Source organism: Stegostoma tigrinum, chromosome 10 (assembly GCF_030684315.1).
Source record: "Stegostoma tigrinum isolate sSteTig4 chromosome 10, sSteTig4.hap1, whole genome shotgun sequence".
Taxonomy (NCBI): Eukaryota; Metazoa; Chordata; class Chondrichthyes; order Orectolobiformes; family Stegostomatidae; genus Stegostoma; species Stegostoma tigrinum.
In genome coordinates this window covers 43,831,315-44,051,256 of record NC_081363.1, presented here as the reverse complement: position 1 = coordinate 44,051,256, position 219,942 = coordinate 43,831,315, and the positions used below count along the sequence as shown (strand labels likewise).

The window sequence follows — 219,942 nt, the reverse complement described above, 5'->3', positions numbered from 1 at the left end:
TAAGAAATATACATGCCTCCTGAAGTATACCATCTGTAAATGTTGAACTTGGAGAAATGAAAGAGGTCTCTTTAGCATGTAATTATTCTTCTTGAGCAGTAGCAAAGAGCTACTTTGTTAAATGCCTCAATATACAATACAATAACAACAATGGCCATTTTTAAAGATTGATTCTTATCAGAATTTGCATCAAATATTTGTAAATTTGTCATTTTTCAGATATTCAATATTATTACAACACAATTTGTTACTGCTGTCAGCTTAGAAATAGAGGCAAAATAGATGTAATTCAGTTCCTGGTTTTGCATCTCACCCTGTTTGAGTGCTATGAGTATACCTTGTTTGAATAACTTAGAAAGTTAGAAATGGAGAAAAGTTCACAGTACTTACACACCTACTGCTGCCTGTAAGTACCCATCAGTCATCACCCATTTTGGAGGAGTTTGTGTATTTGGACCACTTGTGTAGAAATTGTCTGCTGGGTGGATCAAATTTACATGTCAGACGTATCTAAAAGGTTGAATTTATTGATTTCTGCCAAGAAAACCACAGATGCTGGCATTCTGAAATAAAACATCGCTGGAAATACTCAGCAGTATCTATGAGGAGAAAATCAGTTTACAAAGTGGCTGCCTGAAAAGTGAAACGTGATGGATTTTGATTGTTTGTTTGAAAGAAAAAGAGTAGAGGGGGAAAAATTGAAGGGAAACTTTTCTGTTCACTTGGGGAGATGGGAGATAAAATTAGGAAAAAAGTTTAATTATGCAAGGCTGAAAGAAATTGAAACGGGACAGAAAGTAAAAAATGTGTAGAGGAGGCCTGAAGGCAGGATCTAAAGAAGCTCCTATCCTGAAGCGGAGAAAACAGGGGATGGTCAGGGGAATGAGGAAAGAAGACAAAACACAAAGTGGGGCACAAATTACAACTAAATTTATGTATCATAATTGCTTTTTGCTAACTTTTTGCATTTACTAAAAGTGCTAACTCGGTTTTAATTCCAGAAGGTCGTAAAGTGTCCATTCAGGAGAATAAGTTGCTGCTCCTTGTGTGGAGCTTTATGGGAATATGGCAAGAGGCCTAGAAATTCAATGACCAGCAACTGGAAGCTTTGGGTTACATTTGTGGACTGATGAATGTCATCACTCATACAGCAAAAAACTTTGCCTTTCAGTTATGAGTGATTGTAAGCTTAACTTTATTGGATACCAACAGCCCTTTGGATCTTTGCCCTTTCTTTTGACTTTGTCCCTTCTAATAATCTCACCTTTAAAAGTTTGAGAAGATTTGTCTGCAGGATTTGAAGACATATCTGCAAACTAATCCCACCCTTGCCTTTATTCATTATTCTGATTTTGATCTCTTTGAGCCTGTCTATCTTTCTTTCGTAAAAGCCTATGTTTCATCACCATTGACCTCCACTCTATAAGAATTTCAAGGTCAGCATAAAGCCTTTTTTTGTTTCTATTCATTTGTGGAATGTGGGCATTTCTGGCTGGCCAGCATTTCTTGCCCATCCCTATTGCCCTTGAGAAGGTGGTGATGAGCTGCCTTCTTGAACTGCTCAAGTCCTCCTGTGGGTTGACCCACAATTCTATTAGGGAAGGAATTCCAGGATTTTGAACTAGTTACAATGAATGAAGGGCAATATATTTCCAAGTCAGGATGGTGAGTGGCTTGGAGGGTAACTTGGAGGTGGTGGTGTTCCCATCTCCCTGATGTCCTTATCCTTTCAGATGGAAATGTGGGTTTGGAAGGTGCTATATAAGGATCATTGGTGAATTTCTGCAGTGCATCGTGTAGATAGAAGCAGCAGTGTGTACTGAGCATTAGTGCTGGAAGGAGTGAATGCTTGTGTGGTGCCAATCAAGTGGGCTGCTTTGTCCTGAATGGTGTCACCTTCTTGAGTATTGTTGGGGCTGCACTCATCCAGACAAATGGGGAACATTCTATCACACTCCTGACTTGCGCCTTGTAGATAGCAGACAGGCTTTGAGGAGTCAGGAGGTGAATTACTCACCCCAGTATTCCTAGCTTCTGGCCCACTTTTGTACCCACTATGTTTATGTGGTGAGTCCAGTTGAGTTGCTGGTCGATAATAACATCCAGAATGTTGATTAGTGTCAGATTCAGTGATGTTAACACCATTGAATGTCAAGAGACTGTGGTTAGATTGTCGCTTTTTGGTGGTAATCATAGCGTGGCGTTTGCGTGGTGTGAATGCCACTTGCCATTTGTCAGGTCAAGCTTGAATATTGTCCAAATTTTGCATTTGAACATAGACTGCTTCAGTATCTGAGGAGTCACGAATGGTGCTGAACATTGTGCAATTATCATCAAACATCCCCACTTCTGACCTTTTATGATGGAGGGAAGGCCATTGATGAAACAGCTGAAGATGGTTGGGTCTAGGACACTAACCTGCAGTGATGTCCTGGAGCTGAGATGATTTGACCATAACCATCTTCCCATGTGTCAGGACTGACTCAAACCACTGGAGAGTTTGCCCCCTATTGATTCCTGTTTTGCTATGTCATCTTGATGCCACTGTCTGTCAAGTGCAGCCTGGATGTCAAGGTCTGTCACTCTCATCTCACCTCTGGAATTCAGCTCTTTTGTCCCTGTCTGGACCGAGACTGTAATGAGGTAAAGAGCTGAGTGGCCCTGGCGGAACACAAACTGAGCGTCACTGAGCAGGTTATTTCTGAGCGGGTGCTGCACTATTGATTGAGAGTAGACTGATAGTGCGGTATTTGGCTGGGTTGGATTTGTCCTGCTTTTTGTGTACAGGACTTACCTGGGCAATTTTTCAAATTGTATGGTATGGTAGATACTAATATTGTAACTGTACTGGAACAGCTTGGCTAGGGGAGCAGCAAGTTCTGGAGCACAAGTCTTCAATACAGTTGTTGGAATTTTGTTGGGGCCCGTATCCTTTACAGAATCTAGTGTTTCCAACTGTTTCTTGATATCACGTGGAGTGAACCGAATTGGCTGAAGACTGGTATCTGTAATGCTGAAGACCACTGGAGGAGGCAGAGATGGATCATCGACTCGGCACTTCTGGCTGAAGATTGCTGTGAATGCTTCAGCCTTATCTTTTGCACTGATATGCTGGGCTCTTCCATCATTCAGAATGGGGATATTCGTGGAGCCTCCTCTCCTCCAGTGAGTTGTTTAATTGTCCACCACCATTCACTACTGGATGTGGCAGGACTGCAGAGCTTAGATCTGACCCATTGGTTGTGGGTTTGCTTAGCTCTGTTGATCACTTGCTTTTGCTATTTGGCGTGCAAGTAATCCTGTTTGGTGGCTTCACCAGGTTGATACCTCATCTTCAGGTATACATGGTGCTGCATGGCCTCCTGCACTCTCTATTGAACCAGGGTTAATCCCCTGGCTTGACGGTAATGGTTGAGTGGAGGATATGCCAGGCTTTGAGGTTACAGGTTGTGCTGGAATACAATTCTGCTGCTGGTGATGGCCCACAGCACCTCATGGATGCCCAGTCTTGAGTTGCTCGATCTGTGTGAAGTCTGTACACATTTTTGCATGATGATAACTTCCATTGTGTTGTATGTTCAATGTGAAGGCTCCAACAGTACTGTGCAATGGGTACTCTCTTACTGCACCTGGCAGATTAGTAAGGATGAATTCAAGCATGTGTTTCCCTCCTTTGTTGGTTCCAAGACCATCTGCCGCAGATCCAGTCTAGCAGCTCTATCCTTTTCAGAACCCGACCAGCTCGATCAGTAGAACTGCTGCTGAGCCATTCCTGGTGGTGGACATTGAAATCCCCTACCCAGAATACATTTTGTGCCCTTGCTATCCTCAGTGCTTCCTCTTCAGTGTTGCTCAACAGTGAGGAGTACTGTTTCATCAGCTGTGGAAGATGGTATATGGTAATCAGCAGGAGGTTTCCATGCCCATGCTTAACCTGAAGCCATGAGAATTTGTGGGGGCTGAAGTCAATGTTGAGGACTCCCAAAGCAACACCCTCCTGACTGGTATACTATTGTGCCACCACAACAGGACATATCATCATCCCTAGGTAGTTTCTCCAACCCTCATCTATGTCATATTCCTTCCCTTTTGTTCTCACTGCATTTTCCCTTTTCAGTTTTCCAAGTCTTATTACATTTAGAACATAGAGCAATACAGCGCACAACAGGCCCTTCAGCCCTCGATGTTGCACTGACCTGTGAACTAATCTAAGCCCCACCGCCTACACTATCCCGTCATTATCCATATGCTTATCCAAGGACTGTTTAAATGCCCGTAATGTGGCTGATTTAACTACATTGGCAGGCAGGGTGTTCCACTCCCTTACCGCTCTCCTGAGTAAAGAACCTGCCTCTGACATCTGTCTTAAATCTATCACCCCTCAACTTTCCGAACCGTTGCTAGTTCTGATGAAAGTTCAGTCTAGAAACATGAACTGACTGTCTCTTTTCAAATATTGAGATTGCGTAATGGCAGGGATTTTATAATTTTAATCTTTCTATGGCTGTTTCTCGCTCTTGCTGTCTCTCGGGCAAAGCGGTAACCAGCTGGCTGTCCCTGACTGTGCGCTATCGGCAAGTATGTGTTTGCTTAGTATGCTACTTGTGCAAGAAAAAAAAATCACATTTGATGTCCTGTTGGCACCTAAGATGTTTTTATAGTGTGCGACTTTTCTTGCTATTTCATAGCATCGTATTTTTCAAGATTATGTATAACATTAAATCTATGTTAAGAGATCGGCCCTAAAAAGTTCAAATTCCGTAAGCCAGGTTTCAGAAAATAACGAAAAGTAAGTTCATGGGACCCAGCATCTAATGGTGATATTGATGTGACTTCTTGCATCATCCTTACCAAATGACCGTTGCTAAATTCAGAAAGGGGGATTTGCGGGCTGGGTTGGGGTGGGGCGGTGGAAAGTCCGTGGTCTCTTTTAAAAGAGAATTTTTTTTAAAGGAAATTCCTGTTTTCACAAGTTTTCAGTGCCTTCAGTAGCAATTCTGTCTTCTTTCCTCCTACCGTCTCCCTACATTAGAAATAAAAACAAGTAGATTTTTCAATACGATCATCAATCTTATAGATTCTATCTTCCTCCATATTTTTACAACTTCCTTATTTCTTTTGGTACCTAAAAAACGACAGTTTCTGTTTTGGAAGTACTTCGGGTGCTGTAGTACAAAGGTACAGTTTTCGATCCCTTGCTTGTGGAGACATTTGGAAGCAGGTTAGGGGAGGTTTACGGGATTGTTCCAAAGGTTTTACGTTATGAAGGGAGGTTAAGCAGTTTAAGCGTTCTTTACTGTTTAGAAGAAATGGAAGGTAGGAAGATGTGTAGATTAGGTGGACTATAGGGGGATGGAAAATCTGGGCGGGATGCTGTGAGAATCGGTGTGGACTTGTTAGGCTGAAGGGCCTAAGTCAACAGGATTATATAATTGAGGTAAACAAGATGCTAGAGGGGACTTGCAAAGTAGCCGTGAAGAGGGTGTTTCTTCATATTGGGCAATCTAGAATGAGAGCTGGAGAATCTGAGATAACTAAGTGTAGAGCTGGATGAACACAGCAGGCCAAGCAGCGTCAGAGGAGCAGGAAAGCTGACGTTTCGGACCTGGACTGAGCATCCACATCTCTCGGGTTGAGAATTCCAAATCATTTGACATTTCACTTTGTTAGATCCTTCGTATAATATCCTGTGTGCACCTCGTCAAATGATTTCTTTGAAAATCCAATTTTAACATCTGAGTCCTCGTGTATGAAAGCAAAACATTGTAGATGCTGGAAATCTGAAACAAGCACAAAGAATGCAGCAGAAACGCAGCAGGCCTGGCAGCACCAGCATTGTGTTCATTTCTCCTCGTTACCAACCTTTTGAGGTTCCAACCTCAACGAACAAGTACCCATTCGTTTTCCTAAATCTGTGTTATCCCTGCCTAATTCTTTTGTGACTGAGTTACCAAATCTGTAATAATTGAGATAAGAGCCTGGAATTGGGAGACCTCAACAGGCTAAGCACCGGCTGTTGCTTGCGACAGTGTTAACATCTGAACTAATAGATCAGTTAGCTAGAGGCCAAGCCTGTCGTTCAAAATACCTCCAATTTTGGGGTAAATCGGAGATTTGCTTTTTTTAAACCCTGCCCTGAAAGTGGCTAACGACCACTGAAGCTGTTAGGTATGTTCTGCTTTTTTATTAATGACGCGAGGCTCTTCGGTCCATTACGCCTATGTCCAAACTCTGGAGGAACCTCTCGGTCGCTCCCAGTCCTCTGGCCCCCTCCACCCCGGACGCCCTCGGGCTGATTTTGCCGCTTGCGAGCTCTTTGTTCGGATGCTTATCTCTGAATGTTCATGCCAGGGGTGAGGGGGAAGAGTCATAATGAATAAAATGAGTGTGTGTGGGATGGTGGTGGCTGCGCACCTTATTGTAATGTTCTTGCGAAGGTGGGAAGGTCCTCCCCCCCCCCCCCCCGAGTGGAGACGCTGAGTTTGTTGTGTGCGAGAGACTTCCCCGAGTAAAGTGGCGGCGACACGCTGGGGGAGGACGGGGTGCCCTTCGCGATTTCCCGCTGACTGAGAGCCGGCACTTAGCGGTGGCTCCAGGGGAGTGCAGCCTCCTCTCTCTCTCTCTCTCTGTCTACCCGCTCCCCGCCCCCCCCCCCCCGGTCGGGTCCCGCCGCGCCATTTTTACAGCCTGGAGGTGTCGAGCTTCAGGTGAGAGGCACAGGACCGGCGGTATGGAGAAATACGAAAAGATCGCCAAAATCGGCGAGGGCTCTTACGGCGTGGTCTTCAAGTGCAGGAACAAAGACACCGGCCAGATCGTGGCGATTAAAAAGTTTGTGGAGTCTGAGGACGATCCGGTTATTAAGAAGATTGCACTCCGAGAGATCCGGATGCTGAAGGTAATTGAGTCAGTGCTGGAAACTTTCCCCTTTTCTCTTAAGTACACAATCTTAGCACCACATTGGGCTCGGGGCGTTTGTGTGTGTTTTTTATTCCTTGTTGGGGTAATGACAACGTGCCATTATTTAGCGTTGGACAGTTTTTTTTAAAATTTGAGTCCGCACAGCCTTGAGTAGATTGATCTTATACAGACCTGAAGAAGGCACATTGGACTTGAAACAGTAACTTTGTGCACAAATGCTACCGCGACCTGACGAGTTTCTCTGTACTCATTTCAGATTTCCAGTATCCGCGGGATTGCGATTTCTTTTTGAATTTTGAGGGTTTCTTGTACGGGTGAGAAATAAATCTCGCTTCCTCATCGCCTGAATGAAGTAGTTAGCTCGGGCTGAGTGAACAGTCGACAGCTGGGACCGGTCGCCTTGTCCGAGGGACGGGGAAACTGGGGCTTGTTGTTTTCCGGCTGAGGTTTGTGTGGATGCCGTTCGAGGCAACGCTGCAAGCTGCTGAAGGCGCCAGAATCACCGAGTTACTCTGGTGCAGGAGGAAGCCATTCGGCCCATCCTGTCTTCGCTGTTATCTACTGCCAGTCCCCTGCCTTTTCCCTGTATCCCCGCACACCATTTCCAATCAAATAAACAGGAAAAGCCCGTCGTCTCTGAGATTAAATCATATTGCTGCTGGTTTCATGCACTGATTGACAAAGCACCACGAATGGATTGTGGCCATTCCCCTCTCAACGAAGTTATTTTCTTCATAGCTACTACCGTGAGCATTTTGTGGATCATGACCGGTCCCACCGTCTCACGTATCATTTCTCTGCTCTTCTTCGGTAATCAGGCATTGCTTTGCTGCAACACATAATGATGGTATGTGTCTAAGCGAAGTGAGTGTGATCATATATTTGCCCTTGTATTTCTGTGTCAATTCTAATCCTTGGACCTGCCTTTCACAGCAAATTCCCCATGTTGCTGGTTTGACGATGTTCTCCACTGCTTTAGCCGTCAAGTCCAGTCACTTTTGTGTTGTCGGAAATGTCATAATCAGTTTGTGCACACCAAATTCTCCAGATCATACAGAAATGAGAGAAAGTATTTGGATTTTGTTTTAAGATGGGGAGCAAGTATTGGCCAGAAGTCTGGTCCTGCTCTTATTCCGATAACGCCAACAGATCTTTTTAAACTTTCATCTAAAAGAGGGTAAGTGGAACATATACAGCAGCCTGCATTATGAGCTCAGGTCCAAGGGATTTGAACCCAAGAATTAAAGCCAAGGCTGACATCTATTCCTGGTGTCCAGGTAATTGTCTAGTCACACAAATAATGAATAGGTTTGATAGTTTAAGAACCAAATAGAGCAACAGGGATTTGTGGCAAGAAAAGAAAACTAACATACAGCTCAGTTCTTTTAAAGTGAAAATTGATTCATTTCAAGCATACCTCTTTACGAAATCTTTTGTGTTATCTGGATGCACAGCCCTGGACTTGGAAGCTTGGGACTTGCCATTCTTTCAGCATTCTACCATCATACTGAGGGAGATGGATCTCCTCTCATTGCTTAGAACTCTGAGAATGGGGCTTATAGCTGCTGGGAAAACCAGGTAGGCCAAGTATGTAACCCATGCTCATGTCATCCAGACATTCCTGTATTGAACCCCTGATTGTGTTGCAGTGAAACTGCACTGCCAAATGGTAGAAGTCCCAAACAGTGGGGTTTGAAGTAAAAACAAAGTGCTGGAGAAACCCAGCTGGTTTGGCTGCCTCTGTGGGGAGTGAGAGAGAAAAAGAAACAGTTAATTTTTAGATATGATGCTTACATTCAGTATCATGGTAATGTTTTCTTACATGGTGACAATGATGAGGAGCGGTTCATTGTACTTCAGGGCATGTTTGACAATTGGAGTAATCATTGGAGCAGGAATTCTTTTTAATTTGGCTCTAGCCATGCAAGCCAATATTATTCCTAATGTGAGAGAGGCTTTGGTTTAACAAGAAGTAGAAATTTAGAAGTGTCCTGTGCTGTCAGACTGCACAGTTCTGGTTAACACCGTGCCACTCTTTGGCTCAATCAACTCTGCAAAGCTTACTGTATATGGGTAAATGGATTTGTCCCTCCAAGGAAAGTGTTTACTCTGTAACAGTCAAATTGAAACACTCCCTATGTGGCTTTGTTTGCATGCATAATGGTTGTTTCACGGTTTGACAATATTAGTTAACTAAACAGCACCCAATGCTTCATTGTCTGGAATAACATTTTAGAAAAAAAACTAATAACTTGAATCTGATTTTAAAAAAAATTTGGTTTGAGTATTTCAAGTTGAGGATGTATAGTATGACCCCCCAACCTTAATAGTTTAAGGTAATTACTGTATGTTATCATTTATTAAGGCCAGAAATGCTGAATTATAATAGCCAATGAATGCTATTATCCAGTAAGACAATATTTCACATTTAAATAAATTAGCAAATGTCAGCAATACACATTTTACAGAGACAACATTTTGATCAGTTTTTTGCTATTTATGACTACCACACATTGACAGCTACAGTGTTGTTGTGCCAGATATATCAAAGAAAGTTTGGTTTCTCTAGACGTTTTCACTTCTACAAGAACAATTCAGATGGTTGGCTATGACAATTGTGTGTTTTCTAAAGTTACCAGAAAACTTTGTGTGCATCTCACACAATACAATCATGTTCATGAAAATTTAAAAACTGGATAAAATTGAAGGGATGATTCGCAGATTTAAGTAATTGGTTCAGAAACAGAATGGAGCAGTTTTGATTTGAGAGCAGATAAAAAGTGGGAGGAGAGAACACAAATCATTTCTTTAAAATTTGGAGAGGCGTTGATTTTGTGAGTTGCTGAAGTTTTTTTTGTCGTATATGCCACGGACTTTTAACATAAACTGCTATAAAAATAGCTGATGTTCTGTCAACTTATTCATTCACAAAAATAGTTGGTGATATATTGTTCATCTGGAGTGATCAAACATGTAGTACTACTACAAGTTGTTGCTTGCAGAGAGCATTTCAATCCTGACTTATTGCAATGAAATAGGAATCAAGTTGGCTGAATTAACTCCAGGGATCAAAAAAATTAGCATATTATTTCTCTTGAGAGTTAAACAAATAAGCCAATTTCAATGCATTTTGAATGGAAATCATGTGGACTGAATTAACTGTTTATACTCTAATTTACTCTCTGATATTCTATCTATATCACATATTAATTAAGATAATAAAGTGTGAAGCTGGATGAACACAGTAGGCCAAGCAGCATCTCAGGAGCACAAAAGCTGATGTTTCGGGCCTAGACCCTTCATCTGAGAGCTCTCTGATGAAGGGTCTAGGCCCGAAATGTCAGCTTTTGTGCTCCTGAGATGCTGCTTGGCCTGCTGTGTTCATCCAGCTTCACACTTTGTTATCTTGGATTGTCCAGCATCTGCAGTTCCCATTATCTCTGATCACATATTAATTATTTTGTTTTCCTGTTTTGGGACAAAACACACCAAGTGAGGAAAGGTAGCTAAACTGTTTATAGGTGACAGCTTTTTAACTGATTTATTAGAAATGTACAAGAGTGGCTAATAGTTATTAATCTGCTTTCTCTTTGCATAGGCAAGAGGTCAGCTGCAATTGTTCATCAGAAACCTGCTGCACCAAAAGGAGTTTATTAGTTCACCAAAGTTACTTTTTCAAATAAAAGCAAAGTAATTCCAATGCTTGAAATCTGAAATAAAACAGAAAATGCTGGAGAAATCCAGCTGTTCTGGTGGTGAGAGAAACAGTGAACATTTCAAACTTGTCCAGAAGAAGGGTTGAAATGTTAACGCTTCTTCTCTATCCACAGATGCAGTCAGACCTGTCAAGTCTGCCCAAACCTTTTGTGTTTTTATTAATGTCTCTTCAAAAGCTGGTCAGTGAAATTGACCATGAGATTGTTCTATTATATTTTAAAACCTACCTGGTTCACTAATGACACATCTTTTGAAAAACCCCTGTCCTTGCCTACTTTGGCTAATATATCACTGCAGCACCACACCAACTTGCTCTCTGAAGTGGAGGCTAATAGATTGCGCCAAACTGCTCTCAACTGGAGCATTTTAATTTGGCAGCCGAGCAGCGTCTTCTCAGGGCATCAATGGATGGGTGATAAGTAAACATATGACAAGTAAGCAAAGAATATGGAGCAGGACCATGGCACAGCGGTTAGTGCTGCTGCCTCACAGCACCAGGGACTTGGGTTCGATTCCAGCCTCAGGTTACTGTGCAAACTCCAAACATCCTCCCCGTGTCTGCATGGGTTTCCTCCAGGTGCCCCGATTTCCTCCCACAGTCCAAAGACGTGCAGGCTAGGTGGATTGGCTGTGCTAAATTGCCCTTCATGTTCAGGGATATGTAGATTAGGTGGGTTTATAGGGGGATGGGACTGGGTGGGATGTTCTGAGGGTCGGTGTGGACTTGTTGGGACGAAGGGCCTGTTTCCACACTGTAGGGATTCTATGTTTTTAAAAAAAACCCTGCAAATTATATTTTAAATGTGTGTGTTGTATTTATATGAGATACCTTGTACTTGTAGATTTCATACATTGTAGTTCTGTCTCTGAGATCACTAACTTACAAAAGTCATCTTATGGGGTTGCTTAGTGATTTTTTTTAAGTTGGATCATGATTTACTGTTATGTTGATTCACAGCAATGGAGCATAATGTTGTATGTGTGAGTATTACCTGTTCATCAGGTGCATGGTGTTATGGGCAATGTATTAGCATGGAAAGAGGATTGGTTAACTAACAGGAAGCAAAGAGCTGAGATAAATGGGTGCTTTTCTGGGTGATGAATATTGACCAGTGGTGTGCCTCCAGGATATTGTGGGACTGCAATTGTTTATAATTTACATAGATGATTTGAAGTTGGGGACCACATGTATCGAAGTTTGCGGATGACACTAAGATGAATGGTAGAGCAAAATGTGTAGAGGACTCTGAAAGTTTGCAGAGGGATATAGATAGTTTAAAAGAGTGGACAAAGGTCTGACAGATGAACTTCAATGTTGAAAAATGTGAAGCCAACCATTTTGGTAAGAATTTCAGTAAAATGGACTATTATTTGAATGGTAAAACATTGAGGCATGCTGTTGTGCAGAGGGACTTGGGTGTCCTTGTGCGTGAATCACAGAAGGTTGTTTTGTAGATACAACAGGTAATTAAGGCAAACGGAATTTTGTCCTTCATTGCCTGAGAGATTGAGTTTAAAAGCAGGGAGGTTGTGTTACAGCAGTATAGGGTGCTGGTGAGGCCACACCTGGAGTACTGCATATAGTTTTGGTCTCCTTACTTGAGAAAGGATGTATTGGAAGGGGTGCTGAGAAAATTCACAAGGTTGATTCTAGAGTTGAGACGGTTGACTTATGAGGAGAAACTGTGTGCACTGGGATTAAATTTATTGGAATTTAGGAGAATGAGAGGTGGGGGTGAATTTTATAGAAATATATTAAATTATGAAGAGCACAGATAAGATAGAAGCTGGGAGGTTATTTCCACTGGTGGGTGAAACAAGAACAAGGGGGCATAGCCCCAAAATTAGGGGGACTAGATTTAGGACTGAATTGAGGAACGATGTCTTCACTCAAAGGGTTGTGAATCTGTGGAATTCCCTGCCCTGTGAAGTAGTTGAGGTTTCCTCATTGAATGTTTTTTAAAGCAAAGATTTTTTTGAATAGTAAAGGAAGTAAAGGTTATGGTGTGAGGATGGAACTGAGACCACACAATGGTCAGCCATGGTCCTATTGAATGATGAAGCCGGCTCAAAGGGCCAAATGGCCTACTCCTACTCCTGGTTCTTATGTTCTATCAGAGCAATCGTCATTTGTATCGATAAAAGTTGAAACTCACATTATTCCTGAAACAAAAAGAGAAATTGCTGGAGAAACTTTCTGGCAGTGTCTGCGGACAGAGGACCAGAGTTAATGTTTCGGGTCCAGTGACCTTTCTTCAGGGCACATCCAACATTCTTCCTCAACTCTTCCCTTTTTGACCCTTTACCTTATTTCTTTACTTTATTTGTTATTTTCCCTGAAAAATCCACTTTAACCTCTCCTGGATTGTTTAAAATTATTGTTTTTATTACTCTTCTTTGAAGATTTTACAGTATGTATGTCTTTTCATAAATGGACACCACAGTTGGACACAGTATTCTGTGTGTCTTTGCCAATGCTTTCTAGAGTGTCAGTCTTGTGTCTCCAGACCAATAAATTATGGATTTACTTGCATACTGAACATTCTGTTGGCATTGGTTGTTGTTACTTTATAACGTGATACCATCAACATTTTTCCCACTGACCCATTTTAACAATATAAATGGTTTTGGCTGTATTATTGATATGAATATCCTTGCATTTCTGAATAATTCATGCTATTTTCCCCATTGCCAAATGTCTGCAAAAGCTTTTAAATAACATTGTTTCTCAAAAATGTCCTCCTTTTTCATGCACTATTGGATTGTTTGTGATAAATCTTTCTAAATTAAAAGTCATCTTAAAAATGATTAGGTAATTCAGAAACCCTTGTACTTTTAGAAGGATTTTAAAAGGAACTCAGCACATGAATCATTTTTCCAGGGGTGAAAAATTGATCAAGAAAGTTTACTTGTATTAGCAAAGACAGTTTTGGTGCAATATGTTTCTTGTTTGTACTGCATTACTTGTTATAATGTTCCTTTTCATGTTCATATTCATATAGATGTTGACCAGGAAAAAATTGCAGACTTCCAAGTGGTGTGTGTTTGTCAGTAACTGCCGATTGTATTAAACATTTCATTCTGTGGGTATTGTGATGTAAACATTAACTTTGGTGTTCATGAAATGAATGTGAATTTTTTTTAATGTTCTGATATATGATAAACTATATATTTCTCAGTTTCATTACCTGGACACGAACACAAGACCAGAACTAATTTTAAAAGTAACATATTGGAACCTAGCAATAATCTGTTTTCCTTACTGCTGCTGTTGCTAAGAATGGGTTGGCATTTGCAAGTAAATACGACAACTTGTAACAAATCAGTTATTTATGGTGTGTTTGAGATGTATGAAAAATTTGTGGGAGTGTCAAACTAACCCTGTTGCTGAACGCAAACTATATAGTGCCAAAGTTTTACTTTAGACATTTGTAGATTGTGTGATATTACTATATTCAGAAAGTAGGTAAATAAAAAAGTTACAAGTTAATATAAACATGTGATAATTTGTTCAAACATGAAATGCTCTGCTATAAGCTATGCATTTTGAAACATGCAACAAATTAAGTCTTACTAATAGTTGCTTTCTATGTACAAAGGATTTGAAACCACTAATTTAAATTTTTAAATAACTGAGACGGTGCCATTTCTCATCTGTAACAATGTTCTGAACTTCATATTTGCATCTGTACAAAGCTGATAAATGAAGAGCTCAAGATAACAAAGTGTGGAGCTGGATGAACACAGCAGGCCAAGCAGCATCTCCCACAGCTACCTAGAATACACTACTCCGGCACCCACCCTCCTGCAAAAATTCCATCCCCTATTCCCAATTCCTCCGCCTCTGCCTCCGCCGCATCTGCTCCCAGGATGAGGCATTCCACTCCCGCACATCCCAGATGTCCACGTTCTTCCAGGACCACAACTTTCCCCCCGCAGTGGTCAAGAATGCCGTTGACTGCGTCTCCCGTGTTTCCCGCAACACATCCCTCACACCCCGCCCCCGCCACAACCGCCCCCAGAGGATCCCCCTCGTCCTCACATACCACCCCACCAACCTCCGGATACAACGTATCATCCTCCGACACTTCCGCCATCCACAATCCGACCCCACCACCCAAGACATTTTTCCATCCCCACCCCTGTCTGCTTTCTGGAGAGACCACTCTCTCCGTGACTCCCTTGTCCGCTCCACACTCCCCTCCAACCCCACCACACCCAGCACCTTCCCCTGCAACCGCAGGAAATGCTACACTTGCCCCCACACCTCCTCCCTCACCCCCATCCCAGGCCCCAGGATGACCTTCCATATCAAACAGATGTTCACCTGCACATCTGCCAATGTGGTATATATATGTTCTTTGTTATTTTGGATTCTCCAGCATCTGCAGTTCCCATTATCACAAATGAAGAGCTCAGTTGTGATTGGGATAAAAATAAAAATCATCCCAGTTTTGCCCTTTATGTACCTCACTGACATCAGGGTTGGGGGTGTGGGGTTTAGAATTTGTCAGTGTGCCATTCTGAGTGATGTAACCGAAAGTGTGTGCCAAGTGCAATTCTCATGAGATAATGGGAACTGCAGATGCTGGAGAGTCCAAGATAACAAAGTGTGGAGCTGGATGAACACAGCAGGCCAAGCAGCATCTCAGGAGCACAAAAGCTGACATTTCGGGCCTAGACCCTTCATCAGAGAGGGGGATTGGGGGGCGGTTCTGAAATAAATAGGGAGAGCGGGGAGGCGGACCAAAGATGGACAGAGGAGAATTTAGGTGGAGAGGACAGTATCGGTAGGGAGGTGGGGAGGGGATAGGTCAGACCGGGGAGGATGGACAGGTCAAGGAGGCGGGATGAGGTTAGTAGGTGGGAAATGGAGGTGCGGTTGAGGTGGGAGGAGGGGATAGGTGAGAGGACGAACAGGTTAGGGAGGCGGGGACGAGCTGGGCTGGTTTTGGGATGCAGTGGGGGAGGGGGAGATTTTGATGCTTGTGAAGTCCACATTGATACCATTAGGCTGCAGGGTTCCCAAGTGGAATACGAGTTGCTGTTCCTGCAACCATCGGGTGGCATCATTGTGGCACTGCGGGAGGCCCAGGATGGACATGTCATTTAAGGAATGGGAGGGAATATCTCCAATTCTCATGTTCATGCTTCCTTTGGATTACGATTAAAATTTTAGTGTTTGACATGTGTAAGATACATACATTCGTGCAGCTGGAAAGCTTTTTTTTCCTTTGTTGAAACCTGCCATCAGCGGGCATCTTCCAAACCTACCACCACTTCCATCCAGAATGACAAAGGCAGTAGATACTTGGGAACACCACCACTTGGGAACCCTTCCAACCCACTCATCATCCTGACTTGGAAAAATATTGCCATTCTTTCACTGTTGCTGGATCAGAACTCCCACTCTAATGGCATTATGGATCTACCTGCAGCATGTAGACTGCAGTGGTTCAAGAAGGCGGTTCGCCACCAACTTCTCAAGGGCAACTGTAGATGGTGGCCCAGTCAGTAACATCCACAAAAACAAAAAAAAAGTCTCATCCTCAAACAGTAAGGCAGTGTCTCATAACTGCAACTTTCCTGCCCAACTCCATGGCCATTAATGTAATACTTGAAAGCACAGAGGTGCCATAAGATATATTTCAAAATTTAAATTTCATTTGTAGATATTTCACATTAATTAACTATGAATAAAGTGCATCATCACTTTGTTGAAACTAGCTCAAAGAGCTAAGTTTACTGGAACACCTCTTTTTTGGTATGTATTGGTGGTGACAGGAAAAGGTAACTTCCTTCATTATGAAAGAAACAATGTTTTACTCTTACAAAGATAGTAGGAACTGCCGGTGCTGGAGAATCTGAGATAACCAGGTGTAGAGTTGGATGAACACAGCAGGCCAAGCAGCATCAGAGGAGCAGGAAAGCTGTTGTTTCAGGTCTTGACCTTCAGAAACTGAGGAAACGTCAGCTTTCCTGCTCCTCTGATACTGCTTGGCCTGCTGTGTTCATTCAGCACTACACCTTGTTATCTCTAATGTTTTATTCTTCATTCTTTATTTAATGTTCATGTTAGTGTCCACTGTTGTACTTGTCACTCTGGAATGCAGCTGAACCTGCAGGCTCAGTTGACCCTTCTTTCTATGCATCAGTCTTAGACAATGGCTTTTACTTTCAGTAGGGATTACTGTAATTATTACATGAACTAAAAGCTCTTTGTGCCAGTCAACACCCAAGTGATGGTTACCTATTTAGACAGTCCTGACTTTGGGCACCTTACTTTTTTAGCTTGATTGATATTTACCCCCACCACATCAATGACACCTAAGTTTTTCCTACTTCACTCTGCCATGACTTCGACCCCACCGTCTATTATCCCTTGAATCCCTTATCCACTGCACCCTGCCCCCTTTATCCCTGACTCACCTTTGCTGGCCTGACCCTCCAAGCAAGTTGCTATTTTCCTGATCCCTTCTCCTGTGTCACAGAGTTAAGTGAGGGAAAGTGTTGGCCTTGCAACTCAAAGCCAATCTACTGCATACCATCTTTAAACTAGCTTGAGCCCATTAACTGCTGACTTTAAAATTGGGTCAGACCTTCAAAATGAAAATGGTGTATGTTAATGAATATTCATGGTCCGTAAATGTATTACAAGTGAGAATCAACCGCAGGTTGGCATGTGGTTTAACATGCTGCTGACATATCTGTATCTTAACCTACTGTCAGGGAAACTGAGAATATAATCCTGCCAATAAAATCACCCCACATGCCATTACTTCCACCCTTGCAGGGCATCTACAACTTCCAGCACCTAGTTTCTCTGTTCTGTGGACTTTAAAGACAAAGTAATGCATGGAGACTTTACTGCTTGATATTTTAAAATCATAAAATTATAAGTAGTAGTAACATGAGAAGGCCATTCAGCCCAATGAGCCTGCCGTGCCATTCAGTAAGGTCATGGCTAATGTGATTCTTAACACCAGTTTCTTCCCTGCAATCCATGCTCCCAAATCCCTTCATCTGTTTGTAGATCAAAACTCTGTCAAACCCAGCCTTGAAAATACTTGCTGAATCAACCACTGCTGTACTTTTGGATGAAAATTGCAAAGACCAACAACCCTCTGAGGGAAGAAATTTCTCATTTCCATCATTAAAAAGGACACCCCTTATTTTTAAACTAATTAAGATTCCCTAAGATGGAGGAGCCTCCCCTCAGGTCTAGCCTGTCAAGGCCCCTTTAGAATCAGTACAGTATGGAGCTGGAGGAGCACAGCGGGTCAGGCAGCATCAGAGGAGCAGGAAAGTCGATGTTTTGAATCTAAGCCGAATCCGGATTACAAAACTACCTGTGGTCAGTTTTAAACTGAATCTACGATATGGTCAGTCATTTAGAACGATCAGAATTTAAATGTAGATTTTTGCTTCAATTTTGCTTAGATTGAAGTCTTTTCCTGCCATAATTACACAAATATTTGTTTCAAACTTGAATTCAAGTTCTTACGACTTGCACTAAATAGCTTTAACATAAAAAGAGCAGTACTACATCAAATGAGCACATTATATCTCAACACAGAAAATGTGCATTATTGTGATGCCAAGTTTTCATTCTGTTTGAGTGATTAGTTTATAAACTTATCTTAAATTGAATACCATTCAATTATTAACGATTAACTTTTCTACAAAAATATTAATTCCCTGTTTCACAGTTAAAATTTTTTTAGGAAAGACAAACCTATGTTACTAATATTTTATACTGGTATTCAAGAGTAATAACTCAAAGCTTTATTGAACCCATCTTGGCTCCAGAGTTGAAACGTGTCAGTTGTTCAGTTATGGAATGTGAAATAGAGTCAAGTAAAGACCCATTATGGCAAACTAAATTGTTGCCATTTTACAGGGTGGCACATATCGTAAGCACTTACCCCCATTAGGATAGAACTGGTAGTCTTTCCTGGTCATGATTATGTTTAAAACATGCATAACTCTGGCAAATCATAACACTGTAACCTCTCTGGTCTGGAAAAAAATTCAGAAACACATGTTGGCTGGAAATCTTCTCAACAGGACTCGAGCAGCTCAGAATCATTTTAGTGCAGGACTTTTAGGAAACCTGAAAGGTATATCCTTGGATAAATGAAAAATATTACAACTGATGCATAACGTTTTATCCTTTGTTTTGTTTTAATGGTAAATATTTATATTTTATGGTGTTCTCTGGTTCATACACTAATGGTTAGGCATCCTAACATCATTCTTAAAAATGAGAAAATTCCAATATCTGAAAATGACTTGGTTTCCAGCATTCTGGGTTGGAGAGATTGCACTATATTTAATACCAGTGGTAAGTATATGAAATTGAGAAAAAAAAATCATGCTTTTATTTTTTGTAGCAAAACCTAATGTTGTTACATAGACTACTGTGCTCTTTGCTGTTCATTATCAGTTTTAATCAAACATTTGTTTTAATCGTTACTGCTTTGCTTGCCGCAGTGTTTTTCATTGTAATGTGATACCTTTACTCATTGCGAAACAGCACCATTTTTCTCCTTCTGAAAGGACGTGTGTGGTTCCAAAAGTTTGTAAAAATGATCAGTCATCCAATAGTTCATTGAATAAGTGGTATCACATGTGCTAGAGAACAAATTATCCAGATCAAATAACTAGTATTTAGTTTGTTCAGAATCAGTTCATACTCGGATCTTCCATTTATGTCTTTCAGCAAGTAGGAAACCAGGAAATCCCATTAAGAAGAAATGGTATTTGCAATGAACATGAGAAGGGAAATAATTGGATTCTTTGTGCAGGAGACGTTATTGTTTACTATAAAAAGTTAAGCATTTGAAGTTAAAATGTCAACCGTGTAACTGTTTCACTTCATTGTTTTGAACTAATAAAAGGGTCATTAACATAGCTGGTCCCTTCCTTTTATTATCTAAATGTCCTATTGCAACAAGGAATTGTACAAGAGTAGGGAAACATTAAATTTGAACAAATTTAAAGGGTTTGAAGCTGAAAACATGAAGCATTTGCAATAAAATTAATTACATAGTAGTACAACTAGAGATGAAAGGATGTGATTTGACGGTGACTACTGAGACATAGTTGCAGGGAGACCAGGTTTCAAAATTGGCTATCCAAGGGTACTCTGCTTTGGAAGGATAGGCAAGAAGGGAAAAGAGGTGTTGTAACTTTGGTAAAGGAAAAGATTAGTGCTGTAGTGAGAAATTATTTAGGCACCGGAGATTAAGACACCAAATTTCTAATTAAACTGATTAAGAAATAGCACGGGAAAGAATTCCCTAGTGGAAGGAACCTACAAGTCCCCAAACAGTAGCAGTTGGTTACAGTCATAAGACCACATGGGGTTACATCTAATTTATTAGCTTAGAAGATTAACCAACAAAAAGCAGACAGTTGGGATGAATAGAGGAGCAGGAAAGCTGATGTTTCAGGTCGGGACTCTTCTTCAGAAATGCAGGAGGGAGAAGGGGCCTCTGAAATAAGGACAGAGGAGGGGTGGGGCTGGGGAAGATAGGTGGAATGGTGATAGATGAGTGCAGGTAGGCAGTGGTGGGGATTGGTCAGTGAGGTGCACTTGCGCTCTGTTCGTGACAAACAACAACACCTTCCAATTGCAAACCACTTCAACTCCCCCTCCCACTCCCTGGATGACACGTCCATCCTGGGCCTACTCGAGTGTCACAACGACGCCACCTGGAAACTGGAGGGGCAGGACTTCATATTCTGCCTCAGGGGCCTATAACCCAATGATCTCGATGTGGACTTTACTAGTTTCAAAATCTCCCCACCTCTGGCCCCATCCCATGACCAAGCCTTCCTCTGATCCCTACCTCCTTGACCTGTCTGTCTTCTCCCCACCTATCCACTCCACAACCTCACTGACCAATCCCCACCACTGCCTACCTGCACTCACCTGTCACCATCCCATCTAACTTCTGCAGCCCCACTCCTCCTCTCTATTTATTTCAGAGCTCCCTTCCCCTGACCCGAAACGTCAGCTTTCCTGCTCCTCTGATGCTGCCTGGCCTGTTGGGTTCATCCAGCTCCACACTGTGTTATCTCAGACTCCAGCACTGGCAGTTCTTGCTGCCTCTGAGTGAGTTGGGATGAAGAGGTCTTTTTCTGTTTGGCAAGCTGTAACTAACAGAGTCTCCCACAGATTTCAGTCCTTGGGCACCAAGTATTTACAATCTATATTAATGACTTGGATTCAGGGATACAATATACTGTCATCAGATTTGCAGATGACACTAAAATCATTGGGACAGTAAGTTGCACTGAAGAAATAAGAAATGTATAATTGGATATGGATAGATTGGGTAAGTTAGCCAAAATTTTACAGATTGAGTGAGTTTAAATTTGATAACAAGGTTATCCATTTTGATCAGAAGAATAGAAAGGCAATTTATTATCTAAATAGCGAGAAACTTCAGACTGCTTCAGTGCAGAGGGATCTGGGTGTCCTCATGCCTGAATTATAGAAAACTAGTACATAGGTATGGTGGGTAATAAGGAAAGCAAATGGAATTTTGGTATTTATTGCTCAAGGGAGAGTATAAAATTCGGGAAGTGTTGCTGCAACTGTACAGGGCATTAGTGACACTGCACCTAGAGTATTGTATATAGTTTGGTCCGTTTACTTGAGGAGGGATGTAGTTTCATTGGAGGCAGTTCAGAGGAGATTCACTAAATTGATTCCAGGGATGAACAGTTTATCCTACGGAGAGATGTTGAGCAGTTTAGGCTTATACTGTCTGCAATTTAGAAGAATGGAAGGAGATCTAACCATGGTATATAAGATGCTAAAGGAGTTTGACAAAGTGTATAAAGAGAGAATGTTTCCTCCTATGGAACAATCTAGAATGAGAGGTTGTAGTTTTAGGATAAATGGTGACAGATTTAAAACATGAAATGGTTGTGAATCTATGGAATTCATTTCCTCAGAGTGCAATGGATGCTGGAGCATTGAGTAAACTTGAGGAGATAGACAGACAGATTTTCATTCAGCAATAGGTTGAAGAGTTATGGGGATTAGGCAGGAGTTGAAAGCCAGATAAGATCAGCCATGACTGTATTGGATAATGAAGCAGGCTGAGGGGGCTGAATTGCCTACTCCAACTCCTAGTTCTTATGTTCATTTATATGTTGAACTGGTCTGTAATGAAGCTTCCTGTTCAAGATGTAAAATGTCCGTAACTGTGCAAAACAATGTGGGAATTGGAAACTGAGTTGCTTTCAGCGCAAACTGATTATTATTGCAAGTATTCATTCAGCAAATAATCTGTAGTAAAAGTTGGTGTTAGAAATCCGTTCCTAAAAATACAGTTTCTCGAATTTGTTTGATTTGGGTTACTAAAGATATCACTACTGATATACATTTTAATATTTTTAAATTTGTTGAGCTAAATCTTTGGCTTGTTCATACTGAATCAATAAAGGACTTTTGCCAACTTCAGATAAGCAAAGGTTTGCTTTTTATTTTTCTGTGTGCAGTTTTTTTGACTCTCAGCTTAAACCACCACCAGTTATCTCTCCCTAATGATAGAACAGACCTACGGTCTGGTAGGGCTATGATGGCTTTACTGGGGGTCAGTTATCTCATTTGTTCTAACAACCACGGCAAAGGTCAGGGGTTGCATAGCATTGTGCATGTAAATCTTTCAAAATTAAATTGTTTTATCTTTCAGCAACTTAAACATGCCAATCTTGTCAACTTGATTGAGGTGTTCAGAAGAAAACGAAGGCTTCACTTAGTTTTTGAATACTGTGATCACACTGTGTTAGATGAATTGAACCGATACCCCACAGGGTAAGTAACATTGAGTGTAGCCTACACAATACACCTGATTTGCATAGCAAGGAAGGTAGCATTCTAAGCTTGATTACTGTGATATAACAAAGTGTGCAGCTGGATGAACGCAGCAGGCCAAGCAGCATCGTAGGAGCACAAAAGTTGATGTTTCAGGCCTAGACCCTTCGATCTATGGCACTGATTTATTCTTGGCAATGAAAAATAGAATCAGTGACTATCTACTGTGCAGGAAGCAGGCCATTCGCCCCATCTAGTCTGCATAAACCCTCCAAAGAACATCCCACCCAGTCCCACTCTCGCCACCCACTCACTGTAACCCTGCATTTCCCCATGGCTAGCCCACCTAGCCTGCACATCTCTGGACACTATGGGCAATTTAGCATGGCCAATTAACCCAACCCACACATCTTTGGACTATGGGAGGAAATGCGTGGACCCAGAGAAAGCCCACGCAGACGTGGAGAGAATGGTTGGATGTTGCACGGACAGTTGCCCGAGGCTGAAATTGAACCCAGGTCCCTGGAGCTGTGAGGCAGCATTGTTAACCACTCTGCCACTAAACTGCTCGACTAGTTGGGCTTTAATTGCTTTTTGTCAGAATTATGCTACAAAAAAGAGTTAATAATACATAGCTCTGCAAGACCTAAAGATAAAATAATTTGATGCAAATCATGTCAGAAAAGATTGTTGTATAGTTAGTTAGAATAATTTTGTTGGCATATCTTTATAAAACCCCAAAGCTGCACATTTCAATGGATAACTTTTTGGTGTGTAAGAAAATAGGCAAACACAATTTAATTTATGCCACAAAATTCTACAAACAGCAAATGTAAACTGGTTCTTTAGTTTGTATTTCAAGTACTAAATGCACTGAACAAATAAATATTTGGTAGAAAAAAATTCAGTTGTTTTTCAAGAGTTTTTACAGCACTTTTTAGGAATAGCATGATTACTCTACATGTTTGAATATTTCATATGTGATTTAAATCACATCTGGGATATAGTATTTCAGTTGAGAAACCATTACTGACTTGAGTCAGCATATGTGACGAGCATCAATTCTGCAGGACATATTGGTTTCCTACATTCGTCTAGTCTTGACTTACCGTTGTGAACTATGTTCTTATTGTCAATATTTAATTGAGCCCTTGATTAATAATGCATATTATTTGCATGAATCTTTGCAAACAGTGGAGGCTACAGAATAATTCCCATTTTAAGCATTTATCCCTCCAGTACCAGGTTTTTGTTAGATTTGTGTGTATTCCCGTTCTTGATACGTTTTTAAAAACTGGACAAACCAGGTTTCCCATATTCTCATGCATATTAAAGTGGATCCAAGTGTCTTTAATAGTTTATTTTTTGAGTGTGGTATTGCTTTTTTGTTTTTTTCACTACTAAATCTATGTACCAAGTTTATAACCACTACTGTAGATAGAAGTGGAATGAAAAATATTTAATTTGTGTAATGCCTTTCTTTTTATTAGGGTGCCAGATCATTTAGTGAGGAGAATTACTTGGCAAACGCTGCAAGCTGTGAATTTTTGCCACAAGCACAATGTAAGTTCACAAGGTGTTTTTATACACAAATTATTTTACAACTCATAGCGCACCAAATGTACTATTTTTACAATGCTGGTTAATTTTGAGAATGTTTAAAGCTTTAGTTAGATTCATGTACTGCAATTAAATAAACAAATGTGGATCTCCTTGCATGTCTAATCCTCATTTAGACTAAAACCTGGTTTTAAAAAAAAATCACCCCTCAATATACTGAATTCTTAAATTACTTTTGTTATTTTACATTCAATTGGTCATTTATTGTCAGCACTACAATGGGGTGCATTGCTTGAATTAGCTGCCTGCCGTAAAGATGGTGTTGTCCAAATAATCATACAGCTGCAAAAACAATAACATTTATTTTCAATTGATTGGTAGTCTATTAAATTGGAAACTCTCAATCCATTTACTGTCCATGCTGTAAAGTGGAATAAGGGAAAGTGAAGAAAACAGTTATCATTAACTATATTCATTCCCATTAATGCATTTGTGCTCATTATGGGCCATTATGGGCACGCTCGTGGTCTCAATTTTGAGAATCTCTTCATTTGCCATGAAGACAGTGAAGTTTTTAACTGAGGAATATTTGTATTTTTCCTGAGGTATGTGTCTTTGCTACCTGACTGTTCTGTACGCACAGCGATGTTGATGTCGTCATCTGTATTTGCATGGAGACATTCTGGCAATGTAGGTCTGACTGGTATCAATAGGGGCATTGATGCCTGCCAATCCAGTATCCACATCCAGCATTGTGAATAGATATTCTGTAAAATCAAATAACCTAAACAGGCCATTAACTGGTTTCAATCTTTGACTAAACAGTCTAAGATGTTTGGATAACACAGTGTGGGGCTGGAGGAACACAGCAGGCCAGGCATCATCAGAGGAGCAGGAAAGCTGACGTTTCGGATTGGGACCCTTCTTCAGAAAAGTATATGGAATCTTTTAGAGAAATCTTATTGTGTAATAATAACATAATAAATTTTACCAGCTTGCAGTCAAATAGGTGATACATTTTGGAAGGTCATGCAGGTGGAAATTATACAGTGAATGGCATAATCCTTAGGGGTACTGATGCGCAGAGGGTTCTGGTGTGCGGGTTCACAGATCACTGAATGCAGCGCACGTAAATAAGGTAGTAAAAAAGGCCTGTGGCATGCTTGCCTTTGTTGGAAGGAGCATTGAGTATAAGGACAGGCAAGTTATGCTGCAGCTTTATTGAACTTTAATCAGGCCACACTTAGGGTATTTCATACATTTCAGGTCACCACACTACCAGAAGGATGTGGATGATTTGGAGAGGGTACAGAAAAGGTTTACCAGAATGTTGCCTGGTGTGGGGGATTTTAGCTATGAAGAAAAGTTGGATAGACGGGTTTGTTTTCACTGGGACACAGGAGGTTGGGGAGGGGGGAGTTTAAAAGAGATGTGCAAGTCAAGTTTTTCACTCAAACGGTGGTGACTGTGTGGAATACACAGCCAGAGGATGTGGTGGAAGCAGACACAACAGCAGCATTCAAGGAGCACCTGGATGAATACATGGATAGGAAGGGAATAGAGGGATACGGATCCTATTAGTGAAGACAGGTAAGGAAGGGCAAAGTGTGTTGATGCAGGCCTGGAGGGCGAAAGGCCTGTTCCTGAACTGTATTGTTCTTTGCAGCTGGCAGAAATTTTAGCTCCTTTTGCATCATTTGGATTGATTTTCAACCTACCAGATCAATCAAATGTAAAACACCGCAAGTAGTAAAAAATAGACAGTAATATATTAAAGAAAACAATCTTCTGAGAGGCTGTTGGGATATAATTTAAAATGGGTTGAAACTGCATAGATATTGGAATTCTCCAATTAAAAGTTTTAAATATGCTTTCTCCAGATGTCTCTTATTTTGTCAAGAATTACAGTTTATATGATAAAATAGATCTACAAATCTGCAATTTCTGGGCTAGCATATTTTTGCTATTGTTGCAACTGTTTAGCATTTTTCGAACTAATCATTAATTAAATTATATTTTATTTATATTTTTGCAGTGTATACATAGGGATGTAAAACCAGAAAATATCTTAATTACAAAACATCACGTCATTAAGCTTTGTGATTTTGGTTTTGCCAGGATATTAAGTAAGTGACTATCCTATATTTTCAACAAATATCTAATGGTTAGTTTTACCACTTATTATAAGATATATGACAATTGTTTAGCTGTTCTTGAGTGGCATTACTAAAAGAAGATAACTGCTTCAGTGACTGAGTAGATTATATGCTTAAACTAAAGATAACAATTATGTTGGAAAAGCTCAGCAGGTCTGGCAGCATCTGTGAAGAAAGTAATCAGTTAATATTTGGATCTGATGACCCTTCCTCTGAACTTAATGACAGTTGAAGGTCACCGGGCCCAAAATGTTAACTTATTTTTCTTTGCCGATGTTGCCAGACCTGCTGAGCTTTTCCAGCAACTGCTGTTTTTGTTCCCGATTTACAGCATCCTTAGTTCTTTCAGTTTTTATAACAATTGATTTGCTATATATCACAACAGTTTAGGAGTTCATTATAATACCAACTAAAACTTGCAATTAACACCATCATCTGAATGAAATGAAATTTTCATATTATTTTAAATCTTACAAGGAGAGGCTAGATAGGCTGAGATTTTTTTCACTGAGCATAGGAGGCTGAGAGCTGACTTTATAGAGGTTTATAAAATCATTAGGGGGATAGATAAGGTGAATACAAAGGTCTTTTCCCTAGGGTAGAGGAGTTCCATACTAGAGGTCATAGGTCTAAGGTGAGAGGAGAAAGACTTAAAAGGGACTTGAGAGGCAGATTTTTCGAACAGTGGGTGGTTTTGTATGTAGAATGAACTGCCAGAGGATACAGGTACAGTTACAACATTTAATAAATGTTTGGATAAGTACATGAATAGGAAAGATTTAGAAGGATATGGGCAAAATACAGACAAATGGCACTAATTTAGTTTGGGAAACCTGGTCGGCATGGACAAGTCAGACTGAAAAGTCTGTTTCCATGCTGTATGACTCTATGATATTTTAAAAACTGCTGCATCTTTGGTTCAGATTTTTTAAAAAGTGTCTCGATATTGATAAGCACAAGATTAAAACTACTTTTGAAATATAAATTTCTCAGTTGGGCAGTTGCAGAGTTAATAATAAATAGTAATACTGGGCTGCTTTAAGTATCACTCAAATGCCTTTGACCAGTTTCATTCATTGAATATATATGTATCAACCATCATATAGCATTTCTGAAATAGTGGTCTTTATTTTGATGTACGCATTTAAATATAGATCGGGTATGGAAGTGGAGTGCACTATTCTAGGCTGATGTTTCTGTGCAATTCTAAGCTGTCATGATACTTTTTAGAAGTGCTATCTTTTAAAGGTTTGGTTAGCTCTGTTGGCCAGTCTGTGATGCAGTGTGATTGCTAATCATAGAATCCCTTCACAGCATAAACAGGCCATTCGGCCCATCGAGTCTGCACTGAAATAACATCCCACGCAGCTACTGCCTCCATTTTCCTAACCCTGTATGGGGTCTATGACGTGGGGCTAATTACCTAACCTGCATGTCTTTGGATTTGGTGCCACTGGCATGGGTTTTATTCTATCAACAGCTGAGGTTACCCTGAAGTACTCTCTTTCTAGAGCTTTCCCTTAGACCTCAGGTTTAACCACCACTAGTCATTCCTCTCTCTCTCTTTCTCTAATGAGAGAACAGCCCTTTGGTCTGGTAGGACTATGATGACTTTACCTTTACCTTGTCATCCTATAAAACCTAAAACCTTAGATTGAGGTCTTCCAAATGTTAAGGCAAACATAAAGGTTCCAATTCTACAAGAGCATGAGTTTTAAATGAGTTAAAACCAAAAGATCTCATCCAGGAGTTGAGAGTTGTTTAAATGACTTGGTTAATTTTTTTTCCCTCATTTGACATCACCTAACCATATTAACTGGTCACAAAGAAAAGCAGAAATCTCTGGAAAAACTCAGCAGGTCTGGCAGCATCTATGGAGAGAAATCAGTTAATGTTTTGAATCGAGTGACTGTCCTTCAAACCACCTCTCCACAGATGTTTTGATTTGATCTGATCTATTGTCATGTGTACCCAAGTACAGTGAAAAGCTTTCTTTGCGAGCAGTACAGGCAGATCATACTAAGCAAGCACATACAGATCAGCAGGTGTTTTGCTGCCAGATCTGTTGAGCTTTTCCAGCAATTTCTGAATTTGTTTTTGATTTACAGCATCCACAGTTATTTCAGTTTTTACATACTAACTGGATATTCAGTGCTTTGCTTTATTGTGCCACTTTAGAGTTCAAAACATAACTGCGTTATATTAAATTAACTACAAGTTAAAAGTAATCGTATTGATGTATTTTAGGATGGCTGAGCAATGTGATCAGGTACTGAAGGATCAGAGATAATGGGAACTGCAGATGCTGGAGAATCCAAGATAATAAAATGTGAGGCTGGATGAACACAGCAGGCCAAGCAGCATCTCAGGAGCACAAAAGCTGACGTTTCGGGCCTAGACCCTTCATCAGAGAAGGGGATGGGGTGAGGGTTCTGGAATAAATAGGGAGAGAGGGGAAGGCGGACCGAAGATGGAGAGAAAAGAAGATAGGTGGAGAGAGTATAGGTGGGGAGGTAGGGAGGGGATAGGTCAGTCCAGGGAAGACGGACAGGTCAAGGAGGTGGGATGAGGTTAGTAGGTAGATGGGGGTGCGGCTTGGGATGGGAGGAAGGGATGGATGAGAGGAAGAACAGGTTAGAGAGGCAGAGACAGGTTGGACTGGTTTTGGGATGCAGTGGGTGGAGGGGAAGAGCTGGGCTGGTTGTGTGGTGCAGTGGGGGGAGGGGACGAACTGGGCTGGTTTAGGGATGCGGTGGGGGAAGGGGAGATTTTGAAACTGGTGAAGTCCACATTGATACCATATGGCTGCAGGGTTCTCAGGCGGAATATGAGTTGCTGTTCCTGCAACCTTCGGGTGGCATCATTGTGGCACTGCAGGAGGCCCATGATGGACATGTCATCTAAAGAATGGGAGGGGGAGTGGAAATGGTTTGCGACTGGGAGGTGCAGTTGTTTGTTGCGAACTGAGCAGAGGTGTTCTGCAAAGCGGTCCCCAAGCCTCCGCTTGGTTTCCCCAATGTAGAGGAAGCCACATCGGGTACAGTGGATGCAATATACCACATTGGCAGATGTGCAGGTGAACCTCTGCTTAATGTGGAATGTCATCTTGGGGCCTGGGATAGGGGTGAGGGAGGAGGTGTGGGGGCAAGTGTAGCATTTCCTGCGGTTGCAGGGGAAGGTGCCGGGTGTGGTGGGGTTGGAGGGCAGTGTGGAGCGAACAAGGGAGTCATGGAGAGAGTGGTCTCTCCGGAAAGCAGACAGGGGTGGGGATGGAAAAATGTCTTGGGTGGTGGGGTCAGATTGTAGATGGCGGAAGTGTCGGAGGATGATGCGTTGTATCCGGAGGTTGGTGGGGTGGTGTGTGAGAACAAGGGGGATCCTCTTTGGGCAGTTGTGGCGGGGGCGGGGTGTGAGGGATGTGTTGCGGGAAATACGGGAGACGCGGTCAAGGGCATTCTCGATCACTGTGGGGGGAAAGTTGTGGTCCTTGAAGAACTTGGACATCTGGGATGTGCGGGAGGGGAATGTCTTATCGTGGGGGTGGAGGCGGAGGAATTGGGAATAGGGGATGGAATTTTTGCAGGAGGGTGGGTGGGAGGAGGTGTATTCTAGGTAGCTGTGGGAGTCGGTGGGCTTGAAATGGACGTCAGTTACAAGCTGGTTGCCTGAGATGGAGACTGAGAGGTCCAGGAAGGTGAGGGATGTGCTGGAGATGGCCCAGGTGAACTGAAGGTTGGGGTGGAAGGTGTTGGTGAAGTGGATGAACTGTTCGAGCTCCTCTGGGGAGCAAGAGGCGGCGCCGATACAGTCATCAATGTACCGGAGGAAGAGGTGGGGTTTGGGGCCTGTGTAGGTGCGGAAGAGGGACTGTTCCACGTAACGTACAAAGAGGCAGGCATAGGGATCACTGGTTTTGTTTAAGTATTGTATCCTCCCATTAAACAAAATCAGAAACTGTTGGAAGAACTCAGCAGATCTGGCCACATCTGTGGAGAGAAAGTGGAGTTAACGTTTTGGGTCCTTATTCAGAACAAAGTTGAGTTTTTCCAGCAATTTCTGATTTTGTTTCTGATTTCCAGCATACGCGGTTTTGTTTTTTTTTTCTTTCTATTTAAAGTGAGGTTTGGTTGCATGAAGTCTTTCAGCATTTTCTAGTTTCACATTTTATTGTGTAGCTGGTCCTGAAGATTACTACACAGATTACGTAGCAACTCGCTGGTATCGTGCCCCAGAGCTGTTGGTCGGAGATACACAATATGGCCCTCCAGTGGATGTTTGGGCGATAGGCTGCCTTTTTGCAGAGTTGTTATTTGGAGGCCCCTTGTGGCCAGGAAAATCAGATGTTGATCAGCTTTATCTGATCAGAAAAACACTAGGTGGGTATGGTACTCAAAAATTGTACTCCTTTTGTTCAAATCAAAATAAATTTCGAAGTGATTCAAATTGTTATTAGTAAGTTTACAAAAAAACCCAATTTCTTGCATTTTAGCAGTATAGGATTCTTTCTAAGTGTTTAGATGTCAGCAATGACTCTGCTGGTAGTGTTCTCATCACTAAGTCTGAAGGTTGTGGATAATGTTCCACTCCAGAGACTTGATACGAGAACCAAGACCTGACACTCCAATGCAGTACTAAAGGAATACCATGCTGTTGGAGGTGCTTTCTTTCAGATGAAACCAATGGCTTAATTCCACCATCAAGTGGATCCCACGACTCTCTTTTGAAGACGAGCCCTCCAAGAAATATTTCTACCTCAATCAAGATTACGAAAAATAAAAATGTAATTGGTATCATATTTTTGTTTGTGCGAGTTTGCTGTTTACAAATTTGTTGCGACATTTACTTGCATACAACCATGACCACATCTGAAAAATGTCTAATTGGCTGTAAAGTACTTTGGGACAACCCGACACCATGAAAGATGCAATTTAAATATAAAGCTTTTCATTAAATAATTTAGTAAAGATTTAAATAATTTATGAACAATTACATACAAACCTATTTAAATTTATCTAAACAACAATTTACATTTTCATAGTACGAAGGAAAATAATCCCGAGCACTTCATAGCAGTACAGAGAGCAAAAATTGACAGAGTCAAAGGGGGCACTCGGAGGAATAACGAATAGCTTTGACAGGCTGTTTTTATGGAGAGTTTTAAAAGAGTAGGGATCACAAGGTACAAGGAATGAAATTCTAAAGCATAGGTGTAGTTAATTGAAGGCATGGACTGTGAGGCTTTTTTAAGACCTGAACTGAAGAAACTGACAGTCTTTGAGGATTATTGGCCTGGAAAACGTTACAGACATGAAGAAGGGTAAGGCTATGGAAAGGGAAACATGTGGCTGAACACTTTGAAATGAAGGTATTGGGGCAGTGGGTCTAAGATTCATCAGTAAACACAGTGGTGCTAGATAAACACCATCTGGTATGGGGTTAGATACAGACTCACAGGTGTTTTAATGAGATCAGGTGTATGGATTATGTAGATGGGAGGCAGGGCAGTAGCACCCTAACAGCACTCTGGTGTAAAGGATTCCACAAATTGACTACCCTAGGAGAAATTCTTCCTCATCTTTGTCTTAAAATGGGCAATCCTTTAAATTATGCATGGCCTTAGATTCTCCCACAACCTCTCCATATTTGCCCTGTCAAACCCCCCTCAGAATCTTTATGTTTCAATGAGGGTGTCCTCTTGTTCTCCTAAACTCCAATGAATACAAGCCCAACTTATTCAACCATTTCTCATAAGAAAATTCTCTGTGCCTGGAATCAATATGGTGAACTTTCTCTGGGTTGTCTCTACTGTCAATGTAGCTTTCTTTAGATAAGGCATCCAAAACTATTCATGGTATTTCAGGTGTGGTCTGAAATGTGACTTGTATATTTTAGCAAAACCTCCCGAACCCTGACCATGAGCTTATTTTACAAATGTCAAGCATTAAATGTCACTAGACCAAAGTGAATAATACCCTTGAGACATGCAGCAATATTTTAGGAAATAAATCCTGTATTTGTAATATTTTTTCTTTTAAAAAAAACTTGCCTCTGCAACCTTTTTTTTCCCTATCAGTTCTTTTCAGCTTGGGGATCATTTTAGGTACTAGAAAATGACCATGTGATTTACTCAGCAATTACCACCAGTGCCTTCTGCAAACTGCCACCATGACTGTTTAGACACATCTTTCCCTTCTGATCATTTTTCGATCCATCTCGGTGATCACTTCTTTCACCCATTCTCTGGAAACTCCTTCACAGAGATTATTTAATATCTGCTCAATGACACTTAGGTTAGATTTCAAGAAAAGTAGGACGCAGAAAATCTGCATTTGAAAAAGTCCATTTTGTCGAGTTTTAATGGTCTTTCATTCAGTTCAATTTGTCACTCTCAATGCTTGAAATAACTTAGCTGAAGAAAAATGATATTCTAGAAAAAAAATTGTTGCCTGTAGTAATGTCCTTGGGTTACTAAGATTGTTGTGAGGGTTAAAAGCCACCAGTGTCAGTTTTTTTAAAAATACTGCACAATACGAACTGTGAGGAATAATTGTGGAACTGGCTGGGAGATGATGGCCTAGTGGTATTATCACTGGACTGTTAATCCAGACAGCTAACATTCTGGGGACCCCGTTCAAATTCTGCCAGAGCAGCTGATGGAATTTGAATTCAGTAAATATCTGGAATTAAGAGTCTAATGAAGCCCATGAATCCATTATAGATTATCAGGGAAAAAGCCATCTGGTTCACTAATGACCTTTAGGGAAGGAAACTGCCATCCTTACCTGGTCCGGCCTTCAGCAATGTGGTTGACTCTTAGCTGCCCTCTGGGCTGTTAGGGAGAGGCAATAAATGCCCTCATCCAGTGAATGAATAAAAGAAATCTAGATTATCAGATTGGAATGTCTGTTTTAGAAGAGCAGACATGATTTTCTTTTTAACATAACAATTGGGTCAAAGTTGTCATTTCAATTCATTTGACAAATTATGTTCATATTAGTGATGTCTTTTAATAATTTGACTTCTAAAGTGCAATATAGTTATATCCTCAATTTTCTTATTGATGTCCACAATCTGTCCATTTCCTACCATCTAGCATCTATCAATCAAAATTCTGTACTTGCAAATGCAAGTGTCTGTTTAACCTTAATATTCTATAAGTATATCTTCCACGGTGAGAGAAATTTATAATACAGATAAATAATAAGGAAAGGATATAATATTGGTAAAATGGGAACTCAACTCTGTTACTTAAACTATAATTGCTTTTTATTCCTTGTGTTCAATGCCACAGTTGATTGATTGACTATATTTAATGACTTGGCACTGCAAATGTATGCCATCAGGTGCACTTCCTTTAATCAGGAGCATTAAACATGAATATATTATTCTATTGCCAAAGTGAATTATTTTAACACTACATGGTATAATTGCTCTGCATTTTGAATGGCATTCTTGGATTAACTATAGGTCAAATTGGCTTCCTTTGTCTTTGAATTTAACGGTTAAATAAACTCAAACTGAGAGTCCATTCAGAGTTAATTGTGGAGATTGGATTGTTTGCCAGTTTCACATTGTACCATCAAAGCACAAAATGTTTTATGATTATTTGCATTGTTCAGTGTGACTTTGCGCACTCAATAACACATTGTAATTTTAATATGTCCATTAAGGATTTAGTAATTACTATTGTATCTTGATTTCATGCAGGTGATCTGATTCCTCGGCATCAACAAGTCTTCAGTTCAAACCAATTCTTCAGTGGAGTCAGCATACCAGTGCCTGATAATGTGGTACCACATTATGTTAACCTAGGAAAGCAGAATTTGGAAATGTAACATTTAAACCATGACTCATCCATTTGTATTAAACATCAGGATCTGAATTTTTGATTTTTTCCAGTCCCTCTGGGGCAGTCCTCTCTTATGAAAATGAGCCTTTGGCCATGCCGGAACTTTCAACCTCCGGAATAAATTAATTACAAATGGCAGGCTTTCCTGCTTTCTGCTAAAGCCAAGGCAAAACTTGGATTTGGAAGATTATAAGTGCCTGCCACAGCCATCTGAGGAAACAAGGAAAAGCAATTATTTTAATGGAGAAACTTTACATCTGCAGTTGGGATTCTGATTATTACCGCATTTACCACATCTGCTTCTAAATTGGCTGTAAAGTACTTTGGGACATCCTGACATCATTAAAGATGCAATTTAAATATAAAGCTTTTCATTAACTAATTTGGCAAAGATTTAAATAACTTATGAACAATTACATACAACCCTATTTAAACCCTATAAAAATAGAGAACAAAAATTGACAGAGTCAAAGGAGGCACTAGGCGGAATACCTAATAGCTTTGACAGGCTGTTTTTATGGAGAGTTTTAAAAGAGTAGGGATCACAAGGTACAAGGAGTGAATTCTAAAGCATAGGTGTAGTTAATTGAAGGCAAGGACCAGGAGGTTTTTTTAAGACCAGAACTGAAGAAACTGACAGTCTTTGAGGATTATTGGCCTGGAAAACATTTGAAAATAGTTTTTCTACTGTTGGTATAACTGGAACTTATTTTCTCCACAGGAACCGTTGGAAATGAAGTTTTCAAATATTTCACAACATGCTCTTGGATTAATGAAGGTGTGTCCTGTTTGTATTGCACATTAATTACCCAAGTAGGCTAATATATTGCTGGTATATTGTTTAGCAGTAGGAAGTGGCTTTACACCCTCTAAGAATACTTGTATTGAATAAAAAGGAAGGTGGGGAAAAGATCATCTGAATGATAGTAGACCAGAGGCTATATAAAACATAACATAGAAATTGGCTGCAGGGCTGTTTGCATTGATGAATGATCTGAAAAACCCTTTTAAAAATGACCATGTTGGGGCAGATAAAACAAATAATTTCCACCTAGAGGATTTTCAAATAGAGGCAGTGTAATGCAGTCATGGATGTGAAACATGGTTGTGAAATCAGCTAAGTAACAGAAAACAAAGTAATAGTGAATGATTTGATTTTTGGACTAGTGCATTGTTACCTGCAGTGGTTACTCTGACCACTGCTTTTCTTAATATGCATTAATGATTGCCTTAAGTATACAGGTCACAAGTTCAGAACATGCAGCTGAAATAAATCTTGGAAATATAGTGTTGTGAAAGAAGCATGGGAGCACAGCATCAAGGCTGGTAGAATCAGTAGGCATTTTTTAAAAAATCACTTGTGGAACATGGGTGTCAATAGCTGGGCCAGCATTTATTGGCGATCCCTAGTTGCCTTTTAGAAGGTGGAGGTGGGCTGCTCTCTTGAATCACTGCAATCCATTTGGGGTTGGTATACCCATAATACGGTTACAGAGGGAATTCCAGGGATTTGACCTGATGACACTGAAGGAGTGGTAATTGGCTTCCAATTTCTCTCCATCTCAATTCTGAAATTACAATACCTTGTTACGCAACCATTTCACAAAGCAATATTCTCTCAATGTCATATTTCAACAAGATTATCCCTCATCCTACTAAACTCCATCACAAATAAGCCAACCTACTCAATGTTTCCACAATACTCCATTATCCTAGGAATTGACCTGGTAAATCATCTGTGAACTGCAGGCACATCACTCCTTTAAAATGTTACGGAGTACTCAATTCCAATCTCACCAACACCATGTACATTTGCAAGATTTCACCACACTTGTACTCCAACCCCATTGCAATAAATGCCAACATTGTATTTCCCTCCCTCCTTGTTAACATGCTGTCAGTTACATACAAAGGCACCCAGATGCCTCTGTGCCACAACATGCTGCACAGCTCTGCATTAAATTATTTGCTTTTCTATTCTTCCATTCCAAAGTGGATAAGTTCTCATTTGCTTCACAAGAAATACCATCTGCCAAATTTTAGCTAAAAACACTTAAGCCACATGTATTCTTTTGCATACTCCTTGATCCTTATCACAACTTGTTACCCCACCTATTTTTGCCTCATCAATAAATTTGGTTCTAGTACAGATCCCTTCATCCAAGTCATGAATATATATTGTAAATATATGCGGTCCCAGCAATGATACCTGTGGCACTCACAAGTTAGTTTGCCAACTTGAAAATGGTCTATTTATCCTGATGCTTTCCTGTTTGTTAGCTGATCTTCTATCCATAAATTACTTAACTATGACCTCATCTTGTGCTGTAACTTTTGAGGTGGTACCTTAATTAGTGCATTTGGATTTCCAAAAGTAATTATCTTTTGGTTTCTTCCTTATCCTCATTGATAACGAGGGATGCTAGGCTAAATGGCCTCGTTTCGTGCTATGTGTTATTTTTGAGGAGGCATATTACATTTACTCAAAATCCAAGTTCTGCAGACCCTGGAAATTTTAAATAAAAATAGAAAATCTAGGAAATATTACTAAGTCTGGTAGCATCTGAAGAGTTTTGTAAGAAAGAATCCTTTAAGTGCCAGGCTTTGTTTTAAAATTCAAACCAAGTTGGTTAATCTGTTGGGTTAGAGGACAAATGAGTCAGCAAATGGATGATATCTATTTTGTTGAGTTGAAACAGGCATAGTGTTGGTTAATGTTATTTCTGTTTTTTTCTCCCCACACTTAAATATCTAGTAAATGCTGTCCAACTGCAGCATCACACACACTATTGGATATTGTTGCATGTTTTGATTGGGAATAGTCAGTATCTTGTTTGTTGCTGACAGCCAATGGAATGTGCTGTTTTAATAGGATCTGCCAGTCTTTGGAACATACAGGCCTTGTACTTAGCAACTCATAGTCATATACAATATTATTCATTTATCTGATGGGCAGAATGTTTCTTTGGCTCAACAGTGGCATTGGGTTAGTGATGAATACTGCTGGTATGTTACTGTACAAGGGCAATGTAAAAGAGCCATTTTGACCCATTGCTCAAACATTTCATGTACCTTACCCTTTCAGTATAATTTCAGAAACAACAGCCTTCATTCTTTGCGTTTGTACAATATATTGTTTTAAAAAAACATCATCAGGATAGTGGATTAACCTACCTGGTTTAAAACGTAAGCAAAGCCTGGCAGTTAATTGTGAATCATCATCAATGGGTGTATTGTCCATGGTAATACCTCTTCTAAGCAGAATCAATTAGTTACAACTTGTCAACCTGAAAATCTCCATCTTATCCCAACATTTGTTTTCAATTGTTTAGTTAATATTCCATCCCTAATATACCACCCTGACACTATGGCTTCTTAAGTGGCTTTGTGAGATATCTTATCCCACCACTTTAAAGCTTGATTACATTTCTATTTTCCTTCAAAGAAGGAAGACTCCAATCTGAAATGGTAACTCTGATTTGCTTGCTTTATACTGCAGTTTTTCCATTCACTGGACCCTTCTAAAATTGAGAATTAGGAATACTGCAGTTAATCCATTCACTTTTTAAACCCCAGGATGCTGGCCATCAGGTCACAGTGATTCTTAGCATAAGTCCTATTTATTTGGTTTATACTTTTGTTTTTGTGACAATGATTTTAATATTCCTCTCCCTTGATTATTTGGATCCCTTATCATTTCCTTGTTTCACGTTAGTTCTTAATGTTACTCTCTAAGAGACTGTTGCTTAAATCAAGTACTCCTTGTTTATATACTTGCAGAAGTTGTTTTATATTCTAAAATTTACTCTTAATACATCAGATATTAAATATTCTTTAGTAATTTCCATAATTTTTCCAAACTTCCACCCCATAACATTTTGCTGATTTTTCCTTTCATTGTGATACCATCGTTTGGACTAACAGTAGTTTTAGTTCCCTTTTCTCTCTGGCATGTAAAACTATAAAATATCTTCAAATACCTGCCCCTGCTTATCTACCAGCTTACTTTAGTGAATTCCACCTTCACACTTTGCAACTGTCTTTAAGCTTCAGATCGAAGTTTCTCACCCCAAAACAGCATGTGAAATTCCCTCATGATAGATCACTCTTCCCTTGTGCATCTCTGGTAAGAGATGATAAATCACTTATTACCTACTTATCATTATTTAAAATAGCCAGTATCTGGTTTCACATATCCATTTAACCCAGACACTATTTAGTATGTAAACATTATTGAATAGATGGTATTCAGTTCAAATGTAAATTTAATGAAAATTCCATTCCTACTGCATTCTCGTAAAACTTTTCTTGTAATAAGAGGAAACAGTTCACAAGAGATACATGTTCAGAAAGAGTTACTATACTAAATATTTTTTGACTAATTTCAGACACTGGCAATTCAGTTCTTTAACTCCCTGAAACACTGATGACATCAAATCAAACCCTAATTACTGAATCATGTGTCAGGAGTAACTTAATTTTAGTAATACACAGTAATTGCATTAATAAAGTTACTTTTAAAACTTTAATACTTGTTATGAATTCTCTTTTACCTAACTATCACCTTAGCAATTGGAGTGAGTGACTGATAAAATGTGATTTCAATAAATGTAAACAGTGCACTTTACCATTCTTCCAGTGAAGCCACGTTGTCACTGACTGGCCTGACTATAGAAAGTGTATGATCAGTCTTAGAATATATTTTCAGTGGGATGAAATACGGAAGTGGGTAACTGTTTGCCCAAGTGCCACATTTTTAACAATGCCTTGTAAGATAATAAAATCCTAAAATTAGTTACTATTCACAGTCTGACACCTAGAGGATATGTTCGATAGTTTTAGAGATCTTGGAATGAAATTTCATTAAGAACACCTGCAAAAAAAAATCTGATGACAGTACTTTAACTCCTGTCATGAAAGTGGATATAGGGTTAAAAAAAGTGCACAACTGTAGAATCTGTATTCATTCTGATTTATACACTTAGGGATGTTTACATATGGATCCTGCTGCTCGTCTAAATTGTGAACAGTTGTTGGATCAGCCATACTTTGACAGTCTCAGAAAAGAGCTGGAAATGAGCAAACAAAAAGCTCTGAAAAAGCGTGTAAAACCACCACGCAGAAATGCACCAGCAGTAAGTAGCCATGTGATAAAATGAATTTTGGAAATAAAGTTGTTTTAGATAATACTGTAATTTTAGAAATACAGAAAATTGAACTTCCTGTAAATAATAATCAATTTGTTACACATTTGGTTATTAGTACAGACATATCACATCCTGTGCATGGGAATGTTTACTGGTTTGATTCTCAACACACGCTCTGCACCGGTCTAGCAACCTACTCATGTCTCAAAGCAAAACATTCTAAAGGTCTAGCAATTTTAGATCCTGACTGTTTATTTCTTAAATCACTCCTTATCCCTTCAGACAGTTTTATTAAAAAAAAAATGGGGAGTTGGAATGTAAGAACCAACAGCTTGTCATCTGTAGTAGAGAAAAATATTGAAAGCTGGTATTAAAAAAAGTGATAAGAGCACTTAAAGTTCAAGGTAATCAGGCAGAGTCAACAAGATTTGAGAAAAGGAAGTGATATCCAACCAATTTGCATTCTCAGAAGGACATGCATTGTGGATAAAGGGCAACCAATGGGTGTTTGCTGCTTAGATTTCCAGAAGGCACGGTTGCTCAATTTATTCATAACACAAAGGTAAAAGTAGGAAAGCAAGATGCAAAGCACCTATGGTGGAGGTTACAAAGGGATATATTAATGAGAATATTTTTTTCCTCCACCAGGGAGAGTCTTGTATCACCTTTTGAGGAAAAGTCTGAATATTTTTAATGCAAAGATCACTGAGAAGTAATCAGATTAGCTATGATAATACTGAATGGCAGTGCAGGCTCAAGGGGCTGTAATGGCCACCCCAGCTCCAAATTCAAATACTTGTGCAGTGATACAAATATTTATTGTTAAGTATTATACTGCTTTAAACTGAAAGAGAAAATATGAATTATGACTTCTCCTTCCCAAGAATTGGCTTGGAAAAAAACCTGTACTAATGTTAACTAAATGCAACAGAAGTTAGTTGCTGTTTTTAGATCAATTCCAAGTATTGTTTATTGTTCCCTTGACTCTTTCTTCTCTCCCCCACCCCATAATGTTTTGTATAGTTGCAGTACTTACCACAACTCACCAGCAGCAATATACCTCCATCCATGGAAAGCAAGAAGTATTTCAAGCAGAAATATAATTACCATCTACCTAACATTTAAGCAAGTGGCATGAACACACCAAGTTATAAAAGAGACCAACTGAGGAAAACAAGTGTCCAAAAGAGATGTTAAAGAGTTTTTAAAACTTTGGTGGGGTTGAAAATGGAGACTTGTCATGTTACCTAACCTGAGATTGTATGCACTTTCTTTAAGTTTGTTATTTTTCTTCTAGTGTGTTTAAAATGAATGAAAATGAGCATGTTCCAGAAGGTATCTGGCCACAGGTTGCTTTTTAAAATGTGTACAATGTCTGTACAAAGAAACAGCACTATTTTATGCATGACTACATGCTAAAATGCTTTAAACTGTAATCCCATTTGCTGGGCAGAACCCAAGTCACATTAACATTTGGTATCGTAAACTTACCTAAGAAGTGCAATGTTTCACTTACCAAAAGTTGACTGAGTCAAGAATACTGCCAACATTAGTCTTTTACAGCTATGAGATCACCAGGCCAAAGATTCATTTTAGCCTTTATCTAACAACATAACAATGACTTTTTTTAGACTTAAAGCTGTGTATTAAGGGATTGAAATATTGGATTCACAACCTGCAAGTTCAATTTTTAAACAAAAAAGTTGTTATGCTTTCAGACCTCACCTGACTTCTACATGAAATTATTTGGAATAGTGGGGTTTAATGTTTCTGATGAGTTCTAAAACCACCTATTTCAGCCAACTCCTTAAAATACACTGCTGAGAAGTTTTCACTTCTTTACATTCTTGCTCCACTTAGATTCCAACTCTAGTACAGTGCTCAATGTAGTCATGAACAGCTGTTTAGTCTAACAGATAATCTGAATTAAAACAAGTCAAATTTGGCTGCACATAAATATTTCACTTTAAATCTATTACTGGATCAAAACTGCAAATAAGTGACAGTTCTTAACATGCAAAATTCAGTGTTCTGCTTCCCATGTATTTGTACACAGAAGTGACTTAGATTGATACAATTTCGCTAATAAAATAAACAGTTCATTTAAAAAATACAAACTAAGAATTAGCATTGAAAAGCTGATCTAGCATATTTGAATCAAACAACTAAAACCAAAGGTGTGCCTACTGTAAGATCACAGCTTTTGTAAAATCATTGGTTTATACCCTTAGAGATATCATTGTCATAAATGTATACTGGTGAACAGCTGAAACTATGAACTGCAAATAGATTATAAAATCTGTAATATTTATCTTCATTGATTTGAAAAATCTATATATTGTATGCTTAGCCACAAATCTGTTAGTACTGGTATAAATTGCACATCCAGTTCATCTATAGTTATGTGTACACTTTGCAACATCAAAAAATGTTAATTATAAATACAAATAAATACAGAAACTACAAAGTGAAAATAACGTAGTCTTCTCAATTGTACAGACATTTTAGATGAAGGTATTTTGAAATATTGGCTAATGGGGAAGGTTTTTTCCCCTATACTACAAAAACATGTAAAGCATTAATGTTTGAACATTTTCAGAATTATAAATTATGTACTGTAAATACTATTGCAACTTTTACTGTCTTGATTCATTGATATTTTACAGCACCAACAAATAGATAATTACTATAGATGAAGTATTTTCAATTTGAAAGCTCAAATCAGTTTCACAGATTAGGTTAAAACACCTTGGACAACTTCAGTGAGTGCAATTGTGGCTAACACATTCTGATGTCTAACTACTGCAAAAGCACGAGCCTCCCTTTTTGCAGATAATGTCATTTTTGTCCTTCTTTCCAAAGTAGCATTGTATATAGACAATACATAAATTTGTAAGCTGTAGTTCTAAAGATCAACTTTAATCTCGCAGGTAGGTAGAGCTGTTGCTAAAAGCTGAAGAGTTTTTTCTTTTTCTTCTATGCCAGGAAGATCACTCAGAAACAAATATCTTAGGTTTCTGCAGTAAGATAAGAAAGAAAAAAATTTAACACTTTGTACATTAAAAAGTGATATTCAAAATTTCACTGTACTTCAAATCAAAGTTTAATTTTTGTCAGCTCCAAATTTAAATGCTGTATTAAAATACCTTCTAAGAAACATTTCATGATAACAGAATGTCACTTAGTAGAACGTTGTGATTGCACTACAATTTTCAAACAATTTACATGGATCAACGTACATGCATCACCAAAATATCAGTGCACTTTCACTGTGCTGTGTGTATTATATCTAAATGGACTTAATGGCTGAAGGAAAAACAATAAATCAATTTGTAAGAATAAGTAAATGATAGAAGAAAAAAAAGTCAAGAGATTGGAAGCAGCATTAACACAATCAGTATGACTAAGTAAAAAGGATAAATATTAAAACCAGATTGGGCCAATTGGCCTTTATACCTACTGAAACTTAAAGTGCCAAACTGCTTGCTTGGTGGTGCTGCTGTAAACACATACCAAGCCCTTTGTAGCACCCTACATGCAATGCATGTACATTTGATCAATTACTCAACAACTAGCATTAACAGATCTATAAGTGGAATAAGTGCAGTTATGGGAGCTGTGACAACTATTTTCAAAGTTACTCCAAAACCTGGATCTTCTCAATTGTCTGAAGTAACTGACTAATTAGAGCCAGTGTTATTTCTTCCTTTGACTGAACCATCAAAAATGGATACAGAATGTACCATCTTCAGGATTTTCCATATCACAATGAAAGCAATGAATACAATTAATTAACTGCCAAAGTTGACCAAAAAAAAAAAGACCACTGGCATGATTTTACCCTAATGTAGGGCAGGAACTGAAGTAGATGTATGCACATTCACTCCATCCAGTGTGCTGGTTTAATCAGTAGCATGAAACTGTCATTTTTAGGAAAGCCGGATTGGGAATTAAATGTTAACTCATCTAAAAGCTATGGCTAAGGTAGCTATGTAATTTACAGAGGCAGCTGTTTGGGATTGGCTACAAAGACAAAGCCAGTGTGTCAGGATGTCCGTTGTTCATTTCCCATTACCCCAACAGGCCTTTGTGGAGGAACAGAATGCTGATCCAGGAGCGGTGGCCTTTTTCATTTGAACTAGTTTATCTTTTGTTTCAACTTTCTCTTTTACCATCCATTTCTGCTCCCTCCCTGCTGAACAGCCTCCACTTAACCCTCCAGCTTAGAGAACCTGCCTACCTTTAATTTGAGGGAGGTATACATAGGAGGTCACTAACCAACCAATCAAGACAAATTGATTCAAGCCAGGCTGCTCCCAATTAAGACGAGAATACATTCCCAGCTTCAGGATTCCGAACCAAAGTGCAAGGAGAGCATGTATGATATAAACCAATGGTCAAGTCTGAATGGAAAATCTGCTAGTAAAAGGATATTTGGTACTGTAACTAGTAACACCAGCACTATATACAAGGATATTGGTTTCTAAAATACTACAAAGTATCACCATTCTTATCACTGCTGGTTCAAAATTGTGGAACACCCTGCCTTTAAGCACCCCAGGCATAAACCACATTGTCTGCAGTGGTTCAAGGCACAGCTGATCACATTTTCACAGACATTTAAGAATGCTCACATTTCATAAATAAATTAAAACCATTAAAACATACTGATTACTGGTTAGTTTAAACTATGCACTACAATAAAAAAGGCAAAATTATGTAGATGCTGAAAATCTGAAACAAATAAGATGCCGAAAAAGCTTACCAGATCTAGGAGCATTTGAGAGACTGAAAGAGTTATTGTTTTGAGTCTGATATGAGTTCTTCAGAACAGCTTTCCTATCCAGCCTGCCATTCTCATTTCATAATTTTCAGCTACCTATCTATGCAAAGTCTTTATCTACAATTCCAGTCCTTGCCAAGAAATATTCACTCATCATTTCCAACGCCTGAATAAAAATGTTCAATTCCTGTATTTTAATCCCTTTATGGTTTGGCCTTTCCAAGGTCTTTAACCTCAGCACTACCAATGGTCATTATCCTCTGATGAAGGGTCCAGGCCCGAAACGTCAGCTTTTGTGCTCCTGAGATGCTGCTTGGCCTGCTGTGTTCATCCAGCCTCACATTTTATTATCTATTCATCTGATATTGATCTTTTATGACCAAGCGCGCTCTCTCGTGCTCTCTCTCTCTCTCTCTCTCTCTCCCTCCCCCCTCCTTTACATCCCTTCACAACTTTTTTTTTTGGCTTGGACATACTTTCTACTGTTCACACCCTGCAAAGTACTTTGGGAGTCTCTGCAATAAATGGAGCTATATAAATGAAAGTCAATGCTGTTGTATTAAGTATTTCATCAGATGGGTGGGGCAGGTGTTGGGGAATAGAAGGAACCTTGAGATTTAGTTGCATTTTCATTCATTTTAACCAGAATTCCAGCAAATAGAACTCAAAGTTCAAATTATAGTAATGAATTCGGGATTAGGCACAATTTGTTATATTGGCTGACCAAAATAATTTTTACCCTTAGTATTGTTGATTCATTCTTTAGCTGGATGCAAAGAATTTATTATAACTTCACTACATTTTTAGTTGGCTAACGACAGTAAAGTGTTTTGTCATGATGACATGATACAAACATGGTTGATTTTTTCAATGGTCACAATATTTTTGTGCCAAAATACATACTTAAGGTGGTGAAGAGTTATGATTCCCCGGTCTGTGACGTTTCCACAGGAAATAATTTCCAACCATTGCAGGCTCTTTTGCAAATTTCCTATCCCACATAACCTCTCAAGACACTCATCTTGAATGTAAATACACCTTTGGAATTTAATTTCTTCAACATGCTCCAGGTCATCTACAGTGAAACACACAAATGAGAAATCTTACAAGAGAGTTTTAACTGATCTGCCAAAGATCTTATATTTCTTTATACTAAAAACCATTTTCATCACATTTGATTTCAAGTATCAGACATGCACTTTTACCAATAACATCATTTTCCCTATTTGTTTAAATATATTACAAGTGACTGTTGGCCTCTGACAGCACTCAAGGCAGGGACTTTGCAAGGTCTTGTACGTTGAGGTGACAGTCCCAATAGCAGGAGCAGGAAGCTGTAGCCAGAGGAAACCTGAGGCAATAGGAAGTTTCAGGCAATGCATAAAGTGGAAGAATTATGCTAATTTGGGGTAATTAACAAATTAGCAGCATTTGTACCAGAGTAACTGAAAAGAGTTAAATGTAGGAACAATAAGTGGAGTTAGGGAGTGGGAAGAGAACTGGCAGTGAGGAGGGCTGTCGACTGGAAGTACTGAATGTGTTCTGCATTTTGAGGAATTCTGGAAGCGGTTAGGATAGATAGCCAAGATTTATGTACAGTTTTAGGTCTAGCTACAACACTTATGACATACACTACCTTAGAATTAATTTTGCAATAAAGTGGTAGTAATAGAAGCAGGTAGCAAGAGGTATCACAAAGGAGAGTGGTGATATTTTTTTAAAAATCAGACATAGGTCAAAGCAGGAGAATAAGTTCAAGCGATAGTCACTGCATTTCAAAGAGGACATGGTGCAATTAGTATTATCCCTTCGTATCAGTCAGTAGCACTGGGTTCAAGTTTCACCTGAGGACTTGATGGCCAAGGATGTTGTATTTGTAGCCAAACAGTTCACTTATTAAGCCAAGAGATTGAACAAGTTTCATAAACTTAACAAAAGACGACCAAAGAAAAGGGAAGAAAATAAACAGAGGGTAGACTTGCAAGTAAATATCAAGATGAGCAGCAAGAGAGAAGCCAAAGCAAACATGGCTTCTTACAGAATGAGGCTGGGGAAATAATAATGGAATCAGGAAATTGCAGACAAGTTGAATAAAAACTGTACATTAGTCTTTTCGGTAGAAGACACTAATAGCATTAAAAAATTACTAAATGTTCAAAGGGCAAAAAGAAGAGAGGAAATAAACAAAAAAAACATCACTAGAGATAAAGTGAACTTGATGGGATGTATCCTAAGATATTAAAGGAAGTAATTACAAGAGATAGTGTACATACTGGTACTATTCTTCCAGGAATCTTTAAATTCTAGGAAAGTCCCAGATAACTGGAAAACTACCAATGTAACACCTTTATTTATGATGGAAAGGAGACAAAAAAAATAAAGATGTAACTATAGGCCAGTTAGGTTAATGTCTATTCTTGGGAAAAAATAAAAATTTACTGTACAGGATGTAAAATCCAGGTATTAGTAGAACTCTCAGAGGAAGTAACAAGCAGGACAGATAAAGAGGAAGCAAAATATTTGGATCGTCAGAAATCATTTGATGATATACCACTCATTTGACTCCTTAATAAGAACACAAGGTGTTGGAGGTAGTATATTAGCATGAATAGAGGATTAACTAACAGAAGACAGAGAGTTGGGATAAGTCGGACATTTTCAGGACGGCAACCTGAAGTGTGCCAAAGAGATCAATGCAGGAGCCACAATTATTTACAATATATAAAGACGTGGATGAGGAAAGTAAAAATACTTTAGCAAAATTTGTGGATGACACAGAAATAGTTGGGAAAGAAACTGGTAACTATTTTAAACCCAATCAATAATGCTCCAAACAAGTATTCCAAATTGAGCTCCTGGTACATGACTTGGTAGTTTTGGGGGGGAAAAAAAAAACACTTTCCAAGGGCTTGCAAGATACTACAAGCAAATTCTAATAATGAGAATTTTATTCAGAATTGTTTGTTTACTTAACATAGTTTTCTTGCTGTATAGATTTTACATTTAACTGAATATTTTCAACTGGAACCTTTCAAGCAGAACATTAGAAATATATTTTGGTTGCTTCTAATAGGCAAATGGTACATTTTAAAAAGGAGTCGCCCAGTTTTCTGATGCTTACCGATACCTCATCAACATTAACTGATTTGATTCTTTTAATTGTTCAAACATCTATTACTTCTAGGCTGGAGTAATTTCACACGCTCACCGCTAAATTTAAAATTGTCCAAAAATCTGCTACCATGTCCTTAGACGCATGAAGACCTGTTCAACTACCATCTCTATGGTTGCTAACCTACACTGGCTCATGGTTAACTACCATCAGTAGTTAAATATTTATACATCATTATTCTTTTAAATTATTTGAACCAAAACAAAGAATTAAGAGGTTAATTGATTCCTTTAGTATTTGATTAAAAAGGGGAAAACCAATCAGTGTATCATCATGTCACCATCAGGGATTCATAATCAATTGCACTTTCTAGCTAAACCAGACAGGAGTAAATTGGGCTGGTTTGAACAATTATAATTTAGTTTTAAATGTATACATTTAAACAATGTCCTAAATTCCACTGTAATTCTACACCTATATCCATAATTATAGTGGAAACTATGTCAGACTTGTCATACTGTAATTAAATCCTCCAGCGAATAACATGCTGCACTACCTCTACTATTAGAATCATGCATGTTTATGTGGAGTTTCCATTATAATTGTGATTATATGAATTTATAACAAGCAACTACATGCTGTTGTAAGATGTTATTGGTATCATTTAATTCTTTTCTTACAAAAGCCATTAGAAATGTTTTAAACCATTACCAAAATATTACAGAAATGAACTATTACTAAAAGATACAGTACCCAGGTAGTCAAATCCTTTGAACATAATGCATGATTCAGTGGCATCAATTCCTTCAATTCTGAATTTCTCCAATGGGCCAGTGGGTAGGTGATTGTAATCTTTCTGCCACTTATCAAAGCCTTTGTAACGCACACTAGCGCCACAACGAAGTAACCACTCTGATGCAGCTCTGTCTGGACCAACAGCCTTTATACGATCATAATCCACCCTATTTGAAAGGGAATGGACCATCATTACATACGATATATTGGTGAACGATTTCGAAGTGGTAAGTTGTCGTTTAGCTTAAACTTACTTGTTGAAAACAGCATTCAACCATCCCCAAAAATTTCTGCGGCAAACAGGAGAATGTATACACCGCAGAGCCGCGAAAGATGCCGGTGTCGTCGCAAACAGCATCTTGATAGATTTTCTGAAGTTATGAAAAACAAAGATGGATTAGAATACCACATTTATTTATGCTTCCCATCGCTTATACTGTAATAACAAACGTGATGTCACTGCGAGCTGGAGAAAGCAAAGACAGGCTCACATGGTTTCTTCTATTCGAAAACAAGTAAAACTCTGAACAAACAGTCCGTCATTGGACCGGACCAAAAACGAAAATTGCTGGAAAAACTCAGCATCTGTGCAGAGAGAAAGCAGAATTAATGTTCAGGATTCAGTCACCCTTCTTCAGAACTGACCTGCTGAGTTCTTCCAGCAATTTATGTTTTGTTTCTGATTTCCAGTATCCGTAGTCTCTCTCTCTCCTTCTTCACCAACCCCCCGCCCCAAAAAATCAGATTGGAGCTGGGCAGTCAGTCACGTCTAACATGCGAATCTGAAGATAGTTTTCCGAGCTGGTTTCCCTCGGCCCAGGATTTAAAAAGCAGCAAAAATCCTGCTCCTGACGCCGACCACCGGCGCAAGCGCGAGCAGCCGCCAGAACAACGAGCACACTGCGCAGGTGCAGTCCGCCGCCGTTCCGATCGTTCACCCCGCATGCGCGCCTGTGGCTTCGAGCCGGAGGGTGAAAGGTCGCGGCCGGTTGGACTTTCATGGCGACGGTGGTTTCTGCGCTCCTCGCTTGTGCGGCTTCGCGGCTGGCCAGGACTTTCAGTGGGTTCCCAGCGCACTGCCTTGTGCGAGGAAAGCACAGGTGAGCAGGACTCCGATCGAGGCGGGGTATTGTTTCGTAAGCGAAGGGAGGGAGATTGCACAGAATGGGAGCACTGTCCTGATTAAAAAACCAAAAGATTGTCCTGATTCCTGTGATCGTGTGGAGTAATGTACCTGGCTGAAATGACTTAGATTTACCTTAAAACTTCGGAGGGGTTAACGAATGGCGATCGCAATTTTGGCAATTGTTAGAAAAACAGAAAATGCTGGAGAAACAATGACAGCATCTGTGATGAGTTTCTTCAGCGGTTTCTGTGCTTGTTTCAGATTTCCAGCATCCGCCGTTCTTCGTTCTGTTTTGGCAGTTGTTTATCGGGATGTTTTGCCTTCCCGAGGAAGAATGAACGTTGAAGTTTTAACCCACATACAGCACGACACACAAGAAGTTTCATTGTCGTCCAGGAGAAAGCAGTCACTTTATCGCCACCTCATCCACTCCCTCCACCACCAAAGAACAGTGACAACTAGTATCAGAGATAATGGGAACTGCAGATGCTGGAGAATCCAAGATAATAAAATGTGAGGCTGGATGAACACAGCAGGCCAAGCAGCATCTCAGGAGCACAAAAGCTGACGTTTCGGGCCTAGACCCTTCATCAGAGAGGGGGATGGGGTGAGGGTTCTGGAATAAATAGGGAGAGAGGGGGAGGCGGACCGAAGATGGAGAGAAAAGAAGATAGGTAGGGAGGGGATAGGTCAGTCCAGGGAAGACGGACAGGTCAAGGAGGTGGGATGAGGTTAGTAGGTAGATGGGGGTGTGGCTTGGGATGGGAGGAAGGGATGGGTGAGAGGAAGAACAGGTTAGGGAGGCAGAGACAGGTTGGACTGGTTTTGGGATGCAGTGGGTGGAGGGGAAGAGCTGGGCTGGTTGTGTGGTGCAGTGGGGGGAGGGGATGTCCTCCCACCCCAAGCTGCACCCCCATCCACCTACTAACCTCATCCCACCTCCTTGACCTGTCCGTCTTCCCTGGACTGACCTATCCCCTCCCTACCTCCCCACCTATACTCTCCTCTCCACCTATCTTCTTTTCTCTCCATCTTCGGTCCGCCTCCCCCCTCTCCCTATTTATTCCAGAACCCTCACCCCATCCCCTTCTCTGATGAAGGGTCTAGGCCCGAAACGTCAGCTTTTGTGCTCCTGAGATGCTGCTTGGCCTGCTGTGTTCATCCAGCCTCACATTTTATTATCAGTGACAACTAGTAGTAGCTTTTCCTCCAGGCGGTACCTTCCAAATCTCAGGTCTCTACTACTTAGGACAGTGAACGTATGGAACACTATTACCCACAAGTTCCCCTCTCAGCCGCATCCTTTCTTGATTTGTAACAATTATTGCTATTTCTTCACTGTTGCTGAGTAAAAATCCTGGGTGGGCCTCTCTCCAACAGCACTCTGTGAAGCTACACCAGATGAACTGGAGCACTTCAAGTAGGCAGCTCGCTACCAACTTCTCAAGGGCCATCAGTGATAAGCTACCATTGTAACAATACTCTCACCCCAGAAAAGAATGATTGTTAAAATGCATTAAAAGCTATGTATGTCCTGGTGATTTTTATTTAGTTAATCAACAGTACAACATCAGGAAAAGGATTAATTTTCCCTGTTATATCTCATATTCTGGGCTTAATTTATTCATGTTTTTAACAGTGTAATTACAGGATAAGTCTTTAGTATGAAAGAAAAAAATGAATGATTTGCATTTATTTTTCATGATCACCAGGCACCATGTAATACTTTAATACCGATTGAGTATTTTTGAAGTGAATTCAATATCGTTATGTAAGAAATGTGGAAATCAACTTGTGCACAGTGAACAGCAACATGACAATGACTGAATAATCTCTTTTTGTGATGTTGACTGAGGGATAATATTGGCTAGGATACCTAGGATATCTCCTTCGTTCTTCAAAGTTATGCTGTGGGATTTTATTTTTACATACACTTGGGCAGACATACAAAGCCTTGAATTACCATCTCATCCAAAGATGGCCCCTATATCAGTGTAGCACTTTCTCTGTCCTGCATTGAAGAGTCAGCTTTGATTTTTGTGTTCAAGCGCTGGAGTGGCACCAGAATCTAGAATTGTGTGACTCTGAGCCAAGTGTGCTACCAACTGAGATCTGCTGAGACTAGACCATTGTAATTATTTGAGAGACATTTGGCAACAGCAGTCAATCTTTGGTAAAAGAGCAGGCATGTGCACATGATGTATATTATGTCCAAAACAAACCCGTGCCCAAACGCTTTTTGATCTTTAATGTATTTATTTTAAACTCAAGTTATATGTAGTTGACTGCAAAAGAACAGGTAACTTCAGCTGATCATTGCTGGTGGTACCGTTATTGTTTTTCAGTTTGGAATAAGATATACTTTGAAAGAGTGATTTACTGTTTTTATTTTAGTTGTCCAGCATTTGCAGTATTCAGCTCTGGTTTTGTAAATTGGGTTCTATGTCAAAGGTGTAACTTAGATTAAACCATCAATTTTGTGGGTTGAATTACTTGCATATTTGAAGGATTTGAGATCATTTATCATAATAACTGATATCTGGATGTTTTTTATTGAAGTGTGAAATACATTGTAAAATTTTCTTCAGTCCAAGCATCTTGTAACATATTACATGAAGAGGCTTGGGTTTCAATCAGGTTTGTACTTGAAAAATTGGAATGTTTGTTAATGATTGATTGATTGAATTTCATTTTTCTAGTTCTTGTGATGTGGCCATTGTTGGAGGAGGAATTGTTGGATTGGCGTCTGCTAGAGAACTTATACACCGGCATCCTAAATTGAGCTACATCTTACTGGAAAAGGAAAAGGAATTGGGTACACTCTGGGATTAAAATGGCTACACTAGACAAAAATGCAAGCTTCTGAGCATGTCCTGTGTCATATATTTCTGCTTTAAGACATTTTAAAATAGTTGGCTTGCTTGAAGAGATGCAATGCTGTTTCAAGTGTTTTTTGCCAAAGATGGCAATGTACTTGTGTACCATGTGCAGTCAAGCCCGTGACCCTCAGTCCTGAGATAAAGATTGATTGTATACATTAAGTAGGTCAGTAAAAGCAACAACAATTCCTCCTCTTCTTCCTATCCCTCCTCTGTCCAAAAACTAGGAATTCCCTACTTCTTTTTACGAAGCTGACTCTCAACCTATGATCTTTAAAGCCACCTGCAGATCTTTCCCTATCCTGGTAATATACCATTGCCAACTGATTCGCTATGTACCTTTGTCATTCAGTTGATAAGTGAACAGCCTGAGACAAGAAATTGGACCAATTATTCCACAGATAGAGAGCACAGAAATTAAGTCATTATCATAGCGTTACAGAGATGTAAAGCACAGAAACAACTCGTCCACGCCAACCAGCTATCCTACATAAATCTAGTCCCATTTGCCAGCATTTGGCCCATATCTCCCTAAACCCTTTCATGGACTAGAATAGAATCCCCACAGTGTAAAACAGGCCTTTTAGCGCAACAATTCCACACCGACCCTTGGAGCATCCCACCTAGACCCATCCCCTTATTACCCACCTAATCTACAGACCCCTGAACACTACGGACAATTTAACATAGCCAGTCCACATAACCTATTCATATTTCTATTCCTATAACTATCCAGATGTGTTTGAAATGTTGCAGTTTTCATCAATTCCTTGGCAGCTTATTCCATACATGCACCACTCTCGGTGTGAGTTGCCTCTTGGGTCCCTTTTAAATCTTTCCCCTCTCACCTTAAACCTATACCCTCTAGTTTTGGTCTCACCCACCCCAGGGGAAAGACCTTGTCGATTTACCCTGTCCATGCCCCTCATAATTTTATAAACCTCCATAAAGTTACCCCTAAGCTTCTAATGCTCCAGGGAAAATAGTCACAGCCTATTCAGCCTCTCCATCTCTCCTCTTCAGCTCAAACCCTCCAATCCTGGCAACATCCTTGTAATCTTTTCTGAGCTCTTTCAAGTTTCACAGTATTCTACATATAGCAGAATATACCAGAATTGCATGCAGTATTCCAAAAGTGCCCTAACCAATGTCCTGTACAGCTGCAACATGACCCCCTGATTCCTATACTCAATGCATTGACCAATAAAGATCATAGAACAGTACAGCACAGTACAGGCCCTTTGGCCCACGATGTTGTGCCAACCTATTATCCTACTAAGATCAATCTACCCAGCATGCCCTACATTTCACTATTCTCCATGTGCCTATCCAAGAGTCATTTAAAAGTCTCCACAGTCTCTGACTCCACTACCACTGCCAGCAATGCATTCCACAAGCCCACCATTCACTATGCGAAGAACCTACCTCTGACATCTCCCCTATACCTTCCTCCAATCACCTTAAAATTATGCCTCTTTGTAATAGCCATTTCTGCCCTGGGAAAACGTTTCTAACTATCCACTGTATTTATGTCTGTCATCATCATGTATGCCTCTGTCAAGTCACCTTTCATCCTTCTTTTCTCCAATGAGGAAAGCCCTAACTCCCTCAACCTTTCCTCATAAGACCTGCCCTCCAACTGGCAACATCCTGGTTAATCTCCTCTTAACCCTCTCTAAAACTTCCACATCTTTCCTATAATGAGGTGACCAGAACTGAACACAATATTCCAAGTGTGGTCTAATTAGAGTTTTATAGAACTGCAACATAACCTCGCGGCTCTTAAACTCAACTCCACTGCCAATGAAAGCCAACATTCCATACGCCTCCTCAACAACCCTATCAGCTTGGGTAGCAACTTTGAGGGATCTATGGATGTGGACCCCAAGATCCCTCTGTTCCTCCACACTGCTGAGAATCCTGCCATTAGTCTTGTGTTCTGCATTCAAATTCACCCTTCCAAAATGAAAAGGCAATCATTCCAAACTACTTCTTCGCTATCCTATCTACCTGCAACTCCACTTTCAAGAAAATGTGAACCTGCTCTTCAAGGTCTCTTTGTTCAGCAACACTCCCCAGGACCTTACCATTAAGTGTGTAATCTCTTCCCTGATTTGCCTTTCCAGTGTTTGAAGATAGTTTAGTAAGTATTGATGCTGAGGAAACCACTCATGTGAGAAGCGATTTTGAGTCTAAGTGCACAATACTAGCTAATGGGGTCAACAGTACCTTACTGTTAGTTTAAAATGCTAATGCAAACAGCAGAGCAGAATCAAATGTTGCCCTTCTAATACAAAACAATTCAGTAGTTAGATAACTCTAGCCTTTTTGTTTTCTGCCACAATAATTAATTGATATCTTGTTCAGCTTTCCATCAGAGTGGACACAATAGTGGGGTTATTCACAGTGGAATTTACTATACTCCAGGGTCTTTGAAGGCCAAACTTTGTGTGCGAGGTGCTGAACTAAGCTATGCATATTGTCAGGAGAAAGGTATCCCTCATAAAAGATGCGGAAAAGTGAGTATTCCTAATGCTTTATGTTTCCTTTACTGTTGCTTGTATGGCAAAAATGAGTACATCATGAAATGAGATAAATTAATTTTGATTTGAAAATAGTCTGCCTAAGTTTTACCTGGGAAAAGTGGGATACATGTTACTCTGTAACAGCTTCACACTGCTACTGAATTAGGATATCTTTTAGTTGTAGAACTCTGCAGTATGTATCCTTTTTTTTCATTTGTCCACATATGTATTAGGTACCAGGGATGTTATAATTTACATGTTGATTTAAAAAAATCAAAGACTGTGTGTGCAAATATCTGATGCTGTACGAACGTGCTATTTTTCAGCTTGCTAGTTTTATAATCTTTAACAAACACAAATTTACAGGACTACAATTAATTTGGATGTGTGCCGAATTAAATGCTCATACACGATTCAAAGTTTGGGTGTTTAAAAAAAACTCATGGTTCGACAAACATCTTTCAATTCAGCATAGATATACCAGATAAATGATGAATTTAAAACAGTCCATTCCCTGGAAAATGTCTGTTTTATTCAGCTGTCAACATGATACTCAAAGTGTATACATTAGTATTTGGACCTTCTGTTTTTGGGATAACACAGTGTGGAGCTGGAGGAACACAGCAGACCAGGCAGCATCAGTGGAGCAGGAAAGCTGATGTTTCGGGTTGGGTTGGTTGTAATTTCATTATGAACTCATCCCAATGTATTGACTGTATGTAAATTCAACACTTACCTGAAATAAAGTCATGAAAATTCAATTAGTTGTTTATTTTGGGTATTTTGAAGGAACATTATCTTTCATACTTGGATTCAGTGGACTTTCTCTCACACCTTTTCAACTCCTGTTGATATACATACAGCCTGCTGGGATTTAGCTTTATCCATATTCAAGATTTATAATAAAATATTAATGGCTTATTTTGTTTTTATTCTCTGGTTTGTTGATCGCTGGCTGGGCCAGCATTTATTTCCCGTCTCTAGTTTACTTTGAGAAGGTGTTGGTAAGCTGCCTCCTTGAACCACTACAGTTCACTGGATGTATGTGGACCACAATGGCATTGGGAAGTGAGTTCCAGGATTTTAACCCAGCAACACTGAAGGTAGAAAAAAGTTGCACTTGATAAGCTTGTCATTGACAGTCATCAAAACTTTGAATGACAAGGTAATGAATCCGTGGACTCTGGTAGGACCAAGTGCCTGACGGAACAGTCAAAACCTGGGCTGGAATCAGATGAGTGCATTGACTGTTGTCACTGTGACTCAACTAAGGACTGGTTCCTGTTGAGTTTGCATTGTGGCCATTTGGTTCAGGCACATGTAGTGTGTTTGCTGAGTAATCTGCTGGCGCGTGATATTGCAATGTAGCTCCCTTCTACGTCAACATATCTACTCCCTTGACAATCTGTCTGCTTCTTCCTGTGTGCTTGAAAAGCAATGCAAGACAATGCAATACAAGCTGACAGCCTCCAAAATAGTACGAAGTGATTCAGCACAAGGAAATGGTGTGAAGAGCCATAAGATGCATCCTTTGTAGATACATAAGATGCACGTATGTCCCTGCACATAAAGTGACGTGGCAGAAACATGCAAGCTGCAGCTATCCCTTGCTGTAGAGTGAAGGGCTGAGGTGGTGTGAATTGAGTCAAGAGCAGACATGGTGATGTAGTGGGGCTGTTGATTTACTGATGGTCTAGATGAAGAGTGGTGGCGGATGGTGTTTATGGAGTATGTACTGTAATTTGTGATGGAAACAGAGTTGAATGAAAGCCTAGAGAAGCAAGCGACAAGCTACTGTTGCCAGGTTACTGTTCTGACATATATGTCATGAACTGGTGCCGTCTAATTTTCCAGGGAAGGAGAAAAGAAATAGAAGCCTCATAGAAATGAAACGTGTAAAATTATGCCTTGAATCTGTTTTTGTACCCATTCTTCTAAAGTCCTTTCTATTTATTTAAACCTTTTTTTTTAAATATTTGTGTCCATTAGTCTCTATTTCTTGCAGGCCCTCCAATCTTGCCTCACTCAAAAACTAAATATATGTTAAATTGCCTGTTGATTTACTTTACACAAACAAACACCAATATGCTTATTGAATTGAGTTTATGTAGAAGAAACTGTTCAGCCGAGGCGTCAGCAACCAGAGCTATGCTAAGTTTTCACCATATGGTGTCTCTATTAAGTAACAATTACTCTGACTGTGGACCTGATTCATTATGAGAGAGCCAAGTGGTAACATCATTAACTTTGGAAATACCTATAAGCATTTCCTCTATTGCTTAATAAACATTGCAAGTAAGTTTGTTATTTTTGTAATGGTAATGTCCATTGAATGCAGGTTGTAGAGAAACTTTCAATGCAATATGTCATGTATCAAGATAGATGCACATTCAATAAATATGTAGATTGAATGTTCCACTCCCTGTGAAAGTCACCTATTCGACCTCCTTAACTTGTCCTTAGTCAAATCCTAAGTGGACTGTGATGAACTCTATATGCGTTGGACCTAAACTTCCAGAAAACTGGAAATTTCTACAACAAGTGCCACTAATTATGATCTTTGATGTGGTGATTGAGGATAAATATTAAGCATCATTAAGAAATAGATTAAAGAATAGAAAACAATAGACACTTGTTCAAAGACTTCGTTTGAAGTGGGCCAGACTTGTTGTGCCGAGCCATCACCTGAGGACCCTACTGCTTCTAACAATTCTATTGAAAATTTTCATTAAAATTTTGGGTGATGCCAAAATAGTACTTGGTACAAGTTTAACTTAAAAACACTTGATGAAGTTTAATAGGATAAAATGTAAGACAATACACATTGGAAGGAAAATGACCAATACATGCCATCTGAATGATGCAGGAAGTAGCAAAAGAAGTTGTAAAAATGGGACTTCCAGCGTGCTTGATGATGGAAACATCCACTCAATGCAAAATAAAGTTTACAGTGCCAAAACAGTGGAATACAAATCAAAAAATCATAATCAAACAAAAGAGATCTGGCCAGACCAGACCTCAGGGTATTGTGTCTATAGTTTTGTCAGCAAGGGGCAGGGTTTTCCATATGGTGGGACTTTCCCACCTTTGTTCCCAGAGTCAGGTGTGAACACCTCCTGCTGGGGTGGGGGCTTGGGCAGTGCTTCCAATTGGCAAAGGAGGCCACAAAAGGAAAGACCCCTCATGTTGCTTGACACCTGAAAACAAAGCCGCCACACTACATGGGCATCTATACACTGCATGTGAAAATAATGGCATGGGCAGGATATTCACACATGGCCACTAATTGGGCAAGTTGTTCACACAAGACCTCCACTCCTCTCCCTGTAAAATGGGATGTAGCTCCAAGGCAGGTCATATGCTGTATTTATAAGTTCACCCACCTGTCCGTTCCCTTAAAACCTACCGATGGGTGTAAAATTGTGCTCCACAAGGAAGACATTCAGACAGAGAAGTGTTTTTTTTTTTAAAATCTGGTCAGAACATGTAGGCATTGCAAGCTAGGTCAACATTTTTGAATATTGTGGCAAATTAAACTGGGAATAGAACAAGAAATTACAGATTAAAATGAGCAAAAAAGCTTTGGGATTGATAGTGAAATTGTTCTTATCCACAGAGTAATCGACGTCTGCTTTTGACTTCCTGAAATTTGATAAAAATGTTTAAGTAGAAAATACAAAAACGAATAAAAATTGTAGATGATCTTATATTGTCTTCAATTTAATGCAGAAAATTAACTTCAAATTCAACAATTCATGTTCGGAATTTTTGAGTAAGTTAGTAGTTCAATTTGTTGGCTTTCTTGGTTCAGATGGTATACCTGATTTATATATTTTTTTAACTACAGCTTATTGTTGCTGTTGAACAAGAAGAAATCTCAAGACTAAAGGCATTGTACAAACGTGGACTGCAGAACAACGTCCGAGACCTGAAACTTATTGATGCAAAGGAAATTCAGGAGCGAGAGCCCTATTGTAGAGTAAAGTTTTCTAAATGTTTTCAGAACTCCTTTCAAAATTCTTTTGCCAGTGTATGGATTGAGTGAAAGACACATTTTAGCCATTCACCCAAATGACTTTGTCACATTCGATTAGACAGTGATTGTGGAGGCTAAATTTTAATCATTTAGCGTTATGGTGACAGTTTCCCTCCCAGAGGCTAAAGGTATGCTATTCAGGAAGGTCACTATTTAAACATAAGGAGTCAAAAGCCTGACTTACTTATTGTGTTCCCTATGCTAGAGTGCTCTGGGAATTATAATGACCCAACTATTGCCAAGGGACAGATGAGTTAAGTCGCCACAAACTGGCAATTAAACAGTCAATATATTTTTTGTTATACCCAGGTATATAACGGTCTTTTCCAACTGGATTAATAAAGGAAGAAAGGTACTTCAAACATGTTTTGGCATTTTTTTTTGTAATTTATGCTCCTTTTAAAGGAATTTGAGACAATAAAGTGGAAAACACTATTTTCAAGGTGGTTCCTTACTGTAATTTTAAAGATTGTCTTGACAGCAGAAAAATCGGTTGAATTCCTGCCTGAGGTCAATATTAAGATCCCACATTAGCAACCTTTCCTCACCTGAAGCATAATGACCCTCAGGTTAAACTCGACATCAGTTGTCTCTCTAACGAGAGAGTATCCCTATAGTACTCTAGGACTATGGCAAACTTACCTTCACATTAGTATATAATTCTAGGTAAATGCAATATGCACATAATGACATTTAGCATTTTTATTGTCATGTATATATTAACATTGTACGTTTAGCAAAATATATGAAAAGGGTATCAGATCATTTGTACTCTTGATACCAAAACAAATTGCAGAAATGCTTTTTAATAAACTAACTTCTCAGATTTCTGAAGTGTTTATCAAAAACTACATCAAGCTAAGTCACAGAGTATTTGACTTTCTTTACATTTATTTTCTTTGAATTTCAGATCTAGATTTCTCAAATAATATACTTATTAAATATTAACTTTCAAGTTATGGGCTCAAACAAAAAACTGCTGTTTTCTAAAGGGAAACAAACTGTTTTGATGTCAAATAAATAAACTAAAGATGAGATATGATAGTAGTAAAGTAATGTTTTTTGTCTTTCTTTGTGTAATGTAGGGTTTATTAGCTTTAGATTCTCCAAACACAGGAATTGTAGATTGGAGAGAGGTGGCCCTGTCATATGGAAAAGATTTTTGTGAAATGGGTGGAACTATTAAAACACAATTTGAAGCAACAGACTTTCAGCTAACTAAGGAAAGTCCTGAAGGCTCCACAGATGGTAAGGGCAACTCAATTCTTGATGTTTTATGATTGATCAAATTAAGTTTTTTTGATATTTGAGAATTTAGGCACAGTTATTAAAATAGAAGCAATACAGAATTCAGGATAACACAGCGTGGAGTTGGAGGAGCACAGCAGGGTTGGCAGCATCAGAGGAGCAGGAAAGTTAACTTTTCAGGTCGGGATATTTCTTCAGAAATGGGGATGGGAACTTGCAGGACATGATATCGTGCATCTGCTATCTTTCTAAATGGGAGAATTCACAAATTTCTATTATCTTCTCAAAAATTAGTAAATAGTAATTTACCCTGGAAGGTCGTGGCTTCCTGATGATTCCAACACCACATTTATAATGTTGAACCATTTACAAATAATCTTTAAGCCGCAACACGCACTGAATCAAGGGTTGGTCGTACATTGCAGGAATTAATGGCATATTAAATTTCATAAATAGTAGAATATTTTAACAAATGTATGCATGTCACAGTGGGCTATTGTACTGTCTTTTTATATAATGGAATGAAATTACTCATGTTAGCACTTGCTAACAAATTTGAACACTTTACCAGTGAAGGTATAAATCTGCGCATTAAATATCTTTAATATCCCAGTCTTACTGGATATCTAAATTTGTGGAAATTCAGCTTGGAAGAATCAAGCTATTCCAGTTGGGAATAATTCTCTCACAGTGGGTTTGATGATGATTTGAGGAGCATGAACTAAGCTATATCTGTTCTGTACAAATTTTGACCCAGAAGTAGTGGATATCTCGATAGAAAAATAAAACCAAAGGATGAATTTTCTTCAAAAAAAGGAGGAGTTGGTTAGTTCAGTTGGCTGGACAGCTAGTTTGCAATGCAGACTGACACCAAAAGTATGGGTTCAGTTCCTGCAACACTGAAGGTACCAATAAGTTCCTGTTTTCTCAGCATTGCCTGCATTTGAGGTATGGTGACCCTCAGGTTAAACCACCTTCAGTCATCTCTGTCTAATTAGAGAGCAGCTCTATGATACTCAGGGATAATGGCGACTTTGAAGTAAAACATGACATGATTCTATGACTGTTTTTATCTTGACAAACTTATTGTGACCAAGCTTAAATTTGAAGTAGCCTTAAGTTTTGTTTCATAATTAAAAGTAATTTAATTATTTATATTTAATTTAGTCAGTATAACAACACAACACAAGACATACAAAAATTATTTCTGGTTAAAATACTTGATTCTGGTACACAATTATTGTTTATAAGTTATGGTTTATAATGTATTGTAGTAACCATACTTGTGAATTTCAGCGTTATAAATATGATCCAACGTTGTCAGTTATTCCCCTACTTTGATTAGAGAATTTCTTTTGTATTTTAGGTCTAAAATATCCAATTGCAATCAAGAGTTCAAAGGTAATGTGTTCTCATTATTTAACATGGAACAATATGTAGATATAAGATATACTGGTGGTACATTTCCCAGCTTAATTTGAAAGAAATTAAAAATTTGTAATTAATCCAAATTGCATGTTATCTTAAGAACAAGGGAATGAGTTGTAGTGATTTTTTACATTCAGACCATAAGACCATAGACCATAAGATGTTGAAGCAGAATTAAGCCATTTGGCCTATTGGGCCTGCTGAACCATTTGATAAGAGCTGATGTATTTCTCAGCCCCATTTTCCTGCTGAAACCTTATTAATCAAGAAACCATCCATCCATGGCTAAAACTTTCTTAATTACTTGGCCTCCAAAACCTTCTGCGGCATTGAATTCCATAGATTCGCCAGCCTCTAGCTGAAGAAATTTCTCCTCATTTCAGTTTTCAAAGGTCGTCACATCCGTTCTATCCAAGCCTCTCAGTATTCTGTAAGTTTCAATGAGATTCCCCCCTCATCCTTCTAAATCCCATTGAGTACACATCCAGAGTCCTTCATCCCTGGGATCATTCTTGTAAACCTCTACAGGATCTCCTCCAACACCAGCACATCCTTCCCTAGATACAGGGCTCCAAATTTTCGAAATATGGTCTGAGCAGAGCTTTATACAGCCTGAGCAGTACAAGTCTGCCGTTCTATCCTAGCCCTCTTGAAATGGATGCTAACATTGCATTTACTTTCCTAACTGCCAGATGAACCTGCATATTACCTTCAGAAAATCCTGAACTAGGACTCCTTAGTACCTTTTTGAACTTCAGATTTCTGAAGCCTTTCTTCATTTCGAAAATAGTCTGTGTTTCCTGTTCTTCCCACCTGGGTATAACTGCAGCTCATAATTAAGTACACCCCTTCCTCTAGCAAAAAAGGTCTCCATTACATTATTTAAAGCAAGCTCTGTCCAACTTTTAAAAAATAGAGAACAAAAGCATGAAACCATTTGTAATTTATTACTGTTCATATGCTTCTCAGTGTGAAAAACAAGTGGAAGGGTCACATGATGAGTTGGAAAAAAAGACATATATTTGAAATTGAAAAAAATTTCTTGAGGCATAGCGGAGACAACTTTCCATCGACTTATTAGCACACCCAGCTTTGGAATGCTGCAAGCTGACACTGGTTGACAGGAATTGGAAAAGATTGTAATCCTGATCATAACTATTAGGCGTGCCTGACCTTAAGGAATTATTTGATGAATTTCCGAGATGATGTTTTAACATATTAACTGAGCTTTAATCAGAGCGGAACAGTCCTACTTCTATCACAGTGTTAGGAAGGTACCAAACACAATGTAAATTGAGGAGGCATTTGAAAATGCAAGCAAGATGAAACCAATTGGAGGTTTTTTGGAAGACCATTCCAAACAGCAGGGCTGTGCTAACACTCTTGCACAGATCATGGATTGACAGCAGAATCCAGGAGCTTCCAGTTTCTAAAGAGCAAAGAAGATTACAATTCCAATGAATTCAATGCATTACAAGATGTAAAGTGACTGAAAATGGTTGTGGAAAAGGATAATATGTGATTATTAATTATGGAGTTGTATGTGGCTGGTGGAATTCCAGGCACAGTGGAAGTTTTGCAGGCAGAGCTCAGGACTGGCACAGTTTTGATGGGCCAAATGTCCTTTTTCTGTGCCATAGACTCTATGACTCTAGGCAATCTTGAAAGAGATCCTTGGTAAAATTATTAGTGGACTGAAGGGGATAATGGCATGAGTATTACAGAAGTGAAGTCTAAAGTAGATACAAATGTGTTTGACTTGTCTAAGTAATAGAATAAATGTGAGGATGAAACTTTCTTTGAGATTGCATCGGATGTTCAATTTAAAACTCGGGATAGAATGGGGCATTACATTTATGAGGTATATTGCCAGCTTCTGGTTGGTTGCTCATTGTCTGCATTCAGACAGAAATCATCAATTTTTAAAGAAAGTATAGAATTATTGTTGTTTGTTTGAAGAATGAGGAGTAAGGAAGAAATATGGAATAAAGCAGTTTTTAATATGGTCTCTCACTTTTATTGGATTGCTGCTTGTTGGCTATGTCTCTCATCTGTTTAGTGATTGCCTAAGCACAGAAAGCACAATTTCGTATTTACATTTTGAGGCAAAATGTTCATTTATTTTTGTTTTGGATAAATGGGCCAAAACATTGGTCCCCCCTCTCTGCCTTTCCTCCCTTTTACTACCACCATCACCCTCCTCCACAAGTAGAAAGGATGCAGAGGATGTGGGCTTTTATTCCTACTTTCCCTGGTATGTCACGTTTTTGCTGGATATTAATAATCCATGCAACCCTAACAATGGGATATACCCAGTTGTTCTTGATTGAAACAAGGTATACTGCAAAATATAACAATAATAGTAAGATACCACAAGCTTACCCATACAATACTTACAATCACAAGTGAAAGCCATTTACTTGCACTTGTCTGAAGACCAGACTGATAGGTGATCAGCCACACCATGTAAGCTTCCAACCACTGTGACTTCTGTTCCTCAGCTGGCTAATTAGCACTCTGAAGCATCCTTTCTTATAATACTTTTCTGTGCAAGCAGCATGTGCAATCAAATCTCAACACTGTCCAGTCTTCAATGATTGATCAATCTGACCACTGGCAGACATCACAAGTGTGTCATCTGCTGTAGTCAGTTGAGTTTTTTGAACATTAAGATCATTGTTTGTTTTGAGTAGAAAAGGCTTAACCCTTGGATTTAATGCACCTTGACGTCAGGCCACCTTGTTCAGGCTACTCATGTAAACTATCTCTGTGCAGTTTTTTGTCATTCAATCAACTGTACGATATTTACACAGCATAATGTGGTCACAGTGTGATCAACCACATGTTGTTTAGCTGACAAATAGTACACTGCTCATCTAGTATGCTGCATCTGTTTTAAATCAGAACTTAACACAGACCCTCTGTGTCATCAGTTACAACACACTGTCCCTCCAAATAGGTCAGAAAACACTCAGAGATGGCCTAGAAATTTTCTAATGACAAGGTAACCATCTGACCATTTGATTACAGCATTTTTCATATGTTTTGTTCATTTATCTGATCAGGCAATTCAGGGCAACTGTAATTTCTCTATAGTTAACAAGGTGTAGAGCCGGTTGAACACAGCAGGCCAAGCAGCATCAGACGAGCAGGAAAGTTGATGTTTCAGGTCGAGACCCTTCTTCAGAAATGGCCCGAAACGTCAGCTTTCCTCCTCCTCTGATGCTGCTTGGCCTGCTGTGTTCATCCAGCTCTACACCTTGTTATTTTAGATTCTGTAACATTGGCAGTTCCCAATACCTCTGAAATTTCCCTATTATGACTTTGGTTCCACACGGGCCTATGTTTAAAACTAGGACCATGCTGCCCATACAGTACATTTACTCAACCCCCATCGCATACTGCATTTACTTTTATTAAAAAAAACTTATTTTTAAATTCAGATCTACTTAAAAGAGCTCCAGTGGAAAAGTTAAGAATATATCTAATCCTATCATACTTCTTGCTTGATCTTTTTAGTTGGTAGGTAATTAATGGCTTGTATCTACCTTTTTTTTAAAACAGGGATCTGCAATACATTGCAGCTATGTTGTGACATGTGGAGGTCTGTATTCAGACAGGCTGTCCCAGAAATCAGGCTGCAGTAGTGAGCCACGAATAGTGCCTTTTCGGGGAGATTACTTGGTGCTAAAACCTGAAAAACACTACTTAGTCAAAGGCAACATTTATCCTGTAAGTATTTGAAATGTAAATCATGTTTTATTTTGACTCTAGCAAGTGCACAAGAGATTATAAATGCAAACAAAAATAGCTGGCAAAACTCAGCATGTCTGGCTGCATCTGTGGAGACAAAGCAGAGTTAACATTTCAGGTTCAGTGACGCTTCTTCAAAATACATTTTACATTTTTCAAACCTTTTAATTTTTTTTCTGCTAGAATACAGACAAAATTGGATAGAAATATTGAAATATATGTTTAGGGTGAGGGTAGTTAATTTTGAAAAGGACAGTGTCGCCAATTGCTTTGCAATTAACAAAGTTTATATCCAGAAAGAGAAATTCCAAGGTTGCAGCAACATGTCTCTCAAATTCCTTTGCCTCATTTGGATATAAACTCAAATGACTGTCCAGCTGACTACGTGAAACACTAAGGCTCTGGTTTTCACCATGATGCAGAACACCTCCATTGTGGCAAAAATGAAGAAATTGGGAATCTCAAATACCGCCCCAAATCTAGCCCATCTCATTTTTGCAGGAAATATTTTGGTGGGTGAGTCCTAGTTTAAACATGCGCGGCTCCCTGAGGCTGTCGGCCTTTTAAGTCACTAACTGCTTCCGCTGAAATTGGATTTTGGAAACTCAGGCATCTGGAAACCACAGTGTGGAGATTAGACAAGGTAAAAGCAGCCTGGTGATCAGTGCATTTCTTTTAGATTGCCAGGGGTACCCTTTTGCACATCTGTGGTATCCCTGATCCCAATCAACCTTGGAGATGGGGGACAGTTAAGGGTCACTTGGGGTTGGGTGTGTGATATCTTTTGAGGGTGGGGTCAGAGATCTTTTTGAGGGGTGTCCTTTGAGACTGTTAAATATTATGAAGATTGTGCATAAAGGTTGCATGAAGCCCTTGGAATTGCACAGCTTGTCAAGACCTGTCAAGAAATGTCAATAAGTGTAGACTCGTTATCTATATATTAAAATGTGTTTTTCTCACTGGAGTGTAGTCTGCAATATAAGGACTGAAGTAACAGAAACCCAAAGGATGCAATTTTCCCATGTGCAGGTGAGGTGTTTTGTCAAATGAGATTCATCGGATTCAATCTGCTGCGGTTTGGAGCAACATTTCTGATGCAGCCTTCCATTCTTCAATTCATTAATCATGCAGCATAGTTCCCTGGTGCCCTTCTTGTTGAATCACATTTACAGGCATGACAGGTAGTGGAAGTCCTTGCCAATGCCATATTTAAAACCCAGCCTGCAATCCAGGAACAGCCCTTCACTTTGTGGTGCTCCCTTACTATGGAAATGAAAGTTCACACAGTGCTTTGCAAATAGGGACCTGGAGCTGCTGGTGATGGGGAGATTCATCCTTTTCCCAAGTGTTTATTGGAGGAACTCCTCAGACGTCACATGCAAAGCAATGAAGCCTCATGTTATACCTTTCCATTGTATGGTGTGGAGGCTTCCCAAGGTCATTGTTATGCCTATACAGGGGGCTGTGAGATATGTGCTCAGTCAAAGTTTTGATGCTACATTGGGATTAAAATTATGCCAGTAACACCATAGGAAACAAAGGTTGACAGACGTTTAACATTTTTAAATGGAAAGTGGTTTCCAGTTGTATGCCGTATGGCTCAGTATTGGGTGCCTGCTGTTTACTGTTTATGTAAGTGATTTAGACTTGAATGTGGGAGGCATGATTGGGGAATTTATAGATTCCACAAAAATTGGTTGTGCAATTAATCATGAAGAGGTTGGCTGTCATCTGCAGGTTGAGTAGTTGGAAAAGAGGCAAGTGGAATTCAATCCAGAGGAGTGACAGTATACATTTGAGGAGAGCAAACAAAGCAAGGAGATACACTATAAACATGAGGGTATTGAGAGGGCAGAGCAAGTGAGAAACGTTGGTGTGCATGTACGCTGGTTGCTGGGGTGGCAGGGCAAGTAGATATAGATAAAGGAGCTATTTGGGATCCATTCCTTCATTGGGTGAGGTACTGATTTCAATAGTAGGAATATATTACTGGAATATGTAAGTCATTGGTTAGGCCACTGCTGCCGTATTGTATGTAGTTTTGGTTACCACATTACAGTAAGGACACAACTGGTCTAGAGAGAACATGGAGGAATATAACAATGTTGCCAGGGCTTGAAAATTCTAGTCATGAGGAAAGATTTGGATAAGCTGAGTTATTTTTCTTTGAACAGAGGAGGCTGACAGGTGACTTAACCAAGGTGTATGAATAATGAGGGGCTTACAGTGAATAGGGAAGACTTGTTTGCCCCGGAGTAGAGTCAGTTACCAGGGGATGCAGATTTAAGGTGATTGGTCAAAGGATCAGAAGTGACATGAAGTGGACCCTTTCATCCAGAAGGTGGTGGGTTTCATTGCCTAGTTCTGCCTGGTTAAGGCAGAAACCTCACTTCATTTAAATGGAACCTGGATCTGCATCTGAAGCACTGTAACTTACAAGGCTACAAGCAAGATGCTGAAAAGTGGGATTAGAATGGGCATCCGTGAGAGGATAATTGTAATTGTTCTGTGGTTCTAAGTTTGACCACCCTGTTTGCACACAATGTCAACCTTTTTTATAGTAGCTATTATGCAGTTGACTTTAGATTCAATTTGGCAAGGTTTCAACATCAATGTTCTAATAAATGAAATACACGCTTTGCCTGTAAGGCAATATTTTAATCACCACCCTTCTTTTTCCGTTTTGTGTTGCTGTCTCTGTGGCCACTAGGACTTTCAGTCTCCCAGTGTTTCGGTTGAGCCACTTTAAAATTAACATGCTCACTTTGCCCCCAGAACCAATGATCTTTGAAAATGTCCATATCTCTGGTGGTCAATGCAGCCTTATGTAAAAGACAACACTCACAATAACCCGTCCTGTTGTCCATGAGATCCCACCCTTTGATCTAGAATTGCACCTTATCACTGCCACTGTTTCATTGCACTAAGTCATGAAAGAAATCCATCTCCAGACTTGAATTACCAATTCGTCCAGAACTCCATAGTCTGCACCCTAATAAGCACTCTCTCCATTATTAGCAAACGTCTGTCTCTCACTCTCCCAAAGCATCCAGGCTGATCCACCATTAGGCTTTGGACTGGTTCCACTTAACCTGCAGGAATGTCCATGGTCAATTTCCAGACCACAGTGAAAAACAATCCCTGGCTGTGGTCGGACCAAGTACCTGACTAACCGTAACTAGCCCCTTAGACTAGAATCGACAAGCACCTTGACTGACTGTGATGGTACATTTGATTGATTCTGGTCAAATATTAGGAAGATTCTGATTTCTATATACCATTGCTCATGCTATAGTGGGAAGGGGAAAATTCCACCTATAGCTTTTCTCCTGTATGGGGAGCATCTGTAGATAATTTAGAATGGTACAGGGCAAGGGTGGTGGGTGGAAGTGAGCATTCAGGTGGCAAAGGGACATGAAGGCTGGGGATGGGTGGGGGCTAGTGACCAAAGGGCATTTGGTTGCATGGATTGGCAGGAGAGGGACCTGGAGATTATATGACACTGAGTGGGAGGTTTGAGGGCTGCAGGAATGTTTTACGCTTCTCTCCTTTTGGAGATATAAGGTACACCTTAGAATCTGGTCTTGGGACACCTTTGACGTAGGGACATTTTACTTTTGTGAAAATTCATTCTTGTGTGTGAAAAATGCATAAACTCATTGGGTACGGCAAGGTAGTCAAAATTTGCCCAAGAGAAAAGCAGAGTTCAAGAAAAAGATACTACTCACTTTAGAGAATCTGTTCATGCAGAACTATTATAAGATTGATGCTGCATGACTGATTTCCAAAATTATCATTTACTTATAGTGGAAATGTTGTGTTTAATACTGACATTGTTACTAGACTGGTACCTTTTATTTTGTTAGGATGCCACTTGATTAATACCTGTGCTGAATGGTGGTGGTTTGATCTGGAGAGGGAAGCACAAACGGCGTCATTTTATATAATACAATTAAATGATTAACATGTGAAAAGCAAAGGAGTGTGAGATGTCCCAAATTGCAGTTTATTTTGTTGATGTTTTGCTGTGAATTGCAAAGTGTGTAGTATATCAATACTGTGGATGCCATTATATATTAAGCAAGTTATTGAAAATTTACACTCTAAATTGGCAAACCAGGTAAAATGGCACTGTGTGGTAAACACTCTCTTTCCATAGTGATAGACATAGTGACTAGTGTGTATGTTTTATTTTTGTATAGGCTGTGCCACTGCAGTATGGTAGACTAAACTCTATATCATCCAACCAACAAAGCTTTTGTCAGAAATTGTATCCACTTCTTTTAGTTCTTAATACTTAATTAAATAATCAGATCAAAAACCATTTCTTCAGTGGCATTCTTTGAATATTTCAGTAATGATTCTTTAAGCTATCTTTTTTGATTTATAGGTTCCAGATCCAAAGTTTCCTTTCCTTGGTGTGCACTTTACGCCCAGAATGGATGGTAGTGTCTGGCTTGGACCAAATGCAGTTTTGGCATTTAAACGAGAAGGTTACGATGTTTTTGATTTTGATCCACATGATTTTGCAGATGCCATGTCCTATAGGTATGAACTATGTGTCCAATTTGAATCTTTGCAAAATAAATGAATGTATTAGAATTAGAATAGATTACTGAACAACCTTAAAATCAAACTATATCTTCCAACATTAACTAAACTGTTACAATTCCAGTTCATTCTTTTCGGGTACCAACTATTCATTAAATGTATTAATTAGGCATAAACTTTAAGTTACTCAAAGCAAATAATGATCCAATTCAAATCACATATCCGATAGCACGTTTAATTACTAATGGTAGACAAGTTAATAAAAGCAATTTATCTGTGCCACGAAGCCTATTAATGACCTGAAAAACCTGAAATGTGCATTAACCACAAATGGTAATTGTTCCAAAAATCTCACATTCATGAAAGAAAATCCATCCTACAACATATCTTCGGGTTCTTATCATACATCTGCTGTTAATAACTATTTTGCCATATATGTGTTTTGCTCATATTTAAATGAAAATATTTTCAAGTAAGAAAAGCATGATCATTCATCCAAAATAATTAATTCTTTATCTGTTAAGTTTTGAAAGTTGGTTCAAGTTGTATTTAGATCTTAATAAACTGAAATTCTCAAAAACGTTGAAAAAAATCTCCATCTTGTCTTTACCAGTGGCGTCCAGAAACTTATATTGAAAAATATAGCCTTTGGCTTGAACGAAATGTACAGAGGAGTTGTAATGGGTGCCCAAGTAAAACAACTTCAAAGGTACATACCCGCACTCACCGTGAACGATGTCACAAGGTGAGTAGTAAGAATATATGGAGCATGTTGAATCTCAACTGTTTTCATCTCTGTTTCTGATTTACTTTATCTCTGGTCCCTTGGGTTTGTTACCATCACCATAATGATTTTATCTGTTACTTGTTAGACCTCTCTTTAAATCAATTTGCTGCAATCATAGAAAATGTTGTCTTGATCTTTACAGATCTTCAATTAAAACAGGAAATGTTTTTCAAGACTAGATCAATTAATTACTGAAAAACACAACAAAACCAAAATATTGTGGATGCTGGAAAGACTCAGTAGGTCAGCTAGCATCAATGGAAAGAGAAACTGTTAATGTTTTTGTTTGATGATCTTTCATCAGAAGTGGTAAAAAGAATAGAGATAGAATAGGTTTTAAGCCAACACAACATCCAAAAAAGGAGGAGAGCAGGAAAGAAACAAGTGGGAAGGTTTGTGTAAATGGCAATCACAAAAAAGTTACCAACAGCTGACTGAAAAAGGTACATGCAATTAGTTTGCTGAAGATATTGAATTCATTTTAGTCCAGATGACTGTCAAGTGTTTAATTGAAAGATAATATATTGTGCTGTGAGTTGCCATTACCTTCATTAGAACAGTGTAAGAGATCAAGGGTAGAGAAGTCAGAGTGGGAGTGAAAATGCCTAGATGACTAGAAGCTCAAGGTTACACTTGTGGATGGAGTGGAGGTGGTCTGCAAACTGATTATCCAATCTGCATTGGATATCTCAAAAGTATACCAGAACACCTTGTGAGCAGTGAATACAGTATTTCAAGTTGGAAGAAACAAATTATTATTCTACCTGGAAAGAACAGATGGATTTCTTGCATTCTTATGTGAGAAAAGGCCACTTCTAAATTTAGTACACTTTTTTTCTTTAAACTATTAAAGATGTTATGATTACCAGATCTGATGCGAGTTGCAACGGCTAGTGTTAAAGATCAGACTTTTCCTTTTGAGGTGCAGGATTTGTGTATTACTTATATGTTTCTGTGGTGTTCTCTAATTTATTGGAATTACATGATGTTCACGGACTTGGGAGACTTGGCAAGCTTGATGCTGAATATGACCAACCAGTGTAGGTCAATAATCAACAAAGCCAATAAAATGTTTGACAAATAGCCAGAATAGTGTGGCAGAAGTCAGAAAATATATAACAGAGTTGATATGGCTCTGATTAAACTGCATCTTAATTATTCTGCTTAGTTTTGTAATGATTTAGTAATTATTTCTGCTGAGAGCCAAGCTGCATGCAAGGGGATGCAATAGTCTATGGATTTAATCTACTCAGATTCTTAATATAAACTATCTGAGTTGCAAGGAAAAATTGGAGAAATGTAAATTTTTCAAGTCAAGAATGGTATTTTATATCTATGCAATTAAGGATATAGGAAAGTTAATCTTTAATATTAATGTATAATTCTATGAGTCAGGCAAGATCTAATTGTACACGTGCCAGAAGATCAACACAGAATAGCCTTAAGATAGTATTTTAGAGATGACACACCTTGAAACAATTTAAGAACTAGTGAAATGTGTCACTATATAGGAAGACCTGCTCAAGACTACCAAGTCGGCAGAACGGTTATTGTGAGTCCAAGATCAGTGTGGTAGGACAATACAAAAATAAATTGATCATGAGGACACAATGCCTGGACAAATGCTAAGGTCTTGGTTAGGCAAAATTTAGCACATTGTGATCAGGTTTCATCAGGAATATCAAAGGGGTGGTTCAGAGAAAATCCATTGAAGTGACAGTTGAGGAATCTTAAACTAGTTATCGGAATAACTGAAGAGACGTAGACCTTTTTACTAAAGGAAGCCATAATTTTTGAGAAAATTTCATTGATCTTAAATGTAGTAATTTTTAAACTTGGTTAAATGGATCAGCTGTTCAAACTAGATAGATAAAGCAGGTTGGGTGACATAAGTTACGAAAGCTGTGACTATACTTAAATGAAAACACACTAAAAATATGCAGCTGGTCAGGCAGCATTTATGATAGAAACACAGTTAACTGCTTCAGGCCAGAAACAACAGCAAGTGCCAATGGTTTGCAATTCCAGTGCCGTTAATGTAAAACAGTCCAAAGATAATACATGGAGGCATAATCGGGCATAAGAATATACAAAATAGAAGCAGGATAGAGCCCATCAAATCTTCAAGCCTATATTTTTAAAATATTGTTCATGGAATGTGAGCTTTACTGGCAATTGCCCACCTATAATTGCAGTGGAGAAGGTGGAGATGAGTCCTGTCTTGAACTGCCATAGACTGTGGTATCGGTACACTCGTTGTGCTGTTAGGAAAGGGCTTCCAAAATATTGGCCCAGGAACAGTGATGTTAGGATGGTGTGTTGCTTGGAGGAAAATTTGCAGGTGGTGTTTCTATACATCTATTGCCCTTGTTCTTCTAAGTCGTATAAGTGTTGTATTTGGAAGGTGCTATCAGAGGAGCCTTGGTCATTTGCTGCACTGTATCTTGTAAGCATTGCCTACTGCTGTCACTGTGCATCGGAAGTGGAATGAGCCAGTGTTGAAGGTAGTGGGTTGGGTATCAGTCTAGTGAAAAACTTTGCCCTGAAAGGGATCAAACTTCCTGAGGTTTCCTGGAGTGTGCCATCCAATCAATGCAAAGACCAATTTATCATACACCTCACTTGTGCCTTTCAGGTAGGAAATAAGCCTTAGGAGGTGTGAAGGTTGCTTATCTCAGAATAATCCCTAACCTGATCTTGTAGATGTGGTATTTATATGGCTGGTCTGGTTAAGTTTCTCACCAGTGGTATGCCCCGGGATGTGGAGAATTCTATGGTAGTAGAGCCAGTAGTAGGTAGCGAGTTTTGAGAAGTAGTAGGTGATTAGATTCTCTCTTGTTGGAGATTTTTACTGCCCAATGCTTGTGGTGGCTGAATGTCACTTATCAGCTCAAACCTGAATGTTGTAGAACAGAATCATAGAATCCCTGCAGTGTGAAAGTAGGTCGTTGGGCCCATTGAATACACACTTACCCTCCAAAGAGCATCCCACCTAGACCCACCTCATCCCTGTAAACCTGCATTTCCTTAATCAATGCAGCCTGGATACTATGGGCAAGAAGGGCTATACCTGAAACGTTGTCTGCTCCTTTCTTCCAGATGCTGCCTGGCTTGAAGTGTTTTTCAAGCCTCCTGTTTGTCTACCATGGGAAATTTAGCATAGCCAAACCACCTAACCTGCACATCTTTGGACTGTGGGAGGAAACTGGAGTACCTGGCGGAAACCCATGCAGAGTCAGGGAGAATGTGTAAACTCCACACAGACAGTCACCCAAAGTTGAAATGAATCCGTGTCCCTGGTGCTGTGAGGCAGCAGTGCTAACCACTGAGCCACCAAGCTGCTATTATGTTCTGCCTTGCTGTATATCACCATGGAGTCCTTCAGCAGCTGAGCAATGTGGTTGGTATTGATCATTGATCTGACCTTAGGGGGAAGCGAGGGCCTAGTGGTATTTTCACGAGACCATTAATCCGGACATAATGTTTTGGGGACTCAGGTTTGATCCCACTATGGCAGATGGTGGAATTTGAATTCAGTAAAAATGTCTAGAATTAAGAGTCTAATAACGGCCATGAATCCATCGTGATTTGTCAGCAAAACATATCTGGTTCGCCAGTATCCTTCAGTGAAGGATAATGCCATCCTTACCTGGTCTGGCCTCCATATGACTCCACACCCATGGTAATGTGGTTGACTCATAACTGCCCTCTGGGATGGCCGAGCCAGAAACAGCCTTATCCTGTGAAATGAGCAACGTAAAATTTAGGGAAAGTCATTAATGAAATGAGTGAAAGTGGTTGATTCCAGGGCACCATCTGAGGAACTCCTGTATCAAAAGCCTGAGACTTATCCTGCTGCCCCCTAACATCCTCCACTGACTTCCCTTTTGTTAGGTATGACTCCAAATAGTGAGGAGTTTCCTCCATTTCCCCCCTCCCCTTTGCCATTCAGCAATATTACGCCAAATATTCTACCTCAGTTCTTACTCCCTGCACTCTCCAGATATGCCTTGATTCACCTAGCACCCCAAAATCCATTCGACTTTGCCTTAAATATACTCAATATCCACAGCTCTCTGGTAAAGACTTCAATAAAAGAAAACTCTAAGTTGAGAAATTTCTGTTTGTCTCAATCCTAAATGGCAAAGCCCTTATTTAAAAATCTGATCCTGTATTCTAGATTTCCCAAACCAGGGAAAGCATTTTCTCAGCATTTATCCTGTCAAACACTTAAGAATTTGTCATTTTTAATTAGATCGCATCCAACGCTTCTTAACTCCAGGGAATATAGACTGCTGAATTTATCTACCAAACACAATGTCATCATCTCAGGAGCTAGTCTAGTTAACATTGTGCACTCCCTTTAGAGCAGGTATGTCTTTCCTCTTGTAAAATTAAAGACACTACCTTGGGTGTGACCTCACCAACGCCTTGTATAATTGCAGTAGTAAGACTTCTTTATGTTTATACTCCAATCCCTTAGTAACAAAAGCTAATATAGAAATTACTTTCTTAATTGTTTGTTGAACTTGTATTTAAATTCTGTACTTCATATGTAAGATCACCTGAGTTCCTCTGAATTCACACATTTTCCAGTCTTCAGCAGTCAACAAATTGTTAGCTTTTTTTGTTTCCCACTGTAGAAGAAAACTTTGCAGTTAGCTATATTACATTTAAATTGTCATGTCTTCCCAGAGAAAGAAAGAAGTATTGGGAACAGAAAAGAAAACTTGACCAAAGCCAACAAAGGCAGAAATCATACACAAGAGCTCAAGAAACAGAAGCAGGAGTAGGCTTTGAACAGATTATGTATCGTGGCCATCTCCTGATGTCCGCACCATTACAGAAGTCAGCCCACACGTGACAAAGAAATAGCTGAGTGCGGTGAATACAGCAAAGGCTGTGGTGTTCCAGAATTATTTATGCCTCTACTCAAGCTCTCTCAGTATATATGTTATGTAGATGTCAGTATTTTAACATAGAAAATTGCCCAGGTTTGTTCTGTCCAAAAAAAGCATGACAAATTCAAACTGAGATAACAAGGTTTGGAGCTGGATGAACACAGCAGGCCAAACATCATCAGAGGAACAGGAAAGCTGATGTTTCGCATCTAGACCCTTCAGAAATGGGGGAGGGAAAGGGGATTCTGAAATAAATAGGGAGACAGGGGGAGGCAGATAGAAGATGGATAAAAGAGAAGATAGGGTGAGAGGAGACAGACAGGTCAAGGAGGCAGGGTTGGAGCCAGTAAAGGTGCGTTAGGGAGGGGATAGGTCGGCCCAGGGAGGCGGGATGAGGCCAGTGGGTGGAGATGGCAATGAGGGAGGAGTGAATAGGTGGGAGAACAGGTTAGGGAGGTGGGTATGAGCTGGGCTGGTTTTGGGATGCAGTCGGGGGAGGGGAGAATTTGAAGCTTCTGAAGTCGAGCTACACTGACCTATTCCCCCACCTCTTCCTCCTATCTCGACTCCATCTTCTCCCCCTTGGTCCAGGAACTTCTGACCTACGTCCATGACACCACCCACACCCTCTACCTCCTCCAAAACTTTCGATTCCCTGGTCCCCAACACGTCATCTTTACCATGGACATCCAGTCCCTATACACCTGCATTCCCTATACAGATAGCCTAAAGGCCCTCCACTTCTTCCTGTCCCACAGACCTGACCAGTCCCCCTCTTCTGACAGCCTCATCTGCTTAGCTGAGCTCATCGTCACCCTTAACAACTTCTTCTTCAATTCCTCCCACTTCCTACAGACAAAGGGGGTGGCCATGGGTACCCACATGGGCCTAAGCTATGCCTGCCTCTTTGTAGGGTACGTGGAACAATCCCTCTTCCGAAGCTACACTGGCCCTATCCCCCACCTCTTCTTCCGTGCACTAATGACTGTATCGGCGCCGCCTTGTGCTCCCACGAGGACCTTGAACAGTTCATAAAAAAACTTCACAAGCTTCAAAACCTCCCCTCCCCCAACCACATCCCAAAACCAGCCCAGCTCATACCCACCTTCCTAACCTGTCCTCCCACTTATCCACTCCTCCCACCTCAAAACCCACGCCCATCTCCTACCTACTTGCCTCATCCTGTGTCCTTGACCTGTCCATCCTTCCTGGACCCTCTCTAACTCACCTTTACTGGCTCCAACCCTGCCTCCTTGACCTGTCTGTCTTCTCTCCACCTATCTTCTTTATCCATCTTCTACCTGCCTCCCCCTTTCTCCCGATTTATTTCAGAATTCTGTTCCCCTCCCCCATTTCTGAAGACGAGTGTAGACCTGAAACGTCAGCTTTCCTGCTCCTCTGATGCTGCTTGGCCTGCTGTGTGCATCCAGCTCTACACCTTGTTATCTCAGATTCTCCAGCATTGGCAGTTCCTACTATCTCTGTGACAAATTCAAACTTACTGTCAAAGTTACTGTCCCATTAATCCTTCCTGAATCCGAAATGTTTTGAATTAGCATATAGCAATATTCACTACAGTATTCTCCAATATTGCAGCTTCATACTTCATTATTTTATTTTTATTCATCATGGAACAATGGTGCCACTGTCTAGACTAGCATTTATTGCCCGTCCCAAGTTGCCCAGAGGGCAGTTAAAAGTGAACCACTTTGATGTAGGTCTGGACTTTAATTAACCAAATGAGTTTTTCCTGACAATCGGCAATGGTCCATAGAACTCTTCATTCTAGATTCCAGATGGTATACATCATGGTAAAGTGTGAAGTTATCCTAAGGAATTGACTTTAGAAGAAAGTAACTGAATGATGGAATAGTGTCCAGAGTTAAGTTACTCCTGCTCCCATGAGCCTTTAAATGCAATAGCATTTAGTGTGGTGGAAGATACATTAGCCAATCTAGAACTAGTGTTCTAGCAAACAGGATAAATAGGTGGTCACTAGGAACTTAAATTAGTGAGCTGGGGGAAAGGAAGGGGAAAACAACAGGAGGTAAATGGTAAGTAGAAAAGGAAATACCTGGTTAACATTTATGCAGGAGGGTTTAACTATACCGAGGGCTAGGAAGGAAGTTAAGAGGAAGGAAAACTCAGGAGATATTATTAATGGAGATGTTAGAATTCAAACAGAAGGTATAAAGACTAGCATAAAGACACATTACCTAAATGCTAATCTCATTAGAAACATAGTAGTTGATTTAAGGGCACAAATTATCACAAATGGGTATAATTTAGTAGCCATTATGGAGACATGGTTGCAGGATGGTCACGACTGGGAATTAAGGATACCAGACTATTCAGAAGGACACATGGGAAGGTAAAGGAGGTGGTGTTGCTGATATGTAAGGACGACACCAGGGCAGTAGTGAGAGATGATATGGGTTCTATGGGGAATAAGGTTGAATCCATTGGGGTGGAAATTAGAAACTCTAAGAAGAAAAAGTCACTGTTAGGCATAGTCTATAGGTGACCAAGTAATAATATCATATTGGAATGGGCAATAGACAAAGAAATAACTAATGTCTGTAAAAATGGAATGGCAATTATCATGGGGGATTTTAATCTATATGTCGATTGGTCGAACCAGGTCAGTCAAGGCAGCCCTGAGGAGGAGTTCATTAAATGTATCCACAATAGCTTTCTTGAACAGTATGTAATGGAACTGATGAGGAAGGAAGCGATCCTAGATCTGGTCCGGTGTAATGAGACAGGGATAATTAATGATCTCATAGTTAGGGACCCTCTTGGAAGGAGCAATCACAATATCGTTGAGTTTAGAATACAGATGGAAAGTGAAAAGATAAAATCCCATACTAGATCCTGTGCTTAAACAAAGGAGACTACAATGATGAGGGAGGAGTTGGCTAAAGTACACTGGAAACAAAGATTTTAAGGTGGGACAGTTGCGGAACAGTGGAGGACTTTCAAAACAATTTGTCAAAGTGCTCAGCAAAAGTATGTACCAGTAAAAAGGACCGTTGTAAAATGGGTAATCAATCATGGATGTCAAAGGAAATATGGGAGCCTATCAAATTGAAGATAAGGCATATGAAGTGGTTAAAAACCAGTGGGAAACAAGAAGATTGGGAAAATTTTAAAGGTCAACAGAAAGCCACTAAAAAGGCTACAATGAAAAGTAAAATAGATTGAGATCAAACCAACTCAGAATATGAAGACATATAGAAGAAGTTTCTATAAAGACATAAAACAAAAAAGAGTGGCTAAAGTAAACATTGGTCCTTCAGAGGATGAGAAGGGAGATTTAATAATTGGAAATGAGGAAATAGCTGAAGCATTGAACAGCTTTTTTTTACCTGTTTTCACAATGGCGGACACAAATAACTTGCCAGTAATTAATGGCAAAGAGACTAATGAAGGTAGGGACCTGGACATGATCATTATCATGAAAGAGGTAGTGTTGGGCAATCTAATAGAGCTGAAGGTAGACAGGTCTCCTGGCCCTGATGGAATGTATCCTAGCATGCTGAAAGAGTTGGCAGGAGTAATAGCAAATGTACTCGTGGTAATTTTCCAAAATTTGCTGGACTCTGGGGCAGTTCCAGCAGATTGGCCGTTTCCCAATGTGATGCCACTGTTCAAAAAAGGAAGTAGACAAAAGATGGGGAATTACAGGCCAATTAGCTTAACTTCTGTAGTGGGGAAAATGTTTGAATCCGTCATCAAGGAAGAAATAGTAAGACATCTAAATAGAAATTGACCTGTTGGGCAGATGCAGCATGGGTTCATGCAGGTCAGGTCATGCTTGATTAATTTGCTGGACATTATCAGCACGTTAGACAATGGGGACTTAGTAGATGTGGTGTATCTGGATTTCCAAAAGGCATTTGACAAGGCGACGCACAAAAGGTTGCTGCATAGGATAAAGGTACAAGCATTTCAGGCAATGTATTAGCATGGCTCAAGAATTGGCTAAGTAACAGGAAGCAAAGAGTGGGGATAAATGAGTGCATTTCTGGTTGGCGAACAGTGACTAGTGGTGTGCCTCAGGGATCAGTGTTGGGATCACAATTGTTTATAATTTACATAGATGATTTGAGGTTGGGGACCACATGTAATGTATCAAAGTTGGCGGGTGATACTAAGATGAGTGATCGAGCAAAGTGTGTAGAGGACTCTCAAAGTTTTGCAGAGGGATACAGATAGTTTAAATCAGTGTGCAAAGGTCTGGCAAATGGAATTCAATGTTGAAAAATGTGAAGTCATCCATTTTGGTAGGAATAACAGTAGGAAGGAGCTATTATTTGAATGGTAAAAATTGCAACATGTTGCTGTGCAGCGGGACCTGGGTCTCCTTGTGCATGAATTGCAGAAGGTTAGTTTGCAGGTTATGTTGCAGCTGTATAGGATGCTGGTGAGACCACATCTGGAGTACTGTGTGCCCCCTGACTTGAGAAAGGAAGTACTGGTACTTGTAGGGGTGCAGAAGAAATTCAGTGGGTTGATTCCAGAGTTGAGAGGGTTGGCTTATGAAGATAGGCTGAATAGACTAGGAATTTAGAACAATAGAGGGGTTCTTATAGAAACATATAAAATTATGAAGGGAATAGATAAGATAGAAGTAGGGAAGTTATTTACACTGGTGGGTGAAACTAGAACTAAAGGGCATAGCCGAAAAATTGGAGGGAACCAGATTTAGGACTGATTTGAGGAGGAACTTTTTCACCCAAATGGTTGTGAATCTGTGGCATTCCCAGTCCAGTGAAGCAGTTGAGGCTTCCTCACAGTTTTTAAAGCTAAGATACTAATTTTTTTGAACAGTAAAGAAATTAAAGGTTATGGTGAGAGGGTGGGCAGTTGGAACTGAGGCCATGAATAGATCAACTATAATCTTATTGAATGGCGGGGCCAGATGGCCTACTCCTCCTCCTGGTGCTAATGTTCTAAACATATACACCATTGCAAAAACACCATGATGGGTAGTTATATGTTACCAAAATACAGATTTATAATGCCCCACATGGTTCTCATGTCTCTGCTATAAGGAGAGAGTGGAAAGCGAAGTGCATAATTCTAAGAGATAGGAAGATCTACTGATGCCGGAGTCAGAGGTAACACAGTGTGGAGCTGAAAGAACACAGCAGGCCAGGCAGCATCAGAAGAGCAGGAAAGCTGAAGTTTTGGATCGGGACCGTTCTTCAGAAATTTAATAAAAATAATTCTAAGTTTAGGCATGCAAAATTATAAAAGGAGTTTGATGTAAATCAGTCTGATGTTCAGGATTTTGATCTGTAATTTTTTTCTTCAATATTGGCTTATGATTTTGAAAAATGATCTTTTTAACATGTACAATTAAATATTCAGGCTTTGTTAAGGTTTATTTATGAGAGTCAGTGCAAACTATGGAATTAACGATCCCAATCATAACACAGATATAAAATCTCATTGATTTTATGTATGTCGTCAGAGTCTTCAATTTTGTAGCAGATTTCTGCAAAAGGACTGATAACATGATGTCATCTGATGTATGAGATACAAAGTGTGGAGCTGGATGAACACAGCAGGCCAAGCAGCATCTTAGGAGCACAAAAGCTGACGTTTCGGGCCTAGACCCTTTGAGCTGATTACTATACCATATAATTTAAATTGAATGCCAGGGTAATCTTTCCATATATAGAATTAGTTTGTATTCTGCAATGACTTAAATAACCTCTAGGCTCTGCTGTGTTTTGCAGAGGGCCATCTGGAGTAAGAGCCCAAGCCTTGGACAAAGATGGCAATCTCGTGGATGACTTTGTGTTTGATGGAGGTTCTGGTGCAATTGGGAGCCGTGTTCTTCATGTTCGAAATGCCCCTTCTCCTGCAGCAACTTCATCCTTAGCTATTGGTGAAATCATTGCTGACGAAGCAGAAAAGAAATTCAAGTTGTAATATTTTACATGTTTTTGTTTTCTAAAATTTTGCTAAGTTACGCACAGCCAAATATGGCAAAATCTAAAACTCAGGATGTAAACTTAGTAAGTCAGATGAATAGCTGAATTACTTGTTACTGTATGTGGTTTCTCTTTTTATACTTCTACAGCATTGAGTCCTACTGAAGACTGTTGCACTGAAATTGATTACATAGACTGATGGCTGCTGCACTGAAATTCATTACACAGAATTTTATTTGTGAATTTAATCAAAGGAGGATGATCCTCTCCAGCCTATTTTAGAAATGCCTTTTTTGCAGATGCAAAAGTTTCAATAGCTAATTATTAATGCTGAATTATATTAACGCAGCTTAAACTGCTACAAATTGGAATAACTGTAAAACTTTGTATGAAAATAAATTTTACAAAACATATTTCAAGCTATTTATACCACACATGTTTGAGTTTTGTACTGAAATTATATGGAATTTGTAAGGGTGCGGGATAAAGGCATGGGTAGAGAGACAATATTATGATCATGACCAGCTCCATTGCAGAGCTAGGCATTTTAAATGCCCCACTTTTTTTCTTGTACTTGGATTGTTTTTTTAAGTGACATTGTTTGTAATAATTCAGTGGAGTTATGAGCCATGGAGGATCTCTAGTCTGGAGTCAGGAACTTTTTGTCAGGTAAGTTCACAAAGAGACAACTTCACAGGTCATAATGTGAAATATATTTAAATGCCATGAGGCTTTTTTATTTAGAAAAAGCAAGTGACCAACATCATAACAAGGTATAGAGCTGGATGAACACGGCAGACCAAGCAGCATCACGGGAGCAGGAAAGCTGACGTATCGGGCCTAGACCCTTTAAGGGTCTTTCTTGCTTTCCAACTTTCCTGCTCCTATGATGCTCCCTGGCCTGCTGTGTTCATCCAGCCCCACACCTCGTTATCTCAGATTCTGCAGCATCTGCAGTTCCTACTATCATACATTGGAGAAGTGTTAAAATGCATTAGGGTATTTCCTCCATTGGACAAGTGTTTTCTACATTGAACAGCATTTGTATTCAGATTTAAAAGCAATCCTGCCAGTGATGTGTGTCTTTTTTTTGTTATGCTATCCATACTTCAGAAAGCTGACTTCCTTCAGAGCAAGGTATCAATGTATCAGCTCTGGAGGTTTTATTAATACAGCTGTGCAAGGGCAACCTATTATGGATGCTTGGCTAATTTCCAACTCCTGACAAATGGATTTAGCTCAGAATGGGTTATCGATTTGGCTGTGGAGAGTGCCACAAATTAATTTGACAGTTTGATTACCATCTACAAGAATTTCTTCTAAAAGTGGTTTTGAATGACTGTTTTGACTGGATCATGAACATCTAAACAAATTCCAAATGCTATTATAGGGCTCACGAGTTTGAAACACAGTGGATATTGGATAAGTGGGTGTGGGACAAGTGTGGCGATTTGCAGGAACTGAGATGGAATGAAGGTGCTATGTAGGGTGAGGGGGTGTCATAGGGGAGAAGAAGATAATGTTTTAGAGGGCCTCTTACTTGCTGCCAAACGAAGTTACCCAGGTAAGACTTATAACTCAACTGCCAAGGCATCCACACCCATCTCAGTTTCTGCCTCTTTCAAGAAATGAAAACCCTCACACGAGGCTACCACTGCCACCCATGATAAAAATGGCATTGGCAAACAGTGCCAAGCAAAAGATATGATTATGACATTGAGTAATGGCCTGATCCAAAATACCTATTTCAAAGATGAAAGGCTGGGCTGTCAAATGGTTGCGGTGAATAGTATAGATGGTTTTAATAGAAAGCTAGATAATTATGTTAGGAACAAAGGAAGGGAAGTATAGTTCATGTGGTGAAGGAAAGCAAGATGGAAGAAGCCTTTTGTGATCTATTGCTGTCAGACCAAATGGCCTGTTGCATAACAAATAATCAATATATTCTATACGTTGAAGTATTATACAGTATAATTTGGATTTCTGAAAAAAATAGAATTTCTAATGTTCATTCCTCCTACCATGAACTTTTTTGACTTCTGAAATGCATTGCAATCTTAGAGGTTAACCTCCTATCCCTTGCACATTTCTCATGGATCAGCATAAAGTTGAGCATTTCTAGGCTATTGGGTTATGGGGACATCAAACCAGTCCTTTTCTCATCAATTGTGTGAATGTCTGCATGAATGAAATAGCGCTGAATAGTAGTTCAGTGTGAGAATTCTGAGGAATTTCCCATCCATAGCCGAAAATACTAAAGCCAGTTGAGGTATCACGCTGTTGTTCCAGCTGAAGTAGATACAGTAACTCAATACACCGCACGAAATCCAACCTGAGACTGTCCTCATTTTTGAGTCAGCTATATCCTCTCTGAATTCAATAACAGTAATGCAGTTATCCTGATTGAAATGTTTTTGATTACATTATAAAACGTGTTAGATACACAAACCAGGAAAAATACCCCATATATCTATCCTTGAGCATTCTTTATGGTAGTGTAATGGAGCGGAGAGTGGAGAGAGATTCTTGAACTTTTCATTAGTATAAATGTTCAGCAAAATTAACTCAAAACTTTTAATGTTTAAGTCTTTTTAAAAAATCCTAAATAATTAACTTATACCTGAATGGCTATAAATTGGAAGAGGGGAATGTGCCATGGGACCTGGATGTCCTTGAGCTCCAGTTGCTGAAGGTAAGCGTGCAGGAGTAGCAGGTGGTAAAGAAAGCAAATGGTATGTTGGCCTTCATTGCGAGAGGTTTTGAGTACAGGGATGGGTATGTTTTGTTGCAGTTATACAGGGCCTTGGAGAGCCCATACCAAGAATATTGTGAATAATAAAATGTGAGGCTGGATGAACACAGCAGGCCCAGCAGCATCTCAGGAGCGCAAAAGCTGACGTTTCAGGCCTTGACCCTTCATCAGAGGATGAAGGGTCGAGGCCCGAAACGTCAGCATTTGTGCTCCTGAGTTGCTCCTGGGCCTGCTGTGTTCGTCCAGCCTCACATTTTATTATCTTGGATTCTCCAGCATCTGCAGTTCCCATTATCACCAAGAATATTGTGTGCAGTTTTGGTCTCCTTTCCGAGGAAGGATGCACATGCTCTCGAGAGAGTGCAGCAAAGGTTTACCAGGCTGGTTCTGGGGATGATGGGACTGCCTTATGAGAGGAGATTGACTAGGCTAGGATTGTTTTTGCTGGAGTTCAGATGAATGAGGGGGGATCTGATAGAGACTTATAAAATTCTAACAGGTCTGGACAGGATAGATGCAGGGAAGATGTTCTAATGGCGAGTGTGTTCAGAACCAGGGGAGACAGTCAGACGATTTGGGTTAGATCATTTAAGACAAAGACATGGAGACATTTCTCCACCCAAAGCGTGGTGAACCTGTGGAATTCATTACCACAGGAAGCAGTTGATGCCAAAACATTGAATGTATTCGAAAGATGACTAGACATAGCACTTAGGGACGAATGAAGTCAAAGGTTAAGGGGAGAAAGCAGGATTAGGCTATTGAGTTGAATGATGAATGGGGGAGTGGGCTCATAAGGGCCAAATGGCCTCATTCAGCTCTTATCTTCTATGTTTCTGTTGTAATAATGCACTGAATTATTTCCTTTGGTAACATTAATAACGTTTTTCAATGAAAAATAAACCTGGTATTAGAACATTTTCAGAACATCTCTCCAGCCACCTTGTAACAATACTGTTGTTTTGTGCTTTGTGGTTTAATAGTGGGCAAGGTTATTTGGTCTGTTCTTCAAAAATACTTGTGATGGAGCAAATATACCCTTCGCCCATCAACAGCTAATATCAAAAATCATATTCACACAACCGTTTTATCCTCCTTAAGTGTTAATCTAGAGTTCCAGGTAATGTTATGGGCAAAATAAAAACTTGAAAGATTTGTGGATGCTGTAAATCAGGAACAAAAACAAAGTTGCTGGAAAATCTCAGCAGGTCTGATAGCATCTGTGAAGAAAAAAGGAGTTAACGTTTTGGGTCCAGTGATCCTTCCACAGAACTCCCTTCCTTAGAATTGGGTACCTTGGGTTTGAATCCTGCCATAACAAATAATGGAATTTGAATTTGATTTTAAAAAATCCCGAATTAAGAGTTTAACTGTGACAATGAAATTGTCAATTATCGGAAAAAAATTCATCTCATTCACTAACAGAAGGAAACTTATGTTCCTACCTGGTCTGACCTATAGAGATTCCAGACCCACAGGAAAGTGGTTGACTCTTAAAGGTCGTCTTCGCAATTAAAGATGGACAATAAATACTGACCTAACAAGTGACACCTCTATCTCATGAATTAATAACAAATGTTTTAATAAGCAACATTACCTTTGGAAAGCAGCTGTCTGGACTACAATCTCTGTAAAGAATGCAATAAGTCAAAATATAGGGAAAATGATTGAAGACAAAACAGCTGCATAAAAATATTACAAGACAGAGTTTTCCTAGTTTCAGCTGGTGTTGGTTTGGCTAAGCAGGATTCATTGTGCCAATTCCCCTGTGGCTTGAAGGGAAATCTCTCATGCAGCATGCATCCATTCCCTTCACCACTGATAATTCAAACTATTGCTACTGACTATCTACAAGATGTACTGCAGAAATTCACCAAAGCTCCTTAGGTAGCACGTCCCAAACCCACAAATACTAGAACGACAAGGGCACCAGGTACATGGGAACACCACCACTTGCAAATTCTCCTCTAAGTCACTCCCCCATCCTGACTTAGTGAAGGAAAAGCAACATATTTCTGTTGCTAGGTCAAAATCCTAGAATTCCCTTCCCAAGGGCATTGTGGGTCAATGTATAGTACATGGGCTGCAGTGATTCAAGAAAGCAGCTCACCAGCACTTTCTCAAGGGTGACAATGGATAGGTAATAAATTCTGGCCTGACAGCAATGCACAGGTCCTGCCAGTGAATTAAAAACAAATCTTCCACTCATCTTGCTAACTGCAACTGGGTTCTTGGGTGGCCTTCTTAGGAAATTGCATAGCCAGAGAAACAGCAGTGCTCACCACTGCAAGAGCCATTCTGGTGGCATATTTAAATCCTGTTGCACTCCCATTCAGGTACTGCAAGCAAAAAGCCCCATCAAAATCTGGTGTTTGAGCCTCTTCATAGCCATAGGAAAGGAAAGCTCACTCCCTGCTTTGTGGACAGGAACCTGAAGGTGTTGATGGGTAGGGTGGCAAGGAGGGGAATCAGCTTGGCTAAACTGGTCCTCACTGGTCTCAACAATTTCTCCTTTGAGTACTCCCACTTCCTACAAACCAAAGTGGTGGCCATTGGCACGCGCACTGGCCCGAGCTATGCCTACCTCGGATTTATGGAGCAACTGCACTAGCACAAAACCCCCACCTCTTTCTCTGCTACATTGATGACTACATTGATGCAGCCTTGTGCTCCCATGAGGAGCTTGAGCGGTTCATCAACCTTGCCTACACCTTCCACCCCACTCTCAAATTCACCTGGAGTATTTCTAAGACCTCCTTTCCCTGCCTGGACCTCTCCATCTCCTTCTCTGGAAACCAATTCACCACCGGCATCCATTTCAAACCCACTGACTCTCACAACTGAGCTCGCCCAGCCTCCTGCAAAAATGCAATCCTATGCCCCCAATTCCTCTGCCTCCACCACATCTGCTTCTAGGATGAGAGGCTCCACTCTGGGACCTCCCAGATATTCTCAGAGATAGCAAGAACTGCAGGTTCTGGAGTCAGAATCAATATGGTGTGGAGCTGGAGGAACACAGCAGGACAGACAGCATTAGAAGAGCAGGAAAGTCGACATTTTGGGTTTGCACCTGATGAAGGATGTAAACTCGAAACATCAATTTTCCTGCTCCTCTGATGCTGCCTGGCCTGCTGTGTCCCTCTAGTTCCACACTGTATCATCCCAGATATTTTCCGATTTTAGGGACCATAATTTCCAATCCTCTGTTATTAAGGATGACCTCAACAGCATCTCCTTAATTTCCCACACTTCTGCCCTCAAACTCACTCCCCCCAACAGCAATAGGATAGAGTCCCGTTTGTCCTCACAATCCACACGCCCAACCTCCAGGTCTCATGCATCATCCTCTGACATTACTGTCACCTCTGAACAGACCTCATCACTAAAAGAATATTTCCATCCCCATCCCTGTTCACTTTCCACAAGGTCCATTCATTCCGTGATTCACTTGTCAGCTCTATACTCTCCATCAGTTCCTCCACCGCACCCAGTACCGCAACTGTGAGAGGTGCAACACTGCTCCCACACCTCTCCTCTGACATCTGTCCAAGGCCCCAAACAATCCTTCCAGATCCAGCAGAGATTCACCTGCACTTGATCTAACTTTATCTATTGCACCTGTTGCTCCTGACGTGATGTCCTCTATACTGGGGAGACCAAATGCAGACTAGGAGATTGATTTGCAGAGCATCTGAGCTCTGTATGCAACAACCAACTCAACCTTCTGGTTGCTGTCCATTTTAATTCCCCCTCCCACATGCCTGATGACATGTCCTTCCTGGGCCTCCTCCACTGTCATCGTGAGGCCAAACCTAAGCTGGAGGAACAACACCTGATATTTCACCTTCGCAGCTTATAGCCCACTGGCCTTAACATAGACTTCACCAGCCCCCAGCCTTATCCCATCTCCAGCCCTTCCCCTCCTGACCTGACCTAATCTGTCCATCTTCCTGCTCAGTTATCCGCTTGACCCTTCCCACAGACAAATCACAATAACATGCTACTTCCAGCCACCCATCACCATCTATCCCATTCTTCCCCCAGCTCCACCTCCCTCCCTTTATTTATTTCTGGATTCCCCTCCCCCTGCCCAGTCCTGTCAAACATTTTTGGCCCAAAACATTAACTGTCATGCTGCTCAGATGCTGTTTGACCTGCTGTGCTTTTCCACCCTCACATCTATAGACTCTGGCTTCCAGCATCTGCAGTCCTTATTGTCTCTGAATCTTTTTCCTGGCTGACTATCAGAAGATCCATGTCACCAGACCATGTTTGTCTGGACCCAGATAATAACTTGGGTCATTTCCCTAAACTAGGTAATGAAAGGCACCCAGAAATGCAGGAAGATGGTCAATAATCTGCTTTGGGAAGGTTGATGCCCCAATTTTCTCTTTAGCCCCAGCAGAGTAATGACTCAATATTATTCTGTCACTACACGTGCCTCTCACAAAAGCTCACGGATCACAACTCTCATTGACACATGCATTAGGCTCAGTCAACAGCTCTCACCCACCTCATCCTGTCAAAATGCTAACTTTCTCTGCCCTCTGTGCATATTTCTCATTCTGCAGACATCTCACCACCTCTCACACATCACCACTATTTGCACTTCCATTTACTTCCAGACATGATGAGATGCATCCTGGTACATTAAAGGAAGGAATTACAGATATAGTGAATGCATGGCTTCGCAAGGGCTTAAAGTTGTTGCTGACTTTTCAAAAGAAGAAAGCATCCCATGTGGGTGTTATAAAAGATAGCACGCCATGATCAGTTTGATGGACAAGAATTTGCTGATAGTGAGCCTGGGAAAGGGGAAATAGTAATAGACTGATGCATAGTACGAAGAACGTGGCTTTTCTTTCAGAGTTTCATGAACCTCTCATACCATTATGCTACGATACTCAAATGAAACTACCACCTGATGGACTATTGCCCTTTATTCATCAGCTGGCTTTGAATGATTTCCATTTCCTCACTAACCCCTCGCCTATTAAAAAATAATACTCCAGATAGGTCCTTTTGAGTAGACTGATGCGGCTCACTCAATTCAAGCTCTGAATGTTGTTTATCTGTTAATGGAGATAGGTTAAATATGTCAGCCTCGTTCTTTTTACTGTCATCCTTTTAGTTTGGGTTTTCAAAAGTAGTTTCAGGTATTTGGATTTCTACGTCACTTCATTTTTACACAGACATTTCTTCTTGGCTAATTCTAAGGGCATGACATCTAATCTCTGCACAGTTAGGAGACAATCCAGAATATTTCTACTGTAGCATTTCAATCTCTTTTACTTCCACTTGTGATGATATTGTGCCTTTAAGAGATATGTTCTGTCCTGTTTATTTTGCAGAGGGGAGTTGAGACAGTGTTCTCGAAATACCTTCTGCTGACATGCAGTTGGTAAACAGCTTTGAATTCTCCCTGGGTGTTTTTTTAATTTAAAATAAGACAAAAGAATCATAAATGGGTAGTATCAGGTTCACACAGACCCAAAGAGTGAAGTCTTAAAAAATTCAACAAGATCAAATTGTTTCTTTTGGTTTTAATTTGTACTGGACTGGACTGGACAGACAGTACATGAGAATAATAACTGTATTGCTGAATTGCCTTTACCAGGGGCGTTGCCTGCATTGGATGTTAATGAATTGTGGTTAAATAATACATTATCTTGTTAAGTATTTCATTTGAATAATGTTATGCCAATTCTTCTGTTCTATGTATTTTAGCTGTGTTGTAAGAATAAAATATGTTTTGATTAAATCTTCAGGGTGGACCAATCAAATCATATCTAGAACACAGCACCTTACATTTGCCTTTTTAAAAATATAAAAGTTAGAGTCTAGGTTATCTCCATAATATTCTTTGGGGGTGCCTGGTCTGGCCCATAACACACTGGTTCTTTATTTAGATAACAATGACAGTTCACTAAGTCTCTATTATTCTACATGATCACTTTCATTTATTCTTTTAAATTATTTCAAGCTATTATTATATGCATTTTCCTGCAACAGAATATTTTACCTGATTTAGCATTGTTTATGTTATCCCCTGGAACATAAGAAATTGGACATAGATGTCATGGTATTGAAGAAATCAACAGACATTTATTCAAACTATTGGGCACAAACATTGCGTTCCTTACTCATGTAAATACCTGGGCTATCATTCAGCTATTTGTTTACAAAAGAGGAGCATGCCTGTTGTAGCATGTCATGTTTCAAGTGGTCCAAGGTAAGATGGTATATGAGACATTCATAACCTCAGGACACATGCTATGAAAGAATGATGATATCATGAGCATGTTTCTTACCGATTGTGAAACATAACACAACAGTTTAAAATGAAAGTAAAGATAAAAAACTTAGAGTGGAATACTTTACAATTCATGGTTGGAGTGAGTGGTATAATTACATAGGTCTCACAATTATGTTGGACAGGATGGATGGACTAGAAGGCGTTTATCTGTCAATTATTATTCATAAATTTGCAACAACTTAAATTCCATTATCTTACACTGAATAGCTCCAATTTACAAATAACCATTGTAGGTATGTTTTCATTTTGTGTATTAGTGCATTAAGCTAGGAGATCCCATAGGTTAGGTTTCATCATATTGCAGAAACAGTTGTCTCAGACAATAGTGACTAAGATGGGAGAGCAGATTCTTCTGTGGTATTTCGAAGAACAGATTTTTATAAAGTTTTTTTAAAGCATTTTCAGTTGCTTATATTCTGTGGACTCAAAACTTTAACTTTGTTTCTGTTTCCACAGTTGCAGCCAGGCTTGGTGAGTTTCTCCAGCACTTCTTGGTTTTTGTTTCAAATTTCCAACATACATAGTATTTTGCTTTTACTCAAGAGTATAATGTGATTAGGAAAAATGTAGCTTTGTCTAGATTTTTGTTTGATTAATTGTGCAAAACTCAGTCATTTTGCATTAGAGTTTAAATGCTATCTATGTGGATATCTTGTGCCTGCACTATTCTGCATTGCAAAGTTTGTTCTTTTGAACATTTTTATCACAGCCCTTAAAGAAATTCTAATAATTTTAATATATGTACAGATCTGGTGATTGTTTCAACTTTCTTTGAGAAGTTGGAATCCAAAGGAAAATTCTTCAAATAATTTTTCTGAGATTTCAAGGAAGCCAAAAGACTGTGAAAACAAATACTTCGAAGGAAATATGAAGAATGGTTTATTATTAATTTATTTGAACATGTGGCCCAAGGTTTTCTTACATTTCAAGGTAAGGTAACACACTTTCAAATGTTTGGAAAATTGAGACTTATTGAACAATTTAGAATTTAAAAACTAAAATAATCCAGTTAAACAAGTTAGTTAGTAATCAAGTTAAACCCACTAGCAACAAATCTTCATAAACACTAATGAAAAAGCACATCTTAGATCTCTCCAGAGGCCTCTTAGAGGAATGAATAATTTACAATGATAATTGCCCAATGTTGTAAATATATCAGATGTTATTCTAATGGTTACCTCCTGATTTCTGACTGGCTGCATAATGAGTTCAGTTGACTTCTAGTGACCATGTAATAATGATTACATTGCCTTCGAGATGAAAAGGGAATCTTTCCATCCTTATGGCCTAATGAACTCAGGAGTTTTGCCCAAATGATCCAGCCAGGTCTCATGTAACCATTGGCTTACAGTCTTTTAGCACTTTCCTTGGCTATGGGCTACAGTGGTGGCTGTGGTTCTTCAGTGCAGTTCCACAAGTCTGAAACTGTCTTTTCTCTCTCCCCCAAACTCACTCTCTCTGAGCTTCTCCAGCTCGGAGATGCTGCCAATTGGTCAACGTTCCTCTTCCTCATTCTCCAACCAGCATCAGAGACTTCCTACTCAAGTCAGTGGGAGAGCACTTTGAGGCCAGTGACCATGATGCAATTAGTTTTAAAATAGTGGTGTAAGAAGATAAACTGGATTTAAAAGTTAAAGTTCTAAATTGGAGAGAGACCAATTTTGATGGTATTAGGCTAGAACTTTTAAAAGTTGATTGGGAGCGAAAGCTCATAGTTAAAGCAATGGCTGAAAAATGTGAAGCTTTCAAAATGAAATAACAAGAGTCCAGTGTGAGTATGTCGTATGAGGGTGAAGGGCAAAGCTGGTAGGTGTAGAGAATACTGAATGACTAGAGAAATTAAGGTTTCAGTCAAGAATAAAAAGGAAGCATATGTCAGGTATAGATAGCACGTGTCAAGTGAATGTCTTGAAGAGTGTAAAGCCAATAGGAGTACGAGGAAAATCAGGAGGGCAAAGGGGGGCATGAGATAGCTTTGGTAAATAAGGTTAAAGAAAATCCAAAGGGATTTTACAAATACACTAAGGACAAAAGTGTAACTAGAGAGACAATAGAACCCCTTAAAGATCAGCAAGGCTGTCTATGTGTGGAATGGCCGGAATCAAGAGAGATACTAAATGAGTATGTTGCATCAGTGTTTATTGCAGAGAAGGATATGGAAGATAGAGATTGTGGGGAAATAAATAGCAACAACTTGAAAAATGTCCATATTACACAGGAGGAGGTGCTCAATGTTTGAAAAAACATAAAGGTGAATAAATCCTCAGGACTTGATCAAGTCTACCCTAGAAAGCTGGGAAGCTAGGGAAAATATTGTTGGAGCCCTTGCTGAAATACTTGTATAATCAATAGTCACAGGTAAAGTGCTGGAAAATTGGAGGTTAGCTAATATGGTGCCATTAATTAAGAAAGGTGGTAAAGAAAACCTAGGGAGCTCTAGATCAGTGACCTTGACATCAGTGGTGGGCAAGACGTTGGACGGAATCTGAGCGGCAGGATTTATATGTATTTGGAAAGGCAAGGACTGATTAGGGATAGTCAGTATAGCTTTGTGCATGGCAAAATGTGTCTTACTAACTTGATTGAGTTCTTAAAAGAAGTAACAAAGAGGACTGATGAGGGCGGAGTGTTGGACGTTATCTTTATGGACTTCAGTAAAGAATTCGACAGGTTCCTCATGATAGGCTGGCTGGCAAGGTTAGATCACATGGAATACAGGGAGAACTAGCCATTTGGACACAGAACTGGCTAGAAGGTAAGAGACAGAGGGTGGTGGTGCAGAGTTGCTTTTCATACGGGAGGCCTGTGACCAGTGATGTGCCACAAGGATCGGTGCTGGATTCTTACTTTTCGTCATTTATAGAAATGAGTTGGATGTGGACATAGAAGGTATGGTTAGTAAGTTTGCAGAAGGCATCAAAATTGGAGGTGTAGTGGACAGTAAAGAAGGTTACGTCATAGTACAATGGGATCTTGATCAGATGGGCCAATAGGGCAAGGAGTGACAGATGGAATTTAATTTAGATAAATGTGAGGTGCTGCATTTTGAGAAGGCTAATCAGGGCAGGACTTATACGCTTAATGGGGGTGTTGAACAAAACAGGCTTTGGAGTGCTCATTGATAATTCCTTGACAGTGGAGACCTTCCACCAGCTTAGAGACTTCCGCTCAGTAGGTAGACGTTTATTTAGCAACAAAAAAGATCAAGGACAACGATAATAGCAAGGTCCACATTTCTTTTGCATTATCCAGGGGCTACTTCCCATATTAAAAAAAACAGAATCATAAACAATTAAATAAAGTCCAAAAATGCTATTTATCATGGAAGCAGGTTTCACTAAGGTTATCTTTGGCTTCCTGTGTTCAAAAATGCATTTGCTACTTCATGCTCTCTTGAATGTCCCTGTCATTAAATTTGCCTGATCCTCAACCCAATCTTTATCCTTAGAAGATTGCTATCAATCACCCCTTTCTTCTGCTTCCAGGATGTGCCCCATTTGCCAGCTAGCGTGTGAAGGACATAGCGTGAAACAAAGATGTGGCACACTCTTTCTGGGCTATCTGAGCAGTCCAGGTATTTAGATTCATCTTCAGGGGCTCTGTTTTTTTTTCTGCTGTGGCTATGGTGGTATGAATTATACACCAAATCTTTGTTTTTACTAAAACAGCCCTCCTGCAGATAACACAAAAACATGAATGGCATTATCATTGAAATTCCCTATGTACCTTAACAGTTCACGTGATCTGCCGGAACCTTTAAATTAGGAAAAACAGAGTTGGGCTTGGGGCTGACCTTGCGACTATTTAGATTCATGGAAATCTGTACATAGTAAGGAGTGAGGATATCTTCATTCTGCATCAGGCTGAGGGTTTTGTAAAGATGTCATGAACAGTTATCCTTGAATGGCCTGAGGACCTTGCAAGGATGAGGAAAGTCAGAGTCACAGCTGTAACAGCTCCCAAGATATCTGGTGCAGACCTCTGAGATTTGCATTGACGGCCACATGTAATTTGTACATTGATGAAGCAGAAGATTTTTCTGTTGATGAATTTGGCAGATTGTTGATGGGACACTCTCTAAGCAACATTGATTAAGTCTGAGCTGCTTACTTCTCCTCAGCATGGTGGAAATATAGGCTGGGAGAAAATGGCATCAGTTACATCCTGGGTGCATTTGTGGAGTGAGAATTGGGAGATGCCATACACGTCTCCAGTTATTCCTTGAAGTGAGCTACTGATTTGAAACTTCAATCACTGGTTTGGGATGCTACCCAAACCTTCTGAGCACAGGTACAACTCCAATCCATGGCAGTGGTCAAGACCTGGGGCATCCTCAGCAATCAGCAGCACTTTCTTTCAGAGATTTGAAGAAAATGACAGTGAAGCTTGCAGATGTGAGAGCTCATCATTCTCCTGAGCCTCATTTGTGGTATGTTCACCTGCTGCTTCTCTCTCTGCTGGCTGTGCTGCAGCCTCTCGAAGTTACTATTCTTACTGCCCCATGTTGTAATTATTATCAACAACAACAACAAGACAGAAGTTGCTGGAAAAGCCCAGCAGGTCTGGTAACATCTGTGAAGAAAAATCAGAGTTAACATTTCAGATCCGGTGATTCTTCCTCAGAACAGTAATTGTTATCTCCATCTACGCTATCTTCATGTTGAAGCAAGGGCGCAAGGACTCCAGCCACAGCAATGTCCATGATAATAAAAGCAAAATACTGCAGATACTGGAAATCTGAAACACAGAGAATATTGGAGCAATACTGAATCTGGCAGCATCCATGGAGAGGGAAACAATGTTAACATTATGAGTTTGTTATGACTCGTCAGAAACGAAGGGTGTTGGAAAATAGGTTATTAAAAATACTTTTGACAGAGACAGAGGAGGAGCAAGAAGGCAGATGGTATTAAGGCTTAAGGACAAAGCGATTGTTAATGTTGCAGAAAGAAGAAAAGAAATATAAAAAGGCTGTAAGGTGTGAAGGGAAGAGAATTAGTCCTTGTTACTAAATGCAAAGTCAACAACAAAGACATAAACATGACAAGGCTGTTGGAGGGAGACAATGTAAGCAAAATGCAGAACAGACGTAACACAGTCAATTTATGAAGTAATTGATTTAATATTGAGACTTAAAAGTTATAAAATGCCTTGGCAAAAAATGAGTTGTTGTTCCTTAAGTTTGTGCCATGCTTCATTGGAACATTCCAGCGAGCTCAGGACAAAATTGTTAGCATGAGAGCAAAGTGGTTGAGTGAAACAGCAAGCAGCTGGCAGGTCAGATAGAGCAGAGATGTTCCATAAAGTAGTTCATCCTGGCTGCATTTGGTCTCACCAATGTGAAGGAGACCATACTGTGAGCAGTGAATGTAGTTGACTAGATTGAGAGGAGTACAAGTGGCACGCTGCTTCAGCCGGCGGATATATTTAGGTCCTTGGATCATATTTTTGTACATGATTCACAAAGTTCAACATTACATCAAGCAGGTAGTTACAAATTGGAATGGTGTGTTAGCCACTCTCACAAAGGAGTTGGAGTTTGATTATAAAGAAGTGTATATCTAATTATACAGGGCATTTGGAGTAATGTGGGTATTTGGGTCTCCCTATCTGAGGAAGGACATTTGGTGCCTAAATGGAATGCAAAGAATTTTCACGATAAAGGTTCCTGGGATAAAGGAATCTTCCTATCTAGAAAGATTGAATCGGGTCAGGTTCTCAGGAGTTCATAAGAACTTATGGAAATGTTCTGAATGAAACTTAAAATTCTAAAGGGGCATGAAAGTTTAGATGTTGAGAAAATGTTTCCCTGGTTGGGAATCTAGAACAATTTCAGCATAAAAATCAGGTGTTTAGGATGAAGATGAAGAGAAATATCTACACACAAGGGATTGTGAATCTTTAGAATTCATAAGATAAGCTGATAAATTTTCAGATATAAAGGGAGTTGAGGGACATAGATTTTGTGTGGAGAGGTGGAAAATTAGCTGCGATCATGCAAAATGGTTGGACAAACTCGGAAGACCAAATGACCTACTACAGCTACATTTTCTATGACCTTAATACAAGTATATGAAGGGTGACTGATTTTTTGAACAGCAGCCTATCTTTAAAATTCATACAAAGGCTGAGATAGGAAAAAGTGACTCAGAAGCATGATGTAATGACTGAGTTGTGCAATAACTTTATATGCTGGCTTCATTTTTGGGAACAAAATAACAAGAGGTCAATGGGCTTCCTGTATTCTTTACAATCAGTTCAGTACCTCCAGGGACATAAGCTATAATTTTATTAATTTTTAACAATTAACAATTGTATTTGCTGAAACCATTTTGCAACATATTTGATTTGTTTTATTTATGCTGCAACGCAATTTTAAGAGTCGCACAGTATAGATAATTATTTTTGTTAGTGTCCTAAAAATACACAAAATTGTGTATTTTAATTGTGCAATTTAATTCTAACACATGATTTTAAATAAATATATCATAACTTTGCTTCAAGTGGCACAAAGTAAATGTTAGTGTGTGTATATACTAACTAATTTTTCTCACTGAATGGTTTACGTGTCACATCATCATATTTTGACATGCTGAACTATCCTTCGTGTAATGAATCTCACATATTTTAGGATTGTTACCTGAAACTGCACATGAAATTTAAAAATGGATTGAGAGAATTATTCAAATAAGAACCAAGGGTTAGAATATCGCATCTGTGATTTTCTCCACAGCAAAAGGCTAAATTTTACTTCTAAACAGCATGCAAATCCAATTACTTTGTACAGATGTTTCACAGGTTCTCAGTTGAATCAATGAATAACAAGAGAGATTTCACTGCTAGAGTATTATACTTTTATTTTTGGCTATGTTTGGTGATACTCAAGACTACGTGCATTAGAAATGATAGCTCTCATAAATATAGTTAACAAATAGTGACAACCACTAAATAATTATACATTTTTAATGTGCCATAGTGGTTTAGCCTACAAGTGACTCCATAATAACAACGCTTAGGTGCCTTCTGAAATGGCCTGAGCAAGCCACTCAATTGTATCAAACCATCCAACAAAATCATACTTGTGGAATCATATCTCATGATACCATGGATGCCACCATCCCTGGGTATGTTCTGACCCGTCAGAAAGATACAGTGATATACAGTTATGAAGGAGTTGCCCTTGGAACCCTCAACTTTGACACTGACCCTAAGGCACTTCATTACATCAGGTCAAATATAGACTAGGAAACCTTCTTGTGGTTACCAACCATTGCCAGCCACAGCCTCCTCAGCTGATGAATCAGTTAGTAGTTGTCTTCCATGTTGAACACAGTTAGAAACAGACAATCTGCATGGTACAAGGTCCACAAACAACGATTAAATAAATCCTGTTTTGGTGGTTGCTTTGAAGACTGAAGACTGGCTAAGAAATACTTCCTCATTTCTCTTCAAAATGTGCCCTAGAGTCTTTTACCTGAAAATGCAGAAGGGTCATGGCATCATCTGGATAAGTCTGCAGAAGTATTTAAAGTCAACAAACTACTGATTTCAAGGTCAGAGTGCTGGACCTGAGCCAAGGTGACAGATCTGTCTAATGTACACAAATATTGTGTCAGTATCACAGAGCAGTAGGATTCAGGTTCATTCTGCACTCTTTGGGAAAAGATTCCCTGGATTTCAGCTTGGTTTTCTTGTATGGAGACACAGTACATTACCCACAAATTATAGATACAGTATCTTCCATCTTTGGTTCTTTTCATTTTCTTCCTCTCCAAATGTAAATTAATATAGAGTTTTTATACTGTTGCTTATTGGCTGTGCAAACAATTACAAAATTGCTACCTGTTGAGTCAGTTTAGGACTTGAAAATTTAAGTAAACAAATTGTTTATTGTGTTCATTAAGTGAATAAAGTACTCAATCTAGATAATGATTCGATCAATTGATACACCTTGTTAGATTTATTTAATAATCTCTTAAAGTTGGTCTATAGTCTCAAAGCAAAGTCTGAAAATCAAGGGGCCATGGGTGAAATTTAGTAGAATGTATCTAATAGCTGGAAATTACCATTTAATTTCTAAATTTGTTAAATGTTCTTTTGAGACTCCACAACTTGAATTGTATTTTTAAAAAGTGACTTGACAACCACGTGTTTCTGATGCAAGTCATTTAAAAAGAGGAACTATATTACTTGGAAGATAATCAGAGCTTGTGAAAAGAAAAACAATTTTTCATTGCATGTTTCACAATTTCAAGACAAATGTATTTCATGGCTAATAAAATTTGTTTTCAGGTTATTTTTGCTATTTTTGTTTAGTGGTTTTTGTCAGAAAACATGCCATTCAATTCATACAAAGCATGGTTACATAAACAAGAATGAATTAAAATCTGTTTTAGTTGGTTGAGGGCTAGGACAACTACCATTATCTTCTTTCAAGAGTTCTATGGAGTTATTATTTCTATATAATAAATAGGTTGAAGTTGTCATCTCTGGTACTGTGTCATTCTAGATAATGTGTTCACATTTTCATAGATTGTTATTGCACATTCACAAGTCTCTATACCACTGAACCAATGCTGAAACTCTGTTACACTGCAGCTATATAGAAAATTGGTAAAGGGAAAGTTTTGATCAATACATACATATGAAAATATCCAGTTGGTTCATTTAAGAGTGTCCCACACTTTTGATGGCTGAAGTGTTATATCATAAAGCTCCCTTAATCGCTATGTAAGCTCTTTTTTTTTAGACAATAGGTGCTGGAGTAGGCCATTCGGCCCTTCGAGCCAGCACCACCATTCATTATGATGAGGTGAGACCTGAAAAATGCTAGAAAACTCAGGGCCAAAGGGGCAAAATTATTTTGAAAATTCCTCTTTCACACGAACAGGTGATTGTTGACTATAGAGGAGATCACTTGGACCTCTTATTTCACATCTCTCAATGTGTTACAGTCTCTGCTCTAGTTAAGAACTTACCAGCATGAAACAACCAATGTATTATTTCTTTAAAAACTGAAACAACTGCAGATGCTGTGAATCAGGAACAAAAACAAAGTTGCTGGAAAAGCTCAGCAGGTCTGGCAGCATCTGTGAAGGAAAAAACAGTGTTAATGTTTCAGGTCCTGTGACCCTCCCTCAGAACTGATGAACTGACCAGTTCTGAGGAAGGGTCACTGGACCCGAAACGTTAAGTCTATTATCTTTTTAAGTTCAATTTGTGTCTCATGTATCATCTATGAAATTGAAGAATGACTGCATGATTTTGATAATAGCATATAATCTATTTGAACTTAGTGATAGTGGCTCATTCAGTGAGAAGTGTAGGAGAGAGCACAAGCAGTAGTATCAGGCATATCTAAATATGAAGTGCCCAACCTGTTAACATTACAACAGATGCATACATGAGAAGCATGCTACAGACCAAATTAAACAATCTCTCAAACATTCAAAGCTCTGCAGTCCTGCCTTATCCAGTTATGAATGGTAGTGGGCAAATACACAGGAGGAGGAAATTCTGAAAATATTTCCATTCTGGGGAAGCCTAGCAAGAAAGCGGGAGGATTTCTGCTCTATTAACGAACATCCCTTTTGTTGTTCCTGTTTCCTAGTCTCTTTTGCTTGTTTAAAATCTATTACATGTCTAGACGGACTCTTATCAGTTTTTAGAGATGTACCATAGAAAGTATCCTTTCTGGACACATCACTGCATTGTTTGGCACCTGCTCTTCTCAAGAGTGCAAGAAACTACAGACAGTGGTAAACACAGCCCAGTTTTTTATCTTTATTCAATCACAGAATGTGGGCATTGCTGGCTAGGCAGCATTTATTGCCCATCCCTAATTGCACAGAGGGCAGTTAAGGGTCAATCACATTGCTGTGGGACTGGAGTCAGATGTGGGTCAGACCAACTAAGGAACACAGTTTCCATCCTTGAAGGACATTGGTGAACCAGATGGCTTTTTCCCAACAATGGATACACAGTCATCATTAGATTCTTAATTCCAGATATTTATTGAATTCAAATCCCACCATAGAGAGATTTGAATCCAGGTCCCCAGAATGTTATCTGGGTATCTGGATTAACAGTCCAGTGAGAATACCATTAGGCCATCACCTCCGCTTCATCACACAAGCAGCCTTCCATCCATCCATTCCATCTATATTTCCTGCTGTGTGGAGAAAGCAACCGACATAATGAAAGACTCTCCATCCCAGTTATACTCTCTTGCGTTACAAAGAACAAATAAAAGTTTGAATACACATAGGAATAAATTCAAGAACTGCTTCTTTCCTATGTTAATTCTGATCTCTCTCTCTGTACCTTCTCTCCAGGTGTTACGCTGCATTCTGCACTGTTATGCTTCCCTGATGCATTTTGTATGGCACCATCTGTCTAGCACACAAACACTTTTCACTGTATCTGGTACATGTGACAGCGATCAATAAATTTTTTTTATATCTCTCCTCCATTTTGACATGAAACGTTAACCCCTTGTCTATCTCTTCACAAATATTGCCAGTATCGCTTCGTAATCCCTTCAGATTTTCAGTGTCTGAAATATAATGTGTTGATTTTAATAAAGTGCGTTGCGGATTTCAATTGCGGGTCAGACTACTTTAATAATGTTTCTTTTAAGAGGAAATGGTATGCACTTATTAATTGCTCGTATTTATTTCGAGTTATACGTTGTCTTGTTTGTAAATTAAATGTAATTACAATTGGTCGAACCACAAGCCTACTTCTGATGTAATAAACCGCAAGTGTGAACTACAAGTGACTTGGCTTAGTCTCATGTATAACTATTTATTATCGTCTAGAATTTCTTTTTTACAATCTTTCAGTATTTGCCCAAATGTATGTTGAACGTATTAGCAATTTGATATCGGAGAAGGATACATGTTGCACATTGTACCATTTAATGTAAAGCTACTTCACAAGGATTGGGAATAAAATTGCATAAAATATGTTCGAATATTCGAACGGATATACACGGATTCGAAACACTGCTTTCTCGGTACAAAGCGATTTCTGTCTTTTGAATAAAACTGTTCAAAATTGCAAATATGTACGTGCACACCCACAAAGAAAACAACGTATCGAATTGAGAGTCCTGGAATCATGAATTCTCAGGAGACGGGTTTGATTTTAGATTTCTTAGCGATTAGTAATACGCCCGTGCATTTATTTAAAAAAAGAGGAAAAATTGTTACAGTTCATGTCTGCTCGCCTCCAACATAACGAAGCGGCTAGAATGGGACAGTGAGTGAGGGAAGAGCAATGCACTGGCCCTGCCGGTCCGCTCCGCTCCGCTGCTGCGCTCTTTCTGCATTTGGCCCGGCGCGCGGACCGTGGAGGGGGTGCCGCCCAGGCCGCGCGTGCGCACGGTGGCCCCTTGCGGACGGTGATCAGAATGGCCCGGGATCGCTGACTGGCGCCTGGAGCCGGAGCCGGAGCCGGTGGGGGGCCGCGGGGAGAATGAAGCGGACGCGGTCCACTCGGGGAACCTCGCTCGTTCGCGGCTTGGCGACAAGCGCGGGGCGTCGTGCGCTTCTTCCAGGGGTGACTGTGCAGTGTGCGTAACTAACGTTCGTGCATTGTTTTTGCCCGACCAAGACTTGACTCAACTGGGAGGAGACTTGATTCATCGAGCGGCGAGAGCGGAGTGAAGTTGGAGCGGTGCCCTGGGAAGGAATGATCCAGGGATGTCTGTGACCTCTCGCCTCGGCCGTCGGGTCGATCATTTCTCTTCATCGTGCTCCGCGTCCCGACTGCGGCTGCCATGCTGAAGAATGTGAAAGTCGCCAGGACTCGCGCTTGATTTTGGAATATTATTTAATACTGTAACGAAAAATAAAAAAAGGGGGGGAGGGGGGCGGGAAGAAGTAGAATCTGTGTTTTGAGGTAGTCGAGTGTGGTCGCCGCCGGGTTGGAACCGAGGCCGATGCGGAGTTTTGTGACCAAAAGCCATGCAGCAACCTTATGATTTCTTCAGTGAAGAGAACAGTCTGAAATGGCGGGGGTTGTTTGTACCGGCTTTACGCAAGGTAATGCATCTTTTATAGTTTAAGTAGTTATTGTCGAGTTTTCAGAAGGCGATAACAATGATAAAGTCGAGTACAGCTTGTACATCTCACGTTGTGTTGGCGTCAGTGTGATCAATGCCTGAATTTGTAGCAGGTACAAAGCAAGCATTTACATTTTGAGATTGAATTATGTATTATATTTTGGCTGCACAGGGTAGGTTATTGTCGTTCCGTAACAGTATTTAATATTTCTTCCTCAAATTTGATTTAAGGCTTCTTTCGATGTACATGAATAGTCTAACGAAGTCATTTATTATTATTAATTGTTGAGGATTTCTAAGAAAATGACGTAGATTTTAGAGCAAAAAGGTTGAATTATTACATGAAATGTGTTAAGAGCAAGACGTATTAGAGAAGTTGTATCAGCGATAATGGGAACTGTTGTTGGGTTTCGTTTGACTTCTGATGTAAATCAAAGGAATACAGATGATTGGTTTACTTTTTTAAAATATTTGAACGTGACCTTCCGCGCGAAGCATTACAGGTAGAGCAATCTGGACTTTTGACTTGCTGTACGTACTGAATTTAATCTCCGAAGTAATCTGGTTTTGCAGTTTTAAACATTGTAGTGTAGATACACCGTCTGTTTAGTTGTAAATTAATTGTAAATACATGCAACAGCAATTTTAAAATGCGGTATGTTGTGGACAAGACCAGTGTAAGGCAGATCGCTCGAACCTAGATTGGCAGGAAATCGTAACTCTTCATTAATATTACACTTGTACTTTATCAAAAAATGTTGAACAAGTTGACAGGCATTTAGTTTGAGCACTCGAGATAAAGAAAAATGTTTACCTTCAAATTTTCTTAAGAAACCTCTTATCGTTGCTGTGCTGAAGTATTTTGTAGCAAAGATAATGAGCTATTTGTGGTGTATTTTTTCTCAATAGGATAAAATCTTGATTAATTTATTTTAGTTTAAAATACACTTGATTTTACTGCATTGTATTTTTGTACAGGTAAAATGAGCAACAGGTATTCCAGAGTGGCTGAAGACCACATTACTGGGATACTTAATAGAATTGCAATATTGTTACTGACCATACATACATACTGTAACAGTGGCAACTTTATTATAGATTGTGCCTTGAAAAGCAGCTTGTATGATTGTCTGAGTATTTAAAAAAAAATCAAATTGTACATGTAAATCTTAATCTATCCGTTGAGTGTTTGCAGCTTACTGCATAAGGCAGCATTGATATTTAATTGCCATTAAACCAAAACTATACTTTACCTTTTTGAGATTATAGTGCAGAATTTTATAAGATCACTTTCTTTAAACGTAGATGTGTCCAAAATATCTCTTATATCCCAAAATCTCCAAAAATTGCCATATTGGCAAGTGATTTTTTTATTGAAAATGTTTGAATAGTTGAGATTATTTGAATTTTGCAGGTGTACAAAAAAAATTGGTTGATGCAAGTTTGTATGACATCCCCAAAAGGAATAACAAATTCACTTTTCATCTTTACAGGCCATTTTTAGGTTGAGTAAATGTTTGAAGGTACAATTAAAGCTATTTTTGTGTTGAATTATGTAAGAATGTAAATTTCAACATTTTCAGTGTTTGCGCAAATTATTTTTCTTACATGACTAGTGGAATGTCTTAAAATATAACTTTAGCAGCATTCCATCAAATAAGTGTAGTGCATGCATTCATGAGAACTTCCTCATGAAGGAAATCTGATATGCAATCATCATTATGGCATGCATTTTAATGAAGTGCATTCCAAATATGGCTGTGCAGTTTTGTTTAATTTGCTTGGTTGATTAGAACTAAAATATGTCAAGCATATAAATACTAATCTTGCTCCTGTAAAATATGACATGGAAATACTATAATAAATCTTTTGTCTCCAAAACAAAGACAGAAGTTGCTGGAAAAGCTCAGCAGGTCTGACAGCCTGTGTGAAGAAAAAAAAATCAGAGTTAATGTTTCAGGTCCACTGACCCTTCCTCAGAATTGGAGAAACTGAAAGAAAGGGATGGAGTCCAGTTCTGAGGAAGGGTCACTGGTCCCAAAATGTCAACTCTGATTTTTTGCTTCACCGATGCTGCTGGACCCACTGAGTTATTCCAGCAACTTGTGTCTTTGTTCCTGATTTACAGCACTTGCAGTTCTTTCGGTTTTTACATCTTTGTCTCCATTGTTTAATGACCATAGATGTCCGTGCATACCTTTTAGGCCCTAGATGTGTTTTGATATTAAGAGTGTATGATATAAATATAAGGTTGATAACAATTATTGTTTTTTTTAAAATTTGCTTAAACTAAGTACTTGCCCAGTGGACTGTTCACACTGTGCTGCAGTTACAATGCACCTCTGCAAAACTCAGAAAGTAGAAAATTACATTCAAAAATTACACTATTGATATTGGCTTGATTCCTGTATTTATTATTGAGGTTTCAATTTATACAACATCCTTTGTGAGGATAGCCGAAAACACTTTGCAGCTGATTACATTCTTCTGAAGTGTGGTCACTGTTGTTATTGGAAAGTTTCAACATTCTTGTTATTTGGTATGTGATGTTTAGAAATACAAGGATAATGTTGCTAATACAAGATGGAGTTGTAATTTCTGATATAATATGTCCAGTCCAATATTTTTATTGACCAAAAGTGAAACTGTTGGCTGCTGTAAACATCAGTACCTGTGTTCCTCCAAATTCATTTTCTTATTTTGATAGGAATTTTTTAAAAGAGAAAATACTTCCTTGTATTGCAAATGGAAAATGGGGGCAGTTAAAATAGTACCTGAATAAATCAGTACCTGTTTGCAGAATGTACTCAAAATTTCATTTGGTTTAGTAGGTTGCTGTGTTCTCTCGGACTGTAGTTACATTGCAACAATCGCAGACATGAAGTGTAAAGAATGGCATATAGCTGATAAGATTCCTGTTGCATTGGCTGTGAATTATAGCTCCCTGTTATAAGATATCTGTTGAATTTTTAATATTTCAAGAGAGCAGAATCGAACATTTTATGAAATAAAATTTATTATTTGACCATATTTTAGTTGTATTTAATTATTTCTCCTTTCTTTTAATAAAGAAATTCTGTTTCCAGATATTAGTATCAGATTTTTACTAATGCCATTTGTACATTGCCACTGCCTGCAGGAACTGAGGATGTGGTAACAACCCTCTTTCTTATTTTACATGGGGAAGTACATTGCTTTTTGCTTTCAACTTTCCACTTTGCCAGCACCACCCAATTCAGATTGATAAATGGTAAACAACTGCAAATCTGTTTTATTACTTTTAAACCAATTAATGCAAATAATGATATGCATATTACTACTACTGAATTATGAAAGCCAGAGGGCTTAAGTTTGATTTATTATGCATCAGCCGATCTTAAGATAACAATGTAATGTGCACAGCTAACATCACTGTATGTAAGAAGAAAAGGCTACAGCCCTGAACAACGATCTGCAGTGCTGAAGACTTGTGGATTAGCCCTGACTACTTTACTAGCCAAGGTGCTCTGCTATAGTACAACTTTGGCATCTACCCTAGCAATGTTCATGATTACCCAAGTAGATCTGATCCTTGCATAATAGAACAACTCCAACCTGGCTAATTTCGAGCCTAACAACGTGTAGAGCCAGATGAACACAGCAGACTAAGCAGCATCAGAGGAGCAGGAACTTTCTGAAGCAGGGGCTAGGCCCGAAACGTCAGCCTTCCTGCTCCTCTGATGCTGCTTGGCCTGCTGTGATCATCCCGCTTCTACACCTTGTTATCTCAGATTATCCAGCATCTGCAGTTCCTACTATCTCTGAAATAATATCTAGCCTATCTGTCTCCATGCAGCCATCAGTAAACTAAGGGGACAAGTCATCAATATTGCCAGAAAGTGATGATATCAATAGCTTATTTGTTGATGGTAAGCATGGATTCTATCAACCCTTATCATAGCCTTGATCCAAATATAGATGCAAAAAATGAATTCCAGAAGAGGGGTGTTAGCAGCTGCTGTTTATATCAAAGCATCATTCGATTAAGTTCAACACTAAAGAGCCATCACATAATTTGTGATTCATGTGGTGGAAGGGGCAAATCATCCAATTTCTGAAATGATCCTTGGTACAAAAGTAAATTGTCAAGACATTAATCACACCAACTGCAGTATATTGATGTATGAGGCATGTGGGGGAAGTGTGTAGGCCAAAGTAAATTCTACTACTTCAACAATATCCTCACTCCACCACATTTAGTTGCTTCAACTACATCTTCCCTTCAAAGTTAGATTAGGCATCGGATTGTTTGTTAATGTTCAGTCCATTGATCATTTCTTCAGCAAAAAAGCTGCCTGTGTTAGTTTAAAAAAGGACATAGATGATGATTAGACTTGTACTAAATAAGACCAGGTACTATTTATGCTGCATTAGTGGCTAAATAATGATCACTTTGAACCAGGAAAAGCACAGAAATTCCTTCAACACAACCACTATTGCTGAGTATCTAATCATCAATATCATTGTAATCACTGTTGACACACAGCTGAACGAGACAATCCATGTCCACACTCAATACAAGAAGAGGACAGAGGCCAAGTACTTTAATGAGTGCACTTTTTATCAAAATCTTTCTAAACCTAACTGCAAAGTTCAATTATGGAAAATGGATGGATGCAGTTGGAACAGTTGAGAAGCTTGACACCATCTCGACTTAATCTCTGTCACCACTTTCAGTGGTAGCTGTACACACTGATGTTAGGACATGCTGGAACAGTACATCAAAGCTACTTTGATAGTACCACCTTTTCTGAGTCACCTGAGATCGTAGGTGCACTCTCATCACAAGGTCTGTGAGAGTTTCAGGAAAGGCCAGGTATAGGTAACAAATATGATCTGGTCAATATCATACTGAGAACAAACTTTTAAAAGGTTCCCTTGTGTTGGAGAAAGGTAGAAACAACACATTTTGCTGCATATAAGCACAGACGGATTTTGCTTTCAGTCTGAGAGTTGCAAATCGAACTGAACCCTGTACATAGAACAGTACAGGCCCTTCGGCCGACAATGTTGTTCCAATCTGTCTAACCTCCACCCCTACCTTTATACAATCATACACATACCTGTGTAATAGCTGCTTAAATGCCTCTAATGAAGCCAACTCCACTATCCTCTCTGGCAATGCATTCCACGCCCCGACCACTCTGAGTAAAGAACCTACCTCTGATTTCTCCCCTGTATCTACCTCCACTCACTTTAAAACTATGCCCCCTCGTAATAGCTACCTCCACCCTGGGAAAATGCCTCTGGCTGTCCACTCTATGCCTCTAACATTTTGTACACCTCTATCAAGTGTCCTCTAATCCTTCGTTGTTCTAAAGACAAAAGCTCTCGCTCTCTCAACCTTTCCTCGTAAGATCTTTCCTCCATTCCAGGTGAAATTGTAATAAATCTCCTTTGTAGTCAACCATAATTTTCTCACTTCCAGCCGTATGATGGGTGGAAGATTACTAAAGAAGCAACTGAGGTGGATAGACCTAGGAAACTACCCTGAAGACCTTCTGCATTGTTGGTGGGCTTGGGATGACTGGTCTCCAAAGACTACAACTGTCTTCCTTTTGCATTAAATATAAGCCTAACCAATGAGGGGTTTTCTCCCTGATTCCTACTGACTTCAATTTTGCTAGAGTTCCTGGATCTGAGGCAGTTGCTCTCACTAATTCATCTGGAATTCATCTTTTTCACTTTTATTTCTCCTGTTTGGACCAAGGTTGTAATGATATCTGAAATTGAATGGTCCTGGAGGATTTTTTGTAAATCATGTTTGCAAATTTTTTTTGTTGTTTTCATCACGAAGTATCTTGCAAGTCAGTTTTTATAACTTCAGAATGCTATCCACCAGGTAATTCTAAATTTAAAGTTACTTTTTTTTATGCTGTACATAAAACTAATGTGAACTGATACATGAGAAATGGTCAATATTTTCAAGGATTTTTTGATTTACATGCCCAGTTGGTTTTGGACACTTCACCTAACAGAATAAAATGTCAATACTACAACAATAAAACAATTTATACCTCAGAAATAATCTTATAAAATAGCCCCAGAAATGGTGGAAAAATGCTTGAGCTTACGACTCTTACTCTTTTTAGATCACAACAGGTATAGCAAATTGCAGGGGATGGGAGATGTTGCACAAACTCCAATTCGCTGTAGGTTGTTGAACAATTTTTAGCGCTCCTGGACTGCTGGTTTTGCCGAACTCTCTTTTTTTAAAAAAAATGGTATGCATACGTGAAATGAGCCTTCCCAGTAAAGTTCATTGTATTTCCTTAAATTGCTGGCTTTGTGTGAATTTTTTATGTCGATGTCAGTTGGGGCTGTTTACATTGTGTGCCACAGGCCCTAATAATATGAACTACATAACTTGCTATTCAGGTTTGAAAGTGTAGAAAAGTAATAGTTAAACTGTGGAACCCTCAATACTGCAGATGGCACTTTGCTGTTCTTATGAAAAAGAAATTTGAAATTCTGAGGCACATCTTGATATTCATATATCTGATCGTGACTGAGGGCAGTAATTTTTAAGATGAAAAGCTATTTCATCAGTCAAAGATACAAATTATGAATGATTCAACAACAATTCTGGGTCATATCATGCCAGAGTAGTATTAGGTGAAATAAACGGGTTTTGTTTTCATCCAGCTATCATAGTGAAAGCACTTTCATTGTTCCTGATGGTGATACTCATTCAATAATTCATGCCTTGAGAATGTCTGTACATTTCACATGCCTATCCTACCATTCATTCATAACCTCCTGAGAATTAATGCTACAGTTCCCAAAAGCAGCTGGATTGTGACCGGTTTTATTTTTTTGCTTGTTCTTTTTTCTTTATCATTTTTCTGTCTTGCTTCACTCTTTCTTTTCTCTTTTCTGTCTGACTCTTTTTTATGGCCATGTTTTATTTCATCGCTAAGACCTTGTTTTTCTTTTATTTGTTCTGCTTTCCTTGTCCTTTAAATTTTACTGGTTCAGGAGATTGGTAATTGGGCTTGATGCTCGTGAGGTCACAGATATAATGATGATGTCCTGTGTTATTCATCATACAGTCATTTGGAAATAGACTATTTGGTCCAACTTGGCTATGTGGACCAAGTTTCCCAAACCAAACTAATCACTCTTTCCTGCATTTGACCCATATCCCTCTACACCTTTGCCAATCATGTGCCTATCCAAGTTTTTCTTTTAAATATTGTAATTTACTGCATCTACCACTTCCTCTGGAACTTCACTCCACACATGAACCACTCTCTGTGTGGAAAAAGTTGCCTCAGGTCCCTTTTTAAATCTCTTTCTTCTCAACTTAAAAAATATACCCTCTAATTTTGAACTCCCCTACCTCAGGAAAAGACCTTTGCTATTCACTTTAGCTATGCCCTTCATAACCTTAAACCTCTATCAGGTCACCCTTTAACTTCCTATGCTCCAGCAAAAAAGGCACCAGCATATCCAGCCTCTCCTTATAACTTTTAACCTCTAGTCTCGGCAACATACTTGTAAATCTTTTCTGAACCCTCTTCAATTCAATAATATCCTTACAGTACTCTGAAAGTGGCCTGTACAGCCAGAACATGACGTCCCAACTCCCATACTCGGTGATCTCAACAATGAAGGCAAGCGTGCCAAACACCACCTTAACTACAACTACCTTGTCTACCTGTTTTGCAACTTTCAAAGAACTAGGTACCTGAACTCCTAGGCCCAAGGCCCAACCATTAACTGTGAAAGTCCTGCCCTTGTTTGTCTTATCAAAATGCAATATCTCATTTATCCAAATTAAACTATTTGCCAGTCCTCAGCCCATTGGCCCAATTGATCAAGATCCCTTTGTAATCTTAGTCAACCATGAAGAAGGTTATCTATATCTCCAATTTTGATGTCATCTACAACTTTCTAACCATGCCTCTGAAATTTTCAAAAGAATCATTTATATAAATGATAAACAGCAGTGGACCCTTATCAATTATAATTTCCAACAATTTGTTGTGGAAAATGTAGTTCTCTGAAAGTTGAGGCAAAAGTGCTTGATGTTTATGCCAGTTGCTGCATGACATGTCTTGTCAGCAGTGTTGAGGCCCTTAATCCCTTAATTCCATACCAAAGGAACTCTTAATAAACAATGATACGTAAAATGGCTCTGAGTATGTACATGCATTCACACACTGTTCCTATTTCCTTTTGTTTTATTTTCTTTTAATTCTTTTCATTTGTCTAATATTTTTTCTTTCCTATACATTTTTTAAAAGGCTTTTATATTTACTTTTTATCACCATGTTTCCATTGCCTGTTTTGAAGTTTGTTGCAGCTTTTCAAAACAAACAAATGTTTGGCCTCAAAATTAGTTCCAACCTGAAAGTAATTTTACTATTAGAGGATGGATAAATAAACACAATGGGGGTGTACTTAAAGTCAAAATAACTCAGGAAAAAAAACAACTACAGTCCTTTATTGTGCAGTGTCCTTATTGGTAGACTCCTGTATATGTAGTCTGAGTCTTAGCCTTTATATCAGAAAATCACAAGTGGAGTTTGAATAGTCACTTTATGTTTACTATGTTGCCCATGAGAATAACTGTGTGGCCTCAACAAGCATCTCGTCTGTTTCTTTCATGTAACTATCAGTTTTTGGAGGAAAAATGTTGTTACAGTTGAAACTAATGTGCTTTGAAGTTGATTCTGTTACATTCTTTATAGAATAACATTTTAGTGTATTGAAATTATGTTTCTAGAAAGTAATGTTTTATGGATCGGAGTTATTGAATTAAATTCTAGCGTGAGGTAGAATAAATAGATGATTCTGATGCACCAAACTGGAAATACTGAGTTTTTAAAAATCAAACACAAGTTGATTTGGGTAAGATGCTTTCCACATTTGTTTGCTTTCCTGCAATAGAAGAGTGCATGATTTACCATTGCAAAGTATATTTTGACAATTTTTGTGACACAACTCTTGCTTTACACATTAAAATCAAGCAACAGTTAAAATCAGCCAATTGTCATAAGTGACAGTAGATTCCTAGTTTCTGTAAAGTACTTGTAGCTTACAACAAAGCTTTGTTTTTAAGTCACAGTATTTATGCCTCGTGCCATACTATTTGCATAGAGTAGTATTTCTGACCTGAAATGGTTTGGGATATTTTTAATTTACCTTAAATTGAGATTTATTTTTAGTGTGTTATATTCTCACTTCTAATAGGTAATAGTAGCAGATTAGTATAGTAGAACTCTGAGTTCAATTTCTAATTTGTTATGGTCCAAATGCAGCCAAAATGTGACTGGTTCACGTGCTACTGTTCAAGTAAATTTCTTGAATTGTATAGTGTATTGTGTGACTGACCTGAGGGTGGAAATATGACACGTATTGAGTACATATGACTTGTAACATTTTCCTATCTATCTTAAAAAATGCACTTAAAATGTAATTTATCTTCCATTTTCTCCTCTATAATCTTCTTTGTACGTTTTTGAAAAATGAATCAGGACCATAGGAACAAGGCCAAATCAACTAAGTCTATATTCCAAGATAATGGGAACTGCAGATGCTGGAGAATCCAAGATAACAAAGTGTGAAGCTGGATAAACACAGCAGGCCAAGCAGCATCTCGGGAGCACAAAAGCTGACATTTCGGGCCTAGACACTTCATCAGAGAGGGTCTCTGATGGAGGGTCCAGGCCCAAAACGTCAGCTTTTGTGCTCCTGAGATGCTGTGTTCATTCAGCTTCACACTTTGTTATCTAAGTCTAGATTCACCCCATCCAAATGCAACGTGTCCATTTTTATGTCTCTTCAACTATGCAACTTATTGATTGAGACCAAGAAAAAGTTGGAGCCAATTCAGGGAAAAAAAATCATTTCCAATAAACAAAGCAGTCAGTCTAAATTCTGGGAGACTGCAACAGTTTATTTCTCATCATTGCCCCCACCTAACTGACAATTCGCCTTCAATAATCGGAAGTGGATGTCTTGTTCCAGCAGCGCTCTCGATCTCTCTTTGAACAACTGTGTAGTTCAAACCAACAATATTTCCAGTTAGTCTGTTTAAAATCACCCTCATTTTTGATGTTTAATTTATGGTTCTTACTGGAACTGTCATTAATACCAGCCCTTCCAAAGATACACTCTGAATCAGGCTGGTTGTTTTCCATGGTTAACTTTTGGCAGCCAGAGGCAAAAGACTCATAATCACTATACCCCTCTGAACATAATACAAACATATGTTTTTCAGAGAGATGTAGAAAAGGTCTTAGCTCAGGGTTGATTTAAATTGAAGTTATTTTTCCCTGCCGTAATTGCTTCTGATGTTCTATCTCAGGTTATTGCAGTGCATTCTGAGCAACAGTAGTTTAACAGGAGTAAATTAAAACTAAAACTGTAACTATTATGTATCTTCCACGTACACAGATTTTTAACAAGAAGTGAGCACTTCCCAGTCCTAATTTTGTCTCATTATCAAGTGACCAAGGTTTTGTGGTGCAATTCCCATGGTGCATTTCTCCACACATGCTTTGTCCACAGCAGCTGGAAATCCCCAGGAACCAAAGCCAAGATAAGGTCTTTGGTTCTAATACTTTGAGTAAAGGCAAAGTCATCTGCTGTGTTGTTGGGAGAGTGTGCCACTCATCTTGTAAAACATTGTAAATTTAAACAATTTTATGAAATCATGATGTGCTGTAGCACTGAATCAGACCATTCAGCTAATTAAATCTGGTCTCAAAATGTTCTCCTTATAGTCCACCAAAGGATTTTATTCTTTGCTGTACTGTCCACCTTGTGCCCTATTCTTGTTGCTCCCCTTTCCAATTAATACCACTCTGCAAATCCTGCCTGACCTGCCTACTATTTTAACACCATCTGTACAAACCATGGAATATTGACTGACTTCAGAAGTACAATGCTGGTCCTTCTCTAAGATATGCTTTAATCATTATCTATTACCATTTATTTTGCATTTGTTTATGTTTAATCTCAAACACTTATCAATGGATTTCAATCAAATGTGGTACTCTGCGTGTGGCCCAAGGAAGAAGATATGGTTGGGAAGAAATGAATCCAGTATTTAAAAAACATTGGGAGCTAGGACGTATTACCATTTTTTCTTTTAACAACATTGAGGAGTTGTTTTATCCATAAAATGTTGTGGATTGTCTCAGCCTCATCTGCTGTGTTGCAGTTTCTCACAGCTCCTAAAATGTGAGTGGAGTTTGTAGAGCACGTTGTTGGATGTATTTTTGCCCAAGATAGAAGCTCTTAATAAAAAGCTTTCTTTTCAGTTTTGTGGTGAAAGAGAATCAACCATGCAAGGAAAATCTTTAAGGGAGAATTGTAAAATTGTAATAATGTTGAGCTAGCTGTGTCTACTCAGTCTCTACTGAGTTCTGTCTTTACTAGTTGCAGCTGGGCAACACTGTAATTTGCAAATACTCCTGAAATAAAAACCAAGAACTGCAGATACTGGAGATGTGAAGCAAAAACAGAACCTCTTAGTGAACCTCAGCGGTCTGGCAGCATCTTTGGGGAGAAATCAGTTAACACTTTGAGTCCAGTGACACTTTGGCAGGACTGTTGTGTTTTGCCAGCAGTTTTGTTTTCGTTGTTAATATTCCTTATTGGGATTGTCTGTGAAGCTGCTGAAGTCAGACTTTTATATTTGAACATAGAGACTGATTTGAAGCTTCCACCCAAATTACAGATATTAATTTAAAGTAGATCCATCTTCTGAAATGCCAACTTGTAGTTAAACTAAAAAAAAATGCAATTCCATTATAATCGGATAAAAGGTTTGCCTTCATTTGGCACTTTTCGTGACCACTCTACATGTCAAAGTGCTTTACAGTCACTGAAACACTTGTGAAGTGTAGTCCCTGTGTATATTTTTAAGCAATCTCTGCAGCAGGTGGGACCTAAACAATGCGGGAAGTATAACAGTCAGTATTATATCCAGCAAAATTCCAGAAACATTAATCTGGTAATGACCAGCTAATCTCAATCTGTTGTGGTGACATTTACTATGTAGCTAAAGGTAACTCTTCAGTTCTTATTAGAAATGGAGACATGAGATCTTTTAATTCCATTGGAAGGGTTAGATGGGCTCTAAGTTTAATAACTTACTTGCAAGTTGGCAGTCTTGTCAGTGTAGCACTCTCGCCACTGCACTGGAATGTCTGCCTGGATTTTTTTGTGCTGAAGGATAGTTTTGTTTGTTTCAGTGTTTGTAGTGTCCCCATAGCAGCCATGGCATTTTACCAATATGTACGTAGTGATTGGTCAGAAATGAAGTGAAAATGTTTAGAATTTGCTTTGTGCAATATACACTTCTTGTGACATCAGAAAAATCTGTTACAATCAAGATCAGGTGTGGCCAATCTTTCAGACTTGTCAAAGGAAACCATTTTCTTGGAAGAAGAATTGCAAGTGTTTTGGGATATTTGTATGTTGAAGCGCTGGTCTTAGAAATGCATTGCTATTGTTTTTAAATACAGCCAGACTTAAGTGTAGAATTGCCGACAAAATTATGGAAATCGTGCAACCCTTGGAGAAGAGAAGGTTAAGTGCTTGAAATCATGAGGGGTCTGGACAGAATAGTTAAAGATGGAAGATGGGGTGCTCAGATTTAGGGTTATTAACAAAAGAAACAAAGGTAATATGAGGAAAAATATTTTTACAGATAGTGTGGCTAGAATCTACATGTGTGGAGGAAACAGAATCAATCATGACTTTCAAAAGGGAATTGAATAATCATTTTAAGAGGACACAACTTCCCAAGAAAGGACTGGGGAGAGGGACTGTTTGAGTTACTCTTGTAGAAAGTGAGGACTGAAACCATTGTATGGGCTGCACTTCAGTCAACATCAGTGTTTTCGATGCACTTTTGTTTGACATTGCTTTAGCTTTGGATCCATTGTGAAGAGACTTCTGATTAACTCCAACAATTGAAGCACTCGTGGTACCTATTATGGGTCATGCAAAGAATTGACTTTTTTGATGACCACCTCTAAAAGCAGGGAACAGGCCATAGCAATTTTTATATCCTGGAAATTATATTTTATTAAAAGGTATATTCCAAAGAAGGTTTCACTGCTGTCCAGAATAAATCTATTGAAACAGTGCATCACATCTTTTTGGATTTAAACAGAAAATGTTGGAAATAATCAGCAGACCAGGTAGCAAATTTGGGGAGAGAAACCGTTAATATTTTAAATTGGTGGTGTTTGTTAGAACTGGAACATATACATTCAATAAGATTTGAGTAAGCACAAAAGAAGAAGTGGTGTTAAAGAAGAAAAGAGAAGATCTGAAAGCGTGAAAGACGGAAAGGATTAAATTACCAACTGAATTATTGTTGGCACAATTTTCCGAAAAAGATGAGACTCATAAGTACTATCTGAAATTGTTGCTGTGGACGAGATGTTGTATGCCTGTAAAGTGTCTAGTCCAAAGATGCTTTCTCAAGATTAATCAGCACAATGTAGGAGGCAGAGTTTAGAGTGGGATTGGTCTCAAGAATTAAAATGGTAAGCAATCAGGATGTCAAAGGTGTTCAGTAAAGCTATTACCAAATATTCCTTAGCTGTCCCCATTTTCGAGGAGAAAGCATTGTGTGAAATTAAAAGTCAAGGTGAATCAAAAAGTTGTTGCGTTGAATGTTTGAGACCCTGCATCGTCAAAATGGGGATGGCAGAAAAGCATTTGTTGCAGTTCTCTTCCCTCAGCCTTTTATTTCCTTGCTCTGTGTTTATTTAAAAACTGTTCTATCTGCAACTCCTACTGTCTCTGCTCAGATGCTGCATTGCCTTTTGCTGTCTTCTTTATGTTTCAAGCATCTACAGTATTTTGTATTTACTAAAGGTTTTAGATTTGGGTCAATAGATCTAAAACGCCATAATCTATTACAAACAAAGGCATACTTTAAAAGTCTTTATCTTACTCAGTTGGAAAGATATCACATTTGACTCACTATTTGAACTTGCTGATTGTCTGGTACCATTGACTTTCAAACAGGTTAGGTTGTGCACACAAAAAAAATGATACAAATATTTAACAGGTCTGTGTGGGCAGGCTGTGTGACTATTCTTGCTCCTATTTTTCAGTTTTTCTGAAATCCCTGACTACCTGCATGCCCATTCTCTTTTGGTTCCACTATTGGCAGGCTTACTTTCAGGAGGATATCTTAAAGCTGTTGTGCCACCCCACCCCATTGGTCAAAATAGCCTTTGAAGAAAAACCATTTTTGAGGAAAAACTGCCGAGCTGAATTTTATTGAGAGTAACCTTTTGATTTTTGGGGCTACTTTCTGTCATTTGGGGGCTTCCTGTCGGACACCAGCATGCAAGTTTTCAAATCCATTTCAAGATTAATTTGGAAGTATTGGTTCAAGATGTGGGTCCACAATAAAATTGATCATGATCAATGTTTAAGTAATATGGTCTGTTAGTACTGGTGTGCTTGTCCACAGTTCCCTAAAGGTGGCAGTATTGGTTAATAGGGTAGTTAGGGAGGTATATGGGACACTTGCCTTTATCAGTTGTGGAATAGATTATAAGAGTAGGGAGGTTATGTGGAAGCTGTGTAAGACTTTGGGTAGATCACAAGTAGGGTAATGTGTTGTTATGGTATACCACATAATAAGACGGATGTGATTGCACCACAGGGAATTTAGAGGTGATTCACTGATATTGCTTTTGTTTACTTCAAATAAGTGGAGCAGCAGGAAAATCTTAAAAGTTAGTCCAATAGTCATGAACAAAATGGCTAATTTTTTTTTTACAAAAAAAGTCACTTTTTTTGGCAGGGAAACCTGATAGATGTCTACAAGTTATTGAAGGGCATGGGGAAGTTGGATCGAAAGCAGCTGCTCCTCTTAGTTGAAGTGTCAATAAAATGAGAGAATAATTTTAAGGGAAATATAGGAAGTTTGGCAGGGTTTGAGGCTTTCTTTTCTTATCCAGAATGTTGTGGGCATTGGGAATGCACTGACTGGAAAGGTAGGACTGTTGGGAAACCTCACAACCTTTAAAAATACTCAAATTAGCACTTGAATATAATACTCAGGGCTATAAAGCTAAGTGCTGCAAAGTGTAATCAGTGTTGATTCAGGGTAGATTTTGTAAGTGCAGGCTTGATGGGCCAAAGCATCTCTTCTGTATTGTTTGATTCTGTGATTGTCACATAGGGTTGGGGGAGCAGAGCTTTGTGGCTGATGTTAATTTCATCTTCTGTAACCTATAGAACCCAGGCAACAAACTATGAGAATGTCAGTTCATGGTGGAATGAAAATGACAAGCAACAAACAATCAAGACTTTGGGAGGGATGATGGAAGGCAATGTATATTAAGATGCAGATGTATTGCTGCCATTCTGACACCTAGTTGTGAAAGTGCAAAGGTCCAATACTGAGGCACCTTTTATTTTAATGTTTTACATTCTTGGCCTTGTCTTTTGATTTTTCAAGGATTATTTGTAAAGGTTAGATGGTGAATTTATCTGTCGCTGCATTTTGAAGCGTACCCCACCCCTCCTTTAACATTCTCCTCCTTGTCTACGTCTTTGCGCTCTCTGTCTCGCTCTCTCTGTCTCTGTCTCTGTCTCTCTCTGTCTGTCTCTGTCTGTCTCTGTCTCTCTCTGTCTCTCTCTCTGTCTCTCTCTCTCTCTCTCTGTCTCTCTCTCTCTGTCTCTCTCTCTCTGTCTCTCTCTCTGTCTCTCTCTCTCTCTCTGTCTCTCTCTCTCTCTGTCTCTCTCCTTGCAGTTCCTTCAGCTTAAGCACCCTGGTTTTTAACCTTGAACACAGCAACAAATATTACCCAATCAACCTCTTGAGCCTTGTCTACTATTCATTGGGACAGTTTTCTAATTCCGTCACATCACCTAATACCTTTGGCTGGTATAAAACAATCTTTGGCCACATTGTAACATTTCAATTAGGTAAAACTATATTTATTTTTATCTCACTGGACTTTGTATACTGAATTCAGTTTGGTCACCAAGCCACAAGAGATAAATTCTATCTGCAAGAAAAAAGCATATGGTCAATTGCAACAGCAGAATATAATTAAGAGAAAAAGTGCAGGTTATGTGGGGAAGAATTTATTGCTGTTATGTGTTGTGTCTGCAGTTGCTCTAATTTTCAGATTGCTTTTTGACCCCTGCTGCGTAGCCATGTCTTCCATTCTCTCTCCCTGCAGGATTTGCAGTTTTATCCTTGCCCTCTTAGATTAGATTAGGTTCCCTACAGTGTGGTAACAGGCCCTTGGGCCTAACAAGTCCACACCACCCCTTGAAGCATCCCACCCAGACTCATTCCCCCCATAACCGACACACCCCTGAACACTATGGGCAATTTAGCACGGCCGATCCACCAAGCCTGCACATCTTTGGACTGTGGTAGGAAAGCGGAGCACCCGGAGAAAACCCACGCAGACACGGGGAGAATGTGCAAACTCCACACAGACAGTCACCTGAGGCTGAAATCGAACCCAGGTCCCTGGCGCCATGAGGCTGCAGTGCTAACCACTGAGCCACCGTGCCGCCCATCCTTTCACTTTATATGGAATGTGCAATATGGAAGAAAGGCTACGCAGCTCACATACATTCTTTTGTAAATCTAGTCAAGGTTTTTTTTTTAGTCTGTAACAAAAACAGAATGTTCTAAAGAAGGGTCACTGGGCCCGAAACATTAACTCTGATTTCTCTCCACAGATGCTGCTAGGTCTGTTGAGCTTTACCAGCAATTTCTGTTTTTGTTTCTGATTTCCAGTATCTGCAGATCTTTCAGTTTTTATTTTGTTTATTCTTTGTTGTTAGTCCTAGTGTATATATTTGCCTACATTCTTGGGATTGAGCAACCACTTTGATTATTAATCGAGTACCCGTACAAGTATTTCTGCTATAACTTGTGTTTTGTTAACGTGAATCGGCTGTAACGTGATTGATGAATAATGGACACTGTTTGGTTAACACTTGCCCGATAACCAGATTTTTTATAGTGCGAGGTCACAAAAGAATGCAACTGTCATTTTATAGGACAACCACCTGTATCTCTGTTGACTGGTTCTTACAAGTGCTTAATTTCAGACCGTGATAAATTTAATGGCCCTGTTATGCGACTATAAAATTTGCCTGCAATATAGATCCCTTTGTCAAGATCAGGTCATACCAGATTTGCATTCCTCTAGTGATTTTTCTAGAGATTGAGAAGCAGTCATAGCTGGTCTCCTGGCATGCACATTTTTACTGAAGTGAAATCCCAAGTGCTTTACAATCTGCAATCATTTTTTAATATGCTTCTTTCACTTCTTTTGAGCAAGGTTATGGTTCTTCTGAAGACTTACTTGGCAGTATTGATAATATAACTCACCAACAGCAAACTAAGAAATAAGATACACTTACTAACCTGATGTTTCATTGATCCTGTTGTGATTGAAATAAATATAGGCCATGCATTTAAAATTGAAATAGAAGCTTAAATTCTAAATTAAAGTACAGAAATTTTATCCTAATGACAAATATTTTCATAATAGAAAATTAAATTACTGGGGCTGGGTTGTTCAGGAGCTAACTTTTACAGTATTCTTTGTAAACAGTGATAGTACAGAACACCTCAGTGAGATTTAACAGATTGACATTTGTGGGAATAGCAACATGTATCTTGATGGAGGAGCAAGAAATCACTCATAGCAACTCTGGTTTCAGGGTTTACCTGAATATATATGAACACCTGAAGTTGCTGTCACTTTTACAGGGTAACAAGGATGCATGTTGACATTGACTGTCATTACAACTGTAAAATCTAGCTATCATTTCGACATTATCCATTGCTCACTTCTGTGACCCCTTCAGCTTTAGCACATAGTAAATCACCTGCTACACTTTGCTCCTTTGGTTGTTGACATCGCTAATTACTCTTTTTGGATCAAATCCTATTCTCCTCAAACTGTCACCATTGCATTTTCTTCTGTTTTGTTTTAAAACGTTTACCTGTTGTTCTGATGTCTCTCGTCCCCAACCTGTCCTTTTGAAATTCTTCATAATGCAATCGCATTCCATGCCTTTCATCAATCTCTATACTCTATTTTGTTTGCATTTCTTATATGCCTGACAGTGAAACTGCCATTATGAAGACATACATTTGTATGATACTTTTCATAATCTCACAGTGCCTGTAGAACTTTATGACCAATGAATTACCTTTGAAGTGTAGACATTATTGCAATGTCATCATGATTATCATGCAGGAAGTGCAACAGCCAAATATGTGCAGAGCAAGCTACCATAAAGACCAATACAATTACAATTTTTTTGAAAGATTATGTATTAACCAAGAGGTCAGGGATGACTTTCTGCCTTGCTTTTAAATAATGCCAAGATATATTTTACATCCTGAAGGGCAAGCATGGCGTCTATTTACTATCTCATCAGAAAGATGGTATTTGTATCAGTGCAACGCTCCCTTAGTACTACACCAGAGTATCAGACTAAGTTTTTATGATCCAGTCCAAGAATATGACCAGAACCCACAACTTCCATTGCTGACAGGAGCCACAGTTGACTTTGTGATAATAGTGCTTTAGCTGTCCTCAACAACTCCAATGACCTTTCTTGCTGATACTGGCTGTTTGTGGTATATACTTGTACCAGTGTACCACGACATTGTTTACAATAAACATTTCTTTTTTATCCTTGTGCAGGATGCTTTCAGTTTGCCCTAATGTTCCATTTCGTCTGCCTGATGCTTGTGAATATTATTGAGAAGCAAAGGGGACGTTTCTATATATAAACCAGTGAGACTTTGTTTTATCTCACCCACCAATGTCCTTGACTCATTGACTGAAATGGTGTCATATTCAAGGTACCAAGTTTAATAGCTCCAATTTAGCTCATCTTCTCATTGGCATATTGCATTGAAATTTGAGTATAATGTTCAAATAAATGCAATCACAAAGTTAACAAGGTGTAGAGCTGGATGAACGTAGCAGGCTAGGCACCATCAGAAGAGCAGGAAAGCTGACGTTTTGGGCCTAGATCCTCCTTCAGAAATGGGGGAGGGGAAGGAGGCTCGGGGGAGGCGGATAGAAGATGGACAGAGGAGAAGATAGGTGGAGAGGACATAGACAGGTCAAAGAGGCGTGGATGGAACCAGTAAAGGTGAGTGTAAGTGGGGAGTTAAGGAGGAGATAGGTCAGCCCAGGGAAGACGGACAGGTAAAGGGGGCGGGATGAGGTGATAGGTGGGAGGAGAGACAGGTTAGGGTGGCAGGGACGAGCTGGGCTTGTTTTTGGGATGCGGTAGGGGGAGGGAAGATTTTGAAGCTTGTGAAGTCCACATTCATACCATTGGGCTGCAGGGTTTCCAGGCGGAATATAAGTTGTTGTTCCTGCAACCTTGGGTGGCATCGTTGTGGCACTGCAGGAGGCCAGGATGGACATGTCATCTGAGGATTGGGAGGGGAAGTTGAAATGGTTCGCGACTGGGAGTTGCAGTTGTTTAGTGTGAACCAAGCATAGGTGTTCTGCAAAGCGGTCACACCCCGCCCCCGCAATAACCGCCAAAAGAGAATCCCCCTAGTCCTCACATACCACCCCACCAACCTCCGGAAACAATGCATCATCCTCCGACACTTCCGCCATCTACAATCCAACCCCACCACTAAAGACATTTTTCCATCCCTACCCTTGTCTGACTTCTGGAGAGACCACTCTCTCCGCGACTCCCTTGTCCGCTCCACACTCCCCTCCAACCCCACCACACCTGGCACTTTCCCCTGCAACCGCAGGAAGTGTTACACTTGCCCCCACACCTCCTCCCTCACCCCAATCCCAGGCCCCAAGATGACTTTCCACATCAAGCAGATGTTCACCTGCACATCCGCCAATGTGGTATACTGCATCCGCGGTACCGTTGTGGCTCCCTCTACATTGGGGAAGCCAAGCGAAGGCTTGGGGACCACTTTGCAGAATACCTACGCTTGGTTCGCAATAAACAACTGCACCTCCCAGTCGCGAACCATTTTGACTCCCCCTCCATTTCCTTAGACGACATGTCCATCCTGGGCCTCCTGCAGTGCCATAATGATGCCACCCGAAGGTTGCAAGAACAGCAACTCATATTCTGCTTGGGAACCCTGCAGCCCAATGGTATCAATGTGGTTTTCACAAGCTTCAAAATCTCCCCTCCCCCCACTGTATCCCCAAACCAGCCCAGCGCATCCCTGCCCCTCTAACCTGTTCTTTCTCTCACCTATCCCCTCCTCCCACCTCAAGCTGCACGTCCATTTCCTACCTACTAACCTCATCCCGCCCCCTTGACCTGTCTGTTCTCCCCGGACTGACCTATCCCCTCCCTACCTCCTCACCTATCTTCTCCTCTCCACCTATCTTCTCCTCTCTTCATCTTCGATCCGCCTCCCCCTCTCTCTCTATTTATTTCAGAATCCTGTCCCCATCCCCCTTTTCTGATGAAGGGTCTAGGCCCGAAGTGTCAGCTTTTGTGTTCCTAAGATGCTGCTTGGCCTGCTGTGTTCATCCACCTCCATGCTTTGTTATCTCGGCCACAGAGTTGTTCAGTTTATTGTGCAAGTAAGGTTCAGAATGACTCAGTGGTTAGCATGGCTGCTGAACAGCACCTGGGACCTGGGTTTGATTCCACCCTAGGGCGACTGTCTGTGTGGAGTTTGCACATTCTCCCCGTGTCTGCATGGGTTTCCTCCCACAGTCCAAAGATATGCAGGCTAGGTGGATTGGCCATGCTAAATTGCCTGTAGTGCTCAGGGATGTGTAGAGTGGGTGGGTTATAGGGGGATAGGTTTGGGTGGGATGCTCTGAGGGTCGGTGTGGACTTATTGGGCCAAAGGGCCTGTTTCCACCTGTAGGGATTCTCTGATCTATGACGGTATATTTTAAGTTCCTGGGGAAATAAAAACATTGTTGGAAAATCTCCAGCAATAGGAACTGATTCCTGATGTGCTTAATATTCCAAGCATAAATTTGCAGCATCTTAAGAACTGGCATAGAATAAAGAAATTTTCTTGATCTGCAATTTTGCATGAGAAGGTAGTCTGCGACAGTGAGTAGTGATCTGCTTTTGTAGACATTTGTTTGAAATGTTGTGAGAGATCAAGTAAACTTATCAAAATACAACTCTGTGATTAATTCCTGTTCCCTAATTTCCTTAATGTTTTCCACTGTGTGCAGTGTTGCACACTGTTTTAGGAAACTCAGGTCATTGCTGTTGACTATTTTTTTGTTTAGTAACCTGCTCATAATTATAGATGACCTGCATGACTGCTTGCTCAGGGCAATTCTGACTCTGTGGAAGCTAGACATTCTGTTCTACTCCAGGGTTATTCTCAATCAGTGATTTGAGATATTCTGTCTCCAGTATTATCTGTCTGTGTTTTTGTTTTACTCTATTACTCTGAATTTCCAAACTCATCACCTTGATCATTTTTTAGCTTACTTTACAACCTCCATTTCACACATATTTCAACAAGTCCAGGATGCTGCCATTCACCCTGCATATTGTTTCTCTCACCATGTGGGTGAGGGAAAAGTGAGCCAACTATATTTTCTTTAAAGTGTTATTTCCCTTATAACGTAGTTATCTCGGGAGTAAAAGAGGAAAAACTTTGTCAGGTGTGTCTTTCTCTTCAGCATTACTCAAGTTTTGTGTTTCTTGTACACCCAGTGCCACCTAAGTACCTAACCAAGTAACAGGATACATAATCTCCAGATATATAATAAATATATTCTTCCTTGTACCATGTCTAAGAGAAGTAGATTCAATAAAGTGCTTCATACCCCAGCCACAAAATAGAGAGCTATTTACATGCACATTTTGCAATTACTAATTGCTTTTCCATCCCCTGTTGTGTCAGGTTGCATGTAAAAGTCTGGCAAACCTATTTAAATGCTTCCTATTACATCTTCAAGTGCTATATGCTATTGGTTTTGGGCCAATTGAAAAGGGTTATATTTTCCCTAATATTACTGTAGAGGGGATGTGGTGGTGTTGGATGTGCAAGATGTTCTCTAATTTCCACTTGCTGCTGTGATAGTATAATAACAATAGCTGATACTTATGGCTGTGTTAGTAATTTATGAGTTCTGTTCCTGTGGTGCAGGATCCTGCTTTGTATAATTGTGTTAATCATCCTTAAAGAACAAGGAAAAGTTTAATTGAAGGGGATGCAGTGACTTTGTGGTACTGTCACTGGCTAATAATGTAGAATCCAAGGCTGATGTTTTGGGGACAACACATTGTGGAGCTGGGGGAGCACAGCAGGCCAGGCAGCATCAGAGGAGCAGGAAAGCTGACATTTTGACCTGAAACATCCTGTGGTCCCCAGTATCTCAGGTGCAAGTCTTCAACCAACTTGATTCCATGTAATATCAAGTAATGCCTGAATACAATGGATTCTGTAAAAGGTAATGGAACCTGACAATATTTCGGCCACAGTACTAAAGGCATGCTACAGGACCATCAGTGCACCTTAGCCAAGCTGTTCCAATACGGTTACAAGATCAGCATTATAATCATTAGGTCAAAACTCCTGGAACTGTCTTCCAAACAGTGATGATGATTTCCCTAGACCCGAAAGGCTGCAAGGGTTGAGAGAACAGCTCGTGACTACCTTCTCCAGTGCATTTAGGAATGGGCAATAAATGCTGGCCTAACCAGCGATGCACACATCCCATGAAAATAAAACAAAATTCTGTTAAGATAACTTCCTAATGTCAGTTTAAAAATATACTTAATGCTTTCTATTCACCAACGTGCCTTAATTTTGTTGCTTCTCACAAAATTGTTGTTTTGGGTCACCACGACAAAGCCACTCTGTCCCTGATGAAGTAAAGCTGCCTGTTTTCAGGATTGGTTTTGTACATAATACTAGGATCTTCAATTTTGAACTGACCTTAGAGTCACTCTAGATCAGTTGGACCTGGCAAAATATGTATCTGCCTGTTCTAATAACTGTTTAAGATTAAGATCTCTGCAATTGTCCTTGGAATTCCAAGATGAACTTCTCCTCAAAACTGTAATACACATCCACTTAGGTGCAGAATTGCAGGATTATTTATATTTCAGGGAGATATTTGGCTCATCATCTCTGCACTGACTTTCCAGAATGATTCACTTGCTGCAATTCTTTGCCCCGTGACCATCCATCTTGCACCTTTTTAAGTCTAATTCTCTTTTGAATGCCTCCGTTGAACCTGCCTCCGTCACATCCTCAAGAATGCATTCTAGACCTTAAACAACAGTAGAAAACAACATTTTCTAACAATCAGTTTTTCTTCTTTCTCCAATTATTTTAAATCCATGCCTCTCTATTCCTTGCATGAACAGAAACGTTCCTCCTATCTTATATGTCCAGACCATACTTCATTTTGAATACCTCTATCAAAACTCCTCTGTCTTTTTTCCCAAGATGGCCCACCATCACCCAATAGATAAAATTTAAAATTGCCATCTGCATCCATAAATCACATCTTGCCTTCAGTTCTGATCTTGCGATCTCCCTTAGCCTTTGATATCAGCCTCCTGTGGCACTTGAGGACATCAGGGCTGTTGCTGTGACGTGAGTATTTATCAAGAGCGTTGAACAAATCCTTAACCATTTATCTTCATACTTGGCTATTATACCCAGTCACTGTTGAAGAGTTATGACTAAATTTGATCATTGCCATGTCTCATATGAACTAATTTGTTTATTGAATTAGCTAATCTTCCCATCAGAAAATACATATGCTATTGAGGAATTCATCCTTCTTTGTTAAATCCAGCTTCGAGAAGAAATGGGCAGTACTTTGGTGACCTAATAATGTTACAACCCCAAAATCATAATTAGTAGCAGAAAAGTTAGTTAATCGAATGAAGTTATGGAATTGAGGTTTATAGAAAGTGTTTGGTCCTGTGTTTTAGATCTCATTTGTTGTGATCTATGTTTCCAAGTTAGCATGTGGACATGTAAAGGGAAAAGTCAGTTAAAAGCTTTTCTGCTCTGTCTTTTGCTTTGTAGAGCTTACACTTCAGGGGGGGATAAAAAAGCAGAATTTGTATCATTTTTGTTTTCTTTGCAAATTGTCTGCTTTGAACTTGTCAATTTTTGACATTTAGTTTGTTTATCTGAGGAGCTTCAGTGAACATAATGCTGACAGATGCTCTCTGACATAGATTGTTTCCTTTAGTTCGTTTGTTTTGAGCTTAAAATTTGGGCTAATATGGGGAAACTATACTTGGCAGTGTTTCCCTACTCAGGGACAGACTTAATGATATCCCACCAGTGTGAGAAATATGGAATTTGCTATGATGAAAGCAAGTTGGAAATTCTAGGTTTTACCCATAGGTAAACAAGTGGCTAAGATTCTAATGATGCGAGCCAATGGAGGTTGACAATTAAAAGCTTTGTTCAAAATATATGTTTTCCTGAGAAGGTATTTACAGTCTTATTTCTTGATGCAGGTTCAAAGGCAGGTACATCCAACCCTCTCAGCAAAAGAAGATGCCCTCTTTTATACAGAAGAGTTGATTCTTCAGTTATTAAATATGCTGTGTGTTGCACAACCGCGGACCGTTCAAGACGTAGAGGTAAGAATGATGGTGTCTTATATTTTTACATATTAGAAATGAATTGCATCATAATATTATTTCTGCACAATTTTGAGTTTATATTCATGATTTTAACTTGATTAACTTGTCAAAATGAAAGGGCAGTTGGTTTTTACTAGGTTATAAAATTAATGTGCACAACAAAACAATTGCCCTTATAATGAAATATACACACTGGCTGGATTGATTTTAAGTTCTGGTCAAATGTGATTTCCCTTGTGAAATGTATTCTTTCTCAAGTGGCTTTTATGCTTGCAGTGTTTCAATAACAGACTGTTAACCTGGTGAGAATATTGGAGGCCACTTAGCTCAATTGGCTGGACAGCTGGTTTATGATGCAGAGTGACCCTCATCAGCTGAGTTTACCATGAAGGTCCTGCCTTCTCACCCTTACCTCTTGCCTGAGGTATGGTGACCCTCAGGTTAAACTCTCAAACCATCTGGTGGTAGCTCTTTGGGACCATGGCGACTTTACCTTTTTTTATGAAGAACACTGGAACAAATGATTCCAACTCAACATTTCAGTAGAAAACTGTTTGATTATTATTCCAAGTCTTTGCTAAAGAGTGATGCCCAGATGTGATCCACTGCACTGTCTAATATAAACCAAATGAATTATTTTAGTTGTTAAATTGTGGACCCCCAATTAGAAAACTCAGTAACTGATACAGAATGAATTGAGTGCAGTGTGGGAATGGATGATGATGCTTGTCATCTGTCCTCACAATAAATGGATTTCAACATTTGATCTTGATTGAAACTAGATCTGCACAACTTGCATCTCCAGAAATGAGGTATTCAAGTACTGTGCTAATTGATTCTCATATCTGATTCTTTACATCTGCCAGAGTCTAATAGTATATTTACTCTGTCAAACTGAATTCTCAGTGGACTGCATCGTGTTAGTCTGAACTGAAGTGCATACTCCACTTTCACATTGGTACAAGATGTTGAGGCAAATTTCATTTTTGTTTAGTTTAAAGGAAGTGTAATATGAATTCCAATGCTAGATACCTTAAGATACAGCTAAACTGAACGAATTTAAGAGTCTGAAAATATTTTTTTTTTCTAATTTTAAATCTAAACATTTCTAGCAGACTTTAAAAAATTTGTTTGTTTGATTAAAAACGTTTGGAAGCTTCAAATTTAATATAACCTTAAATTTATTTATTTAATTAGTTTATTTAATAATTTATTTTCTTCTGCGCAGAATCTTACTAAAGAGGCCATAAAAGCGCTATTTTAAGAATTGTTTAAATAATTTTGTTCTTTTTTAGCAGATGAGATGAAAATTTGTGGAGGAATATAGAATTATAAAGTTATAAAGTCATAAAGCATTGAAACAGATCCTTCAGTCCAACCAGTCCACGGTGACCATGTTCCTAACCTAAACAACTCCCACTTACCTGCACTTGGTCCATATTTCCTATTCGCTTAAATGTTGCAACTCTACCTACATTCACCACTTCCTCTGGCAGCTCATTCCACACATGAATCACTTCATCTTAAAAATTTGCCCTCCTGTCCTTTTCAAAACTTACTCATCTCACCTTAAAAATATGCCTCCTAGTTTAAACACTCAGAGTATGGAAAAGACCCTTGCTCTTCACCTTAACTGTGTCCCTCATGATTTTTAAACCTCAATAAGATCACCCCTCAACTTCCTACACTCCAGTGAAAAAAAAATCCCAGCTTGTCCAGCCTGTCTCCATATCTCCAACCCTCTAGTCCCAGCAACATCTTCAGTTTAATAATCTCCTTCCTATAGCAGGGTGACCAGAACCCCCCCTCAGTACTCCAGAAGAGGCCTCATGAATGTTCTGTACAATATCAACATGACCCTCCCAACTTCCAAACTCAATGATAATGAGCAATGAATGTAAGCACACTAAACACCTTCTGAACCATCTTATCTACCTTTGACGTAAATTTCAAAGAATTATATAACTGAACCCCTAGATCTCTCTGTTCTACAACACTACCCAGGGCTCTACCAATAATTGTATAAGTCCGGCTCTTGTTTGTTTTATCAAAATACAATACCTCACATTTATCCAAATTAAAAGCCATCTGCCACTTGTAAGCCCATTGACCCAATTGATAAATATCTCTTTGTAATCTTAAATAATCTTTACTGTCCACTATACTACCAATTTTAGTGTCACCTGCAAAATTATTAAACATGCTTCCTATATTCTCATCCAAATTGTTCTCTAAATGACAAACAAAAATGACCCCAGTGCTAGAACATGGCTGGTCACAGGCCTTTAATCCAAAATACAACCCTCCTCCACCATCTTGTCTCCTACCAGCAAGCCAATTTTATATCCAACTGGCAAGCTCACCATGTGATCTAACTTTATTAACTGGTCTACCAAAGGATATACTTAAAGCCCTTGCAGACGATGTCTGCTATTCTGCCTTCATCAATCTTTCTGGTTATTTCATTAAAAAACTCAATCAAGTTTGAACATGATTTCCCTCACACAAAACCATTCTGACTATCCCTTATCAGCCCTTACTTATCCAAATGCATGTAAATCCTATCTTTCAGAATCACTTCCTTAAATAACGGCAGAACATTACCTGTCCTCCAGTCCTCTGGCATATTACCTGTAGTTATAGATGATACAAATATTCCTGCAATTTTGTCCCTAACTTCTCTCAATGTCCTGGGATACTGAGGACGAGTTGAAAGAAGAACTGAAAACAAAAAAAAAGTAAGCTGAGACTTCAATTACTTAAAATCACAAGACTAGATTAATTTAGTTCAACTGGTAGCGAGTTTTGAGAAGATTTGTAGCTCAGGTTGAGGTGCTGGATGTGAGTTTGCTTGCTGAGCTGGAAGGTTAGTTTTCAGATGTTTCGTCACCATTCTAGGTAACATCATCAGTGAGCCTCCGATGAAGTGCTGGTGTTATGTCCCGCTTTCTACTTATCTGTTTAGGTTTCCTTGGGTTGGTGATGTCATTTCCTGTTCTTTTTCTCAGAGGATGGTAGATTGGCTCCAGATCAATGTGTTTGTTGCTGGAGTTCTGGTTGGAATGCCATGCTTCTAGGAATTCTTCAACTGGGTAGGAGAACAGGAGATCTTACTTACAGCTTTGAGCCCACAGCAAAACAAAGAACATAAAGGCAGCTTCCTGAAGGTTGTCTTGATAAATATGCTGGCATTTGAAGAAAGGAACTATTGGTTCAATGCATATTCTGTGCTGTGCTAATTAATTTCAGTCAGTCATGATATTGGCTTCTTGCCTTCGACTTCTTGGCAAAGAATCATGGTCAAGGAGGTGGGAGGTGAGGCAGGCATTCCAGATGCAGACACTCTTGAGTTGAAGTAACCTCCGTACTAGTCACCACATTATCTTAAGTCTACTGTGCTTACATCTCCTGCACAGTGGTGCATCAGCATGGGAAACATTACCTTGAAGGCCATGATGCTATAAATAGGATTGTAATCAGGTCATTATCTTCCATAAATACATATGGTTTTCATAAAAGTGGGGGCCTGGTTTGGAATCCTCTTAACAGAGATGGTGGTATTTGTATTCAATAAAAGTATGGAATTAATAGCCTAATGATGACCCTGAATCCATTATTAATTGTTGTAAAAACCCTTCTGATTCAGTAATGTCCTTCAGGGAGGAAAACTGCCATCCTCACCTGGTCTAGCCTACATGTGAGTTCAGATCCACAACAATGTGGTTGACTCTGAACTGCCCTCTAGGCAATTAGAGACAGACAAGAAATGCTGGCCTCACCAGTGACTCCCTCGTCGTGTGAATGAATAAAAAGATGATTTCAAGGGTACTCCACGTCAACATTTTACAAAATGCCATATTTAGAAACCTCATCCTATGAGTAGGTGCTACAGAAAAATGGTACTTGCCATTACCAATCGTGTCCAGTCTGCTACAAAAATGAGACCATAAAATCAGCTAATGTTTAACTCTTAACAGAACAGAGTTTAATTGTGTACCATTGTGAGATTGAAGACATGGAATATGCATGGAAGTAATTTAAGTGATTCAGAAGAGGCATGGGGTGTGGTTTGGAAGTGAAGTGGTTGTATGAAGTGGGTTTGGGTATCAAGAGGCTATAGCAAGAGTGAGGGGGCTGGTGAGAGCTGAGAGCTTGAGAGTATACCAACCACGTACACGAATGCGACTGTGGCTCAGTCCCAGTTCATGGTTCCTGAATTGAGGATGGAAATAGGATCTGATAACTTGAGAATGGGGTCTCAGAATCAGAAAGGTTGAGAGTCCCTGTTCCCGAATGATTTGTTATTCAGTTCAACATCACGAATACTTCCAAAGTCAATTTTACCCATAATGTGAGTATGTTAACTAATTAATGATTTTATAAAAGTATTAATAGACAGAATTAATTTAATCTTAGTTGCCACTTATATTTATTGCCAAAACAGTGGAAATATAAGTTCATGAAATTTTGCTCAATTATGATGCAATATATTAAGCAAAAGAATAAAAACAAATAGGATGCACATACATTTTAGTTTTCCCTGGGATGATGATTTGTTCACATTGATGAGCAGCAACCCGTAAGATAAACGGAATAAAAAGACGACATTGCAAGCAGGCCATTCAGCCAAAATTCTGGTAAGTTGAGGTATGGTTAGCTAGAATTTCAACGGTTAGTTTAGCTGATGGACTTCTATAAAATACAAATGACCTATATTAAAACTTAATGCTATAATTTGTTTATATTTATCAAAGTAGCATTCCTAAATTAGTGATATGTAATCTAGTTGTCAAGAATATGGACATTTTACCAATTTTTGACATAGAAATATTGGAATTTAATGCAACAGTGTAAGAGTTGAAAATTTTTAAAGGTGGTTGTTAGTGGGAGAGCTTGTTTTGTGATTACTGTTTTAAATTGACATTTTTCATATGTTCAAGATTGTACATTTATTTCCGTTTTCCTCTTAGGAACGTGTTCAGAAATCTTTCCCACACCCAATTGACAAATGGGCTATTGCTGATGCACAGTCTGCTATTGAGAAACGTAGAAGGAGGAATCCTCTTCTTTTACCAGTGGATAAAATACATCCTTTATTAAAGGTGCAAGTTTGTTTTTAACCTATGTTTATACAATTGAGAAGTAATTGTACTTTAAAGTATTGCTTAAACATTTACTATGGTTTGCACACTACTGCATTTCTGGAATATTTCTGGAGCCATGTAATGCTTCATCAAGTGGAAATTACTTTAATCCTGCTAAACATAAATTAAATCTCATAATCCAATATTGTTTCACTCCTTGGAAAGTATATGTAAATGTAAATAGGTGGATGTGAATGTGAAATAGGCAGAATTTATCTCTCCCTGGTGTGGAGGTGATGACAGAGGGATACACACAGGTTGGGTGAGTGGGGGGAGAAAAATTTGGCAGACAGAATATAATGTGGGGAAAAATATGAAATTATGTGCATTGGCCAAGAATAGAGGAGCTGATCATTATTTAAATGGAGAAGGATTGCAGAAAACTGCAGTATTGAGGGATCTGGGAGTTCCTGTGCATAAATCATGAGAATTTAGCAAACAAGTTCAGCATGTAAAGTGAAGGCAAGTGGATGGCCATCATTACAAAGGGAATAGTGTATAAAACCAGAGAATATTTCCTCGAACTATACAAGGTACCAGTTGGACCACATTTTAAATATTATGAACAGCTTTGTTTCTTTTATCTAAGGAAAGGTGTACATGCATTGGAAGTAGTTCCAGAGAAGGTTTCACTAGGTTGATCCTTGCATGGAGGGATTGTCCTATGAAGGCAGATTGTGGAGAGCATAATCTCAGAGAAAGGGTTACTCATTTAAAATGGAGATGTGGAAGAATTCCATCTCTGAGGGTGGTAGATCTGTGGGAATTGTTTTCCAGAGAGGGCTGTTGAGGCTTTGTGGTTAAGTGTGTTCAAGGTTGAGATGGACTGATCTTTAATCAGTAAAGGTTATGGAAAAAGGCAGGAAGGTGGCATTGAGAATCATCAGATCAGCCACGACCTAATTGAATGGTGGAGTGGACTCTGAATGCACTGCTTGGCTCCAGTGACTTAAGATCTTATGATGTCCTAGTACTGCATTTAAGAAAAAGCGATGTGGACCTTTTACTCTGTACCTAACCTTGCGCTGTCTCTGTCTTGGAATTATTTTGTCGGGACATTGTAGAGGTAGCTTTACTTTTAGTTAAAAAGTGTTGGGGAGCTTTACTCCATATCTAACCCTGTACTGAGTTTGTCCTAACAGTTTTGATGGGGACAGTGTCAAGGAAGCTTTCTTTCAGTGTAAAAGAGGACGGTTAAGCATCACAGAAATCTGTTCTTTGCATGCAGTACAGACAGGCAATAAGAACCAGAATTGTCAGTGACTTAATTATTCCAAAAATGACTTTTAAGGTGTGTGCATATTAAGGTATTTATGATAAAGTCACAATTATAGCAATGAATATGTGACTGCACTGACAAATTCATTGCGTTAGTGTGACGGTATCATAAATGCTTATAAACCTTTTTCTTGACTCTAAAGCCCTTCATATTGTTCCCAAAATAGAACATAGAACATTACAGCACAGTACAGGCCCTTCGGCCCTCGATGTTGTACCGACCTGTCATACCGATCGCAAGCCCATCTAACCTACACTATTCCATGTATGTCCGTATGCTTGTCCAATGACGACTTAAATGTACGTAAAGTTGGCGAATCTACTACCGTTGCAGGCAAAGCGTTCCATTCCCTTACTACTGAGTAAAGAAACCACCTTTGACATCTGTCCTATATCTTTCACCACTCAATTTAAAGCTATGCCCCCTCGTGCTCGCCGTCACCATCCTAGGAAAAAGGGTCTCCCTATCCACCCTATCTAACCCTCTGATTATTTTATATGTTTCAATTAAGTCACCTCTCAACCTTCTTCTCTCTAATGAAAACAGCCTCAAGCCCCTCAGCCTTTCCTCGTAAGACCTTCCCTCCATACCAGGCAACATCCTATTAGATCTCCTCTGCACCCTTTCCAAAGCTTCCACATCCTTCTTATAATGCGGTGACCAGAACTGTACACCATACTCCAAGTGCGGCCGCACCAGAGTTTTGTACAGCTTCACCATAACCTCTTGGTTCTGGAACTCGATCCCTCTATGAATAAAAGCTGAAACACTGTATGCCTTCTTAACAGCCCTGTCAACCTGGGTGGCAACTTTCGAGGATCTGTGTACACGGACGCCGAGATCTCTCTGCTCATCTCCATTACCAAGAATCTTACCATGAGCCCAGTACTTTGCATTCCGGTTACTCCTACCAAAGTGCATCACCTCACACTTGTCTGCATTAAACTCCATTTGCCACCTCTCAGCCCAGCTCTGCAGCTTATCTATGTCTCTCTGCAACCTACAGCATCCTTTGTCACTATCCACAACTCCACCGACCTTAGTGTCGTCTGCAAATTGACTAACCCATCCTCCTACGTCCTCATCCAGGTCATTTATAAAAATGACAAACAGCAGTGGAGCCAACACCAACCCTTGTGGTACCCCACTAGTAACTGGTCTCCAGGATGAACATTTCCCATCAACTACCACCCTCTGTCTTGTTCTATTCACTGTGACCTTATTGGCATCCAGCTCATTGTATTCTCCTACTCACCGTGTGTGGAGGTATTAGCCATTGCTAGGACATTGAGGGATTCTTGGCTCCGACATCATCTTTAAAACTGAGTGTGCACCAGGTCAGTCCACGGCCACCCTGCATATTTTCTTTTAGTTCTCTTGAACATGTTAAACAGGGGAACCTTGGTATCCTGCTTTGCCTGTGGGGACCTGGAGCTCCTGCTGGACAGGGATATGTGCAGCCGTTGCCTTGGAGTTTGTTCTGAGATGTTGGTGACTGACGGAGGGCTGGTGGAGCAAGCAGGGAGCTGGAGCCACCAGGTCACTGCTCTTGACTTTCATGTTGGGACTTACCGATATTTAGAATCTTTGTGGCAGGTGGGAGAGCAGGAAACTGTAAATCAGTGAAGCAAGATGTGATATGAAGATGTTAATGTAGGCTAATAGGCATCTCACTACTCAGTAGTCAGCATCTTGACTTACTGTTCAACACTTGATTGGAAAACGGTACATTTTGCACACAATCGCAGGAAACTCCTTTATTGTTGATCTCCCAACTTTCTTGCCAGTTCCCACTTCATTCAATACCTGGGAAGATTCTGCTCATTGTCTTTTGTTAGACACTTCCTTATTTTCTTGGTTTAACGACTCTCGCATTTTTAAATCAATTTTCAGCTATCAATTTTTTGCTTTGTTTACATTTTCTCTAACGTCCTTCACTTACAGGATGTGCTAGGTTATAAAGCAGATTATCATGTTTCTCTTTACATCGTGGCTGTGCTGGAATACATTTCAGCTGACATTTTGAAACTGGCTGGAAACTATGTGGGCAATATTCGACACTATGAAATTTCACAACAGGACATTAAAGTGTCAATGTGTGCAGATAAGGTGAGCATTAATTTGCTATCCGAATTCTGAAAGTTGTAACTTTCTTTTTCTCAATATTTTTAGAGTCAATTTGTTTTCATTTTCAGTAAGATCAATAGGGATTTTTAGGTGATTAAATACACTGGAATATTTTTAAAAGTTTTGTTATCTCTAAATATGCTACAATTAGTACGACATATCTAGTTTTACTAACTGACAATTTTATTCTGTCTATGAGGTGTTGATACTGAAAGCTGCATACAGCTAGGACCCATAAATAAACAAGTAGTATAGATATTATGCTTAAAAATAATCTTCAACCATTCAATTAGGGACATTTTTAATTGATATAGCTCCTGAAACCACCTTTTTGATTGTATCTGGCCAATTCATCAGTTTTAAAAAGCTGCTTTGTTGCTTTAGATAATTGATTTCTATTTACATATGCAATCCATTCTGTGAAACTACTGCATAGAGTAGCTTCAGTGTTCTGCAGAGTTTATGCACTTACCTAGATATTTGACAGCAGTACCATTTGCTACAATAGGAGTTGAAAGTTTTCCAAATGTGAAGTTGGAAAGAAAGTAAAAGGACAGATTACTTCCTACTGAAAGTAATGTGCCTGGGAAAATCATTAGAACTCTGTATAGTTTTGAAATTTTTTAGTTATTCAAATAACATTAATTTTTGAGTTCTAAGCAATGTGTTATAAAATGAAAATTATGTCACAGAACCATATACATCTTATGAAGCAGAAAGAGGCCATCCAACCCATCATGCCTGTATCAGCTCTTCAAATGTGCATCATTACCAAGTGCCAATCTTCTGCTTTTTCCCTGTTTCCTTTCATGTTTTTTTTTACCTTACTAACCTCTTGAATGCTTCAATTGAACATACCTGCACCACGCTTCCAGGCAGTGTGTTCCGTAACCTACTCAGTGATTTTGTTTTTCTCAGATTACCCCTGGCTCTTTTACAGATCACTTGAAATCAGTGTTCTGTTGCTCTTGTGTATGTGGTAACACCTTCCCCCAATCTGTTTTATCCAGCCTACTCATGATTTTCAACCCTCAATCATATTGTCTTAACCTTCTTATCTCCAAGGAGAACAGTCCCAACTTCTTAAATTCATTCGTGTACGAATAATAAGACAAACATTCATGAAGGCTGTTGATGACTATCTAGATAAGGTATTTGAAACTGTTTTTATAGGGAATAATTATGTTTTCCCATTTTGCTTGTGTTGCTATGGGAACAGCTCATTTGGCTGCCTTAAATACACAGCTGATCAAAAAAAATGCTTATATTTATTTCATGTTTACATTTATTATTGAATATGGTCAAATAGCTGAAGTCCCATTTGCCCGTCTTGTTTCCAATTGCCTTTCATGGTACATTGTGATCTTTATGACATCATTGCTCACTGGGGAGGAATCATTTTTGCAGAGCTTCTTGTATTCCTAGCAGGATGCATGGAACAGTTTGCTGTCTGATAGGTGACTTTTTTCTCAATTCTAGCCTCCAGTCTCTTTCTTGTGTGTCTTCATATTATTAGTGTTCCTTTGATCATTGTTTCTATTAACTTTTCTGTCTACCTCCTCAGAATCAAGTACGTTGCATTTGCTTGTTTTGCATCTATTGCATTGAGATCAAGGCACACTTCTATCTTTTATAAATATGTTACAGAGATCCTGTTATGTCATCTCATAAGCCAGAACTACTATCATCATCCACTGTTTAGCACACCTGTCTTCACTATTTGTCATCCTCGTCTTTTTAGTTTGCTATCTAGCCATTAAATCTATTTATATCTTGGCCTTCTTTTACAACCTCACCACTAGAGTTTTCTCAAATGCTTTCACCATATACATTTTATTTGTTGGTTAACTTGAAATATCAACTGTTAAACTTGTCAGAATTCTAGTAGGTTAGCAGATGAAGCATATTAGTTATGAATCCAAACCTGACTATTAACATATGAATTGAAGAAGGGATAGATCATTCACCCCTCACAGCACACTGTCTTCACTGAGATCATGGGCTGATTGACCTCAACCATTTTCCTACACTATCCTTTTATCTCTTCATGATTTTAAATACGTAAAAATCTATCCATATGTACTTAAGAATTACATTGCCTGCATTTCCCCCCACAACTAATATCTAGCATTCTTTACTGTAGCTTCTAGAGTGATGACTTCTAGAGTCATCAGTTTGCTATCTTTCAGTCTTTTCTTCTAGAGTGCCTATGTAATTCCTGAACACACACACCCAATATTCTGGTGTTTTAATTTTTTTGTTGCAAAATTCTGTAAATATCTAATTCTTTGGGTGTATGTTTAAGCATTTTGTTGTATTTTTAACTTTTTTAAACATAAGTATACAACACTGTGCTGGGCTCGATTTTTCCTTTCAGGTTCTTATGGACATGTTTGACCAGGATGACATTGGTCTGTCTTCATTGGGAGATGATGGACCACATTCCACAGGTGAACAGCACTACTATGACTTGGTGAAAGCTGAAATTGCAGAGGAAAGGCAATACCTACGGGAATTGAACCTGATTTTAAAAGTCTTTAGAGAGCCATTTACATCCAATAATAAGCTGTTTACTGCTCGTGTAAGTTTTTAATATACTGATATCTTGTCAAAGGCCATTTGCATTTGAATATTAGATGTCATACTAAATTTTGTTATATTTTAGAATTTCTGTGTGAAATAAGAGTAAGGCAAAGAACTGTTCACTATTTTGAAAGTTCATTGATGTAATATCTCTGTTAATATATTTGGTTGTGTGTACTGTTTGTATCTGCTGTGCTACACACCAGGCGTAAGCTAAGATTTCTACATGATTTATTCTCATGGTGTGCCAGATGACATTGTCAGATGTTTTACATGTGTCATTGTTGAAATTTTCTGCGTTGTTTTAAATTTGATGTGGAATCACAGAATTTTCCAAGAAGACAGAAGGAAATCATTTCACTGTGCTGGCACTAGCTTATCTGTTCACTTAGTTCCATACTCTTTTTTAAAAAAAATTTCTAAATATATTTGTTCACTTCTTTCTTAAAATCTATCCAGGGTTCAACTTACACCCCGGTTTCAATAGTTGCCATGAGTTACCAAATCTCTGATTTGAAACAAACAGTAATTGTAATGTCATCGTTTATTTCATCCTGTGGTCACTAGGTATGATCCCCGAAATTAATTTTTTCTTGATCTATAATATTATGATCTCTCAATTTTGAGCATGCCTGTTCATTTTTCTCACCACCTATTTAGTTCTTATTAAAAAGGCCCAGTTTGTCTCCGATTTAAAGCCTCTTATCCTCCATATCGCCTTACTGCATTTCCATGCTTTTACAAATTTTATAAAGTATTGTTCAAGATTTAACGCAACAAATGTAATTTATGTGGGTTTAACATAGCACTTTTTTGTGCTTATTTCAATTTGAAATCATTTCTTTTTACAGATTTTACTGTCCTATTTTTCAGGCTCTTTGCACAAATTGAAGTGAATCTTTTAAAGTTTTAGCATTTAGTGGATATTACCTCTGGTTTATTTTTTCACCCATGAAGTGTCATGTCATGCTTTTTTGAATTAATCCTCGTTCATCTTATCAAAAGACCTTTGAAACCCCTTGGGCACAACTTTTAATGCATCTTCTTTAGCAAAGCATAGTCTTGTTTTCTCAAATGACACTATTCAATTTGTCAGAAACAACCAGTTTTATAAGTTGCTACAAATTATCCTTGCACATGCACTGAGAGAGTTTAATGAATTTTAGTCAATGAAATAGCATCTAGAACTTCACACGCAGTTGTCAAACCATCATGTCTATAGGCACCCATTTTACCCTAACTCTCTTCCTGTTGTTCTGCAGCCAAGAGTCCTTCCTAAATGGAAGTGATATCTCTCCAGGACACTTGGCATAACTTTTGTAGAGACAGTAGGAACTGCCGATGCTGGAGTCTGAGATAACCAGGTGTGGAGCTGGATGAATGCAGCAGGCTAGGTAGCATCAGAGGAGCAGGAAAGCTGATGTTTTGGGTCAGGACCTTTCTCCAGAAACAAAAAAAAATTTCTGAAGAAGGGTCCTGACCCATGACTTCTGTATCCAGACTGTTAGAAATAATATGGTCAGAGCGTTTGCTGTTTCTTCTTACACATTCTTGGGTAAAAGCAATCAAAATATCATCCTTGTTTCCTCTGGAATTCTGCCAACTTTTGCAGTACAATTCTTTGTCCATAGTAATAGCTTTATCACTTGCTCTTACCTGTTTGAGTTCTGAGGAAGAGTCACTGGCCTCTGATTTCTCTCAGCATCGGATGAAGGGCCTTGGCCCGAGACGCCAGCTTTTGTGCTCCTAAGATGCACTTGCATTTAGGAAGGACTCTTGGCTGCAGAACAACAGGAAGGGAGTTAGGGTAAAATGGGTGCCTATAGACATGATGGTTTGATAGCTGCATGTGAAGTTCCAGAAGCTATTTCATTGACTAAAATTCATTAAATTCTCTCAGTTCATGTTAAGGATAATTTGTAGCAACTTATAAAACTGGTTGTTTCTGACAAATTGAATAGTGTCATTTGAGGCTTGGCCTGCTGTGTTCATCCAGCTCCACACTTTGTTATTTCAAGAAAACTGCAGGGAAAATGATGTTAATATTTTATAATTAAGTCATCACACACAAAGTTCAACTGTGATCATCATTTTTTCTCTATTCATTGGTTGTCAGCCTTATTCACTAGGCAAGTATTTGTTAGCCACCGCTAATTTGCCTTGAAGATGATGTAGTGCATTTTTGAACTGCTGTAACGTTTTGGGTGTAGATATATGCACAGTGCTGTTTCAGGACTGAACTACACAAGTTTGACACATTAACAGTGAATGAATGGTGATATACTTCCAAATCAGTTTGGCATACAGCTTGGAGAATTTGTAGGTGGTACTGTTTTCAAACATCTAAAGCCCTTGTCCTTTTGGGTGCTAGAGATCAGGGTTTGGAATGTGCTGTAAGAGCAGTTTTGCTGTCTTCCTGCTGTTTATCTTTGTTGCTATTGGTGGTCAAATGAGGCAATATCGAACGTCAGGATGGAGTGCCAGTTAATTTGGCTGTTTTGTCCTAGATCGTGTTGAGCTTCTTGACTGTTGCTGGAGATGCACCCCTCCAGGCAATTGCATGGTATTCCATCACACTCCTGACTTGTGCTTTGTAGATGGTAAACATGCATTGGGGAATCGGGAAGTAAGTTACTTCCTGAAGAATTCCTAGCCTCTGACCTGCTCATGTAGCCACAGTGTGGCTTGTTTGGTTCAGTTTCTCGTCAATGCTAACTCTATGACATTGGCATTGGAAGATTCAGTGACCACAATGTAATTGAATGAGTGATGGTTAGATTCTCTCTTGTTTTGAGGAGGTTTTAAGGAGTGAAAGGAAGAAAGCTTTTGAGAAAGGGTAATTCTGAGCTTAGAGCCTTAGCAAGAAGGAATAGAGACCAAAGTCCTGCCAGTGTTAGATTTCCCCTGAGAGGCTGGAGTTAGAGAATCTCAAAGACCTGAATGTTATGGTGGATATTACAGAAATGAGAAGGGACCTGGAAAGAACAATGAAAATTTTAAAAAGGGGGAATTGAGAATAAAGTTTTGGTAGTGAGTACAGGAATAATGGAGACCAGGGTGTTGAGAGTTAGGGCATAAGCAAGAGTTTTGGATAACCTTGAGATTAGATGTAGCCATAGCCTAGCCAGGTCTGCATTGGAATAGTCAAGCTCAGAGATGACAAAAAGTTCAGTAGCAGATAGGCAGCTGAGGCAGGAACAGAGCTGGGTCATGTGATAGAAGTAGAAGTACGCAGTCTTGGTGATGGTGACAATGTGTCATTGAAAGTTCAACTTGGGTTCAGATATGACGCTAAATGTATGAAAAGATTGACACAATCTTGGATAGTTGCCAAGAGGAAGGCAGGAATTTGTGGTTAAGGAATGGGCTTTTCTGCTGGGATTCTCGGTAGACCAGAATTAGAAGAATCCTGATATTTTGGAGAGTTGGAGGAGATAATGGAAAAAGTGAAGGGCAAGGTTATGGAGAGATTGAAAAGGCTGAAAATTTCAGATAGAAAATTCCACTGTCACCTTTTTGAGCAGATATTTCTTCTAATTTCTTTTTCAATGAAAGAAAAATCATAGGAACTACTTAACCACTCTTCCTCTTCATGTGACTACCTTTTGAGAATGATTAGGTCAAGACCTGAGAAGGAAAGCCATGTAGCTAAATGCACCTCTTTACCTCACAGTCAATCCATGTTGTTTTTGTTTCAATTATGTATCCTATAATATTATACATAAGGGCTAAATTTGCAAGTGATGTTAAGTCTGTTATCTGATTTCTGATAGGATATTGAAATAATCTTCAGCAACATCTTAGATATTCATGAATTAACTGTGAAGCTACTTGGATTAATGGAAGATACTGTTGAGATGACAGATGAAAGTAACCCTCACCCATTTGTTGGTAGCTGCTTTGAAGATCTGGCAGAGGTACTGTGCAATAGTGATTTCTGTTGGCACGCAGTGATGCTAGACTATAAGATCTTCTAACAGAAGAATAAAGATTTTTTTCCTGTTATTTCCAATATACTTTGAAGATGTCTTAATTAAATGTGAAAAGTCTAGCCTAAATTTTGACATTTGCCTTCATTGTTCAGGTACTGTTGTAGACTTGCCCATTAGCAAAACAAATGTAAGACTTGCCACTCATTCTAAATGGTGGACGAGTTATATGTTTAATTCGCCTCTTATATTCAGTGTGTTTTTAATATGACTTCCTCCCTGTAAAAAGTTTTAAGTATTTTAATTTCTTTCATCTAAAGGAAAATAATGATACTTCTTAGCAAATAAATGGTGAATAAAATTTTTCTAAGATTAAAAATTGCCGATCTTCACTTGTTTCTTAAGATAATTTCAGTTCTAAGAAAAAAATATAATAACTCTGAGGCTGCTTCATGGTATGTATTCAGCCACCACACCCAGTGGAGTTTTGAACTGCAGTAAACTTCACTTTCTTCAGATGTAGGATTGTGAAAGAAATGCTGACTTGTCATAGAGTTATAGAAGTCTACAGCACAGAAAAGAGGCTGTTTGCCCCATCAAGTCTGTGCTGCTCTAGAACGCCCACCTATTCTAATCCTATTTTTCAGCACTTGGCCCATTGTCTTTTGTTCCTTGGCGTCACAGTTGTACACTTGAATACTACCTGTCATGCTTCCCCATTATTTTTCATCCTTCATGACTTATATTGATGACTTTTTGTATCCAGCTGATGCATACTTAATGGAGAGCCTGTTCCTTTGTAGTATGAATGTTTCAACTCAGTTTGTGCTCGATTTCTTAAGGTGCAGATTGCAAATAAAAGAATAAAGAACATGTGCTGAAAGTTGTTGCATGAATAAACAAAACTCTGTAGCATAGAAAGTTTTGCAGAGGATGACTTGTTTCGAAACAACTTCTGAATAGTTTTGCAAATGAGATTCACATGTTGGATATTAACTTGTGTGAAGTTATCTGCTGTAATAGCTTATTTGCATCAGAGATACTGAGCTGTCAAGACCAACAGATGACCAGTTTTTTAATTGCTAAAATCCTGGTAAAACAATAGAAGCTTAGTATACCTTGTGAATTAAAAGAGAAGCAGTACAATGTTTCTAAATGTGAGCAATGAATGGCTGGGTCAGCTAATAATTTGGAATGGAGTAAGATAAGGCATGAAATGACACTAAGTCGAATCTTTCTTTGAAATCCTTTCACAAATCTTAGTTGAGGAGCAACATGCTTTATTTCCATGCTAATAATAAACTGCAGCTTTTACATTATGTTCACTTGGTTGTCGAAGTTAAAATTAGCTCTGGAGGTTGCACATTAAATCTCTAATTTTAAATCACCCAGCTGAATAACATTGTTGGCTCCTGGAAGGGAAGATCAGGAATTCTAGAAAATTAAAGGGAGTCAAATCAGATTTCTGGTGAAATGAACAGGGAAATTAACTGACAGCAGGACCAGCCTTATGACAGGCCTGAAGACTCAAGGAGCTGGAAAGGGAATTTAAAGTATGAAAAAAAAAGTCAGTTAATGGTCATTTTTAACTAGACGTTGACATTTTGCTGATTGTAGATGTGTCCCCACTGCCAGCTGAATGCAGGTAGCTCTCGGCAGCACCTGCAGTGTGCAAGTGTTGCAGCACGCTCAATATTCCAATGAAGATCAAAGGGATGTGTTTAGAAATGTAGTCCTGTGAATGAACTGTCATATTAAGCAGAAAATGAAGGCTAAAAATAATTATGCAAAACAGTCACAAATAGAAACAAAAGACTTGAGAATGATGGAGAGGCTGCACTAATATATTATGCACTGAACTGTGTTGTTCTCTATGATAGGAATATTCCAGTTCTGGAGAAAAACACCAAAACAGATTTACCAGGATGTTATAAGGATGAGGGTCTAGGTTATAAGAAAATGAGATTTCTGGTGAAATGAACAGGGAACTTAACTGACAGTTCAATATATATATACCTTCAATGGAGGCATTCAACATGATAAAGAACAAACTAGATAAAAATATCCATCAGAGGCTAACCTAAAAATTGTATTGTGCTACAAAGGTGAACGTTTAATGAAGGAATATTTGAAAGAAACATTTTTGTGCAAAGAATCATTGCATAATGAAATACTCCTCTACAAATGATCAGTGCTGAATTGATTATTCAAAACGGTACAACATAATTATTAGAAGATGCAGCATATATAAAGATATGTGAAGAAAATACATTGTAAAAGCAAAACACTGCAAAAGCTGGAAAACTGAAATTAAAACACCAAAGACTGAAGAAACTCTAAGCTTCATAACATATTTGAAGAGCGAAACAGTTGAGGTTTCTAGTCTGAAATGATTCTCTTGCAGAACTGAAGGTAGCCCTTCTGAAGAAGAATCATATCGGACTTGAAATGTTAACTTTGTTTCTATCTCCACACATGCTGTTAGGCCTGCTGAGTTTCTCCAGCATTTTCTGTTTTTATAATGGAGAAAAGGCATATTTTATTTAGCTTTCTGAATAAATATAAATTCACTGCATTGGAATTTTTTTAGAAAATCATTGCCTCTAACTGCTTTCTCCACTTGGATAGATGGGCTCTTTGGTGAGTGGCCTTACATTTTCTCAGTATTTATGGCCTGGATTTCATCAAGCAATGGCACTCGCTGGTAACTTCTGAGAAAGCTACACACCAAGGTCCATCAATCCTTGTGGTGTGAATTTCACCTAATCTATGTCAGCTTAAATTTACAGCTGTCAAGAGGTCCCAGGCATTCATTACTTTACATTAAGCAATCATGCTAACTCTTGAAGCATCCTCACAGTCAACCAAGGAGTAAAATTCACTGATCATCCTTCACTTTTAATTCATTTATTTTGCTCAGTAAAAAAAATTCAGATATCCTCATGGATTTAGGATGGAAACTAAAATATTGTAAACTTAAAAATTAAAATGTGTTTTTAATTTTTATGTGGAATGTTGGCATCCCACAAATATAAAATTACTCTTTCAGTGCTAGTGAGGCTGCTCAGCATGAATTGTAAAATTTAAAAACCCAGTTACATCTCGTTTAACAAAATATTACAGTGGTTTTTATACCAATGCTAATATCTTGTAAGTGGAAATTCTCCTCAATTCAGTGATTTTGGTTGATTACCTTCTGGAGGGACTTCAAACGTGCCAATTTTCAGCTGGGAGTTCAGAGGAAAGATACTTTCAAGCAACCTGTTCAGTCATGTTATGATCCATCTCTGGAGCAGATGGGACGGGAACAAAGGCCGTCTGGCCTAGAAGTAGGGATGCCATGACACAAGAGTCCTTTCTTATCCGCCTAATGGCTGATGGAGATCATAGCCCACAAAGTAGAACATTAGCATATAAACCTGTCTCCTGCCTTAACTGATGTAGCTTGCAATTCAGTTGTGAAGAGATACAAGACAGCTGGCTGTCTAACTATTTGTTCAATGTTATGAAGGTTTCTTCCTTCACTACCCTTATAGGCAGTGACTTCCAGATTCCCACCACCCTCTGGGTGAAAAGGGTTTTCCCCTCATCTCCTTTAAACTGTTTATCACTTACTGTAAGCCTATACCCCTCGTTATTGACTCTCCAAGTTGTGAAGAGATGTGTCTGGAGTTGTCATTTCAAACTACAGATCAGTGGCAAACAGGAAGAAACTTTTCCCTTGATGCTGTGCTCGAGGTCCCACCAGAAAGTAATCAGAATCACTGCATTGAGGAGAACTTTCACTGATGTACATCTCTTGTACCTTTTTAAAATTGAGTTTTCATTTCAAGCTACAGCTTAATGGTAAACAGGCAGAAACTTTTATCTTGATGGGGTCATCAGTGCCCAGGGGCATAGACTTATGATAAGGAGCATCCAGAGGCTGGTGGGAATCTGGAACTCCCTGCCTTTAAGGGTGGTGGAAGCACTTAATAAGTATTTAGATGTGTACTTGTGATGTGAAGGGATACAAGGCATTGTGCGGAGTGCTGGAAAATTGGATTAGAATAGTTAGGGGTAGTAAGAACTGCAGATGCTGGAGAATCTGAGATAACAAGGTGTAGAGCTGGATGAACACAGCAGGCAAGCAGCATCAGAGGAGCAGGAAGGCTGATGTTTCGGGCCTTGACCGTCCTTCTGTCAGTCTTCCTGCTCCTCTGATGCTGCTTGGCCTGCTGTGTTCATCCAGCTCTACATCTTGTTATCTTAGAATAGTTAGGTGGTGGTTTTTGAGCAATGTAGACTCAGTGAGCCAATGGGCCTTTTTCCGTGCTGTAGTCTATGACTCTAAGTTTCAGAATAATAATTGTAACAAACAACACATTTATTGTATTAACCTTGCAAATAAATCAACAGCTTTTTAAGCAATATCAAATATGTAGAATCTGCGAAACAAACTAAAACTCTTTTATCGTGTGCAGGAGCAAGTATTTGACCCATATGAGGTGTGTGCACAAGACGTTCTTTCACCGCAGTTTCATGAGCATTTCAACAATTTAATGTCCAGGTCATCAGTAGCCTTGTACTTTCAGGTAAGCAGTTTCTCACATAGCATTCTGTTGCTTAGTGGGCATCGTTCAGCTCAGTTGGCTGGAAGACCCGTTTAGGATGTAGAGAGACACTGAAGCGTGGGTTTGCTTCCGATAACGGCTGAGGTTACCACGAATGCCTCTCTCTGTCTCACCCTCTCCCTTTGCCTGAGACATGATGACCCTCCGTTTAAACCATACCAGTCATTTCTATCTAATGATTATGGTGACTTTATTTATTTTGTTCATACAGTTCTTGAGTATTGCTTTTTTTTTTGTTGAAGCTTTTCAACTTTCAATTATGATGTTTGTAAACATAGCCATGTGAAGGGGAATAATATTTTTGACTGTATTGGAAGAAAGTTTCGATTGAGTGGAAAGATTAGTAGAGACATTGCCATGAAGAACACACAAGTTGGGTGATGACTGATGATTTCTGTTAAGCTGTCATTAAATTTAAACCGAGATAACAAAGTGTGGAGCTGTATGAACACAGCAGGCCAAGCAACATCTCAGGAGCACAAAAGCTGACGTTTCGGGCCTAGACCCTTCGTCAAAGAGCTCTCTGATGAAGGGTCTAGGCCCGAAACGTCAGCTTTTGTGCTCCGGAGATGCTGCTCGGCCTGCTGTGTTCATCCAGCTCCACACTTTGTTATCTTGGATTCTCCAGCATCTGCAGTTCCCATTATCACTGATTAAATTTAAACCATTCAGGCTGACTCTGGTCGCAACGAAACTGGAAAAAAAAGCTTCCATGTCACTGAAGAGGCATCAGACCAATTCACGTCTAACACCTGCCCATAAAACTCTGACATTTTGAAAGCCGTGACGAATTTCCACCCCAGTAGCTGAGAGAGCCCACAACAGTTGAAAACCAACAGCATTGCTAGAAATAAATGCACCCATAGTACATTTCTTTGAAAAAATGTCAATTTACCCTGTCTTCCAATTTTAAAGATACATTAATGATTTCCAAGATTCCGGTGTACAGTTTTGCCTAAACTAATCATTTATTCCTTGGATGTTGGTCTTGCCTACCTGTGTGCCAGGTTTCCTTGAAATCTGTCCATTATCTTATGAGACATGTTATCTACGGTGAAACACGAAAATGCAGAAGTGTCACCTACTTCCACCTTCAGTGGCAGAGAAAGCAGAGCAGAAGACTCGCTAAAAGGTGTGCCATTGCCCAGAACCAAACCAGAGTGGTTTTACTCTTCCTATGCAAAGTATCCATGAAGATGTGATATAGATGTTTTCATATTTCAGGCACAGTGGAACTAAGTGTGGAAATACTTTGTTCAGCCCTGATATTTTGCATATGTTCACTGTATAAATATAAGCAAATGAATGCAGTTTAAAAATGTTTGAATTGTTGATGAATGTGATGCTGTGATTTATTTCATTTATCTTGGCTTATTAAAGCATCAAGTATTGATTAATCAGTTAGAACTAGCTGTGAAATTGGGATTGAGACACCCTGACATGCCTTGAGCTGGTTTAGCTGCGTTTATAGCGGTAGGTTGTCCTCCTTCCTAATTCAGTAAGAAAGTTTGATGTGAAAACAGGATTCTTCACTCGAAGGTGGACTGGGTCAGTTGATGTACTTGTGGATTGGTGGTATGTGAAACCAGGCATTCTTTTTATAAGCTAAGAGGGGAGCGGGTATGGGGATATGGAGACCATGTTGAGGAGCTCTATGACCAAGAGAGGCTCTTCCTGATTCCTCAGTGCCCTCTGCCCTACCCTTGGTAAGACATGCCAGACTTGCCCAAGTGAAACATCCCATTCGACCTTTGAATCTGTATCAATGGTTTTCTTTGCTGTGGTGGACTGCCTGCAGTCCCAGCAATGGCCACGATCCCAGTGTTTCTTGAAGACAGGATACGCGTGGGGGTAGAAGTCCCATCCTGAACTAATTAACAGTCTAGCAGCTGTGCTTTTGGCTTAGGGCAATCTTGCCAAGTGGAGATAGGTTTGCCTCTGAAGGTGGGCCAGCTCAAGCAGCAGCATGGTTTAGTGTCAAAACTTCACCCTTCTTTTGTCATGAGCTGCCATATTCCTGGATTTGAAGGTTGTGATAACTCTTTGGCAGTTGCGGAGAGAAATTCAGCGTATAAAGTAAGTGGGTGTTGGTGTAATGTGGCAGGTGTGTTAAAGGATAGGGTGGCACTTTGGTAAGAAGATACTGGTGCAGAGTGGGTGAGTTGTGTCATACTTAAATAGCTGAAACTTTATGGTAGTTTGGCATGGGGCTGATTTGGTTTGGCAGTGTGAAATCAATGGGTGGAAGATGGGGCTGCTCTGGTCTGAGGGATATCAGTCAGTTTTACAGTTAGCCTGAAGATGGAGCATATTTTAATTCTGCTTAATTTGGCTCTTAACTGTTAAGATGTGTAATTTGAAAGCCTTCAGAGTCTAAGTTCCAGGATTTGGGAACTTTTTCAGTGTACTCAAGATGCTGAGTAATTGCCTATCGGAAGTTTTAGATTCCAGAGCAATTACTACATAGTCAGTGCATTGAGACTTCAGTGTGGTTCCAGTATCTGTGTTCAGACCATGTCTGGTCTCCGTCTATTCAGAGACCAGATTATCTGAGCTAGCTTGTTGTTTTTCCATCTATTATGGAAATTTAGTGTTGTTAATGACATATTGCTTCAAATATTTTGCCGTTCTTCAATATTCTGTATGGGAACTGCTTTTTGTAGCAGTGAGATTATGTAATCACCTTCCTATTTTAATAAAAGCCATGAAGATAAAATATTTTCTTAAATATTTAATTTCAACAGCCATACAGGTGCTGGAGTTGTAGTTGAAAAGAAATCTGATTTTGGATTCTTTAATGTTCCATGATTTTCATCATACGTTATAATCTAATTGCAGTAAATTGTAATCTGCCTATTACTAATTATGCTTTTTGCTTTCTAGTCTATTGCTGAAGGTTTCAAAGAAGCTGTTCAGTATGTACTTCCACAACTACTGTTAGTCCCAATATATCATTGTTTGCATTACTTCGAACTGTTGCAGGTAAGAAATTCTGCATCACTGTACCTAAACTGTGTTGAATTAATATAAAATAGGAAAATGAATATTTTTCCTTCCCTTTATGCCATGTATAATAGTATAGTTTTAATATACTTTCCCATGTGCTTTTGTAAATATTAACTGTGAAGTTGGACTTGGTGTCAAGATCAGTGATCTGCACTGCCATCTTCTGACAATCTACTGTGTCAAGCCTCCCTTTTGGAATCGCCTAAAAGATTACATTGGAATATGCCAAATGTTGCTTATTTGCAAATGTCTTTGTTTCCAATTTAAATAGTTTCCAAGATAAACTTGATGATAGATTTTAACTAGTAAAAGATGTATGCAGTGGTGCTAATCTGCTAAATAAATAAGTTAGAAACGATGACTAGAAAGGATGGATTATGCTTCATGCCAATAAACCCGACTTCAGGGCGGTACATATGATTTCAGAAGGATATTCTATGTACATCTGCGTACATGTTTTCTTAAAGGAGATGATTTGTGTGTAGCTTACGTTGCAACTTTTTGACTGCTGAGTGGCTAGAGGAAACATTGCTTCAACTGTCTTTTCTTTGCAGGTGTGTTTGCTCATTGTCCAGATGGCTGTTTAATAGTCAGGTTGATTTAATTTTATTGAGCAAGTATCCATTATATTTCTGCAATAAATCTCTTATCAGGTGGTATTTTTCTTCTCATAAAATGAACAATCAATAAGTGCAATCAATTATCCATTTACACAAATAAATAACATTTAATTCTTTCATAGTCTGGCATCACTCAAGACACCACTTCCTGATCAATGCCTGAATAGTGTGAGCTTTTGATTCATTTTGATTCAACAAAGTGAACTTAAACAAATTGTTTGAAGTTACAAAGGAGATTGAGGTTTAAAAGTGCTGAAACTGACAGCTTGTTGGAAATCTAGCTGCAATCCACCAACTTCTGCACTTAACTGCAATATGTTAGGCTGCATGTGAGCTACTCTTCTTCAGATAGGTGACATAGCAATTTATGATAATAGCTCTCGACGTTAACTTAAGGAAATTTTTGGATTTCCCATATATATGTGGACTTCCACAAACTTGCCAATGAAAGTTAAGTGAAATCACTGTTGTAATTAAGTGGGCTGAAGAAATGAGACTATTGAAACCTCACAGCTGCTTCCCTGCGTAATTATGTGAAAAACATTTATGCAGGTAGTGCTGTTTCTGAGAGTTCTTAATTAGTGATTTCTATTACCTAGGAGGTGATTATCACTACTTGAGAAGTTTGTATGTCTGATTCTCACTTTGCAACGGACCAGGGTGCAGAGTCTGTTCATTGGAGAAGGAACACTGTGTGGCCATTGCACCACTGGAGGTATATGTTGCTGCCCAGGAAACTTGGCACTCACTGATGGTGTTGAGGTTCAGTTAGATTGCACCAGTATGTCTGTCTGGCAATTAGTTGTTAAACTCACCATGTCTGCTCTTCCCTCCACTTGCTCCTTTCCATAAAAGTCCTGTAGAGAGCTAAGGATCTCTTTTACATCCACCAGTTGCTCAGATTTAAGTCTTAATCATTCTTCACCAGTGAGACTGCCACTTGCCGGGCAGAAAGCAAGTATCGGTAAGGCAGGAAAGAGGTGCATATAACTAAAGTTTCTATGCTCATAAATGGAACAAACACAACATTAGATTGTTAAAGTTCAGTACAGGAATATGCATAATCTCTAAATCATCAACAGAGGTCGCAGCTCTTGGCCGATGTCCACTAGGATTCGGAGCCCGAGAGGATGTCTACAAAGTCTGCAGCACTTGTGTAGAGCCACTGTCAGTCAGTGAGACAGGAAGCAGCATGTGACTGCAGAACCTGAGTGGATGGCTGAGGTGGGGAATGAAGAGGGGGGACATCAGGAGATAAAGGCATGGAACTGAAAATAGACTTGTTATCCCAGCTGATTACAAATGTAGTTCTTGTTTTCGTCCTTTAACTGCTGGTATAACTCATTATTGCATGGGTTTAACAATTCAATAGATTCTTAATTCTTTTCTGACTTAAAACATGTGCTTTATATTTCATGGACATTAGTCAGGGGGAAACTTAATTACAAACAACCCTTGTATGCAGGCACCAGTGACATTGAAAGATTTGTAGTGATTTTTATGCTCTGTTCTAAAGTATGAACTACACATATAAATTGGATTTATTGGATTAAAAATCCATTGTTTGTGGTTTGCATCATTTTAGTGTGCCTCAGTGCTTCATACACTGTCAAGAACTGTTATGTTTTATAGGTATCAATTGTTTACAAGAGTCCGAATGACTGGCTTTCACGATTACTTTCATGCGTTCATGTGGTTTTCTGCCACTTTTCTCCCCCACATACAGAGTATTGTTCCAGTAGCAACTTTCTTTTCTGATACAGGAAAGAAAAGTCACATGGTCACTACCTTCTGTAAAACATGAAAAATGCCTTTAAGGGATTGTTTCAATATTAATTTTGTTTTTACATTGTTGGATACCTGTGTTAGTTTGACACTAAGCCTTTAATGCTTTTGTATAAAAATGTAGCAACTACAGGAGCGAAGTGAAGATGAAGAAGACAGAGAGTGTTTGAAACAAGCCATTACTACTTTGTTGAATCTTCAGTGTAGTATGGAACGTATCTGCAACAAGCACCTACCTAAACGCAGGGCTGGGTAAACATTTTAGTATTTTCCACTTTTGCATAGGAACCATTTTGACAATTTTTGTCACATTATCTACAAATACAAAATAATTGTTAAGAGACCATAATTATCTTCATTCAGGAGATTTTGAAATGCATTAAAACAGTAGATATTTCAATTTGAAAAACTTATTTTGTACTTGAATTACCTTATTATTTTTATTATTAAGCATCTTTTTTTAACATCGCCATGTAAGTGGGATGTTTTATTTCCATGAAGAGTAGTGCCAATTGCAGGTGCTTTTCCTTTAATAAATTTGTTATTAGTGACATTAGCATAGTCAAAATAAGGAGAAGCCTGCTTAAAAATTGGAAGGAAAGGTGAATACCATTTCAGTCTTTGAGTGTTAAATGATGATCAAAGCCTTAGTTAATTGTACAAACCAAAAGGAAAAAGAAAATCAGACATACAGTTCATCATTCAAATTCTATCTCGAATTCACCACAGACTTGACAAACTAACAGTCTTTACGAACTGTCAATCCTTAAAATTGTTTCGGATTGGCTCAAGGTCTTTTTCAGTGGATGTCTGTCCCTAGCATAAAGTGTCCTTAACTAACGTGAAGTAGCAGTTAATTATTTGTCTCATTGAGACCATAAGATGGTTAGTATGGGATGTGGAAAAAGTCACATTATGTAGTATGAAGAGGAACCTGAGTCACTTGATAGAATAGAGTCAAATGAGTTTTACTCTGCACCGACCCATAGTCTTCTTGTAACTGCTTAGTATTTACTCAAGTGGGAAATCTTTTCCAGTTTCCAGCCCTGATATCCTGTATGTTGATTAATATACTTTTGAGGATGATTTCTTTTTGTTATTGTTTTCTTTGAAGATCAACTAGTCTTTGAATCCTCCACTTCCATGAGTACACAGAAAAAGTTATATGACACAATAACTTGCAAACAGCTTGTTCTCTTGCTCGATTGCTCATTGTGTAAAGAAATGTAATAATATTTGACTTTCTCTGTTATGTAGTCAGCCTTTACCTCGCCTCCACAACCACCAGATAAGAAGTAAGCATCTTGCCATCAAGAAAATGAATGAAATCCAGAAAAACATTGATGGATGGGAAGGTAAAGATATTGGACAGTGCTGCAATGAATTTATAATGGAAGGAACACTAACACGAGTAGGAGCAAAGCATGAGCGGCATATTTTTCTTTTCGATGGTTTAATGATCGGTTGCAGGATCAATCATGGACAGTCCCGGCTACCAGGTTGTAGCAACGTTGAGTACAGACTCAAAGAAAAATTTCTAATGCGGAAAGTGAAAATCATTGACAAAGATAACTCTGGTGAATGTAAGCATGCATTTGAAATCCTCTCCAAGGATGAGAACTGTGTAATATTTGCTGCTAAGTCTGCAGAAGATAAAAACAACTGGATGGCGGCTTTGATTTCACTTCAGTATCGGAGTACACTGGAGCGAATGTTAGACACAGCTCTTTTACATGAGGAGAAGGAGCAACCACTGAGACTGCCCAGTCCAGATGTATATAACTTTGCGGAAGAAGACTCTGAAGAGAACATAGTATTTGAAGAGAGCGTACAAGCTAAATCTGGAATACCAATTATAAAAGGAGGGAGTGTGCTAAAACTGATTGAACGGCTGACATACCACATGTACGCAGGTAAATGTCTGGCTGAAGAGATGGAATTTCTCATTAAAATTTTAATAGATGTCATGTTGCATGTTTTAATAATTCGTCCACAAGATGCAACTTTAATCAACCCTGTGACTTTATATTGTATACAGTGTGTACACAATATGTAGTATTGGTCAGGTGTTTCGACCCACCAGTTTAAAGTTGAGTTGCATATCAAAATAAATGACTGCAGTGAGGCACAGTGTATTTGTTCACCATCTAAAGTTAACTGGGAACATCATTTGAATAAATTTCTGGCATGGTGGTTTTATGTGGATCGGCAGCTACACCACTGAATCGAAGCTAATTGTAAATCATACGCTGAGTTTATTTAACTATCTGAATATGTTTTAATTGTTGCAAACACAGAAACGAGGATTGTAAATTTTTTTGACACGTAAAACAAAATTTTTAAAAAACTAGTCTTCTACAGCTGTAAAAGGGCTCTCAACCTTAAATCGATCCTTACACCTCTGACACTACAGCATGAAACCTAAAATTAAACCCCTACACAATACTGGTCTTGGACGGGAATCACAAATAGTTCGGAGAACTGAAAACTAAGCCAGTTGGTTGAGGTTAATTTTTAAGTGTGATAAGTTCGAACGTTTAGTGCTGGGGTTCACAGATTTGTGCATATTTGTGCTCTAATGTGATCCATGTGTATACAATGTATCAGTGTCGTTTGCATAAATGATGAGACCCACATCTAAACCTCAGACAATGATTGTACCTGCTGAGTGGAGACAAGTATGTATTGTATGTCTGTGAATCTGAGGGGAACTAGATATTATCAAAAGGAAATCTCTTTTTCTTTTGGTTGAAGCATTATATTAGGGACATAACTATAATGTATGATGTGGGATGTTTAGGAAGGAGTTGAGAATGAATAATTTCAACCAGAGTGTTTGGGATCTGGAACTTATTGCCAGAAAGGATGGTAAGTCCAGAACTACTCATAACAGTTAGCAAGTACTTTGATATGCACTCAAAAGCTAGGAACCTCGAACTTGAAAGTGAGATTAAGCTGGATGTCCACATGGCTCACACGGACACAGTAGGCCAAAAGACCACTTCCTGTGCTGTAAATTTCTTTATTGAATGTGAGGCACCCATTTATTTCTTCTTCACAGTAGCTTTCTTTTGAATTAATCCTTTACTGAAATCTGAGTTTTTTTACCCCTGTTTCTGCATTTTTCTTCTTATCCTGCTCTTGCTTGCGCATCCAGTTTTTTAAGATTAGATTCCCTACAGTGTGAAAACAGGACCTTCAGCCCAACAAGTCCACACTGCCCCTTGAAGCATCCCACCCAGACCCATCTCCCTATAACCCACACACCCTCGAACACTACGGGCAATTTAGCATGGCCGATCCACCTAGCCTGTGCATCTTTTGGACTGTGGGAGGAAACTGGAGCACCCAGAGGAAACCCACACAGACACGGGGAGAATGTGCAAACTCCACACAGACAGTTGCCCGAGGCTGGAATCGAACCCAGATTCCTGGCGCTGTGAGGCTGCAGTGCTAACCGCTGAGCCACCGTGCCACCCAAAGGTTGTTTCACTCGTCAAGTTTCCTTTGAACCTGTTACCACCACATTTCTCTTGTACTCTGATTGTAGCCTCCCGCCCTTTCCCTTAACCTCCCCTGTCACTGTTCCTCTTCTCTTCCTCCTGAGGATATCTGGCCCTGTACACCCCACCCACTTCCCATCTCTCCCTCTATTTCTCTCTTCCACATCTTAATTGCCTTGATTAATCTTCCCTCTTGATCTTTGTCACCTGTAATATGATAAAATTAAAGAGACCACACTGCCTCGTTGGCTTGCTTCTTTTATGATCTTTCAGGTGTACCTCTGGTTGTGTTGTAATTTTGTTTTTGCTTGTCTGCAATGGTTTTTGTTTTAGATGTTTCCAATCATGCTCTTCAGGCGTGTAATAACACACCTCTGTTTAGGCCGGAAACGTCAGCTTTTGTGCTCCTAAGATGCTGCTTGGCCTGCTGTGTTCATCCAGCTCCACACTTGGTTATCTCGGATTCGCCAGCATCTGCAGTTCCCATTATCTCTCCCCAGGATGTCATCTGGGTCTCTGGATTAACTTCCCGTGTAATAATACCACTAGACCATTGCCGCCCCATATAAACCAATGTTTTCCCAAGCTGCCATCAGTTCTGAGGAAGGGTCACAGGACCCTAAATGATAACTGTGATTTCTCTTCACAGATGCTGCCATTCCTGCTGAGCATTTCCAGCAACTTTCTTTTTGTTTGGGACTTGAACCAGGGCTATCCGGCCCAGAGGTAAAGGTAATGTGACTATGCAACAGGAACCCCACAGTTTTGATTGTAGATATTTTCTAATCATCCTGTTCACAGATGTTATTACACTATTCTGAAGAATGTGGGATTTGTTTTGAGTTTATGCTCGGTTTGTTCCAACAATGTAAATACTACTGATATTGTCCTATGGAGTTACAGCTGCAAGGAATTGTCACCACACTGCTTAATTTCACTTTGACATGTATAGCTGTCTGAGACAGGAAACTCCTTCAGTCAGCTTTGATTGGATTCAAATCAAGATCCCACCCAACTAAAAGACGGTAATCTGCCCTCATTTGCCAATACACCTAATTATGCTGTTTCAGCAAACAGTTTAATTTGTGCACACGTAATCATTATTTTGTAATGTAACTTATTGATAAATGTGCTGCTATTGTACTTGCAATATGAGTAATTTGGTATTTATTTACAGATCCTAATTTTGTGCGCACTTTTCTGACAACGTATCGTTCATTCTGCAAACCCCAAGAGCTGCTGAGCTTGTTAATAGAAAGGTAAATAAGGAATTCAAGTGTTAACTAGATCTGTTTTTTTTAAATAACACTATTGGGGGCCCTGTAAAATGCTGTCAAGGAAGCTGCATAGAAGATGGTGCATTGTTTCTCAGTTGGCTTTTACAAAATCATAAACATAGGTATGCACCATTGCCAGTACTACTACTGTTAGCCACATTGTTGCTTCTGGAGCTTTACATCTGTAATAAACATTTCTTGTTGAATGTGTAATTTTTGTTTTGTGCAGGTTTGAAATACCTGACCCAGAGCCCACTGAGGCAGATAAGCTTGCCAGAGAGAAGGGTGAACAGACAATTAGTGCAGAATTGAAGCGGTTTCGTAAGGAGTACATCCAGCCAGTGCAACTCAGGTTTTCATTTACTTGTTTTTTTTAATAGAAATATAGTCACAGTTGGTACCTTGTGATGAAATCCTCTTCTACATTCTTTTCATATCTTGCAAGCCAGGAATCTCTGAATGTTATAACATTCAGGGATAAAGCATTTCCAAGAGGTCGGCATATCTGCTATTCCAAAATATTAGCTATATTCGGAGCTGTTTATCAACAAGGATGGGGCTTGATATAAAGTTTTCGGTGGTTCATTCAGAGTGGTGAACAGCCAGTTTTAGGCAATTTGACAGAGGCCATCAGAGGAGTGATCCTGTGTTTGGGTTGCTAGGCAGCAAGGCATTTGGGAACAGGGAACAGAAACTTAATCCTTTAAAGCTGCTGATACTGTAGATTTGGAGCTGTTAAGAATCAGAAGCACTTCCTGAGTTTTTGCTAAGAGTTGGGGTTAGGGTTTGGGTGGAGCTATAAAAACTGTTAGGGCTCAGAAGAAGCCATTTATTATTGATAATTCAGTACCGTAGCGAGGAAAGGTAAAGGATGGCAATGAGCAGCATTTACCTTTGCAGCTAATCAAGACCAGAGCTGAGGGTAGTATGGTGCGGCAGTACCAGCTTGGTGAAACTAGCTGTCTGTGGGCAAACTGAAATGCCTGGGTTAGGTGCTGAACTGCAGTTTGCCATTTTCAGGTGAGTGCAGTCCTCATTGTGAGAGTGAGCAAGTAAATTTATTGAGATCGTCAATGACATTGCTGTTTTTGAAGGAACTCTGAAGTTAACTTAAAGAGATTGCAGATTGCGATCCTATATAAAGTTTCATTCGATTTGATAATCTGCAGTGTCATGAACATTTGGGAAAGTTTGAGCTGTCCAAAGAATCAGTCTTGACCACATGTGGTATTTAATATGGTCTGTGGGTTTTCAACCGTTGTTTGTCTGCAGACCTCTGTTTACTTCAGTTTAATTGTAGATGTTCGAAATAAGATGAGTATGTATAGTAAATTGCATTACTGTTCTAGCTGAGTACAGTTAAGTATGTCATTGTTTGTTCAAAACCTTGGAATCTTGTAGCATTATTCTTTATTAAATTATTCTTGATCTCACATTTTTCTACTTCTGTTAAAAGAAGACAACTTGTCCCTGGCCTGGTTGTGGCGTGATTTTGGTGATATGTTCCAGGATCATGACATATACTAGCTGTACCGTGCCTGCAGTCAGGGAACTACTTGTACATTATTCCTGATATTTTATTTGGTATGGTACCTAGAATATATTTTCCATGTGGGAGTGTGTATGTGTGATTGAATGTGTAGAGATTTCCTCCAGCCTCCATCCAGAAGTTCTTTGGCAGAAGAGTCTGACAAGCATGTGGAAGACACATGGAATTAATTCAGCAAATTGCTCAAGAGCACATTTCAGGATACCTGGTTGAGTTCACACTTAACAGGAAATGCCTGACATGCAGAAAAGCAGTTGAAGATCCAGTTTTCATCTGAATAGTGAGACGTTTTTCAAGGAAGTATTTGAGCCAGCATGGACAGCAAAGATAAACAAAAAGAAGTTTCCTTCCCCAGCTTTCACCTATGCCAATATCAGCTGGTGTTCATTGAAAAATTATCTTGTTAAAGCATCAATGTAGTGTTTTACATGCAAAAATGTTTGGTATAGTCTCCAGTGAATCCCTTGTATTTCTTATAGTTATGTTTTCCAGGTTTCTGTTTCTCAGTATAATATTTAAAATTGTGTCAAAGAGAAAAAACTGAGCACTAATGTGTACTTTTAAACCAATTGTAAGTTGCTAAAGACTATATGGTGCAATATTTCTTACGACTCCATCTTGCATAACTGTTAGCATAACTGTTTTAAAACAAGAACATTTTTCCAATAACCAAGTGGATTTGAAATAATGTTGTTGGGTAGACTCTTCTATAGGGTATGATTGTCATGTTTAGCTGCTTGTTGGTAAAGCTTCTGCTCCAGATAGGCACAAACAAGTGACAGAAGCTAGTTACAGCTTATGTGATTGACCAGTTTATAATCATAGCTGGTACTTTCTGATTTAAAAGATTATTGACAGTTATAGAACAATGTGAAGTTGTACATTAAATGCAAGACATTTTTAAACAATAAGTGTCTAACTTAAAGGGTATTGTGGTATTTTATTACTTGGTTTAACAACTTGTTTTCTTTTTAGGGTGCTAAATGTGTTTCGACATTGGGTAGAACATCATTTCTATGACTTTGAGAGGGATAATATGCTACTTAATAGATTGGAAGCATTTATTTCAAGTGTGAAAGGTATGTATTATGGAAAACTAGATCTGTTGGAAGTTGACTTTTCTTTTAGGAAAGAAGTTTCATAGCTGTAGATTTATTACTTCACTATCAACTTTATTCAATATATTAATGTAGTATTAAAAACTCAGTTTTCTGACAATTTCCTACAGTCTTTTCTGTCAGATCCTTTACATTTGTTGCTACTTCACTTTTCTTTGTTGTGGTGCTTTTATTTGCTTTACTTTTTCAAAAAAGTATTGTTTAAAGTACGTGTTTTTATGTTATATGCAGTAATGCCCTGACCTCCTGCAGTCCCGTCTAAATCAACAGCAGTAGTATGAAATATCGACTCATTATCGTAGTCACATTTTTGGACTATCAACCCATTGTAAGGCTTAAATGTAAGAAGTTGACTATGTTGTTTCATAAGTGGTGCCAGTAGGCTGATTAAACCCAAGTGAGAAATCAATCCATGCAAGCCATCCATAGGATATGTCTCACGGATCAGTGCTGTTACCGCAATTGTTTATAATTTTAAATAGATGATTTGGAGTTGGGGACCACGTTTTGTGTGGTCAAGGTTTGCAGATGACACTAAGATGAGTGATAGAGCAAAATGTGCAGAGGACACTGGAAGTTTGCAGAGGGATATAAATAGTTAAAGTGAGTGGGTGAATTTCTAACAGATGGAGTACAGTGTTGATAAATGTGAAGTCATCCATTTTGGTAGAAGTAACAGCAACAGGGACCATTATTTGGATGGTAAAAAAATTGTAGCATGCAGTTGTGCAGAGGGACCTGAGTGTCCTTGTGCATGAATCACAGATGGCTGGTTTGTATATACAACAGGTAATTAAGAAAAAAAAATGGAATTTTGACCTACATCGCTAGAGGGATTGAGTTTAAAAGCAGGGAGATTATGGTGTGGTTGTGTGGAGTGCTGGTGAAGCCACACTAGAGTACTGCATGCAGTTTTGGTCTCCTTATTTGAGAAAGGATGTACTAGCACGAGAGGGTTAGGAAGGAGTTTCACTTGCTTGATTCCGGAGTTGAGAAGGTTGGCTTTAGAGAAGAGGCTGAATACTCTGGGATTATATTCATTGGAATTTTGAGGAATGATGGGGGAATCGCATAGAAACATATTAAATTATGAAGGGAATAGATAAGGTAGAAGCAGGGAGGTTGTTTTCACTGGCGGATGAAACTAGAACAAGAGGGCGTAGCCTCACAATTAGAGGGTAGCAAATTTAGGAATGAATTGAGGAGGAACTTCTTCACCCAAAGGGTTGTGAATCTGTGGAATTCTCTGCCCAGTGAAGTAGTTGAGGTTTCCTTACTGAATGTTTTGAACAGTGAAGAAATTAAAGGTTATGTTGAGAGGGCGGGTAAATGGAACTGAGTCCATGAAAAGATTAGTCACGATCTTGTTGAATGGCGGAGCAGGCTCCAAGGGCCAGATGGCCGACACTTATTTCTGGTGTTTATGTTCTTATCCTCTAAGTCTAAGAGTTAATGAATATTTAAATAATACGGACAGTTTTTAGCCTTGCTACTTTATGCCTGATGTTTTTAAAACCTGTATTCTGAGTAATGCAAGTTGGTATTTTATTTTTTGCAGGAAAAGCCATGAAAAAGTGGGTAGAATCTATTACAAAAATTATTAACCGCAAGAGACAAACTCAAATAAATGGAATCAGTCATGCTATTACTTTTCCGGATCCACCACCTCAAATTGAATGGCATATTAGTCGACCTGGGCAAATTGAGACATTTGATCTTATGACTCTTCATCCAATTGAAATAGCACGACAGCTTACACTTTTAGAATCTGATCTTTACAGGTAAAATAGTAATTTAGCTAATGTAAAGACCCAGTAGCTTCGGATTTTATTAAAGTTCAGCACAAACACTTTGTAAGGTTGTTAAAATCTGAGATCCAAAAGATAATTACCAAATAATTTCCAGGACCAGTTAAATAATAGAAATTTGCTGCGTATTGTCATATTCACTGTTATTCAGCACTTCCTGCATACTCACTGTGAATGTAGTACTGCCTCAGTAATTAGTTCAAACTTTTTTACAATTGGCTTCAAGACATACCAATTACAAATTTTGGATTTGCATTTTTAAGTCTATGTAAGCAGTGTAAATAATTTACAGCATGTTTAATTAGAAAATGGCAGCACAGTATAGCCTGGGCCGTCATGTTAGGGTCTTCTCCAATGTTTCAGTTGATAGTCTCAAAATACTTTGGTGAAACAACTGATTTGAATTATCAGCTGTTTTATTTCTAATTAGTACTAATTAGAATCAAGTCTCCTCTTAACTAATTTCATACTTTTCATAGTGTCCAAAAGTGTCATGCTCCTCTTATGACGTTATTCTTAATGACCACCTTACTTTCAGATGAGATATTAAAGTAAAAATGGACATAATAGGTTCCATAATACTATCCAAAAAGCAAGATTGATTTTTTTCCAATATTTTTGTCAACAGTTGTCCCCCAAACAACATTAGTATTGAGTTCATTGTTTATTCATCCCATTTTTGGGGCCTTGCTGTACACATACTACATGATAACGAGGACTGCATTTTTAAAAACTTAATGATGCATTTTGAGATATCTTGAACATTATAAATGCAAGATCATTATTTTAACTTTAGCAGTCCAGCCTGTTGTTTCGTAAACCAAGGGCTTTAGATGATCTAATCCTCCCTCATTAGCTAATCTTTGTTTTTGACATAACTAGTGTGACTGACCTTCACACGTGACGACTTATTTTTGGTCTCTTCACAGAAGGTGGAAAGATGTCCCACTGACTTTTTCCCCATTCAGTTAGTTGTCAGCTTATCAATGAAACTGGTACCTCCACTTGCCCAACCACCAGCTGATCTTTCGTTCTTGAGACCCAAACAGCATCTCCTGTTTTCTGAATGATAGTTCCATTTTGTTTTAATGATTCTGTAGGAAAACAGTTCCTTATTGCATCTAAGATAATAAAATGTGAGGCTGGATGAACACAGCAGGCCAAGCAGCATCTCAGGAGCACAAAAGCTGACGTTTCGGGCTTAGACCCTTCATCAGAGAGAGGGATGGGGAGAGGGAACTGGAATAAATAGGGAGAGAGGGGGAGGCGGACCGAAGATGGAGAGTAAAGAAGATAGGTGGAGAGAGTATAGATGGGGAGGTAGGGAGGGGATAGGTCAGTCCAGGGAAGACGGACAGGTCAAGGAGGTGGGATGAGGTTAGTAGGTAGATGGGGGTGCGGCTTGGGGTGGGAGGAAGGGATGGGTGAGAGGAAGAACCGGTTAGGGAGGCAGAGACAGGTTGGACTGGTTTTGGGATGCAGTGGGTGGAGGGGAAGAGCTGGGCTGGTTGTGTGGTGCAGTGGGGGGAGGGGACGAACTGGGCTGGTTTAGGGATGCAGTGGGGGAAGGGGAGATTTTGAAACTGGTGAAGTCCACATTGATACCATTAGGCTGCAGGGTTCTCAGGCGGAATATGAGTTGCTGTTCCTGCAACCTTCGGGTGGCATCATTGTGGCAGTGCAGGAGGCCCATGATGGACATGTCATCTAGAGAATGGGAGGGGGAGTGGAAATGGTTTGTGACTGGGAGGTGCAGTTGTTTGTTGCGAACTGAGCGGAGGTGTTCTGCAAAGCGGTCTCCAAGCCTCCGCTTGGTTTCCCCAATGTAGAGGAAGCCACACCGGGTACAGTGGATGCAGTATACCACATTGGCAGATGTGCAGGTGAACCTCTGCTTAATGTGGAATGTCATCTTGGGGCCTGGGATAGGGGTGAGGGAGGAGGTGTGGGGACAAGTGTAGCATTTCCTGCGGTTGCAGGGGAAGGTGCCGGGTGTGGTGGGGTTGGAGGGCAGTGTGGAGCGAACAAGGGAGTCACGGAGAGAGTGGTTTCTCCGGAAAGCAGACAGGGGTGGGGATGGAAAAATGTCTTGGGTGGTGGGGTCGGATTGTAAATGGCGGAAGTGTCAGAGGATGATGCATTGTATCCGGAGGTTGGTAGGGTGGTGTGTGAGAACGAGGGGGATCCTCTTTGGGCGGTTGTGGCGGGGGCGGGGTGTGAGGGATGTGTTGCGGGAAATACAGGAGACGCGGTCAAGGGCGTTCTCGATCACTGTTGGGGGAAAGTTGGGATCCCCCTCTCTGATGAAGGGTCTAGGCCCGAAACGTCAGCTTTTGTGCTCCTGAGATGCTGCTTGGCCTGCTGTGTTCATCCAGCCTCACATTTTATTATCTTGGAATCTCCAGCATCTGCAGTTCCCATTATCTCTCCTTATTGCATCTGTTTGGATTTGATATTGAACAATGCTGTTCCTAAAATGAATTAGACTTGCTTCAGTATAAATCTTACATGCACAACTTAATCTGTAATTAAGAGTCTAATGATGACCATGAACCCATTGCCTGAAAAACCCATCTGTTCACTAATGTCCTGTAGGGAAGGAAATGGCCATCCTTATCTGGTCTGGCCAACATGCGACTCCAAACCCACAGCAATGTGGTGGAGTCTTAACCGCCCTCTGGGCAATTAGGGATGGACAGTAAATACTGGCTTAGCCATTGACGCTGTCATCCCATGAATGAATTTCAAAAAATGCCTAGTACATGAACAAAGGGTGCCAGTTAGCTCAGTTGTTTGACTATAGTGAACTTTACCTTTTATGAACAAATAAGTGCCTTTTGAATTAATAATTGTAAGACTTAATGAAGTGAGAATTCTAAATTTATTTAAATATACTTTGCACTTAAATATAATTTTCCGTAGATCCTAAAACGGCTCATGCCATGTCGCAAGTGATCTGCCAATAGCTTAAAACTTGATAATATTTCAGAGAAAAGATAAATAAAATTGAATACTTGTATATGTATAGTTTTACTCACTCAGTTGAGGGTTGGTTGAATGGTGGTTTTGTAATGCAGATTGATGCCAGTAATGTGGGTTCAATTCCCACATTCTCCTTGTCAACCTCTCTTCTTACCTGAACAGTGGTGGCTCTAAAGTTAAACCCCACCAATTGTTACCTCTAGTAAGGGAGCAGTCCAATGGTCTGGTAAGACAATGGAGACTTTACCTTGTTCACTTTAGACACACTTTTCTTCCTACAAGCAGTATGTTCAAAAATTATTTCTGCTAATTCACCAGTGAACTCATTTAATTTTGGTGGTCTTTGTACAACTTTTACTTTGCAGAAAATCACATTTTTGATTGTAAGGTAGCCTCTTGCAATGTCAATTGACAGTAAAATGTGATAATCCATTTAAAACATTCAGGTAATTCAAAGTGCTTGCTGATCTGTATAATACTTATGCATTTATATTTTAATTTAAAAATCTTGCTTTGATTTTGTTTCAAGTCAATTTTTCCCTATTACATTGCTATGGCAAGAAAAGGGTTGAAATGCACTTCATGTCAAACATAATAAGAGCTTAATAAGAAAGTTGAATAAATCAAAATAGAGTGAAAGATATAAACTGTATGAAAAGGGACCATCAATAGAATAGTTGGTTGAATTATACTGAAATGTATGATTTCTATAAGCAATCTATATTATAAGTTAGGAAAGCATGTTGATACAATACAGAAGTGGTCAGCTTGCAGTCAAACATACTGGATTGTGCCAAGTCTCAAATATTATTTGATTTAATTATTACTTCAACTTGTGCATTTGGGGTCAGACAATAATTGTTGCAATTTCATGTATGCACAACTTGTAATATCAATGTTGTCACAAATAGACATGACAGAAACTTTATCCCGTTAGCGATTAAAACAGTTTGCTGTATAGTATTCAAGTGCTTTTGAATGTATATTTTTAAGACCTTGTGAAAGTGAAAAATATAAAATTTTCTTAAAATCAATAATAACCAAAGCATAAATGTTATAGTCTTTCAATAGAATTTGAGGACTGAACTGTTGTTTGCAGACATCCTTATAATTAGATGTGACTTTGTCCTTACGATTATAGGTAACGATTTTTGACATCTACAAATTGATGTTCTCTATATTTTAATTTCTTCTAACAGGGCTGTTCAACCATCTGAGCTTGTGGGAAGTGTCTGGACAAAAGAAAACAAAGAGCTAAATTCTCCAAATTTACTGAAAATGATTCGACATACAACAAACCTTACACTGTGGTTTGAAAAGTAAGTAGAATGCTGGTCTATAAATGAATGTGACTGTGTTCCTGGAGAGTAATTGTTTAAAATTGTTTTAATATGACTTTCTAACCTGCATGTTTACTGTTATGCCTTCTGTGGTTCCATTAATCCCACCTGAACCTCTTTTTTTTTGTTAATGCCTTTATCATTATGGATGAATGCTACAGGACTATGGTCTATACTAGGTAGTTATTGTATCATGGACCAGACCAAGCCCCATCAAAATATATTTTGAAGATAGCCTAGACCTTAACTTTTTTTTCTTATTTTAAAGGTAAGTGTAAGATATTGCATTCCAAATGCAATTTAATTGGTCGAACTACTTGACTTTAAGCAAAACATATTTTATTTTTAGACTAGTCAATATAAAATAATTGGCTTAACTGTAATTCTATTGAAATGCTTAACAAAATAATAAATGTATTAACTATCACGAATGGAATATTCCAATATAGTGACATCCCATAAACAAAGGCAAATTTGGCAGAGGCAAATTCAGTAAAATAGATTCCCACATGCAACTTCAGCAGGAAGAGAACTCTAGCTTTCAACTGTAACATGGAGGAATAAGAGTTTCCACATCTAGCTTCAAGGCCTGAGCAACTGCCGAGAGCTAAAACTAAAAATCCTGATCCTGGGAGCTTGAACCCATCCATTCAGGCTGCTTCTGTTATTCTAACTTTTAAAAAATCCCCAGGGTGCCTCAAGCTGTTTACTTCATTGGCTTTGAGCAGAGTGCTTGCCACGTCTGTCTCAACCTTTCTTCATTTAAAAAAAATTAGGACAAACTACACCTCTTAAAGCTATTGTATTATCACAATTGGCTAGAGTGGCTGAATCATTGATCATCAAACGAGTGCGGAACCTTGACAGTGCAGTGATGCTTGAAGTATTCTCTTGGAACAGGAAAGTAGTTTGATTGAGAGTATTATTCTGAATTTTAATGAAAGTAAGGATATATGGATGTTTATTGATGTCAGGGTTCTATCAAAAAATTACAACTTTCCATGATTATGTTCAACCTGACTTTTTTAAGCAAGCATTTCTTGTCAGTATGGCAGCTGTAAGAGTGGCATAACTTTGACCTGGTTGGTTAAATACCAGATTTGTAATATTTTGTTCTGTCATATTGTCTGGCTTTGCCTTTCTTCCCGGCGTTCAGCATTTCCTCAGCAACTTGTTTTGTGTTTGATAATTGGAAAAGTTTTTTGATGACATGTTGAGTTGATGACATGCTGGGACCCTTTTAAACATAATTTCTGAAGTGTTAAGAATAATTCAGAAAAGAGACATAGGAGCCAAAATAAACTGCCACTTTAAACTGCATCTATAGACCTTTTAAAAACAGGAACTATCTTAGGCAGTCCCTTGAGATTGAAGATGTCTTGCTTTCATTTGGGTTCATTGGGTTCTGAAATGGTTGATTAGTTCCATGTGCAATTTGCAGATATGTCACATGCAGTGAGGTGGGGGTCAGATGGTTCAATAAATAAATTGTTTGATGATTTGTGTGCAGTCTAGTGTCTAGATGTTGCTTGAGTGTGTATCTGACACATACTTTGTTTTTGGTGCCGTCACAATTAACTTCTTCTATTTTGGTCGGTTATGAGCCAGTGATGGACCTGTTTGGTATCATGCTTTGACATATCTAAAATATTTTCATTGTCCTCCTTGGAGTTCCTGTCATGATCATGATTCAACTTAAGTAGTTCTCTAGTATGTTCCCATCTGATAATGCTGCTAGACAAGTCAGATCATAGAATGAAACTTGGCCTGACAGATTATTTGTTTTTATTTTAGTGAACTAGGTGGTTATTCACTGAGATATAGTTACATAAGGCTACAGACCTTTATTTAAACAACAGGACAGAAGTTTAGTTTACAAAAGAGACAGAAAAATAAGCTATGTTGATGTAAATCTCGGTTTGAAAAATCTTAAAATACCCACCAAAACAAAGTTTCAACCTATCTCCCAACATTGTCACTTTATAGCGATTCATCCAAAGAAATTATACCTCCATGTCAAACTTCAAATTTAAGTTGATTCTCCCTAGTTTCTTTCTTGTGAACTGTGAAGTATTCTTACATTTATACTCTTATGTCTAACTTCTGGTAATCTGCAGATTTCTAGCTAAATATTTCTGGTCTGGAAGTTGCACAAATTAAACATTTCTAGTGATGTAAATTGTTGTTTGAACTGCTCCGGACAAAAACCCTCCTAGAAGAGAGGCTATATGTGCTTCTTATTCCAGGTCAAGTCTCCTCTGAGATTCACTACAACTTTCAATCCTTGATTTTTCTAATGTAAAGATAAGCTGATGGCCTTCAGTGTTTACTCCACCTGTCATAAAACATTCAGTATTTTCCATTAACATTCCAGGGGTCCATACTTTCTGATGCATACTGGATTAGGTCCCTGGTCTAGAAGGACTATCTGATCTAGTTTTTATTTTTAATCAGCCCTTCTCAAAAATAACCACACTCATGTACCACTGCTTTGAAAATCCAAACTCTTAAAAAGGTAATATATATTTATATATTACGCACATGATGATAAATCTCTCACTGTTTAGCAGCATATTCTATACTTGAATGTAATTTACACAAACAACATGTCCTATTCAGTGGGGCATTAAGGAAACTTAAGTATTCTAGCTGGCTTTCTTTACCCACTAAGCCACTCTTTTCAAAGGTTCAAGTCATGAGCTTAATGGGATTCAGTTTCTCAATCATTGAATCTGAGTTACTTTAACCCACTTGTAAGGTTTTATCTTGTTGCTTTATCTTAATTGTATGATCTTAATCGGTTACTCTTGTAACCAAAGCTTCAAACAACCAATCCATATGTCTACTGGTACTGACCAGTTACGAGATCATCTCAGGTACAAGTGCATTTCAACAGGTTTTATAAAAGATCATAGAACCCCTACAGTGTAGAAACAGGCCCGTCGGCCCAACAAGTCTACGCCCACCCACAGAGCATCCCACCCAGACCCAACTCACCTAATCTACACATCGTTGAAGACTACGGGCAATTTAGCATGGCCAATCTACCTAGCCTGCACATCTTTGGACTGTGGGAGGAAATTGTGGAACACCTGGAGAAAACCCATGCAGACACGGGGAGAATGTGCAGAATCCACACAAGACAGTTACCCGAGGGTGGAATTGAACCTAGGTCCCCCTGGGACTGTGAGGCAGCAGTGCTAACCACTGTGCCGCCCTTTCACAGAACCTAATTTTATAAAGTTTATCACAATAATGACAAAAGAATGATACTTAATTAAAACTGTGATTTTTTTTCATCTATTTTGGGACACCGGCTCACAAATTTTGATTGACTGAATGCGTGTTTCTTGTTCTGTTCTATTTTGTTGACTGGAGTTATCCCTCTGTCTTCTCGCTTTACACCGGACTGTTAAGAGTTATGGGTTATTAAACTTTGCAAGCCACTGGCCATGGGCATGATCAGAGGCATCCTGAACTCCATTTGACTTCTCCTTGCATAAATAGAACATGATCAATCTCAGCTTGACTAGGCAACAAGTGCCCGGTTTATGGTTGGTTTCTTTAACAGTGATGACGATCTTATTGATATCACTTTCTGTTACTTCCTGACTAGTTCCTTGAGAAATCAACTGTTTAATGGAATCAGACTTTTTAATTACAGCTTGTCCTCCTTTGCTTTCTACCTTCACAAATCTTTACAATGATAACAAGGCCCCAGCAAAGTAAATTGTTGTCTGCTTAGGGAATATGTCACATCACATCGTAACACTGCACGCCCCAATACTCTCATCATGCTACCTTACATCAGGAACACATCTGAACTGACCACAAGACTCCTACAACCATTGGACATCAGAGTAGCACACAAATCCCCATCAACCCTGCGACAAATGCTCACCCGAACCAAAGACCCACTACCCACTATGTACAGGACCAGTGTCATATCCAAGATTCCCTGCAGAGACTGTGACAAACACTACATTGGACAAGCAGGAAGGAAATTAACAACAAGGGTACATGAACATCAATTGGCTACAAAAAGACACGACTAATACTCACTCATCTCTCTCCGCACAAGGAGCTTGACCCCATATTCACACTCCACTGCGAAGGAAAACCAGAAGTGAGGTAATCACTGGACTCCAGAGTTCAAATAACAGGTGGGAAAACACCACAACGCTTCATTGGAAGCTGTACTGATAACATGATCGCTGTCCCTAAGGTAGCACTGTGCCACCAGTGGCAGACAGTCGGGAGGGATGTCCCTGGAATTCCTCACCAGCACCTTTCCAAGAGCAATTGGAGATGGGCAATAAATACTTACCCAGCCAATGATTCTATATTCAATGAATGACTGATTTTCTTAAAATTGCTTACAATACATCAACTGATCGTAGAGTTGCAAGGTCAGAGACTGAGAGATAATGGGAACTGCAGATGCTGGAGATTCCAAGATAATAAAATGTGAGGCTGGATGAACACAGCAGGCCAAGCAGCATCCCAGGAGCACAAAAGCTGACGTTTCGGGCCTGGACCCTTCATCAGAGAGGGGGATGGGGGGAGGGAACTGGAATAAATAGGGAGAGAGGGGGAGGCGGACCGAAGATGGAGAGTAAAGAAGATAGGTGGAGAGGGTGTAGGTGGGGAGGTAGGGAGGGGATAGGTCAGTCCAGGGAAGACGGACAGGTCAAGGAGGTGGGATGAGGTTAGTAGGTAGCTGGGGGTGCGGCTTGGGGTGGGAGGAAGGGATGGGTGAGAGGAAGAACCGGTTAGGGAGGCAGAGACAGGTTGGACTGGTTTTGGGATGCAGTGGGTGGGGGGGAAGAGCTGGGCTGGTTGTGTGGTGCAGTGGGGGGAGGGGATGAACTGGGCTGGTTTAGGGATGCAGTGGGGGAAGGGGAGATTTTGAAACTGGTGAAGTCCACATTGATACCATATGGCTGCAGGGTTCCCAGGCGGAATATGAGTTGCTGTTCCTGCAACCTTCGGGTGGCATCATTGTGGCAGTGCAGGAGGCCCATGATGGACATGTCATCAAGAGAATGGGAGGGGGAGTGGAAATGGTTTGCGACTGGGAGGTGCAGTTGTTTGTTGCGAACTGAGCGGAGGTGTTCTGCAAAGCGGTCCCCAAGCCTCCGCTTGGTTTCCCCAATGTAGAGAAAGCCGCACCGGGTACAGTGGATGCAGTATATCACATTGGCAGATGTGCAGGTGAACCTCTGCTTAATGTGGAATGTCATCTTGGGGCCTGGGATGGGGGTGAGGGAGGAGGTGTGGGGACAAGTGTAGCATTTCCTGCGGTTGCAGGGGAAGGTGCCGGGTGTGGTGGGGTTGGAGGGCAGTGTGGAGCGAACAAGGGAGTCACGGAGAGAGTGGTCTCTCCGGAAAGCAGACAGGGGTGGGGATGGAAAAATGTCTTGGGTGGTGGGGTCGGATTGTAAATGGCGGAAGTGTCGGAGGATAATGCGTTGTATCCGGAGGTTGGTAGGGTGGTGTGTGAGAACGAGGGGGATCCTCTTGGGGCGGTTGTGGCGGGGGCGGGGTGTGAGGGATGTGTCGCGGGAAATGCGGGAGACGCGGTCAAGGGCGTTCTCAATCACCGTGGGGGGGAAGTTGCGGTCCTTAAAGAACTTGGACATCTGGGATGTGCGGGAGTGGAATGTCTTATCGTGGGAGCAGATGCGGCGGAGGCGGAGGAATTGGGAATAGGGGATGGAATTTTTGCAGGAGGGTGGGTGGGAGGAGGTGTATTCTAGGTAGCTGTGGGAGTCGGTGGGCTTGAAATGGACATCAGTTACAAGCTGGTTGCCTGAGATGGAGACTGAGAGGTCCAGGAAGGTGAGGGATGTGCTGGAGATGGCCCAGGTGAACTGAAGGTTGGGGTGGAAGGTGTTGGTGAAGTGGATGAACTGTTCGAGCTCCTCTGGGGAGCAAGAAGGTCAGAGACTGTTCCCGTCAGCCCTGTCTAAAAGTTGACTGCAAAAGGACTTTGAAAATATTTTTAATACTCTGCACGGACAAGGAGCTAAATAGCAGACTTTGAACTGGCAGGTTTGCTTTCGACCATGAGGGTGGCAAGTAAAATAGAGTTGGAAATTTTTGGCAAAATTCAGGATGGACTTTTAGACAAGATTACCTGTTAACTGAGTATAAATGGTAATTGGGCATCTCTATTTACTATCTTTACAACGTTTGACTTCCCATGTTTTAAAAATCTCTGGCTTTGATAACTAATTGCGCCTACAGTACAATATAGAAAAGAGATTGAAGTGTTTTTCAGCAAGACAAATATAGAACAGTTGGGCAGTGTAAGTTTTCTGACAAAATACTTTTCATGTTTTCTACTTGTCAATATTGATTATTTTGCCTCCTCCAGGTGCATTGTAGAAGCAGAAAATTTTGAGGAGAGAGTAGCCATTTTAGGTCGAATTATAGAGATCTTGCAGGTTTTCCAAGAGCTCAACAATTTTAATGGTGTCTTGGAGATTGTCAGCACAGTAAACTCTGTGCCAGTTTATAGGCTGGATCATACTTTTGAGGTGAGTGTTTTACATGGACTGCTTTTTAGTTTGTTTTGCACCTCCGAGTGATCAATTAATATTTGCAGTTATTTCTACTATTCAAGTAGAAAGTACTATTCATAATTAAATCAATTGTTTAAATCAATTTATCAGCTACTATTTGCATATTTGAATAATATATGTCAGGCAGTTAATCTTCTTACTTGTAATTGACCTGCATGAAACAAATCTGATAAATGTGAGTCTTTCATCCAGTATGTACAACGATGATCAGTTATAGTTTGAACCTGTAAATAAAGTTTCATGATAATAACCAATCAATTAACAACTACTTGAAGAAAGTTGCACAATTCAGAAAATGCTATATGTAGATTTTGTTCTTCCTCGCTTATTTAATATTCACCATTGCTTGTCAATGATTTTAACAGATGGTGATGCTAAGTTGATTTTTTTAGATTGTGTTTTAATTTAAGCATAATGTAATCTTAATGTATGTGTTTTACTCTGTTGAAATTATTTTTCTTCTTCCTGCCTTCTTCTTTCCTACTCTTGCCCAATGCTAGCGAGCATTAATCTAAATTTAACAGCTTGAGGTAGGGAGAGGTGGTGGTGAGGGGGAGTTTATAAGAGAGAAAATATTTTCAGAAGTATCCATTTTCAGCTGGGATTGTCTTGTCATGCACATTCTCTTTCAGATATGATATAAAAGGTCGATGTGGCCAGTTACATCTGCCTCATTGAGGGTTTCACTTGATAACATTTGATGTGTGCATATTAAAAACTTCTTTGAATGAAACTGAATCTATGTAGTTTGTGATCATGATTTGTTTTTTTTAGTTTTTGATTTTGTCTTCACAATGTTTGTAAACTTAGAGTGTTCAGTGTGTTTCCCAGGATGAAGAGAAATTTGTGGATTTTAAGCTGACTGAGATAAAACAAAACATAAGAACATACGAACTAGGAGCAGGAGTAGGCCATCCGGACCTTCAAATCTGCACCACCATTCAATAAGATCATGGCTGATCTTTTCGTGGACTCAGATCCACTTACCTGTGCTCTCACTGTATCCCTTAATTCCTTTATTGTTCAAAGAAAATCCATCTTAGCTTTAAAAATCTTTACTGAAGTAGCATCAACTACTTCACTGGGCAAGGAATTCCATAGATTAACAACCCTCTGGGTGAAGAAGTTCCTTCTCAATTCAGGCCTAAATCTTCTCCCTCTAATCTTGAGGCTACGTCCTCTTGTCATAGCTTCACCTGCCAGTGGAAACATTCTCTCTACTTCTATCTTATCTATTCCCTTCATAATTTTATATGTTTCTATAAGACCCCCCTCAAACTTCTGAATTTCAGTGAATATAATCCCGATCTACTCAGTCTGTCCTCATAAGCCAACCCCCTCAACTCCAGAATCAACCTTGTGAACCCCTTCTGCACCCCCTCCAGTGCCAGTACGTCCTTTCTCAAGTAAAACACAGGATAAATGGCTTTCAAACAGGCTATTTGGCTCAACTAATCCATGTCAAAATATGTGGCTTACTTAAGCCTCCTCCCATCTTTACTTATTTAACTCTATTGTCATAACCCTCTATTCCCTTTCTTTTCATATGGTGGTGTAGCTTTGCTTTGAATGGAATTATAATATTCATCTCTGGTAGCAAAATCCATGCTTGCAACATGTTTTGGGAAAAGACATTTTTCTGCATCCCTTTTTGGATGTCTTGTTTACTATTTTATATTGGTAGCTTCTAGGGCTTCTCTATTCAGTTTCTCTACTCAGTTAAAATCTTTCAAGGTGTTGAAACCTCATTCTCTTTTCAGGAGAAGAGAGACCAGCCTGCTAATACTTCCTTGATTTTAAATATACTCAGAGTTTTAATATTATCCTTACAAATCATCTCTGCACATTTGGGGAGGCAGTGGCCTCGTGGTATTATCGCTGGACCATTAATCCAGAGACCCAGGTAATTTTCTGGGGACCCAGATTCGAATCCTGCCACGGCAGATGGAATTTGAATTCAATTAAAAGGAATCTAATGATGCCCATGAATCCAATGTCATTTGTCAGGAAAAACTCATCTGGCTCACTAATGTCCTTTAGGGAAAGAAACTACCATCCTTATCTGGTCTGGCCTACATGTGACTCCAGATCCACAGCAATGTGGTTGACTCTGAACTGCCCTCTGGTCAATTAGGGATGGGCAATAAATGCTGCCTAGCTAGTGATGCCCTCTTACCTTAAATGAGTAACGAAAAAAACTTTCCCGTATGCCTCCATCCTTTCTATAGTAGGGCAAACAGAATAGTACACTGTACTCTCAGTGTACTGAATAAAGTTGGGGATAAATTTAGCATAACCTGTCTACTTTTCAATGCAATCAGACTAAAAATAAAATCAGTTGAATGGTCTGCTTTTTGTTTTGTTAGCTTGTTGACTTGTAGCACAACTTTTAGTGATAAGAGCATTTGTATTCTGAGATTCCTTGTCTTCTTTACCAACCTCGGCTTGCATCTTCTAAGGAACAAGTTACCTCCTTATTCTACCTGTTAAAATTTATGACTACACATTTATCTGTTGAAACTTAATTTGCCAGCTAGTTGCCCTTTTTCAACTTTATTACTGCCTTTATCTTATAATGCCTTTTGAAAGTGAATGAACATTAGCTTAACTGTATTACCCTCATCAGCCGTCCTGTTACCACACAAAAAGATGCTCAAATTAATGATACATGATCTAACCTCAGCCAATCTGTTTTGACTTTTCTTCCACACTTGTTCAAGAGTCTCGAAATTATTTTGCTTCTTCATTTCTAAAAGATTTTCCACCACGGAGGTTAAACTATAACTGCCCTATCATTGGTTTATCATGCATCCTTTCAAGAATAAAATCTTACCTGTACTCTTGTTTGACAAATTTGATTCCTGTATGAAAAATCAGAGGCACTGTTGTTAATAAGAAAATGCAAACAAACTACTTTTAATCCCAGTATATGTTGAATTTCTATCATAACTGTCGTTTTTTTAAAAGGAATTTGACTTCTAGGAATGTTTTTTTAGTTATCTAGCACTTGATTTACTTAAACTATATTATAGCACCTTTTATTGTATATTTTACACAGGCATTGCCTGAGAGAAAGAAAAAGGTTTTAGAAGAAGCAGTGGACCTAAGTCAAGACCATTTCAAGAAGTACCTAGCTAAACTTAAGTCAATAAACCCACCTTGTGTGCCTTTCTTTGGTAGGCAATTCAACTACTTATCGATTTGGTATCTTGATGTAATTTAACAATGAATTTATACCAGCTTCTGTAGTGCATTGGTAAACGGCAGCACCTCATTTCTGTTAGCTACTTATATATTGTGTCAACTTGGTTGTTAACCAAAGTCTTTTTACTCACAACTTCTTTCCCACTTTTTCAGCAGCAACTAATAACATTGAAATCACTGGCTTGATTATTTTCTAATTGATTAAGTATGTTGGAACTAAGTTTTAAGACCAATGTTTGTGAATTATTTCTGACCAAAGGTATTTATTTGACAAATATTCTGAAGACCGAAGTAGGGAATCCAGATTTTCTAAAACGATGTGGGAAAGAACTAATAAATTTTAGCAAACGAAGGAAAGTAGCTGAAATCACAGGAGAAATTCAACAGTATCAGAATCAGCCCTACTGCCTACAAGTGGAGGCTGACATAAAGGTAGCTATTCTGGTACTTCTTTCATAAAGTTCACCTTTTATTGCCACTTGTTGAATTTTTTAACAGTAGTTCACAAAGTCATATTAAAGATCTGTTTGTGTTAATGCATAGAAATTCTTTGAAAATCTGAATCCAATGGAAAACAGGAATGAAAAGGAGTTCTCGGACTATTTGTTCAATAAGTCACTGTTAATTGAACCACGAAACTGCAAACAGCCACCACGCTTTGTAAGTTGTCCTAAATTTTCATTTTATTCTACGATTCACATCAGTTGAGAAGAGAAAAAGTCAGTCAATTTACATTCACTTGAAGGCATTAACCTCAGGTTGATGGATATGCCACCTGACATTTAAACATTATTGTTTAGTTCACTTTTTCAAACGTAGAAACATAGAGGTAGGTGTGGGAGTAGGCCACTTAGATGTTCAAGCCTACCTGGTTTCTGCTTTCTCCACATATCCTTTAATCCCTTTAGCTCTAAGAACTATATCCAAATCCTTTTTGAAAACATTCAGTGTATTAGCTTTGATTGCTTTCTGTGGCAGAGAATTCCACAGGCTTACCATAGCATCATACAGCACAGAAACACCCTTCGTTTCGACTTATCTGTGCTGACTAAGTTTCTCAAACCAAACTAGCCCCTCTTTCCTACATTTGGCCAAGACCCCTCCCAACCTTGCATATTAATGTACCTGTTGAAATGCCTTTTAAATATTGTACCTGCATCCACCACTTCCTCTGGCGGTTCATTCTACATAAAAACCATTCCACCACTATTCTGTTTCCTGTAACTAAGCTAATTTTGTATGCATTATTGCCACTGTTCCTTTTTTATTCAATGGGGTTCAACTTTGCTGGCAAATCTATTACACTTCGTTAATTGTATATAATATACATTATAATCTATTGTAAAACACTTCTGAAGTCCATATATGCCACGCCAGCTACTTTGCACTAATCAACCTTCTCTGCTACCTCATCAAAAAAACTCAAACAGGTTAATTGCCCACAAATTGCATTTACCAAATCCATGATGGGTTTCCTTAAATAATCCATTGTTGTCCAAGTGATTATTAATTTTGCCCTGGATTCTTGATTCGAGAAGCTTTCCCACCACTGAGGTTGAACTGACTCCTCTGTAGTTAGTGTGCTTATCCATAGGCCCCTTTTTTCAAAAGGAACGTTACTTTTGCAATTCTTCTGTTCTTCAGCACCAAGATCAGGACCTCTGCAATTCCCACTGTTGCTTTGTTCAGCAGCCTCTGATATGTGCCATCTGGTTTTAGCATCCATTATCTCAATCACCTTTTTACACTGATTGTTTAGACTGGTTAATATTAGAGTAAATTGGAATTCTTTCAGTGGTTAACATTTTATAAAGTTAGTAGAATATAGTAACTCACTGTATTCATCTGTACATAACATAAACCGTATCTCAATGAATATATATTTCAAAGCGGCACCTTCTATAAGATTGACTCACAATGAACATTGGACTTCAAATCTTAACAATGTTGTTTTTCTACTGAATGCTAAAATCATGTTGTTATAAAATGAAAACAGTTTACCTGAAAAATGATTCTTCTCATTACCTAGATATCACTGCTAGATAACAGTAGTGCTGTTGACTGATCAAACAAAAATAAACTTTCCTTGTGTTTTGTAGAAATGTACCAAGTTTCCTCTTGCCCAATTCATACAATTCTATTCAACAGAATGTTATATCATTTATCCATACCAGCAGCTATCCTGGAGGAGCTAATCATGTAGAAACCACCTTCCCATTCTTCAGTCTGCTCAAGAATGGGCAGTCCATCACTAGATTACCCTTAGGTATTGAAGAAAGAAATTGTCCTGACATTTTGTCAATGTTAGACCCGGAGGGGGATGAAACTCAAGATCCTGCATTCTTCTGTTCTTTTGTTTAGCCTTGAGACGCTTTTTATGGAGTTCTGGTTAAAAATAATTAGTTTTTCAGTTTAAACTGATAAAAGTGACTTTGATGTATTCGGACTTTGTTCTGGAGGAGCTCAACCAATGAGCAGTCCTATCAAACCTGGCATCACTTGTTTTCTCCATATACACGGAGAAAGCACAAAAAAATTGGAAAAAAAAACCATCAAGGATATTGGGAATGAGGAATGAAATAACCCAATATTGTTGCTGGGTATATCTACTACAGTATCATTCCTTCATGCCATTTACAAGTATTAATAATATTGGATCAAGCATTAGTTGTATTTTGCTATTCTGCAAGCAGTGATGTTAACTTTGGCAGTGACAATAAATCTTATTTACCTTTTCTCTTCAGCCAAGAAAAACATCATATTCCTTAAAGTCTCCAGGAATAAGACCAAATCCATCAAGACATGCCTCTACCTCTGTGAACCCAAAGAATCCTATGCAGGAGCCTTGCAAGATCAGCGTCAGTAGAATTCCCGAAACTGAAAATGAATCAACATTACCCATCCCAAACTCCCCAAACGCACCATTAACTCCAAGTGTATTTGCTTCTCCTGAGTGCAATGTTTTTGATGGGGAAGTTTCCAGCCCTAGTAGTGAGTATCATTTTGTTCTGTAAAATGTTGTTACTATTAATATTGGGTTTATTAGCTTGAATAAGCTGCTTTTCTAAATCCTTTTAAGTCTCAAGTGATGTGTATGTGGTTCAAATCATCTTTATTTAGAGAATTTGGAAATCCTTGAGTGTGTTCCTCAGAGCGCCACAGCAGTCTCATAGTTCATGACACTGACTGTTTTTCAACAGATGGTTGCTGGTTTAATTTGCAATATATGTTGACATATCAGTTTGGGTGTGCAGAAGAAGACATCAATTTTGAGGCACTGGAAAACCAGTCTAATTCTTAGAACTGGTGTCTGTTTAATTATTTCTCAGGTAATGTTGGTATTTTAAGAGGAAAATATTACAATTAATTTTAAAATTGAACATTGCCTTACTGGAAATGACAATGATGAGTAAATATTTGGTGGTAAATATTTGCATGTTGCTGATTTTCTGGCTGCTATGCTTTTACTTCCATTTTTCCTGTGTCTTCTACAGGTAGTTCAAGTTCAGTCTGTTCCACGATCTTTGCTCCTGTTCACATTGGTGCTGGTATGCCAGCTCATGCTGGATTTTTTTAATGTCTGCTCATGCTGTTGGCTTGCTTTCTTCTCTTGACTCTACAACGTCTGCTTACTACTTGTAACGATCCTGCTTTTGACTGGCTGTGGTTAATTAACAGATAATTGCATTCATCTGATTTTAATAAGTTTGAATACATTTTTCAGCGCTTTATGTCTAAAACAAGTTTGACCATTCTCATGATTTGCTATGATAATTACAGTGAAATGGAACTGAAGAAAATTTACCTTACAATCTTCACATGGCTTCCTTCATTTAATTGCATTTATTCAGTGAAATGACACTGTACTGCTACTGTGCATTTTATTGCATTAAGTAACCAGATATTGAATCCCAATGCAAAGCATAGATTTACCTCAAGGCTAGAGCTGTAACAGTATGCATATACTCAGAAATACACATTATGAAAAGGCTTGTGTATTAGAAATCAATTCTTAAATGTGCTAGGTGGCACAATAAACATGTCTGTGGCATAAATATGTGACAAGTTTTTCTATTTTGCTGAAACAACTGGTGTATCCAATGAATTAGACTTGCTCAAATCTGAAAAGCTATTAGTTTTTAACACAGACCATGTCTAAAGTCAGTCAATATGATGACAGCAGGTGGATTAATGAACTATTATGTCATATAGTTTTGCATTCTATTTTGGATTGTCGGTCGCCCTAATAATTTCTGGCCTGGCTAAATATTAAGCTTTAAAATCAACACTTTCATAGAGAACTACGAAAAAGAATGCAAACATTTGGGTTTAAAGGTGTTACACCTAGTTGTAACACCAGACTTCTGTATAAAATAAACTCTCACAATAATTCCCATCAGTTTAAGATTCTTGCGAAGATTTGTAGCTCGGAGTTGTGGATGAGGTTGTTGGCTTGTTTGCCTACCTCATTTGTGACACGGCCCAACTTAATAGACCTGATCATATAAATACCAAGCAGAGTAGAAAACCATCACTTCTTTGGAGGCTGCACTGATGATGTTACCTAGCATGGTGACAAAACATCTGTACGATAACCAGCCAGCTTAGCGGGTGAGCCAACACCCTCAGTTTCCATCAGTTTCCTGTTTATTAAACATTTGAGCCATTACTTCTCTGAAGTTGCAGAAGTTGTTAATTATACATTTCTAAAGCTTAGTTTCCCTGTTTACTCTATCATGCTGTACGCTTTCTAGTCCCCAGAGTGCATCCCTTCATAATTCAGATTGAGGCTACTCTGTCTAGGTCAGGCAATTTAATACTGATATTACTTCTATATCAAAACATTTGACATTCATTGAGGGCAGGATTGGCAGAATTAACACCATTGAACATAATTCATTTTTTAACTTAATTGGTTTGAAAAATTCAAAGTTCATTACAATCAATTTATATAATTCACTGTATCCTAAAGCATGGCCAAATATTGATTTGTGCAGTTCTTATGTAATTTAAGTATAATTATAACTTAATTGTTGGTGATATTTTTAAACCAATTGTCTTTTTCTTATTTAGGTAGTAACATCAATTTTGCATCTGTCCTGTTGCCACCATCAAGTAGGTTGAGAACATTTATTTTTGTGACTTTAACCTTCATTGGTTGCTGATGCAATTTAAAACTGACTATTTGTTGCTCTGTTAGCTAGTAATCCTGTTTCTTTAATGTTCTTATGACGTTCTTTGCCACTAAGATTGAAACCATACTTAGATGCATTTGTTGCTTTCTTTTACCCTTGTTCATCAAACAAAACTTCTCCCCAGCCTCCCCTTGGCCCTGCATCTTCCTTTAGTTTGTCTTCCATGTTCCTTCTTTTATATAAACATTTTGTCTACCAAACTTGCTCACCATCTAACTTTCTCTTCTGTATATCCTGTGCTAGCTATGTTGCGTATGATTCTTCCACTTCAGCTGCTGGTCCCCCTTTCAGAACTACTATCAGCAACTACCTCCTCAAAAACCTCATCCTTGGTTCTGAAAAAAAGAGTCATCCTTTACTTAAAGCATTAATTCTGTTTGTCTGTCCACAGATGCTGCCAGACCTGTTGAGTTTCTCTAGCATTTTCTGTGGTTGTTGTATTTTGCTTTTATTTTGCTTTCATCTTTGGTCTCTTTGTTATTGCAAACTACTATACCTCTTTGCAAATTATCTTTCTTCATGTCTTTAATTGTTTTATTTCCTTCCAAAATCATGCCTTTTTTTCCCACCCATAACTCATTGTTTGAATCTCTTCATTTAGACTCTATCCCTGCCACACCATCAAAATAATCTAAATAAAGTCATAAATGACATTGTCATTGAGTAGACACGTGCATTAATGTCTCTGCAGGTTTTGACACTGACTCATTTTATTCCGATGTCAGATCAGTGTGATTGCCTGCATTTGGTTTACACTTGTATATCAAGTTAAAATCAGTGCATTTCTAGCAATAGTCTGTCTTTCTGCTGTTGTAAGTTCTGAATCACAACAGATCTGCCTTTGGGCTTGACATCTTCCTGTCAGTCTTCATTTGTCAACATGATTGGGAAACATGGCTATCAATTAGTACATGTATGCTAACAATATCTACTCACCACTGTCTCTCCTTACATCTTCAAAACATGCTGTTAGTCTCTGGTTACAACTGGGCCAGAATTTTCTCCAGTGAAACATTGTATAGTTCAAAACTATTAACTTCAACAAGCTCCTGGGCTGTGTACACTCATGATTCCATCTGTCTCTACTGGTTCTTTGCTCAAGATGGACCAGACTGTTTGCATCATTTTTGGGTTCAAGTTTAATTTTTTTTACTCCATGTGCTCCCCAACACCAAAACTGTAATATAACTCACTTATATGTGCCCTTAGACATCTTCCACTGAAACCTTCACTCATTCCTTTGTCACCTTGGTGTCTTTGTCTTTCCAAGCTATTTCATTGCTGTTCAGTTTCCCTCTGTGCGATACAGCTCAATCAAAACTCCTATTCTGCACCTCAGCCCTCTTATTTAATATTTCAACCATTGATGACTAACATTGATGTAAGGTCCCTCGATGTTGCAAATTTTAAATTCCTTGTTATTATTCCTTAATAAACTCTCGACGGCGTTTACCTCTACCTCTGTAAACTCCTATAATCTGAGGAACATTCTCATCATTTCTCTGACACTGGCCTTTTGTGTACTGTCCTTTGCCTCACTATTTGAAGGTGGTGATTTCAGCCACTGAAACCCCATGTTTTGGAATTCCTGCCCGAACACTTTCTTGTTGCTTCTGTTCCTCTTCTTGGATAGTCTCAGTAAAATTCAACTCCTTCGCTCTGTCTAGTATTTCTCTTTTTAGGTCAGTATGATTTTTTTGGCACAGATTTTTGTGAAATTATTTTCTTTCAGGTAATTTTCTAAGTTACAAAGGGCTATATAGATGGAAGTTATTGCTGGAGCTTTTGGGCCGCTGAGATATAAGCATGATAAAAATGATTGGAATTTAATCTCTCCTTTTCTCTGTCTGTTTCCAGAACTTCACTCAAGTTCAAGTTATCATACTTCAAGTGAAGACTCACCTACTCCTCCACCTCTTCCTCAACGAAATAAGCATGCTTTGGATTTGTTAGATTCTAAGGTAAAGAGTGTATTTCATGGTACAGTGTAAAATCATACTGAAATAAAATTTTCCTTCATTAAACTTCCATTGTACAGTTTAGGAAGAAGTCTCAACCAACAGTCTGACAGCCTGTTCTGATTCTGTGAATATGACTATGTCTCAGGCACCACCATTACCATCACTGGCCATATCCTATAATTCCTCCCCCTCTCCTTGATGAATCTAAATTAATATTTCTCTGTGCTGAACACCAATCAGAAAAAGCTTTGACAAAGGGTGACAAGGGCACAGAATGTACACTTGGTTGGGAGCTTTCAGTGTTCATCTTGGTTGTATCTTTACTGACCAAAGTGGCTGAATCTTGCTGGATACTGATGACGGACAGGGCCTGCGACAGTTGGAGAGGAAACGAACGATTTGAATTACTTCAAAACACACTGTAAAAATACCATATGAAATGCATTTCTCTCCTTGGCATTCCTGGTTAATTAAGTTCCTCAAATAGAAAATAAAAAGTGAAAGAAATACAGATACTGTAAATCAGGAACATAAGACAAAGTTGCTGAAAAAGCTCAGCAGGTCTGGCAGCATCTGTGAAGGAAAAAACGGTTAATGTTTGGAGTTAAGTGACCCTTCCCTGTTTTTTCCTTCAGCAGGGGATGCCACCAGACCTGCTGAGCTTTTCCAGCAACTTTGTTTTTGTCTCTCAAATACAAGCCTCCTTAAACACATCCCTGTTGACAATCCATGAGTAATCCTTGTGTCTTCAAGCGTGGCTATGTTCCACCCCTCGGAACTCATCTCTACCGTCACGATTAGACTGACCAGTCTGTAATTTCCTGGTCTATCCCTTCCTACCTTTTTTTAATATTGGGACAACAGTAACCATTCTCCAGTCCTCTGGAACTGTGCCTGTGGCCAGAGATAATTTGCAAACTGTTAGTGTTCGTGATATCTCTTCCTGTGCTTCTGGCAACAACTTAGGATGTTTCTCATCCAGGTCTGCAGATTCATCTGTTTTTTTAAGGCTGTTAAACCTGTTAGTACCTCCTCTTTCTCTTTGTTAAATTGTTCTAATATTTGCATCATCTACCCTGATTTCTATGCCTGATGTGTCCTTTTCCATTGTGAAGACCAGCGCAAAGTATTCATTGAATACTGTGTCCACATCTTCTGAGTCCAAAAACACATTAGCTATATGGTTTCTAATCGGCACTGTTTTTTTCCATAGTTTTTTCTGTCTCTTTCCCTCCCTCCCCACCCACGCATCACACATTTTCAAAAAGTCCTCTGTGCTTTCCTTTTTCTATTAGCCAGTACTTTCTCATATATTCTCTTTGCTTCACTAATTTTCTTTTCAAGTTTCCTCTTGACAATTAGGGTTTCCAGTCTTAGTCCCACCCTTTGTTATTACAGGAATATATTTGCAGTAATTCTTGCACTGTTCTCCTTGAATACCACCAAGGTGGTCTCTGCCTCTCACCCCCTCGCCCCTCCCCAAAGAAAAAAAAATTGCTGTTGGATCTGATGTTGTCTTCAACCACCCCTTTCCTCAGGTGGCTGAAGGCTGCTCTGGCACACTAGAGGTAGTGCTGGATCTCTTCTTCAATAGCTGCTATGGCCGACAGGACAATCCTGAGGTATTGGAAGCGGCCAACGCTCTCTAAGGCCTCCCTGTCAACCTTAACGATAGGAGGTTCAATTCACAATGCCAGGCAAGGCTGATGGGTATTCAGGGTGAGATGCAAGCTCTCACATGCCTCCATCAAGGTGCTGACGATGGTCTGGAGTATATCCCGGAGACTGCGTTTACACAAGTATCATTTCCCATTCGGACCGGTGTCAAGCAGGATTTGCGTCACTGACCCAAAACTGTTCTTGATCTACCTCACTGCATTGCTTCACCTCACCGCTGACAGGCTCCCCGTTGGAGTGGAACTAACTTACAGAACCTGTGGGAAATGATTTAACTTCCACTGCCTTCAAGCTAAAACCAAAGTCACCCAACCAGTATCCTGGATAATATTTGAGTGGCTAAGATCTCTTACTGTTACTGCCTTAAAATTTCACAGAAGTGTAATAATATTACATGCTTGATCCTTCATCTCCCCATGACTGGGGATCTATAGTAAACATCCAACAGTGATTCCCACTTTTGAGATCTTTGATCCTATGCAGATGATCAGTTTGATGATCCTTTCAAGAAATCACTGCTGTAGTTGATTCCTTGATCAATATTATGGCCCCCTCATGTCTTCTATTTGACACTCTCATCTGAATACCCTGAAACTAAGAATGTTGAGCTGCCAATCCTGTCTGTCTTCAGCCAAAGTTCATTCGTAACTATCATATCATACTCACCTTCAGTGCCCTCAGCTTGTCTGTCTTATTCCTCAATCACCTTACATTAAAATATATTCCATATATTTGTTAAACTCCCATCTTTCTTACCTAGCTTGTATTTCCTCTGCCTTTCAGACTCACTTGTTTGTATTTTAACGAATAATTCCATCTTAATGGCTTTCGACCTGTTGGGATCCCAGTCCCCCTGACAATCTAGTTTAAATCCACAGCAACAGCTTTAGCAAACCTCCCTGCAAGGATGTTGGTCATGTTTCTGTTCAGATGTAACTCATCCAACTTGTACAGTTCCCAATCCCTCTGAAAACAGCCTCAGCACCTCCAAGGATATAAAGATACCTCTCTCCTGCACTACCTGTCTAGCCACACATTCATCTGCTCACTATTGCGTGGCGACAGAAATAATCCAGAGATTACTAGGACTTGAGGATCTGCTTTTTGATTTCTTACCTAAAAGTTTTTTTTACAGAACCTCGTTTATCTTTGACCGAGCATCATTTAAGTATATTCCGTATGCTGCCAACGTGGATCATGAACACTGCCTGTTCACCCTTCCTGTTCAGAATGCCCTGCAGCCATTCCATCACATCCTTAACTCTGGCACCAGTGAAGTAATATTACCATACTAGAGTCATGCCTTCAGCCACAAAAATGCCTGTCTACACTCCTCGCTAACAAATATGCCATCACACTTCTTCCTCTCCTTAAAGCTCCAAAATGCTGAGCTTGAGTTGCGTCAGCTGAAGGCATCACCTGCATACATGATTATCCAGACCTGCCAGGTCAATCTAGGATTTCCCAGTTAATGCAAGATGTGTAAATCACGGGCCTGAGCTCCCAAACATACTTCAATTAAATAGAAATGGATCCTTATTTTTATTTACACTTACTCCTATAAAAATCTTATTTTTGATTGTGTCTGGAATTCCACTTAGGGGCCTTACCTTGCCCACTCCTTTCAGTGATGGTGACTGCCTTTCAGAGAGCCCTGTCAGTGAGGTATCTCTCTCGTCATGCAAGGATCAAATCTGGGATTCAGCCTGGTTTGTCAGACTAGTGAGTTATTGGTTTGTGATAGCTATGAAACTAGTGCCAAGCAGTGATCATTTTGAAAAAGAGAGAATCTAATCAGCTTACCTTGACACTGTATTGTATTGCCATCCCTGAATTGTCTGGATTCCGAGGTTTCAAAGATTTAACTGAACTCAACCAGTCTCATAAATACTCTGGCTGCAAGAGTAGGTCAGAGGCTGGGAATTCTGCAGCAAGTCAACCCGCAACTAATTCTGATTAGAGGATTGGCTGTCTGACAGAAGGCAGAGAGTTGGGATTAAAGGCTCTTTCTCGGAATGGCAACCAGTGACGAGTGGTGTCCCGCAGGGTTCAGTGTTGGGGCTGCAGCTGTTCACCTTGTATATTAATGATCTGGATGAAGGGACTGGGGGCGTTCTGGCGAAGTTTGCCGATGATACGAAGATAGGCAGTAGTAGGACAGGCAGGTAGTACTGAGGAGGTGGGGAAGCTGCAGAAAGATTTAGACAGTTTAGGAGAGTGGTCCATGAAATGGCTGATGAAATTTAATGTGAGTAAATGTGAGGTTTTGCACTTTGGAAAAAAGAATACAGGCATGGACTATTTTCTAAGTGGTGAGAAAATTTGCAAATCAGAAGTGCAGAGGGATCTGGGAGTGTTGGTCCAGGATTCTCGAAAGGCTAACTTGCAGGTAGAGTCCGTAATTAAGAAAGCGAATGTAATGTTGTCGTTTATCTCAAGAGGGTTGGAATATAAAAGCAGTGATGTGCTTCTGAGGCTTTATAAGGCTCTAGTTAGGCCCCATTTAGAATATTGTGTCCAATTTTGGCCCCCACACCTCAGGAAGGACATATTAGCGCTGGAGCATGTCCAGCGGAGATTCACACGGATGATCCCTGGAATGGTAGGGTTAATGTATGATGAACGGCTAAGGATCCTGGGATTGTACTCGTTAGAGTTTAGAAGGTTGAGGGGAGATCTAATAGAAACTTACAAGATAATGTATGGTTTAGAAGGTGTGAACGCTAGGAAGTTGTTTCTGTTAGGCGGGGAGACTAGGACCCGTGGGCACACCCTTAAAATTAGAGGGGGTAAATTTAAAACTGAAATTAGACGACATTTCTTCAGCCAGAGAGTGGTGGGCTTGTGGAATTCATTGCCGCAGAGTGCAGTGGAGGCCGGGACGTTAGATGCCTTCAAGGCAGAGATCGACAAATTCTCGATCTCAAAAGGAATCAAGGGCTATGGGGAGAGTGCAGGGAAGTGGTATTGAAATGCTGATCAGCTATGATTTAAATGGCGGAGTGGACTTGATGGGCCGCATGGCCTTCCTTCCACTCCTATGTCTCATGGTCTTATGATTTCTGTCCACAGATGCCACCAGATGTGCTGAGCTTTTCCAGCAATTTCTGTTTTTGTTTCTGATCTACAGCATCCGCAATTCTTTCACCTTTTATTTGCTTCACTCTTATTAGGCTGACAAATACTAACGATAGTTCCATTGAATTCTCAATTTTTTTGCTTTTGTAATTTATAACTTAATTAGTTAGAATAATTCTGACTAGAATTTCATCTCTTTATTTACAGACAGCGTCAAATATGCCAGATAGTCCTCCTGCTATTCCACCTCGGTTGCCTCGGGTTCCTGGATTACATGTTCCCTCAGATGGTCTGCTGCACAGTCCTCCTCCACCACCACCAAGGGATCCGTTGCCTGATACACCTCCACCCATACCACTAAGGCCTCCTGAGCACTTCATTAACGATCCTTTCAATACCCAGCCAGCACCAAAGAGCCACCTCCATCGAGATCAAGATTGGTACAGAGATTCAGGCCCAAACTTCATTTCTCCCAGGACTCCTCCTCCAACACGATCTCCCATGACTAAACAACGTTTAAACCACAATAACCCTATTTATTCCTCTGCTCCTCCTATACCTCCCAGACAGAACTCTAGTCCACAGCTGCCAAAACTTCCGCCAAAGACTTACAAACGAGAATTGTCGCATCCTCCTTTGCACAGGGATGGACTGCCATTGTTGGAAAATGCAGAAATTCGACACTTACACTAAATTTGAAGCACTGTAGGAAATCAGGCATCTGTATTAAGGCACTGGGGTGAGAAAATGTATTGCTGTCTTTAACTTTTGTCATCTTGTTAATAACTGTGCATTGTGAAGATTGTGCACATGAGAAACTGATATTGGAGTAAAACTGAACCTTCGTGTTTCTTTCATTCGGACTGCAGGACGTTATTGTGATCTCCCCTCAGGTGATCAGTAGCATTTTCTTTCCTCAGACTTGCAGTGCCAACATAATTACCTTGAAGTGTAACACAAGTTTGCATTTGCACTGTACAAACGAATTAACTTATTTGAACCAATCATTGCACTGAGCCAACAAGATGAATCCTTGAGACATATTGAGCTCTAGTGGCCTTGTCAAGTGATGGAATTTCACAGACATCAGGAAGGATATTATAATGCTGATCCTGAGTGACTTTTCATTTTGTTAGAATGAGCTTTATAGATCTTTTACTGAAATCCAATATTTGATGCCGATCACCTAAGGACACACTTTCTGAAATGTGGCGCTTTGTATACAACTTGTTTCTGTAATCAAGTTCTATTGTTGACTGCTTCAAATGTGAAAAGAAATTGTGACACTAATTAGAATTTTTGAATGGAAAAAGCTGTCTGACCTGCATCAGTATATAAGATGATGTAGTCAGTTTGTAAGCAAAAAAGCAGTTATAACTCAAGGACAGGATTTCTTTCAATATTTCTTGTGAGCATGCATCTTTTCTCAGATGTGCCTTTTGATTTTATTTGTAAACAAAAATTATCTTCAATTATCAGGTCACCTAAGAACACAAAAATGAGAACAAAAGTGATTGTGAATTTTTTTAACTGCATACAGGCAGGTAATGACATCTGTTTTGTACTGAAACAGACTGAACTGAGTAATATAAACAGTCTGCTATCTGTCTGTTTTATCAAAATTTCAACTGCTGTGGATGAAGAACAAACAAATCAAAATCCTACTAATGCAAACCACAGTGCTAAACTGGCTCCGCTGTAGCATTTTATTAAATCTTCTGTAAACTTCTTTCAGTATTGTATTTGAACCAAAATACACTTCAAACTTTACTAAAAATAAATTAAATATAGTAGCCATGACCTAAAATTGCCTCCTTGCCATAACTGGTGGTGTATGAAAAGGTGAAGAATTTGTTGTTTACCAGTAGTATTGTAGCTGCTTTCCTGAAGTGATTTATGATGGTCTTTTCATTTAATGTAATGTGGCCTTCCATTTGTACTTTGTATCTGTGTCCTTAATAAGATCAATAAATTGTCCAGTCTTAATTTTTACTTAAGCATTCAAAATTGCCTGTGTCACTTTAACAAAAATGTTTTGAATGTATATGAATTTCAAAACCTTTAATGTTTTTAAATATTTGCCTGAAATTACTTTTTATGTATATCTGGGCGACATGGCTGTTTCTCCTGAAATATTGCTATCGGTATTCTTGCTGTTTTGTAAATTGAGTTTGTTTGCCAAAGATTCAACTGGAAGCCTTAAAACTCTTTGAATAAGTCTGCGGCCACCCAGAATCATTGTTTGTCGTTATTTGGTTTTCAGCTTCAAAATATGTACACTTCTTGTATTCAAGCATCTCCAGACGTTCGTTAGAAGCTGAAAATGAATGTTAAAATTAATCAGTATAAAAGGTGATTTCAGGTAGAAAATGGATAAAGATTTTTTTCTATGAAGATCAGAACCAAGATGAGAACTACTTTGCAAAGAAGGAAAATATATATTTAGAATACAGGATTAAAAGAGAACATGGCTACAATACTAACTCTTCAATTGTGGTTTTAAGCATTAAATAAACTGACATCCTGCTACAGATGCATGCTTTCATCTTTGTACAAGAGTCAAATCTTAATGAAGATTTTCATGGTGAGAGATACACATTGTAAAATTACCTTTAAAAGGGTTTCCAGAGAAGAATTGGTAGGCCTTGACATTTTGGGTGACATACTGAGCCCTCACCTAGATGAATGACTGAAACAGTTAACACTTGGCTATCCACAGGGGACATGGAAAAATTTGTGGGATTTTGTGTTTGATTGTCGAGGCTATTATGTTTGTAATTAGTCAGCTAACGTTCTTGTTGCTGAAGAGTGGACTGTGCAGAACAGATGGCATGGTGTTTCTTAGAAAGGTGAATGTCATTTGTAAGGCTGCTATCTTGGGGCACAGTGTGATGTTAATAATGCCTGTAGTCTTATTGATGTATCTTGTATGCCACTGCATGATTAATGAGATGAATCTGGACCATTGAATGCAGTAGTGATTTGATGATCTTTGATTGGTTCCAATTACTATTTGAAACAGATGTTTCTCAAGTTTACCATATGATTATGAATTATGATGAAAAATTATGTGAACTTGTGTACATGGGGGAAACAGTGCACAACCTACACAGTAGATTTAGAATTATAGAGCTTTACGGGATGGAAACAGAACCCTCAGTCCAACTTGTCCATGCCAACTAGATATCCTAAATAAATCTAGTCCAATCAGGCCCATATCACTCTAAACCCTTCTATACCAATCCATTTTAAATGTTGTAATTGTACCAGCCTCCATCACTTCCTCTGGTAGCTCATTCCATCCTTGCACCACCCTCTGCATGAAAATGTTCATGAATACCAGCCTTTCAGCCTCAGGTCCCTCCACAGAGCATCCCACCCAGACACATTCCCCATGTCTAATCAAAACATCTCTGGGCACTATAGCATTGGCAGTCCACCTAACCTGCACATCTTTGGACTGTGGGAGGAAACCAGACCGCGCACAGAAAACCTACACAGGCGTGAGGAGAATGTGCAAACTCCACACAGATAGTCACCCAAAGGTGGAATTGAACCCAGGTCCTTGGCACTATGAAGCAGCAGTGCTAACCACTGAGCCACCATGCTGTTAGTTAGCTTCAAGTCTGATACCAAAAATCTTTGGTCAAAGAGAGAACTTGGTGAGCATTCAAGAAACGTAGACATTTATATATCAATTTCTACAATTTTGAGCCTAGAAAAAATGTGCAAGATGCCAGAATTGGACAAGTGCAAAGATTTGATGGTTTGTAGGCTGAAAGAAATTCTACAAATTGGGGTGAAACCATTTGAAAATGAGGGTGAAAATTTTAAAAATGAGCTACTACATTCAATGTAGGCCACTGAGTACATGGATGATGGCTTAATGGAATTTTGTGAGAGTAAGGAAGTGGAGGTACATAGAGTGAGCTCATCTTAACAGACTGAAAGGTTAGAATGGTAGAATCTAAAATTCAGAACAGTGTGAATGTCAATAGCAGAAAAGCTGGGGTAAAGAATGGAGATACATGTAAAACCTGATGTTTAAAAGTATCACTGGTGTTAAAGTGCTTTGTTTTGCTCAGGAATGTGTGTGTTTACATCAAATGTTGTAACTCAGCAGTAATGGACTGAATTATCACAGTAACTCCACAGCTGAAATTTTGTTTGAAAGAGTAAATTGGGCCTGACTATTTATCAGCTGAATTTTAATGGCATTGGGCAGTGCAAATATCATACTTTTAATTTATATGACATACAAGTGAACAGAGCATAAACCAAACTGAGGTCAGAGTTCATTAACAGCAAGCGTTCAGCCTCTTTCCAAGGAGACATAAGCAAGTCTTTATGAGTTCATTAATGAAACCAATGTGAAAATGACATGTTGATGTTTGCCAAACATCAAACAGTGTAAATGCCTAGCTTCTGGGAAGAGTATAAAAAAGGTCCTTGCCTGACAGCAAAAATGAGCTGGCTCTGGGAAAGGGCTATTTGATCAATACTTAGAAGTTGAGACAGAGCAGGCTGATCATCTGCTTCGGTCTGATCTTCAGACAACCCAACGTTAAAGGGTTCCTTTTGTGATTATCAGCATCGTTTGGGTAAAACAGATGGGAGTATTTTTCTGTAGTATAGTTTGCTTTAATAAAGAACATTGGGCATATTCTGCCTTCGAGGTACTGATATTCAGAGTAAACCTGACAGAACAGGGAATGTGGGACTAGAAGTGTACAGCATTCAGGCAGCTCGTGCATGAGATTAGTTGCTAACGTGTAATATACTTGTTCAATACATAAGCTTATTCTAGTTAACTGGTTTCTTTTACCATAGTTGATTTCAAGCAGTTCTGTATTGGCAGCAAACCTGACACTTAGCCTATACTACTGCAAGGCAAGGTGCATTTTTTAAATTTCAAAAAATATACTTTTATCATTAAAAAATCTTTAAATACATGTATATACACACACATACACACTTTCAAACACAGTTCTCTACAGTTTTTGAGGAAACAAACAACCTTTGGAGTTTGACTCCATCCAAAGGTGTATCTTTCTTGTACAAGACTATATTTATGAGCATACTTAGTTTAACTGGAATTGCAGACAGTAAGGACGGCAGATGCTGGAAGCCAGTCAGTAGATATGAAGCTAGATAGCACAGCAGGTCAGTCAGCATCCAAAGCACAGGAAAGTCAACATCTCAGGTTAAAAAAAAACCTTCCCCTGGACTGGGGAGGGAAAGAGGAGCCCAGAAATAAACAGAGGGAGGGTGGTGGAATGGGGTTGGGGAGTGAAGGTAGATGATAGTTGGCTGCAGGTAGGGGGTTATGGGAAGGGTAGAGCAGGTAGGCGAGTAGGAAGATGGACAGGTTGGGTCAGTTCAGGAGGGTTGAACATGGGATAAGGACTGTCCTCAAATTCATCTGGACTATTTCTGACACCTTCCTCCCCTTCCTGGACGCCTCTGTCTCCATCTCCAGGAACTGACAAACCTGCTGACTTCCACAACTAAACAAAAACTGTAAGAACTGTGGATGCTGTATATCAGTAACAAAAACAAAGTTGCTGAAAAAGCTCAGCAGGTCTGGCAGCATCTGTGAAGAAAAAATTGGAGTTAACATTTCAGGTCCAGTGACGCTCAGAACTGATGATGGCTGGGAAAATGTCAGTTTAAATATAGAAAATGGGTTGGAGGGACGGTGGGGGGATGGGGTAGGGAGTAAACAATAAGATACAGCCTACAGAGAGAGAAGAACAGTTGGTTAAAGGAGTTGATAACTATTAGGCTGGGAGGGTGAATAGTTGTTAATGGGGACGATTAGTGACTAAAAACAGGTGGTGTGTAATGGCAGGCAATGTGGTAACAAGGCCTGGTGTATGGAGTAGTAGTCTGAGACAATGGAGAATTTAGGCCCTTAAATTATTGAACTCAATATTGAATCCAAACAGCTGCAGTGTAGCCAAGCAGAAAATAAGGTGGTGTTCTTCCAGCTTGCATTGAGCTTTGCTGGAACACTGCAGCGAGCCTGATACAGATGTTGGCCAAGGAACAAGGCAATGCGTTAAAGTGGCAGGCAACAGGTAGTTCAGGGTCCTTTTGGCAAGCAGAATATAGACATTCTGCGAAGCGATCACCCAGTCTACGCTTCATTTCCCCAATGTAGAGCACATTGTGAGCAGCAAATGCAGCAGACTAGATTCTTGGAAGTGCAGATGAAGTGCTGCTTCACCTGGAAGGTATGTTTGGGCCCTTGGATACTGGGAAGGGAGGTGATCAATGGGCACATGTTACACCTTCATCAGTTGCAGGGGAAAGTGCTGTAGGGCTGTTGGTGGGGGGAGAAGGGGGGATGTTGGGGATGGAGGAAGTGTGGACCAAAATGTCCTGGAGGGAACGGAGCCTGCAGAAGCCAGATAAGGAAGGGGAGGGGAGTGTGTATCAGACATCTTTATGGAGGTGGTGGAAATAGCATCTGATGATCTTCTGGATGTGGATGCTGGTGGGATGGTAGGTAAGGATAAGGGGAATCCTATTGTTGTGAGAGGAAAGAGAAGGGGTGAGGGCGGAAGTGTGGGAGATGGGAAGGACCCATTTGAGGGAGCTGTTGTCAATGGTGCTGGGGCATCTTCGCTTGAGGAAGAAGATGGACATTTTGAGGATCCCTTGTTGAAGTTTGCCTCATTTGAACATATACAACTGAGACAGAGGATATGAGACAGTGGAATGGAATCTTTACAGGAGGCAGGCTGAGGATATATAGTCCAGGTAGCTGACAGTCAGTGGGTTTATAGTGGATATTAGTGGCCAGTATATCCCAACACACATGTCAAGGAAGGAAAGGGATAGACCAGGGGAAAGTGAGGGCAGGGTGGAAATTGGAGGCAAAATTGACGAACATTTCCAATTCTAGATGAGAGAGGGAAGCAGCACTGATGATAGCATTGATGTATTGGAGAAAGAGTTGGGGTGGGAGCCAGAATAGGACTGGAACAAAGAATGTTCTGCGTACCCAATGAAGAGACAGGCATAGGGCCCATGTGGGTACCCTTGGCCACCCCTCTTACCAAAAGAAAATGAAAGGAGTTAAAAGAGAAGTTGTTGAGGGTGAGGACGAGCTAGCCAAGCAGAGGAGGGTAGTATCAGAGATAATGGGAACTGCAGATGCTGGAGAATCCAAGACAACAAAATGTGAGGCTGGATGAACACAGCAGGCCAAGCAGCATCTCAGGAGCACAAAAGCTGACGTTTTGGGCCTAGACCCCTCGGGTCTAGGCCCAAAACGTCAGCTTTTGTGCTCCTGAGATGCTGCTTGGCCTGCTGTGTTCATCCAGCCTCACATTTTGTTGTCAGAGGAGGGTAGTGGTGGGTGGGGATGGTTCAGGTCCTTGCTCCAAGAAGATGCAGAGAGCCCTAAAACCCTCCTGGTGGGGAATGGATGTGTAAAGGGATTGCACATCCATGGTAAAGAGGAGGCGGCTGGAACCTGCAAACTGGAAGTTTTGAAACTGTCGTAAGGCATCAGAGGAATCACGGATGTACATGGACAAGGATTGGACCGGGCACAGAAGACTAAGTCAAGGTAGGAAGAGATGAGGGGAGGAGCAGGCAAAAACAATGGGTTTGCCTGGACAGTGCTGTTTGTGGTTTTTTGGAAGGAAGTAGAAGCAAGCTGTGGGGGGCTATCTGCTTAGAAGCAGAGGTGGGGGAGGTCACTGGATGAAATGAGATCAGTTATCTTAGTAGATACAATGGCATGATGCATCGTGGTAGGGGGTCATGCTCCAGGGGAAGATAGGAGGAGGTATCTAAGAGCTGATGCTTAGCCTCTGCAATGTAGTGGTCAGTATGCCAGACTACAATAGCACCACCCTTATCGGCAGGCATGATAACAAAGTTAGGGTTAGATTTGAGTGCACGGAGTACAGTTAGTTCAGAGGGATATAGGTTGGGTTTGGTGAAGGGGGGAGCAGGGAAATTGAGGCAACTAATATCACATTGACAGTTCTCAATGAACAGATAGAATGCAGATAAAAGCCCGGAGGGAGGGGTCCAGGTGGAGAACAGAGTTGGAGCTGGGCAAAGGGGTCTGTGGGACAGAGAGAGGACTCTTGTCCAAAAAAATGAGCACAGAGGTGAAGATGGCGGAAGGAGAGTTCGGCATCATGTCATGCCTGAAATTTGTTAAGGTGGGGACACAGAGGAATAAAGCTGAGGCCTTTGCTGAGTACAGAACGTTCAGCATCAGAGACCAGAAGGTTAGGAAGGAATGACAGGAGGTAGGGTTGGCAGAAGGGATGGTGTCAAGGGGAAGAGGAGGACAGGAAGGTTCCAGCGGGCCAATGGGTATCTTTGAGTTGTTGCATCTTTGGGCTTTGATGCCTGAAAGGAAAAGAAAAATATTTTTGTTCTGTTCTGAGGAAGGGTCACCAGACCTGACGAATAACAGCACCTCCTGAAGACCAAGATAATAAAAGTGTGAAGCTGGATGAACACAGCAGGCCAAGCAGCATCTCACGAGCACAAAAGCTGACGTTTCAGGCCTAGACCCTTCATCAGAGAGGGGGATGGGGTGAGGGTTCTGGAATAAATAGGGAGAGAGGGGGAGGCGGACCGAAGATGGAGAGAGAAGAAGATAGGTTGAGAGGAGAGTATAGGTGGGGAAGTAGGGAGGGGATAGGTCAGTCCAGGGAAGACAGACAGGTCAAGGAGGTGGGATGAGGTTAGTAGGTAGGAAATGGAGGTGCAGCTTGGGGTGGGAGGAAGGGATGGGTAAGAGGAAGAACAGGTTAGGGAGGCAGAGACAGGCTGGGCTGGCTGGCAGTGGGGGGAGGGGAAGAGCAGGGCTGGTTGTGTGATGCAGTGGGGGGAGGGGACGAACTGGGCTGGTTTTGGGATGTGGTGGGGGAAGAGATTTTGAAGCTGGTGAAGTCCACATTGATAGCATTGGGCTGCAGGGCTCCCAAGCGGAATATGAGTTGGAATGAATATGAGTGGAAATGGTTTGCGACTGGGAGGAAGCCACACCGGGCACAATGGATACAGTATACCACATTGGCAGATGTGCTTAATATGGAAAGTCATCTTGCGGCCTGGGATAGGGGTGAGGGAGGAGGTGTGGGGGCAAGTGTAGCATTTCCTGCAGTTGCAGGTGAAGGTGCCGGGCCCCAGCTATGCCTGCCTCTTTGTAGGTTACGTGGAACAGTCCCTCTTCCGCACCTACACAGGCCCCAAACCCCACCTCTTCCTCCGTTACATTGATGACTGTATTGGCGCCGCCTCTTGCTCCCCAGAGGAGCTCGAACAGTTCATCCACTTCACCAACACCTTCCACCCCAACCTTCAGTTTACCTGGGCCATCTCCAGCACACCCCTCACCTTCCTGGACCTCTCAGTCTCCATCTCAGGCAACCAGCTTGTAACTGATGTCCATTTCAAGCCCACTGACTCCCACAGCTACCTAGGATACACCTCCTCCCACCCACCCTCCTGCAAAAATTCCATCCTATTCCCAATTCCTCCGCCTCCGCCGCATCTGCTCCCACGATGAGGCATTCCACTCCCACACATCCCAGATGTCCAAGTTCTTCAAGGACCGCAACTTTCCCCCCACAGTGGTCAAGAATGCCCTTGACCGCGTCTCCCGCATTTCCCCCAACACATCCCTCACACCCCACCCCCGCGACAACCACCCAAAGAGGATCCCCCTCGTCCTAACACACCACCCCACCAACCTCCGGATACAACGCGTCATCCTCTGACATTTCCACCTTCTACAATCCGACCCCACCTCCCAAGACATTTTTCCATCCCCACCTTTGTCTGCTTTCCGGAGAGACCACTCTCTCCGTGACACCCTTGTTCGCTCCACACTGCCATCCAACCTCACCACACCCGGCACCTTCCCCTGCAACCGCAGGAAATGCTACACTTGCACCCACACCTCCTCCCTCACCCCTATCCCAGGCCCCAAGACAACTTTCCATATTAAGCAGAGGTTCACCTGCACATCTGCCAATGTGGTGTCCTGTATCCACTGTACCTGGTGTGGCTTCCTCTACATTGGGGAAACCAAGTGGAAGCTTGGGGACTGCTTTGCAGAACACCTCCGCTTGGTTCACAATAAACAACTGCACCTCCCAGTCGCGAACCATTTCAACTCCCCCTCCCATTTTTTTAGATGACTTGTTCGTCAAGGGCCTCCTGCAGTGCCACAATGATGCCACCCGAAGGTTGCAGGAACAGCAACTCATATTCTGCTTGGGAACCCTGCAGCCTAATGGTATCAATGTGGACTTCACCAGCTTCAAACTCTCCCCTTCCCCTACTGCATCCCAAAACCAGCCTAGTTCGTCCCCTCCCCCCACTGCACCACACAACCAGCCCAGCTCGTCCCCTCCCCCCACTGCATCCCAAAGGAGCCCAGACTGTCTCTGCCTCCCTAACCTGTTCTTCCTCTCACCCATCCCTTCCTCCCACCCCAAGCCGCACCTCCATTTCCTACCTCCTAACCTCATCCCACCTCTTTGACCTGTCCGTCTTCCCTGGACTGACCTATCCCCTCCCTACCTCCCCACCTACACTTTCTCCACCTATCTTCTTTTCTCTCCATCTTCGGTCCGCCTCCCCCTCTCTCCCTATTTATTCCAGAACCCTCACCCCATCCCCCTCTCTGATGAAGGGTCTAGGTCCGAAACGTCAGCTTTTGTGCTCCTGAGATGCTGCTTGGCCTGCTGTGTTCATCCAGCCTCACATTTTACTATCTTGGATTCTCCAGCTTCTGCAGTTCCCGTTATCTCTGATACAATTACCTCCTGAAGACCACCGTCTCCATGGTGATCGGCAGCCTCTGACTGACGTTGACAGCCAAGCGTCCCATTGGTCCAGATTGAGCCAATGTCTCGCGCAGGCTGTCGGGCGCCCCGTCCGTTTGAACATAAGCGGCGCGGAGATTGGCTGCAGACCCTCCTCTCCACTTCGACCTTTCCGCACCCCCACCTCAACCGGATCTTTCTGCTTCCTTCCGACCGTGCTCAGTACGGAAGCTCCCAGTGGCGGTGAACGTACAGGTTTTGCGGGGCGTATGGCGGCTGAGGAGCCTGGGTATTTTGTTCGGTCGGTACACCTGCGATCCGGCGCCGATCTCCGTATTAAGCAGTGTGACGCCGGCGATGTAGGCTGTGTGGTGTGGGACGCAGCATTGGTGCTGGCCAAGTACCTGGAGACCAGCTCCTTCTACCGCGGGGGGCTTCACACCTTTACCGGGAGGAGCGTGGTCGAGCTGGGCTCTGGCACCGGACTAGTGGGGCTGATGGCTTCCGTTCTGGGGTAAAGCTCGACTCTGAACTGGTTTTCCGTTCGTCAGGAAGCAGGAGAAAAAAATCAAATGCCGGGTTAGAGTTTTGGTGCCTTCTGAATTCTGCACGCACCCCTTCGTAAACGTTTGTAGACTGGCGATGTCTAAATTTCCTGAAAGAAACCAAACGGACAGTATCAATCTTTACGCTGTCTAGAAGCCACATTCTATGTAACATTTGTAGGTTAATCCTAATCCTTTATTATTATTCCCTTGCAGTTTCTCGCCTTAAAGATCTTTTATCAGGGCACCCTTTTGCTACAGAAAAGTGCCCTCCCCAGTTCAACAGTACTGGAAACTGTCCTTGTGGATTTTATGGATGTACATGTAATATCAGAGCAAGGCTATTTCCAAAATTGAAGCCAGTTCCAAGTTGTAATCACCTTCTGAAGAACGTGTGGGAATGTATATTTTATTGTTATATTTTGTGCGGCCGGTAGAGCTGCGGCCTGGTACCGAGATGCGTATCGAGCAGTGTGTTAAAAGTTGGGAGTAGTCATTAGAGGTAACTTGCATAAAACAAACAGCTGCACAGAGGGTGGCCTGCGTTTGGAATGAGTTTCCAGAGGAAGTAATGGATGCAGATGTAGTTACAATGTTTAAAACACATTTGGAGAAGTACATGAATAGAAAAGGTTTGGAGGGATATGTGACAAAAACAAAGTTGCTGAAAAAACTCGGCAGGTCTGACAACATCTGTGAGGGGGGGGAGCAGAAATCAGAGTTGATGTTTCAGGCCTGGTGACTCCTCCTCAGATATAGGCCAGGAGCAGGCAGGTGGGACTAGTTTAGTTTAGAATTATGTTCAGCAGAGACTGGCTGGACCTGGTCTGGTCTGTTTCTGTGCTGTTCGACTCAGTGCAGATACTGAAAATCCAAAACATGCAGCAAGTGCTGGAGGAACTCTGATTTGGCAGTATTGATAAAGAGAGCAACAGTAAATATTTCAATTCTGACAAAGGGTCATTGGAACCTTCTGTGGAAAGGTGACTGGACTGAACATGTCTGACCTGCTGAGTGTCTCCAACACTGTGTTTATTAAGCAACTTGCATTCTACTTCCTGTATCTTCAGGACAGTATTAGCTAAAGTAAATAATGAAAGATACAATTGTCATTGCCATGGCCATTACCCCACCCAACCTTTGGTCATTTTGTAGACCACTGGCTGAATTGTAGCTACAAAACCAGCTTACTGATATCTTATGGCCTTTTTTTAATCCAGTCATTCATGGGATGTGGTGGCATTGGCTAGACCAGCATTTATTGTCCTCTGGGCAGTTAAGAATCAACTACTTTGCTGTGGGTCTGGAGTCACATTGTAGGCCAGACCAGGTTAAAAATGACAGATTTCCTTCCCAAGAAGACATTAGTGAATCAGATGGATTTTTCCTGACAACAGCAATGGTTTCACAGTCATTGCTCAACTCGTTATTCCAGATCATTATTGAATTCGAATTCAAATTCCACCATCTGCCACAGTGGCATTCAAACCCAGGTCCCAGAATAATATCTGGATAAGCATCTAGCAATAATACCATGTGGTCATTGCCTACCCGTATCAAAAACTTGCATTTATATAATATTTTGAGTATAGTTCAAAGGAATGTGATCAGACAAAAAAATGACACCAACCTGCAAATGAGGTATTAAGGTTAATGAAGAGGAGTACTGTGTCAAAGAACCAGGTTTAAGAAGTATTTTGAATTTTGATTTCTGGAACGGCATGCAGGACAAAGGAAAGAGCAAGACACTCTCTCAACTTTTGGGGAAGGTAGTTCGAGTTCTGGACCTAAACAGGAAAGGTACAACTAATGGTACTGGGTGATGAGAATTGGAGATGCAGAAAAAGCAAAGAATTGAACAGTGTGGAGATATCCGGATTGTATGGTTGAAGGAGGTTACAGAAATGGGAAGGTGATAGATGATATTTAGAGTGTGTGTTATAGTCATAGTCGTATAGCATGGAAACAGATCGTTCTGTCCAACTCGTCCATACTGGCTAAGGTTCCCAAACTAAACTAGTCCCACTTGCCCACCATATCCCTCTAATCCTTTCCTATTCGCGCACCTATCCAAATGGTTTTTAAATGTTGTAACTGTACCTGAATCTACCACTTCCTCAGGCATAACAAGATTTAGAGCTGGATAAACACAGCCGGCCAAGCAGCATCAGAGGAGCAAGAAGGCTGACGTTTTGGACCGAGATCTTTCTTCCTCTGGCAGTTCATTCCACATATGAACCACTCTGTGTGGGGAAAAGTTGTCCTTCAGGTCCCTTTTAAATCATTTTGGACGCAATTTCAAAGTATGCCCCCTTGTTTTGAATGCAAACCTGCCCCTACCCCAGGGGAAAAGACTTTGCTATTCACTCTCCCTATGTCCCACATGATTTTACAGATCTCTACAAGATTTCCCCTGTGTAAGGAAGCTTTACAGCAGTGGAGGTAAGTTTTAAAAAGTATGAATAAGGGTTTTATCTGCAGATAAGCTGAGACGGGGATTGGCACTGTTAGGTCCTTTTGTGATGGAAAGGATATGAGGATGCGGGTTCAACTCTGGGTTAAATGCGTTGGGCTTTTACTCACTTTGTCAAAACATGAGTTCCCTTGGCTCTGACATTTTATCAGGCAACTGCATGTTTCTGATTCAGGCCTTGTAAATGGATGATGTACTGTAGGAATTCAGGAATGATTTACTCACCTCAGAATTCCTGCTTTCTGATTTATTCTTGTAGCCACAGTTCAGTTTCTGACAATGCTCAACCTTTGTATTTTATAGTGGAGGATTCAGCAATGGTAATACCGTTCAATTTTATATTGAGGATGTACAATTCACTCTTGTTTGAGATGGTCATTGCCTGGCACTTGTGCAGCACAAATATTGCTTGCCATTAATTAGTCCAAACTCAAGTCTTATTACATTATGGATGTCAACTTATTTAGTATCTGAGGGGTTGCAAAGTTAGTGAATGTTGTGCAATCATCATATTGTGGGGAAGGGAAAGGTCACTGAAGATGATTGGGCCCAAAACATTACCATGAGAAACTTGTGTCGCACTGCCTTGGGATTGAGATGATTGAGATTCCACAATTACGCAATCTTCCTTTCTTATATGACTCCAACTAATTGAGAGATTTTCCCCTTTATTCCCACTGGCTTCAATTGTGCTGAAGCTCCTCACACTGTACTGGTCAAAATCTCACCTCAGGAATTTAGTTCCTTGCTTGAGTTAAGACCAATGTAGACATGAAATCTGGAGCCAAGTGACTAATAAAACCAAACTAAGCACGAATGAACATTATTGGTGAATATATTTACCAGTTGATAACACTATTGACATTACCTTCCATTACTTTTTTAAATTATTGACATGGAAGCAATAAGCCAGATCACAGTTGTCCCTTCTTTTCATAGATGGAACTTAATTGGTTTAGTTTTTACATTGTTGACTAGATGCCAGAGTTGTAGCTGTACTGGAGCAGCTGGTTCAATAATGCAGCAAGTTCTCGGACTATCCTTGCACGCCACAGCTAGATGTTAGCAAGATCCATGACATTCTCTGTATCTTTTTGATCAGTTGGTATGAGTCGAGTTGGCTGAAGATTTGCATCTGGGATGATGAGGGACCCCAACAGCAGCTTGCGATTGATCATCCACGTGGCACTTCTCACTAAAGATAATTATAGTTGTACAATCAGATGTAAGATATTTTAAAGTTTTACTTTTGATCTTAATTCAAAGCTTACGGATTTCTTATGTTTTCCAGGGCACATGTCACAGTCACAGATCTTGAAGACATGCAGAAGTTACTTAACATAAACATCAGTGATAACAAACACTTGGTTACTGGTTCTGTTGAAGCCAAGGTACTTAAATGGTTTGTATTTGTTTAAAATAAAGTAATTGTTCATCATCCTTTGCATGCCAGATGTTTAGTCGAGCTTGTATTCGGGGAACATTAAATGGAAGAGGTGAAACTATCATAGGGATTGTCAAGGATATTTAATATTTCTCTTGAAAAATTGTGATTGTTCTGCCTTTCCATGAAGATTCAGAAATTCTTCCTCTAGGTCACTTCCGTTTATTCCGTTTTTTTTTGTCAGTGCAGGAATTTCTTTAGATGAGCAATTAATCTGTACTTCAGTTCCAAGGTATAATTTCTGCCTACTGACACCAGATAGCATTGACGACTTTAGTTTCAAGAAGAGGGATTTTTCAGGCAGTTCTTCCAGTCTTATCGGTTAATCAAGGTGAGATAGAGAAACTTGAACCAAAATAATTTTGTTTTTCTTAGGTTTTGCTTATCTCATTCTCTTTGCTCTGAAAATTGCTTTTTTTTTTAACCATGTGGATACTAAAGAAGGGATAAATCATGATTTGTGTTAATAGTTTTAATACTTGAATTGTTAGGGAACGAAATGAATTTTGAAGCTTTTGTGGATGGGTTAGGGGCTCAGGAGGTACATACACTAATACTTGGTATTTAAATATGATTTGTGAAACATTGTTCAGATTTATTGTTCTTAGATGCTGGTCTGAGAACCCAGTAAGCCCACCTACACTTTCTTAAACTCTTCCTATCCAGGACTCCAAGTATAAAGAATACATTTGGACAAGGAATATTATCTAGGAGCAGTCTTCCGTTCAGGTCATTTTTGATATAGTGTTTAACCAGGCAATCAGAATCTGTTCGTTTCAGAAATTTGTTGTGAATGTGCATGAAGGTTCAGGAAAAGAATTAATTTAAACTTAAAGCACTCTAAACTGTCACAAAAATTTTCCCAATTGATAACTTTTGAAACATCATCCTTGTTGATGGGTAAATATGAAGTTTGCATCAGTGAAAATCCCACCATAGGAAAGTAAATAAATGAGAGTTTTGGTGATTTGGGATGGACAGTCAGAAGGAGAAAGCCTTGCTTTAAAGATAAAGCATTCTGTTAACTATTGTCTGAAACATAATCTAATGTTCCATTTGAAAAATTGCTTGACCAACACTAACTATTCTTCATGACGGCACTGAGGCTTGGATCATGTAATCAAGTCTTAAACCTGGTATGAAAGCACTTTTTTAAAATTTTTTTGAACTGCATGCTACCAACTGACCAAAGCTAATATCAAATGTGCTAAACGGTTTTGATTCTATTGACATTCAAAAACTGGATGCAGAAAAGGAGTTAGGATCAACATGGTTCTCAAGGACTTTGAGTTTGTTTAGTTTGTATCATTGATCTTTGGAATTGTATATTACAATTGGTTATACAAAAATGTAGAAGATTAGTGTGTAAATCTGACTATTTTGTTAAAATGGTGGGGTTGCCTGTTGTATAGACATTATTGAACTCAGGGTATAAATAGTTACCATTTTATAGAGTGTCTAATGGCTACTTTCTTTATATCTCTGCAGTTACAGTCCCACTTCTAAATCAGTGTGTTTTGTGATTTGAATGTGAAAAAATGGCAACATAGTATTGGGTGAAGTGCCAATCCTAGTTTGAACTGAGAGCCATTTTTTATCCATTTATGGAATGAGTGTGTTGCTTTCTAGGCCTTCATATATTGGTAATCCCAGAGTGTCCCGGGAAGGTGGTTGTGGATTGCCTTCTGAAAAAGTTGCAGTCCTTAAGTTGCGCAAAAGGGGAGGACATTTCATCACACTTCTGACTTGTGGCATGTAAGTGGTGGAAAGCCACACCCCCCACGTTGATAGTAGGAATTCAGCAATGATGATACCTATGAACATCAAGGTGTGATGGTTAGATTCTGTTGTTAGAGGGGGGTTATTGCCTGGCATTTGCATGGTGTGAATGTTATTTACCTCATCATCCCAAGTCTGATGTTGCCCAAGTCTTGGTGCAATAGTAGCATCTCAAATGGTGATAAAGAATGTGTCATCAGTGAACTTGCCCACTTCTAACTTCAAGATGGTGTGAAGGTCATTGATGAAGCAGCTAAAGATGATTGGGACCTGGGACACTATCCTAAGAAAATAAGGGCTGTTGTGTCACAATAATGTCCTCACCACTGCACCAGGAGATCTGGGCTCAAGTCCCAGCTGCTTCAGAAGTGTTTAGTAACATCTTGAACAAGTTGATTAGAGAATATCTATCCTAAGGAACTAGGCCCATTGTGGTGGCATCCCTATTTTGAGCTAGGAAGTCTGGGTTGAAGTTCCACTTTTCCAAAGGTGTGTTTTAATTTATCTGAATAGGTTGATTACAGAATATCTGTCCTGAAGAACTTGAGCAGTGATGTCCTTTGATTGAAATGATTGACATTCAAAAACCACAACCATCTTCTTTGTGCTAGGTATGACTTTGACGAATGGAGAGTTTACCCCCGATTCCATTGATTTCAGTTTTGATTGGACTCCCTGATGTCATATTGTGCTTGATAAAATGCTGCCTTGATGTTAACGGTAGTTGCTGTCAGTTCAACTCTTTTTTTTTTTGTCCAAGTTTGACCAAGGCAATGATGAGGTCAGGAGCAACGTTGTTCCTAAATTGTGCAACAGGGAATAGCAGTTTATTCCTTCACAGATGTAGCTTGATAGCATTGTTGATGATCCCTTCCATTGCTTTGCTGATGATTGCGAGTAAACTGGTAGAGTACTACTTGGCTGGGTTGAACTTTTTATGATTCTTGTGGAATGGGCGTATCAAGCAATTTTCCATCGTCAAGTAGATACCAATGTTGTAGCCAGTTTGAAACAGCTTGGCTAGGGTATTGGCTAGCTCTGGAGTGCACATTTTCAGAATATTATCAGGGCCATTTCTTTTGGGAATCCAGTGCCTCTTATTCATGGAATGAATCCAATTCACTGAAGACTGTGATGCCGGGGACCTTGTGATGAAGTTGATCTGGCTGAAGATTGATACAAGTGCTACATGTTTGTCTTCAAACGTACTATACTTCGATGCAAAAACTAGATTATTTCTGTTCTCTGTTTAGTCTACTTTGGCTGTTTTTTGCTGAGGTATTGACTCTTTCAAAGCATGATATTGCTGTCACTCCTGATATTATCATAGGCCAATATGCGGTTGTCATGTAGACTTAAAAATATTGCTTCCAAATGAAGCTTTATTACTCTAATAAGGAGTGTGTAAACTCTTATTTTATAAATCCCAGTTGATTCAAAGGATTCAAAGATTTTGTTGACATCATCCCTTCAGTGGAAAGGTTAAGATATAGCAAGAAGTGAAATAACCAAACAGTGCTGGAAATAGCCATAAGGCATACCAATATATGAAAGCCACGTCAGTGGCACGAATCTGCTTTGTTTCCTCTTGAGCAATGCAGAGCAAGCAGGAAAATGTTTAACATCCTATCTGCACTGTTTTGCAATGAATTCACGACGCGATTTTGCATGCATAAGCTGTGAACATCTGGAACTTGTTGCCAAAGAGACTGTGGATAGTACTTGGTCAGTTAAAGTTGTCAAGAGTGACATTCACTTTTGCTAGGCGACAGGATTGAGAAATATTGATTTAAAGGTGGGTAAATGAAGTTCTGGTACAGATCATCTAATATCTAGTTGAATGGTGGAGCAGGTTCAAAACAATAAATTACTTACTCATTTTTCTCTATCAGAATTGCAGCTGTAATGTCTTTCTACAAATATTTTTCAGGGGTGAAAGTGTGAAAGACCTTCCATCTGAGCCAGACTACATTCTTGTGGCAGACTGTATTTACTATGAGCAGGTATGTGCACTTGGGATTTTCCCAAACTAATGTACATTTTATAAGGATGCTGCTTTTAAACTTTGTTTTTAGTTTAATACATGCATTAAAAATATTTTCACAGAAAAATCAAATTGTGTTCTCCATCACGTGCAAAGACCGGATGATGAATGTAGCTTCTGCAAATGTGATTAATTTAGTAATAGTTATTCATGCAGCTTAAATGTATCTTTGAATTTTAAATGTGAGAAATTTTTAAAAATTCTTTAAATAGTGCAATGAACAAACTCTGCATTGATGGAGCATCAAGTTGTCTGTAAGCTATTGTATACATGTATGCATTTGTTGTTAAAATGAGAAACGCTTATTGATTAGGAAACCACTGTTTTGTCTGACTTCATTAAAGCAACCCAAAACTAAGCATACTGCCGTATATCTTCCCACAAGTTTGTCTTGTCCGCTGTGCTATTTATAAAGTTCAATCTTTGACTATGTTTGCACATATATAGTGTTTTAGACTTGCACTGTCCTTTGGTTAAGATTAGGAATACAGAAGTTTTGAATTACTCTTGTTTTTAATGTTTAGACTTAATCTTCAAAGAATTAAATGTAAAGGGGGTTTGTGAGGCAGTTGTGCTGTCAAGTTCCACCAGCGACAGTCGTATCATAACATACCTGAAGAGATTGATAAAAATTGGAATTGAATGTAGCAAAATTTTACAAAATGTTCACTTGTGTAGTTTTTTTTTGTTGGCTCGGATATCTATATTTTAAGTATAAAAAGAAAATTAAAGCATCATGCAGCATTTGTGGAGAAGAAAGATGGGGTTAGTGTTGCTGGCCAATGACTTTTTGTCAGCAACTTCCTTTCCTTTTTCACAAACACTGTCTGACCTTATGACTATTTCCAGCACTGTTTGGTTATTTCACTTCTTGCTATATCTTAACCTTTCCACTGAGGGGATGATGTCAACAAAATCTTTGAATCCTTTGAATCAACTGGGATTTATAAGATAAGAGTTTACACACTCCTTATTAGAGTAATAAAGCTTCATTTGGAAGCAATATTTTTAAGTCTACATGACAACCGCATAAACACTGATTTTAATTTTTCTGTTCATTCCAATTCTGCCAATTGCAATTTCATTTTTACTTGAACTTCCATTATTTTTAAGTAATCCAACTTGACCTTTTTTTAAAACTTAACTCTCCATCTTCCAGTCATTTTGAAGATGGGCAGAACTCGTAAAATTGATTTTCGTTGGTTGAAGCCTAACTGCAAACTTTCTTTGCTAATTGAACGTAGTGTATGTAGACTTCCAAGGCTTTTGACAAGGTCCCACACGAGATCAGTAAGCAAAGTTAAAGGTCATGGTAGCAGAGATAATGATGTGGATAAAGAACTTGTTGACAGACAGGAAGCAGAGAGTTGGAATAAACAGGTCCTTCTCAGAGTGGCGAGCAATGATGAGTGGGGCACTGCAAGGCTCAGTGCTGGGACCCCAGCTATTCATAATATGCGTTATAAACAAAGGAACTGAATACACTATCTCCACATTTCCAGACAGCACTAAGCTGTGTCTGCTGTAAGGAGGATGCTAAGAGGCTGCAGAGTGACTTGGGCAGGCTAACTGAGTGGGCAAATATGTGGTAAATAACATATAATGTGGATAAATGTGAGGTTATCTACATTGGCAAAAACAAGAAAACAGATTATTATCAGAATGGTAGCAGTTTAGGAGAAGGGGAGGTGGAACAGTCACTGAAGGTTGGCATACAGACGCAGTCGGTGGTGAGGAAAGCTAATGCCATGCTGACCTTCATAGTGAAAGTACTTTAGTATAGGAGTAAGGATGTATTGCTGCAGTTAAACAGGGCCTTGTTAAGGCCTCACCTTGAGTACTGTGTGCGGATTTGATCTCCTAGGCCGAGTAAGGACATCTTGCATCAGTTCTATGACCCTTTGATCTTTTGCTTATAAGTTCTCTGTCTGATGCTACCTCTCTCACTGACACCTGAAGAAGGAGTGAGACTCTGAAAGCTTGTGTCTCTAAATAAACCTGTTAGACAATAATCTGGTGTTGTGACTTTTAACCCTGTCCACCCCAGTCTAACACAACACCTCCACATCATTGCTATTGAGAGTGACCAGCAAAGGTTCACCAGACTGATTCCTGGAATGTCAGGACTGACATAAGAAAGATTGGATCAACTGAACTTGTACTCGCTGGAATTTAGAAGAATAAGGAGGAATCTCATAGAAATGTGTATAATCCTGAACGGACTGGACCGGCTAAATGCAGGAAGAATGTTCCTAATGTTGAAGTCCAGAACTAGCGGTCACAGTCTAAGAATAAGGGGTAAGCTGTTCAGGACTGAGATGAGAAAGAAATTTTCATGCTAAGTTGTGAATCTGCTGAATTTTCTACCACAGAAAGTTGTGGTACATTCAAGAGGGAGCTGGGGGTGGCCCTTGCAGCTAGAGGGATTAAGGTATATGGAGAGAAAGCGGGAATGGGATCCTGAAATTGTGATCAGTCATTAACATGTTCATATTGAATGGCAGTGCAGGTTGGAAGAGCCGAATAACCTTCTCCTGCACCTAGTTTGTATGTTTCTGTGTAAGCTAAATTATATTCTGTTTATTTCTGACATTTAAAAATAAAAAAATAATACTACTAATCTTGCATCAAATTATCTTTGTTTTCAGAGGAATTTCTAACTTGAAAACCTCAAATTTTCAGTTTTATAAATTTAAATTTCTCTTTTAATATTTCCTCTAACACATTTTTAAAAAAAGCCGAAGTTGTACTATGTGATTGTTCAGGTTTTCTGATATTGTAGAAGTGTGAGTTTGAAAGAAACATAATATTTATAATATGCAAAACATGACATGTTGTTTCAACAATATACTGGTGTTGCAGTCCCTAGAGCCTCTACTGAGGACGCTGAAGGAGCTTGCAGGGAAGAATAGCTGCATCATATGTTGCTATGAAGAGAGGACAATGGGAAACAACCCTGAAATAGAGATTTGTTTTTTTAAGGTAAATTTCTTGAAAATAATTATCACATTTATTGTTTCAGATTAACCTGGTTAATGCTGTATGTTTAGGAACAAACCAGCAATTAGAATTGCTTTGAATTAGGCTTATGGAGAAAATGATGGGACAAATGGTCTCTTTCTATGATGTGCAGCTTGCTGTGATCACTTACAAAATGTAGTAAGAAAAATAGCATTTCATCTGTATAATTGTTTGGGAGACATTTCTGTTTTAATTTGAGCTAACTTTCTTTAGTGGTTGAACCTAAGATTGATTTATGTTTGACCATTTGTAAAGAAATTACTTCTAGCAGTCAGAAGATGTCGTTGACAAGTGCCCATGTTATTGCTGGAGTTATGTACTGTATAGCAATCCATAGGTTTAGACTTGTGTAATTTCTCTGCTCATCTTAACTGGTTTTTAAAAAAAAACAAAATTGAGATTATATGGTAAATCATTTTTGAACGCATTCTCTTTATTTATTGAATGAAGTATGTGCAATATTAGCTTTTGATTTTTCTTGTTATGTTCAGCTTTTGCAGACTGACTTTGAAATAGAAGAGATTCCATTGGACAGGCATGATGAGAAATACAGAAGTGAAGACATTCATATTTTACACATAAGGAGGAAAGGAATTCATTGAGGTTTCTTATTCTTGAATTTTCTTTTGTTTTCAAACACCCCCCAAAAGTTCAACCACTACTATAGCAATAAAAGTATATTTTAAAAAAAACATAGCTCGTGAAATGACATTTAGTATGTGGATATTAACTCCTCTTCACAGAATGTCATTACATTATTACTTCTCAGTTGTCATCAGTATTCGCTCTAACATTTATCCTGGCTGTATGCAAGCTGTATCATTACAGTTTCAAACAAATCTGTAACCTGGTTAATTTGTATAATGATATTGTAGGAGAACGGTGTTCATTTTCTGATTTCTGTTTGTAGTTCATGAACAGGTTTGTTGTCATGAGTTGTGACATGATCCAGCATATCTTAATGTTGGATTTAACCTCGGCCAAGTCTAATTGTGTGAATACTATGGCATGTTCTGACAGATCCCTGGTACCCTCCTAGACCATTGTTCTTTTGGATTTTTCTTATGCTTCTGTAAAAAGGGAGTTCCAAATGTTTGTTGAGGGTTCGCCACCTCCTCCAATTCACCAGCCCCTAACACCTCATTTTCACCATGGATATTCAGTCTCTGTACACCGCTGTCCCCCATGAGGAGGACCTAAAAAGCTCTCCCTTTCTGCCTGTCCAACAGGCCCAACCAGTTCCTCCCCTCCAACGCTTTTTTGTTTGGCAGAATTAGTCCTCACTCTCAATAGTTTTTCCTCTGATTCCTCCCACTTCCTACAAACCAAAGGGATGGCTAAGGGCACTGGCATCGGTCCGAGCTATGCCTGCCACTTCGCAGGATATATAGAACAGACTCTCTTCTGCAGCTACACTAGCACCATCCCTCACCTCTTCCTCCGCTACATTGACTGTATCAGTGCTGCCTCATGCTCCCACAAGTAGCTCTAATAGTTAATCCACTTCACCACCTTTCACCCTGACTTCAAATTCACCTGGACCATCTCTGACACCTCCCTCCCCTACCTGGACTTCTCCATCTTCATCTCCAGCAACTGACTTAGCACTGAAATCCACTTCAAACCCACTGACTCGCACAGCTACCTCGACTACACCTCCTCTCACCCGCCCTCCTGTGATCCCATACTTCTAATTTCTCTGCTGTATCTGCTCCCAGGATGAAGTGTTCCACTCCTGGACATCTCAGATGTCCTGCTACTTCAAGGACTGTAATTTCACCTCTCCCGTGGCTCATAATGTACTCAACTGCATCTCCAGCATTTCCTGCACTTCTGCCCTCAACCCCTCCCCCCAACCAAAAAAATGGATAGAGTCCTCCTGGCCCTCTCATATCACCCCACCAATCTCCAAATCTAACGTGTCATTCTCCGCCATATTCGTCACCTGCATCAGATCCTACAACCAAAAAGATATTTCCTTCCCCAGCCTTAACTGCTGTTCATAGGAACTTCTCATTCCACGAGTCCCCCTCCCCTGTCAGCTCCATGCTCCCCACCAACCTTTCCACCACATGGAGCACAGGAAGTGCTACACCAGCTCCTACATCTCCCCGCTCACCTCTGTTCAAGTTCCCAAACAGTTATTCCAAATCCAGCAGAGGTTCACCTGTACAACTTCTAACCTGGTCTGTTGCTCTTGATGCGTTCTCCTCTACATTGGAGAGACCAAGCGCAGACTCAGCGACCGATTCATAGAGAATCTGTGTTCTGTACACTCCAGTCAACACCACCTTCCAGTTGCCAGCCATTCAAACAACTTCTCCCACTCCCTTGGCAACATGTCCATCCTGGGCCGCCTCCGCTATCAAAATAAGGACACACGTAACTTGGAGGAACAACACCTTATTATCTGCCTCAGAAGCTTACAACCCAATGGCCTCAGCATAGAGTTCACCAGCCTCAAACTCTCCCCGTCCTGGCCTCATCTTATGTCCAGCCTTCTTGACCTAACACAACCCGTCCGTCTTCCTTATTACGTATCTGCTCCACCCTTCCTACTGACCAATCTCTACAGCTCCCTATCTGCATCCATCTATCACCGTCCCAACTATCTTTCCCCCAGCCCTTTATTTCCTCCCTCTATTTATTTCTGAGCTCCCTTCCCAGTCCTGATGAAGGGTCCAGACCTGAGCAATTGACTTTCCTGCACCTCCAGTGCAATCTGACCTGCTGTGTTTCTCAGCTCCACACTTTATCAATTCAAAATGTTAGTTGGTTTTCAACAGTGATGTTGATCATGTTTGAAAACTGTTGAATTAACTATTTTGCAATGTTAATGTGTACAATATTTTCAACACAAGTTTGAAAATGACCTGATTTTGAAGTTCTTTAATTTTGAATTGATTGAATAATTACACACCTGTACATTGCACCTTTCCTTGCTTGAGCTGTTAGCTTTGCCTAAACTATAGGCTATTTTACTATAAAGTGTTAGTTACTTATTTTGAGTTTTGTATAAACATTTAAAAAATACCTTGTTATTAATTACTGGCACATTCATATAGGAGAAACCAAATGTAAAGAAAACTAATTTTCCATGTCTGACTCTTGGTTTAAATCTGCTTACTTGAAGTCAGTAATTTTAAATTTTACAGTTATCAAATGCGTACGTCTGTTATTTGTCAATAGAAACAAGGCTGTACACCAAAGGTGTCACTTCAAGAATGCTTTCAAGCATGATTTGCAGGCCATAAACATTGACTGCAACATGTGTTAATAGCTGGTGAAAGAGAAAAATGGTGACAGATTTTGTAACTGGTCTGCATGATCAGAATGGTCATTGGCTGCAGCAGTTTGGAAACCGGTATGTGGTGCTTGCAGCAGAGCATGCCTCTTCGGGATTGACAACAGGGAAGGTGCTTCCTGCCCCTGCTCCAAACCCCCAACCAGTTGGGTTGTTCATTGCATTTCCTTCCTTTCTCACAGATGGAAAAAGGATGTCACCAGCATTTTTTCAATAAAGTATGATTGAAGAACTGTAGTTGAGTTTTGATATATACTAGTTTCCTACTTTAGGCATTAATATGAACTAAAGCACCTTTAAGTCAAGTCTAGTACAGCTAGTTTGCAGAGTACAGCTGTGCCTGCTTTTCATGTGAGGCTTTTGCTGCTGTTTAACAACGTGCATTTTATCCCCTAAGAGTCTGTCCCAAGCCAACTATTCTTATGCTTGTCTGAGTGACATGGTTTCTCTATAACTTAGCAACATTCCTCTTGATTCCGTAGATGTTCGTATATTGGAGACAAGTAAATAGTCATTGATCTTGTTGGAAATTGAAATTTCTGAGGCTGCTGAATTGGCTAAGTATGTGATTGGGAATGCCCTTATTAAGACTAAATTGATTAAAGGAGCAATTTTGGCGAAGTCAAAAGACATTGGACAAATGAAAGTGTGTGTAGAGTTTGATATTTAAATTGAGTATTTGTTATCCCTAAATAATTGTACATAAGTTGAAGCTTTATATGAATTCTTAATTATCACTTTAGTGTCCATCCCTAAATACCCTTGAGAATGTTGTGGTGAGCTGGTTGCCTTGATTTACTGCAGTCTTTTGGGTAGACCCATGATATGTTAGGGAGGGAGTTTCAAGATTTTGACCAAGTAACCCTGAATGAATGGCAGTACTTTTGAGTCTGGATGGTGAGTGGCTTTGAGGAAATCTTTGCAGCTGTTGGTGCTTCCATTTGTCTGCTGCCCTCGTCTTCTAAATGTTCGTGATTGTAGTTTTAGAAGATGCTGTGTCTAAGCCTTGGTAAATTTCTGCAAAGCATCTTGTAGATCATTTGCACTGTTACTACTGATTGTCACTGTCACTGGTGTGCAAATGCCTGTGGATGTGGTCAGGAACTGAGTTACTCACTGCAAAATTACCGGTCTCTCGCTTCCCCTTGCAACGCGTTATTTATATAGCTACTCCGGTTCACTTTCTGGTTAGTGGTCACCACCAGGATGTTGATATTGGGGCGATTCAGCAGTGGTAATGCTAGTGACTATCAGGATAATGGTTAGATTTTTTTCTTGCTGGAGGTGGCCATTCTTGGCACACGTGGTGCAAATTTTACTTAACACTTGTCAGTCCAAGCCTGGATATTTTCCAGATCTTGTGGCATTTGGACATGGGCTACTTCAGTATCTGAGGAGTTACAAACAGTGCTGAGCACTGTATGATCAATGAACATCCCCCACTTCTGCTTATGATGGAGGAGACGTTATTGATGAAACAGCTGAATGTGGTTGGGCCAATGATACAATCCTGCTGAGATGACTGACTTTTATAATAATTTTTGTAATAGCATCTTTATAATAGCAGGTATGACTCCAATCAGTAGAAAGTTTCCCCACTGATTCCCATGAAGACCTAGCAAAACTGGAATTATTGATGCCACATTCAGTCGAATTTGGCCTTTTGATCATCTCTTCCATCACTTGAGGGATGCCTGAGAGTAAACTGGTGTGGAGGTAGGTTTTGTCATACTTTCTGTGTACAGGACAAATTGGGCATTTTTAGTCATTGTCAAGAAGAAGCCATTGTGTGGCAATACTGGAACAGCTTTGCTGGGAACATGGCAGGCTCTGGAATATATAGTATTTTGGCAATAGTACTGAATATGTCCAGGCCAATAAACTTTATAGTAGCTAGAACTTTCAACCATGTTTTGATATCACATGGAGTGAATCGAATGGTTTAAGCCTGGCATACATAGTGCTGGAGATCACAGTAGGTGGCTGAGAGGGATCATCCACCCAGTTGCTGCCTGAAGGTTGTTGCAAATGGTTCAGCCTTGTCTTTGTGTTGATGTCCTGAGCTACCGTTCATTAAGGATGGAGATATTTGTGGAGCCACTTCCTCCAGTGAGTTAATTATCCTCCACGATTCATGACTTGGATGTGGCGGGGCTGCTAAGCTTCGATTTGATCTGATGGTTGTGGAATCGCTTAGCCCTTTCTACCACTTGCTTAATCTATTTGACATATAACTAGTTCTGTTTCGTAGTTTCGGTTAAACATCTTGTACAAGGATGTTACTGGAACTGGAGCGTTTGAGTTATATGGATAGGCTGGAACGTTTTGCTCTAAAGTATAGGAGGTTGAGGGGTGAACTTAGTGGTGCATAGATTCCCAAGGGGCTTAGATAAGATAAATAGCAAAGGTCTTTTCCCTAGGTTGGGAGGGTTCAAAACTATGGGGCATAATTTTAACGTGAGAGGAGAAAGATTTAAAAGGGACCTGAGGGACACCTTTTTCATAGAGGTTAGTTCATGTGGAATGAACTGCCAAAGGAAGTGGTACAAGTACAGTAATGACATTTAAAAGGTATTTGGGTAGGTACATGCATAAGAAAGGTTTAGAGGAATATGGGCCAAATGCAGGCAAATGGAACTATTTAGTTTTGGAAACCTAGTCAGCATACATGAGTTAGACTGAAGGGCCCGTTTCCATGCTATATCACTGTCTAATGCTACTAAAAGTATGTTACTGGAAGTTGATCATCTTAAATTATGACAATTCATGAGGCATATTTTGCTCCTGCATCATTTGTGACTTTGCAGCTTTCATACGCCTGTTCATGTGCTTGTTCACGTGCTTGTTCAGCACCATTGCACTTACCTGTCCTGACCTCATATCAACCATGCCTCTTACCGATTCAGGTTCAAGACCCTTCTGAAGATCTTTCTGAAGAAGGGTCTAGACCCGAAACATCAGCTTTCCTGCTCTTCTGATGTTGCATGGCCTGCTGAGTTCAGCCAGCTCTACACCTTGTTATTCTAGGAATCCACCTGGCCGACCTTGCTACAATCGCTACAATCACTACATCACTGAGATGTGATACTTTCCAAAATGTCATGTTTTGAAACTATATTAAAATAAGATGCCCTCTGGATTTAAAATATACCATGGCATTTGTTGGAGAGAACTTAATTTTCTGAATAACAATTAATCCTTCAATTGTCATCTATAAAACAGATCCTAAGGTTATTTACTGTTGTATGTGGAATCTTGCTGAACATATTACATTACAAAGGTAACTATACTTTTGGAAGTACTTTCTGTAGGTGTGAGGCTGGAAAGCACAACAGCTCAGCATCTGAGGAGCAGGTAAGTCAACGTTTTAGGCCGAAACCCTTTGTCAGGACTTTGTTATCTGGGAAGTACTTAAAGGAGATCCGTACAGACATTTGTAAATTCAGCATTCTTTTTTTTGTTCTCTATCTGTTAAGGATCAGAGGATATTTTATATACAGATCATACTCCAAATTTAAATTAGTGAAGTAGAGGAATTATTTTTTATTATTTGCTCACATGATGAGGGCATTTCTGGCTAGACCAGGATTTATTGCCCATCCCTAACAGCAGTTAAGTGCTAACCTGTTGGTCAGGCCAGTAGTAAGGATGGCAGTTTCCTTCCCTAAAGGGCATTTAGTGAACCATATGGGTTTTTCTGACCATCGACAATGTACTCATGGTCTTCATTAGATTCTTAATTCCAGCTATTTATTGAGTTCAAATTCCACCATCTGCAATGGTGGGAATTTGAACCAAGGTCCCCAGAATATTAGCTGGATCTCTGGATTAACAGTCCACCGATTATACAACTAGGTCATTGCCTACCCTATGAAGTTATATTGTGGAGGAGTTATGCACAATGGACAAACAAGCTTTTGACTGCCCAGTTGTTTGCTCATAGCAAACTACAATAAATAAAATTTGAATATTTAGAATATTTTCTTACAAAGGAAACTTGTCTCTTGACCTTTTTGTAAAGAAGAAACTCACATTGAGCAGCTCTAAATAATCTACTGCAAATCTAGTTAAAACTGGACAAGATATGAGTTTCAACGAAATGAATACCTCCTATATTAGAAACTGGTTTTGACTAACTCTTAGCAGAAATTTGAAGTTTGAAACAGATTGAAACCTGTATTAACAATAAATGTTGAGCTAGAGTAGAAATACGTGGTTATCACAAGACAAATGATACTTACCCTAAGATTGTATCAGTGATAATGGGAACTGCAGATGCTGCAGAATCCAAGATAATAATAAAATGTGAGGCTGGATGAACACAGCAGGCCCAGCAGCATCTCAGGAGCACAAAAGCTGACGTTTCGGGCCTAGACCCTCCTTCAGAGGTTCACCTGCACATCTGCCAATGTGGTATACTGCAACCTCTACATTGGGGAAACCAAGCGGAGGCTTGGGGACCGCTTTGCAGAACACCTGTTCGGTTCACAATAAACAACTGCACCTCCCAGTCACGAACCATTTCCGCTCCCCCTCCCATTCTTTAGATGACATGTCCATCATGGGCCTCCTGCAGTGCCACAATGATGCCACCCGAAGGTTGCAGGAACAGCAACTCATATTCCGCTTGGGAACCCTGCAGCCCAATGGTATCAATGTGGATTTCACCAGCTTCAAAATCTCTCCTTCCCCCACTGCATCCCAAAACCAGCCCAGTTCGTCTTCTTCCCCCCCACTGCACCACACAACCAGCCCAGCTCTTCACCCCCCCTGCCACTGCATCCCAAAACCAGTCCAGCCTGTCTCTGCCTCTCTAACCTGTTCTTCCTCTTACCCATCCCTTCCTCCCACCCCAAGCCGCACCTCCATCTCCTACCTACTAACCCCATCCCACCTCCTTAACCTGTCAGTCTTCCCTGGACTGACCTATCCCCTCCCTACCTCCCCACCTATACTCTCCTCTTGACCTATCTTCTTTTCTCTCCATCTTCAGTCCGCCTCCCCCTCTCTCCCTATTTATTCCGGAACCCTCGCCCCGTCCCCCTCTCTGATGAAGGGCCTAGGCCCGAAACATCAGCTTTTGTGCTCCTGAGATGCTGCTGGGCCTGCTGTGTTCATCCAGCCTCACATTTTATTATCTCTGATATTTACCCTAAGTCAGCTTTTAGACTTGGAACAAAAATGTTTCTTGTTCTGTTACAGTAGACTTCAAAGATCTAATTTACTTCTAAACTGATAACTCTAGGCCAATCATTGCTTGCTAATATAATTGTGTGAAACTAGAATGTTAGTAAGATAGGACTCAGAATCCAGACCTAATTAAATTGTGATTTTATTTTTAATTACATTTTGTCTCTATATAAGTAGTTTCGTGGCCTGGGTCTGGCCAAGGACATTTTAGTGCCAGGTTAATTGCTAAGCTGCTATTGTGAATGACTGTTTTTGTTTAGAAAAAGGCTACTTGAATGTGAAAAGAAGTGAGGGGGACAGAAACGTATAACACAGATAGCATGATAGATATTAAAATTGCCTCCACCGGTATGATTGATTTTTATTGACTTAGTTTAGAGACTATATAACCTTGCTTAGGAGTACATATGGGAAAGCTATCACAAATAATTTCCATTCTGTAGCTGTTACTATGACCAAACTTCGTTTGATCTAGTCTGTTTATTTTTAAGTCTCCTCCCATTCATTTAAGAAACACTCATCCTCCTCAACTGGCAACTCACCGCAGCCTAGAAAGAATCTTGCCATGTCAGTTGTGAAAAGCATAATGTTGATGTTGATATCGGCCTTGCTTAATTTCTAATCCAATTTCGCACCTTTCCTCATGATGGCCCATGTAATTCAGCCCCTTATAAGATTCTGCTCGTTGAATGCGAGGTTCAGTTTTACTGAATTTTTAGGCTTTCCTGTAGATGGCAGCATTTTCATCAGCCAAAATAATATGATAGCCCTTGAGAGGCTTTATGTCAAATGAATAATAAACTTAAAAAGAAAATGCTGCCTTAGACAATTTTTGTTTTTTTTTAAAGTAACATACCTGCATGTTCGTTAATCAACACTATTATTGTTACCAAACTCTTAAAATGGAAACTGTTAGTAATTCACTATTAACTTCCGAGAGTGGCCATTGACTACATACCAACCTGGACTGACAATGCAAGCAATGTTGCAATAAGACCCAGTGAATTCTTCAGCAAGTAATTAATCTTGGATTGCTCAAAGTCTATCCACCACCTACAAAGAACAAGTCGGGAATACAGCAGAATACTGTCTATTTGTTTGGTTAGGTGCTGCTTTAACATCACCTCAGAAGCTCAACACTACACAGGGCAAAGCGGCCCTCTGCACTGGCAACCCATCTAATATGGTCAACATTCACTTCTTGCATCACTGCACAATGGCAACAATGTGCACCATTTACATTGTGCCATGTCCATGAATGTAAAAAAATGTCAAATCAGAGGCCTAACCATGGAAGATCACCTTTATTCATAAAATTGCTTCTCTGGATTATTGCCTAACTATGGAAATGGGGTGTAAATTCATTAATAAATTCAAAGAGCATCTTTACTGGATTTGATTTTACAAACTAAATGGGTAACATCATCACAGTAGAATTGTGCTTACATTTGTCATTGTTCTAGATCATTATGTAAAAAGAGCATGCACAGCATTAACTTGAGAGTCACCATGCCTTAAGCAAGGGGAGATGCTGAGAGAAAAATCCTGCTTGGAACCTAAGACGTTGCAGGAATTGGAATTCAGTTGCAACACTTTACTTTTAGTTGAAGATTTTTGACTTTCACTCATCAGAGCATTTTTCAAGAGTACCAATTTAAGGAGAAAACTGACATTTATATTGCATGAGAGAGGAGTGCTGATTGGTTGACATGTGAACAGTGGCATTACCGTAGAGAATTCATCAGTTAATGACAATCAGTATTCAACTGCCAGATTTTGTTTAAATGATAAACCAGGCAGATTAGTCAAGGCATTGTCCTGAGAGACAAACCTGCAAATGATTTTCATTCTTCCATTCTATTGAATGAATAGTGGTTTTCAACTTGAATTGGTATGCTTGTGAATTGTCTTGTTTAGTACATCCAAAAAGCTTCAAAATATCTTTTTTCAGCAATACACCATCTCTGTACTACAAAGTATTTATTTATTTACTTTTATTCTGAAAGTTATGCTGGTAAATAATGACGACCAATCTTCTAAAATGAGGGAAAAATGTAATAATGTACTTGCAACAAATTGATTAATATTGCTTTATGTAAATCACTGGACTTCATAAGCCATACCTCATACACTATTTCCTTGTTTCATCATGATA

At 39.6% G+C, this 219,942-nt stretch overlaps 5 protein-coding genes across 9 annotated transcripts; 4 read left to right on the top strand and 1 right to left on the bottom strand.

Moving 5' to 3' along the window:
* Nucleotides 1–6,669: 6,669 nt before the first annotated feature.
* On the top strand, nucleotides 6,670–41,810 carry cdkl1 (cyclin dependent kinase like 1 (CDC2 related kinase)). The gene is made up of 9 exons (XM_048538348.2): nucleotides 6,670–6,898; nucleotides 22,350–22,471; nucleotides 23,962–24,034; nucleotides 26,067–26,157; nucleotides 30,363–30,563; nucleotides 33,895–33,977; nucleotides 34,758–34,814; nucleotides 39,022–39,171; nucleotides 40,207–41,810. Exons 1-9 carry the CDS (start codon nucleotides 6,731–6,733, stop codon nucleotides 40,306–40,308), a joined length of 1,047 nt encoding a protein of 348 aa, XP_048394305.1. The 5' UTR covers nucleotides 6,670–6,730; the 3' UTR covers nucleotides 40,309–41,810.
* On the bottom strand, nucleotides 39,899–48,749 carry dmac2l (distal membrane arm assembly component 2 like). Its single transcript, XM_048538349.2, has 5 exons — nucleotides 48,519–48,749; nucleotides 48,128–48,244; nucleotides 47,832–48,040; nucleotides 44,870–45,041; nucleotides 39,899–42,200 (listed from the first exon to the last, which is right to left on the bottom strand). Exons 2-5 carry the CDS (start codon nucleotides 48,229–48,231, stop codon nucleotides 42,089–42,091), a joined length of 597 nt encoding a protein of 198 aa, XP_048394306.1. The 5' UTR covers nucleotides 48,232–48,244; nucleotides 48,519–48,749; the 3' UTR covers nucleotides 39,899–42,088.
* A 66-nt stretch (nucleotides 48,750–48,815) lies between these two features.
* l2hgdh (L-2-hydroxyglutarate dehydrogenase) lies at nucleotides 48,816–81,432 on the top strand. 2 transcript variants are annotated; one of them, XR_009446236.1, is made up of 11 exons: nucleotides 48,816–48,973; nucleotides 51,699–51,814; nucleotides 54,246–54,397; nucleotides 58,251–58,382; nucleotides 59,525–59,687; nucleotides 61,054–61,088; nucleotides 64,680–64,847; nucleotides 69,259–69,416; nucleotides 70,033–70,164; nucleotides 73,306–73,606; nucleotides 80,855–80,968. XR_009446236.1 is itself a non-coding variant. In XM_048538270.2 (10 exons), exons 1-10 carry the CDS (start codon nucleotides 48,873–48,875, stop codon nucleotides 81,048–81,050), a joined length of 1,353 nt encoding a protein of 450 aa, XP_048394227.1. In that variant the 5' UTR covers nucleotides 48,816–48,872; the 3' UTR covers nucleotides 81,051–81,432. The 2 variants fall into 2 exon arrangements, 1 of the variants encoding a protein (XP_048394227.1); XM_048538270.2 differs by lacking the exon at nucleotides 73,306–73,606 and having other exon boundaries at nucleotides 80,855–81,432.
* A 20,066-nt stretch (nucleotides 81,433–101,498) lies between these two features.
* Nucleotides 101,499–189,168, top strand: sos2 (son of sevenless homolog 2 (Drosophila)). 3 transcript variants are annotated; one of them, XM_048537404.2, is made up of 24 exons: nucleotides 101,499–102,167; nucleotides 126,683–126,808; nucleotides 131,782–131,913; nucleotides 135,179–135,343; nucleotides 137,739–137,942; nucleotides 141,718–141,861; nucleotides 146,337–146,447; nucleotides 149,370–149,468; nucleotides 152,022–152,149; nucleotides 153,155–153,810; nucleotides 156,578–156,659; nucleotides 156,907–157,029; nucleotides 159,202–159,305; nucleotides 160,903–161,125; nucleotides 165,334–165,453; nucleotides 171,854–172,016; nucleotides 175,120–175,237; nucleotides 175,525–175,697; nucleotides 175,809–175,925; nucleotides 178,010–178,256; nucleotides 178,760–178,807; nucleotides 180,339–180,380; nucleotides 182,318–182,421; nucleotides 187,384–189,168. In XM_048537404.2, the coding sequence occupies exons 1-24, from the start codon at nucleotides 102,090–102,092 to the stop codon at nucleotides 187,867–187,869; spliced, it is 3,993 nt and encodes a 1,330-aa protein (XP_048393361.1). In that variant the 5' UTR covers nucleotides 101,499–102,089; the 3' UTR covers nucleotides 187,870–189,168. The 3 variants fall into 3 exon arrangements, with proteins under 3 accessions (XP_048393361.1, XP_048393360.1, XP_048393362.1); XM_048537403.2 differs by having other exon boundaries at nucleotides 178,760–178,813; XM_048537405.2 differs by lacking the exon at nucleotides 178,760–178,807.
* Nucleotides 189,169–198,170: 9,002 nt separating this feature from the next.
* Nucleotides 198,171–212,834, top strand: vcpkmt (valosin containing protein lysine (K) methyltransferase). 2 transcript variants are annotated; one of them, XM_048538425.2, is made up of 5 exons: nucleotides 198,171–198,501; nucleotides 202,297–202,407; nucleotides 206,159–206,231; nucleotides 209,135–209,254; nucleotides 209,785–212,834. In XM_048538425.2, exons 1-5 carry the CDS (start codon nucleotides 198,257–198,259, stop codon nucleotides 209,893–209,895), a joined length of 660 nt encoding a protein of 219 aa, XP_048394382.1. In that variant the 5' UTR covers nucleotides 198,171–198,256; the 3' UTR covers nucleotides 209,896–212,834. The 2 variants fall into 2 exon arrangements, with proteins under 2 accessions (XP_048394382.1, XP_048394383.2); XM_048538426.2 differs by lacking the exon at nucleotides 198,171–198,501 and adding an exon at nucleotides 198,737–200,974.
* The last annotated feature ends 7,108 nt before the right edge of the window (nucleotides 212,835–219,942 follow it).

Bases quoted from the DNA above. Each gene is read 5' to 3' on its own strand.
- dmac2l (XM_048538349.2), bottom strand. From the start codon at position 48,231: ATGCTGTTTGCGACGACACCGGCATCTTTCGCGGCTCTGCGGTGTATA. The intron at 48,041-48,127 runs GTAAGTTTAAGC...CCTTTCAAATAG, and splicing joins TTGAATGCTGTTTTCAACAA to GGTGGATTATGATCGTATAA. The intron at 45,042-47,831 runs GTACTGTATCTT...GTTTCACTGTAG, and splicing joins CAAAGGATTTGACTACCTGG to ATGACCTGGAGCATGTTGAA.
- vcpkmt (XM_048538425.2), top strand. From the start codon at position 198,257: ATGGCGGCTGAGGAGCCTGGGTATTTTGTTCGGTCGGTACACCTGCGA. The intron at 202,408-206,158 runs GTTTGTATTTGT...AATATTTTTCAG, and splicing joins GAAGCCAAGGTACTTAAATG to GGGTGAAAGTGTGAAAGACC. The intron at 209,255-209,784 runs GTAAATTTCTTG...TGTTATGTTCAG, and splicing joins TAGAGATTTGTTTTTTTAAG to CTTTTGCAGACTGACTTTGA.
- sos2 (XM_048537403.2), top strand. From the start codon at position 102,090: ATGCAGCAACCTTATGATTTCTTCAGTGAAGAGAACAGTCTGAAATGG. The intron at 172,017-175,119 runs GTGAGTGTTTTA...TATTTTACACAG, and splicing joins GGCTGGATCATACTTTTGAG to GCATTGCCTGAGAGAAAGAA. The intron at 178,257-178,759 runs GTGAGTATCATT...TGTCTTCTACAG, and splicing joins GGAAGTTTCCAGCCCTAGTA to GTAGTTCAAGTTCAGTCTGT.
- cdkl1 (XM_048538348.2), top strand. From the start codon at position 6,731: ATGGAGAAATACGAAAAGATCGCCAAAATCGGCGAGGGCTCTTACGGC. The intron at 30,564-33,894 runs GTGGGTATGGTA...GATTTCATGCAG, and splicing joins TCTGATCAGAAAAACACTAG to GTGATCTGATTCCTCGGCAT. The intron at 33,978-34,757 runs GTACCACATTAT...TTTTCTCCACAG, and splicing joins TACCAGTGCCTGATAATGTG to GAACCGTTGGAAATGAAGTT.
- l2hgdh (XM_048538270.2), top strand. From the start codon at position 48,873: ATGGCGACGGTGGTTTCTGCGCTCCTCGCTTGTGCGGCTTCGCGGCTG. The intron at 61,089-64,679 runs GTAATGTGTTCT...TTTTTAAAACAG, and splicing joins TTGCAATCAAGAGTTCAAAG to GGATCTGCAATACATTGCAG. The intron at 70,165-80,854 runs GTGAGTAGTAAG...TGTGTTTTGCAG, and splicing joins ACCGTGAACGATGTCACAAG to AGGGCCATCTGGAGTAAGAG.